The sequence below is a fragment of the Pleurodeles waltl genome, chromosome 7 (genome assembly GCF_031143425.1).
Source record: "Pleurodeles waltl isolate 20211129_DDA chromosome 7, aPleWal1.hap1.20221129, whole genome shotgun sequence".
NCBI lineage: Eukaryota > Metazoa > Chordata > Amphibia > Caudata > Salamandridae > Pleurodeles > Pleurodeles waltl.
Window position 1 is genome coordinate 959,501,683 of NC_090446.1, and position 288,358 is coordinate 959,790,040.

The window sequence follows — 288,358 nt, forward strand, 5'->3', positions numbered from 1 at the left end:
AACAACAAGCATTGGCAAAGCCAATAGTTCTCAGCAATACCCAAGCTATTGGCTTCGTCAATGTGAAGGTATTTTAGCCCTGTTGTCTAGTAGCACATTTGCTGTTCAGTGTGGCTAAAAGCGTATCCAATTTAGCAAACTGCTTGAGTTGCTGTTTGAAAATGTAACAACTACCGGCAGGTTCCCGTAATCCCTGTACACAGGGAAGGCTTCGCTGCAGCATCCTGGGACATGGAGTTCTGGTTTGTTTCTTTATCTCAACGTGCCCCTCGGAGTACACGCCTTCACGAGTGGAAACAGAAAGGAGACAACGTCGCTGTTCTTTGCACAACCCTCGAAGTACTCGGTATGCTGCAGGAGTTAAGAATCTGTCATTGTCCGTAGTGCAATAAACATTCTTTGCTTGCGCTTAAAAATGGTGAGAAAAAACGTGAGCCTAGAAGTAGGGTAGAGAGTAACCCACTTTTCTTTATGTCCTTACTGCACAGTGCATGAATGAAGAGACAGTTTTAACCGTTTTACATTTTTTAATGAAAGTAATAACACTGAAAATGAAAGCATTTTCATCACTGTGAGCCTTGCTTATTCAGTGATGTGCTGCTTACGTCACGTTGTTATTGGACGCCATATCTGGGGACGCAATACAGATGTTATCATTGCTGAGCTCAACGCAATGACTGACAAACTGGGTATCTGCTCTCTGTTGGACACTGCTTACAATTCAATTCAATTATTTTATTTATGATTTGGAACTCGACTGAGGTCCACATAAAAGAAGAAAGCAGAAAAATCACATTTACCATTTACATCTACTTGAGAACCACATAAAATTTACAATATTGGTGAGCAGAAGGTCGGATCTGCAATTTACACTTTACATCCAATTGAGTACCAAAAGGTGAGATAAATGAAAAATATAGTGAAATGTTGCATCAAAATCCTATGCCACCTGACATGCCTTACAACGAAAGTTTCTTAAAATAAGTTTCAAAAACAATTAAAAAAATGAAATATTTTAAAACAAAAACTTTCATTCGGAGGATCATACAGGGCTTGGAGAAACTCGGGCACTGACAATAGAGAAAACCGAAATGAGGCAAGAGAAGGGCAGACAAATAATAGATGGTGTAAATCTTGGGAATCCGCCAGACAGAAGTTACACTGTTTTGCAGTACCGTACCATTTTGCCAATAGTGTATTCAAAGGGAGCAATTCCTGTCGGAGCAACGTCCAAAAGCGCTTAACACTATGGGGGATGTTCCAAGTGAAGTACGGTTGTGTTTTTTTTATTACTAGAGTGTTAACTATATTCGCAGAAAAACTTCTTTTTTTACAGCACTCCAAGTCTTGGCGGAAGCTCAAGGCCCACGTTGCACTCTTCAAAGTCACCCTCAAGAGCAATGGGGAGAGTTCTAGAACTTGGCTGCGATCCAGCTCCAGCATCTCCAGGGCAGAAGAAAAATTCTTAGAAAAGGCAAATTTGGGCTTGCTATTATCTAAGAAAAGTTATTTCTTCAGAAATGACCATAAAGTGTTTTCCTCACTCTTTAAAATTGAGGTAGCCAATCGTATAACCCCAGCTAATCCTTGAGCATACACGCTTCGAAGCCCCATTTCCATCCTCAGAGCCGCCACTGAGGCTGCCGTATTAACAGCTAGTAATTTTCGGAGAATTTTACCTTCTGCCTGATTTAAGAACCCCCATTTGGAGGTATCAATGAGTTCCACCCCATATAGCAGGGATGCAGGAATTTTAACTCGATAAGCAGGGAGAAGGTAAGAGAAGTGCCTTCTCCACTGCTTACAAGATGAGCCACTGAAAACGCAGGCTGATTTCATAATACGAAGGTGCCTGGGAGAAAGTTTATTACTAGGTCTTGACAAATTGTAATGTGTTTAGGACCCTGCCTAAGAGTCTGTTAAGATATATTATTTTATAAAATTATTGTGATATTGTTATGCCTGTAAATGGACTGTTTATTATTATAAACTCCTATATTGCATGGTTTCACTATGGTAATCTGTCGTGTAACAAATGGAATGAAACTAGATGTTAAGGCAGAAACATGGTCTGCAGATGCAGAAATTAACAGCCATCTGCTTAGTGCCCCTTCCCCAGCTCAGCAGTGTTTGCCCACATCAACTCACAGGAGCAGCAGCATTTCTGACCAGACAAGAAGATCTGCAGCTTTTTAAGGAAACAGAGCAGCAGAGCTTGTAGCAAGTGAAGGAATGGGGCCTGGGGGAAAGAACACTGTGTAGTCACAAACTGAATGAGACAAACCTCTTCCAGTTTATCACATGCATTGGGGAACAGAAACCTTATTGCCACATTTTCCTAGGAGTCTGTAAAGATATTTAGTTTTTATAAAATTGCTTTGATATTATTAAGCCACTAAATGGATTGATAGTTATTTCAGACACCTATATTGCATGATTTTGCGATGGTAATACATTGTGTAAATAAAGGAAATTAAATTAGATGTTAAGGCAGAGAACAGCATTTGTGATGAGATGAACACAAAATTTCCAGCCCTGCTTACTGAAATGGAGCAGCAGAGCTCTGAGTGAGTGGGGTAAAAAAACAAGCTTGTGAAGCTGTAAGCAAATTACAGAGTGGAACAGAAACGGTATGAGGAGGAGAATAATAAAACTGATCTGTGAAGGAAAAGAAGCAACAGGGTTGGGGCGGGAGGGAGGGAGCTTGTAAAATCAGGATCGCTTGTGTTAAGTTCCCAAACACATGCAGCAAAGTAGCTCCTAAGATGGGAGGGGTGGAAGGACACAAGTACTTGTTGCAATCTGTGGGTGGGGGCGGTTTAACACAAGAAGAGGCATGACCATGCTTGCCATGGAGAAATGAGCACAAAGGATAAGAGAGCGACAATGGAGTGAGCAAATGATTAGTCTATGCGCGGGATGAAGCCCACAGATTGAAAACTACAAGTCTCTTTGAGACAGTGCATGTGCTGTCTAGGCGAGACCTAAACATGAAATGTAGCAGGAAAACTAAAACACAAAAAAGGGAGAGAATAAAAGCCAGATACTTTACTTCAGCACTCCCACCCTCAAGTCACTGAATTACAAAAAAAATAATCAGTCTAAAGAGGGGAAATTGAAGAAATAAAAATAAGTAAAAGTCAGCTGAGATTTTTACCAATGGCATAACATTTGCCCTGGGCTCCCAGCAAGAACAACTATGTTGCTCTGCCTTTGTCTGACATTTCCTAGTCTACCTTGGTCCCGGTGATTTCCTTCACCTGGTGGATCGAACAATCCAAGTACGTGTGTTGATGCTACTTTGCCTTAGAGCTGCAGGTTATGCTGACCTGGAAGTGCCCCCAGAGTGAACTTCTGCCTGTAGTTTAGGCTGGCAACTGCCTCTGGAATCTGGGAAGACTGGTTTGTAGCAGTTTTATCTATGTTCATGAACACAGGCCTTTCTGGTTAGGCCTTACTTTATGAGAGAGTGAGTGTCCTGTGTACTGCTTATGCATGTGTGATGTATTGCATGAAAAGGAGACCATGTGCAGTGTACATGTTATTGAGAATATTGTAACTATTGCAGAAATATCTTTTTTTTCATCAGGTTGTCCTTGTCCATTGGGTGGCATTGACAGCCTGCATGTCATTGAGCCTGGAGCCTTGGCTCAGAGACTCTGTAGTTTGGCAGGTGGCCTTTGTAATGGACATCAGGTAGCAAAAGAGAGAGAGATGTGGACTGGAGTGTTTGGGGACTCCCTCCTTGAAATTCAGAGGCCTGCTTGGTGGAGCCCATTGCGACAATCTTTTTTGTTGCCCCAAGTGACATCCACAGATTCCCTCACTACCATCCATCAACAGTGTCCTTCATCTCTCCATAGCCCCTTTCTCACAAGCATTTCATTTGCTTTATAGTGGTACTGCTACCAGTGTAGGGTGCCAGAGCACTTTACATTACACTTGCGCTTCATACAGAGACAATGAATCGTAGGTGTGTACATCAGTCTATAGGACATTTTACATAGGAGAATGAGGATTAAAAGATGCAGGAATCACATGCCATCCACACTAGTACTAGTAGGAAGCATATCTCAAGAGTGTTTGATCTGGAAAAGCATAAACTCAGGATTTAAAATGTACCACACTGGTTAGGGTTTGGTTTACTAATAGGAATGCAATTTTACCCAAACAAGCACTTTCTAGCAACATTAGGAGAATTAAATACTGGAGAAAAAACATAAAGTTCTAACCTATACCATGCAGTTTGCATGAACCTCTTTGATGACAGTTCATAGGTCACTGTGTTATAGTCAGATTGTAACTTATGAGCTGCAAGTAACAAAAAATATCTTTGTGACAAAAGCAGTAACCCGCTGAGATATTTACCTAAAAAGCAGTTCTGTGATCTGCAAGGTACACGTTCTTTACAGCAGGCATATTAGCTCTCGGCTACTTTATGAGGAGTCAAACTGCCACTTTAAAACACTCAGATCTAGTTCCAGCAGTAACATTAATCACAAGTGTTATCTTGACACCTCACACACTCCATAGGTCAGTGTCAGGTGTGGCTGCACCCGTTGCACCACCCTAAAGCCGGCCCTCTATAACATGATGCTTGGTAAAGTTATGTTTGCATTATTAAAACCCTTTATAAACTTGCATGGTTAGCTTTCCACATTTATCTTGTTGTATATTTTTTAGTTTTAAATAACTATAATTAACACACACACTTATATATATCTATGTATGTATATATAGCACAAAGAGATACAGGAAAACGAGAAGGAGGTCCAGAAAAAGTAAAGGACTACCCATTACGCAACAGAAAGAGACAATAACTAATAACATAGAACGTATAGAAGAAAATATGATTGTCAACTCATCAAATTATCAATTAACTAAAGAAGAACAGAGTGTATTACAGAAAGGCCTCAGTTTATGCCCTGAAAAACATTTTATGTACAAACTAGAATATATATGCAAACTAAACCTAGCCAAGTTTTTTTCAAAAGTGGGATTAAAAAGTCCAATAAGGGAGGATTCGAATTTAATAATTGAACAAAAATCTGATCTTAAGAATACATATGATTTGGTCCATGATTTAGGAGATGATGAATTGACAGAGACACACGTTTTATTTGAATTGGGGATCAATATAGAACAACATGAGTATACGAAATTCAAACGAAGATCAAAATTTTGTCCAAGTCTGACGCCAGGAAATAAGATACATTTGTTCCATGACTTGATTATAAATGATGTGGAAAAAGTGAAATGTGTAAATAATAAGACTGGAATAATACCTCGGTATTGGCAAACAGCATGCACATAAGAGATTGATGAATAACCAACTTATAGAAATTAAACCTGCTGATAAGGGTGGCGATATTGTCATCCTGGATAAGAAAGAAAATCTGGCGGAGGCTTCCAGACAACTGGGGGTAAAATCAAATTATTGTAAGTTGAATGAGAATTCTATGAATGATCTTGTACTGGATCTACAGAATTGATTGAGCAATTTGTATTCAAATGGTTTAATTAACATGGTTGAATTAAAATTTCTAATGAATGAGAGTCCAGTCATACCCACTCTATATTTTATACCAAAGATTCATAAAACTCTGAAGAAACCTCCAGGGAGACCAATCATTTCTAGTTGTGGGTCATTATATGAGAACATATCACAATATGTTGATTACTTTTTGGCACCTATGTTGAAAGATTTAAACTCATACATTAAAGACACTGGAGATTTTCAAAGACTGTTCGAAGATGTGGCATGGCATAATGACTATATATTAATAACTATAGATGTGATTTCCTTGTATACATCAATCTCACATGAAGTAGGAATAAAAGCAGTAAAATATTTTTTACAACGGAGAAGTATTCATCAGTTGAGACACTCTGAAATGCTACTAGAAATTATAGAGCTGTGCCTTAGGAAAATGTGTTTATATTTAATCATGAGATTTACACACAAGTTTGCGGAACTTCCATGGCAGTTTCCTTTTCTCCAAGCGACGCCAATCTTATGATGGGTTGGTGGGAAAAACATATAGCTTGGAGAGATGAAAATGAGAAGTACATGGAGAAAATAGTCATCAGGCGCCGCTATAAAGATGATCTATTTATAATTTGGAATGGCACGGAAGGACATTTCAAGGACTTTTTTTACAAAATTGAATACCAATGATGTGGGACTACAATTTACATACTAAATGAGTAGGACTTGCATTGAATTTTTGGATGTAATGGTCTACATAGAAAATGGGACACTACAAACGACATTGCACCAAAAACCTACGGCAACCAATAGTATACTACATGGGTCTCGTTTTCATCCAAGATCACTTATAAGAAGTATCCCATATGGTGAATTTATCAGAGTTAAAATAAACTGTTCTGATAGTAAGGACATGGATAATAAATTCAGAGATATAGAACAGAGGTTCTTGAAAAGAGGATACAAGGCTTGTGATGTGAAACAAGGAGAAAAGAGAGCTAGACTGATAACGCGAGCACAAACCCTTGTAAACAGAACTAGGGATATGGAGAAAGAAGGCGAAGAAACAATTAGGCTCATTTCAACATACAGTAAAGAGAATATTGAATATTTCGAATAAACATTAACATTTGATTTAGAAAGATTCTGACATTGGACCACGAGTCGGAATACGGCCAAATGTGACCTATAGAAAGGTACCATCTTTGAAAGATCAACTAGTGAAAAGCGATTTTGAACTGCCTCCAACATTCAACTGGCTAACAGATTATAACAAAGGTTTTACCTGTTGTAATAAATGTAAAGCATGTAGAAATGGATGTAATAAGTACAAAATTTGTGATTTTCAAGGAAGAGAAATCCTGATTTTGGACAGAATAGCATGTGATACAACATTTGTAGTGTATGTAATAGAGTGCCTCTGCGGACTTAAATACGTAAGGAGCACTATTTGTCAATTGAAGAAGTGGATATTAGAACATATTAGAGCAGTCCAGAATGGTAATTTAAGTTATGCCATGACGAAACATTTGAAAAGCCATGATGAAGCTGATTGGTTACACATGAGATATTTTGGCATAGCTACTATAAAAAAAACATGAGAGAGGGGGAGATAGGGTCCAACAATTGACACTATTAGAATCAAGATTTATTATTAGACTAAAAACCAAGACCCCACATGGAATCAACGGAGATGAAGATTTATATTGTCATCTATAGGAGTAGTACATGAGGAGAGTTAAAAGATACACTATGAATAACAAATTTCAAATACCCCCAAGTAAAACGCAGTTTCTACAGAGAGTATGTGGATTGAGAGTCTGCTTAAAAATAGTAGGTCGCAATTATTGAATATATATATATACTAATATTTAGGTAAGTATAACTGTATTTGGTTTTATTTGACAACATCGAAATTGTAGTTGTAATTGACAAATAGTCGCTGATTGATGTTTTTATGATTATTGGAATGAGTTTGAGTTACACTTTTGTATTTCATCAGGGTATTTGGTTCTGTTTTATTCACTTTCTGTTGGTACTACGTATCCCACAATGCCCTATAATGGCAGTGGGTGGGAATTTGTATAAAAGCAAAAGCAATGAGGTACTTGCTAACTGTGATCAAGACCTTGTTCGTCAAAACGCGTCAGGTGTCGGGTTTTTTGTTCGTACAACATTAAAGAAGAAGATTAATGATATCCTGGGAGTGCTGCATTTGACTTGGTTGTCAATTGTAAAAAAAATATATATATATATATATATATATATATATATATATATATATGTGTGTGTGTGTGTGTGTTTATATATATGTGTGTGTGTATATATATATATATACACACACACACAAACACACACACACACACATATATATATATATACACACACACTCACACACACACACATATATATATATATATATATATATATATATATATATATATAAACCCTATAATCCCCAAATGCCACCATAAGACTGCCGAACACCTTCAAACGGGTGCCTCCGTCATGATAGTGGCTTCATGTCATACATACATAATCAATGTCCCAACAGGAAACCGGAACACTCTGCGGATAACATAACATCCATTTTATTTGTAGAATAGCAACAGCAGACGCGTTTCGGCAGCAGTTTGCCTTTCTCAATGCTGGATTTGCATAAAGCATCACGTAATACATTTAAATACGTTTTATAGCACTTTCATTGGGTAATGAGTCGTAAATAACAAAGACAGACTGTTGTTTCCCCATATATTGGAACTTTGATTATGTATATATATATATATATATATATATATATATATATATATATATATATTATAGTTATTAGAAGGCATAATCCTCTATATATGCACTTATATGTAAATAGAAGCAGCAATTTCAACATGGTCCAATATACATATGTATATTATGGTGTAATATATAACTTTCCCCTTATATAAATTTATCTCCTTATTATCGCCTTATAACAGGAGTCATAGTTCAAAGTACAATGACTTGCATAGCAGTAGCTCTTTTCCACACTGTGAGAAATATAGTTTGTCAGGTCTGAGTATACTGTGGTATTTTCTTCAGTTGTTTTTATGAGAATTATCCAGGAACTACCTCAATGATAAAGTTCTAAAAATAGAATTCACCCAATTGAATTGTTCAGTGAAACACTCTACTGCGTGTAAAATAGAACACACATTACCAGTAATTAGATCTAGATGTTGGTTTCTGACCAAAGAGTGAAATCAGTTGAAGCAACTGCCAGGTGCAATTTACATTTTTTTACCTTCGTCCTTAAACAACATACACCTTAATGACATACCTGCCACCACCAGAAAACGTATGACCAGAGTTTGGCTCCTCCTTTACAGTTAGAAGTAAATTGTGCTCTAAAACAAACAAAAACCCTCTACTTTAAGCTCCTGTATTCACAATGTCTGGAACATCTCCAGTTTATGAACAAAATATAAGCATGCCCTGTTCTTGCACCACTATTTTCGAGTGTCCCATCAGTTCGTAATCAACTGCTAACAGGTAGGAAAGGTCTTATTCTGTAAGCCAATGAGAAAACAGATGGCAACAGTGATCACAGATGATCAGACAAACTTTCTCTTTTTTTTAAAACTTTCTTTATTGCATTTTTAATGTAACATAGAACATTATGCATATTAAAGAGACGTGTGCCTCACACATTTGTAATCAATTTCAACAGACAACATCAAACATATGGGGAGGAAAAAGACCCAGGCAAGACAGTTCCATATACCTACATTTCAGAATGCAATAAAAGTATTATACAACTCACAAGAGCATAGAATATTGTCCCTGTCCATCCATGTCAATTTGCTCTCATTCAGTATATTGTCCTTCAGCCTCCGGGAAGTGCCCATCTACTTTGGTTATAGCTTCAGGCAGGTATCATACTGAAATTGTATATATACTATCATCGACCACCATTACCTGCAACAAAGGAATCAAAACCCAACAGAATCAGGCACCACTGGGTTGGAGACATCCACTAACATGAGCTCCCATTGCGCCACAAGAGGATACTTGCGCAGTCCCAATGTATCTTTGTGCCTGAGAGCCCTCACCCAAACAGAGAAGGAATGCACCCATGCTTCATATGTCGGTGGCTCAGGAGAACGCCATTTGCGGGTTATAAGGCTTTTGGCCACCAAGAGCCCCAAATCCAAAAAAGGGGACGTGTCCCTTAGCTTCTTACCCCTAGGAAACAAGCCCAGGATGCACACCTCCTATGTCAGTGGTATGGGTGGTCTACGCAATGCATTAAGCGAGTAAGAATTGAGGACCAATACTCGCTCAAAGTGGGGCACGACCACAACATATGCAGAAAGTCTGCCCCTTGATCTTGACAGCGCGGCCAGGCGGCGCCCGTTCGGGCAAAATATCTGTTAACTTTGTCTGGTGTAAGATAGGCTCCTTGGGTAACGTAATATTGGATGAGTCGAAATCGCATATTGCTTGGGACATACGTGGGAGTTTCCAATACGGTTACCCATTCCTTATCCGTGAAAGGTTTCCCCCTGTCACCCTACCAGCGCACCTGGAGTGCCACAAGTGGTCCTGATGTGTGTAGCCGCAGAGAGTTCGCCAACCAGTGTACTATGTGTCTTCCCTCTCCAAAGACATGCATATATTGCAGTCTGTGGTGTATCTGGGGATCCACCGTGATGTCGCCCCATGCATTCTGCAAAGTCCACCCGAGGGAGCCATATAGAAGAAAAGTGCCTGGACCCAGTCGAACAGTCTCCCTCAGTGCATCATGTGTATGGAGGGTACCATCTGTGTAAAGATCTCCCAGACTGTATATTTCCGCTGCATGCCAGTCAGCTAGTTCCGCAGCCAATGTAGCACACGCACCACGAGGTGTCCCCAAGAGCGGTATGGCTGGTGCATAGGGAATAACATCCCTTGTGAGGTAGCAGCTTCTGCGGAAGCAACAATAGGCTAATTTCAGCAATAGGGGCGCCGGCGCCACAGACCTAGTACAGAGATGAAACAAATAAAGTAGTTTACATCGTGACCACGCTGAACGACCAGTGGCCTAGGTATCACTTTTCAAAAAACTACACTACCACTCAACACGCATGATTCAGATGCGCTATGCACTTACTTGCCTCATACGAATGATCAGAGCACACATATTTAATCACCAATATGAAATGAATGACATCAAGCTGAAGAGTGATGCTCTGCATGAGATGATACAGAGTCCACAAAGCACACACTTAAACTTTTTCTCTTCCCGGCTTACTTCTCCTCCCTCGCCCCCTGACCCCCAGGACTGTTCTCCTGAACACCAACACCACGTTATCCCTCACTTGGCACACCTACTCCTCAAAAGTCCATCACACTATGTGTGTGCAAATTTGTGTAATTACCGTTAGTATAATTTTGTGAAATTGCCAAATAAATTACATGAAATTGCAGATAATTATGAGAAATGCATCTCCCGGCCTTATGTGCAAAAAGAACAACAGAAGATGCATTTTGCGTTATAAAAAATAACACAAAATAGATTTACCCATGAGCAGGCCATTTTGAACAGAAAATGACAAAGTCTCTGGTTTGCTCCTTTATAGCAGTGTTCCTTAGCCCATCCAGCCTCATCCATCGTATTCCTGCCTATGTCATCCATTTTTCAACTTTGTTTCACTTTTTAATCTCTTTTTACACCTCTTTACTGTCATTTTAATGTTTGCTCATCTATTTACTTAATTTTTGTTATCTCCCCACAACTATGGCAAAGGCAGGTACACTCGATGAGCAGGTGCTTGTTTCTTCCTCACCCCCTACATTGGCACGTGGTGGCATCCAAGTGCTGTATTTTATCCAGAGAATAAGGTGGCTGCGTTGGTGTTTTATGCACAGCACCACTTCCCTCTCATGTTCGCACCAGATGGTAGGCTCAGCAAGCCTGGTGGAGCAGATCCTGCACCCGGGGAAAGCGCTTCCGAACTGTGGTCTTCGGCAGGCAGTGGCAGGGCATGCTTTGCTAGGCTGCTTTCAATTGGACTGGTAGCAGGACCTGCTCACTGTCGAGGTAGCAGAGACAGATGTTTTAATTTTATGTTTATTACTCTTCAGGAGGCATAATTTACATCACAAGCAGGTTGAAGTGATTTTATATATATATATATATATATATATATATATATATATATATATATATATATGTGTGTGTGTGTATATATTTATATATATATATGCGTATATATATATATAAACACACAGACATATATATATATGTATATGTGTGTATATATATATATATATATATATATATATATATATATATATATATATATATATATATTGAATTAAACATTAAATAAGGGTTACCATAGTAGGAAAAAACAAATTCAATGGTTAAATAATATTTATAAGCTAATGTGTTTTATGTGTACATAAATTAACATATACACAACAAGGCATATTATACACTACGTTTTCTTTCGACTTAGGAGCCAACTTAGATTTTGGAGGATGGAGTCAGTGTCACTCGGAATAGCAGAGAATTACTTGTGCCATCCTGCCGGTACTCAGTCTGCCAGCCCATCAGACATCTCTGTATACTGGAAGGAACCTTGGTCACGGTGGTTCCTCTCAATGTACTAAAAGTTTGGTATATGGCCAACATTGGTTTTGACAGCCCTAAACCAACTGTTTTTTGTTCTGCAAAAACCAACTCCCAAAGCAAGAGTTTGATTATGAAAAAACAAAAATGTATGACCCGCACACCCTGGGAGTTAAGGTCATTATGGCTTTTTCCTTTCCCTCACCATCCAGTTTTCCTGGTGGTGATAAACAAGAACAAAGATTGCAATGCAATATGTCTTGTGTATGCTCGAGTTAGAGCTATTAGCGTTGTAAGTTCCTATCTGCACTTTTCCTGCCACATAAAATGAAAATGAAAAGTAAAATAGTTGACATAAGCAAGCCGATTCAAAGCGCCACTGCCGCCATGAGCACGAAGGAGAGACACAAAAGGAAAAAGAAGTTCACTCAAGTCAAAAGTATCAGCAAAAGTGCAATTATCCATGTAACAGGGTCGGTGTCCAAAGCGATAATCAAAACCGCCCAAATGAGGAACAAGCGTAAAGCATTTACCAATGAGAACAAAGGATTTGTGAAAGGCAAGCCCATGAGCAAGTGGTAGTAATGGGCATGCGGTGGGCGTGGTTAAAAGCCCACAGATTGATTACAATAGGTCAAAGCGCTAAAATAAGGCATTACACCAACTACTCTTAATAGGACAGATGCTGTAATGCTCCTCTTCCAAAAGTCCCCAATTCTATGAGGCCATTTTAGGAAGTATTGCATCAATAGAGCTATTGACTAAACAGTTATGATCCGCCCATCTCTAAATGAGGGGGATGTACTGAAGGTTTTGCCAGAATGGTACTCCACTGTGTTTGTGATAAAGTACCCTGTCCGTCATACTGTAACTTAGCCACTTAGTTTGTAGGTGTGGACTAGGGTGTGTTCAGTCCAGACTTAAATTAGTGTGGAATGTCAAGGAGAATGTCAGGAAAGGAAGACTGGGAGTGAAGTGGATGTCAAGTTATAGCGCTGGGTACTGGGATTTAAAAAAAATCTGTTTTCCCAAATCCTCATTGAATGGCGGTCACCTTAGATATCAGCAGCAAACAACATGAGAGCCAGCTATGCTCAGGCAGATGGGCAGAAAGTGGGGAGGACAGAGGAAAAACTCTCGATGGTGGTCCCTCCATGACTCGTGTCACTACACAGTCTCCTTCTCTGTGAGGTGCAGCTCAACATTGTAGACTTGCAAATTACTTTAGGATGGCTGTAAAGGTAACTTGCGAAGGATGTGGAGGAGTAATATAATTCGTAGTTGTAACTAATTTGTATGACAGGAAAGTGTTTTTAGTGTGGATGTTGAAGAGTGGACATTGGGTTGGCTACTCAAGCAGTACATTTGTTTACTTTTAAATTCTTATTACATGTGCTTTAATGTTATTGTAGATAACACTACTGATAATCAGTGTCTTATTTTAACAAAGAAAAGGAGAGCCAAAACAGGGAAGTCAGCATCCTCTGCCACCCCGAAGCCAGAAAGAATTCCATGTGATTCAAGTAAGTCATGTCTAATTATTTAGATTTCAATTAACAACCTCACCTACAACAATGCAGGCTCGTCTTCTTTCAAACTGTATTTTTTTTAATGTTTTCCTAAATATCTGCTTTAGTGTCTGTATATCCCGCACACCTCCTGGTGTTTCATGTTTATATTCCCTTCTATTTTTGCAGCCTACTTCCTTTTCCTTTCTTTCCCCTTTTTAATTGCATCAACTTCTCCCCTTCCCCTTGCCTTTTTCCTCTCCATTAATTTCTCCTTACTTTACCCATTGTTTCCTGAACCTTTCCTCATTATGAAAACTCCTATAGCGTTATCTTTTTGAGTGTTTGGTTTTTAAAATACAGACAAATACCTTTTAAAGTGATTCTTTGGCTAGGAATACATTCAGGTTTGTCGAGTATTTTGGTTTTCTTGTTAAAATACTCCGAAGGGTAGTGACATTAATAAATAAGTGCCTTGTTTTATACAGCCTATAGAGGCGGATACTAAGGAGGAGGGCCAGAAGGAAGAATATTGTCAGGGACAGGAGGAGGAGCAAGCAGCTGTTGGGATGAGGAGTAAGTCAAATATCCACTTCCTTCTCATTAACAACTGCTGCTTTTTTGTGTTTTGTTAAAGTGTTCATTTCCTTCCTCGCTCATTCCTTAGCCTGATTCCCAATCCTTTTTAAGCTATCCACTTTCCTATGTTTCTATCTCTGCCCATCAGCCATTTAAATTAAGTGAAAACGTTTGTCCATGTTACCCTTGTCCAGTGCCCCCACCCGCCCATACCACACCTACCATGCCTAACCAATCCCATCCCATCCCATTCCCGACACGTCTCAAATTCTCCCTCAACTTTTTCCTACATTTCTTCTTCATATAATAGTATAGTCATCGTCCACAGAGAAACCATCCGGTGCACCACCACCGAACATAACACTACACCAATCATGGAGCACCTCAATTTCCAATTCAAAACTGACAGCGGAACAACCGTCAGAGGCACCCTCGCATACAGACCCTCTGGCCCACACCCCAGCTTCTGCAACGCCATTCCTGAATTCATCACCCCACTCGCCTATGACTCCAAACACTACGTCTAACCACAACTTTCACCTCGACAACCCCAAAGACACTAACACCACCAACCTCCTAGAAAGCATGAGCAATATTGGCCTCACCCAACTGGTCACGATCCCACACACAGCTCAGGACACATGTTTGACACAATCTTCACTGCCAGCAACACAGTCTAGTACAGCCATGTCACCGAACTCACTACACCATCGTCCACTTTACCACTGCAGGGGCACCTTACACCACTACCAAGACTCCAACTTCCTCCCATCGTAAATGGAACAAAGTGACAGAGATCCAAATGACAGACACCCTCAACACCACCCATTTCAACCCCACAACTAACCTCAGTCAGGCAATCAAGAACCTCTCCGCCTGTATAACTAAATGTGCTGATAGTCTCACCCCTATCAAGCCTTCCAAAACCAGTAGAACCACCAAACAAGCCAGCTGGTACACACCAGAACTTAGGACCTCGTAGCACAACTGCAAGCATCTACAGAGACAATGGCGCACCAGAAGAGATCCCACAGACCTAACCACCTTCAAAACAGCCCTCAACAAATACCATCAACTCCTAAAAAAACACAAAAAACTCACCCTGGCAGAATACATCAAAGCCAGATCCAACTACAGGACATTGTCAAAGAGTTCTCCTGCCCATCAGCCACTAACAACATGATCCCCTCTTCCCAGGAATTCTGCAACACCGTGGCGGACTCATTCCACAAGATATCCACCATCTACACTAACTTTGAACCCAGACCTCCACAGCTTCCTTACGCCAATTCGCGCCACCCACAACATTCTGCTCACTGCATGAGAACAGGTCACCACACAGAGCACCTCAGCCATCATGAACTTCATCCACTCTGGAGCACCAACTGACACCTGCCTCCACTGCTTCTTCAATCTTGGGAGCAAGGAAATCAGCAGCAAACTCACTTCCATTCTCAATGCATCCATCACCACGGCCACTTTTCCCATCAATGGAAACACGCAGAGATCAGAACTCTCCTCTAGAAACCCTCCGCCGACCCCCTGTGATCTGAAGAACTACTGCCCCATCTCTCAGCTCTCCTTCCCTGCTAAAGTCCTTGAGAAGGTCATCAACTGACAATTCACCGAACACCTGGAGAGCAACATCCTGTAGGACACCTCCCAGACTGGCTTCGAGGCCAACCACAGCACCAAGACCACCCTGGTCACTGCCACCGATGATATCAGAACCCTCCTTGACTGGGGAGACACGGAAGCCCTGATCTTCCTCAGCCTCTCAGAAGCATTCAACACCGTATCCCACCACACCCTCATCAAGGGAATCTGCCACATCAGGATCCAGGGAGACACCCTCAAATGGATTGCATCCTTCCTCACAGGATGAACAGAGAGAATCCGCCTGCCACCCTTCACATCATAACCTAACGGCATCAAGTGCTGCATCCCGTAAAGTTCACCCCCCAACCCCACCCTGTTCAACACCTACATCACACCCCTAGCCAACACAGTCGGAACCAATGGCCTAAAAATAATTTCCTGTGCAGATGGCAACAATCTCATCCTCCCGCTCTCAGAAGACCTCTCCACCACCAGAACCAACTTCCACAACTGCATGATGAGCGTTGACGAATGGATGAAGACCAACTGCCTGAAGCTCAACACAGACAAGACTGATGTGCTGATCTTTGAAAACAACATGTACCCGGTATCTGGTATCCTTCTGAACTTGTCTCCAAACCAACAGACCACGTGAGCAACCTTGACATCGTCCTGGACAGCAAGGGCCACCATAAAATAGCAGATCAACGCAGTCACCTCTGCTTGCTTCCACACCCTTTGCATGTTCTGACAAGGTTTTCCGATGGCTCCCCGTCAACACTAAGAAAACCGTCACCCAAGCCCTAGTCACCAGCTGACTCGGCAATGCGATCTATGCAGGAATCACCCCCAACTCCTGAAGAGACTTCGGATGGTAAAGAACTCAGCTGCCAGACTCACTCTCAACATCCCTAAACGGACCACATCACCCCCATCCCAGGAACCTCCACTGGCTCCCATTCAGAAAAGATGCCAATTCAAGTTGCTGACACCCGCCTTCAGGGCCTCCCACCCATGACCAAGGAGAAGCATGTACCAACCACTGTCTAAACTACCACAAACCCTCTAGACACCTGCGCTCTGCCTTCCTTGCCCTCGCTCACACTCCGTGCATCCGTCGAAACCACAGCAGATGTTCTTTCTCCTACCTCACTGCCACATCCTGGAATGACCATCCCCTCCACCTCCAAACAGCATCCTCTCTCACGGAATTCAGAAAGGGACTCAATATCTGGCTCGTTAACTGATCAAGCAAGATCCTAGTGCCAGGATATCCTAATGGGTAACAAGCTGTGCTCTACAAATTCTGACTGATTGATTGAGCCTCTATTCTACCTTCCATTTATTATCCAACTGTTCATAGCGCAACCTAAACCAAGCCCTAAACATCTATCTTACCCAACAATCACCTGCTCCCTAAACCCCCAAAAATATTTATTTTACTGATAATGAAGTAGGGGTGAGGGTGTGCATGTGGGCAGTGGGTCTCGGGCCGGGATTCAGGACTACAGAAAGAGGATGATCACTGGAATTTTTATGTGCCAATAGTCAAAACATTATGCTGCCTGCCAGGTTAGCTCCATTAATATTGCATCCCATAGTAAAACAAAGATTGCCTAATAAATGTAAAGCATCTACGTTTTAAACAGCAATTTATGTAATTATGCAGTCTAGTCATTTTTAAAAACGACACATTAAATTTTGGTGGAACACTGCATGAGTTCATTCATTTAAACGTTTCTATTTTTATTCCTATTGAACACACATTTTTTAACTATGTAGTCACGGTGGATTAATGAAAACTATTACAAATAGTAATTGGGTGAATAATGAGGCACTCACATGGACAGAGAATTACATACAAAATGGCAGTGGCTCCCGAGAACCCGGACAACATTGTGTCTGTCTATACGAAAGTGCTTAAAAAGGGTCCTACAATTCCTGTTCTTTTCATCTTTCCTCACAGCAAAATCCTGCTGTGCCCATTGGTGCCTCATCCATGAGCTCCACTGATAGCATCAAGGGAAACAGGTGTGGGCAGGAGATTGCCTCCCAGCTGCTCCTCTGTAGAATGACCAGGTTTTCCAATGAGGGTATCAACGGCTGCTGAAACAGAAGGAGGGGGAGGCAGGAGCAGCCCAAGCTTCACCTAATGCTAGTGCCTCGCTAAAGGAACCAAGGGCAAGACACCATTGCCCAGGCTGCTACAGGCAGACGAATATATCCTCATCCTATAAAGCAGCAACTAGTCCCTCCTCAATCTTGGAGGTCCTTCCTCAAAGCTGCCTCAAAGGCATCTGTGACTTAGGACAGAGCCATTGAGAAGTAAAACTAACCTGGTCCATTTGGAGGGGTGCCAGTAGGAAGCGGGTCAAGTGGATTGTTTTTTGTAACAAATAACACTTTATTTTTCGCATTTATGTTCTTTTTACATTTATTATGTGGTTAAATTCTTATGTAACATCAATAAACAACAACGCTCCACCTAGCTAACATTACAGTAGATGCTGAGCCCCGATTCTGGCTCATCACAAAGTAATTGCCACACTCATTGTCCTCTTTATTATACTCTCTACATGACTCAAGCATCATTACCACCAAGCTAACCCCAAAGCATCCTTACCACCAAGCTACCCTAGCACAGGCCTCCAGTCTACCCTCGTACAATCACTATTAGAAAACTGATGATGCATCAACTTTGCTTCTCTCCTTCAAGGCCTAATATCACCTGAGAGCACCCGCTGTCTCATCAGTCAGAAGTAGTAATATCTGTGTACTGCCCTACCCTCCGCAGTTAGCCAACTATTGCCACTCTGGAGGAATACTACTTATAGTAACCAATGGACTACACGAAGTGTGTTTATATTATGCATACTGAAAAGTCTTGTTCAACTCCCAACGTAACCAGTCCCTCCTTCCCCTTCTTTCTCAGAGCACAAATGTACTTTCTAGCACAGGCCCCAAGGCCCCTTCGGAAAAACCCATGCTGTTGATGCACAGGTTTTAATAAAGGAGCTATCTAATGGGGCAAGGACCACCTGCAGCACTCAGCTGATGCCCTGGAAGCCAATGCATCTTCTCCCTGGGCTATTGCAAATGGCTGAATCCTGTAAAAGTAAATTACATCTTGGGAAGTTTTTCCTTCTGCATTCTTCCTTATTCTTTTTATATTTGGTTCAGAAGTTCTAGAGAGAAAGGTTTTGGGTTATCATAAGAAATGTGTTTGCTTTTCCACCATTATTTTGCAATGTTATTTTCTTTTTTAAACAATACTCAACAGGCAAATAGTGTCAAAGTAAACAGCTTGGGTTAGTACTATAAAGGCACCACCTATTGGCTTTGCCAATACTTCCTTTCCCATGGAAGCGACAAACAAACTGTACAATTCAGTCCTTTGCATCCTTACGTGCAGTTAAGCAAGGGAACTAAGGGGTAGGCATAGGAAGGCAGGCATCTTGTTTTTTCCGAAAATAGTAACGGAGGCACCCATTGCTGACTTGCTATACAGCCTATGGTTCACTGGTTCACTCTAAGGTGGAATTATGTTTCTTTCTTTGACACCACTAACCTCCACTCAGTCACCAGACCAAATGGCTGTATACTCAGTGATTTTTTAAGCTGTGCAGCACACATGTTCATTTAAGTTTACTGACAGTAGTCACACACCAAATCTTAAAATAAAACATTTTAAGTTTTGAGTTCATCCACAATTCAGGACGTGCGTCTTCAAGATTATCACTTGTCACACTTGTGATGTCAGACACACTTTCCTCATCCATTACATACCTATTCATTTTAATCAACATCAGCCTCTCCATGTTTTGAAGAGAGGGACTGGTCCTTCTGATCATTATGATTGTCTCAGCTGCATTACACATGTGTTCCAAAGATACAATGGCTACAAGACATGCTAAATACTTTATTGCCAGCCTGTTGAGATCTGGCAACTGTTCCTTTTTCCCAGGCCAACTGGTTAATGGGTCTTGATCCAGGCAGACGTTTGTTGGGTCATCCAAATAGTCCTATACTACCTTGTCAATTGTCACTGTTGTTGACACTTGTTTCAGTGTTACCTGTGCACTTGGTTTAATTCCTGGTATAATAGATCCACCCATTGGAGATGTTGGAAGTGAGGCAGTTAGTGCTGTAGGCTTAGTAGCAGATGATGGTGTTACCACTAATGGTTGCTGATGATACAGCTGTGGCATGCTTCTAGATTCTATGCCAACACTGCACTATTTAGAGGTTGAAGGCAGCACTTCAGTTCCTCGAAGTTGCAATTCTTCATCTTCTAGATCATTTGCTTTTCTGATGATCAAGTTCTTCTAAACAGATACATCCACTGTTGAAAAAGAAATGGAAGTGGACAGACATATTTGTACTATGGATCCAGTATCGTGCCATATATGTAGTGTTCGGAGAACAGAATCTCTTTTTACAGCCTTTGATTTGTGTTCAGACAAGGGATTTAGCTGTTGACTAAAGCACCTTCAACTTCACTGACACAGGAAAAACACTGTTTCAATAAATGTTTGCAAATGTTTCAACAGCATGTGCAACAGAGGATTCTCTTGGCTCAAGGTAATGTCCTCTTTGCTGATTTCCCATGTCAAATCTCAAACTGCACTAGCATTTGTATCAGGCACCCCTCTAGCAACCCATGACCTGCTTTTGGTCGGGAGAAGCTCTCCCCACCACACAGCTCCACCATTGTGCCCGCGTCCCTCTCCCTCCCCTGGCAGCTGCTACTGCGAGTTCGAGGCCCTCCTCCACCCGCAGGCCGCACCTGCGCATCATCCCTGGTGGTCCAGTGGTGCTGTAAGTATCGTCTGTTTGTGTGCCTTGTGTCTTCAACTTTCTTTTTCTCCGTTTTTTGTATTTTCTCTGGTTTTTTTTCTATAATTTTGTGCCATTTTTCTGTGCCTTTCCTCTATTTTGCACCTTGTCCCTCTCCTAGGCTTCCCCCGGGGTTATACCCTGCTGCTGCGTCCCTCGTGGCCTGCCCCCCTTGATCACATGTTCACGCTTCCCTCCCACCTTCCCCTCTTAACGGCGGCTGCTGCGCGGTGAGGTGAGCAACCCCTGACCTGCTTTTGGTCAGGAGAAACTCCCCGCGCCGTACAGCTCCACCGTTGTACCAGCGTCCCTCTCCCCGCCCTTGCAGCTGCTTCTGCGAGTTCCAGGCCCTCCTCCACCTGCAGGCCCCATCTGCGCCTCATCCCTGGTGGTCCAGTGGTGCCGTAAGTATCGTGTGTCTGTGTGCCTTTTGTCTTTCACTTTTTTTCCCCGTTTTTTGTATTTTCTCTGTTTTTCTCTGTATTTTTGTGCCGTTTTTCTGTGCCTTTCCTCTATTTTGTGCCTTGTCCCTCTGCTAGGCTTCCCGCGTGGTTATTACCCTGCTGCTGCTGCGTCCCTTGTGGCCCGCACCCATTTGCGCATCCCTCCCGCTTCTGAGCTGCTCCTCCCTCCCACCGCCCCCTCTTAATGGCGCCCGCTGCGCGGTGAGGTGAGCAACCAATGACCTGCTTTTGGTATGGAGAAGCTCTCTGTGGTGCACAGCTCTACCACTGTGCCCGTGTCCCTCTCCCCGCCCTCGCAGCTGCTACTGTGAGTTCAAGGCCCACCCTCCTCCACCCGCAAGCCCCGCCTGCGCCTCACCCCTGGTGGTCCAGTGGTGCCGTAAGTATCGTCTGTCTGTGTGCCTTGTGTCTTTCACTTTCTTTTTCTCTGTTTTTTGTATTCTCTCTGTGTTTTTGAGCTGTTTTTCTGTGCCTTTCTTCTATTTTGCACCTTGTCCCTCTGCTAGGCTTCCCCAGTGGTTATTCCCCTGCCGCTGCGTCCCTTGTGGCTCGCCCCCCTCACGCGCCCATTCACGCTTCCCTTCCGCCTCCCAGCTGCTCCTAGCTCCCCCTCTTAATGGCGGCCGCTGCGCAGCTGGCACGCTAGAGGCAAGCCCGTCTGTGCCCATCCGAGCATGGACCGCACCCAGTGCTAGTCCCCCTGCCTGCCATGATCCCCCCGGCACCAGACACTGCTATGACGCCAACTCCCTCAACACCGGCTGCTCTACCTCCTGCTTCTAGGCCTCACCAAAGATCGCCCACGGACCCTTCTCCTGCCGGAGGTGCAACTTCTCCACCCTCCAGGCCACCACCTCACCTGCAAGAACCAGACGCAACCACCTCAGGTGCATACTTCTCAACACCCGCTCCGTCCACAAGCACGCCATCGAGCGCTGAGACCATCTTGTTTCCTCCTCCACAGACGTCGCATTCCTGACAGAGACCTGGCTGAACCCATCCTCAGCCCCCAACATCGCCATAGCCATCCCTGATGGCTACAAGATCACCCACAGAGACCGCACCAATAGACCGGAAGGAGGGACCACCATCGTCCACAGTAACACCATCAAAATCTCAACCAACACCGAAGACACCCTCAGCAGCGCCAAACACATGCACTTCCAAATCCACAATGACCTCAAGACCACCCTCAGGGGTACCCTCATCTACAGCCCCCCCGGTCCCTCAAGCTCTAGCTTCCACAGATGACATTCTCCTTGGGGACCTGAACTTCCACCTTGAAAACACCAATGACAGCAACTCGATCTCCCTGCTCGACAACCTCGGACTCAATCAACTCATCACATCTCCCACCCATTCTGCCTGACACACGCTCAACCCCATCTTCTCCGCCAGCAGACATATCACCTTCAGCCACACCACCGAACTCCACTGGACCGACCACTATTGCGTCCACTTCACCTTCAATAAACCCACCACCCACTACTTCCCACAACCGACCCCCTGCCGCAGCTGGAACAAGATCACCGACGACCAGCTGATCTCCACCCTCGCCCGAGCCCTACCAGCTGCCTCCACCGATGCTGGCTCAGCCGCCGCAACCTCAGGCAATGGATCGAAGACTGTGCCAACACTTTTGCCCCGTTCAAAAAACCCGCTCACAACCACAAATCAGTAAGGCCATCTGGTTCACCACCGACCTCCGTACCTCCAAACAGACCTGCCGAAAACTCGAGAGGAAGTGGCGCCAGGAAATGACTCCAGCCACCCACACAGCCCTCAAGAGTGCCATCCGCAAGCACCACCAGCTCATCCGAGCCACAAAGAGATCCTCCTTCAAGGAACTCATCGATAACAACGCACACAACAGCAACGAGCTCTTCAACATCGTAAAGGAACTCGCCAACCCCAGCTCCAGCACAAACGACATCCCGCCTTCGCAAGACCTCTGCGACTCCCTCGCCACCTTCTTTCACCGCAAGATCACTGACATCCACGACAGCTTCAACAACTGACCTCACCAGAAGCCACTAACACCTCTGACTCATCACCCCCTAACCACACCAACCTTCTGCTCTCCTGGACACACGTCAATGACGTCAACACCATCAATGTAATGAACACCATTCATTCTGGCTCTCCATCTGACCCCTGCCTGCACTATATCTACAACAGAGGAAGCTCCTTCATCGCCCCCCAACTCAGTTTTATCATCAATCGCTCCTTTGAGACCACCACCTTCCCGGAAAACTGGAAGCACACCGAGATCACCTTCCTCAAGAAACCCCAGGCCGACCCCAAGGACCTCAAAGCCTACCAGCCCATCTCCCTGCTCCCGTTCCCGGCAAAGGTACTCGAGAAGATCATCAACAGGCCACTGTCCCACTACCTGGAGGAAAACAACACTCTGGACCCGTCTCAATCCGGCTTTCGCAGCAATCACAGCACCAAGACTGCAACCGATGACATCTGGACCCTCCTGGACAAAGGTGAAACAGCAGCCTTCATCCTCCTGGACCTCTCGGGCGCCTTTGACACCATCTTCCACCATACCCTGCGCACACGCCTCCATGACGCAGGGATCCGCAACATGGCCCTGGACTGTATCACCTCCTTCCTCACCGACAGAACACAAAGAGTCCACCTCCCACCATATCTATATGAAGCCACCAAGATCATCTGCGGCATACCACATGGCTCCTCCCTCAGCCCAACACTTTTCAACCTCTACATGGCACCTCTCACCAAAATCATCCGATCCCACAAACTCAACATCATCTCTTACACCAACTACACCCAGCTGATCCTCTCCCTCACCAAGGACCCCGCCACGGTTAAAATCAATTTCCACGAGGGAATGAAGGCCGTAGCCAACTGGATGAAGAACAGTTGACTCAAACTTAACTCAGATAAGACGGAGTTCCTCATCTTCTGCCCCACCCCCTCCGCTTGGGACGCCTCCTGGTGGCCGCCCTCACTGGGAGCCGCATCAACGCCCACCAACCACGCCCGCAACCTGGGTTTCATCCTTGACCCATTACTCTCCATGACCCAGCATGTTAAGCAGTCTCGTCCTCCTGCCCTTCGCATGCTCCGCAAAATCTACAGGTGGATCCCCACTGAAACCAGAAGAACGGTTACCCAGGCCCAGCAGCAGACTGGACTACGGCAACGCCCTGAACGCAGGAACCACAACAGCTCTCCAGAAAAGACTGCAAAGGATACAGATCGCCTCTGCACGCCTCATCCTCAACATTCACCGCCACAGCCACTTCACAGCCCACCTGAGAAACTTACACTGGCTTCCCATTAACAAAAGGATCACATTCAAACTCCTAACCAACGCACACAAAGTACTCCACAACGCAGGACCAGCATACCTCAACAATCACCTCACCTTCTACACCCTGAACCGTCAGCTCCGCTCCGCTCCGCCGATCACACCCTCGCCACTGTCCCACATATCCACAGGACAACATCCGGCAGCAGATCCTTCTCCTACCTTGCAGCCAAGACCTGGAACACCCTCCCCATCCACCTACAGCAGACCAAGGACCTACTGACCTTCAAGAGACTCCTCAAGACCTGGCTGTTCGAGCAGTAGCAGCCCTCCCCCTCCCACTCCCCCAAAAGCACCTTGAGACCCTCACGGGTGAGTAGTGCACTCTACAAATACTATGATTGATTGATTGACTACTTGCCATTTATCAACCTCCATCATCCTGGCTACAGTAGTTGTATCCCTTTCTACCTTGTAGTAGGTTATCATTGGTCGACCTGTGTTGTGGAAATAGATGTTGCAGGATGCAGAAAGAAGAGTTTGACTGGGTTGACATCTCCTGTATGAAAGCTTTTACAGGAGCTCTTACCATGCTGAATGATTCGCAACTGATTCCAGGCTTTAAGAGAATGAATGAAATGAACGCAAATCCAGTGACAGATGACCTTATCTTCTTTTTTTTATGAAGTCCAGCACAATTAGGCTGATTCAATGTGCTAAACATAGCACTCTGAAGTATCCTTGGTCAGCCATGGCTTTGAGAATATTACAGCCATTGTATGTGGGAACAAATTCTGAGCAGAGTCCTCTGGGGTGAAGCCATTTGAAGACTCTGCTGTTCTTCCAATTTATTGCCAGTTGTAGCAGATTTCTCCATAGAGAACTTTGCAACTGTTGTGTGGCACTGAGTACCTCAAAAGGCATTTTCAATGGTGAGACCAGCAGCCTGCCTTTGTTTAACTTACTTGGAGACCCAGTGTGTCTATAGGCAAATGTAGCCTGTGGCTTGACCATTGGCCCAAACCTCTGTTGTTAGGTGGGTAGATGGAACAGCTCTTGTGTGTGCTGCTTTGCAAAACAATTCCAGCACATGATGGTAGAGCGTTAGCACAGCAATAGTGGAAAAATCGATCCACCTTGGAATCTTCTATTTTGGACAGAAGGCTTCAACAAATTCTAGAAAATCCTCTTCTTCCACCAAAGAAAAAGATAGCAGTTCAGTTGCTAACATTGTGGCCAGCTTCTAATTGTATAAACAACCTAGCAAATGGGTTCTGTAGAGTGTCAATTAATTGCTTAACATAGATTTGATAGTGGACTGTTGTGTTTTTTTGTGAGGATACTTCCACAAGTGAACTACAGGTAGCATCAGGCAAGCTGCGTGCAAGCTGTTGGGAGGGGGGGGGCTATATTACTCTTTTCAATTTGCCTTGCCAATGTTGGCGCAGGTGATGACTTGACACTATGAGCGACAGCCACAGGTCTGCTTCGCATTACTTCTTCCTAGCCACCACCTACTTCTATCATTTTAACTTCTCCTCTCTCACCAGCAGCTAGCTTTTTAGGTGCTCCTCCCAAAGGATTGTGTGTTTATTATTCAGATGAGCCCCTGGTACAGTAATGTCCACCTGGCTTACCATCGGACACTGGTTTCTGGCAAAGTGAGCATTCTGTGATGTGCTCCTCCTGCTGCTTAAGTGGAATTAAGCCCCAAAATGGGCAGAGGAGAGCTTTCTTATCAAGCCAATGACTGAGGAATTTGTTAAGGGGGAGCTAGGCAGCTGTCTTTTCATTTCTTTAGGGCAGGCAGCAGGGATGGTTGTGGTTGCTGCAGGTTTTTGGCTCCTTGAACAGATGAATGCAGGTGGTGTTGGTGGTAGCACCATATGACTCACAGCAGGTTGAATAGAGGTGACATGCACTCTCCACATAAACAATCAATGGTTTGTCATCTTCCTCACTGTCAAGGCTGTCAGAAATCTTCCTTTTCCCTTATGTGCTGTGGTGGGTCTCGGTCAGTGTCATTTCATGTCAAAGTCATCAGAAGTGGTCTTGGAGAAGAAAGGATAGTGCTCTTTCCTTTCTGGAAATCGTGAAGCTATAGTGTTTAATGGACGAGAATTCACAACAATATCTTGCTCAACAGCAAACTGAATGTCCTTCTCTGCTGCTACCTCCAGAATATCAAATTGCTGGTTGCTGTTAATTGTCCTATGAAGATTCCATTTGCTACCTGAATAATTCAACTTCTGATTCACTGTTCTCAGCTATGACTGCAGTCACTGCAGCACTGAGATACATCTGCTTTGAATTTGTGGTGGTGATGCAGGGGTGGACCTCCTCCTAGCTTTTACCTACCCAGTGGATGGTGCAGACGTTGTGACACATTGCCGGAAAAAGGATGAGGGCTTGATGCCAATGGTGGCACTGTCAACATACTTCTTCTCAATGGCCATCTTCTTATTGTATGGGTCAACAGCATGAGCAGATGCATAGAGGTTTCTCTGGACTCCAGTGTCAGCTATGTATTCTCTTGTGCACCAGCAGTAATAGAGGGGAGAGTGAGACTTGTCAGTTCTTGTCATAAATAATCACCAGCAACATCAAAACAATATTATTGAAAAAAAAATCAAAACAATTGATATAAAATACCTGATATCTCGCCAGGGAGGCAAGCAAAAATTAAATAAATTACAACTAATACCTGGTATCTTTCCAGGGCACATGGGTAGCAGGCAAAAATCAAATAATGAAATCAAAACCAACAAATGTGTATAGATTTCTAAAATCAGTTGTAAACACTAATACATATACCAGGAGTACTATATTTGGAAAAAAACAAAAAATGAAGAAAATGACACTGGCTTCTTCTAGCATCAATGCTCCTAGAAAAGGGAATAAAATGATCAATAATCAGAATCTCCCACTGGTTCAACAAAATGGTAGTCATTAACTGCATGACATGGGCCAGCAAGGAAGGAGGCATGGAGAAAGAAAACGTCCCTCCTAACTCTGTGTCTGTGTCTTTCTTTCTTTCTTTCTTTCTTTCTTTCTTTCTTTCTTTCTTTCTTTCTTTCTTTCTTTCTTTCATTCTTTCTCCCTCTCTCTCTCTCTCAGGGACATGCAGACAAAACAAATGCCATGAATATATGGCTATCAACAACCTCTTAGAGTAATAGTGATAAAAAATCTCTTGCACACAAGTAGTTTGAATGTGAAAAATATGTATTGAAAAATACACCCAAGGCCTAGAGAAGACTAGGCCTCAAAACGTAAAATGCACCACAGTATAAAGGCAAATCTGGAAAATAATTTACAAAAACACAAAGAAAACGAGGAAATGTGGGTAACTCCAGGCCTCCACCATCCAAATATGTCCATGCTATGGTATGGTAAATGTATTTATATATCGCTTACCAGCCCCCATGAGGCACTGAAGCACTCAACACTGCAAAGCTCCCACGGAACCTAAGTTTAGTGTTTTTTTCAATAATACTTGGGATTACTCTTGTGCTCTTAAGGAAACCATTCAGTACATTTATTCCAATTTCTATATGATAGGTATAATTAATAGGAGTTAGATGTGATGTTTAATCGGAGAGGTATGTGAGTTCATGCAAATGAAAGGAGATTTTAAAAGTTGAGCTACAGGAGATTTGGTATTGTTAGGTTGCAGGACTACAGCTTTTAGAGGACAGTGAGTGAGCTTTGAAATGAGATGTGGGCAATTTGCAGAAATTCCATGATAGGTAAAAATACAATGATAGGGCTTGGGGCAAAAATGCATGAAACGTATTATAAAAAGGCTGTGTTAAGAGAGGTTCATTTGAATGAAAAGGTGGCAATGACGAGAAGTTTCAGTCAAGATTTTCATGGAAATACAGAAGATACTTTTTTGAGGTTGCACGCAAATTGAGATTGCACACAATCTAAAGATACAATCCTATAGAAATAACAGAATTTATATGTGAGATAGTGCTGTATTAAGTCATTTTGTTACGCACCAAAATCAGGCGAACAGAATATCCCATGAAAGGCTACCGCTAGATGACCTCTTATTTTTTTTTTTAACACACATTTTTATTGGTTTTACACTTCAATGATCATACTGGTAGAACTTCAAATGTTTACACTCAGTATAAAGGACTCAATGTACGTATGTTCTTCAATCTGTTTCCATTTCGCTAAGTCCTTACGAGCTGGCTGCCGTCCCCCCATCCCACTTCCACCCCATCCTCCCTCCCCAATGAGTCATAGTTGGTGTTGCGCAATGTATACAGTGTGGTGGGGGCAATCGCATCTCGTTTGTCTGTGGGTGGAGTGAGTTCTGGTTTTTACTCTGAGATATCTCTGCCGTTAGGTGGGGGTAGCTGGGTCTTAACAGTGCCTTTCTCATTCAGGGTCCCGGGCATTCTCTCTCAAAGCTTCTACTATATCGTCCCATGCTCTTACTACCTCTAAGAGTCCCAGTCCCCTTTTAGCCTCCCTGAGTAGTGCATCTCCTTCACATCTGGCCCATTTGTCTAACTTCCCGTGCCAGGTGGTTATTCTCAGACCAATTGGGTTCTTCCAATTCATTCCAATCTCCCTCTTGGCTAATATATAAGCTAGGTCCTGAAATCTGATAGTGACCTTTGTTTTAGATGTATGTGGAAACCATCCCAGTAGGCAGTGTGTAGGAAATTACCATCTTGCCTGGCATGTTACCCCCATATTTCACTGTATATATGTTGTTTTAGTTGTATGTGTCACTGGGACCCTGCCAGCCAGGGCCCCAGTGCTCATAAGTGTGCCCTGTATGTGTTACCTGTGTTATGACTAACTGTCTCACTGAGGCTCTGCTAATCAGAACCTCAGTGGTTATGCTCTCTCATTTCTTTCCAAATTGTCACTAACAGACTAGTGACCAATTTCACCAATTTACATTGGCATACTGGAACACCCTTATAATTCCCTAGTATATGGTACTGAGGTACCCAGGGTATTGGGGTTCCAGGAGATCCCTATGGGCTGCAGCATTTCTTTTGCCACACACAGGGACCTCTGACAATTCTTACACAGGCCTGCCACTGCAGCCTGAGTGAAATAACGTCCACGTTATTTCACAGCCATTTTCCACTGCACTTAAGTAACTTATAAGTCACCTATATGTCTAACCTTTACCTGGTAAAGGTTGGGTGCTAAGTTACTTAGTGTGTGGGCACCCTGGCACTAGCCAAGGTGCTCCCACATTGTTCAGGGCAAATTCCCCGGACTTTGTGAGTGCGGGAACACCATTACACGCGTGCACTACACATAGGTCACTACCTATGTGTAGCTTCACAATGGTAACTCCGAATATGGCCATGTAACATGTCTAAGATCATGGAATTGCCCCACCAATGCCATCCTGGTATTGGGGGAACAATCCCATGATTCCCCGGGTCTCTAGCACAGACCCGGGTACTGCCAAACTGCCTTTCCCGGGGTTTCACTGCAGCTGCTGCCAACCCCTCAGACAGGTTTCTGCCCTCCTGGGGTCCAGCCAGGCTTGGCCCAGGAAGGCAGAACAAAGGACTTCCTCAGAGAGAGGGTGTTACACCCTCTCCCTTTGGAATAAGGTGTCAGGGCTGGGGAGGAGTAGCCTCCCCCAGCCTCTGGAAATGCTTTGATGGGCACAGATGGTGCCCATCTCTGCATAAGCCAGTTTACACCGGTTCAGGGATCCCCCAGCCCTGCTCTGGCGCGAAACTGGACAAAGGAAAGGGGAGTGACCACTCCCCTGACCTGCACCTCCCCTGGGAGGTTCCCAGAGCTCCTCCAGTGTGCTCCAGACCTCTGCCATCTTGGAAACAGAGGTGCTGCTGGCACACTGGACTGCTCTGAGTGGCCAGGGCCAGCAGGTGACGTCAGAGACTCCTTCTGATAGGCTCCTTCAGGTGTTGCTAGCCTATCCTCTCTCCTAGGTAGCCAAACCTCCTTTTCTGGCTATTTAGGGTCTCTGCTTTGGGGAATTCTTTAGATAACGAATGCAAGAGCTCATCAGAGTCCCTCTGCATCTCTCTCTTCACCTTCTGCCAAGGAATCGACTGCTGACCGCGCTGGAAGCCTGCAAAACTGCAACAAAGTAGCAAAGACGACTACTGCGACATTGTAACGCTGATCCTGCCGCCTTCTCGACTGTTTTCCTGGTGGTGCATGCTGTGGGGGTAGTCTGCCTCCTCTCTGCACTAGAAGCTCCGAAGAAATCTCCCGTGGGTCGACGGAATCTTCCCCCTGCAACCGCAGGCACCAAAGAACTGCATCACTGGCCCTCTGGGTCTCCTCTCAGCACGACGAGCGAGGTCCCTTGAACTCAGCAACTCTGTCCAAGTGACTCCCACAGTCCAGTGACTCTTCAGTCCAAGTTTGGTGGAGGTAAGTCCTTGCTTCCCCATGCTAGACTGCATTGCTGGGAACCGCGTGTTTTGCAGCTACTCCGGCTCCTGTGCACTCACCAAGGATTTCCTTCGTGCACAGCCAAGCCTGGGTCCCCGGCACTCTAACCTGCATTGCACGACCTCCTGAGTTGTCCTCCGGCGGCGTGGGACTCTCTTGTGCAACTTCGGGTGAGCACTGATTCACTCCACTTCGTAGGGCCTGTTCTGGCACTTCTGCGGGTGCTGCTTGCTTCTGAGAGGGCTCCTTGTCTTGCTGGGCGCCCCCTCTGTCCCCTCACGCAATTGGCGACATTCTGGTCCCTCCTGGGCCACAGCAGCATCCAAAAACCCTGACCGCGACCCTTGCAGTTAGCAAGGCTTGTTTGCGGTCTTTCTGCAGGAAAACACTTCTTCACGACTCTTCACGACGTGGGACATCCATCCTCCAAAGGGGAAGTTCCTAGCCCTTGTCGTTCTTGCAGAATCCTCAGCTTCTACCATCCGGTGGCAGCTTGGTTGCACCCACAGCTGGCATTTCCTGGGCATCTGCCCACTCCCGACTTGATCGTGACTTTTGGACTTGGTCCCCTTGTTCCACAGGTACTCTCGTCTGGAAATCCATCGTTGTTGCATTGCTGGTGTTGGTCTTTCCTGCAGAATTCCCCTATCACGACTTCTGTGCTCTTTGGGGAACTTAGGTGCACTTTGCACCCACTTTTCAGGGTCTTGGGGTGGGCTATTTTTCTAACCCTCACTGTTTTCTTACAGTCCCAGCGACCCTCTACAAGGTCACATAGGTTTGGGGTCCATTCGTGGTTCGCATTCCACTTCTAGAGTATATGGTTTGTGTTGCCCCTATCCCTATGTGCCCCCATTGCATTCTATTGTGACTATACATTGTTTGCACTGTTTTCTATTGCTATTACTGCATATTTTGGTATTGTGTACATATATCTTGTGTATATTTGCTATCCTCATACTGAGGGTACTCACTGAGATACTTTTGGCATATTGTCATAAAAATAAAGTACCTTTATTTTTAGTATATCTGTGTATTGTGTTTTCTTATGATATTGTGCATATGACACTAGTGTTACTGTAGGAGCTTCACTCGTCTCCTAGTTCAGCCTAAGCTGCCCTGCTAAGCTACCTTTTCTATCAGCCTAAGCTGCTAGACACCCCTCTACACTAATAAGGGATACCTGAGCCTGGTGCAAGGTGTAAGTACCCCTTGGTACTCACTACAAGCCAGTCCAGCCTCCTACATTGGTTGTGCAGCGGTGGGATAAGTACTTTGCAACTACTTACCACTTTTGTCATTGCACTTTTCATAAGAGAAAAATATACAAAACAAGTCCAGTGTATGTACACCTAACCAAAAAGTTTTGCTTTTCTTCTCTTACTTCTTTACTAAGTGCTGAAAAGTACATCTAAAACTTTCAAAAAGTTCTTAAAGAGTTTAAAAAGTTTTCCTGTCCTTAAAAAAGTTCAGAATTTTTTTTCTTTCTTTTTCTGTCCCTTAAACCTTTCTATTATGTCTGGTACAGGTCAAACTCTGGATCTGCCCAAGACTGCTTATGACCACCTTAGCTGGAAGGCAGCAAGGAGTCTCTGTGTAGAAAGAGGTTTAGGGGTAGGGAAGAATCCCTCTAGAGAACTATTAGTTAATATGCTAGTTGAACAAGATAAGACTTTTGTTGGCACTTCTGGTGAGAAATTAGCTGATGGTTCCCACTCTGATTCTGGGGCACCCCTAGCAAAAGATTTGGGAGGGAATCTTTCCAACCTGCCCCTTAGCAGGCCACCTAGCATAGCTGGTACTGATTTGAATTCACATCACAGTAATAGTGTTGTTTCTCATCACAGTAGAAGTGTAACTTCTGTAGGCCAGAATGTTAGAGTGCCATCTGTTAGGGAAGGGTCTCCCTCTGTTCATTCTCACCATTATTCTGTATCAAGACATGCCCAACCCACCCACCCTGATGACAGAGTGTTAGAAAGGGAGCGCAATAGATTGAGAGTGGAACAATCCAGGCTGAATCTCAAGAAGCAACAGCTGGATTTAGATAGGCAGTCCTTGGAGATAGAAAGAGAAAGACAGAAATTGGGTTTTGAAAACAATGGTGGCAGCAGCAGTATTCCAAATAGTCATCCTGCAAAAGAGCATGATTCTAGGAATCTGCACAAGATAGTTCCCCCTTACAAGGAGGGGGATGACATTAACAAGTGGTTTGCTGCACTTGAGAGGGCCTGTGTTGTACAGGAGGTCCCTCAAAGGCAGTGGGCTGCTATCCTATGGCTATCTTTCAGTGGAAAGGGTAGGGATAGGCTCCTTACTGTAAAGGAAAATGATGCCAATAATTTTACAGTTCTTAAGAATGCACTCCTAGATGGTTATGGCTTAACCACTGAACAGTACAGGATGAAGTTCAGAGAAACCAAAAAGGAGTCTTCACAAGACTGGGTAGACTTTGTTGACCATTCAGTGAAGGACTTGGAGGGGTGGTTACATGGCAGTAAAGTTTCTGACTATGAAAGCCTGTATAACTTAATCCTGAGAGAGCATATTCTTAATAACTGCGTGTCTGATTTGTTACACCAGTACCTGGTAGACTCTGATCTGACCTCTCCCCAAGAATTGGGAAAGAAGGCAGACAAATGGGTCAGAACAAGGGTGAACAGAAAAGTTCATACAGGGGGTGACAAAGATGGCAAGAAGAAGGATGGTAAGTCTTCTCACAAGGGTGGGGACAAATCTAAAAATGAGTCTTCATCAGGCCCACAAAAACACTCTGGGGGGGGGGGGCAAATCCTCTTCAAATCAAAACAAAGAAAATAAACCATGGTGCTATTTATGTAAAATAAAAGGCCATTGGACAACAGATCCCAGTTGTCCAAAGAAAAGCACCAAGCCTCCTACCACTACAACCCCTGCTGCTACACCTAGTGCCCCTAGTAATAGCAGTGGTGGTGGGAGCAAACCTACTAATAGCCAATCCAAGGGAGTAGCTGGGCTCACTTTTGGTAACTTAGTTGGGGTTGGTCTGATTAGGGAGATCACAGAGGCTGTGTTAGTCTCTGAGGGGGCTATTGATTTAGCCACCTTGGTTGCTTGTCCCCTTAACATGGACAAGTACAAGCAACTACCCCTAATAAATGGTGTTGAGGTTCAGGCCTACAGGGACACAGGTGCCAGTGTTACAATGGTAATAGAGAAACTGGTCCACCCTGAACAACACCTACTTGGTCACCAGTACCAAGTAACCGATGCTCATAACAACACTCTTAGCCACCCCATGGCTGTTGTGAATCTCAACTGGGGGGGGGGGGGGAGGGTTACTGGTCCAAAGAAAGTTGTGGTTGCCTCAGATTTACCTGTAGACTGTCTATTAGGGAATGATTTAGAGACATCAGCTTGGGCAGAAGTGGAGTTGGAGGCTCATGCAGCAATGCTGGGCATTCCAGGGCATATTTTTGCTTTGACAAGGGCTCAGGCCAAAAAGCAAAAAGGACAGGGTGACTTGGATCCTGGAAGAATGGACCAAGTGCTCCCTAAAGATAGGGTTAGTAAGGGTAAATCACTACCTACTATCCCTCCCTCTACAGTGGATTCAACTTCTGAGGAAGAAGAATTTCCACCCTGTGCAGAACCTACACCAGAGGAGCTGGAAGCAGACACTGCTGAGCTTTTGGGTGAAGGGGGGCCTGCCAGGGAGGAGCTGAGTGTGGCACAGCATACCTGTCCCACACTAGAGGGTCTAAGGCAGCAAGCTGTCAAACAAGCAAATGGGGATGTCAGTGACTCTCACAGAGTTTACTGGGAGGACAACCTCTTGTACACTGAAGCAAGGGATCCAAAACCTGGAGCTGCCAGGAGATTGGTGATTCCTCTGGAGTACAGAAAGTTCCTCCTAACTCTAGCCCACAACATTCCCTTAGCTGGACATTTGGGGCAAATGAAAACTTGGGACAGGCTTGTCCCCTTGTTTCATTGGCCTAGAATGTCAGAGAACACAAAGGAATTTTTCTAAGTCCTGTGAAACCTGTCAAGCCAGTGGCAAGACAGGTGGCACTCCAAAGGCACCCCTTATCTCACTGCCTGTGGTTCGGGTTCCCTTTGAAAGGGTAGGGGTTGACATAGTTGGCACCCTTGACCCCCCTACTGCTTCAGGCAATAGGTTTATCTTGGTGGTAGTGGACCATGCCACCAGATATCCTGAAGCAATTCCTCTAAGGACCACTACAGCTCCTGCAGTGGCAAAGGCCCTCCTGGGAATCTTTTCCAGGGTGGGCTTCCCAAAAGAGGTGGTATCAGACAGGGGAAGCAATTTCATGTCTGCTTACTTAAAGGCCATGTGGAAGGAATGTGGTGTGACATACAAGTTCACCACACCCTATCATCCACAAACAAATGGACTGGTGGAGAGATTTAACAAAACTCTCAAAGGCATGATTATGGGACTCCCTGAAAAACTCCGCAGGAGATGGGATATCCTGTTACCTTGCCTCCTTTTTGCTTACAGGGAGGTACCCCAAAAAGGAGTGGGCTTCAGCCCCTTTGAACTCCTATTTGGACACCCTGTGAGAGGTCCTCTAACACTTGTTAAGGAGGGCTGGGAACAACCTTTAAAAGCTCCAAAGAAAGACATAGTGGACTATGTACTTGGCCTCAGATCTAGAATGGCTGAGTACATGAAAAAGGCCAGTAAAAACCTTCAGGCCAGCCAAGAGCTCCAAAAGCAATGGCATGACCAGAAGGCTGTTTTGGTTCAGTACCAACCAGGGCAGAAAGTGTGGGTCTTGGAGCCTGTGGCACCAAAAGCACTCCAAGATAAATGGAGTGGACCCCACATAATTGTTGAAAAGAAGGAAGAAGTCACCTACTTAGTTGACTTAGGCACTGCCAGGAGTCTGGGACACCTGGTAGGTGGAGAACAGATTGCACCACTTCAGGGGAAAATCCAAACTATTATAGATTGGGTTCCCCCTACAACTCAGACTCAGGTGAGAGCCTTTTTAGGCCTCACTGGGTACTACAGGAGGTTCATAAAGAACTAAGGCTCCATTGCAGCCCCTCTTAATGACCTTACATCTAAGAAAATGCCTAAGAAGGTATTATGGACAGCAAACTGTCAGAAAGCTTTTGAGGAGCTGAAGCAGGCCATGTGCTCTGCACCTGTCCTGAAAAGCCCCTGTTACTCTAAAAAATTCATTGTCCAAACTGATGCATCTGAATTAGGGGTAGGGGAAGTCTTATCACAACTTAATTCTGAGGGCCAGGATCAACCTGTTGCTTTTATCAGCAGGAGGTTGACCCCTAGAGAAAAGCGTTGGTCTACCATAGAGAGGGAGGCCTTTGCTGTGGTCTGGGCACTGAAGAAGTTGAGGCCATACCTGTTTGGCACTCACTTCATTGTTCAGACAGACCACAAACCTCTACTTTGGCTAAAAACAAATGAAAGGTGAAAACCCTAAATTGTTGAGGTGGTCCATATCCCTACAGGGAATGGACTATACAGTGGAACATAGACCTGGGAGTACCCACTCCAATGCAGATGGACTCTCCAGATATTTCCACTTAGACAATGAAGACTCATCAGGGCATGGCTAGTCTTATTGTCCTTCGTTTGGGGGGGGGGGGTTGTGTAGGAAAGTACCATCTTGCCTGGCATGTTACCCCCATATTTCACTGTATATATGTTGTTTTAGTTGTATGTGTCACTGGGACCCTGCCAGCCAGGGCCCCAGTGCTCATAAGTGTGCCCTGTATGTGTTACATATAGCGACCCTTGACCCAAGGGTAGGTCGCTCCCCCTGCCGCTGCAGCTCCTCCAAGTTCCCGAGTTCCTGTGTTCCTGAGACCCACCTAACTGTAAGTACCCCCCTCCTCCCAGCCCCTTGCCCTGCCCCGCGCCACTCACCTTCTCTCCTGCTCCTGCTTCTTTTCCTCCTCTCTGTCTCTTCCTCCTCGCTCCCCCTCTGCAATCTTCTTCTGTGTTCTTCTGTTCTTCTCTTCTGTTCTTCTGTTCTTCCCTTCTGTTCTTCTGTGTTCTTCCGGTCTTCTGTGTTCTTCTTCTCTGTTCTTCTCGGTGCTTCTGTGTTCTTCTTCTCTGTTCTTCTCTGTTCTTCTCTGGTCTTCCGGTCTTCTGTTCTTCTGTCTTCTGTTCTTCTGTCTTCTGTCTTCGGCTCTTCTACCTCCTCCGTCTTCTTCCCCCGAGCCTGCCCTCCTGCTCCTTCCTCATCCCCCTCCCTCACTCGCCTCCCCCTCTCTCACCCCTAGCTAACCCGTTCGCTATCTACCTCCCTCACTCCTCCTATCTTCCTATCTCTCTAGCTCCCTATCTCACTATCTAACTCCCCCACTCTCCACCTCCTCCTACCTACCTATCTGTCTATCTATCTATTTCCCTATCTATCGACTTCTCTATCTATTTTCTCTATCTATTTCTCTATCTCTCCCCCCCTCCCGCCACCCCCTCTACTACCTATCTCCCTATCCTCTCACTCTACCTCTCTCCCTCACCCACCTCTACAACCCCCCCTCCCCTATCTTCACAACCCTACTCCTATCTCTCTCCCTAATCTCCAAACCTCCTAACACTCACCCTCCTCCACCCTAAACCCCCTCCCCCAGCTCCTCTCACTCTACCTGTCCCCCCCCCTCCCTCGCGCTTTCCCGCCGCGACCTCCTGCACGCCCCCGCCCCCCAGCTCCCATTCGCCCCCAGCTGACCCCTCCCCCCCCTCCTACCTCTTATGGCGGCCGCTGCGCGACCGCGCGCAGCGGGCACGCCGCTGGCGCGCCGGAGACGCGCCAGAGGCAAGCCCGTCTGCGCCCGTCCGCGCCTGGCCCGCGCCCAGCGCCACGACCCCTGGTCCCCAGCTCCCCCAAGCCCCGCTGATCCGCTACGACCCCACCACCCTCCACGCCCTCAACCCAGGGCGCTCCAAAACCTGCTTCCTAGCTCACCCCAAACGCACCCATGGACCCTTCGCCTGCAACTCCTGCAAACGCATCTTCCACCACGCAACTACCACGACCACAAGCCCACGCACCATCAACCACCTCAAGTGCATCCTGATCAACGCTCGTTCCGTCCACAAGCACGCCGTTGAACTTTGGGACCTCCTGGACTCCACAGCCCCGGACGTCGCCTTCATCACGGAGACATGGATGAACGCCTCCTCTGCTCCAGACATCGCTACCGCCATCCCCGAAGGCTACAAGATCTCCAGAAAAGACCGCACCAACCAAGTAGGAGGAGGTGTCGCCATCATCTTCAAAGACTCCATCAGCGTCACCACCTCCACCGAAGACCCCCCCCCTCGCCGCTGAACACCTGCATTTTCAGATTCGCACCGACCCAAGGACCACCCTCAGAGGATCCCTCGTCTACCGTCCTCCCGGACCTCGCGCCTCTTTCAGCGACGCCATCGCCGACTTCATCTCCCCGCACGCCCTCGCCTCTCCGGACTACATCCTCCTAGGCGACCTCAACTTCCATCTGGAACAAAACAACGACCCCAACACCACCACCCTGCTCGACAACCTCGCCAACCTCGGCCTCTAACAACTGGTGAACACCGCCACCCACATCGCCGGACACACGCTTGACCCTATCTTCTCCGCCAGCAAACACGTCTTCTTCAGCCACACCTCTGCCCTACACTGGACCGACCACAGCTGCGTCCACTTCACATTCCGACGCGAGACCTCCCACCTCCGCACTCAACCCACCCCTCGTCGACAGTGGAACAAGATCCCTGAAGAGCAACTCTTCTCCGCTCTCGCCGCCAACCAACCCACCCTCACCACCGACCCCAACGACGCAGCTCTCAACCTCACAAACTGGATCTCCAACTGCGCTGACAACCTTGCTCCCCTCAAAAACCAAAAAACCTCTCTGGTTCTCTGACACCCTCAAAGAATCAAAGAAAACTTGTCGTGCCCTTGAGAAGGCCTGGCGCAAGGACCACACCGCGGACAACATGACCGCCCTCAAGAACGCTACACGCGAACACCACCACCTGATCCGCACTGCCAAAAGGAACTTTTTCACCGACAGACTAGACAAAAACAGCCACAACAGCAGAGAACTCTTCAGCATCGTCAAAGAGTTCTCCAACCCCAGCGCCAGCGCCAACGCCGTCACGCCCTCACAGGATTTGTGCGAATCCCTCGCCACTTTCTTCCATCGCAAGATCAGCGACCTCCACGACAGCTTCGGACACCAGACCCAACCATACACCACTGAACCCGCTTCCCCGGACATCACCCTCAACAACTGGACCCACATCAACACGGAAGAAACCAAATCCATCATGAACTCTATCCACTCCGGCGCCCCTTCGGACCCCTGCCCGCACTTCATCTTTAACAAAGCCGACGACATCATCGCCCCGCACCTCCAGACCGTCATCAACTCTTCTTTTTCTTCTGCTACCTTCCCCGAATGCTGGAAGCACGCTGAAGTCAACGCCCTACTAAAGAAACCTACGGCTGACCCAAGCGACCTGAAAAACTTCCGCCCCATCTCTCTTCTACCTTTCCCAGCCAAGGTAATAGAAAAGACCGTCAACAAACAGCTGACCACCTTCCTGGAAGACAACAACCTGCTCGACCCTTCACAAACCGGATTCCGAACCAACCACAGCACGGAAACCGCCCTCATCTCAGTCACAGACGACATCAGAACCCTGATGGACAACGGTGAAACAGTCGCCCTCATTCTCCTCGACCTCTCGGCTGCCTTTGCCACCGTCTGTCACCGCACCCTAATCACCCGCCTACGCTCCACCGGGATCCAAGGCCAGGCCCTGGACTGGATCGCCTCCTTCCTCGCTAACCGCTCCCAAAGAGTTTACCTCCCTCCGTTTCGCTCAGAACCCACCAAGATCATCTGCGGCGTACCTCAAGGCTCATCGCTCAGCCCGACACTCTTCAATGTCTACATGAGCCCCCTCGCCGACATCGTACGCAAGCACGACATCATCATCACCTCCTACGCCGACGACACCCAACTTGTACTCTCCCTCACCAAGGACCCCGCCAGCGCCAAGACCAACCTACAAGAGGGTATGAAGGACGTCGCAGATTGGATGAGGCTCAGCCGCCTAAAGCTGAACTCTGAAAAAACGGAAGTCCTCATCCTCGGCAACACCCCCTCCGCCTGGGACGACTCCTGGTGGCCCACGGCCCTCGGCACCGCACCGACCCCCGCAGACCACGCCCGCAACCTCGGCTTCATCTTGGACCCTCTTCTCACCATGACCAAGCAAGTCAACGCCGTGTCCTCCGCCTGCTTCCTCACTCTCCGCATGCTCCGCAAGATCTTCCGCTGGATCCCCGCCGACACCAGAAAAACCGTGACCCACGCCCTTGTCACGAGTCGCCTGGACTACGGCAACACCCTCTACGCCGGGACCACCGCCAAACTCCAAAACCGCCTGCAACGCATCCAAAACGCCTCGGCCCGCCTCATCCTCGACGTACCCCGCAACAACCACATCTCCGCACACCTGAGACACCTGCATTGGCTCCCAGTCAGCAAAAGGATCACCTTCCGTCTTCTCACCCACGCACACAAAGCCCTCCACAACAAGGGACCGGAATACCTCAACAGACGCCTCAGCTTCTACGTCCCCACCCGCCCCCTCCGCTCCGCTGGCCTTGCACTTGCTGCCGTCCCTCGCACCCGCCGCTCCACGGCGGGTGGGAGATCTTTCTCCTTCCTGGCGGCCAAGACCTGGAACTCCCTCCCCACCAGCCTCAGGACCACCCAGGACCACTCCGCTTTCCGGAGACTCCTAAAGACTTGGCTGTTCGAGCAGCGATAACCCCCCCTTTTTTCCCCCCTAGCGCCTTGAGACCCGCACGGGTGAGTAGCGCGCTTTATAAATGTTAATGATTTGATTTACATGTGTGATGACTAACTGTCTCACTGAGGCTCTGCTAATCAGAACCTCAGTGGTTATGCTCTCTCATTTCTTTCCAAGTTGTCACTAACAGACTAGTGACCAATTTCACCAATTTACATTGGCATACTGGAACACCCTTATAATTCCCTAGTATATGGTACTGAGGTACCCAGGGTATTGGGGTTCCAGGAGATCCCTATGGGCTGCAGCATTTCTTTGGCCACCCATAGGGAGCTCTGATAATTCTTACACAGGCCTGCCACTGCAGCCTGAGTGGAATAACGTCCACGTTATTTCACAGCCATTTTCCACTGCACTTAAGTAACTTATAAGTCACCTATATGTCTAACCTTTACCTGGTAAAGGTTGGGTGCTAAGTTACTTAGTGTGTGGGCACCCTGGCACTAGCCAAGGTGCTCCCACATTGTTCAGGGCAAATTCCCCGGACTTTATGAGTGCGGGGACACCATTGCACGCGTGCACTACACATAGGTCACTGCCTATGTGTAGCTTCACAATGGTAACTCCGAATATGGCCATGTAACATGTCTAAGATTATGGAATTGCCCCACCAATGCCATCCTGGTATTGGGGGGACAATCCCATGATTCCCCGGGTCTCTAGCACAGACCTGGGTACTGCCAAACTGCCTTTCCCAGGGTTTCACTGCAGCTGCTGCTGCTGCCAACCCCTCAGACAGGTTTCTGCCCTCCTGGGTTCCAGCCAGGCTTGGCCCAGGAAGGCAGAACAAAGGACTTCCTCAGAGAGAGGGTGTTACACCCTCCCCCTTTGGAATAAGGTGTCAGGGCTGGGGAGGAGTAGCCTTCCCGAGCCTCTGGAAATGCTTTGATGGGCACAGATGGTGCCCATCTCTGCATAAGCCAGTCTACACCGGTTCAGGGATTCCCCCCAGCCCTGCTCTGGCACGAAACTGGACAAAGGAAAGGGGAGTGACCACTCCCCTGACCTGCACCTCCCCTGGGAGGTGCCCAGAGCTCCTCCAGTGTGCTCCAGACCTCTGCCATCTTGGAAACAGAGGTGCTGCTGGCACACTGGACTGCTCTGAGTGGCCAGGGCCAGCAGGTGACGTCAGAGACTCCTTCTGATAGGCTCCTTCAGGTGTTGCTAGCCTATCCTCTCTCCTAGGTAGCCAAACCTCCTTTTCTGGCTATTTAGGGTCTCTGCTTTGGGGAATTCTTTAGATAACGAATGCAAGAGCTCATCAGAGTCCCTCTGCATCTCTCTCTTCACCTTCTGCTAAGGAATCGACTGCTGACCGCGCTGGAAGCCTGCAAAACTGCAACAAAGTACCAAAGACGACTACTGCGACATTGCAACGCTGATCCTGCCGCCTTCTCGACTGTTTTCCGCCTTCTCAACTGTTTTCCTGGTGGTGCATGCTGTGGGGGTAGTCTGCCTCCTCTCTGCACTAGAAGCTCCGAAGAAATCTCCTGTGGGTCGACTGAATCTTCCCCCTGCAACCGCAGGCACCAAAGAACTGCATCACTGGCCCTCTGGGTCTCCTCTCAGCACGACGAGCGAGGTCCCTTGAACTCAGCAACTCTGTCCAAGTGACTCCCACAGTCCAGTGACTCTTCAGTCCAAGTTTGGTGGAGGTAAGTCCTTGCCTCCCCATGCTAGACTGCATTGCTGGGAACCGCGTGTTTTGCAGCTACTCCGGCTCCTGTGCACTCACCAAGGATTTCCTTCGTGCACAGCCAAGCCTGGGTCCCCGGCACTCTAACCTGCATTGCACGACCTCCTGAGTTGTCCTCCGGCGGCGTGGGACTCTCTTGTGCAACTTCGGGTGAGCACCGATTCACTCCACTTCGTAGTGCCTGTTCTGGCACTTCTGCGGGTGCTGCTTGCTTCTGAGAGGGCTCCTTGTCTTGCTGGGCGCCCCCTCTGTCCCCTCACGCAATTGGCGACATCCTGGTCCCTCCTGGGCCACAGCAGCATCCAAAAACCCTAACCGCGACCCTTGCAGTTAGCAAGGCTTGTTTGCGGTCTTTCTGCAGGAAAACACTTCTTCACGACGTGGGACATCCATCCTCCAAAGGGGAAGTTCCTAGCCCTTGTCGTTCTTGCAGAATCCTCAGCTTCTACCATCCGGTGGCAGCTTCTTTGCACCCACAGCTGGCATTTCCTGGGCATTTGCCCACTCCCGACTTGATCGTGACTTTTGGACTTGGTCCCCTTGTTCCACAGGTACTCTCGTCTGGAAATCCATTGTTGTTGCATTACTGGTGTTGGTCTTTCCTGCAGAATTCCCCTATCACGACTTCTGTGCTCTTTGGGGAACTTAGGTGCACTTTGCACCCACTTTTCAGGGTCTTGGGGTGGGCTATTTTTCTAACCCTCACTGTTTTCTTACAGTCCCAGCGACCCTCTACAAGGTCACATAGGTTTGGGGTCCATTCGTGGTTCGCATTCCACTTCTAGAGTATATGGTTTGTGTTGCCCCTATCCCTATGTGCCCCCATTGCATTCTATTGTGACTATACATTGTTTGCACTGTTTTCTATTGCTATTACTGCATATTTTGGTATTGTGTACATATATCTTGTGTATATTTGCTATCCTCATACTGAGGGTACTCACTGAGATACTTTTGGCATATTGTCATAAAAATAAAGTACCTTTATTTTTAGTATATCTGTGTATTGTGTTTTCTTATGATATTGTGCATATGACACTAGTGGTACTGTAGGAGCTTCACTCGTCTCCTAGTTCAGCCTAAGCTGCTCTGCTAAGCTACCTTTTCTATCAGCCTAAGCTGCTAGACACCCCTCTACACTAATAAGGGATACCTGGGCTTGGTGCAAGGTGTAAGTACCCCTTGGTACTCACTACAAGCCAGTCCAGCCTCCTACACAGTGACTCGTTGTACAAGGAACCGTCTTAACTATCACGCCTGCTACAGCCTGGGTCACCTCCCCCCAGAATCTCCCAACCTGCGGGCAGTCCCAGAACATGTTTGAATTCGGCGCAGAAAGTTCCACATCTTTGGCATGACACTTCTTCAGTGTTGAAGTGCCTATTAATCTGTCCGGGGGTTAAGTATGCCCGATGTAACACATAAAAGCTGATTAACTTAAACCTGGCATCCCCAGCCCTCTAGGGGTTCCCTCTAATATTTGCTCCCAGGCCTTGTCAGGGATATTGGGGTCCAAATCTCCTTCCCCTTTTGGCCTCAGTGAGATCAGCAGAAGAGTCTTATCTGTTCGTATTCAATTATGTAAATTCATGACAGCTTTTATCCTTCCTGCTCAGGTCGCCAGATAGGTACTGGCTGTTTGTGTTTGGGGTTCCCCAAGCCCGCCCGCCAATACTGTTGTATACCTGCAGAGACCGATCCATCTAGTAAGAAATGTCCTCTCGCAGGTCAAACTCTGTTCTAAGGTCCTCAAATGAGATCAGTATGCCTTCTTTAAACAGGGTCCCAACTGTCAGCACCCCTGCTGCATACCAAGTATGCAACCCCTCCCAATTGCCCCTGTGTGGTAGCACCATCAGGAAATCAGGGAAATGTCTGGGGAGTAGGGAGTCTTTGTCTTAATTTTGCGCAGGTAGCTGGCCCATTAGATGATTGTTTTCAGCTCAGGGGAGTCTTTCTCTCCTTTGCTACAACGGATTCCCAACTTTACCTCCCGTAGTCTCATCAGTGGAGGGGTGAATGGCCTTGCCAATGCCTCGGAGTCCTGTCTGCTCGTTATCCATTGTGCAAGTACCTAGAGCTGTGCTGCTAGGTAGTAAACCTTAAAATCAGAGACTGACAATCCTCCCTCCGAAGACGATCTCTGTAGTTTAGTCAGGGCTACTCGTCGTCGCCCACTACCCCAGAGGAATGATACTACTAGTGCATCCAATTCCTTGAAGGTTTCCCTGGAGATCCATACCGGCAAGACTGTGAAATAGTATAGTAGTCTGAGCAGGGATATCATTTTAAGAAGCACTACCCTACCTGCTACGGATAGCAGCAATGTCTGCCAAAAGGCCATGCAAATCTGAATAGATTGTAGGGCTTTCCTGACATTTCCCTCAAGGATGTCCTGTGGGTCGTGATATATTTTAACCCCCTGAATAGGAAAGACAGCGTTGTTCCCATACAACGGTATTCAGCTCCTAGGGGGGTGCCCCGGTTGGCCCCAGAGGGAACAATCGGGTCTTGTTCCAGTTGACTCCAAGTCCTGACATATCCCCAAACTTAGCCAGCATCGTTTGGGCCCTCTGCAGATCCCTCTGCATATTCTTCAAGAAGAATAGTAAATCATCCGCATGTACAGGGCAATATGATGACTCCCCCGCCAGCTCTTATCCCTTGACCTATCCCAATACCAGCCGCCGCTGGCAATGGTTCCATTGCTGTCGTGAACAGCAACTGCGACAGGGGGGCAGCCCTGCCTGGTACCCCACTCTACTGCATAGCTGTCTGATAATTTCTAGCCTGTACGGACTCTAGCTGTTGGTTCAGTGAACAGTAGCTTTACCCACGCGATGTAGTCGGTCCCCAATCCCATACTTGCCATCACCGCATACAAGAAAAATCACTCTAGGCTGTCAAAAGCCTTCTTAGTGTCCACTGCCAGTACACCTGTCATCATGGTGTCATAGGAGGAGTCTCTCATGACTGCCAGCAGTCACCGTATGTTACCTGCCGTATTCCTACCTGGAACAAAACCAGCCTGGTCTGGGTGTTTCAACTTGGACATGAGGGGGACCGCTAGATTACCTCTTTAGCAAGAACAGCTGATCAGCTCCAGTGCTGGAAGGATAAAGTGATGGCTGATTGCGCATTTAGGGAAATATTGAGAGGTTTGGGTTCCTCTCTAATTGAGCAGTAACCGCATGATCATAGCGCTGAGGAAGCACACAGCGTAAATAATGCTGACATAGAAAAGGGGATTCTGAAAATGCTGGAGCAGATCATGGTATTGACTGCAAAAGCAAAGTGGAATCCATTTTAGCTCCCTTGGTTGTAGAATGACACAAGACGAGGGTGTATATAGCTTCTCTAGAGAGTGGAAGTGCACTGCCTGCATCCCTGTGGCTAGATGGTAGAGACCAGTGCTTAATTTGTAGTAGAGTGAGTGCCAGTGCCCAAAGCTCTGCTTAGGAGCCCCCGGCTTGTACAATTAAATATTGGCTTGTGCCAAACTAGGGGTGTGAAGCCTTAATTCCATCTCATGCCTCTTAATCCACTATCGGCAAACCCTGCACCTTTATCTTACTCTTGAAGCTTTCTGCTTTGTGATGTTTATTCCATCTTTTCTTCCTCCAGCAGTTAGCTTTGCATGTTTTTCACTCTCTTACTCGTTAAGAGTCGTATGCAGAAAAAAGTGCCGGTCCCAAAAAATGACTGTCGGTGGCATCCACCGGCTCAAATTGAGGACTGGTACAGACCAAGAAATTGAAGCGAGGAAATTTTATGCATGGCATGGGACTGCTCATCTGCATATCAGGACCGTGTGAGGTCACTACAGTGCCCTATTCAAAATTATGTATTATAGTTACCGACAAGTATTCCATAAATTTATAAGTATTAACTGCAGACACAGATGTAAAGCAATATGTACCACTATATTCTCAGTGCTACTCCTCTGTGTCTAATTGAACCCAACTTTTTTATGTTCTCCCATACAGATGGGCTAAAAACACTACACAAAGAGACAGTGCCCAGGTTAGCAGTACATGGAACTCCCACAGATAGCTGTACACAGGATTCCCACTAGCTCTACTTGACACCCCTAGGACGCATGTGCAATGCAGGCAACTGTTGTATAGCTATTTTAGCCATATTTTAGACACGTTATTTTAGCAAACTAGGCCTGCTGTTGAGCGCTTTAGCTCAGTTACATTTTATTCAGCATTGCTTTATTTTTATTTTTTAGCATTAGCTACATTTGCGGTGTTGTTTTATTTTCCTCTATCTATTTGTTTCTTCGCCTAGGAAGGCATCACTTTCTTAGCATTTCACTTTGTGCCTGCAGTCAGATAGGGTTGCCGGCAAAAGTGGTACACTGTGTCTCCAACATTCACAGAAAAATACATATCCTACGTGGGGACCTTTTTTTTTTTTTTTTTTTTTAAGAATATCAACTGTTTTATTATAAAAATGCTCCTTTGTCCCAAACATGTTAGAGGGAGATTCCAGCCAGATGACCACAACTGCATGCTGATTGCTGAATGTCTTCGCTACAGCTGTTTGGTTAGACTGCCAAATCCCTGGCCTATATGGGGACGGTGTCTCTCTAGACTACAGGCTTCCTTGCTCAGGTATGAGGAATGATATCTTTCCAGCGGGGAACCTGAAGAGCGGATTAGGGCTTATCACGCTGTGCTCAAACATACCTTAGGTAGGAAAAATATATAGCACTCCTCATGACAGTACGGAGGGACTGTTTATCACACTTTTGATTTTAGTGTGTTTTATCATACTAGTTATTGCAATACATGGCCATATTATCTAAGATGCAGTTACTTCAATAAACCCTTATTGAACTATGTCCTGCCTCTGTTTGTCTTTGCCTGTGTGAGACTAATGTAAGTGAGAGAAAGGGATGAGATCGGATCGATCATGATTCCCCTGAGGAGTCTTTCTCGTCATGTGCCCGGTTGCCATAATCATCCCTGCCCTTGGGCAGAAATGAGGCACTGCTAGTTAGCCGGAAAACATGGATTAGGCCGACAGTCTCAGTCTCACTAAAGACACCTTGATACTATATACAGAGACGTCTGGGGTATTGAGGATTTTGCCCTCAGCTAAGTAGGTAGTACCTACCTAACACTGTAGGTTGTTCAAGCTTGAACCTTAAAAATATCAATCCCCACTTGGTGTCCTTATCTCTGAACAAACACCTTTACCAATAACATGGCGAACCCGCAACAGGTAGTAATTGCTGTAAATATGCCACCGCCCCTTACTGCACACTTATTGGCAAATGGCCTAATGGCCCAGAGGGGTTATGTCATATTTGTTATTGAGGCTCATCCAGCCTACAGAACAGAAACATTTTGTTCTTGGGTCACTTTTCCAGCAGTTGATGGGCACACAAACACATTTCATTACTATACACCTGCACAATACAGAGCTTATGCATATTTAGAAATACCTTTATCTTATCAAGACCATAATAATTGGCATGATGGTGCCCTACCACATACAGTATTACACATTAGGTTAGGTCCTCTGAACAATGATGGCCCAACCTGGCCTTTATTGGCCACATACACACAGCGCCCTTATGCAGCAACCTTACCAGTAGCTGAGGTTTGCTACTTACATACAGAGCTCTCTGAAATATACAGACTGGTAGTACAGTTTGTAATGCAAACATTAAATACTAAGCCAGCATGTGCTGCCCCCGTGCCACCACATGCAGTTACGCTTTGCACTAGCCATGCAACTGTGCATTCGATCATGGGTAAAGCACTCACCAAGCAGGAGGAAATTACATTTTGGTTAGCTCAAAAAATAAATGCACTGGAAGCAGTCTTTTCCCATATGAGTCCTCAGGACAAACATAGAATTCTCACTATGTGCTTGCCATTTGGGATGGTTTCCATCAGTAGATAACTGCAATATATGGGGCACGGTATTTGCCACGCTCTATACTACAGCACACGTACACCAACACTTGCCAACCTTCCGGAGGTGTTAAAACATGCCGAGGCTGGCGGAAAGGGGACTCGTAATCCCGAGGGCAGCGCTGCAAGTAGCTCTGCCCTGGCAGATTGAGCCCACCAGGCTGTCAGCAACCTGGTGGTCCGACCGTAGCGGCTCTGCCACGGTCATAATGTGAAGGCAAATGCAGTGAGAGAGGCGGGCGGTCAGAGCAGCGAACAGAGTACGTGAAACCGAAAAAAGGACTCACGGCACTCGTCCAAAGCTTCTGTTAAGAAAGAAGAGAAACTTCCCTAACAAAAACCCCAGTTCAAAAAAAAATAAGTGGCAGCAGTTGCAATATAACATGCCACCCAGGAAGAGGGTTTAATGAACAGAAAGTGGGCACTTGTACACATTGCAGCAGAGTTCACAATAGTTCGCCGGGATCTTCAGGAACATCTGGAGGTGAAAGCAACTAATGACTTAGTACAAGTTGAGACTGCGGACATGCATGCTCCACACCCGACAGGGAGTATAAAGTAACTATACAGTTGGAAGGAGACATTTAACGCACAATCAACGCTATCTTTTGGGACCGAGTTGTTACCATTTATGATATTTTACTGGCCGAAAAGGATTGGCCACCAGAATGTCTGTGCTCTCATATGGAGAAGAGATTATTAAACGATCTTTCTCACCCCTTGTTCCCAGAAAGCTTGTAGAAATTCACGCCATTGAATGGGCAGTGGCGCAGGCACCTGCGTTATACCGCAACCACGTGGGGTGGGGAAAGGATTGCCCCTGTCACGTAACACCAATTAAATCCCAACCTCAACCTCAACCCCAATATCCAATAAACCATGAAGCTAAAGCACCTGTGAGGGAAATCCCCAAACAATTAGAATACTAGGGTGTAATTGAACCCTGTGTTTCACCAATGAATAGTCCATTGTTCCCCAATGCTAAACCCGAACATTTATACAGAATAGTCTTAGACTACAGACGTTTAAATAGCCACACTCACACCTTTGCTATACAAAATGCACACAGCACTTAAGAACAATATAGTGCGTAAAAAATACAAAACAATCCTAGATATTTCCAACGGGTTCTTCTGCCAAAATTTAGTGCCTGAAAGTAGGGACTTAAGTTTCAGAGCTTTAGGCTCTCAGAAAAATTCTGTTGACTCCCACAGGCGTACAAGAACAGTCCAGGACTGCTTACAGCTCGTGTTACATCTATTTTACAGGACAGTGACCCTGAGGAGTTGTCATACGTGGATGATATCTACCTTACGGACGATGACCTCATGCAACATATAAGACGGGTAGCCCGCACTTTTGTAGGATTTGTCAAATTCAGCTACAAATTCAATTTTAAAAAAACAAAAATAGCCTTCCTTAGTTTCCCGTCCTTGGGATACGAATTGTCAGATGAAAGCAAGACCTTGCACCCCAATTTTTTGAAAAATGAGCACAACTACAACCGCCAAACTCAATAAAAAAAACTCCAGTCTTTATTGGGCTTTTAAAATTTTGGCAGAACTTATATTTCAGACTGTACACAATGCATTAAACCATTATATGACTTGATACATCCTGACTTTACATGCAAATACTGTACGGTCGAACACACAAGCATTCTCAGAGCATTACAAAAAGACATGCTTTAAGCAAAACACCTACATACAAGAGACAACAAAAAACACCTGGTCATCAGAGTAATTGCTGGTGCCATTGGTTTCACCCATGTAACATTCAATGAGGGTGAAACCATCCGATTGCATAAAAATGACACTTGTAGTCTACAGCAGAACAATGCTCTGCTCCCACTGAGAAAATTCTCACTGCTGATCAGATGGCTTTCATCAAAGAGAGACCTCTGGCCCAGGGGAAACATATCATTGTTGTATTCCCCATCCCAGCCCTTGAGGCTGTTACCAAAGCTAGCATTCCTAATGCTAAGCATTGCATACATGTTAGCTCCAATTGGCAACATATCTGACAGTCACTGATGTTGACTGTATTTTTGACTCAAAATTACAGACACAAGATTTTTGCAAAATGAACTTGAATACCTAGTTCCAGCAAACACATTGCCTATTGAATAATATCAAACAATTCCGTATACTGATGGTTCAGCTCAACCAGCAACAGGCACTAAACATCAATATTCCGCCCCATGTGCAGTTGTGAGTGGATGCATGAAAGATGAAAAGTTCTATCCACAAAATACCTACACGCTGACGCCGATTGTCTGTGATTTGTACTATTGTGTCCAGTCCTTCAATGAATATCTGTACTACTGGCGCCAGAATGGGTTCAAAAGGAAACACTATTAAACACCGACGTCTGTGGGGGGGGAAGTAGTGGATCTGAAGGAAATGCTACCCAATGTCCATGTTGTACATACACTAGGAAATCAATGTGTTGGAATACACATTGCAAGCAACACCTTGGCTGATGAAGCAGCCAAATCAGCAGTAGCTATGGCTTCTGTTGCTACAGTAACTCGTTCTAGAACGAATTGGATGTTGAAACATTGGCAGCTGTGAAAGCTTTGGCTGACGGCACGCCCTTACCAAAAGCATATCCGGCTAAACATTCCTATCGCATTTCATGCCTCAATACAGCCCTAGCAGTTATACCAGGGGTGGTTGTCAGAGGCTGGCCCTCCATGTAGTGTGCAAAACTAGGCACCCTTTGCAGGGGGTCCAGGCAACCACACGTTGAAAGAGGTAAAATTAGGCCACCTAAATGCTCCAATTTTTATGGTAGCTGGTCAAGCAGTTAGACTAATCCAAATGTGCTAAGTATTTGCTGTACTCACAAATCCAATCATCCACCACACACACACAATGAATAACTCGAATCCAGAATTTATAAAAATACTTCACACTTTTATATACATTTTAAGACCAAGATCTTTAAGATACGATAATTACTTTTTGAGATATGACTTTTTAAAGTTTTGATAAAGTTAGTCTTTCTGTGTGTAATTACACACTACTGGAATCAATAGGCAGTCACTTTTAAAAATGCATTAAAAATCGTACAGTTGAGTTACCAGTCTTTTCTTTTGCAGGATGGTCGCAGCAGTTGGTGGGCATCTTGTGCCAGCCAAAGAGCCTCGAGCTGCTCCCGGTTCCGGCGTGAGCAGCATTGGAAAGTCTCTTGGCACAGGCACAGGGCCACTTGGAAAAGGAGCTGGTTTGCAGATTTAAAGATGGTGCCTGGGGTCCCCCCTGGGCTGTTGAGGTCACAAGGGGTTGGGGACCCATGGAACACAGCTGGTCCCTCATTGCAGGGTGTCCGGAAGCAGGGCGAGTTGGAGATCCAGGTACTGTGCTGGAGGTGAGTCTCTTTTAGGGCTGCTTACAGGACAACAGGGGAACTCTGGTCAGAGGTCTGGGTGTTCCTGGTGTCCCTCGACTGGGGCTTCATCCTAATCCTTTTTCAGCTCTGTGGGAGCTGGTTTTCTGGTTGTCCGATGTTAGCTTACCATTACCCAGGGTATTGGTGTAGCTCAGCCACTGGGGGGTGCGGTGCCACCAAACTTGGCACACTTGTAGGTCACATCCGGGCAGTCGCCGGTGTGTCGGCAGGTCTGGCTGTGACTTCTGGTTGCGGGGATATCGGCCGATCGGTGAAGTGACCCTCACCAGTTTGTTCGTTCTTGCTTGGTTTTTGAGTGGTACCTCCACTCAGGAGGGAGATCTGGGGTGATTCTTGAAGCGTGGAGGTCCCCTAGGTTTCTTGGGGTCGGTCCTGTGTCCAGCTCCTCCACAGTGGTGATTGTCAGGTCCTGGGTGCAGCAGCCAGGGTTTGGAGCCTTTTCTTGTGCAGTGGTCCACAGTTCTCTTGCTTTGGATCTTCATTGGTGCTGGTCTTCTTTGCCTTTTCCAATCTAATTTCTTGGTCTAGGATGAGCCCACTAAATACTGAATTTAGTGGACGTGCTAGGGGTAACCTGCTAGTGTCCAATGGGACACTTACCCTTGGGGTGGCTACACCCACAACAGTGACCACTTCATATGGGAAGGGTCACTTCCCTAAACCTAATTGGCTATTTTTCTGGCATCCAACATTGAGTAAAATTAAATGAAGGGTCCACTTCGCCTGCAAGCCCATAGGGGTGGTGCATGCTCAATGAGGCCACTCCTCCTACCCCGTGTGTTGTTTCCCACCTTTGGTCCCTCCAAAAGTAGCAGCAGGCCCGGGGGTCGAGTTTCAAGGGCGGTAGCCCTTTGAAGCTCACTGCCAGGGAAGTGAGGGCGGGGGTGTTAGCTTCTCTACCCAGGACGGGCATTGTTTTACAAACCAGAGAGACAGGGTTCTCCCCCAGGTTTGTATATTGGCTGTCTGCTTGTGGCAGGCTTGCTGGAACCAGTCAGCACCCATGCCAGGATAGTTAGTTTTTGCAGGGGGCACCTCTAAGGTGACCCCTGCATACATTTTTATAATTAATCCAGTACTGGTACTAGTACTAGTTTGGACTTAGCAATCTGAGTTGTTTGATACCAAACAACCCAGGGTTCAGAGTAGCTATTACGTAGCTGGGAAACTCGTACTGACCAGTGTCCAGCACATTTATTAAAATGGCTGCTCTGTTCACTCACTTTGTCCGAGGTTTGGCAAGGACACAGTGGGGGCATATTGCTCATGCAATGATGCCCTCTCATATAGTGTGGTTTACCCTGTCTTAGGGCTGGAAGGCCTGCTAGAGGGATGACTTACCCATAACATATGCAGTGTAGGGTGGACAGGGCACACAGGGAGTGTGCCATGTCGAGTTTGTATTTTAGGTGTGCACCAGGACACTCCGCCTGCTATGACAGTGTTGCATAGGCTCTCATTATTCTAATGAGACTACTGGATTTCGAGTGGCAGAATCGCATGCGTGTGGGTGACTGAGTCTAACCCACTACAGGTGACACCTGTCGCTCCAATCCGGGTTTTGATCCGACTAATTAGCAGTGCTTCATCTCTACCCCAGGGCAGGGATGATTGGGCAGCCGAGCGCATGACATAACTGTTTTCTCAGGGAAGCCGTGGTCACTCAGGTCCCATCCGTTTCTCTCAGTTACATTAGTCTCACATACAAAATGACAAACAGCAGCAGTATTTATTTCAATAATGCTTTAATAAAGTGACTGCATTTTAGAGAGCAAAGCGTGGACTGCAATAACCAGGACGATACCGCATGACAGGATTACAATTGTGACAAGGAGAGTAAGACATAAAAATAATGCTACCATATTGTCAAGAGAGTCAACAGACTAATTCCTACCTAAGCTATGATAGATCACAGCGTGTTAAACTCTAATTCTGCCCTTCAGGTTCCCCTGGGAATACATCATCCCCCATACCCGAGCAAAGGCCTGAAGTCTGCGAAACAGCTGTAGCGAAGTATTCGGCAATCAGCGAACAGTCATGGTTCTCTGGCTGGAATCTCCCTCTAACGTGTAAGGGACAGGGAAGTGTTTTTATACTAAAACAGCTGATGTTCTGAGAAAATGTCCCTACGTAAGGATGTGTATTTTCTATGAATGTCAGACTAAGCTTATACCACGTTCACTGGCAACCTATCTTGCTGCAGCCTTGGAAGAAGCACAGAGTGAGCAAGAATGTCTTGTTTGAGAACAGAGTGCTGGCCTATACAAAAACAGTTGGATAGAGAGAAATAAAACAAGACCGTAAAAGTTGCTATTATAACAATAATAAAGCAAAGTTGAATAAAATATATCTACGTTAAAGTGCACAGCGCCAGGCCTAGTATATTAAAATAATGTGTATGAAGCTATAATTAAAATGGCTACACAATAGCAGTGCTGGGTGCAACTGGATGCATTACCCTAGAGGGTGGAACAATCAGTGCTGCTGCCCTCAGGGGCTTACCAATAGTAGCCCATGCCCTGGGTACCTACGTACCTTTTACTAGGGACTTATAATGGTAGCTAAAGGTGTAGCCAATCACTTTTACAATGTTTAAGGGAAAGAACAATAGCACTGGGAACCTGGTTAGCAAGATCTCAGTGCACGCCAGTCAAAGTTGCATTCAGAAACCAGGCATAAAGTGGGGGGGTAGTGCAACAAGGAGCCAGTCTCTCACAGTGGGAAATCATGTGATTCTCAATAAAGACTAAAGACCAGAATTGATCAAAGCAGCGCATGAGGGAGTTGCTTCTGCCCGTGCTGGTGAGGTAGCTACTATATCATTGTTATAAGCATGTTATTGGTGGCCAGGTCTCTACAAACAGACCAAGCAGTATGTCCTTGTTGACATCTGCCAGAAGAAAAAAAAAAAAAAGGATCCACCGACAAACGCCCATCGCAGACACCCCTCCTAATATTCAACAGACCATTACAATGTGTGTACTTGTACCACTGTGGTCCCGTGACACCTGCTCCAGATTTCCATAGGTTTGGTGACAACGCTCGAACGGTTATTAACGATTTGCAAGTCCATCGGCACATATGCTGTTGCAGCTTTCCATTCGGACCAGGGCCCTGCTTTTGCCTCAAGGGCTTTCAGGGATGCCATGGCTTTGTTAGGGGTCCAACTGCATTACTCGTCTCCATTTCATACCAAGGGAAATAGTGCTGTGGAGCGACGAAACCGAGATTTAATGCAATCCTTAACAACCAGAGTATTAGCCACAGGTCGTAGTTGGCTTACACACCTGTATAGAGTCCAGACAGCACTTAATCTTCCCAGAAGGTCCCTGAGGGGGGCGTACTTCATATGAATGCCTGTTCGGAACACAAATGTATGTTCCATACCTTGATGGTCCTGGCGTGGAGGCAGCTAATACACCCTTTGACATAAACGAACGTGTCAATGTCTTGCAGGACATACAACAGTTCTGTGATGACAATGCATCTGCCAGTGCTGCCTCCTTCGGAATAAAGGATGTACCAATAACATCTACCGTCTAGATCCTCAAAGTTGGGGATCTGGTACGAGAAAAGATTGCTGTGAAAAAGGAGTTCAGTCCTTCCTACCATGCACCGGCTCCAGCCCTGGGAATACACTGTACCAGAACTGTCATACTACCACCACTGCCCGGTTCCAAAGAAAATTGCTTTGTCTCCTTCGACAATGTCAAGCTACAACATATGGACGATCCTGCCCAGCAGACCTAGAGGACTCCTGGGTGGTACCCGAATCCCTCTCACTACAGACCAGGATGTTCCTCTACAGGTTTGAAGTAGCAATGCTGACACTTCTCAGAGCTTGGGGAGGGTGGAAATCTGCTTTTATTGGTTTCACTAACTTCTACCACTACAAATAACACCAATAATTTTGATTGATTCTATTTAACTGCTAGCATAGTCTACTACAAACACCAAGGGAGTATTTTGTAAGTTCTCCTCTTGCAAACACAGCTCCAGTTTTTGCACAAACTGCTTCTGGATATTTTTCCAACATCAATGACACTATCACGGACTCATCTGCCTCCACTACAACAGAACTGTCAGGAGCACATAAGCTGATAGTCTGAATCCAAATTAACTATTTCATTCCCACATGGAATTATCTATGGCTTTTATTAAGTGCACTCTCCTTTGTCCTTTGGATTGGGTTTGTCATCATTTTCTTCTTACTGATAAATGGGCATTACCTTTCTGAAAGCTCTACAGTTGAACTGGTGAATGAGGTTATAAAACCACATTTTTCTTCACACAAAGTCCACAGAAACCTGTCCCTAGTGAACATTTCTGCTATACCAATTCCTGATGGGATTGTTTGGGATAAAGTATTATTTGATATATATCGCCTGACGAGGTCATTCAAATTTCACATGTATTCAAACTTTCTGTGATTGATATCATTACACCCAGAGTCGTTTCTGATGGTTGGGATGTGAAAACAGTTGATTCTATGATGTCTGATTTGCAGTATTATACCGTATTTGGAAATGAGGATGTGTATCTATCCAAAGAAAATTGTGGATATATGCTTTATTATAATTATTATGGACATCATTTTATTCACAGAGCAAGTACCCCAAACACTATTTTTAATTATACACAGTGGGAACAATGTAAGACCACACCAGTGGGGAGTTCCAAAACGTATACTGAAATATAAGCATATTTCTCTGGGCACAATGTTAAAAATGCGGAGTCATACTATTTTAGGTTGCCAGTAGTGGAAAGTCAACATGTTTTATTGACAGATACAAAATGTATTTATTCTGATTCCTTTGTTTCCCAGTTAGCTATCGAAGGCTATGATTACTGGTTGAAGTCAATAGACTTGAAAGGCGTGTGGGGAACTAAAGATTGGCAAATAAGGGGAAAGGAAGCCTTATTTACAACATGCCCGTTACCTGTTAAAATAATATTTTAAATGAAACTGTATAACAAACCAGTTGTTTAGGCTTGGCTAAGATTAAGGAAATGAATGTGTACGTGAATGTATTCCTACCCATGCAAAACGTTTTAAATGGCAAAAGTATATCAATGCATCTGAAGATCAGCCCGATGGATGGGTCCAGAATGGAACATTTAACACATCAGTTTCACATCCTGGTGGGTGGTTATTGTGGCCAGTAAACACCAATGGCTGCCATGCACGTTTTGTAAACTCCACGGGGCTTTTAGAACAAATAGGCCGAACCCTTGCTATGTGTCATCGGAACACTCAGGTGTAGTGACAACATACAGCGTAGGGAAACTATGCCAACAATGGTTGAAAAGTTCCTCATTAGATTCTGTTAAATAACTCTTCAGTCTCCTGTCTAACAATACAGATTTGCAGGATTTCAAGTTGGGCCCCAGAAGACAACGCAGAAAGCGCTTCTTATACACAGTACATCATGAGATTTGGAAACTTTCTCAACAAGAAGTGGCTGGCCGGACCAGGCAAATTGATCAGGAAAATTTACAGAAAGCATTAGCCATTGTAGATAATGGTATTAACACAGTTTCCAACCGGATATACACTTTAAACAACATTGTATCCTCTGTAATAGACATAGTACAGAGTGACATGGCATCTTTACACTACGGCTAAGGTCCATTATGCAGTTAGGTTGGACACTACAAACACTGAAAGTGGGTCGCGTTCCCTGGCAACACGTTAGCGAAAGGGACATATTTTCAACATTTAATTTAATGCGAAACAACAAATATTGGCTAAGAAGGAAGTGACTTATGTCATGTTAAACACTGAGAAAGTAGAAAAGTTGCCCTTTAGTGTGGCTGAAATACCATCTGCTTAATGGCTAATACACGTGGATATAAATCTGCCTATTCAACACTTCCATTTACATCCTGCTTGAAACACATTCCTGTAGGCAGATATGAAAGGCTGGTAGTTACATACACGTGGTGTGGGTGCTTCTCTTTTTGTACAAATGTTTCAATGGCATGAAAGGGATCTTTCTTATCAGTAATGAATGCGAGACTTCTGGGAGCCATTCAATGGTTTGTAAACAGCTGTCCTTGCACGGGGCATGTAATGCCTCGACAGCTAACTTGGCTTGTTATCTGACGGAAGTTCCAGTCCCCTTGATTACAACCTGCGTTCCAGGTGCTCTCTAATGGTAGCTATGTGCTCCTTAAATGTGAGAGCTGCTGAGGAATGTGAGCCGGAACAGCTTGTTGTTTCTGTCTCCCAAATTGTCACATGTTACGGGAATGTCTTCTTTGCCCCTACACAACAACAGGAAGAAGAAGAGATTTGGCCCCATATTGGTACTGCAGATGTGAATATTGGTACACATTGAGCAGACTCAAGGCTGTATTGTTTCAAAAACATGTGGCACTTACATCTGTGTGCGAGACCTACGCACTTTAAGTTGCGAGGTCATCTGCAGAAATTCAGTCCCTTTTGAGCACAAACTTTCTAAGACACTTTGGTGAATTTGTGGGACGAATATTCAACGCATCCAGTACTGAATAGGAAAGACAGCGTTGTTCCCATACAACGGTATTCAGCTCCTAGGGGGGTGCCTCGGTTGGCCCCAGAGGGAACAATCGGGTCTTGTTCCAGTTGACTCCAAGTCCTGACATATCCCCAAACTTAGCCAGCATCGTTTGGGCCCTCTGCAGATCCCTCTGCATATTCTTCAAGAAGAATAGTAAATCATCCGCATGTACAGGGCAATATGATGACTCCCCCGCCAGCTCTTATCCCTTGACCTATCCCAATACCAGCCGCCGCTGGCAATGGTTCCATTGCTGTCGTGAACAGCAACTGCGACAGGGGGGGCAGCCCTGCCTGGTACCCCACTCTACTGCATAGCTGTCTGATAATTTCTAGCCTGTACGGACTCTAGCTGTTGGTTCAGTGAACAGTAGCTTTACCCACGCGATGTAGTCGGTCCCCAATCCCATACTTGCCATCACCGCATACAAGAAAAATCACTCTAGGCTGTCAAAAGCCTTCTTAGTGTCCACTGCCAGTACACCTGTCATCATGGTGTCATAGGAGGAGTCTCTCATGACTGCCAGCAGTCACCGTATGTTACCTGCCGTATTCCTACCTGGAACAAAACCAGCCTGGTCTGGGTGTTTCAACTTGGACATGAGGGGGACTGCTAGATTACCTCTTTAGCAAGAACAGCTGATCAGCTCCAGTGCTGGAAGGATAAAGTGATGGCTGATTGCGCATTTAGGGAAATATTGAGAGGTTTGGGTTCCTCTCTAATTGAGCAGTAACCGCATGATCATAGCGCTGAGGAAGCACACAGCATAAATAATGCTGACATAGAAAAGGGGATTCTGAAAATGCTGGAGCAGATCATGGTATTGACTGCAAAAGCAAAGTGGAATCCATTTTAGCTCCCTTGGTTGTAGAATGACACAAGACGAGGGTGTATATAGCTTCTCTAGAGAGTGGAAGTGCACTGCCTGCATCCCTGTGGCTAGATGGTAGAGACCAGTGCTTAATTTGTAGTAGAGTGAGTGCCAGTGCCCAAAGCTCTGCTTAGGAGCCCCCGGCTTGTACAATTAAATATTGGCTTGTGCCAAACTAGGGGTGTGAAGCCTTAATTCCATCTCATGCCTCTTAATCCACTATCGGCAAACCCTGCACCTTTATCTTACTCTTGAAGCTTTCTGCTTTGTGATGTTTATTCCATCTTTTCTTCCTCCAGCAGTTAGCTTTGCATGTTTTTCACTCTCTTACTCGTTAAGAGTCGTATGCAGAAAAAAGTGCCGGTCCCAAAAAATGACTGTCGGTGGCATCCACCGGCTCAAATTGAGGACTGGTACAGACTAAGAAATTGAAGCGAGGAAATTTTATGCATGGCATGGGACTGCTCATCTGCATATCAGGACCGTGTGAGGTCACTACAGTGCCCTATTCAAAATTATGTATTATAGTTACCGACAAGTATTCCATAAATTTATAAGTATTAATTGCAGACACAGATGTAAAGCAATATGTACCACTATATTCTCAGTGCTACTCCTCTGTGTCTAATTGAACCCAACTTTTCTATGTTCTCCCATACAGATGGGCTAAAAACACTACACAAAGAGACAGTGCCCAGGTTAGCAGTACATGGAACTCCCACAGATAGCTGTACACAGGATTCCCACTAGCTCTACTTGACACCCCTAGGACGCATGTGCAATGCAGGCAACTGTTGTATAGCTATTTTAGCCATATTTTAGACACGTTATTTTAGCAAACTAGGCCTGCTGTTGAGCGCTTTAGCTCAGTTACATTTTATTCAGCATTGCTTTATTTTTATTTTTTAGCATTAGCTACATTTGCGGTGTTGTTTTATTTTCCTCTATCTATTTGTTTCTTCGCCTAGGAAGGCATCACTTTCTTAGCATTTCACTTTGTGCCTGCAGTCAGATAGGGTTGCCGGCAAAAGTGGTACACTGTGTCTCCAACATTCACAGAAAAATACATATCCTACGTGGGGACCTTTTTTTTTTTTTTTTTTTTAAGAATATCAACTGTTTTATTATAAAAATGCTCCTTTGTCCCAAACATGTTAGAGGGAGATTCCAGCCAGATGACCACAACTGCATGCTGATTGCTGAATGTCTTCGCTACAGCCGTTTGGTTAGGCTGCCAAATCCCTGGCCTATATGGGGACGGTGTCTCTCTAGACTACAGGCTTCCTTGCTCAGGTATGAGGAATGATATCTTTCCAGCGGGGAACCTGAAGAGCGGATTAGGGCTTATCACGCTGTGCTCAAACATACCTTAGGTAGGAAAAATATATAGCACTCCTCATGACAGTACGGAGGGACTGTTTATCACACTTTTGATTTTAGTGTGTTTTATCATACTAGTTATTGCAATACATGGCCATATTATCTAAGATGCAGTTACTTCAATAAACCCTTATTGAACTATGTCCTGCCTCTGTTTGTCTTTGCCTGTGTGAGACTAATGTAAGTGAGAGAAAGGGATGAGATCGGATCGATCATGATTCCCCTGAGGAGTCTTTCTCGTCATGTGCCCGGTTGCCATAATCATCCCTGCCCTTGGGCAGAAATGAGGCACTGCTAGTTAGCCGGAAAACATGGATTAGGCCGACAGTCTCAGTCTCACTAAAGACACCTTGATACTATATACAGAGACGTCTGGGGTATTGAGGATTTTGCCCTCAGCTAAGTAGGTAGTACCTACCTAACACTGTAGGTTGTTCAAGCTTGAACCTAAAAAAAAAATCAATCCCCACTTGGTGTCCTTATCTCTGAACAAACACCTTTACCAATAACATGGCGAACCCGCAACAGGTAGTAATTGCTGTAAATATGCCACCGCCCCTTACTGCACACTTATTGGCAAATGGCCTAATGGCCCATAGGGGTTATGTCATATTTGTTATTGAGGCTCATCCAGCCTACAGAACAGAAACATTTTGTTCTTGGGTCACTTTTCCAGCAGTTGATGGGCACACAAACACATTTCATTACTATACACCTGCACAATACAGAGCTTATGCATATTTAGAAATACCTTTATCTTATCAAGACCATAATAATTGGCATGATGGTGCCCTACCACATACAGTATTACACATTAGGTTAGGTCCTCTGAACAATGATGGCCCAACCTGGCCTTTATTGGCCACATACACACAGCGCCCTTATGCAGCAACCTTACCAGTAGCTGAGGTTTGCTACTTACATACAGAGCTCTCTGAAATATACAGACTGGTAGTACAGTTTGTAATGCAAACATTAAATACTAAGCCAGCATGTGCTGCCCCCGTGCCACCACATGCAGTTACGCTTTGCACTAGCCATGCAACTGTGCATTCGATCATGGGTAAAGCACTCACCAAGCAGGAGGAAATTACATTTTGGTTAGCTCAAAAAATAAATGCACTGGAAGCAGTCTTTTCCCATATGAGTCCTCAGGACAAACATAGAATTCTCACTATGTGCTTGCCATTTGGGATGGTTTCCATCAGTAGATAACTGCAATATATGGGGCACGGTATTTGCCACGCTCTATACTACAGCACACGTACACCAACACTTGCCAACCTTCCGGAGGTGTTAAAACATGCCGAGGCTGGCGGAAAGGGGACTCGTAATCCCGAGGGCAGCGCTGCAAGTAGCTCTGCCCTGGCAGATTGAGCCCACCAGGCTGTCAGCAACCTGGTGGTCCGACCGTAGCGGCTCTGCCACGGTCATAATGTGAAGGCAAATGCAGTGAGAGAGGCGGGCGGTCAGAGCAGCGAACAGAGTACGTGAAACCGAAAAAAGGACTCACGGCACTCGTCCAAAGCTTCTGTTAAGAAAGAAGAGAAACTTCCCTAACAAAAACCCCAGTTCAAAAAAAAATAAGTGGCAGCAGTTGCAATATAACATGCCACCCAGGAAGAGGGTTTAATGAACAGAAAGTGGGCACTTGTACACATTGCAGCAGAGTTCACAATAGTTCGCCGGGATCTTCAGGAACATCTGGAGGTGAAAGCAACTAATGACTTAGTACAAGTTGAGACTGCGGACATGCATGCTCCACACCCGACAGGGAGTATAAAGTAACTATACAGTTGGAAGGAGACATTTAACGCACAATCAACGCTATCTTTTGGGACCGAGTTGTTACCATTTATGATATTTTACTGGCCGAAAAGGATTGGCCACCAGAATGTCTGTGCTCTCATATGGAGAAGAGATTATTAAACAATCTTTCTCACCCCTTGTTCCCAGAAAGCTTGTAGAAATTCACGCCATTGAATGGTGTTTCCCACCTTTGGTCCCTCCAAAAGTAGCAGCAGGCCCGGGGGTCGAGTTTCAAGGGCGGTAGCCCTTTGAAGCTCACTGCCAGGGAAGTGAGGGCGGGGGTGTTAGCTTCTCTACCCAGGACGGGCATTGTTTTACAAACCAGAGAGACAGGGTTCTCCCCCAGGTTTGTATATTGGCTGTCTGCTTGTGGCAGGCTTGCTGGAACCAGTCAGCACCCATGCCAGGATAGTTAGTTTTTGCAGGGGGCACCTCTAAGGTGACCCCTGCATACATTTTTATAATTAATCTAGTACTGGTACTAGTTTGGACTTAGCAATCTGAGTTGTTTGATACCAAACAACCCAGGGTTCAGAGTAGCTATTACGTAGCTGGGAAACTCGTACTGACCAGTGTCCAGCACATATATTAAAATGGCTGCTCTGTTCACTCACTTTGTCCGAGGTTTGGCAAGGACACAGTGGGGGCATATTGCTCATGCAATGATGCCCTCACATATAGTGTGGTTCACCCTGTCTTAGGGCTGGAAGGCCTGCTAGAGGGATGACTTACCCATAACATATGCAGTGTAGGGTGGACAGGGCACACAGGGAGTGTGCCATGTCGAGTTTGTATTTTAGGTGTGCACCAGGACACTCCGCCTGCTATGACAGTGTTGCATAGGCTCTCATTATTCTAATGAGACTACTGGATTTCGAGTGGCAGAATCGCATGCGTGTGGGTGACTGAGTCTAACCCACTACAGGTGACACCTGTCGCTCCAATCCGGGTTTTCCTCCGACTAATTAGCAGTGCTTCATCTCTACCCCAGGGCAGGGATGATTGGGCAGCCGAGCGCATGACATAACTGTTTTCTCAGGGAAGCCGTGGTCACTCAGGTCCCATCCGTTTCTCTCAGTTACATTAGTCTCACATACAAAATGACAAACAGCAGCAGTATTTATTTCAATAATGCTTTAATAAAGTGACTGCATTTTAGAGAGCAAAGCGTGGACTGCAATAACCAGGACGATACCGCATGACAGGATTACAATTGTGACAAGGAGAGTAAGACATAAAAATAATGCTACCATATTGTCAAGAGAGTCAACAGACTAATTCCTACCTAAGCTATGATAGATCACAGCGTGTTAAACTCTAATTCTGCCCTTCAGGTTCCCCTGGGAATACATCATCCACCATACCCGAGCAAAGGCCTGAAGTCTGCGAAACAGCTGTAGCGAAGTATTCGGCAATCAGCGAACAGTCATGGTTCTCTGGCTGGAATCTCCCTCTAACGTGTAAGGGACAGGGAAGTGTTTTTATACTAAAACAGCTGATGTTCTGAGAAAATGTCCCTACGTAAGGATGTGTATTTTCTATGAATGTCAGACTAAGCTTATACCACGTTCACTGGCAACCTATCTTGCTGCAGCCTTGGAAGAAGCACAGAGTGAGCAAGAATGTCTTGTTTGAGAACAGAGTGCTGGCCTATACAAAAACAGTTGGATAGAGAGAAATAAAACAAGACCGTAAAAGTTGCTATTATAACAATAATAAAGCAAAGTTGAATAAAATATATCTACGTTAAAGTGCACAGCGCCAGGCCTAGTATATTAAAATAATGTGTATGAAGCTATAACTAAAATGGCTACACAATAGCAGTGCTGGGTGCAACTGGATGCATTACCCTAGAGGGTGGAACAATCAGTGCTGCTGCCCTCAGGGGCTTACCAATAGTACCCCATGCCCTGGGTACCTAGGTACCTTTTACTAGGGACTTATAATGGTAGCTAAAGGTGTAGCCAATCACTTTTACAATGTTTAAGGGAAAGAACAATAGCACTGGGAACCTGGTTAGCAAGATCTCAGTGCACGCCAGTCAAAGTTGCATTCAGAAACCAGGCATAAAGTGGGGGGGTAGTGCAACAAGGAGCCAGTCTCTCACAGTGGGAAATCATGTGATTCTCAATAAAGACTAAAGACCAGAATTGATCAAAGCAGCGCATGAGGGAGTTGCTTCTGCCCGTGCTGGTGAGGTAGCTACTATATCATTGTTATAAGCATGTTATTGGTGGCCAGGTCTCTACAAACAGACCAAGCAGTATGTCCTTGTTGACATCTGCAAGAAGAAAAAAAAAAAAAGGATCCACCGTCAAACGCCCATCGCAGACACCCCTCCTAATATTCAACAGACCATTACAATGTGTGTACTTGTACCACTGTGGTCCCGTGACACCTGCTCCAGATTTCCATAGGTTTGGTGACAACGCTCGAACTGTTATTAACGATTTGCAAGTCCATCGGCACATATGCTGTTGCAGCTTTCCATTCGGACCAGGGCCCTGCTTTTGCCTCAAGGGCTTTCAGGGATGCCATGGCTTTGTTAGGGGTCCAACTGCATTACTCGTCTCCATTTCATCCCAAGGGAAATAGTGCTGTGGAGCGACGAAACCGAGATTTAAAGCAATCCTTAACAACCAGAGTATTAGCCACAGGTCGTAGTTGGCTTACACACCTGTATAGAGTCCAGACAGCACTTAATCTTCCCAGAAGGTCCCTGAGGGGGGCGTACTTCATATGAATGCCTGTTCGGAACACAAATGTATGTTCCATACCTTGATGGTCCTGGCGTGGAGGCAGCTAATACACCCTTTGACATAAACGAACGTGTCAATGTCTTGCAGGACATACAACAGTTCTGTGATGACAATGCATCTGCCAGTGCTGCCTCCTTCGGAATAAAGGATGTACCAATAACATCTACCGTCTAGATCCTCAAAGTTGGGGATCTGGTACGAGAAAAGATTGCTGTGAAAAAGGAGTTCAGTCCTTCCTACCATGCACCGGCTCCAGCCCTGGGAATACACTGTACCAGAACTGTCATACTACCACCACTGCCTGGTTCCAAAGAAAATTGCTTTGTCTCCTTCGACAATGTCAAGCTACAACATATGGACGATCCTGCCCAGCAGACCTAGAGGACTCCTGGGTGGTACCCGAATCCCTCTCACTACAGACCAGGATGTTCCTCTACAGGTTTGAAGTAGCAATGCTGACACTTCTCAGAGCTTGGGGAGGGTGGAAATCTGCTTTTATTGGTTTCACTAACTTCTACCACTACAAATAACACCAATAATTTTGATTGATTCTATTTAACTGCTAGCATAGTCTACTACAAACACCAAGGGAGTATTTTGTAAGTTCTCCTCTTGCAAACACAGCTCCAGTTTTTGCACAAACTGCTTCTGGATATTTTTCCAACATCAATGACACTATCACGGACTCATCTGCCTCCACTACAACAGAACTGTCAGGAGCACATAAGCTGATAGTCTGAATCCAAATTAACTATTTCATTCCCACATGGAATTATCTATGGCTTTTATTAAGTGCACTCTCCTTTGTCCTTTGGATTGGGTTTGTCATCATTTTCTTCTTACTGATAAATGGGCATTACCTTTCTGAAAGCTCTACAGTTGAACTGGTGAATGAGGTTATAAAACCACATTTTTCTTCACACAAAGTCCTCAGAAACCTGTCCCTAGTGAACATTTCTGCTATACCAATTCCTGATGGGATTGTTTGGGATAAAGTATTATTTGATATATATCGCCTGACGAGGTCATTCAAATTTCACATGTATTCAAACTTTCTGTGATTGATATCATTACACCCAGAGTCGTTTCTGATGGTTGGGATGTGAAAACAGTTGATTCTATGATGTCTGATTTGCAGTATTATACCGTATTTGGAAACGAGGATGTGTATCTATCCAAAGAAAATTGTGGATATATGCTTTATTATAATTATTATGGACATCATTTTATTCACAGAGCAAGTACCCCAAACACTATTTTTAATTATACACATTGGGAACAATGTAAGACCACACCAGTGGGGAGTTCCAAAACGTATACTGAAATATAAGCATATTTCTCTGGGCACAATGTTAAAAATGCGGAGTCATACTATTTTAGGTTGCCAGTAGTTGAAAGTCAACATGTTTTATTGACAGATAAAAAATGTATTTATTCTGATTCCTTTGTTTCCCAGTTAGCTATCGAAAGCTATGATTACTGGTTGAAGTCAATAGACTTGAAAGGCGTGTGGGGAACTAAAGATTGGCAAATAAGGGGAAAGGAAGCCTTATTTACAACATGCCCGTTACCTGTTAAAATAATATTTTAAATGAAACTGTATAACAAACCAGTTGTTTAGGCTTGGCTAAGATTAAGGAAATGAATGTGTATGTGAATGTATTCCTACCCATGCAAAACGTTTTAAATGGCAAAAGTATATCAATGCATCTGAAGATCAGCCCGATGGATGGGTCCAGAATGGAACATTTAACACATCAGTTTCACATCCTGGTGGGTGGTTATTGTGGCCAGTAAACACCAATGGCTGCCATGCACGTTTTGTAAACTCCACGGGGCTTTTAGAACAAATAGGCCGAACCCTTGCTATGTGTCATCGGAACACTCAGGTGTAGTGACAACATACAGCGTAGGGAAACTATGCCAACAATGGTTGAAAAGTTCCTCATTAGATGCTGTTAAATAACTCTTCAGTCTCCTGTCTAACAATACAGATTTGCAGGATTTCAAGTTGGGCCCCAGAAGACAACGCAGAAAGCGCTTCTTATACACAGTATATCATGAGATTTGGAAACTTTCTCAACAAGAAGTGGCTGGCCGGACCAGGCAAATTGATCAGGAAAATTTACAGAAAGCATTAGCCATTGTAGATAATGGTATTAACACAGTTTCCAACCGGATATACACTTTAAACAACATTGTATCCTCTGTAATAGACATAGTACAGAGTGACATGGCATCTTTACACTACGGCTAAGGTCCATTATGCAGTTAGGTTGGACACTACAAACACTGAAAGTGGGTCGCGTTCCCTGGCAACACGTTAGCGAAAGGGACATATTTTCAACATTTAATTTAATGCGAAACAACAAATATTGGCTAAGAAGGAAGTGACTTATGTCATGTTAAACACTGAGAAAGTAGAAAAGTTGCCCTTTAGTGTGGCTGAAATACCATCTGCTTAATGGCTAATACACGTGGATATAAATCTGCCTATTCAACACTTCCATTTACATCCTGCTTGAAACACATTCCTGTAGGCAGATATGAAAGGCTGGTAGTTACATACACGTGGTGTGGGTGCTTCTCTTTTTGTACAAATGTTTCAATGGCATGAAAGGGATCTTTCTTATCAGTAATGAATGCGAGACTTCTGGGAGCCATTCAATGGTTTGTAAACAGCTGTCCTTGCACGGGGCATGTAATGCCTCGACAGCTAACTTGGCTTGTTATCTGACGGAAGTTCCAGTCCCCTTGATTACAACCTGCGTTCCAGGTGCTCTCTAATGGTAGCTATGTGCTCCTTAAATGTGAGAGCTGCTGTGGAATGTGAGCCGGAACAGCTTGTTGTTTCTGTCTCCCAAATTGTCACATGTTACGGGAATGTCTTCTTTGCCCCTACACAACAACAGGAAGAAGAGATTTGGCCCCATATTGGTACTGCAGATGTGAATATTGGTACACATTGAGCAGACTCAAGGCTGTATTGTTTCAAAAACATGTGGCACTTACATCTGTGTGCGAGACCTACGCACTTTAAATTGCGAGGTCATCTGCAGAAATTCAGTCCCTTTTGAGCACAAACTTTCTAAGACACTTTGGTGAATTTGTGGGACGAATATTCAACGCATCCAGTACTACTGGAATTGCACATTTCTTTCAGGCTGTTGGTTTTGGTTTCGTTCACACCTTCCCCTCTATATTTGACTCAATGTTTTCAAGTGTTTTCAGGGAATTTCCTATTACTTTGGCTATAATAGGTGGCATCTTGCTGTTGCTACTTTTTCTGTGCAATAGTTGTCCCTCCACAACAAGGAGGACTGAAAGCGCTTCCACCAGCGCAACTGTGTTGTGAATGCATGATGCATTATTTTGTAGCACCACTCCTGGAACAGATGGAGTGGGACTGGTCTTTGTCATTCTGACTGATTTTGGATTGTGTGCAGCCAGGGTTTCAATGCCTTTGGTGCCTTTGTGAATGTGCAATGAAAGTTTGACTTTCTACGCAGCACTTACTTTCATTTGACGCTGTTCTGTTGATGTTCTCAATGAGGACTCATTACCAGACCTGGGCATTGAGGGTGTGCTTGCTATGGGAAGCTGTCTATGAGTTGCCTTTTGTGGATAATCCAAATCTTAACTCAACACAGAATGCTGCTGCTTCAGCTGTAGCTCAAGCTTTAGAACACAAGTGCTCCACTGTTTTTCTTGGTGACGATTTGGATATTTTACCACCTGCCAAAGTGGAACATTTCCTGGCATCAATTGTCCTGGACATATTTGGCGATTTTAATCATGACACTGACTTTTGAATTGTTCTTTTCCTCCATGCTCAAGTGTCTTTTAACTTGTCATTATTGACATTTATGTTTAAATGCATTTATAAATACATTTTATTAGGCTTTGAAACACCTTTGAACTGGCAAGGGGAGGGTGTTGTATAGCTATTTTAGCCGTATTTAAGACATGTTAATTTAGCACACTAGGCCTGCCGTTCTGCACTTTAGCCCAGTTACATTTTATTCAGCATTGCTTTTTTTTTTTTTTTTTAGCATTAGCTACATTTGTGGTGTTGTTTTATTTTCTCTATCTATTTGTTCCTTCGCCTAGGAAAGCATCACGTTCTTAGCATTCCACTTTGTGCTTTCTTCAAGGCTGCAGTCAGATAGGGTTGCCAGCAAAAGTGGTACGCTGTGTCTCCAACATTCACAGAAACATATATATTCTACGGGGATCTTTTCCTTAGAATATCAACTGTTTTATTATAAAAATGTTCCTTTGTCCCATACACGTTAGAGGGATAGCCCAGCCAGATGACCACAACTGCATGCAGATTTCCTTCGTTACAGCTGCTTGCTTAGACTGCTGAATCCCTGGCCTATATGGGGACGGTGTCTCTCTATACTACAGACTTCCTTGCTCAGGTATGAGGGATGATGTATTCCCAGGGGGGAAACCTGAAGGGCGGATTACTCAGGTATGAGGGATGATGTATTCCCAGGGGGGAAACCTGAAGGGCGGATTAGGGCTTATCACTCTGTGCTCCAACATGGCTTAGGTAGGAAAAATATATATCATGCCTCGTGACAGTATGGTGGGACTGTTTTTTCTGTTTCATACTCCTTGTCACACTTTTGCTTTTACTGTGTTTCAGCATATTAGTTATTGCAATACATGCCATATTATCTAAGATGCAGTTACTTCAATAAACCCTTATTGAACTACATCCTGCCTCTGTCTTTGCCTGTGTGAGACTAATGTAAGTGAGAGAAAGGGATGATAACTGTTCGACCACGATTCCCATGAGGAGTCTTTCTTGTCATGCGCCCGGTTGCCATAATAATCCCTGCTCTTGGGCAGAGATGATGAGTTGCTAGTTAGCCGGAAAACCCAGATTAGGCTGACAGGTGTCACATGGTGTGGAACTGTACTTAGTGCCCCACAATCTATGTGATTCTGCCGCCTGAATCCAGTATCCTCATTAGGATAATGAGAACCTACGCAACACAACATTATTTTGGATAAAGGACTAAAGACAAAATATTGCTCAGCAGCTACAGACGTTGGCCTACATGGTGGTGCCATGTCCAGGATAATCAAAAGCTCTGTTTAAGACTGTTCCCTGGCCTTTACTTCAGACTGTATGCCACCCTTCCCCATTGTGTGCCTTGGTAGTAACTGGCACCTTTAGCTCAGTCACTTATACAAGACAGAGCGCAGGGACCAATCTACTGCCAGGTCTCACACAACTATCCCCACCATCTTCACATCATCAGCAGAACACTCACCTTCCATTATCTCTTAATCTAATATTGACCTGCTTGCACCTTGCCTAACTTGCATGCCAGGTCATCTGTAACGACCAAAATAAAAAAAAAAAAAATTAACAAATATAGTGGTGCTTGCCAAGACAAACATTTTGCAAAGAACTGCATTGAACATAATTAATTTCCCCCAAAAAAGGACATATTTCAACTTCAAAGGGTGGTTCATGCAACAGAGTTTCCAGACAAAGCAAGAGTGGAGCTTTCCCTCCAAATTCCAAAACGACCAAGGGCTGGAAAAAAGCACAGGGAGTAATCTTCAGGACGGGAACGAGCGAGTTGATACTGTCTATACAGCAGGCTCACTCTATAGCATTTCCTCTGTGTGACCCAAAAAGTTAACACAAAATGATCAAGTTATTTTATTGCTGTCTGCGTTAAAGAAATGCTGCTCACATTTTTATTGCTACGTTGATTTTGCTGTCTCTGTGATCCCACAAAGGAATTTTTCCCTAAACAGACATCTACTTAATCCAAGGCAGAATACCGGTGCAATCTTAGGCATTAAATGTAATTTTTGCAATGTGAAGTCCTGAAACAATGCCAATTTACACTGGTGTAACAAAAATTACGCCTGGACATAAAAGTACACACACCAATCCTAATACTTGTATTTCTCATGCACATTAACTAACACACCTAAATAATTCATAATCACAGATCCCTCAGCGCATTACTGTGAAGTGATTATTACAGGATATCTGAAGTGCCACGCTCTTTGGGACGGAGTGTAGATGCTGACAAGCAAGAGGAGCACTCTTTCACCCTCTTTTGCCACCCCATAAACACAAAGTATCACATGACACCAGTTTACTGTCCCCAACAATTTATTATCAGAAAACCTGCCATGCACATATCAAAAATGGTAAAATAGTTTGAAAGGATGATGCACAATTAAACTACTGCCATGAAGAGCAAGTCAAGAAGAGATGAACCCAGAGTGGTAGTGTGGGGTTGACACGCATGGAAAAATAATTTTAAGTCCACTAAGGCAAATTAATATCAGAAGTAACTCATCACGAGTTAATCCCACTAGCGAGTGGCACGGCATGTGGACTCTTCCTAACTAAGTGTACAACCAGTGGCAACTCATTTCAAGACACCTACAAGAGCTGCGCCACCCGGCTCCATAAAAGTGACACTTGCCAGTGCACTGGGGATCTCCAGCAAGTGATGTTGGTACACAGTCTATACTACTGGGATGAAAAGTTCCAGCTGTCGCAAAATATATGTTACCATGCAAGCGACGTCTGCAGCCTCCTGCATTAGGGCCCTCTGTTAGTCACAGGAGCCCGTGTGCTTTATCCACCTGGTGAGTTACGCCTCCACATCATAATCTGCTGTGCCACTCCGTGTCCACATGCCCTTTCTGAAAAGGCTACATTTGTATAGCAGTAAAGGCCGGAAAAAGTAAATGCATGAAGTTGCTCATTGCTACAGCAACAGACACCCTCGGATCATTAAGTAAAATTAAAATTTAAAAAGGGACTATGCACAGCCGATCCTCTCTTTTTTTTCTCTTTTTATCTACAAAATCCCTTGTTCGTGTTGAAATGTTGTAGTTTCTCACCCATGTGACACAACAAGAGTGTCATCTCTAAGTTCTCCCCCAACAGAGCCTTAGGGTACTGCTAAATGTGGTTAGGCTACACCAACAGTGCCCCTAAGATACATCCGTGAGAGTAACCTGCATGGGTTGAATGTCTGAGCCGTCTATTGTGTGTTGGTGTCTATAGCATTTTTAGCACTTGGCTTCAGACAGACCAAACTGTCTGCAGCCGAGGGCTAATGCCATCCTTCAGCTGCACATGGCACCAACATATCAGGGATGGTTACGTATTAACCTACTGTGCCAGTAATTAACATTATGGCTTTCTCATGACAAAGTAGGGCCTACAATTTAATGCATGGTCTAATGGTGCCATCATGTGGCTGACTGTGTATTAAAGGCATATATTCAATAATACAGCAGATGCACTGCATTTGTTGATGCCTGTTTCGGTATGATGGGGCAGTGCCTAATTACCACCACTCATGTCGTCTACCACAACAATTATACGTCTGTATACCAGAGAGTATGGTACTGGGCTGTTATAGAGCGATGCTTATCTCTGCGCAAGGAACAGATACCGGCAAAATTGTAGTTCCTTTACTAGAGACAGAATTGAAACATGTTTCCTTCACATCTTACCCTCACACGTATTCCCTCCCTCACTGATTCTGCGGGAACTTATATGCCACTTAAAATGAGTCCGTTTTCGAGTGTGTACCCTGGAATATATCCACCTTGAAAGGCAATGGGAATGAGCCCACAAAACAGTGGTATTCACTGACTAGCAGGGCCTCCCCCTGCCGCCCGGACCGCGGTCAGGATCCTGTATTTGGACGAGGCCCGGCAGCATACGTCCACTCTCTCCACGCAGGGAAGGCGGGCTCCAATGCAGGAATACAGCCCTCCGGAACCTGGTTCCATCTTGAACTCGAGGCTTGCAGGTTTATCCAGCGAATTTCAGGATATATATGTATGGGCACCGGCGTCTTACGTTCCAGCGTTCGCCTTCCCTTCTACCTCATACTCATGAGCAGCTGTTGACCCACATTGCTTGCGGCCATGTACCCTTTCCTATCTACATGCGGAGTCTTTATTCATTGTAGAGGTGAAAAGGTCGGGATTTAGAACATGAATCTAGCTAGCCACTGCGGACCATTTCATGTGGACTCGTTCCCTCAACACCCCTAACTGCAAAATGCCTGTTCATAGGGGAAGCGCAAGTAAACTATGACACCTAGCGACCAAAGGGTCGCAGCTCCAGTATAACATACAAGCCATATTGTGTGTTCACTGCCCCCCAAGTTCTTCAGTGTGGAGGCAGATTCATCGGGCAACAGAACGATTCTGCAACTGAAGAAAGCTAGATACCGCCTTGAAGTACTGAATGTATTTGTTCACTGCGCCTTCAGAAAATCCCACCCCAATCCTTAAAAGGTGTGCACACCCTCCAAGAAACACTGGCCGTTAGAGGTAGGTTTCAAAAGGAATACAGGCGCATCAAGCGCAGATTTTTCAGTAGTTCTGTTCATATTGTGCGACATTTTAAGTAACCCTGTATCCATGCGTTGCAACACTGAAAATAAACCCGGCCCACCAACATCCACGAGGGCACTGAGCCAAGAGAGTCGTTGCCTCGAGACTCTAGAAGGCTTTGTAAAAGTGCACCACGGGATAACACAGTCCCATTTGTTAAGAAGTAACTGGTAGGCACTATATTTGTTTCGGTAAACTGGAGTTCTAATTTGTGAAAAAATATAGTCTACACAATTCTGATTTCACAGAGATCAGCATTTCAATTGATCTGTTAATCTAGGTAGGCAATACTAATGCATTCTCTGACTGGCCATGTACCTACACACTCAGTGGTACCTTTGTGCGATATGCTATGATATATATATATATATGTGTATATATATATATATGTGTATATATATATATATATGTGTATATATATATATATATATATATATATATATGTATATATATATATGTGTGTATATATATATATATATATATATATATATATATATATATATATATATATATATATATATATATATGGGACCCGTGCTCCCATGACTTTGCCTTTGACTAACGACAGTTATAACCTGGAAGTGATGGAAAGTATGCAGTCCTGTCTGACCACTGCAGACCTAATACTTAAAAAACAGGCCACCAAGAACATGTAGTCACATTTGAAATTGCTGGATGCTTCCTGCAACTAAGTTATTCTGATTGTGTAAAATTATGTGATTTTGTTTTGTGACATTTAATTAAAGTTCATGAAAACCTTGCAGTAATATGCTTGCAGAGCAAAATGTATGCCGTTATCTAACGTGACTTCATGTTCAGACGTAACTCACATAGAAAATGTTGCATAAGAATCCTGGAGGGGGTTGGTTGTAGCAGTAAAAACCTCTCTGGAAGGCTTACTCCACGAAGCCAAATCAGTGCAGGCATAATTATGCTAAAATTATGTAAAGTGAAGTTTAGAAAAATGTCACAAATTTGGTGTAACCCAAACGTTGTTTGTTCGTTAGTGGGATTAAATTTTTGCCCAGGCTTACGACCAACCCTACCTAGTAAAAAAATGTCTGCCAGGAACTGACCCACGGACCACACAGGTTTCACCTGTAACATGTGAAATGTTTATTTTATGATGTTCTAACCAGCCTTCAATACACACTGAGAGCTCCTTTTTCAGGAGTTTTCATACCAATATGCAGATACACATGGAGCTCCAAATTAAGGTCACCTATCACTTTGTATATGAGGCAACCAACGAGGACCAGGTGGGATCCAACAAGATGAAATTGTGTGTGAAAATAACTCCAACATTGTTTCTTATCACTTTCATTTTGAGAAAATACTTTATGGGGCTTGGAAAAGCAGTGAGTAGTATAGCGTTGCATTAAAGGACTTATACATGCAGTTTAGGTTCTTTAAAGGAAAGAATCTTCAGTTCGAAACAGAAAACACACAACTTGACTTGCCATTGTTTCCTGAAAGATTAAACAATGTAAAAGAAGCTAACATGCCTGAGCTTTTAAAAGCAGAGAGTGCTTATTTCCCCAGGCATAAAATGCTTTGTATTCACAACATACAATATTTGTGGGTAATTTCGTGGCATCTGCGTACACCCCAATGCCCCATCCTCGGTCATCTCGTCAACTTGCACTTCTAGAACATTTTTGCCCTTAAAGGAGCAGTGAGCACACTGAATAGCTTCGAGAATTTAAAGCAATGCCATGTAAGAATGTCTTTTTGGGGATATATTTCATTTCCAGCTCTGAACTCCTGACCAAAAAAAAAAAAAAAAAAAAGCTTGCTTTGCAAGATTACTCCTGCACAGCAGCAATGGATGATAAAAATGTGGCTGCGTGATGTACAACAAAAGTACATTAATACAATACCGGGGGGGAGGGGTGCTGGGTTGGATATGCAAGGAGATGAGAGCAGGTGCACGAGTCTTTTAAGTCATGACAGAAAGCAGAGATAGCTTCATTGCCATGACCACACCAAGGGTCTTCTTTCTGTAACTACACTGGTGCAATGGAGTGGTCAAGACAAGAGCACTGCTCAAAATAAGCAGATTGGAAGCAATGGACTACAAAATCATTTTGAATGGCAGGTTGAATAGAAGAAGACGTAGGCGACTGAGTGACACGTGGGATACGAAAGAGGTATTTGGTAGCACATGCACATCTGTAAACATAATATTGTCACTTCCTTCATCAGATAAAATCACACCTGCAGTTGATATGAGACATCACTTTCTCCACCCTTGCTACTCTAGTCCATCATTACCGAAAGGTGACTTAGAGCATTACATTCATTAGTGTCCATTTAAAACAAGAACCCAGATGCGACAACAGGCTCACAGAGCATTCATTTCATTAAAAAACAAAAAAACAAAAAAAGGTTGTTAAATAAATTCGATGCCTTCATATTTGACGTCACCGATCTTGGTCTCGGGGAGCAGGAAGCGCCCATCCAGAGTGAAGGCCATAATGTAGGTGGCCACTTTTCCAGCATCCTCCTCGGACTTAAGTGCCACAATTATCTGGTCATCTGTGTCGGGGATAAACTTAAAGGAGGAAAAGCCATGGCTGGGCACAACTTTACCGATATGGCTAACACTTATGTCCTTAAAGTCCTGGGTGGCACGCAGCATAATGTTGGTGCCACGGAGCTCATCTTCCTTCTCACTGTAACGTTCTTGGCTGGCACGTCGTGGCAGGAAAAACCAGCGCTGTAGGGTATCACTCCAGGCTGCAGATTCATGGATCAGATAACCTGCACAGGGAGATAAAAAAGGCAAGAGCCATGACTAGTTCCAGTTCTGATAAGGGGCTATTTACAGGAAAGTACCAAAATCACGAAGACAGCTTTGTCCAGCTACGTACATTAGAACTAACATTATACAAAAGAGTAGTAGAAGGATTCAAGAGTTAACATTCTGCTATGAGCAGAGGAAAGAATCGGTACTTATAATCTATGTTCAACCAGCTTTAGGGTAATGAAAAGGAGATTTGACTCCAACAAGGGGGAGTCAGGCTTGGGATATACTTGAGACAAGGAAAAGTAATTGCAACTTGGGTTGCACCTCGTGGCAGGGGAGTGTGACAGATCATGGGAACCTTTCTGGTGAGGGAAAGATTTCAGTAAAAGGAATCTAGCTTAAAGTAGGATTATAGTAGTACGGATAAGTGATGATCGAGCTTCGAGCCAGCTAGCAGAAGGACGTGGATTCATGTTAATAAGACAGGACAGGGAGAGAACCAGCTCTGGCAAGGGAGGTCTAAATACCCAACATGTGTCAAACAGAGGGATAAAGACATGGGAAACTGCACTGAGCAGGAGATGTCCAGCAGGAGGAGTCAGAACTGAGTAGCCAGATATGACCAAGGAGAGGAGCCACAGGAATCAATTTCTGACCAACGGTGTTAGGACTGGGGATCTAGTGGCAACGAAGGTAGGGGCATTAGGAGTGAGAATCCAGTCCTGACAAAACAGTTTCATAGTAGGAGGGAATAGGGTGGGGAATATGGCTTTCACCATAAGAATTAAGGCCTACCCCACAAAGCCAAATTACTGCAGACATAAATTATGCTAAAATTGTATAAAGTGAAAATTAGAAAAATGTCACAAATTTGGTGTAAACCAAAAGTTGGGAGCTCGTTAGCATAATTTAAATTTTGGCCAGGCTTACAACCAACCCTACCTAGTAAAAAACAGTCTGCCTTTTCGCTAGGCAGACAACTCTTCCCTACTGAGTATTGTCTCCTCTGTACCAGGACAAGCCTCCTGCATATCAGAATACACCTCAAATGTAGCAGAATGAGCCCCCTACCAATCAAGACAAGCCTCATACAAAACAAGTAATGCCCCCTCTGCACTAAAATAAGCCTTTTAGGCACTAAGCAGCAGTCCCTCCCCCCTTCTTGTTTGTCTCATTGATTCATGCCTTCGCCTCTTAATCTGTGGCTCATCTGTGGTACATCATGGCCACTTTAGAGTGCTTGCTGACTACGTGTTGCCTCTTATGAAGAATGTGTATTGTCCTCCACTCTAGGGCAATGCCTTCTTCTCACTTGGTCACCTTTTACTCCTACAAGGGTTTCTTCATTGCCAGGTATTACCTTCTCGGTCTTGTGCTTACATGGCCATTAGGTTGCACCACCTTCTCACTAGCCAACGCTATCTCCTAAATAGATGGCAACCAGACCCCCTACCTCTTTTTCTACACTGAGCATTACCTCCTCGCTAGAAAGTGAATACTAAATTGCTTGTTCATGCCTTCTTCTTGTCCTCATTAAACCACATCTAATTGCTGGTGCTTCAACTAGACAAGACAATACTGCCTCACTAAGCAGCAAACTGAGTTCCCATTCAAACTAAGGTAGGACTTTTCCTTTAGCAGGCTAACTACCTCTCCTTTACTGGCCTTGCCTCCAGACTAGTTTGTAACCCCTGCTCACTAGCCAGTGCTACTTCCACATAGAACAGCACAGAAACTTCACCTCTCTCAAGGCCGTTCTTGACCTGCAGCTGTGACTCCAATCGATGTTGAGCCCCGGAGGGAAGCTCTTTATTGTGTGGTGTCTGTGAAACCATTGGTGTGTTCTTCGATCTTGCTGCATGTTTTGTCATGGGCCCTGGAGATGAATTGTCTCCAAAGTCCGAGTGACAGGTGAACATATTCTGTACTCTGTTCCTTAGAGGGTCCCAGACTACTGGAGGTCCCAACAGAGGTGCGTGCTAAGAATTAAAGTGGTGGGATGCTTTTTTTGACCCACAGCTCTCCATCATGGTCGGTTTTAAACAGTATTTATAACAGACCAAGACTGAAGCTCTGGAGCTGAGGCTGAAGGCAGTGTGAGTTTCTCACAGTGCGTCAAAGTGATCTCCACTAACTCAGCAAAGTGTAAAAAAAAAATATCTACTTAGCCACTGCCTCTCCTTCTACTCTCGACAGTCTTTGGCTCCATCACAGGCTCCCAGAGCTTCAGTCAGCTCCCCCTACCAATCCAGATCTGCTGTCATGTTGCTGATCAAATTAAGCAGCATGAGAGAGGCACCAGGATTGGCTTTAGCAGGTTGGTTCGACAGTCCCTCTGGTACTGGGGGCCTGTGCCTGCTCTCCACCCAGCTAATGCAGCTCAGGGGAGAGAGGTTTAAACTGTGCATGTGATGCTGGCCATTGCAAGAAAGTAAGTCAAAGGGACATGCGCACCTTAAACTGAAGTGCCCCCGCTCCTGCCAGCTGCTGCCAATCCCCAGCAATGACTCACCTTTAGAGTCGACTCAGGTGCCAGCATGAAAAGTAAAATGGTAGTAAATTCATTTTATTACTAATTTATTTTTCATGTTTGTTGTGTTTGGATCTGGGGAGCAATGCTCCTCCGCCCTAATGGAGGAATCGACTCTGGGCCCCACCCTTTCACCATTGGAGTAAGTCCCTCCAATGCCCTGTCTGGAAAAGAGCCAGGGAGCATTTTGGCGCTGCATCTGTAATGGGCCCACCATCTATCCTTTTGGTGCTGAATGGTCTTTATGCACTGGAAGGCTTTATAAACAGGACAGGCAGACGCGCTGGGAGGCAGACATTACCGTTCTGATGCTGGACAACCATAGGAACTTACTATTACAGTACGGGCAAAAATAAATGGTGTGCTCTTCACTCTTCCCCATCCCTCAATGAGTCACTCTCATACGACCTGGCCCTAGATTCCTTGATTTAATTTATTTCTAGTGTTGTTGATGGTCACGTGAGGTTATCACTCTTTGAAAAGTCAGCATTCTGGTGTGCCCGTGTCAAAGTTTTTGGCTTCTGTAGCTCAATGACCTCAGAGCACTTGCAGATACATCAAGTCCCAATGGTGTTGAGAAAAAATAAAAAAAACGCATGCAACCTAAAGGTGGAGTTCACGTCCTGGTGTATGTAGATTTCTGGGGAGGTATCATGACTAACTTTGAAACTAAAAACAACTTGCAACGTCCGTGTACAACTCTAGAGTGTGCACACACCTGTCGGCATAACAGTTTTGGTATAGTTTATAAAATGTATATCCTTTGGTTTAGATTGTGCTTAAAGTTGGTCGATTATCCATGCATTGGAGCAAAGTTGAGCAAAGGAATTTGCATGGTTTTCAGAAGATTAAGCAAACTTCCCTAAGAAAAAAAAGATATAGGACTTTTTGAGTGATAGTCGAAGGGCTTTACCATTGGGCCAGAAGTGTCTCTTTAAAAAAAGAAATCCTAAACCTTACCCATATACTATCTCTAAAGCAGGTTTCTCCAACCAGTCACTGCAAGCTACCAGTAGCTCCCAATCCCCTTCACAGTAGCTCACAATCTGGAGTTCATTTTTAAATAAGCACAGGGTCACATTTTTACTTTTAAGGTTAATGGAAGACTGTTTATTTTACATTATTTTCATTAGACTGCAGATCGGAGGGCCTGATAAGGATCAGTGCTGGAGTCAGATTTATGACCCAGGGATGAAGAACTGAAGCAGTAAGGTATTTAACTTTTAAATAAAAGTCCTTGTCAACTCAATATTGGAGGTGAAAACAAAATTATGTCTCTCTATGCTTTTAAATGGTAGAAATGAAAATGAAAAGTTACCTTATAATTAAATTATCTATTCAATTTAATGTTCTCATTTATTTCAGTGTTGCATTTATAAATAGCAGGCCTCTTGCTCCCAGTGGCCAATAGAATACTGTGCCATATTTATAACTGAAAAATACAGTAATTTTTTAAGTGGGAGAAATTTTAAGTGCACAAAAATGTTTCACATTATGAACATGTTTGCACTTTAAATGTCTCCCATTTAAAAATGGTTGTATTTTTGTGTTATATATGTTACGGTCCCACATATGGTGAAAGGTATGTCCTGTGCCTCAAGTATATACTACACAAGCTCTCACTTACCCATACAAATATACTGAACTCCTATGCACACATGTTCATACATCCCCAAAGCCCACACTCTCACTGGCACACATGGCAGTCCTGCCATAGTGCCTCTAGTCAAAGTGTTTTGTTCAAACCATAGTATCTGGCTCTAGGGACATTAGGCTTAAAGTAAAAAAAAAAGCTGGGCTTGCGGTTGTCTGGTAATAATGAGCGAGTTGATTTGCCTTCGGTAGCTCACAATGATTTTCAATGATCAGAAGTAGCTCTCACTAAAGAAAAGATTGTAGACGCATGCGCTAAAGAGATCATAATGATTCTCTAGCCTTCCATGGAGCCTAAATACCTATATGGGGTACAGTGCACCATAAAAATACACATACTGTAGGACGGAGTATTTTGGTAATAGGCAGGGGCCTTTAGGACAAAGCATTAGGCCACAACTTCTTCAGGAGTGATCAAAGAAGGGTCTTTAATCTTGCAGTGGTTCCTCCTTCCTCACTAGGCTGCACTTTCTCCTCCTTACTAGGAATACACTGTAGAGGCAATGCAGGCATATTCTATTCTTCTTCACGATATACATACGCCTATCAAGCAAAAAGCTTATTCCTTTTTCGTTTTTCACATCATTTACATCCCTGTCCAGATCGATTGCACTGTTAATGTCTTTTCATCCTATTCTCACTCAGTCTTTGACTGTAATCATAACCTCTCTCAATTAACTTGTGCTTTGTTAGTTTCCTCTGCACTATATATGCGTTACTTGACCATAAATGGTGCTCATCCCTGCACAATCAGTGTTTATGTTTGTAATTCTGTGCATCCAGTCATTCAAATCAATATTTTTATTGCCATCAATGATAGTCTCCTCCCTCTTCACTCATCTCACTAATTTCCCATGAAATCTAAACAGCCAGTGGTCTTCTTAGCAGTCCATTTATTACTTTTATCACATTGCCTTTATCTTGTCTTTCACCACTGCTCCAAAAGCCCTCTTTAAAGTGTATGCATGCATATCTACCAACTCCTTCTTCAATACTGGTTAAGCTGCACTATCTTCCAGAGGCTTGCTTTCAAGAATCCCACTGTGAATGGGGAACCAATCCAACTCGATTACAACTCTTCCCCCTTTGAACTAACACCAAGTATTCGGTTTGCTTCTCCAGCTTCCAAAGCCTGCAGCCATCTAAAAAAATAGTTTAAATTGTTACATTCTGTGAATGAAATTCATCCACTCTTCTTTGTCCTATTGACTACACTTGATCATCCTCACTGACCACACCTTCTCCTCGCATGGTCTCTCCCACACAATTCTTGCGCACAAAACAATAGTCCTATGCCACCATCACTTTCAGAGGCACATTTTAGTGTGACACTAAGTTGGATGTCTTCATGTCCAGGCAGCATCCACCCCTTCTTGTAGAGAGCCTTAATGCGTGCATGGAGAGCTGCTGACTGTCAGGCGACTCACCAGAAAGCAGGTCACTGTTCGCAGTACGCAGCTGTAGGAGGCTTACCTGGCTTATAGTGGGTACCTTGTGGTACTTACACCTTGTGCCAGGTCCAGTTATCCCTTATTAGTAGATTAGAGGTGTACTAGCAGCTTAGGCTGATAGAGGTAGCTATAGCAGAGCATCTTAGGCTGAACTAGGAGACATGCAAAGCTCCTACTATACCACTTATATCATAGAGCACAATATCATAAGAAACACAATACTCAGAGTTACTAAAAATAAAGGTACTTTATTTTAGTGACAATATGCCAAAAGTATCTCAGAGGATATACTCCCTTAGGAGGTAAGTAAAATACACAAAATATACACACACAAACCAAAATCAGGTAAGTAACAGTTAGCAAAATAGTGCAAACACTGTAGAACACAATAGAACGCAATAGGGAAAAATAGGCCTGGGGGCAACACAAACCATATACTACAAAAGTGGAATGCGAACCACGAATGGACCCCGGGCCTAGTGTAGTGTGTAGAGGATCGCTGGGAGTGTAAGAAAACACTAAGGGTGTCCAAGATACCCCACCCCAAGACCCTGAAAAGTAGGAGTTAGGTTACCCTACTACCCCAGAAAGACAGTAAAGTCGAGATAGGAGATTCTGCAAGGCCAACAACTGACTGCAAAGCACTGAAGATGGATTCCTGGACCTGTAAAGGAAGGGGACCAAGTCCAAGAGTCACGCACGTGTCCGGGGGGGCAGGAGCCCACTATACCCCGGAAGAAGGTGCAAAAGGGCTGCCTCCGGGTGGAAGAAGCCGAAGATTCTGCAACGACGGAAGGTGCCAGGAACTTTTCCTTTGGTCAGAAGATGTCCCACGGCGTGCTGGCGGATGCAGAGTTGTTTCCACGCAGAAAGACCGCAAACAAGCCTTCCTAGCTGCAAGAGTTGCGGTTGAGGATTTTGGGTGCTGCCAGGGCCCAGGAAGGACCAAGAGGTCGCCCTTGGAGGAGGAGACCGAGGGGGCGCTCAGCAACACAGAGAGCCCATGCAGAAGCAGGCAGTACCCGCAGAAGCACCTGAACAGGCGCTCAGAAGATCTGAGGACAACGGTCGACTCAGCACAACAAAAGGGAGTCCCACGAAGTCGGAGTCCAACTCAGCGAGTTGGGCAATGCAGGACGGAGTGCTGGGGATCTGGGCTAGGCTGTGCACGAAGGATGTCTTGCAAGAGTGCACAGAAGCCCTAGAAGCTGCGGTTCACGCAGTACACAGGATTACTGTCTGGTGTGGGAAGGCAAGGACTTACCTCCACCAAATCTGGACAGAAGGGCCACTGGATTGTCGGGGACACTTGGACCCAGCTCCTGTGTTCCAGGGACTACCCTCTTCAGGATGAGAGGGGACCCAGAGGACCGGTGATGCAGAAGTTTGGTGCCTGCATTGGCAGGGGGAAGATTCCATCGACCCACGGGAGATTTCTTCTTGGCTTCCAGTGCAGGGCGAAGGCAGACAGCCCTCAGAGCATGCACCACCAGGAAACAGTCAAGAAAGCCGGCAGGATGAGGCGCTACAATGTTGCTGGTAGTCTTCTTGCTACTTTGTTGCGGTTATGCAGGCGTCCTGGAGCAGACAGCGGTCGTTCCTTGGCAGAAGTTGAAGAGGGAAGTGCAGAGGAACTCTGGTGAGCCCTTGCATTCGTTATCTGAAGAGAAACCCACAGGAGAGACCCTAAATAGCCCTCAGAGGAGGACTGGGTACAGAGAGAGGTAAGCACCTATCAGGAGGGGTCTCTGACGTCACCTGCTGGCACTGGCCACTCAGAGGCCTCCATTGTGCCCTCACACCTCTGCATCCAAGATGGCAGAGGTCTGGGACACACTGGAGGAGCTTTGGGCACCTCCCCTGGGGAGGTGCAGGTCAGGGGAGTAGTCACTCCCCTTTCCTTTGTCCAGTTTCGCACCAGAGCAGGGCTGGGGGGATCCCTGAACTGGTGTAGACTGGCTTATGCAAGGAGGGCACCATCTGTGCCCTTCAAAGCATTTCCAGAGGCTGGGGGAGGCTACTCCTCCCCAGCCCTTCACACCTATTTCCAAAGGGAGAGGGTGTAACACCCTCTCTCAGAGGAAATCCTTTGTCCTGCCTTCCTGGGACTGGGCTGCCCAGGCCCCAGGGGGGCAGAAACCTGTCTGAGGGTTGGCAACAGCTGCCCGGAAAACCCCAGAGAGCTAGTTTGGCAGTACCCGGGCTCTATGCTAGAGACCCGGGATGCATGGAATTCCATGATCCTAGACATGTTACATGGCCATGTTCGGAGTTACCATTGTGACGCTATACATAGTTATTGACCTATATGTAGTGCACGCGTGTAATGGTGTCCCCGCACTCACAAAGTTCGGGGAAATTGCACTGAACAATGTGGGGCACCTTGGCTACTGCCAGGGTGCCCTCACACGTAGTAACTTTGCACCTAACCTTCACTAGGCGAGGGTTAGACATATAGGTGACTTATAAGTTACTTGTGTGCAGTGAAAATGGCTGTGAAATAACGTGGACGTTATTTCACGCAGGCTGCAGTGGCAGGCCTGTGTAAGAATTGTCTGAGCTCCCTATGGGTGGCAAAAGAAATGCTGCAGCCCATAGGGATCTCCTGGAACCCCAATACCCCTAGTACCTAGGTACCATATACTAGGGAATTATAAGGGTGTTCCAGTGTGCCAATGAGAATTGGTAAAATTAGTCACTAGCCTGCAATGACAATTTTAAAAGCAGAGAGAGCATAAACACTGAAGTTCTGGTTAGCAGAGCCTCAGTTAAACAGTTAGGCACCACACAGGTAACATATACATGGCATACTTTATGACCACTGGGGTCCTGGCTAGCAGGATCACAGTGACACAGGCACAAAAAAAACATACACACAAGTAAAAATGGGGGTAACATGCCAGGCAAGATGGTACTTTCCTACAGCAGCTCACAGTGCTGAACACTCACCGGGAGGCTTGATCCCTGCAGCAGAGCACAATGCGTTGTAGTTAGACACCCAACTCTCGTGGTCCACGTCACCCTTGAAGCCAATGATCTTCACCCACTGAGGGTTTTGATTTAACACTTCCCCAGTAGTTGTTGTCCATTCCTTCCCCAAGCCCCCTGCGTAGAGATGCTCATCCTTCACAGCCAGCCACTCCGCTTTAAAACCTGTAGTGAGAAAGGCCACAGGTTAGATGACTTACGTGGGATGGTTGGTGGCTGAAGAGACTAAGGAAGGGCTATATAGAAGGCACCTTTACCTTCCCTACAAGTCAGTCTGTGTGTATAGGGCTCTGCTAATAAAATCAAAATAAATTTATTTCGAATATGCAATTCGCACACTTCAAAGCACAAATCCAATAAATTGTTACATATACAAGTTAAAACATGTTTTTCTAATACAAAGAACGAGGGGAAAGAGTTATATTTGATCCCGAGGGGACCGCAAACAAAAAGAAGCTCAACCTGTCCCGCTGTAGTTTACTTTAGAAGGACAGTTTGTTGAGGTCAAGAGGTTTCAATCAAAAATAATTACAATTTTTCTTCAAGTTTAAAAGTGGAGGCACTTTACTCAAAATTAAAAGCATGACTATCCAAAGCTTTTTGGCCAAAGCTTTGGATACCCATTCCTTTATTTCTGAATAAAGTGCATCCACTTTTAAATCTGAAAAAAATAAAAAATATTTTTTTTTTAAATTGAAACCTCTTCCGCTCAAACAATCTGTTCTTGTATGATCATTCTGATGTCCGATGTTTAAAAGGAGTGGAAAGCATATATATATATATATATATATATATATATATATATATATATATATATATATATATATATATATATATATATATATATCACATGCTTAACAACGTATTCTTTCTTTGTTAGAAAGTTTTCAAATTATAATCGCTTTAGCATGGCATCAATGCAATTAGAGCGTAGCAACACATTTTGTACTTACTGATTTCCATGCAACGGGTAAAAAAAAATATGAAAAACAGTAATTCTATCAGACTAGTCTTTGTAACAAAATGGCAGTCGGCAATTCCTTAAACTATAACTGAGTAAAAGAGGATATACATTTTTATCAGGAATATAAATATAATGTAATCAAGAAAAAAACATACTAGTTTTGTTTGTTATACCATTCACTAAAGAACGTAAGAAAGTACAGTTTAGTTATGCAAGAGTAGTGCCGGTGTGTTTTTAATCAGTTAGATACCTTTAAAACCATATTTATGAGAGATTCCACTGTACCAGAATCGCACACGTCTGAGGTGGAGGGAAACAGGGCAGAGTGCTTCGTCCTTTCACAACAAGCCGCAAAGCTGCTTTTTATTGAAAAGAATGAGCAATGCAAGGAGAACTAGAAAATAGCAGACACAGAGAAACTACCGAAAAAGGAAATATATATATAGAGAAGGCGCATGTGAAGAGCCGCCACCACAAAAACAAAATAAACCACTTCCCTACAGCATAGATGCAAGAAAACGAAAAACAAAACTCAGACACATCTGCTATGATGCGCACCAAGTGCCAGAAAAGGCCTTGTAAGGTGCAGTAATCGATAACTTTAACACATCACATTCTAGCAAACAATAGGATTATATCCCAGTATCATCTTTGCCACCACTATTCTAACAGTGAATCTCAATCATTAAGGACCCCTACTTACTTTTCGAAGATAGAGGCCAACAAACAGCTCTGCTAATGTAGGTCAGTAAAGATATAGGGCTATTTGCTTCTAGTACGACTTATAGCACCAAAGCATCTCATTCCTGGCCTGCATTGTATTCGCTGTTGTTACAGCACTGGGACCGACACAATGCTCCAACAATGGACCTCAATAATGACTGACATCTAGCTTCTCCTGTTAGTCTCTCCTGGGGCAAACATAGCACTGCTTATTCAGAAGGGCGACTATCTCTCATACATACAGCAGCGGACACAACAGTGAACGACATTTTTCAAACGCTCACAAATCGGGCAGAGCACATGCAAAGCTTGGCAGGATTTAGGGTTTATTTTTAGGTGTAGCGCAACGTTTGCTAATTCCTTGTCACTGTGGGGAACCCTCGGTGAGTTAAGGGTTTCTTAAATGGTTCTGTAAAGTATTCTGAGACGGACTGGTAGATGGGGACAGAGGTGGTTCAAAGAGGGAAGTGAAGAGGGGATGAAAATGAAATCTTAAGTCCTGCTGCCAAAGACGTGCGACACTAGAGCTTGTTGAGCAAAGCTAAATATTTTTTTGTCTTTGATATGCAGACTGTGGGTGTGATTTAAAAGGGACAGGAAAGCAACATCCACCAAATATTGTTTGTCTCTTCTGCTAACATTCAGAACGGTGGTGTTCCTGATGGAAAAGCCACCCGTGGCTCGGTCACGCGCGAGAACAATCACGTTGGCGTCATGCCACTGAAAAAGGTTTCTGACCAGTCACCAGTTTAGGCAACTCCACGAATGTGTTAGACTCCCAGGAAAATCTTGAAAATGTCCCTGAGATGCTAAGATAGAACCCCACCAGATTAATGGAATTTTTATTATGGGTACTGGGAATAAAACTAGATTTTGGGGATACATTTCAGTCAGTACCCACATTTGTGACAGCAATTTCACCATACTAATTGGTATGGTGAATCTGGCGAGGTGGCTTTGGCTATGCTGATGAGAGTTTCTATGGAGGAAAAGCGCCCACCGGCACACAACCCCTCTTTCTGTGAAGTTGGGCAGTGCCTTTTATCTGCCATGGTGGGTAATTCAAAATCGGACAAGCTGTCTTCTGGTGGTATCGCAAGGCCATTTAGTCTCATACAGGTTGCCTGCTGGACTGTGACCTCTCACTCTATTGTACTCTGGCACTTCTAGGGGACACCTCTTGTAGAAGGAATGATATGTGGTAGGGGATTAGTTAATGTTTTGTGACCTTCCATCAAACCCACGTGGGTGTATTCTAGTTCTCTTCAGGTTCATTTGGATGTCCAATATGTCACCCACAGGCCGTGGGTTTTCCAACCAACTGTAGTGGTCTGTGTATTGGTAGAAGGACGAGGTTGACAAAGGAATGAGGCCCAGTGACGTTCTTTCCAACCTATGAGGCGTTGGTCAATGATTCTAGTGTTTTAGTTGTGTGGGTCCTTGCTGTACAAACCTTATTTGCTAGTTATGGGTTTTCCCATTGCATAACTCTGTAAGACATCTGACCAGAAACTGTGTGAATGTGATCAGTTATTCTAGTATTTTGGTGGCTGTGTATTCAGATCCTCACTTGTGGAAACAGAACCAAGGTTCACCCTTCTTCCATACGGTCACAATAACTTGATCTCCCAATGCAGCGGACACAAATGAGGAACTTAATCACAATCATACACTTCAATGTCTGTCTTGTAGCAAAGTTAAATCAACTTACCAATAGATCAATGCACATCATATGATCAGTAAGCTACATCTGTCCTTGTCTGACTTTCCAAACAGATAGCACAGGCCAATGTGCCTTGGTTGTTTTACAATTGCAAAAAGAACAATTGATGGACGGAATGTAGACCAAATCAAACATTCACCCCCAGTCACAAATCTGGGCTTAATCCATCAATTGTTTTGCTCACCATGCCGTTCCAGTTTGGACCCAGCCATATGCAAATCAGTCTTGACCATGTTCCCCATGGGAACAGTCCAGCCCGAACTGCCAGGTCAGGTCCTCTGTGGACCAGAAACAAGCATCCTGGGACCGGTTTCGGGGTATCACCCCTCTTCAGCCAGGCTAGCTTGAATCTGGTGGCATAGTGAGCATGGGACCCACGTCTGGGCATACCCTTCCCACTTGGGGCGACAATTGCAAAAAGAACAATTGATGGACGGAATGTAGACCAAATCAAACATTCACCCCCAGTCACAGATCTGGGTTTAATCCATCAGTTTTTTTGCTCACCATGCCATTCCAGTTTGGACCCAGCCATATGCAAACCAGTCTTGACCCTGTTCTCCATTGGAACAGTCCAGCCCGAACTGCCAGATCTTCCCGAAGGGGGCAGCCTGATCGGGGGATCTATGCTCATTTTCAGAAGCTAAGCATACCAGACTCTCTGTGCCAGGTCCAGAGCTACCAGGATTACTTGGGCCCGGTCGTTCTTGATTTTTTTGAGAACTCTGGGCAGAAGTGGTATGGGCGGAAAGGCATACAGGAGGCCTGAACTCCACTTGCGAAGAAAAGCGTCACAGAGTGAGTGCTGCCTTGGAAACTCCAACACGCAGATCTAACCAAGGCTCGCCCCACTGCTGAAAGAGTCCTTGTGCCACCTCCCGGTGGATACATACTCGTGATCCGCTAGGCATCAACGCATGAGTTTGCCTGCGTTCAGAGAACCTGCCAGGTGTTGAACCACCAGGGTTATGCCCTGCTAGTCCAGCCATGTCCAGAGACGCAGGGCCTCTTGAAAAAGGGTCCAGGACCCCACACCGCCCTGCTTGTTGCAATCCCACATTGCGGTGGTGTTGTCCGTGAACATCTACATCATCTTCCCTTTTACAACAGGAAGAAATGCTTTCAATGCTAGTCGGATCGGCCAGAGCTTCAGTAAGTTGATATGGAGTCTGGGTTCCGCCTGAGACCAGAGGTCTCTGATCTCCATCTCTCCCAGATGGCTGCCCCATCCCAGAAGTGACACATCTGTCACTATTGTGAAATCTAGTTGGGTAAGGGAGAGGAGTCTGCCTCTGACCCAATCGCAGTTCACTAACCAACACTGCAGATCTTTTGCAGTTCCCTCCGAGATCTGAACTGTGTTGTTGAGATTCCCCTGATGCTGTGCCCATTGGAACTGCAGGTCCCACTGCAGAGTGCCCATATGCCATCTGGCATATTTAACTAACAGGATGCAGGAGGCCATGAGGCCCAACAGTCTCAGAGTCTGTCTCACCTAAATCCAAGACAGAGGTTGAAACAAACATCGGAATCATAACCTGAATATCCTGGACTCCCTGCTCGGGAGGATAAGCCCGAAACTGCACTGTGCCCAGAACAGGTCCGATGAAAGGGAACTTCTGAGAGGGAGACAGGTGTGACTTCGGCAGGTTTATAGTGAACCCAAGCGGATGCAGGAGGTTCGCCATATTCTGAAGGTGGGTGACAACAGCCTGGGGCGAAGGAGCCTTCAACAGCCAGACGTCGAGGTAGGGGAAGACTGAAACCCCTAACCTGCGCAGATGAGCTGCTACCACCGGCATCACTTTGGTGAACACCAGAGGGGCACTGGTAAGGCCTAAGGGGAGCACGGAAAAAACTGAAAGTGTGTGTGGCCCACCTTGAACCGCAACTAACACCTGTGGGCAGCCAGGATGGGGATGTGAAAATATGCATCCTGCTAGTCCAACACTACCATCCAGTCTCCTTGGTCTCGGGCAGACAAGACCTGAGCCAGAGTGAGCATTTTGAACTCCTCCTTTTTGAGGAAGAGATTGATGTCCCGGAAATCTAGAATAGGTCGAAGACCCTTGTTCTTTTTAGGTGTCAGAAAGTAGCAGGAATAACAACAACTGCCTACTTCTGACATCTGGACCCTTTCTATGGTTCCCTTGGCCAAGAGAGCCGTAACTTCCTTGCAGAGCAAGATTAAATGATCCTCCATCAGCCGTTCTTTTAATGGAGGCATAGAGGGAGGGAAAGCCTGGAAGGGGAGGGAATGGCCCTTCTGTATGATCTGCAAGACCATTTGTCTGATGTTATGGACTGCCAGTGAGGGAAATGAAATTGAATCCTCCCTCCAACTGGACGTGTATAGTCTTGAAGAATCACACTAGGAGGACTTGGGCGCTAAGGAAGAGGGGGGCTGGGTGATGGAAGACTTCTGGCCATACCCTTTTCGCCATACTCGTCCACGCACAGGTTTCTGACCTGACAGAGGACGGTGGTTGGTCTGTGGATGGTGTGGTCCCCCGCCTCCTTCTGAAGCATCGAAAGGGGCGAAAGACAGACTGTTGGCGAGGCGTCGCCGAGAGGCCCAAGGACTTGGGCTTTGCCAGGTAGTCCTTGAAGTGCACCAGCACCGAAACTTCTTTTTCACCAAATAGGCAGGAGCCATCGAAGGGCATGTCCATAAGGTTTGCCTGAACATCCCCCGAAAAGCCAGATGTACGAAGCCAGGCATGGCGACGAAGGGCCACAGTCAATGAAATCGCTCTACCCAGCAAGTCAGTTGTGTCCAAACCACACCGGATAGTAAACTTGACTGCATCTCTCCCATCTTTGACTGCTTGTGAGAGTGTCCCCCACGCCCTTTGGGACCTGTGGCAGCACTTGCGCTATCGTATCCCATAAAGTATGGGAAAAACGGCCCAATAGGCATGAGGTTTTTACTGACCTCAATGTCAGGCTGGAAAAAGAAAACATCTTCCCAAGTTGGTCTAGCCTCTTGGATTCCCTAGGAAGCTAGGATCACTTGGAGCTGTGCGATAGTGGCGGCCAATCGTCCTAATTAAATTTACCCCTGTGCTGGGTTTGGACCACGAACCCAGCAGGACATCCATGAGGGCTTCATTAAAGGGTAACATCGGTTTGGATGTGGAAACTCCCGGCTGAAGTACCTCTAGTTCTGACTGGCACCGTAGGCAGGTCTAGGTCCAGGACCTCAGCTGCCCTATGCACCACCATAGCATACAATGCTCCCTCCTCCTTAGCCACCGTAGGAGGTGAGAGCATGCCAGTATCTGGAGAGGTGTCCAGTCCACTGGCCACTCGTAGCTCCCCATACCAGTCCATTTGTCCCAACTGAGACTTCAGAGGGTGCTATTACACCTCCCATTCCTCACCAATGCCTGGCTGATCATAGAAAGGCTGAAGCAATGATCTGGAATCTGTTGGCACCGGAATCTGCATTGTGCGATGCCGTTCTGGATCATCGGGTATTAGAATGGGGCTCGCGATACCAGTGGGCGCCGGTGGCACGTCGATGTTGGAAGCAACACCAGAGGAGGCCGACTGTATGGACTTGGCATTGTTCCGGATCCAAGAGACCCCATCGGCGCTGAAGCCGCCAGCGTGGAACCTGATGGGGCCCTTGCTGACCCTGCGGGGCTCAAGGGCGTGCCGGTGGGCCAGCAGGCTCAAATACGAGACGCATGGCCTCCCAAAACTCTGAGTTGAGCGGGGTCGCCTTGGCTCCCGGGGAGGGGGGGAGGAGAGGCTCAAAGTCTGCCCTAGCAATGGCACTGAGAACCATGCCTGGAATGTCGACGTTCCCGACTTGCCTTGTTGGCCAATGAACGATATGAAGTCGAAGTCTGCTTGGACTTCTTGTACCTCTTCTCCCAGTGTCCAGAGGACCTTGAGTGGGACGAAGAGGACTTGGGGCTCACAGAGCAGTCCCACGACCACCTCCTCGACTGGGACTGTAACCTCCTCGAGTCACACCAGCCGACGTCGACTGCCTGGCTGCCATGAGATTCAGGGACCGCTCACTCAAATCTTTCGGAGCAACGGCCTGTCAGTTGGAACACAACTTAGAGTCTTGGTATTAGTCTAAACACCGGAGACATAGCTCATGGGGGTCCATCGCCAACATAGCACAGCGGCAGGAGCTGCATGGCTTGAACTGCGTCTTCCTAGATGTCATCCTTTGCATAAACAAAAAAAAACTTCGACAAAAAGCCGAAAAAAGGCCTGTCAAAAAAGACAGCCTAGCTCGATTTCGGATCTGCGATTTAACTGGCGCAGACGGTAAAGAACTGACATACACACGGATCGGAACAATGCCACCCGACGGCGCCCACAAGGGTATCGCTAAGCAAAACCTCTGAATTTCAAGCTCACGCCAGGAAATTCTAAGGTAAGGAATCTGCAGCTAGAAGTCTCTATCAGATATGAAAGTGTTGACATTAAACATCCTAATCTAAATCTGCCACACTAATTCCAAAAGAATACCACTTTCACCAGCTCACCATCAGAGTTGGCTAACTCAATTCCCAAAACAAGACAGTATAGCGTGATAAGGATGTTAAGTTGGCCTGAATCAGGTTCATAACTGCAATAAGGGGAGATTAATAAAATATATACAATTACCATATAAATCAAATAAAAACCTTTATTAGAAATTAACTTTGGCATTAGACTGTTATGCTCAGAACAGCCCGAGAAGATACCACAATGAAAATAGCATTTGTAAGAAACATGGTCAGGTTACCATGTAGTTAGCCCCTAGAGGACATAGGGCATTATACATTTTCAGGGCTATTAGGCCTACTGCAATGATATTCCAAACAAGGCTCTTGAAACACAAACTACTCCAAGCTGTAAAACAAAAGTTCCAGCGATAAGGGAGCTTAAAAAGGGACTGAATCATGGGAGGGGTTATTATTTTGGGGTCCCCACTAACCTAGTGGGGGGACCCATAGGTTACCTAAACAGAAAGAGTGTGTCATGCTGAACGTTTTGGTGGCTGTCCCATTGTTTTAGGACCACTACAGGCTGAGTTATGGGCAAAAATGTTTTTTTTAAAAGAATGCTTGCAAAGCATTATGGGACGACTTTTCCCGACTGCAGTAAATATTGTAGTATCAGCTCTCCTGCTGTGCCGGGAGAGCCGCACTGTGGATTTCTTTGTTTTTTACATAAAACATTTATCAACTATAATTGTTTTTAGGAAAGCTGTGGAGCGTGAAAGGGATAGCCAAAATAAATTAATCTGATTAGGTAACAGTGTGAACAATGTGACCAGCTCTCCATTACCGCCAATGGAGTTTGCGCTGTTGGCACTGTGAGGGCCATGGCTGCCATGGCGCATGAAGGGAAGAGACAAAAGAAAAATATAGTTCACTTACGGTAAAGAATATATAGGCAAACATGCAATTATGCATGTAACAGGGTCAGTCTGCAAGGTGTGTACAAAACCACCCCATGGCAGGACAAAAGTAAAGCAACTTCCAATGACATAAAGGGATTTTTGGAAGGCAAGCCCACGAACGAGTGGAAATGATGGGTGTGAGGTGGGCGTGGTTTAAAGCCCACAATACTTACAACAGGTCAAAGCGCTTGCGAGCTTGACCTAATGAAACCATTACTGGTCAGTAACAGAAGCATCTCCCTCCAAGTGTCTAAGCTCCTTCTTCGGTGTCTCAGACTCCCTTCCTCAGTATCCTAAACTACCATGACCCCTTGTTCTAATCTATGCTCTTTTATTTCAGTGTATGCCCTGACCCAGTTATCTTTTTATATTCAACTGTGTGTATTCCCTATCCTACTACAGTCTCCCTCAGTCTATGTGGCAAGAAAACTCACCCCTTCAGTGGCTTTAGTGGCAGTTGGCTTAAGAAGTGGTGCTTCATAACTGGTGGAGCAGTCCATCTACCACCTTTTCCCATCAGTCTCCAACAGGTTATCTATTCCATGCTTTAGTATGTAACTGCCAATTTAGGCATGCATCATACTGAAAAGCCTTGCAGCCATTATCAGATTCTTGTTGCCATGGTTTTGCCATGTTTATAACTGCTTTTCATTGGGGTGGTCTTTATTTCCTAGTAACTGCCATGCTTGTTTGATGCCTGCCATTGGTGGTCTTGTGTTTAGATACAGTGACCCAGTTCAGCCTTTCCATCTGTTGGTTGGTTACCACAAGTATGTCTATTATGGGTAAGATCCTATTACTGGAGCACAAAACCTCCTTATATGAAGGTGTGGACAGTCTTTTTTCTGTCACCAAACAAAGAGTCTCTTTTCTGTACACCTGCAGAGAGAAACATTCATTTCTCCCATATCTACATGTATGTTTTTAAATATACTTTACTGTATGTTGTTCCATTTTGAAGAAATTATAAAATGTTACTATAGTCAACCATTTAATGTAACTCCATGGTTGGAAGCTTTCGATTTTCCATCCAGAGTACCTCTTTTTGCATCCTTTATGTTTTTCTGTCCCAGGCACGGTGTAGTGTCAGTGTTTTGCAGCATGAATCCTTTCCTGGATTCACATCCTGTGCAGATTCTTTTTTCCACCGTTGGGTCTGGAAGCACAACAGATGAGCTCCAAAGAATAAACAAAAACAAAAAATTAAAAAGGAAAAGTTTTAAAAGTTTTTCTTCCACAAAGAACATCGAAGGAGACAACAAGAGAAGGGAGACCTCGCCGCTCCCCGCCAGGGAACCAAGCACATGCTGCCAGGGTACACAGCAAAGAAGCCATAAAACTACTATGATCAATCGAAGGAGGGCATCGGATTTATGGAGAATGAAGGAAGATCAGACAAGTAAGGGCAATGGAAAATATCCCTATTAAGTTTTGTCTAAAGTACCACCACAAGTTCGAGAATAAGGACCCTCATGAGGTCTGCAACCTCTGCCTACCGGAGGACCACAAAGACGAAGACTGCGAGGACAGCAGGGAATTCGTACAGAAGACTTTAAAGGCACGACGCAGGCAAGAAAAGTCTTCAAGTTGCAAAACTACTTCTACAGGTAAAAACCCATTTAGTTTTTCCAAGGTCCCTGGTTGCAGGACTCCCCGTCCAAGTACTTGTGTTACCAATGTCAGTTTCTTTGCCCCAATCTTGTGGCCTCCTTGTCTCATTCGCTATGTTAGTGTCTCCATGCTCCACTCGGTTTCTTCTGTTTCTTCTTATGCAAGTGCCAGCGTCTATCAGTCCAAGTGTCAGAATGCTCCCTTGAACAAGATCTCTCTACCTCGCCTCAGTTTTTGTTTCTTTCTGTGCTAAAGTGTCCAATGTTCCAGCCAACTTCCCTCCCCTATTTGTGTGCCCCTCTCTCCCAGTGTCTATGCTTTTCTGTCCCAGTGCTTTGTTTTCCTTGCCCAGAACAATGCAACTCCATGACACCTTTTCAGTCTCTCTGTTCAAGTTCCCATGTCTTCCTCCTTCAGTCTTCCCATTTTCATACTTAGGTGTTTTCCTAGCCCAAATGTTGGTGTGCTCCTTGAGGCAGTCTCTGGGACTCAGTGTTTCAGTATGTCTTTATGATCCAGTGTCAGTGTTACCTGTTCCAGTGTCAGGGTATTCCATATCAGAGTGTGGATGTCCCGCTTTCCCAAAGCATGTGGTTGCAGAGCACTTGCTGTGCACATATAAACAGTACAGAACTGGCAGAAACAGGTAAAACACAAACAAATAGCAGTGAAGGTATTCCGCAGAGAATGTGTCTAGAACAAGCAATGCTAGTTCAAGATTTTTTTTTTTTTTTTTACACAGAGCAGTGACCGGAACACCACCAGCAATGCAGGCTCCCTCCATGCACCAGGCAGAGCACAAGCAGAGTGCATTGTTCAATAAGCACAGGCAAAGGCAACAGATCTCGCCTATGCAAGCGCTAGTCGTTTTGCCAATGTAGGTGAACCATGCTTTACACGAGGCATGGCCGCTGTTCAGCAAGGCTAAAAGTTAGTGGGGTATATGGGAGTGGAGACGAATGTTGTAAAGTGGAGTAGAGTGGAGTGTTATAGACAGTGCTTTAAATGGGCTGGTACGGACTACGGTCACTTTTTATTTTTAGAGGGAGAGTACCAGCACTTCTCAGAAATAAGCAGGTACTGTGGTACAGAGTGCCTGCACTACTATTTTTCCATTTCAAGCACTGGTTATAGAGTGGAGTAGAGTGGCGTGGAGTGTCATTGAGCAGAGTGGTGTAAAGTGGTGAGCAGTGTCATGGAGGGAGTAGAGTGGAAGGGTGTACAGCTGAGTGGCATAGAGTAGAGTGCCAGAGTAAAGTGTCACAGAGTAGAGTGGAAGAGTGTCATGGACTGGTGTAGAGTGGAGTAGCGTAGAGGGTGTTGTGTGGAGTGGATTAAAGGGTTGTAGAGCAGAGTGATGCACAGTAGACTGTTATAGAGTGGAGGGGCATAGAGTGTCAGAGCAGAGTGGCGTGGAGTGGCAAAAAATGGAGCAGTGGAGTAGAGTGGACTAGTGCGTAGAATAGAGTGGAGTAAAGTGGCATGGATTGGGTAGGGGGATTGGCATACAGTGTAGTGTTGTGTCGTAAAGCGGAATACAGTGAAGGGACGTAAAGAACAGTGATGCAGAGCAGACCGGCATCAAGTGCATTGTTTTTTATTGAAGTAGTGTAGAATCCATTGGCAGAGTGCAGTGATGTACAGTAGCATGGTTCAGAGTAGACTACAGTGGCATAGACTGGAGTGGCTTAGAGCAGATTGTTACAGAGAAGAATGGTGGAGTGTAGAGTGCGGTGGCGCAGGGTAGCGTGCAGAGGTGCAGTGGCACGGAGTACAGTGGCGCAGAATAGATGAGTGGTGTAAAGTGGAGCAACGCAGAGTAGAGGGGCATAGAGTAGTGGAGTAGAGTGGTGTAGAGTTGCGTGGTGCAGAGTGTACTGGCATAGAGTGAAGTGGTGCAGAGTGGAGTTGAGTTCAGTGGTGGAAAGTGCGTTCTTGCACAGTAGTGTCATATAGTGTAGTGTTGTAGAGTGCAGTGGCGTGGTGCAGAGTGCAGTGGCATAGAGGGCAGTAGCACAGAGTAGAGAGATGCACAGTACAGTGATACAGTGACGACGAGTGAAGTGGTGCACAGTAGAGTGAGGTAGAATGCACTGGCAGAGCAGAGTGGTCCAGAGTAGAGTAGAGAGGCGTAGAGTGAAGTGGCATAAAGTGCAATGTCAGAGTGCTGTGGTGCACAGTAAATTACAGTGGCATAAAGTGGATTGGTGTAGAGTGCAGTGACGCAGAATATAGTGGCATAGAGTGAAGAAGAGTGGAATAGAACAGAGTGGTGCAGAGTAGAGTGCAGTGGTATACAGTTCAGTGCCACAGAGTAGAGTGGCAGAGAATGCAGTGTTGCAGAGTAGAGTGTCGTAGAGTGCAGTGGTGTGAAGTAGAATGCATTAGTGTAGAGGGCAGTAGTGTAGAGTGGTGGAGACTAAAATAACGTAGAGCGAAATGGTATAGAGTGGTGTGAAGTGTAGTGGCATTGACAATATTGTTGCCGACTAGACTACAGTGGAGTACAATGCAGTGGTGCAGAGTAGACCTTCGTAAAGTGCAGTGGCAAAGAGTCTATTTGGTTTTGAGTGTGGTGGCGTAGAGTGCAGTGGCGTAGAACAGAGTGGCATAGAGTGCAGTGGGTTGAGAGGAATGGCATAGGGTAGGCTACAGTTGCGTAGAGTGGCGTAAAGTGGAATAGTGCTGAGTGGAACAGAGTGCAGTGGTGTAGATGATAATTAGGAGGCATAGAATGCAGTGGGGCAGAGTAAATTAGAATGGCTTAGAGTGGATTGGTATAGAATGCAGTGGTACATAGTAGAGTAGTGTGGGTGTACAGCACAATACATTGGCATAGAGTAGAGTGGCGTAAAGTAGAGGTGTTGAGTGAAGTATCACAGAGTGGAGTGGCGAAGAGTAGAGCGCAGTTACGCAGTGTGGAGTGGAGCTGAGTGGTGTGGAGTGGGGTAATGTGGAGTATGCATGGTGTGGTAGTGCACTGCATTTACATACAACACATCGTCAAATGAAATGACTATTACATTTGCACAGACGTACAGTTTTAATGTTAATGCACAAACAATGATGTGGAAATGTAATCACCTAGTGTATTGATTTGTTTTGATCATAGTAAAATATTTGTTTCCACCACACTTCAGAATTACCAAAATGTGTTTCATTTGTGCTTTCAATATTTTGAAATATCTGCATTTACAGTCATTTAAATTTAGTTTTGTGCTAGAAAAAACTTAATATCCTAAAGCCCACCTCAAGTAGCCAGCATGACAGTCACATAAATCCTCTCACTTTGAAGTCAGAGTAAGAACATTAAACACCAAGCCCCTTGAAATCAGAGCCTGACATTTGACATCTGTCTTTGAATGCACAGCAAATGTGACAAGATAAGTACAAGATTTGAAAAGCCTGTTTACATAAAGGGGACACTTGGATGTATACTGTCAATAAGGTTAAGGCTACAGTAGGGACAAACTCAAGCTTGACAGTCTAAAATAAATAAAGCCAGCAAACAGAAAGCAAGCAAACGTGAGTTACAAACAACAAGCCAATGGTAAGCAAAGGGCAGAATGCATTTCGAGGGAAGCTTTCCGAATGTCAACAACATGTCGTCAGCAAACCAAAGAACTATGCAGTCTGGTAGGCTCTGACCTAAAAAGGTAGGCTGTGGCACAAGCAGTGCAAGGCTACCACAAATAAAGCAAGTCTCCAATGATTTATTTATTTAGTGAACATACACAATGGGGAATAAAGGTCTAAAAGTAATCACATGTAAAAATACAACTGCCTAAAGGTGGGGTGCATGGTTCCAAAAATAAGTAAAAAAGGACCCATCGAAAAAATAAAAGTAAAAAAAAAAGATAAAATGAAATGAAATAAAAGCAGAGATTGGCACATTAGCAGCAGTGCAAGCTTCCCCAATAATTGGTACACAAAAAAAATGAAATCAGTTCGAAATTCCATCTCCCTTGCGCACGCTCTCCTGCTTTCTCTCTCTTTCACACACACATACATACACAAGTACAAAACAAATTTCTTCAGCACATGCTTCTTTGCACACAAACACTTTAAATTAACTGCAAACACCCCCTCCCACCCACACACACACACCGAAGAGAAACAGTTTAAGCAGCATAACAAAGACCAGGACACACAACTACTTGGCTACATTACATTTAGCCTCGATGAGGGAGGAAGGTAAAGCTTGCAGCTGCACTTTGGGTATCTCTAAGGGAAAACATTGGACACTGAGAAGGTCTACATGTAGACAGCTCGAGCCATGTCCTCATGTCTAATTCAGATGGTGAATGAAAAGTCAATTTAGAAGAGTGTAAGACCCCATTTGGGGGCTACTGGGCCTCAATTGTGGTGGTTTACCACTCATGTGCCCGGGTCCCCCCCATCATGACTACGCAAACTGGACCAAGTACTTCCTTTCTGCACTTGACAATCAGGGAAGCAGGGGTAAGTAGTCAAAGATTTCTCAGAGATGTAGAGTGGGAGGAGGGGGGCAAGAGCTCAGAATGTAACCAAACAGACAGTAATGCACTGTCCAGCAATGTGCTTATTTTAGTTAATAAAAAAAAACTTTAATAAGAAAACAAAATGTAGTTCTACATAATTCAGTGGGCCCATCTACAATATAGGGTGCCCAAGTACAATCCCCAAGTAAGAGTTAACACCTTCTAAGGTACCCTCTTCCCCATTCTAAGAGTTTCCCTAATGACTATAAGATATTTACCCTACGCGAAGGAACAAGCACATATTAGACAAGTTTGAAGTTCACTAGGTCGCTATTCATGCGGACAATTTCTTAGGCAAGTTCAACATTTCAGTCCCAAAATAAGATTAAGTAACAGTCAATCTTCCCACTGCAGAACAAGGTCTGTGTGTCCAGCTCAGTCTTTTGCATGAGGCCTTGCCATATGCTCACCTTGCTAAAGCTAGGTAGCACTTGCAAGCATTTTCCTGGCCGGTGCTTTAAACAATAACTTCTGTCATGGGACAACAGCAGCAACTTGACTTGGGCCATGGTGGGTGAGCAGCACAGCAGTCTTGCTCAGCGGGCATCAGCCCTGGAAAAGGCGGCCTCAGACCGTGATCAGAGATGTGCTTGATATGGTCAGTTTCAGCCTTCAATCCTGCATCACATGGGGTATTTGTATGGATTTACCTGGAGTCAAGCAGCATCAGTAAGGGGGCTTCATAGGTTTGCAGAAGTGCCAGACAGCACGTGGTTACTTTTTGGTCTTGATTTCTGTATGCAATCCACTGCAGAGGCCGCAATGGGAGACATCATTACACAAGTCCACTTCACTCCCAAGGGCAGTCAGCAACATCTGGGTGTTCTGCATAACAGGAACACAAGTGGCCTTTACTCTTGAGCAGCCTCTCCTCCTGCAGGGGCAGTCATGCTACCCCTCTCAGGCAGCAGGCAGGCTTCAGAGTGCTAGGCAGACCTTCAGCCTCTGTATCAGGTTGCACAGAATGGTTGACATGTAGACACCAGCCAGGGCTACACAGCAGTACCGTGAGTGCTCTGCAGAGCATTCCCTTCCTTGGGCACGAAGAATTTGGAACCGGAATGAAGTTGGGTGGTTTGGATCCCACTTTATTAAACATTTTCCAGAAAGGACATGTGGATCCACTAGCCAATGTTTCCGAGCCGGTTTGAGACGGCTTGGTTTAAAATGTCTGCTCCTGAGACACAGTCTTTGCACAAGGTAGCACTGAATTTTGCTCCAAGCAGGAGTATCCAACACAAGAGCAAAATTACGTGGGAGATCTCTGTTTAGGAAAGTGCCCCTTTTGAAATGGTTATTACCCCCACCAACCACCTTTTGCCTGGTATTGATGCTAACTTGTCTGAGTGTGTGCTGGGATCCTGCTAGTCAGGCCCCAGCACCAGTGTTCCTTCCCTAAACTGTACCATTGTTTCCGTAATTGGCACAACCCTAGCACACACCTAAGTCCTTTGTAAAAGTTACCAATGGTACCAAGAGCTCTGTGACCAGGGAGGGTCCCTAAGGCCTGCAGCATGTATTGTGCCACCCTAAGGGACCCCTCACCAAACACATGCACACTGCCATTGCAGGTTGTGTGTGTTGGTGGGGAGAAAAAACGCAAAGTCGACATAGCACACCTTCCAGAGATCCATGCCCACAAACCACTGCCCGTGGCAGAGATAAGTCACCTCTCAAGCAGGCCTTAGAGCCCTAAGGTAGGGTGCACTCTACCACAGTTGAGGGCATAGCTGTATGAGCAATATGTCCCTACAGTGTCTAAGCTCATTCTTAAGACATTGTAAGTGCAGTGTGGCCATATTACGTACATGGCCTGGGAGTTTGTCATAATGACCCACAGCTCCATGATGGCTTCTTTGAAGACTGGGAAGTCTGGTATCAAACTTCTCAGCATAATAAACCCACACTGATGCCAGTGTTCCAGTTATTGCAAAATGCACTCAGAGAGCATCCTAGAGATACCATCTACATTTCACCCAACCCCTTAGTGTAAGACTGACCAGTCTGTGCCAGTCTGCCACTAACAGACAAGTTTCTGAGCCCATGGGGTGAGAGCCTTTGTGCTCTTTGGGGTAAGAAACAAAGCCTGCTCTGTGTCGAGTTGCTTCCCACCTCCCCCCGCAGGAACTGTAACACTTAGTGGTGAGCATCAAAGGCTTAGGCCTCCGGTTACAGCGCCCCAGGGCACTCCAGCAAGTGGAGACGGCTGCACAATGTCCCCCCTGGTTACTCCCACTCCCACCCCCAGACTAAGCCCACTTTTGGCAGCAGGAGAGGTGGGAAAATTAGGAAAAACAAGGAGTGACCACTTCAGCTGGGACCACCTTCAAGTTGTCCAGAGCTGAAGTGACCCCCCCTCCTTGCAGAACCCTCAATCTTGGTTTGGAGAAGAGGGACCAATAGGGATAGGAATGTACCCCCTCCCCAAAAGGAGTGGGCACAGAAAGGATATAGCCATCCTAAGGGACAGTATCCATTGGCTGCTGCACACTGAGCCCTGTAACACACCAAAATCTAGTATTTAGGGGCATCCTTGAATGCTATTCACCAGTTTACTGGTGACCTCAAGAAGAAGGACCGCCAAGCTGACCCCAGCAGTGAAGACCCCAGATGACAACTAACTTGGCCCCAGCCCTACTGGCTTGTCTGCTTTAAAAAACCCTGCTCCAAGAAGGTGATGCATCCTGCAGGACCAGCAACCTCAACAAACACCCAGAGGACTTTCCAGCAGAGGACCAAGAACCCCTGAGGACAGAGGCCCTGTCAAGAAAAAACACCCTCAAAAGGACTCCAGAACTGCCCGGCGTCCGCAAGCCCTCCCCACTCTGCACCCGATGCTCAGGAGTTCAGGTGGCCCACTGGTCCAGAAAAGATCCCAAGGTGATTCAGACCTTGAGTCCACCCTGGGTTGACCCCTTCTGGCCAACAAAACAACACCTCACCCTGAATCCAGAGGACCCCCCCTGACCGTGATCGGATCTGTCAAAGATAGCCGACGCATAAGGAGACCCCTGCAGCCGCACCCCCCTGGCCTTGGCAAATCTGACTGACAGTCCAGCAACGTCCAGCAGACGCCTCCCCTACTTTTCCAGCCTTTGATTTCCCGGAACCAACCTCCTGGACCCAGCCTGCCACATCTTTTGAGACCCCTAGGGTCCCCCTATTGAAAAGCATTGGGTGCCCAGCTCGGTGTTTGCACCCTGCAGCTCCTGAACCACTGAGGTGTGAACCTGTTGCACCCCCAGTGCTAATCTAAACCCCACACCAGGCCTGTGTCTGAGAACCGCAGGTGCTTACCTGCAATCTGCTTTCTACTGAGCACCTTCATTCCTCATAGGATTCCACTGTAAACGCAATGCCAAATTTGACCTCTGCACCTAGTGAGCCTGTGTTGCTGGTGGTGCACTTCTGGGTTCAGCCTAAACTTTGGCATGTGGACATCCTAACCCCCGAAGACTGGAATCCTAAGTCATGCACTTACCTGTTAACAGTGCTAACACTTTTTCCCCCTAGGACTCTGTTGACATCTATGAAAAACTGCACTGTCAACTTTTGAAATAGAAAAGTGTTACTTACTTGTAAACTGCTTTTTCTGCAAAAACCAAACAAAGTACATTTGATACATATGCGTGATACCCATTGACAACTGTACTCACCTGCAAAAAAGACTTTCTGGATCTAGAAATAAAGTAACAAAATATATTTTTGCTATACAAAAACAATTGGCCTGGAGTTAGTCATTGAGTGTGTGCCTCATTTCTTGACTGTGTGTGTACAACAAATGCTTTGCACGCCCCCCTGATAAGCCTAACTGCTCGACCACACTACCACAAAAGAGAGCATTAGTATTATCTACTTTAGCCACTGTCAAAACTCTGGGGAACCCCTGGACTCTTACACACTGTACTTCCTTTTGGTATAGTATATACAGAGCCACCTTCCTACATTGGTGGATCAGCAGTAGAGTCTACGACTTTGCATTTGCTGGACTACTCAGCCAATATCTGATCACACCACTAAGTTCCAAAATAGCCTTAGATTCAATTGTTTTTTGGCAATTTTTTCTACATTTTTAAAAAGCCCAGCTAAGGCCTTGATTAAATCTCCTTTAGCATTTCTTTTTTTAGATTTAAAAGTTACCATAGTTACCATAGTTAGGGGTAAGTAGCTATAAGTAGTTTTCAGTTCTTAAAAGTAATCCCCAACTTTTATAACACAATGAGCAGCTCAGAGGACATAGTAGCGGAATCTTAAGATGAAGGAGCTAATGTCCCTCTGTGGTTTAGGAAAAATTAGAACTGGTTCCAATCCTACCAAGATTCAGCTCCAGGAGCTCTTGGCAGAGTATCCAAAGGAACACCCTACCCAGGAAGAAGACCGCACCTCAGATTGGGAAGAAGTTAAGGATCAGGAGGATGAACTCCCACCTCCTAACCTAAGGAGGGAGGACAGGGTCCAACTCCCCCTGACTCCAAGGATAATCACACAGGGAACAATGAGGGCAGCCTCAATGAAGAGGACCTCTTTTTAGCAAGGATGGCCAAAAGATTAGCTTTGGAGAGACAGCTCCTGGGTATGGAAAGGGAGAGCTAAGAAATGGGATTAGCACCCATGAATGGTGGCAGCAACTTAGTAACTAGGGACAGAGAACACTCTGACACCCCTAAAATCACCAAAGGGATTGTCCCCCAACTATGAGGAAGGTGATGGCTTCAACAAGTGGTTCACAGCCTTTGAGAGGGCTTGTGAAACTAGAAGATTGAAAACGTCTCACTGGGGAGCTCTCCTTTGAGAACTGTTCACTGGTAAGTATAGGGATAGGCTAGTCACACTCACTGGTACAGATGCTGAATCCTATGACGACATAAATGTTACCCTGATTAAGGACTTTGGATTCACCACTGAGGTGTACAGAATTAGGTTCAGGGGACTCACAAAACCTCAAGCCAATCCTGGGATACTTTTGTAGACTACTCAGTAAAAACACTAAATGGTTGGATAACTGGAAGTGGAGGGCATGACTATGATGGGCTTTATAATTTGTTTGTGAAATAACATCTTTTAACTAACTGCTTCAATGACAAGTTGCATCAATATCTGGCAGACCCAGGTCCAATTTCTCCCAGAGATTTGGGAAAGACGGCAGGCCATTGGGTCAAGACTAGGGTGACGCAGACGTCAACTAGGGGTGACCAAAAGAAAGGGATTACAAAGCCTCCCCAGGGAAAGGGTGGTGAGATACAAAAGGATGAAAGGAAAGTCTCTTCTATCGGCCCTCTAGAAAAAACCTGAGCAGGAGGGTGGGCCAGAGCCTCTTCACAATCTTCACCTGGGTACAAGGGTAAAAACTTTGATCCCAAAAAGGCCACTTGTTTCAACTGCAGGCAGAACGGACCCCAAACTGGAGACTTGGCCTGTCCCAAAATGAATTCCCCTAGTATGGCACCAGCTAGCACTGGTATAGCCAGTCTACAGGTGGGATCAACAGTGTGTCCAGAGCAAATCAAGGTCCACACTGAAGCTATTTTAGTTTCTGAGGGTGGGGTGGATGTTGCCACTCTTGCTGTCTGGCCCCCTAATATGAACAAATACAGGCAGCATCCCTTGATTAATGGGACTAAGGTAGAAGCCCTGAGGGATACAGGACCCAGTGTCTCCATGGTGGCAGAAAAACTGGTTTCCCCAGGACAGTATCTGGCTGGACAAATGTATCCAGTCACCAATGCGGACAAGGTGACTAAGGTCCATCCTATGGCTATGGTGACCTTACAATGGGAAGGGGTTACTGGCCTGAAAGTGGTAGTGGTCTTCTGCAATCTCAGTTCAATGTCTGCTAGGGAATGGGCTGAGGTAGAACTCAAAAGCGATGCTGGGAATCCCTGAGATGGTGTGTGTGAAAACTAGAGCACAGAGCTGAGCACCAGGTGAACAAGAAGTGTTGGAGCCTGGAATAATAGCCCAACCTTCCAAAAGAAAAGCCAGGAAGACTAGGGGACCAGCTTCTGTATAGCAAAAAGTACAAGGTGGAAGGTTGAAAAGTAAGAGAGTTAAAAGTGAAAAATGGTTGGCAAGAAGTCAAAGGCGGTTTCCCAGATTCCAAATTAGATTCCAGGGTGGGAGAAAGAACCTTATAATGTTCTCACAAATGAATGGTCTTGTGGTGCTGGTGTATGCGAAAGCTGGGACGGATGTCTTAGCGATGCTGAGACAAAAATTTTTTACTCTGTTTACAGAAAATACCTCTGGAAAGGGGATGTTATTTATTTATTTTGGGCAGACGGGGCTGGATCCTGTTATCTGTTTATAGAAATATGCATTAAAAATGTAGGCAGCTGGAACAAGAAAACCAGTAGAGAGGCAGCTAGTTGAAGCTAAAAATAATGAAACCATGCTGTCTTGTCAGAATAAGTTATTACAAGATAAAGCAGATACTTATCAAGCTGTAACCAAGAAGGCAGTTGTCAGAGTTGCTCAATACAGGTATTGGAAACGGAGGGGTAAAATAAATCAAAAGAAAGTCCATTTACCTATTGCTAAAGCAGGGTTAAACTAGGATCCCGAGATCTGGGGCTCAAATATCTGGGAATCCACAGTTTTTTTCAAATTCTAGAGATGAAGAAGTTAGAAACGGTGGGGGCCAGCTTGAGCCAGACGAGACTAAATTAGTTCGCGCACAGCCAATATTTAGACAAAAGATACTGGACACTCCACAGAATCCTGCAGGAATTGAGATGCACTCCCTAGAAGACTACACCCAGCAAGAAGTTAATGATATTATAGACTGTTTCAAGGAGATATCTGGGGAGGCATTACTTAGATGGATGGTGTGATTATTTGACACAGGAGCCTCTGGAGGAACGTTAGATATGGGAGACGCCTCCTACATTTTGTACTCTTATCACTGACCCCCTAATATATAGAGGCAGTTCAGGAGTTATTAGGGTAACCAACAGATCACCCCACTGCAGCTAGCAGTCCTGGGGTGTAACCGTAGGTATCCTATAGAATCAGATTGGCCACAAAATGACAAGACTAGTACATCTTAAGAGATGCAATGCAGAGAATTAATTAGGAGGGAATGAAAACTGCTATTTTCCAGGGTGATGCTCACCATCTGTTAGACAGACCACACTTTGTGTAAGTGCCTTTGCTCCTCCAGCTCACAAGCAGGTAAATAAGGACTCTTAATTAACCAGACAGGGCAGGCAATGAAAGATGTATTGGAGGAAGTTTGCGAGTTGGGACAGCTTGCAGACTGGGCAAAACCTGAGAGAGCCTCAAGGTCTGAGGGTCGCACAGATAATAACAGAGTATCTAAGAGAGACATGTTTATGGCATTACTGACGGTCGGTGCCAACAAGGAGCAGACTGATGGGATAGATACCAAAAGCTTGTGGGAGATGTACTGTTAGGGAGGGCTGCACGGAAAGGAAGGCAGCAGGAAAGTTAACAAGCAAGATAATAAACTAGTGAATCAGGGCCAGCCACAGATGCAGGAGGACGGAAAAGATGGAGAAAAATATTTCTTCACGAGGGAAAGAGGACGACGATTTGGACAGCAAGTGGTTAACTGCTAAGAGCAGGAAGGGAAAGGAACCTGCTTGCAGATATGAAAACATATAGCCAGACCTGACTTGGGCAAAAGTTGACATGTTTAAGTCAGATTAGGAAACAGGCCAAGCTACCGGACATGGATGGGCTCATGAAGATAGCATACCCCATGCTGATTTAGAAATACATTGGAATCACAAAAATGTTCGAAGGGTCCGAGCATTAGTTGACACCAGACAGAGGCCTCTTTGATTTTTGGAAATCCAAAAAAGTTTACCGGTCAGCACTACACCATCATAGGGTTGGGTGGAAAACAAACCCCGCCATGCAGACTACTGTTCAAATGAAAATAGGGAGGACACCAAAAAGAAAATATACTGTTTTAATTGTACCCCTCCTAGAGTATATACTGGGAATTGACATTCTGAAGGGGATGACTTTATATTTGGATGATGGCTGTCATCAATTTGGATCAAAGAGATACATTTCAGTGGCAGCAATGAGGGTGGGTCATCTGAAGATACCCCCAGTGAAGGTGCCCCCAGCAACCAAGGTGGTTCATTTGAAACAATATTGTATTCCAGGAGGGCATGAGGAAATAAGTGAGACTATATAGGAGTTGATGGAGGCTGGTGTGTTAGCTCCAGTCACCACTGAATGGAATAATCCTCTGTGGCCTGTGCGCACCCCCTTTGACTACTGCGGTCCCAGACACCATCACTTTGATTGAAAGAATACAAAGACATAAAGGGACTTGGTATGCAACCATTGATCTTGCTAATGCTTTCTTTTCTATACCATTGGCCCCTAAGAGTCAAGAGCAATTAAGTTTTTTGCAGTGGCATATAATTTAACATCCTATCCTTGCCTACAGGGTATGTACATAGCCTACAACCAGTCACTGGCTGGTGGCAGAACACCTGTATGAAGTATCTGTCATTTCAGGGGTACAATTGATCCATTACATTGATGATGTGATGATTCAGGGACAGACACAAGAACAGGTGCAGACTCAGTTGGAGCGTGTTGTGGAACTCTCGCAGAGCAAAGGGTGGATGATTTATCCAGATAAGACACAAGGACCCTCTCAAAATGTGAAGTTTTTAGGAATTCATTGTAATCAGGGATATAGAGAGGTGTTGCGCTGGCAAAACAAAAGATGCTAGAACTTACCACTCCCCATACTAAACAGCATTCAGGGACAAAATGCAAATTGGAGCATGTGGCAAAAGCAGGGAAGAACAAGGGTGCCCCTGGGTTTCTGGACTTAAAAGTTACCTGATGCTGGATAGCGATATACTCCCTTTGAGAAACAGTTACTTGCTTGTTACTGGGCTCTAGTGGATACTGAGTAAATAACCCTAGGTCATAATGTGATTCTAAGACCTCGAGATTCCAATAATGCGGTGGGTGATGAGTTCACCTAAAACTCACCGCCTAGGACATGCGCAAGAAGCTAGTTATCATATGTTGGAAATGGTATATACAGGACAGTGCCCTAGTGGGACCAGCAGGGACAGCAGCTCTTCATGAACAGGTGTCACAAGCCCCTTTGCAGGATGATGAGAGGATGCAGGAGGTACCACAGATAAAAAGTCACCAGTGAGGTGGGGTGAGCCACTTGAATCCTTGTCCCCTGAGAATAGGAAGCATTTATAGTTTACTGATGGTTCAGCCAAGTATGTGGGGGCCAAAAGACATTGGAAGGCAGTGTCATATAACCCAGTTACCAAGACGTTGTTATCTACTGCAGGAGAAGGGAAGAGTACTTAATTTGCAGAATTGTACGCTGTGCATCAGGCACAGAAACAAAAAATGCCTGGGACTTGTCACGTTTATATCGATTCTTGGTCTACCACCAATGGGTTAGCCACCTGGCTTTGCACACTGCATGCACATAACTGGCAAATACATTTTAAGAAGTTGTGGGGCAAAGAGTTGTGGCAAGAAATTTGGGAAATGGTAGAGCAAAATACCATTACTGTGTGTCATGTAGATGCCCACTGATTCACTAGAACTATGGTTCAATTCCCTTGCAGACGACAAAACCAAAATCTCAGAGGCAGAAGTGATGACACAGGATTCTGACTTTGTGGGGATGGCTAAGTGGGCGCACCAAAAATGTGGACAACTGGGAGAGATGGCCACTTACAGATGGGCATTGATTAGAGGGATGCACATTACCTTAGACTTCATAAAACCTGTGATCATGTAGTGTCTTATTTGTCAACACACACAACAGAGATCTGTCCCGCAGTCAAAGGTCAGTTGGGGAGAGGGAAGTTGCTGGGGCAGATATGGCAAATTGATTACACTGGGCCACTACAGACTAGTTGCAGGTGTCAATACGCTTGCACAGTAGTGGACACTTATTTTGGTTACCTGATTGCCGTCCCTTGCAAACATGCCACCCAGTACAACACCATCAAGACTCTGGACTTGTTAATGTTATATTACTGAGTCCCACTCAAAGTCCAGAGTGACAACGGGTCACATTTCAAAGGAGAATTGGTAAAGATTATTGCTCACAACACAATGTTGAGTGGATTCCATACTAACCACAAGCTGCAGAACAGATTGAGAGAATTAATGGCTTGTTTAAAGCCCAATTACGAAAACTATCAGATGGAACTTTGAAAAAATAGAGAGAGCATTTAAATGAAGCCCTCCAAATTTTGATTAACAGACCATTGACATCCTGCAGAGTCTCCTTTAATGCGAATGCTAACCTCAGCATTACAGATACAACCCCATGTAGCAATTAACACCATCATGTACTGGCAAATAAAGCCAGGAGCCTTAGCTCCTTACCGAGCCATACCAGAATCCGCAGGTCTTCATCTACATGCCTTAAAAGCCTACATACTGAAACCAAGAGACATGGTACTCTTTGATACAGGTCATGGAATACAGATTCCCCCAGAGAATTTCGGATTGATTGCTCCCAGATCTGGGTTGGCACTCAAAGGTATTCAGGTGTTGGGCAGAGTGATCGATGCAGACTACCAGGAGAAATCACAACCATTCTCCTGAATAGAGGAGACACTGATTTGCTAATAAAGTCTGGAGACAGAATTGCGCAGATTGGAATTATCCCAATATATGGAGGAATAGTGAAAAAGGGGACTGCCTCATCCCTTCTTACAGTGTGTGGGCAGGGAGATTTTGGCCCAGCTGACAAACCCTGATGCTAAAGTGTGGGTAGAACCCTCACATCATCCTCCAGAACCAGCAGAATTCATAGCCAAGGGCAAGGACAATGTCCCGCTGATCATGATAACAGGTAGAGAACTATGGGAATATATACCAGTGGATAAATGTTATTTCTGAGAATGATCATACTTGTCTGTTTTACAGATCATACGAGGTGTATGTGTGCTAGCTGTGCTATGTGGTCTCCCTTTTGGCATGTGCATGTGGGGTCTGGAGGGACCGAAAGCCCTCAGCTCTGAAAAGATTCACCGACCACGCCGATCGACACCTTTACTGCACTTTACCGAAAACGTTTGGACTTATCTGGCACGAGTCGTACTCAACCGGTCAGACTTCTGCATGACTCAGATGCAAAGTACGGTGGATGTCATCATCTATTTGGTGGCTATGCCGACTCCTGCCAAGGTTTTACTGCAGATATTTAATGCCACCAACAAAGATGGAGCAGTTCAAGAAAGTGACGGGTTATCTCATTTTAATCCCTACGAATACTGTATGTTTTGCCACGAAGTAACGGATGAAAAATGGGATAATTTGACCCAGGTGGTTACTTACAATATTACCATTGGTGATGTTTATTATAACCTAACTTGTGACTCTCACAGAATGGGAAACTGTGCACAAGTGCGCCTAGCGGCAACAATGGGGTCTCCTTAAGAGATCCTGTGGGAACAACAAACATTGTGTCAGCATAGAAACTATAAACATTGTAAGAATATGGATAATAGCATGTTTTGTTTTCACATAGTGACTGCTACTAGTCACATCAAGCATGTCAAACCACCAGTGGGATGGTTGTTCTTTTGTGGAAATACCACTTTTACCTACATTCCTGCTAATATAACTGGTGGACCGTGTACCTTTACACGATTAACACTCATGATGTTTCCATTTCACGCTGTACATACTCGCTATCCAAAGGAAACAGTTCAACTACGCGAAGACTCTGAGTCTGAAATTCAATTATTACCTAAATCTGAATATATGAGTTAAAGCATTTCTATAGTAGGAGTTCCAGGATCAGCTGATTATAATACTAGAGTTATTAACAAGTTAGCATGTTTAATGGTTAAGAACATCAATCATACCTCCATCACTTTTGCTGAGTTATTGCTACATATAAATACTGTGCAAACTATATTTATATATATTTATTATATATGATGATGTTACAGTTAAGGCTTTCCTATATTTCAGAAAGATTATTGTAGTAACAGACTTATATAAGAACTTTGACCAGTAATCTAGATAGCATTTATCAGGATATTTTTCCTTATACTCACAAAAGAGGGACAGGGAGAAACAATGGTCCAGTGTACACTCTCCCTCAGAAACTCTATATTAAACAAAAGTACACTGTTCCAGTAAATAAAAAGGTAGAAAAAACATCACCAGGCACTTCTATGTATAGGAGCTGCAACCCTCACACATCATATCAGATGTCATGCTTCATCAGAGGGTCGCTCCTCATCAGAAAGGCGCTGCAATATCTGATGGGCCCCACTAGGGGGCTCTATCCCAGAGATCTTAACTGATGGTATGTGCCACAATGAAAGACATGTAGGAATTGATTCAAACCTACTGGCAAAGACCAAAACACATACAGGACAGAAAAAGCAGAAAAAGTTAAAATTGCCTCAGGAACCTCCAAACCCAAGTTTATTGAATGCAGCAGATTCTAATTGCAACTAAGAACGAACTTTGTATTTTATTTCCTTTCTAAAGGCAATAAATGTTAATCAGTATTTATATTTTGTATAATACCATTCCAAGATGGCGCCCACATTACTATTACATTGGTCCTTTTATTGTTTCTAGTGTGTTTAAATGTGTTTGGTAACTACACTCTTGTTACCCGTGGCAAAGGTCCTTTTGGACCGAAAGGCATCGGATCAGCTTGAAATAAATTAACTTTTGCACTCTCAGGAGATTTGAGAGGTCTTTCCTTTTGGAAGGTGTGTTTGGATTGTGAGGGCAGCCAGAGCCTTGCTCGAATCACCGTATCCACAGCCCCAGGGAATACCGGCTATTTTCAATGGATGGAAATATATATATAATTTTATTAGATATGTTGTTTTCTAGTTTTTCGGGAGCCACGATCGACCCCCAGGAAAACCACACATATATAAAAGTGATTGATTTTTATATATATATATATATATACACACACACATATATATATATACATACATACACACATATATATATATATATATATATACACACATACATATACATACACACACACACACATATATATATATATATAGAGAGAGAGAGAAAGAGAGAGAGAGAGAATCGAGAGAGAGGAATAGATCTGTCTTTTGTCTACTAGCAGTTTTGACGCCATAAAGTAGCGCAGATAGTTTATATGCCTGCTGCAAAGGATATACATGTATTTAGCTGAGTGGATTAGTAAAGCCAGGCGTTACCTGTGCTTTAAAACAAAAACAAAATATATGTGGAGGGGGGCTATGGAGATATGAGGGGCACTTTTGCTGGGTGGTACTGAGGGAATTAGAAGAGGAGGTCACAAGAGGCAGAGCACCAAAAATGACTGTCACACTGGGTGCCACCAGCGCTAAAGGCTGTGATGATGGGTATGTGGTAAGGTGAAGTAATAGTGTGTCTTGTTTGTTCTTTTCAGTGTCTTCAGAGAATCTGTTGAATCAGAGAAGAAGCAACGGTAAGGTGACATTTACTATTGGACACATCACACACACACACACACAATTTTGTGACTCTTTCTGCCTTCTACGTAGGCTAGTACTTTAGAGGGACAGTTTAGCCAGTAGCAGATATGGTGTCTTGTTGGATGATTGCTGCGCAAGCCCTAAGTCAGGTTATGGAGGATAGCTCTGAGGCAGGATCAGAGCCTGAGACTGCATCTGAGGGAGAGGACAATGGGGGAGAATCTGGGAGTGATTTTTCAGTTGGCAGAGTCCCATCCGACGACATCTCTTCCAGTGATTCTGAGGGAGACGATGACGACAGTCGTGCTGTCCCTTCGCAAGCACAGTCTGTGCAGGGGGACAACAGTGGGTTAGCCGAACCAAGAGAGCAGGTGCGTACAGCCACAAGCACAAAGACAGTGCTCTCTTGGCAGCCCCCGATTTAGTCCACCTTTTACTGGTGACACTGGATGCAAAGTCGATACGGCCAACTTTTTGCCAGTCGACTACATCCATCTATTTTTAGATGTTGATTTCCTTCAGGAAATTGTGCAGCAACCAAATTTGCATGCAGACCAATTTCTGAGGGAGCATGGAGGCACTCTAGGGCCCCGTTCTAGGGCACGCCAGTGGACTCCCACTTCACTGGCGGAGCTGATATTTTGTGGGCCTTATGCTCAAAATGGGGGTTAATGCAGAAACCCACCTTGCAGTCCTACTAGACGACTTGCACAGTTTGGGTAACTCCCCATCTTCGCACCATACATGAGCAGAGATCATTTTTTGCTAATGCAGCGCATGCTGCATTTCAATTACAATTCTGCTACATTGCCCCGGGACCATCCAGACCATAACAGGTTGTTCAAAATTTGGCCTGTCGTGGAACATTTGTTTGCCAAGTTTCGAGAAATCTATACTCCTGGTAAGAATATAGCAGTCATCTGAGTATTTGGTCCTGGGCTCGGCAGCCATATAGGGAAACCTACCAAACCCAGACGTTTCCGAGAAGTAGACACCTGGGGCAGTCCACGGAGGAGTGGCATGTTTGGATTTCACAAAGTTTTCTTACTAAGAGTGAAACGTTGATTAAAAACACATTTTTTCCTTGCTTTTTCATCACAGAAACTACAGGAATGTGCAGGGATCCACAAAATACCTACCACCCAGTGTTTCTCCACTTGTTCTAATAAAAACACAACCCCACTTGTGTGCCTGTGCCTAGTGCCAGCGTCAGGAATGGATCACTCCAGGGTTAACAGTAGCCCTCATGCAAGGACTACCATTGACCCTTCTGTGATCCATTTCTATCACGGGCACCAGCCTACCCACACAAGTGAGGTACCATTTTTATCAGGAGACCTGGGGGGGAATGCTGGGTGAAAGGAAGTCTGTGGCTCCCCTCAGATTCCAGAACTTCCCTTCACCGAAATGTGAGGAAAAAGTGTTTTTTTGCAAAAGGTTCTGGGTGCCAGAACCTGGTGAGAGCCCCACAAGTCACCGCATTCTGAATTACCCTAGGTGTCTAGTTTACAAAAAATGTAAGGGGTTGCTAGGCTTCCAGAGATACTGGCAGAGCTAGATGCCAAAATCCACAGCTAGTCACTTTGCAAAAAAAAAGGTCAGTTTTCTTTGGGAAAATGTGATGTGTCCAAATTGTGTTTTGGGGCAGTTCCTGTCGCAGTCACTAGGTCTACCCGCACAAGTGAGGTACTATTTTTTAACCGGGAGACATTGGAGAACACAGAATAGAAGAACAAATGCTACTACCCATTGTCTTTCTCTACATTTTCTCCTTTCAAATGTAATACGGTCTGTAATAAAGAAGTGTATTTGAGAAATGCCCTGTAATTCACATGCTAGTATGGTAACCCCCCAATTCAGAGATGTGCAAATAACCACTGCTTCTCAACAGCTTATCTTGTGCCCATTTTGGAAATTCAAAAGTTTCCTCATACCTATTTTTGACTCTCCAATTTTACCAAATAAATTGCTGTATACCCAGTAAACAATGAAAACCCATTGTAAGGTAAAGCTTAGTTATTGGCTCTGGGTACCTAGGGTTCTTGATGATCCTACTAGCTCTATATATCCCAGCAACCAAAAGAGTCCAGCAGACGCAACAGTATATTGCTTTCAAAAATCTGCCATAGCTGGAAAAAGTTACAGAAGAAAACATGGACAGAAATGCCTTTTTCACCTCAATTTCAATTTATTTTTTATTTTAGCTGTTACTTTCTGTAGGAAAACCGTGAAGGATTCACACAAATGACCCCTTACTGAATTCGGAATTTTGACTTCTTTTCAGAAATGTTTAGCTGTCTGGGATCCAGCATTGGCTTCACACCCAGTTTTGTCACTAACTGGAAGGAGGCTAAAAGCTCAAAGCTATAGTAAAAATAGGGTATGTCCCATTAAAATGCCAAAAGTGTGATGAAAAAAGTGGTTTTCCGACACAAGTCTGCCTGTTGCTGAAAGCTGAGAAGATGGTGATTTTAGCAATGCAAACCCTTTGTTGATGCCATTTTCAGGGCAAAAAACACATGCTTTCTTCAGCAGCCCTTTCCCCCCATTTTTCTGAAAAAAAGAAAAAAAAACATCTGAAATGTTCGCTGTGTTTTGGCTCATTTCTTGGTCTCCTCCAAGGGAACCCACAAAATCTGGGTACCTTTAGATTCCCTAGGATGTTGGAAAAAAGGATGCATATTTGGCATGGATAGCTTATGTGGACAAAAAGTTATGAAGGACTAAGCGCGAACTACCCCAAATAACCAAAAATTGGCTCAGCACAGGGGGAGCCTTATACCAGGTCCAGTTATCCCTTATTAGTGAAATGTAGCCAGGCTGTCTAGAGGTAGCTGTAGGCAGAGCAGCCAAGGCTGAACTAGGAGACATGCAAAGCTCTTGCAATACCACTTTAGTCACACAGTACTTACACACAAGAAAAAGACAATACTTAGTGTTTCCGAAAATAAAGGTACTTTATTTTAGTGACACAGGGACACAAATATCCTAGAGGCTATACAACAGTAAGTATTATACACAAAATATACACTAGGAACCAAAATCAGATAAGTAGACAGTCATAAAATAGTTCAAATAGTGAAAATCACCATAGGTTACAATGGGCCTAGGGGGAACACAAACAATATACTAAAATAGTGGAATGCGAATGTTGATTTCCTACCTAGGCAAGAGTAGTGTGTAGAGGGGCGCTGGGAGTGTAAGAAAACACCAAAGGTAAGTAACGTACCCCACCCCAGAGCCCAGGAAAGCAGGAGTAAAGTACAGCAAGTTTACCCAGAACACACTAGAAGTTGTGATAAAGGATAATGCAGAAACCAAGGAAAACTGCAAGCACGAACAATGGATTCCTGGACCTGAAGACCTGCGGCGAGAGGAGACCAAGTTCAAGAACAGCTGAAGAGCACAGGAGTAACAGGAGCCCCTGCTAGCCCGGATTAAGGTGCAAAAGTGGAACATCCGTTTGGAAGAAAAAGCCAGAGATGCACCAAAGAAGACAGCTGCGGGTTCCTGCTTGGTGCAAGAGATGTCCCACATCGAAGAGAAAAATGCAGGCTGGTTTTCATGGCTGGATTCCACCAACAAGCCTTGGCTCATGCAAAAGACGAGTTTGTCAGGAAAAGGCGCTACCCGGGACAGGGAAGTCTCAACTCGGACAGAGGAGACCGAGGGGGCTCTCAGAACTTCAGAGAGCCCTCAGAAGACCAGGCAGCACCCACGGGAGTCCCAAAACACAGGGACAAAGGAGTTGCAAATCGCAGTTGTCGCAGCACTGCCCAAAGGGATCCCATGATGCCGGAAAATAATTCGGGGAGCTGAGTGTCACAGGATAGAGTGCTGGGGACCCAGGCTACGCTGTGCACAAAGGATTCCTTGGAGAAGCGCACAGAAGCCCTAGGAGCTGCAAAACAAGTGTTGCACAGGGGTACTGTCTGGTTCTCTAAGGCAAGCTCTCACCTCCACCAAATTTGGAAAGTTGGACCTTTGGACAGTCAGGGTCACTTCGGTCCACCACCTGTGTTATAGGATCCATGCTCATCGTCAGGAGAGGGGACCCAGGGTACCGGTCATCACTGCAGAGAGGTACCTGCTGAAGCAGGGAAGTGACTGTCACTCCACAGGAGATTCCTTCGGTCCTTCCGGTGCAGGATGAAGAGAGGCAGTCCTTAGAGCGTGCACGACCTGGAAACTGTTGCAGTTGCTGGCAGGAGCTGAAGTTACAGAGTTGCAGTAACCTTCTTGGATACTTTGTTGCAAACTGGAGCATTCCTGGAGCAGTTCTTCAGTTGATCCGATGGTAGAAGGTGAAGCAGAGGCTGCAGAGGATTCCTGCTGGAGTCTTGCAATCCGAATCTGAGGAAACACCCAGAGGAGAGACCCTAAGTAGCCCTGAGAGGGGGATTGGTCACCTAACCAGGTAGGCTCCTAGCAGGAGGGGTCTCTGACATCACCTGCTGGCATTGGCCACTCAGATGCTCCCAGAGTTCCCTGACCATCCGGAAAACAAGATGGCAGAACCCAGGGACACTCTGGAGGAGCTCTGGGCACCACCCCTGGGGTGGTGATGAACAGGGGAGTGGTCACTCCCCTTTCCTTTGTCTTCCTTTGTCCAGTTTTGCGCCAGAGCAGAGACTGGGAGGTCCCTGAACTGGCGTAGACTGGATTATGCAAGGAGCGCACCATCTGTGCCCTTCAAAGCATTTCCAGAGGCTCTGGGAGGATGCCCCTCCCATGCCTGTAACACCTATTTCCAAAAGGCGAGGGTGTAACATCCTGTCCCAAAGGAAATGCTTTGTTCTGTCTTCCTGGGATTCGGCTGCCCAAGCCCCAGGAGGGCAGAAGCCTGTCTGTGAGGTGGCAGCAGCTGGGGCTGCTGTGGAAACCTGGGAGAGAGCTGGTTTGGCAGTACTGGGGGTCCATGGGGGAGCCCCCAGGGTGCACGGAATTGGCCCCCCAATACCAGAATCAGATTGGGGGTACAATTACCAGTTCCTAGACACCTCCCATGGCCATATTCTGAGGTACCACTGTGAAGCTACATGTATGTATTGACCTACATGTAGTGCATACTTATTATGGCGTTCCCGCATTCACAAAGTCCGGGAAAAAGGGTCTGGATGACGTGGGGGCACCTCTGCTAGTGCAGGAGTGCCCTCACACACAGTTACCATGCACCTAGCCTTCAGGGTCTGAAGGTTAGACATATCGGTGACTTGTAAGTGACTTGGTGCAGTGAAAATGGCTGTGAAATAGTGTGTGCACTATTTTACTCAGGCTGCAATACCAGTCCCGAAGAAATGTTTGTATGAGGTCCTTATTAGTGGCAAAAGAAACGCTGCAGCCCATAGAATCTCCTGGAACCCCAATGCCCTGGGTACCATATACTAGGGACTTATATGGGGGGACCAGTATGCCAATCTGGAGTGAAATATGTAGTCACTAGACTTGTGACAAACTTGGAAACAGAGAGAGCATAAGCACTGTAGTTTTCGTTAGTAGTACTCCAGTGACACAGTTAAGCATACTGACAAAAACAGTGAAACAGACTGACAAGTAGGCCACAACATATGAGCACTGGGGACCGGACTAGCAGGATCCCAGTGACACAGTAAAAACACACTGACAAACAGGCCAGAAATGGGGGCAACCATGCTAGAAAGAGGCTACTTTCTCACACTGCATTGTTGACAAAAAAACACATGCTAAGGACATCTGGTTGCATTTCAAGGATGTGTATGAAATTACTCCTGTGTATGCCCTTATATCAATAATGTGACAGATTATCCACGATACTACACCCTCACTGTAATGCTACATCATTAACATTTTGTTATGCTGTATTTGGTTTGTATGGTGACCTTTCAAAACCTCTAGCATTTTTAGGTCAAGCACACAAGCGCTTTCACCTGTTGTAAGTATTGTGGGCTTTTAACTACTCCTACCGCACGCATTGCTTTCACTCATTCGTGGACTTGCCTTTCAAAAATCCTTTGTTATCATTGGTAAATGCTTTACGTTTGACCCTCCTTGTGACTGTTTTGTTACCGCCTTGGACACCGACCCCGTTACATGGGTAATTGCACATTTGCAGATACGTTTGACTGCAAGCGAACTTCTTTTTCCTTTTGTCTGTCTCTCTCCTTCGCACTTATGCCCACGGTGGCTGTTATGCTTTGAATCGGCTTGTTTATATCAACGGTTTTACTTTTCATTTTCAATTTATGTGACAAGAAAAGTCCAGTTAGGAATTTACAACGCCAATAGCTCTAACTCGAGCAAACGCAAGACCCATTGCATTGCAAATGCCTGCTACAAACTTGTGTGAAAATGTTGCTGTGAAATGCCGTACTCGTATCATCTTTGTATCATATTATCTGGTCCTTGAAATCATCCCACTCATCTTTCTCGTCCACAATAACCATTTAGTGTATCTATGAAGCAAAACTGAAGAAGCATTTGCAATGCAACGGTCTCGCATTTCTCCGAGTTAGAGCTATTAGCAGTTGTAAACTCCCAACTCACCAGTTATTTAACATTTTTACATTACATGCATTCAAAACAGAAAAATGCCACAAATGGAGAAAAGAAAAACACAGCTTTAACAGTGAGCTGAAGGGGCCAGGAGTGACTCGACATGGAATAAATAGACCCAATATGGCTTTAAAATTACGCTGCCGCAGTTATTAATGTTTTAACATTTATATGCAGTAGCTGTGTTACAGCATAGTGCTTTAAAGCTATTTTCTGCTTTGAGGAGGTTTGCTTTTTTTGGCTTCCAGGAATAATGGGATATTTGTTTAAGGGCAATATTACAACTCTACTGAACTCCTTAGCAAATAACTTTGAAATTTCTGCACGTCGACTGATTCCAAACCCTGTGAAGGCAACCAACCTCAGTTCACGAGCTGTAGCTGCAGTCTGTGATGAAAACAGTCAGGTAAGGTGCTGAAATCCATGCTTTACCTGTTTTTACTGTAATACACTACTATTCAAGAGGACATTCCAACTGTAATATAAAGTTAAAAGCCAGCCCTTGAAGTAGTATTCATAAAGTTGTTCAGCTTCCTAGTTCAAAACATGATTCGCACATTTAGTTTGTGTCTGCTTTGCATTTTGGGACTTGTAGTTTTATTCTTATAATGTGACACAAGCTGGAAACCAGCTGTTGGAGTAGTATTCGTAGAGTTGTCCAACTCCCTAGTTCGATGCATGATTCGTTCATTTAGTTTATGTTTCTGCTTTTCATTTTAGGACTTGTAGTTTTAGTTATATAACGTGATACAAGCTGCAAATACAAAGCAGAAACCTGACTAGATGAACTACACACGTTTGATACTGTCGAACTTAAGCTGTGTGAGGTGTATTTATAAAACTAACCTTGAGGACATTTTACAGTTGATTATGCTGTACAATGGTCAATATTTTATAACTAATATTTCAGTTCAAGACTGACTGAGGATCATTAATATTATGTGAGAGGGCTCTCCTCAAGCGTGTGAAAAATCATGGGCATTATGTTCGACTCCCCAGACTGCAGTAAAGGGACAGTGATCCAGTAAGCACACGTTCTTGGTCTACAATTATTTATTAGTTGCCCCAGGGGCAAGGTCGTCTGTACCAACTGCCAAGTAAATATGTTTTGCATCCGGGAGTAGTTTGTGTGTTAAGGGCCTTGTTTTAAAACATATTCCAGTAGGCATACCTGCTCTGCTAGCCCATTAGTTATATGCAGGGCCATTCGAATTATGTGGCAGAAAGGACCAAAATATGTGGCAGGGTTGACCAATTAATGCGGCAAAAAAAGTCCAGCAATCCATTTACAATTCAAATAGCTCCAACTCAAGTAAATGTGAGACGTATCGCATTGCAAATGCTTGTTTAATCAACCCATTCCCCACTCCCATCCACCCACCCCCACCTAACTACCAAAACCAATAGCTCGCCCATAGACAAGACCGATTGGCTTTGCCAAAGCTTGTGTTTTTAAGCCAAAGGTTGTTAAATGAGCTGCAAAGAATAAAAGGTTGTTGAGCCGCCAGCAGGAATCAAACCTGGTTCTCCAATTTAGACAGGTCTGGCTGATAAATCTCAGCTCTTCGTCCCTGTCACTTAGAATGTAAGGTTGAAACAGTAACTCAGTGTCAAAATACACTGCTTACTGATCGTCGCAGCATCTCACAGACATGCTTTATCTCAAAGTCTTGTTTGAACCCGAGCCAGGTTGCCCAAGGAGAAATCCCAGTAATAAACAGGAGAAAACTGATAAGTGCCAGGCCCATTTAAAGCTCTGAAGGTTACCACATTTTGAAAGGACAAGAGTATCATAAAAGTTGAAGTAGGCCAATGGGTGATATTCAAGAGGGCTCTGAAAGTAGGAAAGGGATTGCAAGAGTTCTGCGAGGGTCCAAACTAGCGAACAAAGGAGGCACCCTGGCATTTCAGATTCCCCATAAGCGTGCTTGTTGAAATGAGGAGAAGTCAGGAAAGAGTTATGAGGCTGGAAAAACCCACGCTTTTTTGTGGGCTCTGCCACACCCCACATCACCCCCCCCCCCCCAATTCATCTGGGTATTTGTGAAAGGGAAGCAGCATGCACGAGCATGGTTAACTACTAAGTTCCCATTCACGGTGGGGTTTAGTTTCCCAAGTAAGAGCTGGCTATTAAGAAGATGAAAAGTGGATTTTTGGCAGCAGCCATCAGGCTTTGGCCAATTTTATAGGCTGTTTAGCGACGCCTTGAGCTTGTTTCACTGCCTTACGTTTACCTATAATATAAGTAGAAAAAAAAACTCGGTTGTGGGCCACACACTACTGAAGTAAGTAATACAGTACGCTAATACAATGTACCCCACCTCTCTGTCTGCTAACACCAAGCTAATAGGCATCTAAAGGGGAAATAGAAACAATAGACAACAACAACACACAGACAAGAGCACTTGATATTATATTAGCGCGATGACTGAGTCAGTAGTCTGAAGCTTGATAACAGTACCTTGTGTGTCCAAATAGCGAAGCCAAGAGGGTGGGCCCAGCTCAGCTTCCTTCGGGATTTGATGTGCGCGGACGGGACAGTCCTTGGCCTGGGCTTCACCCACGGATGCGGCCCACTTAGTAGCACCAGTCAGATGACTATCAGGTGCAGGTCCAGGACGGGGGGCTGGGGCTTGCAGTCCCCAGCAGCAATCAGCACCAGAAGCTCCCCTAGCAGCAATTATTCTGACACAAAGTGCGATGGTGAAAGCCCCGATAGAACAGGGCAGCAAGACTCCACAGGGATTTCCACAGCAACAGATGGCAGCAACACCCCAGTTAAGCGGGGCAGCAGCGCACTTAAGTAGCACCAGTAAGATGATGAAGAACAGGCGCAGGCCCAGCACGGGGTTCTGGGACTTGGAGTCCCCTGCAGGAGGGGTAATCAGCAGCGACGGCTCCCCTAGAAGCAGGTAGACTGACACAAAGTGCGATGGTGAAAGCCCCGATAGAGCAGAGCAGTAAGATTACACACTGATTTACTCAGCAACAGATGGCAGCATCGGCACAGCTAAGGCAACCACCCACAATGTAATCTGAGAACTAAGGAGTGGGTTTGGGACCCCATAACACTTCCGCACTGCAGCAGTGAGAGAGCTGCTGTATGGATCCGGCCTACACAAAGCTCCTAACAAGCTGCTGTAATCAGGCACAAGTCCTCGGAGGTGGCCTCAAGGCCTGCAACTGTGACGAGAAGCAGCCTGGGACTAGACCCTGAGACTTATTATAGGAAGCTGGCCTGGTGTGCGGTGGGTACCTATGGTACTTACACCTTATACCAGGTCCAGGTATCCCCTTTTAGTGAAGTGAAGGCAGTGTCTAGAAGCCAGGCTCTCTAGAGGTAACTGTGGATGAGAAGCCAAAGCTTATCTAGGAGACATGCAAAGCTCATGCAATATCGCTGTAGTCACACAGCACTTACACACATGAAAGAAAACACTCAGTTGTACAAAAATAAAGATGCTTTTTTTGGCGCAGATTACCACAAATCACTTAATAGGTGACCCACCCTTAGGAGGTAAGTAAAACACTAAATATATACACTAGCAATTAGAAATAGGCACAGAAAAGGATAGAAAACAGTGCAAACAGTAATAACCAATAGTATCCCTAGGGGGAGCACAAACCATGTACTAAAAAAATGGAATGCGAACCAGGTACCCCCCCACCTAGGTAAGTAAGGTGTGTAGAGGGTAGCTGGGGTATCAGAAAACCACAAAGGTAAGTAACACAGTACCCCACTCACCCCCCCAGCGACCAGGAATGTAGGAGTAATACCCAGGATTTTCCCCAAACCACCCAAAAAGAGGAAAAGAAGAAAAAGAAGACACCCAGAGACGACTGCAAGAAAACCAGCAGGGGATTCCTGAAGAAAGCTGACCTTTGGAGAGAGGGGACCAAGTCCAAGAGTCACAGTGGAGTCCAGGAGGAGCAGAAGGTACTACCCACCTAGCTGTGGATGCAGGAGTTGGTCGACGGTTCTGAAGAACAAGTCAGCACTGCAGCCCAGGAGCCGGAGAAGAGTTTCAGATGGACGCAGAAGGTGTCCCACGCCTGAAGGAACATTGTAGACGAGTGTCTGTGCAGGATTTCCACCAACAAGCCTTGGTAAAGCCAAACTTGCGGTTAATGGAAAAGAGGTGCTGCTGAAGACCAGCAAGGCCCAGGAGGACTCAACACAGGTGGGGAAATCATAGGGGAACCTCAACATCATAGAGAGTCCACAGGAGCAGAGGCAGCACCCACGGGAGTCCCACAGGACAGGGACACAGAAGTTGCCCACACAGCACTACAAAAGTGGATCCCACGCTGCAGGGGACCCACGCAGGAGGCTGGGATTTGCAGGAAGGAGTGCTGGGGACTGGAGCTGCATGTCGCCTGAAGATCCCTTGGAGGAGACGCAAACAAGTCTTGGCAGCTGGAAGGGGTGCACGGGGGTACTGTCCTGCATGGGAAGGGAAAGGCTTACCTCCACCAAAGTTGGAGAGCTGGCAGAGTGGACCGAGAGGACTAGTCCGGACCATCACCCGTGATGCAGGATCCACAAGCCTCAGCAGGAGAGGGGATTCACACAGCTGGTCGTTGCTTCTTGTAGGTGCCTGCAGTTGCAGGGAAGTGACTCCTTCACTTCAAGGGAGATTCCTTTTTCTTCTTGTGCAGGATGAAGAGTTGAAGTCTTCTGAGGATGCACAGTGAGGAAACTGTTGCAAAGCTGGCAGGAACTCTGGGTACAATGTTGCAGAAGAGTCTTCCTTGTTGTTCTGAGGCTTGTGGGTTCGTGGAGGGTCCAGTCACAGTTCTGGAGGCCAGAAGTCAAAGCAAAGGTTGCAAAGGAGTCCTGCTGGAATCTTGCAAGCCGAATCTGAAGACCCACCCAAGAGAGAGACCCTAAACAGCCCTGAAAGGGGGATTGGTCCCGGGGGTTCTGACGTCATCTGCCTGGCCAGGCCACTCAGATGTTCTGAGAGAGACAGCGAGAGTGACGGGGAGAGAGACGGAGAGAGAGACGGGGAGAGAGACGGAGAGAGAGAGAGACGGGGAGAGAGACGGAGAGAGAGACGGAGAGAGAGACGGAGAGAGAGACGGAGAGAGAGAGAGAGAGAGAGAGAGAGAGAGAGAAAATGAAAGAGATTTTACCTGTGCTTTGCTGTATCCAGGGGCTGTTTCCTGATTGTGTACACAAACTGAGCAGAAATTACCATCACTACACACAATGCGATGTCTAGTCTGCCCGTTTCCCGCCTCTTCCAAAGACTGGCAAGCTTAGTGTAATGTTACTTGCATGTTGACCACTGATGTCGTGTCACACTGCTTTGCACCTGGCTTAGCTGCCTATTGTCACTTTAGTGGTCACTGGTTATAGACTCCTTTTTGTATTCAGCCTAGATTCCATTTTGTGTTCAGCTTAGCTTCACCACCACGTTAAAGTATTTTTCTGTGCAAACATCTTATGCAATGTGTTTTTCTACTTCTGCGCGTTTTCCTTCTCACCAAAGAGCTAGGACTGGTACATGATATGTAGGAGGTAAGCAGTCAGTGCGATAAGACTGTAACAAGCTAGTGTTTATCATAGGCAAGAGAACGGTTTGACTTTGGGAGGCGTGCCTTGGGAAGGTGGCCAGCTCCCGATGCATTCCTTTCAAGGTTTACCTAAACTAGCCAGCATTTTTTAATATTTCCATCTGGGGGGGGGGGGTCTTCTAGAAGGCTCTTTCCATGGTTTAAACTATAAAAAGGTGGCCTTGCTCAGTAGCGATGGATTCCGAGACCTCAGTCAGGATTGGACGTCAAATGCCTGACATTTTTCCCATGAGGGTGAGGATCTCTTTCTCGCAGTTGAACGGGGTCATCTTCTTGCTGGCATGAGAGAGATGAAGCATCTGACAGGCCCTACGGTGATTAATTTTTATTAATTATTTGCTTTGCATTGCAAATGAATATATATATATATCTATATATCAATATAAGTGTTTGTATCCTTGCATGTATATATTTGCTGTTTATAGATCGAAGATTCTTTATACATGGTCCTACGTTGTTGCACATTTTAAAAGTACACTTTTTACTATTCAAACCTTCCTTCACGAACCTTGCAAAACGCTATAATAAATGTCTTCTTCAGATTAAGAAGTGCACTCCAGAGAATCTTTTTGACTCCTATTAGTGTGTATATCTTGGCTCAGTCACAAGTAAAGGAAAACACTGAGAAAAGGTGCCCACTCAGTATAACTGGTACTTAGATTGCAGCAGTGCGGAAATTCAATAAGCAAGAAGTTCCCTGACAGCCCCTGCTACATCTTCAAATTACACCTGCTATCAAGATAGCCAGAGAATTGAGTGCACTAATCGGTAGATCACGTAACAATTCATAACCCTTGTAACAGAGTTGCAGATTGCATGACAGTGGAATTCACCCCTTCCCCCAAATTATCCCTCCCCTGCCCCTGAACACAAATACTGACCCTGTGATAGACTGGACAAGATAGTGCTAGCTCTCCAAGACTCACTTAAAGTCAAATTGTATATGATGGCAAATGAGGTCAGCCTCCCAAGCTCAGATCATAGGCAGATGTTTAACAGTGACGGAAAAGCATTGGTAACAGACCTTGAAGGCACTGCCTTTAAGAAACTACTGGAAGATCTACTAGAGAGGACCTAGTACCTGGATTACCAAGATGGCAGATGAACAGAACAGGTTAAGAAGGAGCAACCTACGAATTACTGTATTATCAGAACAAACAGAGGTCCCGAACAAGGAAATGTTTCTAGAACAATGGCTCAGAGAGAGTTACACAACACAGCCTGTCTAGGTTCTGTGCAGTGGAGAGGGATTATAGGGCTCTGGTTCTTCCCTCGGTTCTAGGTACTCCCCCGAGGCCTATTATCGCCAAACTATGTAAGTACCACAATAGGGATACTACCCTACAACAAGCCAGACTTACTGGACCACTACTGTATGACTGATCAAGCCTGTCATTTTGCCCAGACTACACAGAGGCAGTGCAGCAACACAGAAGGAGGATATTCACAGAAGTAAAATTGCAAGCCACATTAAACACATGCTCTTGTTCTGTGGGAAGCTAAAGGTGCTGAAAGATTAAAAGACCAATTTCGTCTGAGACCCAGCATACCATAGGTATGGGAGTGGGTAGAAACCATGGTTCTTAAAGGATACGGCCCGAACAGCGCTGCCATACTTGCCAGAGACTTGGCCCTCATTCCTGAAGACTAGAGGTACCAGGAGACCCACCTGTCAAAAAAAACCTGCCAGACAGGGCGGCAGTGGCGGAAATGATAAAGGAAAATGGAAACTCATGGTGACTCAAGTGAGAAACAATCTACAGCAGGTGAAAACAAGGAACCCTCCCCCCCCCGCCCATACAGATGGACCCAGTGGCCACACCTGCGACTTCAGACATTGTACTCTAAGGGATCCCCACACAGTCCATACATAGAGGAGAGAGACATACTGTTACACTCTCGACAGACAGATGGCACTGAGCACCTGTAAGTGTGCCCAGGAGCTGCGCCATCTAATACCTACAGTTTGGGGTTAATGGGTAGGACACCAGAATGGCAAAAAGTTGCTCCCTCCTTTCATTAACATGCTGTTATTCAATATGACATGTTGAATTACACATTTTTTTCAATAAGGGTCCACTTTGCAATATCAGATTCGGGGTAAATGGGTGGAGTATGGTGATACTTAGCAGGACTTTCCTAGAGAAACATGTCAACAAGGCTTTTTGGCCATCTGGAAGATAAACTTCTACATACCTCGCAAATGGGATTAAGAGCGCAGCACAGAGTCAGCACTACTGGCAGTTACGGAAGAGCTTAAATGTATCCTAGATCAGGGAGGAGTCACCACAATTATTTTATTAGACCTACGTGCAGTGTTTGACACTGTGGATCATAAGATCTTAAAGACTCAAAGACTTAGGAGTCCAAGACAAGGCATTAAATTAGATGTGCTTATTTGTAGAAGATCAAACCTTTCAAGTGATGAAATAAAAGATGCTTTTCAGACACAAAGGTCTCCAAATGTGGGGTGCCGCAGGGTTCGACTCTCAGCCCGACCTTTTTCAACATTTATTTAAAACCTTTGGCAAATATCGTTTTGGAACATGGCCTATTCATTGTATTTTACGCAGATGACCCACAACTAGTAGAGTCACTAACGAAGTGACAGAATCTTGAACAAAAACAACCGGCCCCATGTTTAGATAAGATGGCTAAATGGATGGCCAACTGCTGTGTTAAATTAAACGGCAACAAAACAGAGGTTATGTTTCTGGGAAATTACTTAACAGCACCAACTGACTAGGCTGACCAAATTGCCTGGAGAATCCTCCCACACCTAAACCCCTTATAAAAAAATGTGGACTGTGAACAGACAAAGATCTTATCATGATTTCTCAGGCAACCAAAGTAGCTTCCATCTGCTTTGGGACACTGAGGACAATATGGAGAATCTTGGAGCTGATACCGGAATATTCTAGACGATCAGTGGTTCAAGCGTTGGTAATCCCTCGTCTAGATGACGGGAATTCTCTCTACCTAACCTCGCTAAAATATGTCACAAAAAAACTACAGCTAGTGCAGTATGGAGCAGCAAGAATGCTGCTGAAAGTCTCAAGATAAGAATCAGCAAAAGAAGCCATGAGAATTTTGCACTGGCTGCCCACTGAGGAGAGAATTAAGTTTAAAACACTAACCCTGGCAGTTCGACTTCTCAACTCAAAAGGCCCACATAAGCTGAGAGGCCTCTTATCACCATAGCCTCCCCCTTGACCAGTTAGGTCTTCTCAAAGTCATTTCCTGAAGAACCCAAGAATTTGAAGAAGTAGTTGGGGAGGTAGATAATTTGCATATCTTGCCCCCATATTATGGAATGCTATACCGTGGAATATAAGATGCTTGGAACATGGACTTAAATTCAGAAAGAAGCTTAAATAAAGCATGGCTCTTCCCTAATCCTGAGTAGATCATTACACAACTGGGTAGCTGGTATCATAGCATGGTGAAGCCAAGCTACCTTTTCACCTAGCGCTCGGAGGCCTTAGGGTAGCCATGTGCTTTATAAACATCCTAAACTAAAAATCCTAACATGAACTTTATTTGCAGGACTCCACCTGTAGCATAGGCCTATTGGCATTTAAGCAAGAATATGGGCACTTAATAGAAAGTTTAAGGTATTTACGATTACCGGGAACACAAGCTTAAGTACCACACAGAGGGTGATAAAACAGGTTGACTGCTAGCCCAAATAGCAAAATTTAATCTGATAAGACTCAACCCCCAACGGTCATCCACAAAACAGTGGAATCAGTCGAATACATTGAGAGGAGGTCAACAAGATGTTCCTTGGATAATATTCACTGCTGTACTCTGCCTCAGATGGCAGGGTTTTCCTCCCCATGACCAGGGAAGCCCTACTGGTGGAGCTCCCCAAACCAGACACAAAGTCAGACATTGCATATTACTGTCTACTTTAGTTGTTGAACACAAACTACAAGAAATTATGAAAGTACTGGCAACCAAGCTTTTAATGGTTTTCCCAGAGTTAGAGCATGAGGGTCAGCACAGTGGCCGTTTCGTAGTCTGAGTGATATGCCTGCTGGCATTCCATAGCATTTGGGGGCATCTATAAATACAGAAAAAACGCCTTTCATGATTAGCTGGGAATTCATTTAGAGGATGATGGAATAATACATGAAATTTGTGAAACACGTTTTATCATGGACAGAACAGCTATACACCCTCAGAGCAGCCAGGATGGGAACGGGGTGGGTGATCTTCCGCAACTGGCTGATTCAATTGGGCATAAGACAGGTCTGCCCTATGTTGCCCTCGATTTTGCTGTAGAATCGTTGTCTTGTGAGTGTAAGGATCACCAGTGCACAGAGGAATAACATTCTCCTATACGACTCATAGGATAACCCTCAATGCAGATGATGCATTGGTAGATATGTCTGATCAAGAACCGCAGCTCCAACCACTTATGCAGATATTAAACATACTTGGGTAGTTGGCGAGACTGAACATGAACATTGCTAACTCCTGTTTATTCAGGATGAGAACTGCCATAACACAAGTCCAGAAATACACACTTCCACAGTATGTAATGGGCCCCACACACTTTTAAGGCTATGGGTGTTTGCATCTGTAGAGAAGACACTGCAATGATTGACAGTTATTACAGAAGGGCGATATCTGTTCTCTACGGGCTGCAGCAATTAAAAAAAAATACTCCCAGTATCCATTACGGGGATAACTGTACTAAGCAAGATTGGCCTCCTACTCAGACTGCTTTATCATTCTGCGAACCTGCCACTGCAATGCCATCCAGGTTCTTTCAAGACACAGATACCGTATGATAAGACTTAGGGGGTCATTACAACATTGGCAGGAGGCGCTGAAACCGCCGTGCGGCCGCACTCCCGCGGTGCCCATTTGGACATCCCCGCTGGGCCGGCCGCGCCGGCCCAGCGGGGATGTGGGCCGCAACATGGGAGCCGGCGGTGTTGCGGCCGTGCGACGGGTGCAGTTGCACCCGTCGCGCTTTTCACTGTCTGCATAGCAGACAGTGAAAAACCGCATGGGGCCCTCTCAGGGGGCCCCTGCACTGCCCATGCCAGTGGCATGGGCAGTGCAGGGGTTCCCAGGGGCCCCACGACTCCCCGTACCGCCAGCCTTTTCCTGGCGGTTCAGACCGCCAGAAAAAGGCTGGCGGTCGGGGACTCGTAATCCACCTGGGTGGTGCTGCTAGCAGCGCTGCCCTGGCGGATTACAACCACCGGGGCCATTGTGGCGGAAAACCACCGGCCCGGCGGTGCGACCATGGCGCTACCGCCGCAGTCGTAATATGCCAGGAAACACCGCCAGCCTGTTGGCGGTGCTTCCGTCGAAACAGCCCTGGCGGTCTTGGACCGCCAGGGTTGTAATGACCCCCTTAATATGGTAAAGTGTGGCCGAGACCACACTGAAATCTCCCATAACAGATGGGAGTTAGGAATCTCTGATTAAGAGGGCTAGTACGTTGCGGCATAACTACAATGGGTGCCGAGGTGGCTGGCAGTATTTCCTACCCCAGTAACTAAATAACATGGCAAAGACCTTGGCACCAATATGTATTGCAACTGCAATATAAAGCAAAAGGCCTCACACAAAACCCCAGCTCTCCAAATTAGTTGCAGGAGTGAGGAAATGCTACACCTGAACTACTACTGTGGTAAATCGCTGGTAAGAGGCCGAGACAGTGATCATTAGGAAGAGGAGCAAAGGGAAAAAAAGAACGGAGTGGATAGGAAACATGATACTGGGATGCCCGTCTAGTACAACTGCTCTGAAGGAGTAACATGACTGCCCTGACAATACACACTCGAGCCCCTCAAGTAAACTTCTGGCGACTGGGCTGAAATGTCCCACAGTGCTATCACATGGGGATAACACGATCAGGAAGTAGAGCGAGAACATAGGCAGACATCAAAAGAATGCCGAGGCTCGTTTTTCATAGCTGTGGTTTAACAAAATTCTGAATGTTTCCCCAACTTCGAACTTACTTATGTTAAATACCTGGTAGACACATAACCGTGTATGTACTAAGCTACAAAAATACTTACCAATGCTATTTTAGCTATGATTGCTAACCTATAATTAATAAAACAGATTCTAGAAAGAAAAAAAAAAACAAGGACTGCAAAGAAAACATTCATGTTGGAGCGTGTGCAGTACACTGTGTCAGATAATTTATGAGTGGCTTTTACAAAGCAAAAATGTAATAAAGGTGCCAATATTTAGAGGTCTACAGCATAAGAGTTCCAAATCAGTGGTTTATAAAGTAGTGTTTCATTTTCCCAAAGAATCCGAATAGGTTTTGTTTAGAACAAAATTATATGAGAACAATATACTATGGAAACATTACAGAAGAGTGCCATCAACAAGCATCAGTCTCTCCACTGAGCACGCTCGATATATGGTCTGCTCCTGCCTTAAATCCTCAAGTGGTTACCCAGGTGTAGGAAAGTACCATCTTGCCTGGCATGTTACCCCCATATTTCACTGTGTATATGTTGTTTTAGTTGTATGTCACTGGGACCCTGCCAGCCAGGGCCCCAGTGCTCATAAGTGTGCCCTGTATGTGTTCCCTGTGTGATGACTAACTGTCTCACTGAGGCTCTGCTAACCAGAACCTCAGTGGTTATGCTCTCTCTTTGCTTTTCAAATTGTCACTAACTGGCTAGTGACCAATTTCACCAATTCACATTGGCATACTGGAACACCCTTATAATTCCCTAGTATATGGTACTGAGGTACCCAGGGTATTGGGGTTCCAGGAGATCCCTATGGGCTGCAGCATTTCTTTTGCCACCCATAGGGAGCTCTGACAATTCTTACACAGGCCTGCCACTGCAGCCTGAGTGAAATAACGTCCATGTTATTTCACAGCCATTTACCACTGCACTTAAGTAACTTATAAGTCACCTATATGTCTAACCTTTACCTGGTAAAGGTTGGGTGCTAAGTTACTTAGAGTGTGGGCACCCTGGCACTAGCCATTGTGCCCCCACATTGTTCAGGGCAAATTCCCCGGACTTTGTGAGTGCGGGGACACCATTACACGCGTGCACTGTACATAGGTCACTACCTATGTACAGCGTCACAATGGTAACTCCGAACATGGCCATGTAACATGTCTAAGATCATGGAATTGTCACCCCAATGCCATTTTGGCATTGGGGAGACAATTCCATGATCCCCCGAGTCTCTAGCACAGACCCGGGTACTGCCAAACTACCTTTCCCGGGGTTTCACTGCAGCTGCTGCTGCTGCCAACCACTCAGACAGGTTTCTGCCCTCCTGGGGTCCAGCCAGGCTTGGCCCAGGAAGGCAGAACAAAGGACTTCCTCAGAGAGAGGGTGTTACACCCTCTCCCTTTGGAAAAAGGTTTCAGGGCTGGGGAGGAGTAGCCTCCCCCAGCCTCTGGATTTATGGTCTGCTCCTGCCTTAAATCTTCAAGTGGTTACCCAGGTACTAGTTCCACTTTCTTCATTTGAAGGTTCACACCACTGGAAGGACCCCGGCTGTTTGCTGTGCATTGAAGTCTGTTCGTCAGAGTACTGTCAATGTGATGTCTTGCCACCAAATCACCGCCTCAGGATTACCTGCCATTTATCTCGGCTTTATTCAGCATAAGTATTTCCGTGCAAGAAAGTACCTACACCACTGACATTCCCTGGGATCTCCCAACTTTCTGGTCAGAATGTAGAGTGAAAAGGGTTCTAGGATAGCACATCAACAACGGAGGGGGCAAGGGAAGGGGTGAACCACACTAAGAAAGAAAACTATGAAAGGAGGAGATATAGAAGTACTACAAGAACTAATATAAGATCTTTTTTGCCCAGTCATTGAAGGACTGAGATTATTTAAAAGCAATCTGTAGGACCTGCCATGTATGTGGTACTACATGATCAAACTATGTCACTAGGCGATTTTTATATAAATGTCCAAGTATAGATTTAAACAGTGTTCTTTTAACGTTGGTATGGACTGGCCTGGTTTATGAATGTATAGCTTGTTAGTGGTCATTAAGAAACTCCATTCTTTTGTGAATCCCATGCCCTTCATATAAGTCCAAAAAACGATTTTAGGAAGGGTGACAGAAATCCTCCAGGGCACGAGCTAAGCTATGCCAGTAAACAAGGTCACGCGTCTTCTTTCTGAAAGGTGAAGGGAGGGTTCTGTGAAATATTATCTCACATGTCAGATTCTACAGCTGTGGAACAGCCATCTCACCCTGGTGGAGCAGACTGTACCCCTATGCTTTAGGAGTTATTAAAACCAATCCAACTTATTTTTACATAGACACTTCTGGGACCTCAGTGATGGGAAAATGTCAGCAGAAATTCTTTGTTTCGTAAAAAAATAGCAGAAAAAGCAAGAAAGCACAAAGAAAACAGTTACTCACCTTTTGCAACTGAGCCATCGCCATCTGTTAGGATAACCCACGGAACAGCTTTAGACCCGTCCAGCTGGTACACCACACCAGTGCGGTCATCCACAGAGTATAGCTTGCCGTTGAAGACCACTAGCTCAGAAAGTTCCATTCCACGGCCCTTCTCAGCTAAATGGGACTCCACAATGCTCGGCTCAGGATCCCAGTCCACAGTGACATGGTCGCCACTCTCAGAAAGTGTGAGATAGCCCTTCTTCAGGTAGCTGAACCAGGTGCTGCTGGCCTTCGTGTTTCGGGAATCAGTGTCCAGGTCAGCAATCAGCCCTATGCGGTAACTAACCCCATCGGGGGTCTTGCGCACAGGAGTGATGGGGTAGGTGTCATTGTACTGATCCCTCAAATGTCCACCCATCGCCCAGTTGTGGGCATTGAGGGCAGCTGGGCGGGCAGCGGTAGTTCGATCGTTGCACAAAAACAGTAGGCCAATGGCAAGGATTGTCAGGGAAAAAACAATGGCCTTCCATCGTGGACGGAAGCGAGGGTCTGCACCTTTGGTCATGGATGCCAACACAGGAAGACCACCCACGCTGATCCGAAGAGGGGTCATAGGTTCATCACATGTCGGTTTTCCATAGGAATTCATAGGGCATCAGCGAAACAGTCGGGAAAGACCTGCAAAGACACAAAATAGGCTATTGAATGAATAGCGACAGATATCAGCTAGTGAACATGGATAGAGACAGTCCTCAACCACCAAATATGAAGAGACAGCATACTGTCTAACATCATGTGCAAAGTAAAGCCAGCAACCATAGCAAGAGACAAAGATCATCCACTAAACATATAGAGATAAAAAGACAACACCAAACATACATAAATATAAATATGACAGAATATTTACACATAGACAAATAACCTATTCAAAATTGTGAAAGGAAGACAGATCAACCATGCAACACAGCAACAGACTTGCCACCAAACACACAAAGATATAGTTATGAGCCACCAAACATGCAGAGAGAACGATATCAGCAGTCAGATATCATGTGTAGGGACAAAAGACAGCCTTCAAACAGCACAACAAATAATTAGAGATTGTGTCTACCCGACTACATGATAATGAAAACCCTATTTGAGGTGCCGAGTGCGGAAGCATATAGGACACATTCTAAGTAATATGTCTCCCATATATTTCATGGTCATATATAGTAACAATTTAATCATGTAGATATTTATTTTTTTCACCAGATTTCAAAAGATCATAAGTGCCCCTTTAAGTGGCACACCTAAAGCAGTCTCTTTCTCAGGTCACCTTCTTTCTGCCCACCCATTAAACATACCAGAGGCATTTGCAATAACCCTCCAGCACACCCCTTCCCGAGCTACATAACATGTAAGATACGACCCAAACATGGAACCATGTAAGGCAGGTTTCTGGAAACGTGATCAGGTACAGCTACAATGACAGAAACAAGGGGTGTATGAAAGTTCTCAGTCTCTTGTGGGGTGGGAGGTTTATATGCTCCACGAGATGGGCTGTTCCCATTCTTGTGGTGTTGAAGCAGAGGACTAGAGAATTATATTTTTTCTCTAGAGCCGGGAATTAGGAGGATCGAACCAGTTTCTTTCTGACGAGTTGACTACTATGTGGCTACTTATACAGAGTAGTGTAGATCGCGAGGTGTGATCATCTCACCCGACCGCAAAATTGACCCAACAACTGTGCTAAATTCAGCCTCCTTCACAATAGCGATGGGTGGAGTTTGGTGGGCAGCAAGGTTCTGCCGTTTAGGCTGCAAGGAACTGGTATGTACCATGGACAAGGCAGCAGTTTTTTAAATAACTTGTTCAGAGTTGCAATTAAATGCCCGGAGTCTCGCAGTGCACGACAATAGTAAAACTGGTGGAGTTTTTGCTAGGGTGGCAGATGCAGTCAAGAGATCTGGTCTCCTTTGTTGAAGGATGCAGAGTTTGGTCTTTATTATTTTGTGGTAGGCAGTGACAAGTAAATTGTTATAAACCTCTAATGTGCAGAGCTAGGCACCGTCAATGTGTGAGTATACGTTATACTGAGTTTGAAGCTGAAGAAAATCAGTAACCAGTAGACAGTGCATTAGATGCACTGAAACGAGAGAGGAGGCAAAAGGGAGAAAAATACTGCTCCTATCCAGTGATGGGCGGAATGAGGGCGGGGGGCTTGGTGCTTTCTGGAAAAGGGTGTAGTGCTGTCAGGTGAAAGCATTCTCTAGCTGTTAAATGTTTTAACATTCTAAAGGAAGAATGAAGCATGTTAGCTGATTATTTCTGGAAAAAGTTTATGCTTATCTCTGAAGGAGTACTGTGACTTTGCCGATTTCCATTTCAGAAGTTTGGCTGCTCTGGAATACGTAATCAAGGTATGAGCAGTGTGATGGAGAAGTCATTTGCAAGTGATCATGGGTGACTACTTGGGTGGATTCTGAGCTCAAGTCGCTGAGTTTGGCTAAGAATGTTCGGAAAGTAATGTTGAATGTGATCACAGTCAAGCGAGATAAGCAAGATGGGTGACTGGAGGGCAGTGAGGTGGAGCTCAAGTGAGAGCTTGAGTATGGAGGATGTTTTTGTTCATAAGGAGCCCTTTACCAACAGAAGAGCAGCTAACACAATATGCTGATACTTCAAAGGCCTGTGTTGTCACTAGGTCTTCTGTACTGGTGTCTGCATCCTCTACAGAAGTAATATCCCCATGGTTACAAGATATTACCAAACCACAGACATAGATCCCTTCTCACCAGAAACAAAACTGCAAGGACTCTTCTTACGCCATGTGGCATTACAGTTAGAGCACCTGCCAAGGAAATATTATAAACATCTACTGCATTTAACAGCTACTCCAGCGTCTTCTAAGACACAACTTCACTAGTTACTCTCAGAAATTAGCTTAACAAAGATCGTGAACCTGCATTTAGCCATCTCAGTGTCACAAAATGACAACGGAGATCCCAAATTCACAATCTTTTTTGCACACCTACAACTAAAGGCCCACATCCACAAATTATTTTACACTTTTGGTGTCACTTAAGTATGCACACAGTTGTGACTGAGAATTCTAAATCCTGATTCAGACAATAAAAACGTTATAGATTTTTCTGACTGCAAATTGAAGATAAAACTGGGGAAACCTGCTAGTATGGCAGCTATTTGACAGTCAAACGTTTAAGGCTAAGGTTAGGAATATTAGTGTTACTAGTGCAGAGGCAACTGTTGGCCACTTGAAAGCTGGTGGATACCCACAAAGTTGTACACTTGAGGGTTTACTCCTAAAACAGACTGAAGCGTATATTAGGATAGGAATGCTCTCTAAGAATCCAACTTTTTCTTGGAGATTAAGTGTAAAGAATTTCTTCCTGAGAAGGCCCAACAGCCTTCACTTTAAAATGGTAACTCCTCAGAACCAGGACACTCACTGGCTGTCCGGCAACAGCAGTGAATAGGAAAAGTAAACAATTTGAAACAAAATCAAGTACTCAATACCCTAGTGTCTCCAACATCCCTGAAAAAGTATCCTTCTCATTCTAGTCAATGTGTTCTGCTGCTGGATGCATATGCTACAGTTCTTCAGGGGTTCCACATATAAAGACATGTGGCACATAAGACATGCTCCTAAGACTACAGGACCACCAACTGTCATGCAAACAGAATGGAGGAGATGTGCGGTAGGCTTCTGTGAAAGAAGAGGTGGCCCTTGTGCTTTAGAGGCACATGGTACTGTCTGCATTTACATTGGAGGATGAGGGGCATGCAAGTATTAGTGGCATAGGTCTGTTAGGAGATTGCATCCTAGCATATTTCTGCATTTCACCAGAAAAAATACAATAGATTGAAAAACAGCCTAGAACATCAATGAAACAAAACGGACTATCTTTCAGCCTTTACTTTACCAGTGCTTGTTTTGTCATGGTTTGCGTACACTTATTGTTGGAGAGCTGTCAGGCCCTCGCCAGCATAAATAAAATGTTGAAAAGCTAAAAAAATATGGTTGTTGTCTCAAAAAGCACACATTTCTATAGTAATCCCATACATTGAGGAGAACTATTTTGTGTGTGGGTGTGCTCCTTGCAAAAAACTTTATCTATATCATCTTCAGGCTTATCTGAAGGACTGATCATGGCATTCACTGCTTTCTTAAAGGTAGTCTTTGGTGCGCGAGCTGGCCAGCAGACCTTTGAGAAATCATTCATTTTGCCACAGGATGTGCACTTTTTGCCACTGGCTGGGCATTCTCCTGGGGAGTGGAATGAGCCTTCTCTATACCTAGAAGTAGACTGTGGCTGTTGACACTTTTCTCTCTTCGTCGTATGATGGAAGTTTGCAATTCTATTGACTGGCTCACTTTTGACGGGCTTTTGTATAGCTGCTTCTATATGCGACGCTCTTGAATGCTATTTTTTGCCAAAATTATATTTGCTTAAGCACATGAACATTTTAAATTCGAAACTGAGCTGCAATGTACAGAGCTATGTTTTCTTGCCATAGTACTAGACCTCAATTAGGCCTCAACTACATCATCTCATTTACAGTAGCCATCTTTTCATTTCCTATTGACACCGCATTCAGCAAAATGTGCACTAATGCTTTGTGATGACATGCTGTTCTCAAAGAATTCCAGAAGAAGCCTTTAGCTACATGCAAGGCTCTTCCGGTTCACCCTCTATAGGGCTATTCATTTACATGGCTGCTTTTGTTTATTTAACCGGATCTGTACTGTCCCATTAGGCCAGAGAGGAGTTCATTATTACTCATTTACACAGAGAGTGCAAAGATAGTGGCATTATATGACATTTTAATTTGGTATTCTGATTTGTCAGAATGTGATACATTTGCTCACCTTATGTCGACTGTGCAATTTCCATTATACACTTGTCTATAAAAATCCATAATATTAAGGCTCTGGTGCCTCTTTCTCTGAACCTTTAGGGATAGTGCCTGATTTCTTTTGAAGCTGTTGCATATTCTAGACTCAGACTAAGTTCCAGATTCTCCTCATGCTATATCTATTTTATTGAAGGCTAACAGCATTCTGGAAGTAGCATAACCAATTGATTTCTGAGTATTTTGCTAATTCCATATGACTGATTTATTATATTATATATTTTAGTAATATCTGTTTTTTTTGCTCTAAGTAACGCATTTTAATATTTTTAATAGACCTACATGGTTTCCAAATTACTGATTTTAAGCCCTGTGAGTCTCAAAATGTATTTGATTGCTTTGTGATGCAAGGGGCTATTCTTGAGGACAACATTTCCAGATCCGGAGTAGGTACTTATCATCAGGTCACCTAGGATAGTGCAGATTATTTTGATAGTTCTTTCAAATACCCCAGCATCAGTATATCTTGGAGAGACTTTCCGGGCTCCTGAAGTATTTGCGCTCTCAATTTTGCTGAGGCAAAGCCCTGCATGATCTGTGGTATGATCTCTTCTGTTTCATCTTAGATGGTGCATATGTTCAATAACTCTCTGAGATTGTTATAAAGTCTATCAACTCCTATATCCCAGCTTTGCCTGTCAAAGTGGAAATAATTATTGGAATATTTAAAGTCAGGGTTGGTCATAGGTTCAAAGTGGCCACTTAATGCTTCAACTATGGGGGCATACACGAAGGGATTGCCAGCTTCTGGAAGATTACTCAACAGTTTATAAATATCCTCTCCTGTCAGGTACAACAGCAAATGTTGCTTCTGATTGTCCTCTACCTTTGTGGTGACAAAGTACATCTCGAGCCTCTCCAACCAAATTTTTCACTTTGGTGCCTGCACTGATGGTGGTCCTGAAATGATGAAGAGCTTGATTACTGGAATGATGATCATCTCTGCTGTTTGCCCTGAGGTCTCGGAGGAGAGGAGGACTATAGAAGTGCACTAATGTGATTGAAAATTACAGGTCGAACTCAGAAGGTGAAACCTTTGACCAAGACGAACCTTGTTGGTGTATTCGACCCAGGCTCCATCGCGGCCTGCCTCAATTTGGGTTTAGGTTGTGGTAAAACGCAACCATTGACTATCAATGGCACTTTGTACCTCTTGGTGCTATTCCTACTTAAACCCTTAAAGATTCATAAATCTGGTTTCCCTTGTTGGATCTTGGTCATTTCATTTATTAAATTATACCCCATTTTTTCTAATTCAGTTGGGATTATTATTGTTTATCATTTTTGACTTTATTACAGCTTTTGTACTGCATAAATACTTTACATATTGCCCTAAATTAAAGCTATCTGCCACGCACCAAAGCTCACAAGGGATTCAGCTCATGTTAATTTAGTGACTTTGAGGGTCCACCCAGACAAGCGTTGTAATTATTCCTTGAGGTGGATGGTCACCTACTACAAATAATAATCCAATTTCTTGCAACTCTGTTCTTGTTTCATAAATGCAATGATGAATTGTGTAAGTACAAATTAATTCACAATGCTTAGATGCATTCAAAATATCAATTTAAACAAGGTAACATTTCAGTCCGCAAAAAAAAGATGTTTAAAAAAGACCAACTTGTTTTTGAGCATAGTATTTCCCTGCATATATAATTTTCAAACAACGGGATGCGCAAAGGAAAAAAATGTGTAAACCTGTGCAATTGTACAAAAATGGCAGCGTGCAAAATCACACCTTGGCGAAAGCACCTTTGTGCGTGTATGCTACTTAACGTTCAATGTGGCTCTATTTCTTAACATTTGTATTTTATTATTTACAGCAAGGAAACGTCCAAATAAGCTTATGACAGACTTGGGGGAGCGGGCAGTAGAGTTGGTGCTACCGGAAGTGTCACGGCAGCCCTTGAATGATCCTTGGGTGGCTTTGACAGTGGGAGGGGCTGCACTGCTGCAAAAGCTTTCATTCACTAAATGTATTTAGCACTCCCTCTGGAATCAGCAGGACTAGAAAGATGATGTGTTTGGTTCAAAGCAGTGAACGCGCTTTAATAACGTAGACACCAGTGGGTCGCTGCGTCTGTTGTTTTTAGTTTCAGGGTTACATTTAAGGGCGCATACTTAACATTTTGTTCTCCTGACGAAGATACAAAGGACATCACTAAGTTCGTATGATCAGTTGTCAGCACTTCATTACTTTGGCAAGCGGTACCATAAACAAACCGCTATTAAATGTGATATTAGGCCTGTCTGATGTTTCAACAGTGGGTAGGGGAGCTTTGTGCACTTTTAATACGAAGGTCGATCACAGGACGTTTGTGATCCTGTAAAGGCTCACCTGGCCATGGCCTTCTGCCTTGATCTTGCGAGAGGACCATCTTAGCTTAAAAGAGATGTGCCTTGAGGAGCGAGTACCTGAAATGCATCTTGGGGGCATCCAGGCGTCCCAACATACCTAACTTGGAACTAACGTCAAATCACACGCCCCACTCACACACAAACCTTGATACCCAAAAACACCCACCCCACGACCACCATCGAAACCAAACAGGGAGTCCGCCCTCCCAGCTGATCACAGCATCCGGTCACAGCCCTAACACAGACCATATGCACGCACAAACAGCACTCGGCTACCTTTGGGGTACACGGATATACCCGAACAAAACCTTGGATCTGGTTTCTGAGTCTAGATCAGTGATACCAACTTTATCCCGAAAAACCCAGGAGCACCCATAAAGCATACCAGGCCTCGGTAATCAGCTCAATATAGGTGCTCCTGCGACCGGTGTTCCACGTGGACTCTGCATCTTTGGGGGGAGGGAGGGGAGCAAAGGCTACAAAGAAAACATCCCTACGGAAAATGAAGGTCAACAAGTTAGGGTGCGCTCACAAAAAAAAAAAAAAAAACTTTCTAATTACGTTGCACTATATACAATTATTTCACCCAATCAAAATGTTTACTTATTCAGTCGTCCTCAGAAGAATGACCTGTTGAGTAGGCAGTGTTGGGATTCCACCCGGCAACCTACAAATCACACAGGTCTCAAAAGTGAGCGCTTCACCCGCTTGAACTCTCGCATCAGCACGAGCCACAGGCCCGGAAAAGGAAACAATGTTCTGCTTTAAAAAGTCTGCGGGAGACCTCAGGATGAGGAATGCCAGCATGCTACGAGATGATAGTATACGTATTTCTGTGCTACATGATTTATAAAAATCGTCACTGGGGTAAGGGTTGTTTTCAGTGCTTTGAATGGGCCGAAACTGTAAGGTACGTGTTGTAGAATTCTCGACAAGCATGCGCATGTCGAGTATTCTACATTCCAGGAGAGGACGGTTAGAGAGAATGGAGAAGACGGAGGTGGGCGAGGGATCGTTTCTGTGTTGCGGCTATGTTTAATTAATAAACATACTTTTATAAACTCCTGATCGGAGCAACTGGCTTCATTACATTATCCCATCCTCGTCGCCAATGTAATGAAGCCAGTTGCTCCGATCAGGAGTTTATAAAAGTATGTTTATTAATTAAACATAGCCGCAACACAGAAACGATCCCTCGCCCACCTACTAATGGTCCACCAATTCTTGGTTGGCATCACCGGTATGATTTACACATAAAATTGGATCCCAGGACAGACAATACGGTCATGTTGTTGCAAGATGATAACTTAGGTAATATATTGGAGGAATACAAAGAAGTTTTCACTGATAAGGTAGGAGAACTTAAAGGGAATACACACAAGATCATGCTAAGGAAAGATGCTGTTCCTGTGCAGCACAAATTGAGGAGGGTTCCTATTAAGGCAAGGGGTGAGGTAAAAAAGATGATTTGTGACATGGTACAAGAGGGTATTATAGAACGCATTGAAACGTCATGTTGGATCTCCCCAGTGGTCATCACAAGTAAGCCTGATGGGTCTTTGAGATTCTGTGTCGACCTCAGGACACTTAACCAGAATATTGTGGTAGATAATTATCCATTGCCCAATATTAATGAGTTGGTTTTACTCCTGAGATGGGGGAAATACTTTTCAAAGCTAGATCTTAGGAGTGCATATCACCAGGTCAAATTGCATGATGAATCCAAAGAGTTAACTGCATTTATTACTATGGAAGGGGTTTATCAGTTTAATAGGATGCCATTTGGGTTGGTTTCAGCGGCAGGTGTATTTCAGAGAATAATGAGTGATATATTTGAAGGGGTTGATAATGTGCTGTATTTTCAAGATGACATCCTAATTTTTGGGGAAACCTTGGAAAAACATAACCAAGTATTGAAGTGTGCATTAGAGAGAGTTATGAGTGCAGATCTAACCCTAAAAAGAGAAAAATGTAAATTCTTAGTTGAGGAAATTGAGTATTTGGGTTTTACCCTCTCTGAACAAGGAGTAAAACCAATGAGGAAACTTTTGGATGCAATTGAAAAGGTTCCACCCCCCCAGGATAAAGAACAGCTGAGGTCATTCATGGGACTCATTGAGTACTACTCCAAATTCATAAAGAATTTTGCTGACAAAACGGAGAGTATAAGAAAACTCTTACGCAAGGGGCAAAAGTTCCAATGGGAGGGTGATCAAGAGATGGCTTTTCAAAATATAAAGAAAGAAATGTGTGCAGCAAAAGTTTTGGTACCTTTCAACGTTGAAGCTAAAACTATCATAACTGTGGATGCGAGTGCAATTGGACTAGGAGCTGTACTTTCGCAGAACTCTGACAAAGGTGAAGAGACTGTAGCTTTTGCATCACGGTCATTGACCAAGTCGGAACGAAATTATTCAGTCATCGAAAAAGAGACATTGGTTGCATCGTGGGGCATTGAGTATTTCAGAACTTATGTTTGGGGACGTAAGATTACATTACGCACTGATCATAAACCATTGTTGAGAGTGCTGTTACCTGGGGGTGCCAACAAAGTGTCTCCACGCCTGGCCAGATTAGCTGCAAGGTTACAGGAGTATCAGTTTACTATAGAATATATTCCGGGATGGCGTAACGTTCAGGCAGATTGCCTATCTCGCTTGCCATTGAATTGGCAGGAGGTAGATGAACAATGTGTGCAGGATTATGAGAACGAAGGTGCTGTGGCAAGTGTTGAAGACGTGCTGGAATGCACTCAAGGTGTGGTATCGCGTGAGGAATGGTGTGAGGAAATGAGAAAAGATGAGGTGATAAAGGACGTAATGAATTTAATTGTTGGTGGAGAAAGGAGAGAGAGTACGTTGAACCCTCAAGTTCGACCCTATGCAAAAATTCTGGAGGAATTGTCTATAATTACTAGGAATATCGTTGTGAGGGGTGACAAGTTTGTTCCTCCGGTGGGCGTGAGGTATAAACTGTTTTGGTTGGCTCACGAAGGTCATTTAGGGCAGACTTTAACGAAGAAAAGACTAAAGGAACATTTTTGGTGGCCAGGGATTGATAACGATGTTAGTAATTGGGTCGAAAGGTGTGTTGATTGTGTGGAGAGTGAGAAGAGATTCAAAGTGGGAAACAAGGTTTATCGGGATCCATATCAGATCCTGGCATAATGTGGCATACAGTGTGTATGGATTTCATTGGACCTTTGAATGGTGTTCCATGGGATCTAAAGTATGCGTTAGTAATGATTGATGTACATTCAAAATGGTTGACAGTGAAATTTATGAAGGAGATCACTACCAGAGCAACTATTAACACAATGCAGGAGATTTTTCATGAAGAAGGTTATCCAACGAAACTCATTACAGATAATGGGACACAGTTAGTTTCCCATGAGATGGAGCAATTTCTTAAACATGCAGGGATACATCATTCACGTACTGCATTGTACAATCCTCAGGCTAATGGCATGGTAGAGAGGTGCAATCGGATGGTAAAAGGGGTTATCAACATGGCTATAAGGAATGGCAAAAATGTACGTACCATGGTTGATGATCTTGTGTGGGCGTATCGCACCACTGTGCACAGTGTTACGGGTAGAATTCCTTTTGAGGTGATGAGAGGCAGGAAAGCATGGACAAGAGTTTACCCATCATGGTTGGTGTCAGTGTTGGAGGAAGGAGATTCGATCCAAAAGAGTGCAGGGACATCACGATCAGTTTCAGAAAAGGATATTAATAAGGGAGATTTGGTGAAAATTAGAGTGGTGAATACTGGAAATAGTTTTATGAAATTTAGAGGGCCCTACTTAGTTAAAGATGTACGTGAATTTCATGTTGTTTTGGAAAATGGTGAACGGTGGAATAAGAGGAGGGTAGCCTTGTATTGCAGAGGTAATGGTAATGGAAAGAGGAAGGTATGCTTTCAGAGATGGGTTCCAGATGAGAATAGTGGTTATTTGTTTATGAGTGATGAAGATTTGTTGGATAAAGGAAGAGTGGATGTACAGGAGAGGGACAATGTGCATAATAGGAATCAACATGAAGCAGAGATGAAAACACTTATAGATATGAATAAAGGGAATGTTCAAACTAAAAGAATAGGGTCAAGACCTCGTAAACCTCCAGAATATTTACGAGATTACGTGGGTGAAGTTTATTCTGAATTATTCTACATATGTAGTGTATCTAGTAAAACTTTGTATATAGTTTTAAGATATATGGGGTTGTGCAATTCCAAGTTGTTTTAACCCCAATGAAAGTTATTGCCGATGGTTTTAATGTGCAATTTGTATTTGTATTTGTTTTTTTGTTTTGATGGTCTATTATTGGTTTCAATTCATTATTGTGTTATTCATTGTTTGTAAAGGGAGTGGATATGTTGTGTTGTAGAATTCGACAAGCACGCGCATGTCGAGAATTCTACATTCCAGGAGAGGACGGTTAGAGAGAATGGAGAAGACGGAGGTGGGCAAGGGATCGTTTCTGTGTTACGGCTATGTTTAATTAATAAACATACTTTTATAAACTCCTGATCGGAGCAACTGGCTTCATTACAGTACGGAGTACCGGCACTTTTTTATTTGGAGAGGGAGAGTACGCCCACTACTCAAGAATAACGTAATACTTTTAATTGGAGAGTACCGGCACTTCTCATAAACAAGCAGGTACTCTGTTATTTTTCCATTTCATGCATTGAAACTTGTTTTACAATGATTTATGGTCAACCAAACAAGTGCAACCGTGCCAGTTCCCTCCCCTGTGTCCAGTCGCCTTTAGAAAATGTGTGTGAGCTAGTGATCTCGGCCATGTAATCAAGAAAGCGGGCCTTGTCTCAAAACATCGCCTGAACAGGTCTACTCTACGCCAACAATAGTGGAAACCCAGCCCCGAGTACAATTATGAACCTACTCACTACTACCATGGTGATGGTGTCTAACCAGGTCCCCAAAGAAGTAATGGGCTCAGAAAGGTTTTAAAGTAACTACATGGCAGAAAAATTAGCGCGTTAGTATCCAGAAACAGTTTAGATTCCTATCACACCCTTGCTTAACCTATTAATCGAAGGACGTTCATTCTTTCCTCGGCAATGGCAAGAACACTCCGCTTTTATCCGGATTCCCCTCACCCCACGCTATCTGCTCCCGCGGAAGGGTTTGGTTAATACCGGAATCCTTTATCCTCAAACCAGTGAAGAGAATTGGAGAATTCAAGACTTCTTACGTTCAATAAGAGTCAGCGGCGAGCATCGGTCTTCCACAGGCGCTTCTAGGCTGGGCCGGTTCGGAGCCTTCCTGATACCATCGCACCTGGGACTTCGAGTGTTCCCGTGCGAGCAAAAGTACTCTCTCCAGAGCCCGCAGCTATCCAGCCCAACAGCACCTGGTCGGGGGAGACGCTTCACGTTACCAGGACCCACGCCGGATGTACGCTGGCAATTACAGGAACAGGATTGGCCTCCAGTCCTTGGCAGGTACACGTCGCTCAGGTGAGACTCACCTTTGGGCTGACCGCGCCTTCCTTACTGAAGCAACATGAACCGGCTGGGAGATCGCACGCAATGAGGCGTGTTCTAGGAGCGGGGCCGGCAGCTCACTCATTGTTACAGAGGTGTAGAGACAACGAGTAAGGGTCATTTACAACAACCCCCTCACTATCCAAGAAATAACCAGAAAATAGGGACTTAAACGCTGACAAGTCACTCGCCGTGAATGTCTCATTGACAGAGACCTCACGCACCGACATACCACACTGCTTGCTGGGAAATCCGCGAAAAAGGCTAGGATATATTTGGAATTGCGATGGCCTTGTCACTTCCTCTACACCACGGCGCTGAAGGCCCACTCGCACACTACAGGATGGAGGGCAGGTGTAGTTACAGGGACCGATTAGTGTCGATTCTCCTCTAGTCAGTATCCCAGTTAGCTGCGTCAAGCTCCTTTCGGTCAAGGCTGCTCCTCTCTTCCCTGGGCAGTCCAGCTCTTGGTTCGCAGGCATCCGCTTCAGTTCAGATATAGATTCGAGGGAAGCAACTACATCCCAATCCGTGGCACACAAACTGTTCTCTACTGATTATGTAGTGCTTATATTGGAAGCCCAAAATCAATACAAATCACTGACTACAGATGGACATTGCTTACCTGAAACAGTAAAATGGAAGGAACTCCCCATCAGGAGGTGTACGTCCTTTTACAACTGAACTGCTTAGCGGCCAACCAGAACAAGCATTTGCAATGTAATAGGTCTCGCATTGGCAAGAGTGCAAGCTATCGGTGTTGTAAATGACAAGGTCTTTTATTTATGTGTTTTGATTTGGAGTATAGGGGATGTATGCGGTGTGGAGTCGAAATTTGAGGCTTGTATTTGAATTGTTACTTGTGGAATTGTGCAGTGTGACAGTGTGTGGTACGGAGTGTATTTGTGTAGTGCAATTATGTGGCATGGTGAAAATATATGGGTGAGAGCTGCATAGAATACATAGAAAGATAGAGAGGGATAGGTAGTTTACATATTATCTGAGAATATACAATGCAAGCTTCCCTCACAGAATTTACCATGCAAGCTTCCCTCACACACAGCAGATATTGCACAAGCAGCAGTGTAAGCTTCCCTCACACAAAGCAGATACTGTACAGGCAGTATCAGTGCATGCTTCCTTCACACACAGCACAGGCAGCAGTGCATGCTCCCTCACAGAGAATGTACAATGCAAGCTTCCTTCATACACAGTGGATACAGCACAAGCAGCAGTGCAAGCTTCCACTTACACACAGAGCAGATACAGCACAGGCAGCATCAGTGCAAGCTTCCCTCACACACAGCAGATACAGCACAGCATCAGTGCAAGCTTCCTTCACATACACAGCAGATACAGCACAGCAGCAGTGCAAGCTTCCCTCACACACAGCAGATACAGCACAGCAGCAGTGCAAGTTTCCCTCACACACTGAGCAGATAGAACACAGCAGCAGTGCAAGCTTCCCTCACAAACAGCAGATACAGCACAGGCAGCAGTGCACACTTCACTCACACACAGCAAATACAGCACAGCAGCAGGGCAAGCTTTCCTCATACATAACAGCACAGGCAGCAGCAATGCAAGCTTCCCTCACACACAGCAGATACAGATCAGCCAACAGCAGCAGCGCTTCACTCACACACAGCGGATACAGCACAGCAGCAGTGCAAGCTTCCCTCACACATAAGAGCACAGGCAGCAGCAGTACAAGCTTCCCTCACACACAGCAGATACAGCACAGGCAACAGCAGCAGCGCTTCACTCACACACAGCAGATACAGCACAGCAGCAGTGCAAGCTTCCCTCACACATAAGAGCACAGGCAGCAGCAGTACAAGCTTCCCTCACATACAAGGCAGATACAGAACAGCATGGGCAGGAACAGTGCAAGCTTCCTCAGGCACAGCAGCAGTGCAAGCTTCCCTCACACACAGCAGATACAGCACAGGCAGCAGCAGTGCAAGCTTCCCTCACACATGGTAGATACAGCACAGCAGCAGTGCAAGCTTCCCTCACATAAAACAGCACAGGCAGCAGCAGTGCAAGCTTCCCTCAAATAAAGGGCTGATACAGCACAGTAGGAGTGCAAGCTTACCTCATACACAGCAGATACACACAGCAGCAGTGCAGGCTTCCCTCACACACAGCACAGGTAGAGCACAGCAGCAGTGCAAGCTTCCCTCACACATAGCAGCACAGGCAGCAGAAGTGCGACCTTCCCTCACACACAGCACAGATACAGCACAGCACCAGTGCAAGCTTCCTTCATACAGCGCAGGCAGCAGTGCAAGCTTCCCTCACACACAGCAGATACAGTACAGCAGCAGTGCACTATTCCCTCACACACAGCAGATATAGCACCGGGAGCAGCAGTGCAAGCATCCCTCACACAGTGCAGATACAGCACAGGTAGCAGTGCAAGCTTCCGTCACATACAATGCACATACAGTACAGGCAGCAGTGCAGGCTTCCTTCATACACAGCACAGGCAGCAGTGCAAGCTTTCCTCACACACAGTGCAGGTACAGTACAGTAGCAGTACAATATTCCCTCACACACTGCACAGATACAGCACAGCAGCAGTGCAAGCTTCCTTCATACACAGCACAGGCAGCAGTGCAAGCTTCCCTCACACACAGTGCAGGTACAGCACAACAGCAGTGTAAGATTCCCTTACACACAGCAGATACAGTACAGCAGCAGTGCAATATTCCCTCACACACAGCAGATACAGCACAGGCAGCAGCAGTGCAAGCATCCCTCACACACAGTACAGATACAGCACAGGTAGCAGTGTAAGCTTCCGTCACACACAGCACACATACAGTACAGGCAGCAGTGCAAGCTTCCCTCATATACCGTGTAGACACAGCACAGCAGCAGTGCAAGCTTTCTTCATACACAGCACAGGTGAAAACAGCAGCTCTGCTCGCCTAGATCTGGATGACCAACCTATCCCATCAAGGATCTCCGGACAGTCGGTTACCCCGGCACACTCTCACACCACCATAGAGCCTCCCCCCTCAGGAAACGCCACCACAGCACCCACCCAGCGGGCCCATACCTCTGTCCCCAGGACACGTCAATCAGCAGTGTGTCCACCACTACAGGGACCCCAGGCCACCCCACAAACACAGGATGATCAGGAACCTGAGGTCAGTGGCAGTGGGCACACAGTTCAGGGGACAGAGGCACAGGACAACAGGGAAGCTGGGAGGACTGCTGTGTGACAGGGGGAGGACAGGCCCAGGGAAAAGGCTCTCCTGGAGGCACGCACAGTGATCCTGGGAGCATACCAACATTCCCAGGATACGCTGGGCCAGAAACTGGACAAGTTGCAGGAGAACATGCGGCTGCAGGAGAGACAGTACCTGGGGATCAGGGAGGACTTGAAGGACATTAACACCACCCTGGTCTCCATTGCAGGGGTGCAGGCAGACATGGCCAACAATACGAGGGAGGAAGTGGCACCCCACCAGGCCCCTGCCACTAGCCAAACCGATGAACAGCCTTCCACCTCTGCTGCCGCTAGTGGACAGGAGGCCCCGCCACAGGACCAACAGGCCACCAGCACCCCTCCCCCTGCAGAAGGAGAACCACCCCGCAAACTTTCCCTGCGATCCAGGCAGAAGCCAGAGACTATTGCAAGACCCTGCCAGGAAATAAGACTCTCCTGATTGTCACCCTTGTGTCCCACTCTGTCACCCTGTCCACCTTGAACTGCCATTGCTCCCCTTCCTATGCCCCCCTGGACAATGCACCTGTGATACAAATGGACTGGACTCTAACCTGGACTTTCCTCCATCATCAACCCAGCCCACTGCAGTACCCCGTTGTAGGAAGTTGGCTCTGTATGTACTATTTCAAAGTAAGAAATAGCATGCACAGAGTCCAAGGGTTCCCCTTAGAGGTAAGATAGTGGCAAAAAGAGATACTTCTAATGATCTATTTTGTGGTAGTGTGGTCGAGCAGTAGGCTTATCAGAGGGTAGTGTTAAGCATTTGTTGTACACACACAGGCAATAAATGGGGAACACACACTCAAAGACAATTCCAGGCCAATAGGTTTTTATGTAGAAAAATATATTTATAGCAGTCCTTCATCTTATGTTGCAGGAATCTATCTTGCTAGGTTCTGGGAGCCCCTAAATACTCAATTTAGGGGTGTTTAGGTCTGGGGGGTTAGTAGCCATTGGCTACTAGCCCTGAGGGTGGCAACACCCTCTTTGTGCCTCCTCCCTGAGGGGAGGGGGGGCACATCCCTAATCCTATTGGGGGAATCCTCCATCTGCAAGATGAAGGATTTCTAAAAGTCAGAGTCAGCTCAGCTCAGGACACCTTAGGGGCTGTCCTGACTGGCCAGTGACTCCTCCTTGTTTTTCTCAGTATCTCCTCCGGCCTTGCCACAAAAAGTGGGGCTGTGGCCGGAGGGGGCAGGCAACTCCACTAGCTGGAGTGCCCTGGGGTGCTGTAACAAAGGGGGTGAGCCTTTGAGGCTCACCGCCAGGTGTTACAGTTCCTGCAGGGGGAGGTGAGAAGCACTCTCCCCATGTGGCCAGCAACATGTCTGGTGTGTGGCAGGCTGCTAAAACTAGTCAGCCCACACTGGAAGTCGGGTATGGTTTCAGGGGGCATCTCTAAGATGCCCTCTGGGGTGTATTTCACAATAAAATGTACACTGGCATCAGTGTGCATTTATTGTGCTGAGAAGTTTGATACCAAACTTCACAGTTTTCAGTGTAGCCATTATGGTGCTGTGGAGTTTGTGCATGACCGACTCCCAGACCATATACTCTTATGGCTACCCTGCACTTACAATGTCTAAGGTTTTGCTTAGACACTGTAGGGGCATAGTGCTCATGCACTTATGCCCTCACCTATGGTATAGTGCACCCTGCCTTAGGGCTGTAATGCCTGCTAAAGGGGTGACTTATCTATACCTATAGGCAGTGTGAGGTTGGCATGGCACCCTGAGGGGAGTGCCATGTCGACTTAGTCATTTTATCCCCACCAGCACACACAATCTGGCAAGCAGTGTGTCTGTGCTGAGTGAGGGGTCTCCAGGGTGGCATAAGACATGCTGCAGCCCTTAGAGACCTTCCCTGGCATCAGGGCCCTTGGTACCAGGGGTACCATTTGCTAGGGACTTACCTGGATGCCAGGGTGTGCCAATTGTGGAAACAAAAGTACAGGTTAGGGAAAGAACACTGGTGCTGGGGCCTGGTTAGCAGGCCTCAGCACACTTTCAAATCATAGCTTGGCATCAGCAAAGGCAAAAAGTCAGGGGGTAACCATGCCAAGGAGGCATTTCCTTACACCCGTCTACCTTTTAGCACTTAAATAAACACCCTTTGAAAAAAAGACAATATGGAGTATGTCAAATGATTTAAGTATGTATTCGTTTAACAAGGTTTAAACATTGAAAATCAACTGTACAGAAATGTATACATAGGAATGACCTGTAGTTGGCTGCAGTCAACACACCAGAAGCGATACTGGGGCACAAATATCAGCAAATAGAGATGGCAAAGGCTACAGTGAGTGGCCATAGAAGTGGGAAAATCAGCCTGCCAGTGACAATGTCAAACTGTCAATTAAATGTGAAGTTACACTGTCTTACCTGTGCGTCATTGGAAGTATTGACAAATTATTGCACTTCTGTTGTCCTCATCCTCATCCTCTGCCTCCTCATCTTCACTGTCCACAGGGTCCACTGCTGCCATACGGCCATCTCCAGCCTCATCCTCCTGCAGAAAAGGTACCTGGCGACGTAAGGCAAGGTTGTGCAACGATGATCTGGCAGACCTTCTTGTTGGAGCAGTACAGGGATCCACCTGTTAGATGGAGGAAACAAAACCTGGCCTTCAGGAGGCCAAAGGTCCTCTCTATAATTCTTCGTGTTCGCCCATGTGCCTCATTGCAACGTTCCTCTGCCCTTGTCCTGAGATTCCACACAGGGGTCAGTAGCCAGGAGAGGTTGGGGTAACCAGAGTTACCTGCAAATATCGAGGGACAACATTTAGCCACACACCAACCCTTAGGGCCCACACCTTACCCATCTACTGGGTGGGAATCAGGGCTCACCTATTAGCCACACCCTGTGCCTCTGGAGCTGAGCCATCACATATGGGATGCTGCTATTCCTCAGGATAAAGGCATCATGCACAGACCCAGGATATTTTGCATTGACACAGGAGGTGTACTGGTCCGCCAGGCACACCTTGTGCACATTCATTGAGTGAAAGCTCTTTCGATTTTTGAACACTTGTTCATTTCGCTGGAGGGGGAGGCAAATGCAAAATGTGTACCATCAATTACCTCAATATTGTTGGGGGGGGGGGGGGGATGTCCCATTGCACAGTAATCAGCATTCACTGAGGCCAAATTCTCTACCTGGGGAAAAACGGTGTAGCTGCGCATGTGTTTAATCAGGGAAGACAACACTCTGGTCAGCACTATTGAGAACATTGGCTGGGACATTCCTTCTGCCAGGCCCACTGTCACTTGGAAGGAGCCAGTTTGCCAGGAAATGGAGCACTGATAGCACTTGCACAAGAGGGGGATCCCGGTGGGGTGACGAATAGTAGAGATTAGGTCAGGCTCCAATTGGGCACACAACTCTGTGATTGTGTCCCTGTCCAGTCTATAGGTGAGGATAATGTGCCTGTCCTACATTGTTGCCAAGTCCACGAGGGATCTGTACATGGGGGTATGTCTCCATCTCCTATTCATCTGCAGCGGTTGCACTCTATGGGGCAAAATGGTGAGCAGATGGTCAGTATCTCTTATTTCCAACCACTACACTTCAATGCATGTTGTGATTGTAACAGTTTTTTGTTGGAGAGGTCCAAATGGTGCATATGTGTACTGTGACGCAGTTAGGAGCCATGGCCTGCCCCCCCCCTTGAAATGGCGTCCGCCTGTCCTATTTGGAGGGACAGTTGGAAATGAGGTAATTCCGCTGACGACGTGCGCCGTGGCAGGAGGCGGTCGAAAACCGCCGTGCAACTCCTCATTGGTTATTATTGGGCCCTATGGAGTAGGTACAGTGGCCAATGGTGATATACGCCAGCGGTGACAGTATGCACCGCCGTGGACTTCACCGCCATCTTCTATCTGTTCACTCACTTGCTACCTGAGCTTCAACAGGAGAGGACCTACACTGCAAGTGCTGCTATGACCTGTGTCTGGAACTGACCATGGCTTGTGTCACTGGGGAAAGGGCCCCTGCCTTCACCTCAGTGGAGTTGGAAAGACTGGTGGATGGGGTCCTACCCCAGTACCGAATGTTGTGTGGCCTCCAAACCAACAGGTGAGTACACTGTGAGTACGATGCATGGGGCGTGAATGCATGGAGTGCTGTGTGCGAAGGCCTCATGTAGGGGGTGTGTCGTGGATGGGCCCTGGGCAGCGTGCAGCATGTATGGTGGGCCATGACTGTGCTAATGGGAAGGGGCATGGTGGGCCATGTGTGTAACAGGCAGGACACTCAGACTAATATCTTTCCCTGTGTCCATTTCCCTGCAGGTCAGCGCCCATCAGAAAAAGGGTATATGGCGTGCAATCACCACCGACGTGCGGACCCTGGGGATCTATGGCAGGCGGAGCACCCATTGTCGCAAACAGTGGGAGGACCTGAGAAGCTGGGCACGGAAGATGGCGGAGGCCCAGCTGGGGATGGCCTACCAACGAGGAAGGGGTGCCCGTCGAACCCTGACCCCCCCCTGATGACCTGCATACTGGTGGTGGCCTATCCGGAGCTGGATGGGCGCTTGGGGGCATCACAGCAGCCACAAGGGGGTTAGTACAGTGCCCCAATATACAACTTGCGCCTGGTGGGGTGGTATCCGGATGCGGGATGTGGGCCTGTGCGTGCCCCTAGGCCAGGCCTGACATTGCCGAGTAGGTCCCATGTTGGGCAGGGTTCTGCTGTAAAATACCTCTAACCAAGCTAGAAGGCATCCACTACTGGGCAGGGGTCTGTGGATCTCAGGTATGCTGCAATTGGCGTTAGGTGTCCCTATCCATGGCCTGGTGACTAGCATTGTGACTGGTAGTGCATTGCCCAGTGTGTAGGGCTGTTCCCTGTGTATATGTGTATGTGTGTGTTGTGTACACCAACAGTCGTGTTGTTGCCGCCATTAACCAAGTGTACTTTGTCTCTCCCTCCCCCCACCCCTCCGTTTCTGTTTTGTCAACCTGTCCTTCTGTGCATTAGCATCATCTGGCGGAGGAGCAGAGGCACCGGCGATGGAGGGAGCTGCATCCCACAGGGCCCAGGAGGCAGAATCCACCAACGCTGGGGGCACCTGTGGGACGGAGGGCGAGGGGAGCACCACGGCAGAGACAGAGGGGACAGTTCTGACACAGATTTCTCCTCCGTTGGAACTCCCTGGTGGAGGCGGACATCTCTGTGCCCACCCCGCTACAGGTACAGCCGCCACCCCCGTACCAGCACCACCCTCCCAGCAGCTCCTCAGCGTGTTTCCCATGCCCGCTCACCCAGGAGGGTGGGTATCTCCATCGCCCCAGACACCCCAGGCCCTGCCCCAGTGAGCCCTGCTGCCCTGAGTGAGGAGGCTACTGACCTCCTGCGATCCATCTCTGTTGGGCAGTCAACCATTGTAAATGCCATCCAGGGGCTGCCAGCCCAAATGCAACAGAAAATGCATTCCTGGAGGGCATTCACACTGGCATGGCGGCCCAACAGATCAATCCAGGCTCTGGCCTCCTTTCTGATGGCAGCCATTGTCCCTGTTTTTAGCCTCCCCCATCCAACTTCCTTTACCCAATCCCATTCCCCTCAACCCCAACCTATCCCAAGCACACAGGCAGACAAGCATGCACCCAGGACAACACACAGGAGTGGACATGTCAAACACAAGCACCACACTTCATCCCACAGGCACTCACACAAACACCATTCAGATGCAGACATACCAACATCCACTGCCTCCACTGTGACCCCCTCCTCCTCGCCCTCCACCTCACACCCAGTTGCATCTCCACTTACACCTGCATGCACTACATCCTCATCCACTACCCCCATCACCAGCACACCTATCAGCACACGCCCCTCACTGGCAGTCACCACACCCACTTCCATGCACACGTCCCGTGTGTCCTCTCCCACTGTGTCTGTGCCCCCTCCTCCCAAAGTACACAAACGCAAGCACTCAGACACCAAACAGCCATCCACCTCACAACAGCATTCGGACCATGCACCTGCACCCAAACACAGCAGACTGACACCTCCTACAACCACTCCCTCTTCCTCCACTCCCAAACCATCTCCCTCTCCCCACCCCAATGTCCCCAAGAAGCCTATCCTCGCCAGCATTGACTGCTTCCCTAGCCCCCCCACCCCGTCCCTCACGTCAGGCCCGGGTGGTCAAAACCCAGCCAAGCACCTCAGCCACCCAGTCCAGGGGCACAGTAGTGTCCATAGCTACACCAGGTGGGAGAGCATACCGGGCATCAGGCAGCCACACTGAAAGGGTGCCTGCACCAAGTGCTGCAAGGAAGGGCAAAGAGGCACCCCCAGCTGGTAAAAGGAAGGGCAAGGAGCAGTCCTCAGCTGCTGCCAAAAGGAGCAAGGAGACATCCCCAACTGCTGACAGGAAGGGCAAGGGGCCTGCACCAGCAGGCAAAAAGGACAAGAGGCCTGGTGCTGGGACTCAGTTTGAGCTCCCACCACCAACCATGGTGGTTCAGCCATCCGAGGCTGCAGGGCATGGGCTGGAGCCTCCCCCCACCACTGGCATCCCCGTCACCAGCAGCAGCAGCCCAGTGGGCAGCCGTCCAAGGCTGCAGGGGAAGGGCTTGAGTCTACTGCCAGCACTGCCACCAGCACCACTGCCAAAGCAGCCCCAGTGGGCAGCCGTCCGAGGCTGCAGGGGAAGGGCTGGAGCCTCCCTCCACCACTGCCGGCACGCCACTGCCACCACTGAGCAGCCGTCACCACCGGCGGACAGTGTGCAGCCCTGCGTCCATGGGCTGTTGTGCAGCCTGGCAACAGCAAATCCTGTGGGCCTGACACCCAGGTGAGAGGCTGTGACTTCCCAAGATCTGCATCACAGGGCATGCTGCCCCCTCCAGAACCAGTGGAGAAGCCATTCACTCACCCCATCCTTCCCAGGATGAAGCTCACTGGGCACAATGCCCCCAACAGAACCAGTGGAGAAGTCATCCACTCACCCCATCCTTCCCAAGATGAAGATCACTGGGCACAATGCCCCTTCTAGAACCAGTTGGCAAATCACAGACTTGAGAGACTGTGGCCTTGCACTCCCCTGGACCAAGCAGTGGGCAAATCACCGACTTGAGAGACTGTGGCCTTCCACTCCCTAGGACCAAGCAGTGGGCAAATCACCCACTTGAGAGACTGTGGCCTTGCACTCCACAGGACCAAGCAGTGGGCATGTTGCCCCCTCCAGGACCAGTGGCGTTGTACCATATTCCGGCTGACGTGCCCCCCCATTCCCTATCCCCAAGGTGCTTGTCTATTTTCGACCTGATGCCCCTGCGGCGTTCTCTCCGTGTTATTGCAGGAGTGAGGTCGGGCCTTGGACTTTTGTGATGTGGCCCTGTGGTACACGGACATGGAGGAGTGGGCAGTGTCCCTTGCATTGTAAAAATATATATACTTTTTGTTTGGATGCACAAATTTTACCTATATTTATCTTATTACAGCCTTTTTACACTATAGTAGTTGTCCTTGCATTATTCCTGAGGGGTACGGGATAGATATGTTAGGTTACTGCATCTGCTTGTGTGTATGGTGTTGGGGGTGGGGGTGTTGCGTGTGTGTGTCACTCTCTTTCCCCCCTCCTCCCGTGTGCTAGGCAGCAGTACTCACCGTGGACATCTTCGCCAGCGTTGGTGTTCGTAATGGAGCAGAAGGTAGAAGAGCTTGGGATACACACGCAACTCGGGCTCCATGGCGGTGTGGTTCTTCCTTGAGTCTCCAGAGGTGAGTCGTTTCCCTTCTGTGCAGTGTTTCCGACAGGCTTTCGATGTTCGTGGTCCCGCCCCGTAAAAGGTGGTGGATAGGTGTGTCATATTACTGTGAGCGATACACTGTCTTCCGTCTGGCTGTTGGCGGTTACCGCTGTGGTGCCTGTTGGTTTCGCCCTGGCGGTTGGTGTGTTAAAGTGGCTGTCTCTCTGAGCGGTTTCCGCTATGGTCATAATTTAATATTTATTAACGCCGGCCGGCTGGCAGTATTACCGCCGCTTTATCACCAACTGCCAGGGTTGTAATGAGGGCCTTAGTTTGTTTCCTTCCTTTGTTTTATGATGCACCATACAAGTGAACAGGCAGCCAAATGACTGCACTTTCCCAAAGCGCTGAGAAGACAGATGTCAGTCCCACTGAGCACTAGTCTGTGCACAGGGGTTTGCCTCAGTCATCTGCATGTTTGATCAAGACTGGGGAACGGGATTCAAGTTTTGGCATGCTCTTCCTCCAATAACAAAAAAAACTACGAACACATACTCATGCCTTTGCTGGCGGCACTGCTTATGGGCGGGCTATTGGCTTTGGCAATCGGGTGGGGGTGGTGAACAGGAGGTCGGGTGGGGGCAATGAATGGGAGGGTGAGTGGGGGTGGTGTATGGGAGGGCGGGTTGGGTGGTTAATGGGATGGTGGGGGTGGTGAACAGGAGGGCAGATGGGGGTAGTGAATGTGGGTTCACGTTGTTGGTGAATGATGGGTAAAAGGACTTGCGAAAAAGTGTTCACCAAAAAAAAGGGCATTTACTTAAAAAAGAATCGATTCTGAGCAGATAGGTGGTGTACATCAAATCGGAGAAGGATAAAAAAATATGTAATGAATAGTCAGCCTGGGTTGCACAAAACGCAACTTGAATTGCCAGTTTTGAAATGGCGAAGAATAGTGACTGACCTTCCAGACTGGAACAAGTTTTCCAATGACGGGGAGGTACTTTTATCTACCTTATTATTATTTTTTAATGATTTGCTGATGGATTAATATAAGACAAACCAAGCAATGGAAATGCCAGGTACAAATAAACTTGTTAAATATAAGTCACATGGTTCAGAAGAGCATTAAAAGAACCACATTTGAAATACAATGGTAAGGTTTGCTTTCTTTACATGTAAAATTGTTTGTAGAGCTTCTTTGCCACTCTGAAACAGCTTGTTCTTCACAAGGAAGATCTGGTGTCCAGTGTGCATTAAAAAACACAACATGCATTGTGAATGGCTTCTTTGGAGTATTCAACCATACAATGTGGACTTCAATGTGCCCCATCAAGAAAAGGAAAGCTGAATGAAAAGTATACAGGTGCTTAGTGGAACATCCCAGAAACAATATATTTGCACTGCAGATATGAACCCAAGAGAGTGTGGCGTAATGGCCAGAGCTGCTGACTTTGGAGCTGAGGAAGCCAGTTCAATCTCAGCATCATCTCAATATCCTGTGATTCTGGGCCGAATCACTTCATCTCCCTGTAGCTGCCCATAAATTAATGGGTCCTTGTGTAAGGCAACTGATGTTCATGTGAATAGCTGCAGTACTTCAATTTTGCACGATAAGGGAGCTGGTAAACAAGAACTGCCAAGCTTGTTTTTGTAAGCAAACACTGACTGCACTTCCGAGGCCTGCTCTGCACTTCAGGCGTTCCTCTGGGAACTGCAAATAAACAAGCAATTCTACACAGAAACTGCAAAAAAGAAATATGTGAAATGTTTTATCTAAAGAAAGACCTTTAGAGTGCTCAGCTTGTAGTATTTTCCTCACTGTTAATAATTCTTTTTTCTCTCCCGGAGTGTGATTAAAAGTGTTCTTTACCGTTATAGTATGATATTGGAAACACAGGTACGGTTTGTCAAAGGATGCGTGTGCACATTTGAATTTTTAAGTGCATATAGTTGATGTGGTTTACATGAGCACCAGTGGCTTTATAGACAGACATTTGTTTTTAGTCATGGAGAAATTAAACAACTTGCCCAAAATCACAGGATGTTGAGACTTCCGCCAAGACTTTAACACTGTCTCCAGCCTCAAAGCTGAAGCAGCACATCCTCTTGCCTTTGCGTAAAACGTTTAAAATGTGACGGAGGCGTATTCCACCTTTAAATATATTTTTAAAACGAAAATCCAGTTATAAAGCCAGTGAGATGTACTTTGAAATGTACCTATGAGCAGCACTTTAAATGGGTCGGTGCTGTCCGGGAGTCCTGTCACTTTTTTTTACTTTGAGAGGGAGAGCACCGGTACTTCTCACGAAAAACTGAATACTTTTAATTGGAGAGTACCGGCATGTCCCAGAAACAAGCAGGTACTCTATTTTTCCATTTCAAGCACTGCCTATGAGTAGCTCTTATATAACAATGTAAACAAAATCCAATCAAGTAACCAGGAGCCTCGGTGTCTTTTTAGGGTCGAGCCTGCGTTGCATGCGCTCGCGCATGCGTATCGCAGTAAGACTCTTTAGTGTTTAGAAAAGGGATCGGAGCCCTATCAACATCACGTCAGTGTTTTTTATTGGTTCATGGACTTGCCTAATAAAATATGCTTGCTTTCATTAGTCGAAGGCACGCATACTGCATGCCTTTTCCGGTGGCAAGCCCTCCTCGAGCGCAGCGACCAAGTACAGAAAACATGCGAGGCTCGCTGTTTTCCATCGGGCTCCTGGACTTCTTTTTCTCTAATTTACTAGCGTGATCTCGCTTGGCAGAAGTCGAGCGCTTTACATAGTTAATTGCACTTTTTCGGTTCCGTATATAAATGCACTTTTGCCCGATAGGTGAAAAGTCGGGTTAGGAGTTTCAAAGCTATCAGCTCTAAAATGAGCAAATGCAAGACCCGTTGCATTGCAAATGCTTGTTTTTTTTTAATCTCTCTCTCTCCCTCCCTCTCCCGACCAGGTGCCTATTCAATAGTGCTGTTTATAGGTTAAAACAGAGCTATTAGTTTTACTGTACAGCCTTTTAATAATGCTTTATTTTAGCAGCTCACATGATTTATGTCACAAATGTTGTGTCTGTTTTTAGCACTATTTAATGAGTAGATGGTTCACTAAAAATAAGCATAGTAAACCGGTTGGTTTATTTTACAGTAATATAATCATTGAAGTGAAATATGGAAAATGTCACTTACCCAGTGTACATCTGTTCGTGGCATTAGTCGCTGCAGATTCACATGCTGTGCACATCCCGCCATCTGGTGTTGGGCTCGGAGTGTTACAAGTTGTTTTTCTTCGAAGAAGTCTTTTCGAGTCACGAGACCGAGGGACTCCTCCCATTTCGACTCCATTGCGCATGGGCGTCGACTCCATCTTAGATTGTTTTGCCCGCAGAGGGTGAGGTAGGAGTTGTGTATACTAGTAATAGTGCCCATGCAATGGAGTGAATGCGTATGTACATAATAAAGTTTTAAGTAATATATTTACAAATGTACAAATGTTTAAGATCTACTTCTAAACGGCTACAGGCTCGCGGGGAGGCGGGTGTGCGCATGTGAATCTGCAGCGACTTATGCCACGAACAGATGTACACTGGGTAAGTGACATTTTCCGTTCGATGGCATGTGTAGCTGCAGATACACATGCTGTGCATAGACTCGTAAGCAGTTATCTCCCCAAAACCGGTGGTTCAGCCTGTAGGAGTTGAAGTAGTTTGAAATAATGTTCTTAATACAGCTTGACCTACTGTTGCTTGTTGTGCAGTTAGCACATCTACACAGTAGTGCTTGGTAAATGTATGAGGCGTAGACCATGTTGCTGCCTTACATATTTCGTTCATTGGAATATTTCCTAGAAAGGCCATGGTAGCACCTTTCTTTCTGGTTGAGTGTGCCTTTGGTGTTATAGGCAGTTCTCTTTTAGCTTTAAGATAGCAGGTTTGAATGCACTTAACTATCCATCTAGCAATGCCTTGTTTTGAAATTGGATTTCCTGTATGAGGTTTTTGAAAGGCGATAAATAGTTGTTTTGTCTTTCGAATTAGTTTTGTTCTGTCGATGTAGTACATTAGTGCTCTTTTGATGTCTAATGTATGTAGTGCTCTTTCGGCTAAAGAATCTGGCTGTGGGAAGAACACTGGTAATTCTACCGTTTGATTTAAGTGGAACGGTGAGATTACTTTTGGTAAAAATTTAGGATTGGTCCGTAGAACAACTTTATTTTTGTGTATTTGAATAAATGGTTCTTGAATGGTAAATGCTTGAATTTCACTCACTCTTCTTAGAGATGTGATGGCAATTAAAAATGCAACTTTCCACGTTAAGTATTGCATTTCACAAGAGTGCATGGGCTCAAAAGGTGGGCCCATGAGTCGTGTTAGGACAATGTTGAGGTTCCATGAAGGAACTGGTGGTGTTCTTGGTGGTATAATTCTCTTTAGGCCTTCCATAAACGCCTTTATGACTGGTATCCTAAACAATTAAATTGAGTGCGTAATTTGTAGGTAAGCAGAAATTGCCGTAAGATGTATTTTAATGGAAGAGAAAGCTAGGTTAGATTTTTGCAAATGTAGTAAGTATCCTACTATTTCTTTTGCAGATGCGTGTAAAGGTTGAATTTGATTATTATGGCAGTAATAAACAAATCTTTTCCACTTATTTGCATAACAGTGTCTAGTGGTAGGTTTTCTAGCCTGTTTTATGACCTCCATACATTCCTGTGTGAGGTCTAAGTGCCCGAATTCTAGGATTTCAGGAGCCAAATTGCTAGATTCAGGGATGCTGGATTTGGATGTCTGATCTGTTGTTTGTGTTGTGTTAACAGATCTGGTCTGTTTGGCAGTTTGATATGAGGTACTACTGAAAGGTCTAGTAGTGTTGTGTACCAAGGTTGCCTTGCCCATGTTGGTGCTATTAGTATGAGTTTGAGTTTGTTTTGACTCAACTTGTTTACTAGATATGGAAGAAGTGGGAGAGGGGGAAAAGCGTACGCAAATATCCCTGACCAGTTCATCCATACTGCATTGCCCTGAGATTGATGTTGTGGGTACCTGGATGCGAAGTTTTGGCATTTTGAGTTTTCTTTTGTTGCAAATAGATCTATTTGTGGCGTTCCCCACATTCTGAAGTAAGTGTTCAGTATTTGGGGGTGAATTTCCCATTCGTGGATCTGTTGGTGATCCCGAGAGAGATTGTCTGCTAACTGATTCTGAATCCCTGGAATAAATTGTGCTATTAGGCGAATGTGGTTGTGAATCGCCCAATGCCATATTTTTTGTGTTAGGAGACACAACTGTGTCGAGTGTGTTCCTCCCTGTTTGTTTAGGTAATACATTGTTGTCATGTTGTCTGTTTTGACAAGAGTGTATTTGTGGGTTATTATGGGTTGAAATGCTTTCAGAGCTAGAAATACCGCTAACAGTTCTAAGTGGTTTATATGAAACTGTTTTTGGTGAATGTCCCATTGTCCTTGTATGCTGTGCTGATTGAGGTGTGCTCCCCACCCTGTCATGGATGCATCTGTCGTTATTACGCATTGTGGCACTGGGTCTTGAAAAGGCCACCCTTGGTTTAAATTTATACTGTTCCACCATTGAAGCGAGATGTATGTTTGGCGGTCTATCAACACCAGATCTAGAAGTTGACCCTGTGCCTGTGACCACTGTGATGCTAGGCACTGTTGTAAGGGCCACATGTGCAACCTTGCGTTTGGGACAATGGCTATGTATGAGGACATCATGCCTAGGAGTCTCATTACTAATTTGACCTGTATCTTTTGTTTTGGATACATGGCTTGTATGACATTTTGGAATGTTTGGACTCTTTGTGGACTTGGAGTGGCAATTCCTTTTACTGTGTTGATTGTTGCTCCTAGGTATTGCTGTGTTTGACACGGCAGAAGGTGTGACTTTGAGTAATTGATTGAGAAACCTAGTTTGTGTAGGGTTTGTATGACGTAATTTGTGTTTTGTGAACACTGTTTTTGCGTGTTGGTTTTGATTAACCAATCGTCTAGGTACGGGAACACATGTATTTGCTGCCTTCTGATATGTGCAGCTACTACTGCTAGACATTTTGTAAAAACTCTTGGCGCAGTTGTTATTCCGAATGGCAACACTTTGAATTGGTAATGTATCCCTTGGAATACAAACCTTAGGTACTTCTTGTGTGAAGGATGTATTGGTATATGGAAATATGCATCCTTTAGATCCAGTGTTGTCATGTAGTCTTGTTGTTTGAGCAGTGGGATTACTTCTTGTAATGTAACCATGTGAAAATGGTCTGATTTGATGTATGTATTTACTATTCTGAGATCTAGTATGGGTCTTAGAGTTTTGTCTTTTTTGGGTATCAGAAAGTACAGTGACTAAACTCCTGTGTTTAGTTCTTGTTTTGGTAGTAACTCTATTGCTTCTTTTTGGAGCAATGCTTGAACTTCTAGTCCTAGAAGATTTATATGTTGTTTTGACATATTGTGTGTTTTCGGTGGAATGTTTGGAGGGAATTTGATAAATTCTATGCAATAACCATGCTGGATAATTGCTAAGACCCAAGTGTCTGTTGTTATTTCCTCCCAATGTTTGTAAAACTTGGTTAGTCTCCCCCCCCACAGGTGTTATGTGTTGGGGATTTGTGACCTTGAAGTCACTTTTTGTTTGGAGGAGTTTTGGGACTTTGGAACTTTCCTCTGTTCCTTTGAAATTGTCCCCCTCTATATTGTCCCTGAAAACCTCCCCGCTGATACTGGCTCTGGTAAGTGGGCTTTGTTTGTGAGGCTGTGGCTTCTGTGGTTTGCCCTCGAAACCCCCCTCGAAATTGTGTTTTTCGAAATGTGCCTCTGCTCTGTGGGGAGTAGAGCGCGCCCATGGCTTTGGCCGTGTCAGTGTCTTTTTTAAGTTTTTCGATCGCAGTGTCCACCTCCGGCCCAAACAACTGCTGTCCGTTGAATGGCATATTCAGCACAGCTTGCTGCATCTCTGGTTTAAATCCTGATGTACGCAGCCATGCATGTCTCCTTATTGTTACAGCTGTGTTGACAGTTCTAGCAGCTGTGTCTGCAGCATCCATTGCTGACCGTATCTGATTATTTGAGATACCCTGTCCTTCTTCTACTACTTGCTGCGCTCTCTTTTGGAACTCCTTGGGTAAATGTTCAATAAGGTGTTGCATCTCATCCCAATGGGCCCTAACATATCAGGCTAGCAAAGCTTGCGAATTTGCAATACGCCACTGGTTTGCTGCCTGTGCCGCCACCCTTTTGCCTGCAGAATCGAATTTTCGACTTTCTTTATCTGGAGGTGGTGCATCTCCTGAAGTATTAGAGTTGGCTTTTTTGCGCGCTGCTCCCACTACAACAGAGTCTGGTGTTAGCTGTTGTGTAATGTACACTGGGGCTGTTGGTGGCGGTTTATATTTTTTATCTACTCTTGGAGTAATGGCTCTCCCTTTAACAGGCTCCTCAAACACTTGTTTGGAGTGTTTTAGCATTCCGGGTAGCATAGGAAGACTCTGATATTGGCTGTGTGTGGACGACAGTGTATTAAAAAGAAAGTCGTCTTCAATGGGCTCTGAATGAAGGCTGACATTATGAAATGCAGCTGCTCTTGACACCACTTGTGCGTAGCCTGTACTATCCTCTGGTGGCGATGGTTTAGCTGGATAGCATTCTGGACTATTGTCTGACACTGGTGTGTCATAAAGGTCCCATGCGTCAGGGTCATCTTGACTCATTCCTGTATGAGTTGGGGATTGCATCATTGGTGGAGTGGCTACCGGTGATGGTTGCGGAGAGTGATGTGGGGATGGTGGTGGTGTTACTTGTTTAGCCACCTTTGCGTGTGGCTGTTTGTCTTTGTCTTGGAAGGCAAGCTTGCGTTTCATTTTGACTGGAGGAAGAGTGCTGATCTTCCCTGTATCTTTTTGAATAAAGAGCCGTCTTTGTGTGTGATCTGGCTCTATTGCCTGTAATTCCTGTCCAAATCTATGTGTCTTCATTTGTGTGGACAGTCCTTGTTCCTCAGTGTAGGAACTAGTTTTCGGTTCCGAGGCCGGATATTTCGGTACCGAAACCTTTTCGGCTGCTTTTTTCGGCTCCGATGAAACCTTTTTTACTTTCGGCGTTGTGCTCTCTCGGTGCCGACCCGTTTCGTTGCCGGTGTCTCGGTGCCGAATCTTCTCTGAGCCACTATCTTGGGCCCGAGATTGCTGTGTGCCGGTATCTCGACCGGAGTCGGATGACTTCGACACCAGCTCGCCCTTTTTCGGTGCCGATGAACGGTCACCTACTTTTCGGGTTAAGCCATGGCCTGTTGGCAGTGGCGTCCCCTGGGCTTTAGTGCTTTTCTCGTGAGTTTTTGTTTTCGACGTCTTACTCACGGTTTTCGGCGTTTCCTCGGGATCGATCTCCTCAGAGTCCGACTCCTGGGTGGAGAATGTTTCTTCCTCCTCCTCGAAACGCTCGTACTGTCGGCGCCGACGCCATTTGCAGTTTTCTTGCTCTTCGGTCCCTGAGTGTCTTCCTGGACCGAAACGCTTGACAGGCCTCACAAGTATCCTCCTTGTGTTCTGGTGACAAACACAAGTTACAGACCAGATATTGATCTGTATATGGATACTTGTTATGGCATTTTGGACAGAAGCGGAATGGGGTCCGTTCCATCAGCCTTGAAGAGACACGTGGCCAGGCCGACCAGGCCCCCGACGGGAATGGAAGAAAACCCCGAAAGGCCACCAGAGCTCTTCTTAATTCGGTGTCGATCTGTTGTAACTAACCCGATACCGAACGCAAACAATACCGACGATTTTTCTGAGATTCTAACTAACTTTCCGAACCGAAACACGGAGCGAAAAGGAACACGTCCGAACCCGATGGCGGAAAAAAAACAATCTAAGATGGAGTCGACGCCCATGCGCAATGGAGTCGAAATGGGAGGAGTCCCTCGGTCTTGTGACTCGAAAAGACTTCTTCGAAGAAAAACAACTTGTAACACTCCACGCCCAACACCAGATGGCGGGATGTGCACAGCATGTGTATCTGCAGCTACACATGCCATCGAACATATATATATAAAAGATCATATTTTACTAATTGTATTACAGACGGATGCATTATTTGTTTGCTGCTCCCACTGAGGCTTGAACATGTTTCCCCATCTTCAAAGGAAGGCGCTGTGACTGTTATGCCACACCCTCTCTCTGTTGCTTAAAAGTCATAAAATGTGAAGGATGTATAGTCCATATGTAAATAATTAAAGTTACAGTCCCAGGGTCCAGTGATGACAATGTTAAAGGAATTAAAAGCAATACACACCGCCTAGCAGATAGGAAAGAAATTGGACACATGCTGCCTCTATAAACACAAAAACGAAACGTAAGTCAATCTAAATGCATGTTGTTATAAAGCTTTAGAAAAGGCAACACATGGGGACAAAACACAATAAAAATGCTGCTTCGCATTACACTTGTGAAACAGTCCATTTGAAGTTGGAAGGAGTGAAAGGGAGGAAGGGGAGGAGGTTGTGGAAGAGCTCCAGGGTGCGGCTTCAAGCATTTAGGGTACCTTTGCACCTTGTCAGACTTTAAAGCGCTCACACCTCTTTGTTGAAGGGTCTGGGCGCTACAGGAGGGAGTCAGGCCTGCTGGGAGGGGGATGAATACAGAGATTGCTTCCCTGTATAAAAGAGTAAATTAGCTTAGCAGCTGTAAGGACAGGGATCGCTGTTGTTGCCAATTGCATGTTTTGTTTATCCGCCTGTTTTAGTTGCTGCATTTGTTGCCGTTACCCCTTACCTTTTCGCTTAATATTTTTATAGTCTGAGGGTGATGATGTTTGCAGCCTTGCAGACAGAATGACATGAGCAACATTTGCATTTTTTGTCACAGTGAAATGTAGTGATTTGCTCTAAATCACAGGATGTTGAGCCTTCTACCGAGATTTAACCACTGTCCCACCTTCAAAGTCGGCCTCTGTAGCTGTTATGGCACATCCTTTTTATTTTGCATAAAATGTGTAAAACGTGAAGGAGGTGAAGTTCACATGTAATTCTATTTAGAGAAGGAAGCTCCAGTGATGACAGAGTGAAATGCACGTAGGTGAAGCACATCTATAATACTGTAAACAAAATCCGATCAACCCGGAGTCACTAAGATATGTTCTGTGTTAGTAAATCCTATCACTTGGGGACACCAGGTGCTTTAATGACCAGCGCTGCTGACCTCCTAGCTGGGGAATCAGGTTCCAGTCTCTGCATAGGCTCAAGATCCTGAGACCCTGGGCAAACCACTTAATCTCCCTGTGTCAACAAAAATAAGAATGCGTTTTTGTGTAATGTAACCTGCGCTCCTAAAATATGCTGTAGCTTCCTGTTGTGGTACTTTGAACACTGATATGCTAAAAGAAAGAGGTAAAAAAAAAATCCTGGCGCTTCAGACTCAGGGAGGGGGGGAGGGGGGCACAAAGGGTGGTGGGAAAATGCAGTAAAGAGCGAGGTGGGAATTGCAAGGGAAAGGGCAACAGTGGACTCCGCTATATCAAATATTAATTGTTTTAAAAGTTTACATCGGGTGAGCGCTGCCTGACAGAAATGAAAAATTAGATGCAGCACGCTTCGGAGCTATTAGCAAGGAGTGACCTGTACATAATTTTACAATTTATACCTTGAAACCGTGTTTGTGATAGAAGTTCATCCAAACACAAATGGGACATTTAATTAATAAAAGCAAAAGCTTCACTTAAAGATTGATAGCAGTTGGGCCACTAAAAAGATGTGTGGTTCTTGTAGTTCATTTACCTGTATTTCTATGTGTTTTGTTTAAGTGATGCATGAATCCAAATTTTTAGAACACAAAGGCTGCAGTTCACAGGGAATGAGTGTCACGTTGTAACAATGAGTATTTGTTTGCTAGGGGGAAAGACCCGTAATAGCTTTTAGTATTTTCCTCAATGTTAATAAATCCCTTTCTGTCTCGGAGTTTGATTAAAGGTGGTGTTCCTGCGCATTTGAATTTCTAACTGCATATAGTTGATGAGCTTTTAAAATAAGCAACTAGGCACAACAAAAGAATCCTGTTTACAGAAGACGGAGAGAGTGAGCTGGCCCTAGTAAAGCCCCCCACTGCTGTTGATTTAAGTTTGCAGAGGGAGCTGGTGGGGAGGAAGGGGTGATTATACACCCACAGTGTAAGACAAACAGGCCAATTCTGAAAGAAAAAGTCGCCTTCAAAAGAGATAAACAGGACATAGCGTAATTATACAGTAGTTTGTACTGCTCCTAAAGAGAAAAAGGCAGGACAAAGAGGCAGAACTGACCACTAGCAAGCAAGGATTTTTAAAGGACACTGGAACCAACAAATGAAATCGCTCGAACCCACAGTATAAGTACAGTATAAGTATACAACACGTCGAACGCTAAGCTCGACCTAAAAAAAAAAAAAAAGACACCATGTGCACAGAACGTGGACTAGATACCACATTTAACAAAAATGCACAGCAAACATTCTGGGGAAAGTGAGGTGCACCATTACGGGGAACCACGTGGATCTGACATGGAAGGCCAGAAGGCTGCCTTGGTAACCACCAATCGATATTCTCCCATTATCATGCAAAATGGGGGTTTATTGTTCAACCGGGGTTGCAGCTAACTTTGGGTGTTCTTCCAGGTCAGGAGTCGATTACCTTGCAGAAAAGCACAAAGAAATGAAGCTAGCCTCAGCGCTTTCCTTCTTGTCGATGTTGGAGAACAGTCAGGAGAACAATTTAGTAGAATAGCCCACTCACTTAGGTAGAAAGGAGCTTAATATTAAAAAAGAAAAACATAATTTTAGAAAAAAAAAACATGTCTTCCCCTAAACAACTAAGGACACAATGATAAATTGTATTTGTATATCGCTTACTACCCCTGACGAGGCATCGAAGCGCTGTGCGGCCAGCAGCACGCTACTCGGGAGCCAAATTAATGGTCAGTCACCTGGTTATTTGGGTTAGTTTTGCATGCGTACTCTATGCCTTCATGACAGTTTCTTTGTGGTAATTGTCAACACAGATGTGATATTTAGAGGGGGGGCTAGGTGAGACACAATTCTAGCTGGAATTAATAGATATTGTTTTGGTTTCCAAAGAGCATTAAGGCAGTTAGGCATCAGATTTTTAAAGTAACTTGTATACAGAAGAGGTAGACAGAAGGAAGAAAGAAGTAGAAGGCGATTTTAAAAAACATAAGTGATGGAAGGCCACTTTTTCATGTAGGATTTTAAGGGTTATAACAGGTTGAGAATTTTTTCAAGCAAATTGTGGATGTAAACCTGTTTAAAAAACAAACAGTTTCAAAGATACTTCTCACAGTAAAAAAGGAAACAGGGTGACAAATAAGAGCCTCTTTTAAACCCACTACACCATATTTACTACTATAAAGTAAAGATGAGTTTATGCAAATTATATGCATCATAAATAATATATGATAAAAAAATTATGTAAACACCCACCAACTTAAAAATATAACAAGACAATTAATATAGACACATTGCAGTAACCATTAGTATATTCAGTGCCATGTTTGTTACCTATTCAATATCTAGTTTGGAAGGTGCTGTCCCCATCATCTGACCCAAGGCACCCCCACAGAACAGACACCGCACCATGTCCAGCATGATGTATGTGTCTGGGGTCACCTTCTCCTTCCAGCATCCACCTTGCCTCGTATATGGCATGCAGGTGCTTTGGACACAAAACTTTCTGCCTGATGGTTGTGTAGGCGAGGGTATGCACGGCCTCAAAAAATGGGGGCATGTAAAGGGCCTCTTGAATTATGCGATTCTGCAGCCTCTGTGTTTTGCTGTAATGGCAACCCCTCCATCTTCTGCATAATTTTCAGAAAGCAGGTAAATACTGCCTTTAGTTCTAACGGCAAATCGATTAAAACTCAATAGAAGTCACTTTGTAAAAGTTCACCTTTCAGCTGTTGATTGCTTTTTTCGGATGTTAGATAGGTACTAAATATGTGGACATTTCCAGGTGGCAGCCTTTGTGCATTTGGACAGGAGACTCCTACATATACTGTGCATCTGTCACGATTTGATAGTTTTGAGGAAGCTATTTTTAAAACCTGTATTTTTTTTATATCTGAAAATAGGGAGATGCAGGGAAGAGGTAGTAGCTTGTTTGAGTGGTACTAATCCCCAAATTGTCACTTTGTTTTTCATTTATGGGCATAATTCTTGGTGAAATTACGTAACAGGCTTAACTTTTAATCGATTATGAGTTTTAGTATAATAAACTAGTTATACATTTTGTGGGTGTTCCAGCAACCCTCTTATTCCTCTCAAAACCACGTGCAGTAGCCCAAACCTCTAAACCTTACCTCCACTTTCACATACGCTAAAGCAAACACCCCTCAATTAAGTTAAGCCATCCAGAAAATGTTGCTTCGTTAGTTTCTGTTACTAATACGCTTTCTTCTCTCCAATTTTGTTAGTAGCGCTATTTTAAAATGGCGCACCTTTCGCAGGGCGGTCTGATTTACTGAATTCCTAATGTCTTTTTACATATGCGCTGTTAGAATGTGATATAGAATAAATTCTATCAGGCATTAATCACCAGTTCTATTTAGATGGTGAAAATTCTAAGTTATAAACTACTGCTCAACCTGTAGTAGCTGTGCTTCCTATGGGCAACACCGTGATTATGAACGTATGAATGTTTTTATATGAATCCAGAGAAAAAGCCAATAAAATATAATTTTAAAAAGTGTTACACATTTTACATTATTTAAGATCCAATGTTTATTTAATTGCAATAATTGAACTAATTGAATAATTCTCCATTATTATTGTCCAGATCAGGCTTCTCCAATGAGTAGCTTCTGAGCTACTGGTAGCTCTCCATCTACCTTCTAGTAGCTCTCCTGTGTGTAGCACAGCCTACTAAACTAGAAACTTTTGCTTTGCTGAATTAATTTATGAAGACCAACATTGAAAAGTATGCATTCAAGACAAAAACGTGTGTACTTTCAGAATCGATAAACTGATGTGTGGAGACAAATTGCTGAATTTCTACAAAAAATGTAAAGCTGATATTTGAGTGATATATTATGCAACATTGGAGAGACTTATTATTAATTATTATTATTATTATTATTTTGGTGCTGTGGCATTGCAGCTATTTGGGTAATGTATTACCCATATGTAAGCTTTATACATTGACAAACCATTTTTTTTCATTACTTCTGGCAACCATGTCTGATGAACAGAAGTGATCACCACTCGTATCTTGCATAAGCTTGCCACTAATGTAATCTTGTCGGCATTCCAACAGGACATCATCTGCAGAATATCATGGGTCCAGAATATTACAGCAAACCTATCAAGAATGAAAATATTGTGAAGGTAAATTCATATGGGTAAGCATAAGTTTTCTCTCCCTAATTCTACATGTGCGTACCTTGTTGATGCGTAAATTATCAAGGTACACAGATGTGGAGTTAATAATAGTAAATCTATTTATCTGTATGTACCTACCTACTCGATATTTTGATTCTAAATATTTTTGCCCCAATATTTTGAACCCACAATAGTTTTGTGCTTGATATTCTGACATTCAACCAATCTTGTTAATAATATTAGTAGCTCAAGATGATATTCATTGACCATAAGTAGCTCTTGTTACAGTAAATGTAGGAGACCCGTGGTCCAGACAGTATTAGTGTCCTTAAGTGATCAGCTGGAGAACGGTTTTCATCTGCAGTACGTGATTTAAACATGGTGGAAATAAGTACTACTCAATTGAAAATATGTTGTTCATTATTCTTGCCAACTCATGCAGAAAACCTGTCCCACAGCAACAGTTATGTCAACGGGAACACAGCGAGTGGAAAAATCAAACATTTGTATTCTCTTCTGTAAGTTCTATCTTGAATCTTCACCTCCTAGTACTGTACAATACTTATTTGTTTTGGATTGCTGTTTATTCATATAAAGACGGGCTTTCAAATGGCCATCGTAAGGACAGAGCATACCCGAAAACTGAGGGAGGACAGGCTTTTAAATGTATGTGCAAAATCCAAGAGGGCTTATTTTTTTACTAGAAGTATAACCAGGTAGGTTCTTATTTCTGGATATAAGGTGTTTTACACACTTTATTATTATACTTAATATGTAGGCGGACGTTATAAATCAAAGTTTTTTCTGTGCCTACATAAAAGACAAAAATATTCACTGAACAGCATTTGAATGGGATATGCTGAGTGTGTATAGTTGTCTTTCTTAATAAACGTGTGCATTTTCTGTAGGGTGTGGATCTGTTTCGTGTCGAGGTCTTTTAAAAAGGCACAAACAGCGAGATATTGACAAAGAAGGTGCCGTACAATTTGTCTTCCCTCACTGCACAATTTTGTCATCTTTGTCACTTAATTTCAGGGGCTCTGGTTATGGGAAGATTGGCCAGACATCTCACTAAAGTACACCTTTCATAAAAGATGGCGCACGTTATTGTCAGGAGACGCTGTCAGCAGAAAATGCTTACGACAAAGACTGCAAAGCATGCACGGAAAGGGTTGCTTTTACCACGCACGTTGTTCTTTACTAGGCCGCAGGAAACCACACACAGGACCCGGGCACACCGAGCATGGCCAAAACAACCTCGTGCGTGTAAGTAGGGTGTATACAGCCAAGAGCTGACGAAAATCTAACTGAACGTGGACGATGCGTAGGACAGAGGCAAGAGGCGTCCACATTCTTTGTAGCTCACAGCTACACGTCTGCTGGATAAAGCCAATTCAGCTTTTTGTGCTTCGCAGTCCAGGGCAATAACATGTACCCCTTTTAACTTACAAACATTGATAATGTTATACAAACGCCAAGAGAGTAGAATATGAGTGGTGGCGTCACGTATGTTGTCAATGCAGAGTGAAGACGTCCAACCCTCACCACTTTGAACAAACCCCATGGTGAAACAATACTATGTTCCTTCTGTCCTTTCCCTCATTCCATTTCTCTCCTTGAATCTCTCTCTCCCCGTCACTTACATTCCATCAGCCCTCACTAATCTTCAGAACATAACATGCTTTACACAAACATGACCTAGGAACACTCCCTCACCAAAGGGGTCAACATTAGAAAAAAAAAAAAAAAACTATGGAGCAGATAACATGCCATCAAACAAAGTGAAACAAGTAACAAGGCACGAGTCCGGAGCTCTACTGATGGCCAATTGAATTCCTGATTTCTGTCTGCTTAGTTGTATATGTTTCTGATCTCCCTGTCCCCTTTATTGGCAGGGTTCTTTATAACAAAATGTCCTCCTAGCTTGATGGCAAGAGTGCGAGTAAGCGACTGTACTGGACAGGAGCCCGGGCAGGCCGGTGGCGAAATGGCTTACAGGGAAACCGTAACAACTGGTGAAAAAAGTGTCAGTGTGTTAGCACAAAGTCACACTTCTTTGTAAACCACCTCTGCCTGTGGTCTGACTATGGCTAGGGGACTAACTCCCACACTTTTCTCACTACAGAGCTGGCATTATGGAAACACATATCATGCAATGTGGCATACTGACATACATGCATGAAACCAGACTTTGACACGTTTTATATAGTGGATAACATTTGGCTGCTTTATTAATGTGGACAAGCGTGCAACTGCCTAATGCTAACATATAGTGAGCATGAGGCCCCATCACTGACAATAAAACTTCTTATGATAATAACAATTTCAGATTGTTCATTTAATACATTTAAGTTCTAACTTTTCACAAATTGCAGTGACTGACTGGTGGGCCTTCAAGTCCTGGCCTCCATCTGTCATGCCTCCTTTTGCCCTTTGATTTTTTAGGCAGTCCCACCTTTCATTTTTGGAGGGGCTCACTCCAATAGAGTTTGTTTTACCATGTTGTTTCAGGGGGTAGCTTCCAGTTCTTTGAATTAGGCCCAACTCGCTACCTGGCGTATCCTATGCCCTGCCATCCGAATTGGCGGGTCTGGGCTGCGAGTGGCGTGTTCCGCTTACACCCCTTACTTGGCCACCTTACACCCTGCCGTAAGGCATCCCCCGGTGTGTGGTTTTTGTTCGCACACCCCCTTACTAGATGCGTCTTCCAATCAATTATTTGATAAAACCTTGTTTATCTTCCACCACGCTGCCAGTGAGCCTCACGTCTCCTGGTAGTTCCCCCCGTTGCAGAACCCATTTTTTATTTTTTTAAATTTTTTTATTTAGCCCTTTGCTGCTGCCAAGTTGGACCATAAAATGCCCATCCCTTCTGCTGACAAATGTACGCCGTCTGGCGCATAGAGCTCAGGTCGCCTGGGGTGGATGAACCCATGGCGGATGCTTTCCCAACCGTTGAATTTACAGTATTTGGCGACCGCGATGTTCAGCTTCCTCTTGGAGTTATCTATCGCTTTTTCTGATATTGCCCCACGCCATGTGATTCTGGGGATTATTTCTGACCAGATGATAGCGGTTTTTCCAAAAAGCCTAGTAAAGCTCCATAGCGCCTCCCTGATGCCGTTCAGGAGTACCTTTCTTCCCAAAGTGGTCAAATCGTTCCCCCCCAGGTGCATGATTATTGTATCTGGGTGTCTTTGCGTGTTCTCCAATATTTTTTGTACAGTCGGTTGAAGCTGTGACCATTTCATGCCCGGGAAACCCCACCACCTGATCGAAACTGCTGGTCTTTCACTTGTGCTGAACTTCTTGTTTTGCTTCCACCATGTTTGTAGCCTGGATATGAATGAGTGTCCTATAATCCATATGAGCTTGGGAGGTGCACCTGCCACTGCAATGATAAGATACGGTCATAAAAGGTGTGGGCGAATGTACCCTTTGTAAGCTTTGGACCGCCATCTGCCAACCGATTTGACTGTGTTTGCATCTAACCCTAAACTGGCGGCTGTGGTGGCTGCCCCGATGCAAAAGGAATGAGAACTAAACTCAGATGGAAGCAGACCTCCATTCCCTATTGTTTTCCGCATGACAGCAGTGAATTGGAATCTGCTCAGATAATCCCCATTGGCATGTCTGAACAGAGGGCCTGGTCCCACGGGGCGTACCTCTAAATAATCTCTTATGCTGCACACCGGACAATACTTTGCCGGATCTATGCATTTTAGCACGTTTTTCTTTCCGCAGCAGTGCAGCGAGCGCGTTGTCCCGATCACGATTTAGGGTGCACACTGGACACGCGCTTTTAAACCCATTCCTTCGTCCCCTGTTATCAAATACTTCGATTCTTTTGGGGGGTTTGAAGAACAGCAACGCCCCTGTTGGTCATCCCAATCTTGACCTTCCCTACCTGTTGGCCTCAACAGGGGTGGGGGTGCGTCGCCACCTACTTGGTGTGCTTCCTCCCCAAAACCAGTTTAAGGCGCCGGCCCTCTATGCCCCCTATGGGGGCGGCCTATGCACAAAGGAAAGACGAGATTAGAGAGAATGGGGCTTACCCAGACAAGCCGTCTGCAGAATAAGTTCCCTTTCGCCAGTGTTCTTGCATCTCAAGCTTCTAACAGCTTCTGCATTTGCCTCTAGCATACACGGTCTTTCCAAGCAAGTGTTCAGCCTCGTAGAAGTCTACCAACATTTTCTCATGTTCCTCATGGTCACCATATACTGTGAGTTCATTCACAAAAGTGGCTTTATATTGGGCGCCGACTTTTTGAGAACCGGCCTATGTATTATTAGGTCGAATCACAAAATTACTTTTCGGGGAGGGGGAGGGAGGCACAAAACGGTCTGTCCAATGATGCTAATTAGACTGGTGAAAATCTGCGACCTCCTGTAATTTGCTACAAAAACAGAGACGGTGTCCTGCAAGGAACAGCAGGCCACTCACTATCCCTGTGTTAGCACTCCTAAACGTGATTTTTTTTCTTCTTTTTTTACTAATCAGCTCGAGTTCCCTAATGGAACGTGTGCTACTTTAAATAAAAATAGCTTCCCAGTTTGGAAAAAAACATCAGGGACAGCAAGTAGAGGTTCCCTGGACCACTACCTACTCCCCTTGTGGTTACAGAAGGGGACCCATTCCCTCTACAAATCACGAATAAGTAGTTGCAGTGACATATCATTGACAAATACCACACTGAAAAGCAATTCGGAAGGGAACCTCCCTTTTATGTCCCTCTTGAATTGTGATTTGATCGAATCAAACACTTATGTTACAAGTGGAAACAATTTTACTACTGTTTGTAAAATGGATTTTGTACATTGTTAATAGCCATTTTGGCAGTCGCAAACCGTGTTATTTTGGTAATCGCAGGTTTGCAATCGCAAAATTGCTTAGCACATCAGGCCCAATGTATCCTTGTGCCCCAAGCTCTTCATATAGTCTGTTTTTGTCCCCATGCTCTTCTGCCCTGGTGTCCGGCACTTCTCACACTCTGTTACTCGGTGTTTGTCCATCTGTTCCCTTACAGTCTGTTCAAATCATCACACTGTCCTATTCACATGCCCCCCCCAATTCACTAAACTGTCAATAAATGCACGCTCCATGTGCTGTCAGTCCACGTGCCCAAAGCTCCTCATGCTGTAGATCGACCTTGCACATTACAAGCTGTCTACAGTAGGAAAGTACCATCTTGCCTGGCATGTTACCCCCATATTTCACTGTATGTATGTTGTTTTAGTCCATGTGTCACTGGGACCCTGCCAGGCAGGGCCCCAGTGCTCATAGTATGTGCCTGTATGTGTTCCCTGTGTGATGCCTAACTGTCTCACTGAGGCTCTGCTAACCAGAACCTCAGTGGTTATGCTCTCTCTGCTTTCTAAATTTGTCACTAACAGGCTAGTGACTAAATTTACAAATTCACATTGGCATACTGGTACACCCATATAATTCCCTTGTATATGGTACTGAGGTACCCGGGGTATTGGGGTTCTAGGAGATCCCTATGGGCTACAGCATTTCTTTTGCCACCCATATGGAGCTCTGACAATTCTTACACAGGCCTGCTACTGCAGCCTGCGTGAAATAACGTCCACGTTATTTCACAGCCATTTACCACTGCACATAAGTAACTTATAAGTCACCTATATGTCTAACCTTCACCTGGTGAAGGTTGGGTGCAAAGTTACTTACTGTGTAGGCACCCTGGCACTAGCCAAGGTGGACCCACATCGTTCAGGGCAAATTCCCCGGACTTTGTGAGTGCGGGGACACCATTACATGCGTGCACTATACATAGGTAACTACCTATGTATAGCGTCACAATGGAAACTCCAAACATGGCAATGTAACATGTCTAAGATCATGGAATTGTCACCTCAATACCATTCTGTTATTGGGGGGACAATTCCATGATCCCCCGGGTCTCTAGCACCGAACCAGGGTAGTGCCAAACTGCCTTTCCGGGGTCTCCACTGCAGCTAGTGGCCCAGTAAGGCAGAACAAAGGATTTCCTCTGAGAGAGGGTGTTACACCCTCTCCCTTTGGAAATAGGTGAAAAGGGCTGGGGAGGAGTAGTCTCCCCCAGCCTCTGGAAATGCTCTGATGGGCACAGATGGTGCCCATCTCTGCATAAGCCAGTCTACACCAGTTCAGGGATCCCCCAGCCCTGCTATGACGCGAAACTGGAAAAAGGAAAGGGGAGTGACCACTCCCTAGACCAGTACCTCCCAGGGGAGGTGCCCAGAGCTCCTCCAGTGTGTCCCAGACCTCTGCCATCTTGGAAACAGGTGTTGGGGGCACACTGGACTGCTCTGAGTGGCCAGTGCCAGCAGGTGACGTCAGAGGCTCCTTCTGATAGGCTCTTACCTCTCTTGGTAGCCAATCCTCCTTTTCTGGCTATTTAGGGTCTCTGCTTTGGGGAATTCTTCAGATAACAAATGCAAGAGCTCACCAGAGTTCCTCTGCATCTCCCTCTTCACCTTCTACCAAAGGATCGACCGCTGACTGCTCCAGGACGCCTGCAGAACTGCAACAAAGTAGCAAGACGACTACCAGCAACATTGTAGCCTAATCCGGTCGGCTTTCTCGACTGTTTCCAGGTGGTGCATGCTCTGGGGGTAGCCTGCCTTCACCCTGCACCAGAAGCTCCGTAGAAATCTCCAGTGGGTCGACGGAATCTTCCCCCTGCTAACGCAGGCACCAAAAGACTGCATCACTGGTCCTCTGGGTCCCCTCTCATCCGGACGGGCCTGGTCCCTGGAACACAGCAACTCTGTCCAAGTGACTCCCACAGTCCAGTGACTCTTCAGTCCAAGTTTGGTGGAGGTAAGTCCTTGCCTCCCCACGCTAGACTGCAAAGCTCTGTTCCGCGTGATTTTCAGCTGCTCCGGCTCCTGTGCACTATTCCAGGATTTCCTTCGTGCACAGCCTAGCCTGGGTCCCCATCACTCAGTCCTGCAGTGCACAACCTTCTGAGTTGTCCTCTGATGTCGTGGGACCCCCCTTTTGCGACTTCGCGTGGACTCCGGTTCACTCTTCTTCTAAGTGCCTGCTGGGGTACTTCTGCGGGTGATGCCTGCTTCTGTGAGGGCTCTCTGAGTTGCTGAGCGCCCCCTCTGTCTCCTCCTCCAAAAGGCGACATCCTGGTCCTTCCTGGTCCTCAGCAGCACCCAAAAACCTCTACTGCGACCTTTGCAGCTAGCAAGGCTTGTTTGCGGTCTTTCTACGTGGGAACACCTCTGCAAGCTTCATCGCAACGTGGGACATCGGTCTTCCAAAGGAGAAGTTCCTAGTACTCTTCTTTCTTGCAGAACTCCAAGCTTCTTCCAACCGGAGGCAGCTTCCTTGCACCTTCATCCGGGGTTTCCTGGGCTCCTGCCCCCCCCGGACACTGTTGCGACTATTGGACTTGGTCCCCTTGTCTTACAGGTACTCAGGTCCGGAAATCCGTTGTCAGTGCACTGCTGGTGTTTGTTCTTCCTGCAGAATCCCCCTATCACGACTTCTGTGCTCTGTGGGGGTAGTAGGTGCACTTTACTCCTACTTTTGAGGGTCTTGGGGTGGGGTATTTTTCTAACCCTCACTGTTTTCTTACAGTCCCAGCGATCCTCTACAAGCTCACATAGGTTTGGGGTCCATTCGTGGTTTGCATTCCACTTTTGGAGTATATGGTTTGTGTTGCCCCTATACCTATGCTTGCCTATTGCAACTTATTGTAATTCTACACTGTTTGCATTACTTTTCTTGCTCTTACTTACCTAATTTTGGTTTGTGCACATATAACTTGTGTATATTACTTACCTTCTTACTGAGGGTACTCATGAGATACTTTTGGCATATTGTCATAAAAATAAAGTACCTTTATTTTTAGTAACTCTGTGTATTGGGTTTTCTTATGATATTGTGCATATGATATAAGTGGTATAGTAGGAGCTTTACATGTCTCCTAAGCCTAAGCTGCTAGAAACACCTATTGTACACTAATAAGGGATAACTGGACCTGGCAGAAGGTGTAAGTACCTCTGGTACCCACTACAAGCCAGGCAAGCCTATGTGCACTACACTTACTCTGTCCACCTGCGCCACGGGTTCCTTGTAGTGCCTGTAAGTTTGTTCCAAGCTCCCTACACTGTTAGTCCCTGTGCCACAAGCTTTAAACGCAGTGAAGCCTAAGTTCCTCAAACGGCTTGCCCATGTGCTCCAATCACCTTTAGCTGACCATTTACTAACCCCTGTATTCATAGTTTGTCCATGTGCTTCACACTCCGAAGGGCCTTAAGATCCAAACAGCGTTTGTGCATGAACCCATGCAGTTTACACATTGAGCGTGTACTGCACGAACATCACACACTGCCCACGTGCACCAGCTTCTTCCCAGTGTTCGCCAATGTGCCCAATGCTTGTAGAGGCAAGTTAAAGGGCGCTGTTAGGACAGCCTTGATCAACTTTGCCAAGATTAACACATTGTAATTCAACATGGGTACACAAGGGTCAAATTCATGATAGATTTTTAGGATAACCACAGACTGTGAAAAATAATTAATTTAGAAAGATTGTATATGAATTCATCTTACACAGGTCTCCTGAAATTAAGGCGTGGCACATTTAACAGCACTGCTGGATTAAGCTTTTGATCGATACAACCAGCAAGCACTATCACAAGCAATCCGCCAGCTGTTGAGAGTTACAAAGAACTGGGGCTAGATTATGTAACAAGCATCAAACAGAGCTGATTTTAACAATCAATCAAGCGAAGCACAGGGACAATCAATAGAAGCGCAGTAACACCCAGAAAACTGCCACAAGATGCCCAGCCAACATGCAGGCTAGGTGGCCCTGGGCCTATTGTAAGCAATCAGGTGTCCAGAGACTGACAGAAGGAGATGAAAGGGTTAACAGACTGTCTCACACAAAATCCAGCAGGATCAAATGCTTTCAAAAGTAGCCAATCATTACCTCTTTCTACCACAAGCAGCCAGACAAAGCCTAGGTACTGTCATAATTATATCAGCTGGGCTTAGATGTTGCCACAAAGAAATGGAGGTTACAAGGAAATTGGTCTAGAAAATGTTAAAAGTAGCAAGGATTGACCAAATGCCTGTCACTTGCTGCCCAGCCGAGTATCAAACTGTCACGAGCAGCTGGGTATTGAGACGGTCATAAGCAAGGCCAAGATAATGTCACAGGCACCCAAAATGGATATAAATAAATAGTTATGACGAAGCGCATGTAGACACTATAGTGTGGTAAACTAGAAGTTCTATGATAAACAGTGATATAATGTCATATAGTCAAGCGTTAGTAGAATTTGCAAAAGGTGACAGTTGCAGAAGACATGGGAAAAGTTAAGACTATCACGGGGTTGCGGAATAACGGGGATTTGTTACCTACTGAGAGTTGGCATCGTCTTCAAGTGGACATCACAGACACTGTCACAAATAGTCTAGTCTGACCACAGGACAAGCACTAGCATGGCACCCTTCTCTGTCCATTTGACCACAAATTCTCCAAGCTCCCCTGTCCCCAACTCCTAGTGCCCCAGGCATCCAACATACTGTCCATGCACACTCGTTAAGCTGCCTGTCCAAACGGAAAGAACCAAGCCTGCACAGGTGAATGCAGCCTAATCAGGTGTTGCCAAGTTCAAAACAATACAAACATAACACATCGAACAAATCTCTCACGAAACAGAGGCTAAGTAGTCTCACAAACAACTGAGCAACTTAACGAAAATGCCCATGGCCGACAAGATGGACTTTCACAATCAGCTAAGCAAGACACAGAAACTGGCAGAAGCAGTCAGCGTAAATACTGTCAAACGCAGCACAGACAATTTTGGAGAACACCACAAGCAGCCCAGTGAGACTGGCCAATGAATTTAGGCCACAACACGAGACAGCCAAAAGCAACCCAGATAGACCTAGATGTAGCCACGAGAAGCACAGTAAGAAACATACGTTTTAAAGTGATGGATCTATAACATGTCACAATCGACTAACAGTACGCCATGTCACAAAGATTTTTATAAACAGCGTAACATACCAAAGAGATTTTAATACGCAGTGTAGCCAGACCTTGCAAACGATCACAAAGGTGCCAAAGGCACTGCCATAAAGAGAACCACAGGAACTAGGCACTGTGATTGTCCATGTCTCAGCCTGTGTCTGGGTTCATCCGGTTTGCAGAGATACTTAGCTCATGGCACAAACATCGCAGAAGGCTACCCACACTGTATGCTGCACACAGCAAGGCCTTCACGCTGTCACAAGCAGCCGAGAAAGGGACAAGAACCTGTCACAAGCGGCAAGCATGTGGTAAGCATCCCAGCCACCTCAGAATCCTGTCATTAGCAGTCCAGCTGAGTCTACAGGCAGTCACAAATACACCAGCTGACCTCGGGGACTGATACAAGCAGCTCCGACAGACCTCAGCAGCTGTGACCGAGGCTACAGACATGTGCACCCTCGAAAGGGTGGAAGTATTTAAATAAATGTAATAAAAAAAATAAAAAAAACCTTGACTACCCAGAAAAACACTTTAGGCCACGCAAGAAGCATGGAAAGCGCTATATTAATGACTGTCAAATACAATACAAGCAGCCCCACAAAGTCTAGAGATTGTCACAAGTAGCTTCATTAGGCTTACAATCACATTCATCCCACGTCTTTCACAAGGAGCTCATCAGAAAGAGGACACTGTTACAAACAGCCCAGTGAAGGCAACATAGCTATAACAAGACAGTTACAATCAGTTATAGAGTTGTTGCCAGTATTGGTTGTATGATTCCATGCACCCTGGGGGGTTCCTTAGAGGACCCCCAGCATTGCTCCTACCAGCTTTCTGGGGTTTTCCGGGCAGCCCACGCTGCTGCCACCCCTCAGATGGGTTTCTGCCCTCCTGCTGCTTGATAACCCCTCTCCCAAAGGAAATTCTCGGTTCTGCCTTCCTGTGCTTGAGGTTAACACCCTCTTTCTTTGGAAATAGAGGTTACATGGCTTGGGATGGGTAGCTTCCTCAAGCCACTGGTATGCTTTGAAGGGCACATTTGGTGCCCTCCTTGCATAAACCAGTCTGCACCGGTTCACGGAGGTCAGTCCCTGCTCTGGCGTGAAACTGGACAATGGAAAGGGGAGTGACCACTCCCCTGTCCATCACCACCACAGGGGTGGTGCCCAGAGCTCCTCCAGGGGGTCCCTTGATTCTGCCAACTTGAATCAAAGGTGGGTAGAAACCTCTGGGGCATCTGAGTGGCCAGGTCAGGCAGGTGATGTCAGAGCCTGCTCCTGATAGATGGCCACCTGGCTAGGTGACCGATTCCCCCTTCCAGGGCTATTTAGGGCCTCTCTCTTGGGTGGGTCCTCAGATTCGACAGGCAAGCCTCCAGCAGGACTCCTCTGCACTGTTTACTTTGACTTCTGGCCACTGGAACCGCAACTGGACTCCACAGGAACCTACAATCTGCAGCTACAGCGACGACTCTGCTCTGCAAAATTGTTTCTCCAGCTCCTTCCAGCAAATGCAACATTTCCCTGGCTGTGCATCCTCCGAGGGAGGCAAGATTTAAATGTGCACAAGAAGCAAGAAGGAATCTCCGTTGGAGTCAGTTCCCTGCATCCACAGGCACCAACTGCAATGACCGGCTGCATGGATCCCCTCTCATCCTGAACTGCGTGGATCCTGCATCACAGGTGGTGGTCTGGAGTGGTCCCCTTGGTCCTCTCTGACAGCTGTCCAACTTTGGTGAAGGTAAGCCCTTGCCTTCCGACACAGGACAGTACCACTGTGCACTGCGTCTCTTGCAGCTACCAGGGCTTGTTGGAATCTCCTCCAAGGGATCTTTAGGCCGTGTAGCCCCAGCCCCCAGCACTCTTCCCTGCGACGCACAGCCCTGTGCGTGCTTCTCCTGTGACATGGGACCTCGCCTCGGGTGTGCTGCGTGGGCCTCTCTGCAACTCCTGGGCTCCTTGCCTGTGGGTCTTCTGTAGGGGCTGCCTCTTCTTCTTTGGACTCTCTGCACTACTGAGCGTCACCTGGTACCCCCCACGTCAGATGAGTCCCCTTGGACCTTGCTGGTCCCCTGCAGTTCCACTTTTCCACCAACTGTGATACTTTCCTTTGCCAAGGGTTGATAGTGGTTTTTCCCAGACTGACTGCAATACTCCATCCGACGTGGGACGTCGACTGCATCAACCAGGAGCTCTTTATCTGCTCCAGTGCTGCATTGCTGACTGTCTTCGTCTCACCGTCAACCAACTCCTGCATCCACAGATGGGTGGGTAGTGGCTCCCGCCACCAACTGACACTCCAACTGGAACTGGACTTGGTCCCCTTCTTTTACAGGTCTTCCTCTTCCAAGATCCACCTTTGGTTTCTTGCAGTCTTGTCTGGGTCCTGCAATATCCTTCTCTGAAGTCCTTTGGGTTGGTTTGGTAGAACAATAACTTACCTCTTTTCTCCTGGTCACTGGGGGGCCCTCTAATAATAACCTTTGGGGTTCCCTAGTACCTCCAGCTTCCCTCTACCGATACAACGTCCTTGGGTGGAGCAGCGACCTTCGCATTCCATTTTTGTTAGTACATGGTCTGGTCTCCACCCAGGCCTTCTGTACTGCCTATTGTTTTTCACTGTTTTCTATTGCTTTTATGCCTATTTCTGATTGCTACTGTACATAAAAAGTGTGTTTACTTACCTTCTATTGGAGAGTTGCCTATAAGTAATTTATTATTTGTGTCACTAAAATAAAGTACTTTTATTTTTGTAACACTGCATGGTTCTTTCATGTGTGTAAGTGCTGTGACACGCCTGTGGTATTGTATGAGCTTTGCAGGTCTCCTAGATAAGCCTTGGATGCTCATTCATGGCTACTTCTAGAGAGCCTGGCTTCAAACACCTCCTACATTTCACTAATAAGGGGATACCTGGACCTGGTGCAAGAGGATAATACCATAGGTACTAACCACACACCAGGCCAGCTTCCTACATCTATGGTCAAAAGACAGTTTCCTTTTACCTTGCTCAGGGAGTCTGGGTGGAGAGGTGCTTTGGCTGTCCTTGGTGATGATGGAATCTGTGGCATCTGTCAAAGTTGCAGGACTTGGCAAATGGGTACTTGGGGGTGGAATCACGCTCTACCCTTTGAATGTAGAGGTCCTTAGTGGGCCAGGACCAGCGATCAACAGTTGGAACCTCACCACCACGTCTAGTGGCTCCAGGTGCAGAGGTGGCTTCTAACTGTCAATGCAGTGCTGTTGAGCCAAAGATGCGTTGCTGCTCCTATCAGGGTCACTTTCTTTAGGATGCAGGATCTCGGGAGCGGGGTTGCTACTGACATCAGTCTCTGTGCTGGGATCTGCCCTGTAGTCAGTGATGTCAGAGCGGCTGTCATATTCCAGGCTGGCGACAGACATGCCTTGGTAGCGGCAAAGGTGGTCAACTGGTACTTCGACGGTTGGAGGTCGTGCGGTAGGGGGTAGAGGCTTGAAACTTGGGAAGAGCCTCACTACCTCTTCCAGGGTGTAGGATTCAGAGTCTCTTTGGGCTCACTCTCGGGGGCCCGTTGGGTTGCACTTCTTCGTGCACAGAACAGCGTTACTTCTGCAGGTTGCAGGTGACTAGTACCCCCAGTCAGGGGAGTATTTCTTGGCTTATTGGTGTCCACTGGGGTCCCTCTTGCTGGGGCCAACAAGTTTCCACCATAGGCACACACGGGTCACACTGTTCCAGTAGTAGTCTCCTTAGGGCACTTAAGTATCTTTTCTTTGCGCAGCAGCATGGTCCAAGGTCATATTGTCGGTGACTAGATCTACTTTGGGCCTCTTCATCTTTGCAAGTTAAAACTGAGGGTCTGGTGTCAAAGTAGCCACTTAAATCCTAGTTTAGGGGGCTTTAAGGATGTGAGGGACAGTGGCCAATCGGCTACTGGTCCCTGCGGCTAGTCTGCCACTGTAGTGACAACTTCCTGTGGCAGTGTGTCACTTTCTACCAGAACCCACTACTCCTAAGGGTTGCCAAGATGGCAGGCCCCTTCCTTGGCTGTACAGACTTCCTAGCCCACCCTAAAAGTGAGTCTAGCTTTTAGGGGTGTACGTTTCCTGTATAGCAAATTTTTCCACCTGTCAGCCTGGAAAGGGTGGGAAGAGCTTTGTCCTCAAGTGGGTGTGATGCTATTAATTGTGTTTGACCAATGACTTTGTGTTTCACCACTGTGCATATTAGTTGCTCAATGTTCACCAGTAGCACATTATGGGCCTGATTCTAACTTTGGAGGACGGTGTTAAACCGTCCCAAAAGTGGCGGATATACCACCTACCGTATTACGAGTTCCATAGGATATAATGGACTCGTAATACGGTAGGTGGTATATCCGCCACTTTTGGGACGGTTTAACACCGTCCTCCAAAGTTAGAATCAGGCCCTATATGTTTTGTTCAGTTTAGCTGCTTATTGGCTTTAACATGGAGTTAGCCATTACATTCTGTATTCAGTTTAGCTGCATATTTGCTTTGACATGGCATTAGCCATTACATTCTGTATTCAGTTTAGCTGCCTATTGGCTTTGACATGACATTAGACATTTCATTTGATATTTAGGTTAGCTGCCTATTGGCTTTAACGTGGGGTTAGACAGTGCAGTTGAGACATTGCAGATGAGCTGTTTATCCAAGCTTTGTTTTTCCACAAGGTAGACCAAGCAGTGTTGTTCACACCAGACCTTAGATGATAAGAGCACGTAGATTTTGTGATTACCTCGCAATCCAGTCTGAGAACGAGGAGCTCAGGTGAATTGACCCCTCTCCAAGGTTCTTCGGCTCTCACACTGAGTTTGCTTTTAAGGATGACTCTGGGCTACAGTGACTTAGATTTGAATCTGCTTGACTTCAGACTGGAACTAGACGTCAGTTGCCCGTCTCCCGTTTGGGTAGAGAATCTCTTTCTCGCAGTTGAGCAGAGTCATCAACTTGCAGACCCAACAAAGATGAAGCTGAGTATAGGCCCTACCGCCTTGCCCATACGGTGATGAATTTTGACTTTTATGCTTTGCTTTGAAGTTATGCTATAAATGTCTTCACATCTATTTGCTGTGTACATTGCAACTGAGAAGTACTTTGATATATTTTGCTTTCATTGCTGCGACTACTTTTGAACGTGTGCTTCCAATCTACTAATTTCGTCTCTCAGGAACTTGTGGGTGGGGGAATTAACAACAATAAATGTCTTCTTTAAACTCAGAAGTGCATTCCTGAGAGGTTCTGTAAGCTCGGATATGAGATAAGAGGGAAAGCAGAACAGTGGGGGACAGGTAAATAAATATAAAGAGTAGGGAAGGCTTTAAGGCTCACTGCCTTGATTATGATCACACTAGCCATCCTGGGAAGGAGGAGGTGTGACCTCCTGCCTGCCCAGGCCCTTTGTCTCCATCCTGGGGAAGTGCTAGCACAACCAGCCGGAGGGCAAACTCATGTCTGTGTTGTGATCAGATGGCTTGGGAGAGCCCGCCAAGACAAGAGAGAGCTGTTAACTTGGTGGGCACCATCCAAAGATGCCACCAGGCTACATGCTAGTTAATCCTGTGCACAGGCATAGTGCTCTGAGTTAAAAAGCAAACACGGGGAGTGTGTGTGTGGGGGGTGGGGGAGAGGGGGAAGAGAGAGAGAGAATCGGTCTGGCCATCATGGAGCTGGACATCTAGGAACTGCCCAGGGGTGCCAGAAAACGCCATCTTATGGATCGCCTGTTACTCATGATAGTATTACATTTTAAATGGCAGCACTGGGTCATATAGGCTACTTCATATATGTCCTCATTCACAGTACAGAGCACCCTGACTCCTGGGCTATGGGAGGCCAGCCTTAGACAAGACTGACCCGACTATGGGTAGAAAGGAACTCTGGCTGCACTTGGTGTGAGCAGAGTCTAACTCGAGCAGACAGGTTGTTTGTGCAGGCTGACATGACAGCTCTGCAGGGTCACTTTTACTTGGGTTACACAGGGTGGCACAATCAGTGATGCAGCCCTGGTGACCCCTTTACCAGGACTTGAAAAATCCACTCGACCACTCGCACTGGCAAGTCTTATTTGATCAGGTTAAGCTTTTTTTAATACTTGATAGTCCATTATGGCCAACTGACACTGAACAGGTGTTCTGTTCAGCTGAAAAGTAGAGGGACAATAAAAGATGCCTTTAAATCTTGTTATTATGTCACATTTGCTCTGTGTTGGCAGATAGAGGTCAAAAGTCAGTTTTTCTTACAATTAATTTTCCTTCTGACTGCAGAGTTCCAGGACTTTGCAAGGTGAACTGTGTGACCTGCTGCTTAGAATATAAAATAAAAGGACATAGGGTGTCAGGCTTTTCCTAACACACAACATTTAAATGACTAAGTCAACTGTGCAAACATTTCAAAATCTATTTCAGTAGTTGTGAAACCCCTTTTTTATATTTGTGCGATGAAAAAATATTTTAATAGGACGAAAACAAATCACAATACTTTACATGTTGAAGTGCAAAGGATTTGTTTTCTGAAACCCAATTATCACAGATTGTTAATACACTAGGGCCTTCATTACAACCCTGGAGGTTGGTGTTAAAGTGGCTGCAATACCACCAACAGGCCGGCAGTAATTACCGCCAAATTATGACCATGGCAGAACTATCTCCAATATACAGCCAATGTACCACACCGACCACCAGGGCGGAAGCAACAGCCACCACGGCCGTAGCCTCCTACAGCCAGGCAGAAGTCAATGTACCGCCCACCATATTATGACCCTGCAAACTGCCACCTTTTCCGAGGCGGTACCGCCGACATCAAAAGCCTGGCAGAAACAGACCTCAGAAGGGAAAGGACTCACCATTGGAGACACAGGGAACAACCACGCCGCCATGGAGCCCGAGCTGCATGTCTTCCCCATGATTTTCTACGTGCTGCTCCACCACGAACACCAACACCAGCGAAGACGACGGTGAGTACAGCCGCCCAGCACACAAGGGAGGGAGGATAACAACAGTGATACCCCCCACCTCCAAACACCATACACACAATCAGCTGCATTACTAAAACATTTTTACCCCGTACCTCGGATGAATAATGCAAGGACAAAACGATTTAAAAAAAGTGAATGTAATGAGAGCAACACATCAAGATAAATAAGTGAGGCAAGATAATAGATATATAAATATGTACACAAAAAGGGAGACAGCCCAGTCCACAATGTACGTAGTCCACATGGCCACAAGCCAAAGTCCAAGGCCACACATGGTACCTGCCTCAACATGGAGAGAACACTGCAGGGGCATCATTTGGAAAATAGGCAGGCATCTCAGGGGGATTGGGGAGTGCGGTACCTCATCTGGCAGATGTAACAAGACCACTGGTTCTGGAGGGGGGAACATGCCTTGGCTTGGTCCTGGGGAGTGCAAGGCCACAGTCTCTCAAGTGGGTGACCTGCCCACTTTCTCTGGAGGAAGCAACATGCCCTTTGCTTGGTCCTGGGGAGTGCAAGGCCACAGTCTTGCGAGTGGGTGAATACCCCACTGGTTCTGGAGGGGGCATCATGCCCTGTGCTTTTGATCCTGGGTAGTCTGGGCTAGGTGGGTGTCTTACCCACTGGTTCTGGAGGGGGCATTGTGCCCTGTGCTCTTGATCCTGGGGAGTCTGGGTTAGGTGGGTGTCTTACCCACTGGTTCTGGAGGGGGCATTGTGCCCTGTGCTCTTGTTCCTGGAGAGTCTGGGTTAGGTATGTGTCTTACCCACTGGTTCTGGAGGGGGCATTGTGCCCAGTGCTCTTGATCCTGGGGAGTGCAAGGTCACAGTCTCTCAGGTGGGTTTCATACCCACGGGCTTGGCAGGGGCAAGGCCGCACAGCAGCCCATGGAGGCAGGATTACATACTGTCCACCAGCGGTGACGGCTGCTCAGTGGTGGTGGTGCTGCTGCTGGTGGTGGTGGTGGGGGGAGGGTCCTGCACATCCCCTGCAACCTCGGACGGCTGCTCACTGGAGGTGGTGGTGCTGCTGCTGGTGGGGTAGGCTTCTGCACATCCCCTGCAACCTCAGACGGCTGCTCACTGGAGGTGGTGGTGCTGCTGCTGGTGGGGGGAGGCTCCAGCACATCCCCTGCAACCTCAGACAGCTGCACAACCATGGTTGGTGGTGGGGGCCCCGTCACAGTTTCTGCCCCAGGCCCCTTGCTCTTCCTGCCTGCTGGCTCCATGCTCTTCCGGGCAGCAGCTGGGGCAGGCTCCCTTCCCTTCTTAGCAGCAGCTGGGGCAGGCTCCTTGGTCTTCCTGGCAGCAGCTTGGGCAGGCTCCTTCGTCTTCCTGGCAGCAGCTTGGGCAGGCTCCTTGGTCTTCCTGGCAGCAGCTTGAGCAGGCTCCTTGGTCTTCCTGGCAGCAGCTTGGGCAGGCTCCTTGGTCTTCCTGGCAGCAGCTTGGGCAGGCTCCTTGGTCTTCCTGGCAGCAGCTTGGGCAGGCTCCCTGGTCTTCCTGGCAGCAGCTGGGGCAGGCTCCCTGGTCCTTCCAGCAGCTGGGGCAGGCTCCTTTCCCTTTAGGCTGCCTGCTGCAGGCTCCTTCACCCTCAGGACATGTGCCCTGGATCCTTTTCCACCACGAGTGGGTGTGGTGAAGACTGGGCCCGTGGACTGGGTGGCTGAGGTGCTTGGCTGGGTTCTTCCCACCCTGGCCAGACATGCAGGACGGGAGGGGTGTTGCTCAGGGTGGGGTGGTTGCTGGTGGGGTAGGGAAGAGGTCAATGGTGGATAGGAATAGTTTTTTTTAGGGACAGGGGTCAGGAAGAGGGAGAAGGAATGGGAGCGGAGGAAGAGGGAGTGGTTGTTGGAGGTGTCTGGCAGCTGATTTTGGGAGCAGGTGCATGGGCTTGATGCTGTTGTGAGGTGGATGGCTGTTGGGTGTCTGAGTGCTTGCGTTTGTGTACCTTAGGAGGGGGGGCAGACACAGTGGGAGAGGACACAGGGGACGTGTGCATGGCTGTTGTGGAGGTGTCTGCCAGTGAGGTGTGTTCTGCGTGGTGTGGTCGTGATGCTGGTAGTGGATGTAGTGCATGCAGGTGTGATTGTAGATGGAACTGGGAGGGAGATGGAGGAGGGGGGGGGGAAAGACAGTGGAAATAGAGGATGTTGGTATGTCTGCATCTGGATGGTGTTTATGTGAGTGGCTGTGGGATGAAGTGTGGTGCTTGTGTATGCCTGAACCACTCTTGTGTGTTGTCTTGTGTGCATGCTCGTCTGCCTGTGTGGTTGGGATAAGTTGGGGTTGAGGAGAATGGGATTGGGAAGAGAAAGTTGGAGGGTGGAAACAGGGACAATGGCTGCCATCAGAGAGGAGGCCAGAGCCTGGATCGATTTCTGTTGGGCCGCCAAGCCAGTGTGAATGCCCTCCAGGAATGCATTAGTATATTGCATCTGGGCTGCTAGCCCCTGGATGGCATTCACAATGGTTGACTGCCGTACAGAGAAGGATCTTAGGAGGTCAATAGCCTCCTCACTCAGGGTAGCAGGGCTCACTGGCGGAGGGTCTGAGGTGCATGCGGCAAAGGAGATGCCCACCCTCCTGGGTTAGCGGGCACAGGCAACTCGATGTGGGGCTGCTGGTATGGGGGGTGGCAGCTGTACCTGTAGCTGGGGTGGTCACAGAGGTGTCGGCCACCACCAGGGATCTTCCATCACAGGAGGTATCTGTGTCTGAACGGTCCCTTCCTGCCTCCGCCGTGGTGTTCCTCTCGCCCACGGTCCCACTTGTGCCCTCAGCGCCGGTGGACTCTGCCTCCTGGGTCCTGTGGGATGCAGCTTCCTCCATCGCCGGTGCCACTGCTCCTCCGCCAGATTATGCTAATGCACATAGGGACAGGGTGACAAAACAATAAGGGAGGGGAGAGACAAAGGATACACTTGGTCAATGGCTGCACCAACACAACTGTTGGCGTACACAGCACCCTCACACACAGGGAACAGGCCTACGCACTATGCATTGCACTACCAGTGATATTGCTAGCCACCAAGGCATAGGGAGGGGCACACAACTGCAAATGCAGCACACCTGGGACCCACGCAGCCCCGATCAGTAGTGGATACCTAAGAGCTAGGTAGCAGGGTTATCCCTTCAAAACCCTAGCCACCAGGGGACCTATGCTACAATGCCAGGCCTGGCCTAGGGGCACCCACTGACACATCCCCCACCCGGATACCACCCTACCATGCGTAAGTTGTAATGATGGGTACTGTACTCATCCCCTTGTGGCTGCTGTGTTGCCCTCAAGTGGCCATCCAGCTCAGGATAGGCCACCACCAGTATACAGGCCATCAAGGGGGTCAGGGTTCGACGGGCACCCCTTCCTTGTTGGAAGGCCATCCCCAGCTGGGCCTCTGCCGTCTTCCGTGCCCAGCGTCTCAGGTCCTCCCACAGTTTGCGACAGTGGGTGCTCCGCCTGCCATAGACCCCCAGGGTCCGCACGTCCTTGGCGATGGCACGCCATATACCCTTCTTTTGATGAACGCGGACCTGCAGAGGAAATACATACAGGAAAATAGTATTAGTCAAACAGTCCTGCCTGTTACACTTATGGCCCACCATACCCCTTCACATCACCATTCACACACACATGGCCCAGCACACAACCAATACGCCGCCCAGAGGACATCCACCCACCCCCTTGCACGAGGCCTTCACACACAACTCCATGCATTCATGCCACATGAATCGGGCCCACAGTGTACTCACCTGTTGGTCTGGAGGCCCATACAGCAGTCCGTACTGGGGTAGGACCCCATCCACCAGTCTCTCCAACTCCTCTGAAGTGAAGGCTGGGGCCCTTTCCCCCGTCACAAAGGCCATGGTAGGTTTCAGACACAGGTCACAGCAGCACATGCAGTGTAGGTCCTCTCCTGTTGAAGATCAGGTAGCAAGTGAGGGATGAGATAGAAAATGGCGGTCACGTTCGCGGCGCTGCATACCGTCACCGCCGGCGTAGATCACCATTGGCCACTGTAAGCCATAGGGCCCAATGTTATCCAATGAGGAGTTGCACGGCGGTGTCCGACCTCCTCCAGCAACGGCGCACAATGTCATCGGAATTACCTCACTTCAACCTGTCCCTCCATACAGGACAGGCGGACACCATTTCGGGGGGCGGGGGGCATGCCCTGGACATTTGCTGCGTCACTGGTGAAATTTCAACATAGTGGACAATTCACACTTACCCATTACAAATTTACAGCATGCAAAGTTCTGTTGTAGCCCCATTGTTCAGTTTGGGACCAGCTCCTCACTCTTTTGTCCCGTAGATTGCTACAGCAGCGGATGAATAGGAGATGGAGACATACCCCAGTGTACAGACCCCTGGCCGACTTGGCAACAATGGAGGACAGGCACATCATCCTCACCTATAGACTTGACAGGGCCACAATCACAGAGCTGTGTGCACAATTGGAGCCTGACCTGATACCTGCAATTCGTCACCCCACAGGAATCCCCCCTCTTGTGCAAGTTCTATCAGTGCTCCATTTCCTGGCAACTGGTTCTTTCCAAGTGACAGTGGGCTTGGCAGCAGGAATGTCACAGCCAATGTTCTCAATAGTGCTGACCAGAGTGTTGTCTGCTCTGATTAAACACATACGCAGCTACACTGTATTTCCCCAGGTTGAAGATTTGGCCACAGTGAAGGCCGAGTTCCTTGCAATGGGACATATCCCCAACATAATTGGGGTGACTGATGGAACACATATTGCATTTGTCACCCCCGTCAAAATGAGCAGGTGTTCAGAAATCAAAAAAGTTTCCACTCTATGAATGTACAGATGGTGTGCTTTGCAGACCAGTACATCTCCCACGTCAATGCTGAGTATCCAAGGTCGGTGCAGGATGCCTTTGTCCTGAGGAATAGCAGCATCCCAAATGTGATGGCCCAACTACAGAGGCACAGGGTGTGGCTAATAGGTGAGCCCTGGTTCCCACCGACTATATATTGGTGTATGGGTATGGTGTGGGTCATATGGGATAGTTTGTGGCTTGATGTTGTCCCTCAATATTGCAGGTGACTCTGGTTACCGCAACCTATCATGGCTGCTGACCCCTGTGAGGAATGCCAAGACAAGGGCAGAAGAACATTATAATGAGGCCCATGGGCAAACCAGAATAATAATAGAAAGGACCTTTGGCCCCCTGAAGGCCAGGTTCAGGTGCCGCCATCTAACAGGTGGATCCCTGTGCTACTCACCCAAGAAGGTCTGCCAGATAACATGGCATGCTGCATGTTGCACAACCTTGCCCTAAGACGCCATGTGCCTTTTCTGCAGGAGGAGGAGGCTGGAGATGCCCATGTGGCAGCAGTGGACCCTGTGGACAGTGAGGGTGAGGATGAGGAGGCAGAGGATGAGGATGAGGACAACAGTACATCAGCCATCAGACAATACTTCCAATGACACACAGGTAAGACAGTGTTACTTCACATTTCAATGAAATTTTTTGGAATTTCTGTGGCACTGGCATTCTGTTATTTCCCACTTCTATGTCCACTTACTGTACCCTTTGGCAATTCATGTTACAGATGTTGGTGACCTCACATTTGCTACTGGTGGGATCACTGCAACCAGCTACAGATCATTAATCTATGCTAATTTTCAGTACAGTTGAATTGCGATGTTTGTACCTGTTTCAATAAATACAAAATATAGAGGGGCAAGAGCAATGGGATGGGGTGATGATGAAGGAATGTCCATGGTATTGTTCCAGTCTGTTTGTAGCACAGGTGCATTGTCAATGGCAGTTCAAGATGGACAGGGTGACTGTGTTGGACACAAGCGTGACAATCAGGAGAGTCTAATTTCCTGGCGGGATCTTGGCAAGTGTCTCTGGCTTCTGTCTGGATCGCAGGGAACATTTGTGGGGTGGCTCACCTTCTGCAGGGGGAGGGTTGCTGGTGGCCTGTTGGTCCTGTGGAGGGGCCTCCTGGCCAATAGCGGCAACGGAGGTGAAAGGCTGTTCAGATATCTGTCTAGTGGCAGGGGCCCGCTGTTGTGCGACTGTCTCCCTCATAATATTGGCTATGTCTGCCTGCAGCCCTGCTATGGAGTCCAGGGTGTTAATGGCCTGCAAGTCTTCCCTGATCCCCTGGTACTGTCCCTCCTGCAGCCGCCTGTTCTCCTGCACATTGTCCAGGATCTTGCCCATCATGCCCTAGGAATGTTGATATACTCTCAGGATCTATGCAAGTGCCTACTGGAGACTCGGTTCCCTGAGCCTGTCCTCCCCCTGGCGCACAGCAGTCCTCCCAGTTTCCCTGTTGTCCTGTACCTCTGTCCCCGGAACGTGAGCCCACTGCCACTGATCCCAGGTCCCTGATCCTCTTGGGGGCGAGTGTGTACCCTGGGGTCCCTGTAAAGCTGGACATACTGCTGATTGACGTGCCCTGGAGACAAATATATGGGTACGCTGAGTGGGTGCTGTGGTGTTGTTTCCTGAGGGGGGAGGCTCTGTGGTGGTGTGTGACTGGGCCTGGGTAACCGACTGTCCAGAGGTCCCTGATGGGCCAGGTTGGTCATCCTGATCCTGAAGACCAGAGTTGCTGTCATCACTGTGGGCCTCTTCTGTTGGGGGACTGGATATTGCTGGCACCTCCTCTCCGCTGACATTGGCTGGGGTACCTGTGGGGATGTAAATGCTGTGTTATTGTTTCTCTGTCTGACATATTGTGCATCCATGGCTTGCCCTCTTTGGTTGTATTTGCCCTGGCAGCTTTCACTTGTGTAAGTTGGTATATTGTGGGATAGCTGATTCTCTCTAGTGTGCATGCTTTAGTGATAAGTGTCCATGCAGGGCTGTGAGTGGAGTCCATGCATTGGTATGGCATGCAGGGCTTGGCATTAGGATGAGTGAGATGTGATGGCGGGGTATGTGGGAAGTGGTCGAGTGATGGGAGTGAGGGTATGTGATGGCATGCAGGTAGGGGGTAGTAGTAGTAGAGAGCTGACTTACCAGAGTCCAGTCCTCTTCCTACTCCGGCCAGGCCCTCAGGATGCACGATTACCAAGACTTGCTCCTCCCATGCTGTTAGTTGTGTGGGAGCAGGTGGGGGTCCACCGCCAGTCCTCTGTACAGCGAGATGCTGTCTTGCTGCAATGGAACGTACCTTCCCAGGTAGGTCGTTCCACCTCTTCCTGATGTCATCCCTAGTTCTTGGGTGCTGTCCCACGGTGTTGACCCTGTCCACGATTCTCCGCCATAGCTCCATCTTCCTAGCTATCGATATCTGCTGCACCTTGGCTCAAAATAGCTGTGGCTCAACCCTTTTGAGTTCCCCCACCATGACCCTTAGCTCCTCCTCTGTGAATCGGGGGTGTCTTTGTGGTGCCATCGGTGTTGTGCGAGGTGTGTAGGTGAGGGTGAATAGTGACGGATTGGTGTATGTGTATCATTATATGGTGAACGGATATCCGCCGCGGTAAGTTGGCAGCAGTCAGCGTAGCGGTAAGTGGGATTTACCGTCAATGTCATAATGAGGGCCTATGTATTTTTATCAGTGAAGCTGCAAGTTATTGGCAAGGTTTTTGGACATTTCTTGGAAAGTTACTGTGTGTAGATGACAATATCTTACCACATCATTGTTTAGTAATATATTTATTAAAATTGAGTGTTTAAACAAACTGAGAAACACTCCTGCCCTGGTGGCAATGTTGTTAGTAAACTAAAAGAAATCCTAGGTTATGTGGGCTAGACCTCATGGTTATGTTGGCTAGATTCCTGTGATGCATGCAGCAAACTTTAGTCTACTTAATAAAAGAGTTTTTTTTCGTACTGCAGAAAATCTGAGCTCACATATTTGAAGGTGCAATCATACGTGAGAGTTAGGAAAAAGTTGGCTCGGTAGACTATTTGCCTAGGATCACACAATTTAAGACCCATTTACGGGGTCAAGTACATTACAGTTAGGTCAAGTAATTTATGAGTTACTCAACCTGCAGGGCTGGTAACATTTTTATGATTTTTTGAGCCCTGCTTTACCATCCTTGTCCTAGGTACCACTTTTACCATTTACTAGCGACTTACATGGGTGGTAAAGTCCTTGTTAATTACATTTGTAATTCGAGGTACACTTTAAAAGAAAGAGCATTAGTACTGAGGTCTGATTAGTAGACACTAAATGGTCAAAAGCAACAGCATCAAGTAGCAAACAGTGGGGGTGACCATCCAAAAAGGGCACTTTACAACAACACCACTTGGGGCTTCCCCACTGGAGTTATTACGCCTTGTGGTCTAACTTCAGCGGCTGCAATATTCCAGTGCATAATGCAACATACCTGTGATGGTGTATCCCAAGGGTCTCCAACAGGTAGCTTGGGAGCTACTGGTAGCTCACCAGTACCCTGGGAGTAGCTCCTTAAATTGCAGCCCAGCAGAGTACTTAATTCAGAGGGTCTATTCTAGACAATATTAAGAAGGTGCCTATGTAAGAAAAAGACAAGAATTCCTTTGAGAGGGGTAACCCAAAATGCAAGCTACCAATTTGATAGAAAGCTATGTACTCTGAGTAACTGATATGCTGATGTTTGTAAACAAAAAGGTTGAAAATCCAAAGCAATACTTAAACTGCTACTTGAATGATAGTTGATACCAAGTTGTGTAGAAGTATAGCTTTTAGTATTTCCTTTACGCCAGTGTGCACTTACTTCTGTGATTGTTATGTTATTAGTCACTTAGAATCATTTTATTATGATAAAGCGTTTCCTGACATTGCTGCTAGCAACCCCATCACATGCGTCGGGTGCAAGGTGCTTGCGTACACTACTGAATTCTAAATATTGTCCTGCCAAAATATTGCATGCTGTATGTAGGCCTTCACAATACAAAGTATATGAAGGTTAATACAGTTATTTATATTTTTACATTCTTTACTTCACATCTATTTTTCTTGAAGAGGTACATCTTTGAGGCAAGAGTTTAGAATTGTAAATCCTTACTTACCTTTATATGTACATTCTTGATATTGTTATTAGTCAATATTCTGGATATGTTGCTATCTCTCAATATTGTGACATACATCTGGGTGGCCACTTGCAATTCTGCATAGAGTGGGCACTTTTGTGATAGTCTCTGATGTGGTCATTGCTGTAACAAGTGTCCAAGTCATTAGTAGCTTGTGACTATTTTCATCGATCAGAAGTAGCTCTCTCAAAAGAAAGGATTGGAGACCCTGCCTGTACCCAATGTCCTCTACTTCCAACACAACATATTAGTATTTGGCGCAACTGAAAAGTAACACGATGTCACACTGTGGGAGGTGCTGGGTAAAATTAATCAGACAGGACTCGCAATAAAAAGAAAAAAGGTGCGCTGGCATAGGCTCAGTTGAGTACCTTGGCAATACTATCTCCTCTGTTGAGTTAAGGGCCAAAGTAGACCTTGTATAAATTATAAAAAAACATAAAGAAAAGGCGCCTGCCCCATCTGATAAAGAGAAACCAAAGCTCTTCTTGAGACCTGCCAAATTGTATTAAAGCTTTGTTAAAAAGTTTGGTAGCCAAGTGGAATCAATGTGTTCCTTCTTAAAGAAAAAGTAGCAGTTTTCTTGGACTTGAGATTATCCAAATGTATCTGAACTACAGAAATTAGCTATTGTGAAAGCACTAACAGACTGACAATACTGATCATGAACGCGAGAAACAAAGGGTTGGACACTACTTTCATGCAACTAGTAGATTAGCAAACAGCAAATTATAGCTTTTCCTTTGCGTATATTGGATGGACCAGAAAAACAATACTCACTGGCAGAAGTGGGCCCCTGTGGTGCTACAGGATATTCAGGCATTTCATGTTTTTCCTTTGGGGAATGCCAATTTTGATTGGAACTGACTACAAGCCCTGGGGTTTTGCCTTCACTACTGTTATGGAATGGACGACGCCAAGATCTCACTTTGGGGGCTGGGCCTGGAGGGGTATAACTTTAGGATGCAGTATTTACAAAGTACAAAAATGTCTTGGGATATTGCCTGTCTGATATACCAATGGAAAATAGTATGATTTCAGAGGAGGAAGCAGTTCATGAAATGGTCCAAGCAGTCAAAACTCAGATGTGGAAAAAAATGAATGGGTGGAGTACATGAAAGAATAGTCTGCCAACCAGTGTAGAAGATGATTGTCCCAAAACAAGCCAGGATCTCTAGTTTGTTTGTCTAAACCTTGGGAAGTTAGATATGAGCTGTGTGCGATGTTGACGTGTGTATGGGTGGTAAAATTGTCCCTCCGTATGGACTGAGAGAAAGCACTGTGGAATAGGCATGCGAGGGTCATCTAAACTGAAACTTGAATAAAAGTAAGGTGCAATCAAAATGTTGGTGGCCTGGCATAAACACGCTAATTGAGGGCCAGGTAAAATGTCGTCATGGTTGCGCAGAGAAAAGAACCCTGTTTACCCACTACATTTTCATGGGTCAAGCTAGCACTTAATATAACTGGAACAATCCACTGGAAAATAGTACCTCGAAGTTACATCTTTGTAACTGTGGACTAACACATCAGCTGGATAGTAACAAAATGCTTATGCAAAGCCACTACAGAACTGCTAATTTACTTCTCGCAGGATGTTTTCGCCGATGAAGAGATCCTGGAAGTACCCATAACACACAATGGCATGCACTTCACCTCAGATCTCGTGAAAAGAGGTTGTTAGTAAGATGTCCATCTGCCATCTTAAAACAAGGTGTTGCCCCCGTGCTAATGGGTTAATGGAGAAAAATAATTGAATAGTGAAAGAGTGTTCGGAAAGGGCTGAGGGTGCGAGTGTGCCAGTAGGTGATGCACTGGAGTAAACTGTCTGGGTGTAACACACAAGCCCCAATAACATTATGTGAGTGTCTTCCTGTCCCAGAGCTAAAATTACACCTTTTGTGGTTGAAGAGCGGGCTGGTTTCTGTTGATGTGGAGACCAAAGATGTTATGGAGAAAACTGATTAGTCAAAATACAAAGAAAGATATGATCCCATGATTAACGCAAAAAAGTATACGTTTTGTGTGAAATTAACTACTTTACTTTTGTACTTTACTTTAGCAAAGTACAACATTAATGACCCCAGGCAAATTAGTTGCGTGGGTCATAATGTTGTCATCCTTGAAAATGGACAAACCTGGAATGTGTCAAACGCAACCAAGCAAGCTGCTCCCATCAGAGATTTTCCTATCATGTTTCTATCTTCTCAACAGGAGGGAAGAGAACACCACTTCGAGACATACATACTGCTCCTAAGTGGCATTATGATTATGTCCTGCACTGAATCTCTCCATTTCATCAATGATGTTACACTTCTGCACTGCATTTAACCTATCTTCTTTTTTGCAGTTCTTCCTTTTTTGCCGATTAACACAGGTCGCCTACCTTGTTTTTCCCTCAGGGGAGGAGGTGTGTTGTATTCCCCTTATGTGTCCCTCTCTAATGGTTTCTTGCCTCTCTCTCTCTCTCTTTCCCGCCTCCATTTCCTGTTACCATAGCATGTTCCACGCGCCAGCTATAAACTGTCATTATTGATTGCCTCCGACAAGCCAGTTCATGGCGAGAATAAACCTTCTTGAGATTATCCTCTGGTAGTAGGCACTGTTAGAAAGCAAATATTAATAAAAATGCTTAACAAAAACATAACGTGTACTAAAATGCCTGAATAGAGAAACATGTGTTAGAAAATTAAAACATGTATGTTTAAATGGGGTCGACATGGTGTCAACCACTCCAAGTTCAATGTGAAATAGTAAATGACTGTGAAAATGTATGTTGATGAATTATAACCACATGTACTGCAAAAGTAATGATTTGAAATTATTATTAATTAAGGATATTGTACTAAACATGGTTTGAATTATTCTTTATGTATTTAGCATTAGCGAAAAGGCCTACATTCTAGTACTCTTCCAGAAGCACAGTGTTAAAATGTTATGCTGACTTTACTGAAATGCTTTTGCAAACATTGTTTATACACAGTGCAAAGCTCCTGCTTTCTCTGCCCTGCTCATTCTGTACTTCCTTGTGATAAATATTGCAACTTTTAACAAGGAGTCTTAGTATTTGAAAGGAATCAACGTTCGCTAAATGTCGTGTTCTGTACTGCTGTTTTTACAAAGTTATATTTTTGAGGAAACTGCCGTACGGAGAGGAGTGTGAATGCAACCCCATCTTGGAGAAAGAACGAAGGAAGATACAACTGAAGCCCATATGAAATTTAATTGGCTGCCCACAAACACAGCTCATACTCTTGTCCAATAGAAGCCTAATTAGTAACTTTGGGGATTCTAAGCCAGTTTCTGTTTAGCTTTCTGTGCAGTCCGATTCTGTTCAGTTTCTTTCCAGTCCAGTTTTGCTCAGTTCTTTGCAGCCTTTATGTTTAGCTACTTGTGATTTTAACAGTCCAGTTACATTAGACCCAACATTACTGAACTGTTGCCTTTTTCATGTTTCTGATGCTGACCGCGGAAGACCTGCTGTTCCTGTGCTCTACTGATGAAGAATCTGCTGTCTGCTGTCTCATTTAGGAGAGGTATAACCAATGTGCATTTGTTTTCCTTTGCAAGTTTTTCCCTTAGAAAATCCAACCACATCTTTTGTTAGCACTATAGTTAGATGTTTTTCCAAATTAATTTGTCTTATTTTTAATTTTGCATGTGCAAAGCCCAGCTCCACACATGCTTTTCAAATTATATTGGTGGCTAGAATGTATGACCCAATATTTGATTAAATGTCTATTAACTGATTGTGAATAATTCAACTGCACAACTAATGAATTCTGTTTCTATTTTCCACATAATTCTGTTGTTATTTTGAATTATTCTTTTGGAGCGTTTAATGGTAATTGCTTTTATAAGATTGAGATTTTTCACGTGCTTTAGACAGCCTGTGTTGTTTCTGTATTGCTATCAATTGGTTTTGTGTATCATTATTGTGACCTTAGCATTGTTAATATAAGGGCAAAAAATGGTTAAACTTTAGTAAATGTGTGTGGTGATTCATAACCACATAGGTCATGGTGTGTATAAATTATGGACTTTTCATTGCATATTTTGATTGTTTATGGCTATGAATTCTCATTGTTTGAGTTGACGATCTCATTACTCCGATCGGGGTCAAAAGATTTGAGTCGACCTCCGAGGATAGTAGATGTCACTGCCCTATTAAGTGTCATCTTAGCCTAATATTAGGGGGTCACACGCCAACAGACTTTGGTAGTAGAGGATGGTTTAGTCTCAAAAGGAGATGATCATCCTGGTTTTGAGAGATTTGGTTTTGCCAATACATGGTTAACATTCTGATTTTTGGAGATTTGGTTTTGCCAATGCTTGTTTAGATGCCATTTGGTACGTTCCCAGTGTTTCCATTGATTGTTTGAGTTCTGAAGACGGTTTGTGCTTGCAATGCTTTGGCAAATCGCAGGTGAATTGTGATGCATGAGAGAAGTAGGGAGTTTGCGTACTCCAGCGTAGTTGAGTTGGGAGTTTGCGTACTCCAATGGGTGAGAGTAGGGTAGTCATCGAACTTAAAGGGAATGTGGTGCTTTGTGCTCAAAAATTGCCCACATGGTTGTGGTTGCTGTAACGGACACTGCGAGGTCTATGACTCCAGAGTACTGTACAAGTGTATGAGACATTTTGTTGTTGTTTACTTGTCTGCATTTGGTGTAGTTGTATTCTTAGTGTGTGTGTTAAGGGAGTGCTAGTTTGACAGATACTATGCGATTACTGAGTGCACAAGGAGGATCTTGTATTAGTCAAGGGTAAAATATGCAGGTTGAATTTTACTTGTGCATGAGAGAAAGCCAGAGCCGGAAGAGTAGCTGTTTGAGTACAAGGCCACAGTCGAAATTTCCGTACAGCTTCTGAAGTGACTGAGCCCTACTTGTAGTAAGCAGACAAGTTAGTTTTTGTTAATTTTCTTTAGTGCTCACAATATTTTGCAGTTAGTTTTTGTATGAATTTAGTTTGAAGGACAAGCCGCGAGGCTTTGTCAGCTGCGGTGTGAGCGAGTGTGACATCACTGGGTCCTTGCTGGGATTGGCCGGTTGGTGAAAGGAGCCGTGCAAGGATTGCTAAACAAGCGTGAACAGCTACTGGTTGAGAGTAGCAAGCAAAAAGGATTTGGGGATTTAAATACTTCCTGTTTTTAATTTAATTTGTAGTTTTAAGACCTATGAAAGGTTAAAAAATTGAATTTTTCAAAGCATTAATAAGTGCGATAAGAGGAAATGCTTTAATTCCGGTTAGAATAGGAGAAATTGCCCCGCCAGACGGTACACCTGCATACATAGTAATTGAACAGAAAGGTCCATCTGCATGTATTTGGTTAAAACAGTGGTGCAAAATAACAGAGAAGGAAGGGAGCTTAGCTTTTCCTATGCATGAAAGTTTTAATAGGAGAATTTTAGAAAATCTGAGAAGAGTACTTTAAGAATTAAAACCCCCTTTGAGACCAGCACACTTCGAAGCCTTTGCTATTTGGGAGTTAGTAGCCAGACAACAAGAGAAATTTAAATTAGAGAGACGGATGAGAAAAGTTGAGAAAACATTGCTAGAAGCCAAATGGGATAATGAGCAGACATTATGGAGAACAGAAACCTTACAATGTATTGTAATGTTTCCTGCAATCTCACAAGAAAAGGGGGACAGTGTCAGACCAAAGACAGAGAAAAAGAATCCTGGAGTAACTGAGTCCACGTCAGATGAAGCTAGAAGACCACGGACTTATGATAGTGATCCAGATGATGATGAATTTATAACACAATTATTGAGAAATCGTTGTCCTCCATATGCAGCAGAGGAGGCAAATCAAGGTGCTAGTGCTAGTTCAAATGCACCTTCAGTTGCAGTAAAACAGAGTCATGTAGCGGTTGCAATGAATGTTCCTGCTATTATAGTAACTCGGACCCCTGTGATTCAAACTGTAGCTCAGTCTGTGACATATTCTACAGTTCCTGTTAGTTCTGCACCAAATATTACAGTTTCAGCGGCACCATTGATTATTCAGAAACCAATGACGGTCCCGGTGGAGTCCACACCTAATTCAGTAACTCCTGTGCAAGTTGTTAGTCAAGCTCAAACAATGCCAAGGTATAACCCAGTGACATATTGACAATACTGCAATCGAGGTCCTCGGTATTTACAGGTCAGAGTTCTGAAATAATTTACTTGAGAAATCAGAATATGTCATCATGTCCAGAAGCATTAACAGCTCCTGTCACAATTGATCCAGTTGTTCCATGGTATGCTCTGGGAAATAATGAGACCAATATGCAGAATCCTAACTTAGTTAATGCTCCAACGTATTCACCTTTTAATTAAAATGCAGAAATGAAGACACTCAATGCTTCTGCAGAAGTTATGTCTCCCATAAATCAGACTTTTGACAAAACAGGTCAGTTTATAGACTTAACTTATTCTAGGACTTCACAAAATTTGGATACACCAAATCTGGTTCTAGTGTCACCTGAAAGAATGATGGGTTTGCCATGTAATACTCCACAATGTGTGCCTAATGTGAATAATAATGTTTCTTTACAAAGCTTGACAACTCAGCAATTAACAGAGTGGTTGGAGAAAGTAAGCGAAGCATCAGCAATGAAAGAAGTTGCTGTACGGGGAAAGAACACTGAATCTAGCAAGAGTAAAATTAGAATTAAATTAAATGAATGAGGGAACACTTGAATTAGATAGAATTGACTCATATGATGAGAATGAGTTACATGTCATGTGTAAAGAGGTCACAAACAGAACAGGATTAGCACGTCAGAAATTATCAGAGTTTGTAGAAAAATATGAAGTGGATATTGAGAAATCTAAACCATTAAAGAGGAGTTACAAATTATAATTTGCTTCAAAAGACATTACAAACATGAGATCACCTGGAATGAAAATGTATTTAAGAGAGTTAATCCAAAGTATTCAAACATGGGGAACATTAGAGAAATGGGAAGGCAGATGGGTAAAGAAAAGAGAGCAGAAGAAAAGAGTCTGCGCCTACGAACTCTACTGATACTCAGCAGACTAACAGTCTGGTAAAAATATTACCAATCAGAGAAAGTCCTGGAGGGAATTATGTTTATGTCACTTCGAGAAGGAGTGATATTTTGTCATTCACAAATAATTACCAGAGATTGAGAGAGAAGCCCCTGGAATGGTATCAGCAGACAAACAGGTTTGTGAAACTTGCAAAATGTTTGTGGAGGAATTTAAATACTCTTTTAGAAATAGTGGTCCCAGCTGATTTATGGATTGAATGCAAAAGGAGTGTTGACTGACCAACAAGAGAGCCTTCATGAGATCCAGTTACAGGCGCGCTGTCTGCTGAAGTAATGAAAAGCTATTACAAAGTGACTGAATTTAAAAAAATAAAATTTCTCCTAAAGATATTGATTGCCAGAGAATTGATAGGACAGCGCAGAACGCAATGGAGTCAATACATGCATATTATTAAAGGTTGTTGCAGGCATTCAAGCATTACAATGGTACAGAGACAATTGAGCCCTAAGGCATGATTCATTGTGTGTTCAGGTTTGTACAGGGGTTGACACCAGAAATTAGTAATATGCTTAAGAGTCATTTGATTTGCTGGCAAGCAAAACCAGTTGATAAAATATTGCAGTTTGCTAAATATTACATAGACAAAATTGACATGAAGTAGAAAAGATTGAAAGAAAAAGCAATGGTGATGCAGATTAGAGCAGCACAATCAGGGATGCAGGGAATTCCACAACAACAGGGAAACACGAACATGGTTCAGAGTTAGGGACAGGCGAGAGGAAGAGGACGTGGTGTTGGTGAAAATGGAAATCGGGTTGATCTGAATACTAATGTTAATCCAGTTGATATGCAGACAATGAAGAAAATGTGTCTTGGACACTGGAAGCAGCAATGTTATTTGATGGTGCAAAAAGGTGTTGTGCAGATGAACTAACAATCTTTTACCAAATTTGAGAAAACCCAAAAATCGGAATCCTAATGTAAATGTTCAGAATATGAATAATCAGTGAAGATCCCACAAATGCAAATCCCTGAACAGCAGGTGCCACGTTTTCACATACGACAAAGAGCAAATGCAACAGCAGATGCAAATGATGCCACAGGAGCAGCAAATGCAAATACCTCAAGCTCCAATGGCACAGCAGCAACTAGTAGTTCCTCAGCAGTACATGGGTCAAAGATTAAATGAAAACAGTCAACCACAGATTACACAGTACCCCTTCCATAGTGAGAATGAACTGAGTGATGAAACTGAGAGAGCTCAGATGAAGAAGAATGTGTGCTAGCAGCATCATTAGAGGCGGATCAGAGTGGTCCCTATGTAAATGGAACAGTTATGGGTCATGAAGTTTCATTCTTGGTTGACACAGGAGCTACACGCTCTACTGTCAGAACTGCAAAAGTTCCAATGTGCCATTTTCTGGGAGAACAGTACAGGTTGTAGGAGTAGTGACGCATCTGATTACTGTGCTGATTCCCGTTAAAACTGGTACTCTTGAAGGCATGTACAAATGCATAGTCTGTGACTCAAGTCTAGTATGTCTTCTGTGAAGAGATATGTTGTGCAAAATAAAATGTTCGATACTTGCACAAATGATGGAATTGTCAGTCAAACAAATAGTAATGATGAGGAATCATGCATACCAGTTGGCTGTAATCTGATTAATGAAGAATTCCCATTGATTACATTTTTTCCTGCATTTACAGTACACGGCCTGCCAAATGACCTACAAGATACAGTTATCCTAAAAGTGTGGGATCTTTCTTCTAAAAGATATCAGTCTAATTAAAGGAGTGGGACCAGTCAAAGTTACAGTTAAACCTAATGCAGTCTGCCCGAAAACTCTCCAATATCACAAGGCATCAGATGTAATTAAGGGAGTGTAGGAATCTGGCTCTGTATATACTATATCAAAATGAGATGTAGTGTGCACAGAGCCCAGGGGTACCCCAAGAGGCTTGACAGAGGCAATAATAAATAATACTAATGCTCTATTTGTGGTAGTGTGGTTGAGCAGTTAGGCTTACAGATGGTAGTGTTAAGCATTTGTTGTACACACACAAGCAATAAGTGAAATCACACACTCAATGACTTAACTCTAGGCCAATAGGTTTTTATATAGAAAAATATTCTTTTGTTAATTTATTTTTAGAACCACAAGATTCATTTAGCATGTAAGTACATTAAATGAAAGGTACTTTGCATAGTAATAGTTGAGACTTTGAATAGATTCAATATTGTACACAATTTTCATTAAAATGGCAAAAAAGCTATTTTAAAAGTAGACACTGCAGTTTTCAACAGTTCTTGGGGGAGGTAAGTACAGTAGAGTTTCAGAAGTAAGTACCACACTTACGGGTTGAATCTCCGGGTATAGGTAGTCCACCGTTGGAGATAGGGGTACTCCGGTTCCAGTCTGCCGACAGGTAAGTACTCGCATTGTCGGAGGGCAGACCGGGGGGGGGTTTGGAGGAGTACTGGAGGGGCCCCAAGTAGGCACACAAACTACACCCTAAGCGGCACAGGGGCAGCCGGGTGCAGTGTGTAACAAACAGGGCGTTGGGTTCTCAATAGAATTCTATGGAGGGACCCAGGGGTCACTTAGGTGCACCAGGCAGGGCACAGGGGGCCTCTCGGGCAAGCCACCGACTGGGCAAGGGTGAAGGCCACCTACTGGTTGTTGATGCACCAGTGGTCTGTTTCTCACAGGCCTGGGGGCTGCGGGTGCAGTGCTTCTTCCAGGCGTCAGATAGCTTTGTCCCGGGCAGTCGCGGTCAGGGGTGTCCTCAGGATTCCCTCTACAGACATCGTTGTGGGGGTGCAGGGAGGTCAGCCCAGGGTGGGCATGTTGTCGGAGTCGCCTGGGGGTCCTCTCTGGATAGTTGGTTTCTCTGGACACAGGCCAGGGGTGTCAGGTGCAGAGTGTTGGGGACTCGCGCTTCTGGAATGAGGTGGGAGTCCCTTTAAAGATGGATGTCTTTTCTTCTTGTTGGGCAGAGCCGCTGCCCACGGGAGTTCTTGGTCCTCGGTGATGCAGGCAGTCCCCTGGAGGCTTTTCAGGGGTCGCTGGCCCTGCAGAACGCATTGCTTCTCGGTTGCAGGGTCTTTGAAGCAGGAGACAGGCCAGTAGGGCTGGGGCCATGTCAGCTGTCATCTCCTTTTCTTCTTTGCAGGGTTTTCAGCTGAGTAGTTCTTCTTCTTGCAAGGTCGTCAGTAATCTGAAGAGCTGGGTTTGGGGTCGCCCCTAAATACTAAATTTAGCGGTGTGTTAGGGTTAGGGGACAGTAGCCAATGGCTACTGTCCCGGAGGGTGACTACACCCTCTTTGTGCCCACTCTCTCTGAGGAGGGGAGCACATCCCTATTGGTCCTAATCCTCCAAAGCAAGATGGAGGATCTCAAGGAGGGGGTCACTTCAGCTCTGGTCACTTTAGGTTTGGACCTGGCTGAGGGGGGGTGACTCCTTGTTTTTCTCATTATCCCTCTGACTTGCCGCCAAAAAGTGGGGGCTCGTCCTGGGGGCAGGTACCTCCACTAGCTGTAGTGCCCTGGGGCATTGTATCACCAGGCTTGAGCCTTTGAGGCTCACCGCCAGTTGTTACAGTTCCTGCAGGGGGAGGTGTGAAGCACCTCCACCCAGGACAAGCTTTGTTTCTGACCACAGAGTGCACAAAGGCATTCACCTCATGTGGTCAGAAACTCGTCTGGAAGTGGGAGGCTGGCAGAGACCGGTCAGCCTTGCACTAGCAGTTGGGCTAACATACAGGGGGCATCTCTAAGATGCCCTCTGTGTGTATTTCTCAATAAATCCCACACTAGCATCAGTATGGGTTTATTGTGCTGAGAAGTTTAATACTAAACTTCCCAGTATTCAGTGTAGCCATTATGGTGCTGTGGAGTTCGTAATGACAAACTCCCAGACCGTATACTCAGTATGGATACCCTGCACTTACAATGTCTAAGAATGGACTTAGACACTGTAGGGGCATAGTGCTCATGCAGCTATGCCCTCATCTGTGGTATAGTGCACCCTGGGCTATAAGGCCTGCTAGATGGGTGACTTACCTGTGCCACAGCCAATTGTTTGGAGGCATGGCACTTTGAGGGGGAGTGCCATGTCGACTTTGTCTTTTCTCCCCACCAGCACACACAGGCTGCAAAGCTGTGTGCATGCACTGAGTGAGGGGTCCCTGGGGGTTGCATAATACATGCTGCAGCCCTTAGCGACCTTCCCTGGTCACAGGGCCCTTGGTACCAGGGGTAACCTTTACAAGGGATTTAACTGTGTGCCAGGGCTGTGCCAATTGTGGAAACAAAGGTACAGTTTTAGGGAACGAACACGGGTGCTGGGGACTGGTTAGCAGGGTCCCAACACACTTCCAATCAAAGCTGGCATCAACACTAGGCAGAAAATGGGGGGTGACCATGCCAACAGTGGTATTTTCCTACAGGGAGTTACTCATGTAATTGCAGATTTTGTTGAACAATTGGTTTTCAGAGTAGTGCTGAGCAGCCCATGTAAATCACCTATTATGGGTTTGCGAAAAACCTAGTGGGAAATTTCACATAGTTCAGGATTTGAGAAAAATTTATGACATAGTGGTCAAATGTTGTCCAGTGGTACCTAATCCAGCAGTGATTTTGTTACAAATTCCATGGGATGCAGAATGGTTCACAGTAGAGGACTTAACACAAGCATTTTTTTCAGTTCCTCTACATGAGGAAAGCCAGTTTCTCTTTTGTTTTCAATTCTACAATTGTGTGTATTCCTGGTGTAGAATTCCTCACCTCAAGGCTTTTCAGAATCCCCATCAATATTTAATTAAGTGTTGAAAAAGAACTAAAGAATCAATGGAAAAACCTTTCCAATCTACATTGGTTCAGTATATTAATGACTTAATGGTTGTTTCTAAGACACGAGAAGCATGCAGGCAAGACACTATTTCTGTATTAAATCATCTAGGTGAAAATGGACAAAGTGTCTCCAGCTAAATTACAGTATTGTCAAAAAGAAGAGACATACTTGGGACATCAGATAGAGAAAGGTGCGAGGAAAGTGTCCAGAGAAAGAGTTACAGCTATATTGCAGATGAACCCTCCTGTTACTTAAAGAGATGTCAGAATGTTTTTGGGAATGGTGAGTTACTGACCACAATGGATTCCCAATCTTTCTGTTATTTCCAAGCCTTTGCAGAGTTTGACCCAAAAGACATCACTGATCCTGTGCCTTTAGATGAAGCTTGTATGAAGGCTTTTACTGAGCTGAGAGAGTGTCGGTGCTGAGCTCTGGGAGTGCCTGACTATACAAAACCATTTTCACTGTTTTGCCATGAATGTGATTGTTGTGCTCTTTCTGTCCTAACACAGGTACATGGCGGCGTAAATCATCCTGTAGCATATTTTTTAGCTACACTGGATCTGTTTGCTGCCACTTTACCAGACTGCCTAAAACAGGTAGCAGTAGTTGGTGTGAGCTTTGCCCAAAGTAAGAGTATTGTGATGGGACATCCTTTAACTGTTCTGGTCCCTCACTTAGTTGAGGTCTTGCTTGACAGGACCAAAACTCAATATTTGACAAATGATGAAAAAATAAACTGGATAAAACTGGGATGTAATCAAAGAGAAAAATTAATGGAATCTGGGTTTCGAATGAAGGGCAGGTAGTCTTGTAAAACTGTCTACTGACATAAATGGTTAGATACCATCATGGTCAAACTCACATCGGCAGAGATGCAATGATTCGAACATTTAAGCAATTCTGGTTCACTCCAAAGTTTAGACAGGTTGCAGAAGCAATTTGTTACAGATGCATTATATGCCAGCAAATGAATGTGGGGAAAGAGAACTATTGTCAATTTGAGTCATATTGAAAGATCAGGTGGTTCATTTAATAGAATGCAGATGGATTTCATTTAAATGTCTGTTTGTGGTGATTGTCTGTATATTTAGTGTTCGGATTGAAGCCTACCCTACATGTAGAAATGAAAGCCTCACAGCAGCAAAACTTACTTAGAGAGTTGATCCCAAGTTTTGGTTTTCTTGCCCCTTTAGAATCAGATAGAGGAAGTCACTTCAACAACAATGTGATTAAAATGCTATGTTCAGCCTTAAACATTGAGCAGAAGCCGCACTGTAATTGCTGTTCTGAAGCTTCTGGATTAGTGGAGCAAATGAATGGCACTTTGAAAGCTCGACTGGCAAAAACGTGTGCTTCTACTTCTGTGAAATGGCCCAATGCTTTACCTCTAGTTCTGATGAGCATGCAGAGTACAGCTGGCAGAAAGGCTGTTCTCTCACCACATGAAACACTGATGGGCACAGCCATGAGATTGCCAGCTGTTCCTGCAAATGTGCTTGTAAGCATAACAGATGTCTTTGTGCTGGATTACTGCAAGGATCTAGCTGATGTGGTTCGCTCTTTGTCTCACCAGGTGGAAGCTACAGCCGTGTCACTATGCCTAGACCAGTCTCACAGTCTTCAGGTGGTGATCAAGAAGCATGTGCGAAAGACTTGCTTGGAGCCTAGATAAAAAGGACCTTTCCAGGTTATCTTAATAACCATGACTGCTGTGAAGTGCAGGCCTCAAAAAATCGTGAAAATGTTACTAGACCTGCAGGTCGAGTAGCTTCAATAATCTACTCGACCTAACTGTAATGTACTTGACCCGGAAACGGGTTCAAATTGTGTGATCCTCAGCAAATATTGTCCTTTACAGTCACCTTTTTATTCATTCTCACATATGAGTGCACCTTCAAATAAAAAAAATCCTCTTTTGTTTGATTAAATACACTAAACGTTTGCTCCATGTATAATAAATCTAGCCCACATATAGGGGAACACATGATACATGCATGACTTCCCTCTTAGTTTACTAATAGCTTTGCCATCAGGGCAGGAGTGCTTCTCACTTTATGTTTAAACACTCCCTTTTAATAAATATATTACTAAAGCATGATGTGATAGCGCACTGTCATTTACAGAAAGTACATTTCCAAGAAATGTCCAAAAACCTTCCCACTAACTTGCAGCTTTACTGATAAAACTATGTAATGCATTAAAAATAATCTGTGAAATTTGGGTTTCAGAAAACATGTATCATTTGCACATCACCAAGTAAAGTGTTCTGACTTTTTTCATACGATTAAAATATTTTTTTCATCACACACAAATACAAAAAATTGTCTTTCACAGCTACTGAAATATATTTTGAAATGTTTGTATAGTTAACCAACTTATATATAAATGTTGTGTGTTAGGAAAAACCTGGTACCAACAGCCTTTCATTTCACATAGGTCAGACAGTTCACTTTAAAAAATCCTAGAACTCTGCAGTCACTAGGAAAAGTATTTGCATTGCAAGAAGACAAACTGACTTTTGACTTGTCTCTGAACATTGAGCAAATGTGACAAGAATAAGATTTAAAGGCATCTTAAATGCTAATTTATTTTCTGACTGAACAGAACACCTGTTCTTTGTCCACTCGCCAGAAGGGGAGAGTAGGATCTAAAAATAGCTCAACCTCATAAAATAGAACTCGCCATAGAGAGTGGTCGAGTAGATTTTTTCTAGCCCTGAAGTGTGCTGGAACTCCAAACTGGATCCATGCCAGCCACACTTGTAAAGTGCAATATCCTTTGAATGATAAAGATCCAGTGTTCCTGAGAGGACCAGCAGAAACTGTACAGTCTCAAGAAGAGCAAGTGACAAAGACAGAGCAAGAGACTGCATAAGTAAAGACAGTGCAAACTGGTGCAGATCCAGGTAATCGTCTGAAAGCTAAAATTGAGGACAATCCTGATACTCTTATCAGTGGAAGATGATGTGGCAGGAGAATTGAGTCTGAGCCAGAGGACTCTCCCAGAAGCAGACGATTGTGAAAAAAGAGATAAAAGCAGATATCTTTTCCTGAAATAGCTGAAAGTGGAGTTGAGTTGAATCAAAGTCATGCATATTTGACTCCTCCTGAAGTGGCAGATGGTGCATTTGAAGCAAGTCAAAGTCAAAGAAGAGCTTGTCAGACTCCAGCTAAATCAAGAAGATGTGTAAGTCCAGTTGTGCCTTCACATTCTAGAAAAACTGTGGAAGGTGGCCTTTCCTTGCATTAAACTGAAAAAAAGTCTGAAGTGTTGTCAAGCAGAAATGAGAATGCAGAAACAACAGAAGGAACAGATCGGAGTGAAGAAGAAATAAGTACAAGTTGAAAATCAAAAACAGAGTTACAAGTAGAAGATACTCAGGTTCTGAATGGGCGTACCTTGCAGCTGATGAGCAGGAACACAAGTTTATGTCCTTTTGTTTTGATCATGAGAATCCAGTACAGCATTTTGGAACTTGAAATCATAATTGAGCTAAGTTTTGAAATTACATTGTTAAATAACCGAGAAAGACATTATCCACTAGAAGTAATAGGTAGTGACCAGCAGATTGTGATCTGCTAAAACATTTTAAACTGATTTTTGACACGTTCTGGAGAGCCTGAAAGCTGCTGTAAATAATCGCAAAGAAGACTGAAGATTATTTTTGATTCTTTTGATTGTAGTTGCATAGTTAAGCTGATATTTTTTTTCTTCAACTTTTTGATTCTTTACAGGCAATGAATACCAATTGCAATAGAAACAATGGGTGCAAGTGTGTGTTGGATTGACAGTTGTATGTATGGTAAGTTTGTTATTGATCATAAGCTTGAGTATTTCTGATAAAGCTGAAACTACTTACACTCCTTCTCCAATAAAAGAGACTAATACACTTTCTGAGTTAGACAAGTTTTATAAAGGTGAGAGTTACTTACACTTAGACAGCTCACAAGTAGATCTTTTCTCTAATGTTTTCTATAATTTGCTCTATGAATATGTTGAGACTATGGATGTGAGAGGATGTTACGTATGTACACAAATTCCTTCCTCAGTGCAAGAAGGGATTACGTATCATATTTTACCACTAATTTATGGAATTAGTTCTAGTCTTTTATTAACAAGGCTTTATAATTAGGAATACATACAGTATTTTTATTCAAATTTTGACCTAGTCTTTTCTTTTGATCCAGTTAGCCAACACTTGAGTAGTATTGCTAAAGCTAAAAACACAGACATTGTGAGAGGTTTCCGTGAAATTACACTGACATTTGGAACAGCCTATGCTCATAGTAACAATCTGACATGTATACTTTAACCAACTGAGAAACGTTTCCTGAGTCAGGCTGATGATAGAAGAAAGGCAATAAAGGAGAAAATAGAGAAGGGTTTAGTGAAACGCAATTATAAGAATGATCATGCATATAGTGTAACTAACATTCAAGGGCAGCTTGCTTTAGATTACCAACATGTAGGAAAGCTTTGTATATACAGCCCTCAATCCAGAACTGATACTAAGTTTGTGGGAACAAGTGAATGCAGACATGTATTTCTATTTAGCAATATATGGGAGTTTATGCTAAATGGACAAGCTCCTGAGATTCCAGGTGTATGCTGCATCTGTGGAAGAAATGCCTATTATAGTCTTCGTAGAGGATGGTATGGGACTTGTTACCTGGGAATGGTTTTCCCTAAAATGTACCCGATTGACAACATAAATAATACTCATGAGAATTTAAGACCAAGATCAAAAAGAGCAATCTGTTCAGAAATAATTGGGGATATATTTGGAGCAATTAAGGCTTCTGTAGGAGTTGTTCTGAATGACATGAAAATAAGAAAACTTCAACCATTGTGGACAAAATGTTAACAGATTTTTCTGGGGCCATACTTCTCATCGACACAGAAATGGTTGTGGTACGTTCAATGGTTTTTCAGAACCGTCTTCCGTTAGACATCCTTTTAGCAAAAGAGGGCGGAGTCTGTCGGATGCTTAAGGCGCAGTATTGTTGTACTTTTATCACAGACAACAGTAAAGAAAGTAAAAGGTATATTAAAAATGTGACAAATTTGAATTCTGACTTGATAGACCTGAAACAACCAAGTGTATGGGAAACTATAGGCAAAGATTTCACTAAAATGGGAAATTGGTTGGGAAATCTTGGTCGGGTGCTGTGGGAATGATACTAAAATCATTATTAATAGTGGTTGTGTGTCTCATTTGCATAATCAGATTTTACAAACTATACAGATTCATACAATTACAAAGGATGAAAAATAAACAAAGGAGGGAAGAAATAGAAATCGAAAAGATAAGAAGTAGATACTTTCGTGATTTGATCAATTTCAAAGAATGACGAAAGCCTAACTGTAGATATACTAAACAAACTAAGTTTTGAATTGTCTCATTTATAAAATGTTCTTTTGTGACGTCAAATACTGCCGTCAGATGAGGGATTGTTAGACAGCAAACATTATTAACAAAAATGAGTAACCAAAACATAAAACATAACGGTTACTAAAAGGCCTAAATAGAGAAATGTGTGTTAGAAAATTAAAACGTATACTTTTAAATGTGGTCGATATGGTGTAAGCCACTTCGAGTTCAATGTGAAATAGTAAATGACTGTGAAAATATATTTTGATGAATTATAACCACATGTACTTCAAAGTAATGATTTAAAATTATTACTAAGAAATAATGTACTAAACATGGTTTGAATTATTCTTTATGTATTTAGCATTAGTGAAAAGGGCTATGTTTTAGTATTTTTCCAGAAACACAGTGTTAAAATGTTATGCTGACTTTATTGAAATGCTTTTGCAAACATTGTTTATACACAGTGGAAAGCTACTGCTTTCTCTCTGTTGCTCATTTAGTACTTCCATGTGATAAATATTGCAAGTTTTAACAATGAGCCTTAGTTTTTTAAAGGAAACAACATTAGCTAAATGTGTTTTGTACTGCTGTATTTACAAAGTTATATTTTTGAGGAAACTGCTCGCCGGAGAGAAGCGTGAATGTGACCTTATCTTGGAGAAAGAATGAAGAAAGATACAACTGAAGCCCAGATGAAATTTTATTGGCTGCGCACAAACACATCTCATAGTCTTGTCCAATAGAAGCTTAGCTAATAGCTTAGGGGACTTTAGTTTGGCAAAGCTTTAAGTGATGTAATTCAGTTTCTGTTTAGCTTTCTGTGCAGTCAGATTCTGTTCTGTTTCTTTCCAGTCCAGTTTTGCTCCGTTCTTTGCAGCTCTTATGTTTAGCTACTTATGATTTTAACAGTTCAGTTACATTAGGCCCAACATTACTGAACTGTTGCCCTTTTCATGTTTCTGATGCCGACCGCGTTAAGACATCCTGTTCCTGTGCTCTACTGTTGAAGAATCTGCTGGCCGCTGTCTCATTTAGGAAAGGTATAACCAATGTGCATTTGTTTTCCTTTGCAGGTCTTTCCCTTAGAAATTCCAACAACATGTTTTTGTTAGTGTCATGGATGTTTTTCCAAATTAACCTGTGTCTTATTTTCAATTTTTGCATGTGCAAAGCCCAGTCCCACACATGCTTTTCAAATTGGAATTTAGTAGTTAGAATGTCTGATATAATATTTGATTAAATGTTTATTAATTGATTGTGATTGATTCAACCGCACAACTAATGAATTGTCCAAATAATTCTGTTATTTTGTATTTTTTGGAGTGTTTAATGCTAATTACTTTTATAAGACTGAGATTCTTCAGACGCTTTAGACAGCCTGTGTTGTTTCTGTATTGGTATTATTTAGTTTTGCGCATCATTTACGTGACCTATACATTGTTAATATAAGGGCAATAAATGTTTAAACTTTACTAAATTGGTGTGGTGATTCACGGTGTATACATTATTGACTTCCCACTGCATATTTTGATTGCTTATGGCTATGAATTGTCATTGTTTGACTTGATTATCTCATTACTCCTGTCTGAGTCAAAAGATTTGCGTCGACCTCTGAGGGTAGTAGATGTTACTGCCCTGTTACTTGTCATCTTAGCCTATTATTAGGAGATCATACACCCACAGCACCATTCTTTACAATGGTTGCTTGCATATGGGGCTCACCTTTTATTATCATGTCAGTGTAGGTTTAACACAGAAATTAGGTTACATTTTATTTTACTATATGTTAAGTGGACTGTTTTACAAATGTTTTGCATAATCTTTTTGATGTTGGCTGCACAAGGTTGCGGAATTATTCCTCAAATATTATTTTCTTCATCGAGGATAGTTTTCTACAATGTAGGTGTAACCTAAATAGCAATAATAAAACCTGAACTTGGTTTAACGTGGAACATATGTAGCTGTATTAACAACGGTGATGGTAGTACACGGATTTAACTAGGGTGACCACCCGTCCGTAAATTTCACGGACTGTCCGTAATTTCGCCCTGCCGTCCGTTGTCCGTGATGAAAGGCTTAACGGACAGCATTTGTCCGTAATTTTAGCCTTTCACCAAATGGACAAGGGAAGGTAGTGCGTTTCCCCAGCAGCTTTCAAAGGCAGGGAGTCTCGTGTGCTCTGAGGGAGGGAGGGGCAGACAGATAAGAAAAGGCCTTCTTGCCAGGGGGTCTCCTTACCTAAAGACATGCAAATGTGGGCAACTGGTAAATCTGCAAATGCAAAGGGGCTTGAAAACCTGCATTGACTTTGCTAAAAGGAGTCACTTGAAGTTTTCTGGTGGCAAAGATATTTCTTTTAGAGAGGTATTGTAATGGTGTTCCAAGGTGAGCTGTGGAGTGTGTGGTTTTAATGAAGTGTTATAACATTTTTTAGTACTAGGTATAAACTGTATATTATTCAAATCTGTATTTGAGAAGCGCTTTTTTTTATTTAACCGAAATGTATTTGCGCATTTTGTAGCACCTTTTATTATGATGTAATTGTATTTTTCACAGTTCTTTCAGCGACCTCTGTACCTCATAGTACTAACAAAAATTGGCAAAGCCAACAGGTCTCACCTACGAAAGAGTTATTGTCTTTGCTAATGTGTTTTAGCCATTAGCCATGTTATACACCAGAGTACCTGCTGTTCAGCATGGTTTAAAGTTAGTGGCATAGTGGTGTGGAGTGGAGTAGAGTAGCATAGGAGCAGTGGCGTAGAGCCCAGTGGTGCAAAGTACAGTGCAGTGGGGTACAGTGCAGTTGTTTAGAGTGCGTTAGCGTAGAGTGCAGTGGTTTAGAGTGCAGTGGCATGGAGTGGCGTGGGACAGAGTAGAGTGGCATAGAGTGCAGTGGAGTAGAGTGACAAACAATAGAGTGGCAGAGAGAGCAGTAGTGTAGAGTGGTACAGTGGCATAGATTGCAGAGTAGACTTGCGTTGCCGGGAGTGCAGTGGCGTAGTGTAGAGTGATGCAGAGTAGAGTATAGTGCTGTAGAGTGGAGTGATGCAGAGTAGAGTGGCATAGAATGCAGTGGCATAGAATGCAGTAGTACATAGCAGATTGGTGTATAGTACAGTGGTGGATAGTGCAACGCTGTGGAGTAGAGTGTCAGTGCAGTGATGTAGAGTGGCACAGAGAGCAGTGGCGTAGAGTACAGTGGTACAGCGTAGAGGGCAGTGGAGTACAGTGCAGTTGTTTAGAGTGCATTGGCGCAGAGTGCAGTGGCATAGAGTGGCATGGGGTAGAGTTACATAGAGTGCAGTGGAGTAGCAGAGACTGCAGCAATGCAGAGTGGTGCAGTGTCAGAGTGCAGAGTAGACTCATGTGGCATAGAGTGCAGTGGTGTAGAGTGGTGCACAGAGGAGTATTGTAGAGTGGTGCAGAGTAGAGTATAGTGCCTAGAGTTCAGTGGCATAGAGTAGAGTGGTGTAGAGTGCAGAGCTGCAGAGTAGAGTGTCAGTGCAGTGGTGTAGAGTGGTACAGAGAACAGTGGCATAGAGTACAGTGGTTCAGAGTAAAGGGCAGTGGCACACAGTGCAGTTGTTTAGAGTGCACTGGTGTAGAGTGCAGTTGCATAGAGTGGCATTGGGCAGGGTAGAGTGGCATAGAGTGCAGTAGAATAGAGTGTATTGGTGCAGAATGCACTAGTACAGAGCAGAGTGGTGTAGAGTATAGTGGCGACCAGTGCAGTGTGCGGGGGGGAAGGCTTAGCAAAGGTAGTGCAGGAGCATGGGGTTTCTTTGTGTCAGTGAGTTTACAGGTTCTGGCAGGGCAAGAGAAAGCTGTGCATGATAACCCCAGATGGTGATCCATGGAATGGTCAGTAGGAAACAATGAGCAGTGTATTAAGCCTTCCTTAAAAGTATTTACTGGTAAACCCCATCTAATGCAGGGAGGTGGGCAGCGATCCACCCATTGGACCTGTGCAGCTGAATAATAGCATTCTAAGCCCAGAAGACCTAATCCACCCGCAGTAACAGGTAACTTTAGAGTGGAAAGAGCTACCCGATGGCACTGCAACAACCAAATCAGATGTGTGGCCTGTCTGAAGAAAGAATGAAGGACGAGCAGGGGAAGGATTGCAAAATAATACTATCATTGGGGTAGCACACTGTGAGAAGGTAGCCTCTTTCTAGCCTTGTTACCCCCACTTTTGGCCTGTTTGTGAGTGTATGTCAGGGTGTTTGTCACTGTTTTCACTGTCTCACTGGGATCCTGATAGCCAGGCCTCAGTGCTCATAGTGAAAACACTGTTTTCAGTATGTTTGTTATGTGTCACTGGGATCCTGCTAGTCAGGACCCCAGTGCTCATAAGGTTGTGGCCTATATGTATGTGTCACTGGGACCCTGTCACACAGGACCCCAGTGCTCATAGGTGTGCATGTATGTGTTCCCTGTGTGGTGCCTAACTGTCTCACTGAGGCTCTGCTAACCAGAACCTCAGTGGTTATGCTCTCTCATTACTTTTAAATTGTCACTAACAGGCTAGTGACCATTTTTACCAATTTACATTGGCTTACTGGAACACCCTTATAATTCCCTAGTATATGGTACTGAGGTACCCAGGGTATTGGGGTTCCAGGAGATCCCTATGGGCTGCAGCATTTCTTTTGCCACCCATAGGGAGCTCTGACAATTCTTACACAGGCCTGCCACTGCAGCCCGAGTGAAATAACGTCCACGTTATTTCACAGCCATTTTACACTGCACTTAAGTAACTTATAAGTCACCTATATGTCTAACCTTTACCTGGTAAAGGTTAGGTGCAAAGTTACTTAGTGTGAGGGCACCCTGGCACTAGCCAAGGTGCCCCCACATTGTTCAGAGCCAATTCACTGAACTTTGTGAGTGCGGGGACACCATTACACGCGTGCACTACATATAGGTCACTACCTATATGTAGCTTCACCATGGTAACTCCGAATATGGCCATGTAACATGTCTATGATCATGGAATTGCCCCCTCTATGCCATCCTGGCATTGTTGGTACAATTCCATGATCCCAGTGGTCTGTAGCACAGACCCTGGTACTGCCAGACTGCCCTTCCTGGGGTTTCACTGCAGCTGCTGCTGCTGCCAACCCCTCAGACAGGCAGCTGCCCTCCTGGGGTCCAGCCAGGCCTGGCCCAGGATGGCAGAACAAAGAACTTCCTCTGAGAGAGGGTGTGACACCCTCTCCCTTTGGAAAATGGTGTGAAGGCAGGGGAGGAGTAGCCTCCCCCAGCCTCTGGAAATGCTTTGTTGGGCACAGATGTGCCCAATTCTGCATAAGCCAGTCTACACCGGTTCAGGGACCCCTTAGCCCCTGCTCTGGCGCGAAACTGGACAAAGGAAAGGGGAGTGACAACTCCCCTGACCTGCACCTCCCCTGGGAGGTGTCCAGAGCTCCTCCAGTGTGCTCCAGACCTCTGCCATCTTGGAAACAGAGGTGCTGCTGGCACACTGGACTGCTCTGAGTGGCCAGTGCCACCAGGTGACGTCAGAGACTCCTTGTGATAGGCTCCTTCAGGTGTTAGTAGCCTTTCCTCTCTCCTAGGTAGCCAAACCCTCTTTTCTGGCTATTTAGGGTCTCTGTCTCTGGGGAAACTTTAGATAACGAATGCATGAGCTCAGCCGAGTTCCTCTGCATCTCCCTCTTCACCTTCTGATAAGGAATCGACCGTTGACCGCGCTGGAAGCCTGCAAACCTGCAACATAGTAGCAAAGACGACTACTGCAACTCTGTAACGCTGATCCTGCCGCCTTCTCGACTGTTTTCCTGCTTGTGCATGCTGTGGGGGTAGTCTGCCTCCTCTCTGCACCAGAAGCTCCGAAGAAATCTCCCGTGGGTCGACGGAATCTTCCCCCTGCAACCGCAGGCACCAAAAAGCTGCATTACCGGTCCCTTGGGTCTCCTCTCAGCACGACGAGCGAGGTCCCTCGAATCCAGCGACACTGTCCAAGTGACCCCCACAGTCCAGTGACTCTTCAGCCCAAGTTTGGTGGAGGTAAGTCCTTGCCTCACCTCGCTGGGCTGCATTGCTGGGAACCGCGACTTTGCAAGCTACTCCGGCCCCTGTGCACTTCCGGCGGAAATCCTTCGTGCACAGCCAAGCCTGGGTCCACGGCACTCTAACCTGCATTGCACGACTTTCTAAGTTGGTCTCCGGCGACGTGGGACTCCTTTGTGCAACTTCGGCGAGCACCGTTTCACGCATCCTCGTAGTGCCTGTTTCTGGCACTTCTCCGGGTGCTACCTGCTTCAGTGAGGGCTCCTTGTCTTGCTCGACGTCTCCTCTCTCGGCAGGTCCAATTTGCGACCTCCTGGTCCCTCCTGGGCCCCAGCAGCGTCCAAAAACGCCAAACGCACGATTTGCGTGTAGCAAGGCTTGTTGGCGTCCATCCGGCGGGAAAACACTTCTGCACGACTCTCCAAGGCGTGGCGGATCTATCCTCCAAAGGGGAAGTCTCTAGCCCTTGTCGTTCCTGCAGTATTCACAGTTCTTCAGCCTAGTAAGAGCTTCTTTGCACCAACCGCTGGCATTTCTTGGGCATCTGCCCATCTCCGAGCTGCTTGTGACTTTTGGACTTGGTCCCCTTGTTCCACAGGTACCCTCAGTCAGGAATCCATCGTTGTTGCATTGCTGATTTGTGTTTTCCTTGCATTTTCCCTCTAACACGACTATTTTGTCCTTAGGGGAACTTTAGTGCACTTTGCACTCACTTTTCAGGGTCTTGGGGAGGGTTATTTTTCTAACTCTCACTATTTTCTAATAGTCCCAGCGACCCTCTACAAGGTCACATAGGTTTGGGGTCCATTCGTGGTTCGCATTCCACTTCTGGAGTATATGGTTTGTGTTGCCCCTATCCCTATGTTTCCCCATTGCATCCTATTGTAACTATACATTGTTTGCACTGTTTTCTAAGACTATACTGCATATTTTTGCTATTGTGTATATATATCTTGTGTATATTTCCTATCCTCTCACTGAGGGTACACTCTAAGATACTTTGGCATATTGTCATAAAAATAAAGTACCTTTATTTTTAGTATAACTGTGTATTGTGTTTTCTTATGATATTGTGCATATGACACTAAGTGGTACTGTAGTAGCTTCACACGTCTCCTAGTTCAGCCTGAGCTGCTTTGCTAAGCTACCATTATCTATCAGCCTAAGCTGCTAGACACCCTATACACTAATAAGGGATAACTGGGCCTGGTGCAAGGTGCAAGTACCCCTTGGTACTCACTACAAGCCAGTCCAGCCTCCTACACACACCATCTTCGCTAGTGCCACACGGCCCACTAAAGAAAGCAGAAGAGAAGACCAAAAAGCAAACTAGGCTTGAAGGGACCATTCGCTCTGCCGAGATTTTCATCCTGGAAATTAGTGTAAGAATGGTAGATCTTAATCACTAGATATCAAAAGGTAACTGGTTCCTAGTTCAATCTGAGATTGAATTGTATATAAAGGGGAAAACAGTGCCATATGTTTAAGAAACACTAATTACATTTTAAAATTTGTACATTGTGTTTGTAAAATTTACATCCCAAATATTTAGAAGATTCTATATGTACTTGACACTTAAGGATAACCCAGATCTCTAGTTTGGCTTTTGCTCAATTTCAAAACCATTTAAAGACATGGACAAAGCAGGCAATTGCCTTGCACAACCTTGCAAGGGGTCTGCCCCCTGCTCACCCTTCACAAGCACTAACAGCGAACCATTGCACCAGAAGAGTTTGCCAAGGTGGATGGGTGTTGCTTGTTCGACCACTTGACAGTGCCTCTTCTGTTTCGCTCCTGTGTGCAGAGACAACTCCCCAGGTACCCAATACCTTAGAATAGTCTTGGTGGACCCACCTTGTCTGATTTTAGGAATTGTCCCACCTTGTTCTTCTCTTCTTTATTTATCCAGTTTTTATCAACAACGCTTTGAATTACTTGCTGAGGATCTCCCATTTGATCTCAATTTCATCCTCCTCTTTTATTATCTTTGATTGGTAGTCCAGGCTCCCATTTCTGAGATAAATGTAGAGTCCCAGACATACACTCTAGTGCAGTGAGACTACAGACAAATTATGGGTACATCACATCCTGTCATTAGGTGTGAGACTGTCGTCCACACCATCTGCCCAGCCTCTTTAAAAAAAATGTAGGTTTAAAGTCCATGGGCGGTTGGGGTAAGCCAGATGTTTTTGTTTAATTTGTTTAAATTAGCATAAGGTTATTTACCTTAATGTTTCCCATACTGTTTGCAAGGGGTTTTAAAATGTTCAGAAACATAATCAAAATGTTGCTGTTACTTTCTCTTCAAGAAAGATCGGGTAGATTTGGGTAGGGGCGGATGGGCTTTCCACAGTACTGAAGGGCATTAATTTACTACTGAACAAGGACATAATGTGACACCTGAATGTAGCATACCAGGAGGCAATCACAAAAAGACCACAGTGAATAAAAAGTGCTATGTTAAAAAAGAGTAAATAAATGCACTGACAAAATAGTGAGGCATGGCCTCTCTTGCGTGTGTCTGTAAAAGTGACGTTAGTTCTTGAATTTTTGCCCTGAATTTTGACCCTTTGTCCTGAATTTTTTACAGTCCTGTCCAGAATTTGCCTCAATCCCAGGTGGTCACCCTAGATTTAACAGTTTGACGTGAAACGTGCGGAGGTTGTTTGTCATCATTCAGGTTAGCCCTGTTTTTATTTCCACTACAAAAAAACAAGGCTACAGTACCATATAGCTCGATTTATACACGAATCTGCCAACCAGGATGCGATGTTCTACCCTAGGCGTATTTTGTTATAATCCTTATGGCGTTCGTTGCTGGGAAAAATTGACTAATCCGTTAAAATGCACGATTAGATAGAGGAAGAGCGAAAAAAGCATTTCTACTACAAAAGAAAACACAGAAACAATTGTAACTAGGTGTCAACTTCTTCCATAATTTACACATATCGTAAATGAGGTTAAACATAATGGTAACGGTATTGACTGCAAACGCCAAAATAATACGTTGAATAGTCTGTGACCTCTCAAAGAAACCACATTACCCCGACAAACAATTTGACTAAGAGTACTGGACCTTACCTCCCGTCCTCCAACAGAACTCAAACATCCGATTTCGTCTACTTATTCTCCGACTCTAACCAACCAACTTTAACACGCGATGGGATCATCATAGCGCTGGTTGTAAACGGACAGATTAAGGGAGCTTTACGAAAGACTTTTGAATTGCACTCCTGTCAACCCTACGAAAGGCTATTACAAAATAACCCACCCCCAAAGAGAAGTCCCACCCATCCTCCTAGAAGCCGCTACCGCAGCGGCACCGGAAGAAACAATGCACCGGAAGAGACCCAGCTGCTGTCCCGGAAAACATATGGCCCAGCCGTCTGAGAGCCGGTTCTAAAGGTTAAGTGCTCCGAGTATTTTCATGTCTTGCCTGTTGAGTAATGGGAACTGTGATTCTGCATGCAATGGGGCCGGGGTCAATGAGTGTGGGGGCGAGGTCAAATGTGTGGCTATAACAAAAACAAAATAGCCTCCTTAAGGTAGCTACATCAATAACAACTCACGGATTAGAAAAAAAATAAAAAAGCTAAGGAAATCAGTGGTAAATACACTATTGTTTATTATGAAACCTCTATTAGTTAATGCACAGAGAGGTCTGTATGTAACTAGAAAGCCACAGAACAAAATCTTGGTTGGTGGAATGGAGAATTGTGGCTTGTGTGTTGTTAGTGCTACCAGAACCCAGCTTGTGACAGGAAGCACTGAGAAAATGTAAGTCATCATTATATTAAATTTGCAAGACACGAAGTATAAAACAGACTGCTACTAAGGGCCAGATGTATCAAAGGGTTTTACCCATTCTGTGTCTATGGGAAAATGCGTTGGTACATGGCCTTAAATGTGCAAAAAAGGTTTCAGATAAAACAGTGCTTCCAATACACAGGTTTTTAGTAATACCCAGACTGCAGGTACTGATTTAATTTTATTCAACTGCCCAGAAAAGCACATACTACACAGCTGGTATCACTCTTGCACTACCAGACGAAAAGAATAAATCTTTGTCATCACAAAGCTTCATGTGATACAGTCAATTAATCCAGTACCTGCTCCCAAGCCACCTTTACACTTGCAGATTAACCAGTTGTGCAAATTTACATTTCTTTAGGCGAGGAGGCACCCTGGCAAGAAGTCCTGTTTATTGAAAAGCTGCCTGCCCCTCCCTCAGTCTCACAGCACAGGAGACTCCCTGAATGAAACTTAAGCTGGAGCATCTGCACGATCAGAGTTTACCATCCCGGAATGGTTGTCTTTTAATAAGAAGTAGAGGAACGTTTTTTCATAAATTAAAAAAGTAGGGGCACATCATGCCCCTCCGATCCCGCCCACTTCGACCACTGGTTGGGACAGACCGACTCTGGACTCTAGCGAGACAGAGAGAGCTCTGTTTGTTGGCGCTTGACCAGTCTTGTGAGTGTTCTTTGAAGCTGGTGATGGTGTCTCCACTGTAGCCTGGATGAGAGAATATCAGGTCAGCAATAATCAATAAAATCCTACAAGGCATCAGTAGATGAGGCATACATGCCAACACGATTTTAAAACTGGGAGATTTTGAACAAAATCAATGGAAAAGTATTTTGATATTGACTTATATTAAAGCATTGGCAATTATTCTCTTATATTAAAGCACTGACAATTTTGCGTGGCAGACAACTAAAATCATAATTTGACAATTTTGCATGGCAGACAACTAAAATCCTTTTTTGGCTTCACAAATCGGGGGTCTCCCGCCTAAGGTCTGTTGGCTTGTATGGTAGAGGTGAGTAAGGCAATGAAATGTTTTTAGTTATACATTTTTATTAGCCTTCGACTTTACCCAAGTGAGCCAGAGTGCGTTACACTAAGAAAGGTTTCTTTACAAGAGAACACCAGTTGCTAGTTGCGATCATTACAAAAGGCACACAGTGGGGTAGATACATACTGACAGTTGCTTGCTTCATTCATTACAAAGGAAGAAACTTACAAGGAGCCTGCTCATGTGGGGTCCTCTTGGATCCTCAATCTCAAATTGAGCTGAGCTTTCATGTGCTTCTGTCTGCCATCCACACTCTCACCCCATGCACGAAGAATTAAAGACATAGCAGTGACCTTTGATGTGAAAAAGGCGAGAGAAAGATATATCTATCTGTGGCTAAATTGTACAACAGGAAAGCAGAAAATCTGGGCTTGATTCTGGCTTCTCTGCTTGACCAACTTTTGTGATCCTAGGCAAATGTTTTGTTTCACTGAGCCTCCTTTCCCTAAATTAACACATAAGAGCACAAACAAATACATGAGTTCAGAATGTGTAGTGCAAGAAAACCTCTCATGTTTGATGTTGCTGCATGTATAATAAGAATGTAAGCCTATGGAACACATGGCTAACAACGTGCATCTTGGTTCACTAGTGGCATTGTCTTCATGTCAAGAATCATGAATGTTTTTAGGTTTATGTTTAAAAAATATAATTTTTGATTAATCTGATGTAATGAGGTATATCGCTTTCACATGTTAAAGAAACACACCTTTTTGAATTTGGACCGACTATCTGTTATATTGGTATTGTTATTTATGCTATTTACAGTTGTATTCTGCAGTTGTCATCGCACAAAACACAGAGGGCCTCATTATGACCCTGGCGGTACAGAACCGGCAGGGTCAACGGGGGCGGGAGCACCGCCAACAGGCCGGCGGTGCTCCCTTGGGCATTCCGACCGCGGCGGTAACGCCGCGGTCGGACCGGGACAACTGGCGGTCTCCCGCCAGTTTCCCGCTGCCCAAATGAATCCTCCAAGGCGGCGCAGCATGCTGCGCCGCCTTGGGGATTCTGACACCCCCTACCGCCATCCTGTTCCTGGCGGTTCGCCCGCCAGGAACAGGATGGCGGTAGGGGGTGTCGCGGGGCCCCTGGGGGCCCCTGCAGTGCCCATGCCAATGGCATGGGCACTGCAGGGGCCCCCGTAAGAGGGGCCCGCTAGTATTTCACTGTCTGCATAGCAGACAGTGAAATACGCGACGGGTGCAGTAGCACCCGTCGCACCTTCCCACTCCGCCGGCTCGATTACGAGCCGGCTTCATCGTGGGAAGGTTGTTTTCCCCTGGGCTGGCGGGCGGCCTTTTGGCGACCGCCCGCCAGCCCAGGGGAAAACTTGGAATACCCTCCGCGGTCTCTGGACCGCGGAGCGGTATTTTGGAGGGGGGAAGTCTGGCGGGCGGCCTCCGCCGCCCGCCAGACTTAGAATGAGGGCCAGAATGTATTCTTTCAATGCGTGCATTGTGTTCTTTGCTTGCATCGTTAGTGTTCTGGGAGTGGCTTCAGTTGGGAGAATATTGGTGATGCGAGCAGCCCAATCGTGGGGTTGTCGCTCTTATCTTGAGACAATAAAGTCTTGACAACGCATTAGTGCATCTGAGTGACTTATCCTAATATATCATCTTGGTAAAGAAGGAGAACACTGTACAAGCTCCCTGACTCACTGAGAGAGAGGAGTATTGTAATGGGAAAATATAAGGAGAATGCAGCTAGATTTGATACGCAAGTACGCTGTAGTATGAGGCTGGTACAAGCATTGAAAATTGGATTTTACATGGAAATGTTGAGAAGAAGACCCGGTTCACATGAATTTTAATACTTGTAAACGTTGGGAGGTCTTAAAAAATTCCATCGCGTACACTGCTCTCCCCCTCACGCGTTAGGACTTCTTGTCTCTGTGACATCTCAGCATTCTTTTAATGAAGAAGGGAGGGGCTGGATGGCTCCTTATGTTGCATCATTATGTTTCTGACACCCTGGTGTGACTAAAGGTGCAACCACTTTGGATTGCAACGCTGGGCCACACAACAAGCATTACCTCCTGTCCCTCCCTCGCCTTCCTTCCTTCCTAACCAATGAGGCTCCCTTGCCTCCAATAGATCCCTCCTTCCTCTTAATAAAAACACTCGCCCCCTTCTCATTCTGTTTTTTTTGTCTCCCGATTGACTTACCTCTCTCTCCCTTCACGGCGTGGTGTGGGGGCTTCGTTGTTGAGATCCCCGCCGAGAGCATAGCTTTGGGTGGCAGTTTCCCAGCTTGGCTGCTGTTCCTGTTCTTCTGCGTGGCTGCGGATGGAGCAGGGCCTGCAGATGTCATAACGGAGTCCGGCGGTCCTGCTGTGGCTGGGGCTGCACTTCCGGGGTGGCGTCTTTGTGATGCTCCTCGCGGTTTGGAGGTGTTTTGGATGGTAGGAACCGGTTTGGCCCTTTTTTCTTTTTCTGCGGTGGGCTCCTGTGTTTGGCCCTTCTTCTTGCTCGGCCTGGGTCTCCTTTAGTTCCCGCGGGGGTTGTCATGGAGTCACCTGTGGCCCAATGGTCATTGTCACATGCTCTCATGCTCAGAATTCAGGGTTCTACTCCAGGTGGGTCTGTAGACCATTCTCACCTTTAGCAATATTTTTAGCTCACCACGTCCGACGAGCGGCACCTATGCCACTGACTTCTTGGCCTGGCTGGTGGTAATTAGCAGTTTCATTCCTTTCCAATGCCTGGTCAGTTTTTTGGCATTCGGATGGGGCCAAGCGGAGGGGAGAGGTGGGGGCAATGGGAGGAATCACCTGTGTCCTCGTGTTTGAGGTCTCGTCCCTTCTGCTGCTGTTTGGGGGGTTCCTGTATCCGTGTGTCTGGGTTCAGTTCCCTGCTTTTCGGTGGCTCGTCGGGTCGCCCGCTTAAGTTCGGACGGTGTTCCACTTCGCCTCTGCATGGCTCGTGTCCCTCTGTGTGTTGGAGGCATGCACCCCTTATGTCGGGGTTGTTGTGGCAGGTCATGGACTGTTGCTTCGGACCTACTGGGGGTTGTATGTGTTTCTTCGGCCTAGGTTTTGGTCGGACCCTTGTTTTCTTTTTTCCCCCATGTGTTCCTCCCTCTGGGGTTTCTACCCTCCTTCCGGTTCCGATGGGGTTCTGGTTCTGAGGGTTTGGCTGGCTGTTATTCTGTTTTGTGTACCTCTCTTTTTTTTTTTACCTGCCTGATTTGGCGGCCTTTGTTCTAGAGGGCAGTGCTTTTTTTACTCCTTGCTGCCATGGTTGTGGATTATTGGTGGGACGTTTTCATGCTTTCCTTGTGATTGTGTGTCACCTTTCCACATCTATGGTTGGCTCTCTCATACACGCCTGTTCAATCTGTGTTCACGAGGGAGCCATGTGGATATCGTAACATTTTGGGTATCCTTTCTCTTCCTTTTAGCCTTTGCTGCACATTGCTCGGGCCTACCTAGCATGTTGTGTCACTGGTTCTATTTGGTTTTTCTCTGTTTCAGGTCTCAGTTCTTTTGCATGCCCCTCTCCGGAGAGGTGTTTTGGGTGGTTGACCGAACATGCATCGTTCTACCAAGGAGTGCATACACTTGACGGGGCTGTCTGCTGCTGTGGTTTTCTAGTGGCTTCTGGTTTTCTGGTATGTCCTGCTGAGTCACTGGCTTTGTCACCTGGTCGCTTCATTTCAGCTTTGCCTCGTTCCTTTCTACAGGTCTTCGATGTGCAGTCTGTGCCTGTTCAGGTCAGTGCGGAGTGTTCTGAATTTTTCGCTGCTCTGCTATGGCAGGCAGGGTTGATAGCCGCCATTCCGTTAGATTTTATGCGTTCTTCCCAGGGGCCCTGACTAATGCAGGGAATGCACCGGTCTGGATGGTTGGCAGGCCCTGGGGTGCAGCTGCCTTGCAGCCTGTTCCATTGAGGGTCGGGTGCTGTTTTGCGGTTGGTTCCCTGCCCTGTTTTCGGGGCTTTTCTGGAAGGGCTGCATCCATGCCCCTCCTCTGCGTTTGTCGGTTGAATGGATCCTGGTTGTTGTGGTCCTTGGTTTCGTTTTGGACTTTGAAAGTTTTCCCTTCTGCTGGTTTCCTTTGGCCGCAGGTACCAGCGGCTGTGGGAGACTGGTTGGTCCTTTGAATTGCCTTCAGGGTCTTTTTGTCCCTCTGCGACCTGCCTGTTGTCTCTTGGGGTCGGGGCCTCTTCCGTTGTGTTTCTGCTTCAGTACTTGTCTGGGGCGTTTTGTCCTGTGGTTGTTGATTTTGGTCTGTTCCTGGATGTGGTCTGTTCATTTTCTTTAGCTGCGCCCAGGTTCTCCTTTGCATCCATGAGTCTTGGTGTGCCTCTCTGCCCCTTCAAGGCTCTTCCCCTCTGCAGGTTCTCTAGTTTGCACCAAGAGATGGAGGCGATCATTCCTAGTTTTGGTCCCTTTGGTCTTGTGTCTTCGCCCTGGATCTTCTGGGGGTCTGTGGGTGCACTCCCCTACAGAGTTCCTGTTGGGGCTTCCTGTGGTGTTGATGTGGTGGGTCCGGCTATGGCCCGGTATTTTCGCTGCCCTATGGCGTTGTTGTCTTTTACTCCTGTCCCTGGACTTGGTGTTCTTCGGGTCACGTGGTCGGCCTCACTGGAGTGGTTGTTAGTGCGGGGTTTTTAGCGTCAACTGTGTTTCTGGTGCCTTGGGCAGGGTTTTTCACAGGCATATTTTGGTTTTGGGATTCTCTCCCTGTGGTGGCCAGGGGCTCTTGCTCTTCTGGTTCTTTCCGGATGTTTGCACTGGTTCCTGGGGTTCAGTTGGAAGGGCTGGTGGCATCATGTTTAGTATCCTGAATTTCTCTTTCTCCTCTAGGTTCGGTATTGGTATCGTCAGACGCCATTTTCTCCGGATGGGAGCTGGCTCGTATCCGAGCTGGTCCTGGTGTTCTGGACTCTTCTTGCCTCTCAGAGGTCTTCGCCCTGGTGGGGTTTCTGACTGTTCTGCTGGCCCTAGGCTGTCTGGCCTGCCAGGTTCAGTGGTGCTGGTTCGATTGGTCTGTCGGGTGCTGGACTCTTTTGTCCTCTGGCTTGGGGGTCCCTGGTCTTAGTCCAAGGACGTGTTTGCTTGGGGCTTTTTCATCTGAGTTCTAGACTCAGTTTTGTCTCCAGTTTTCGGTGAGTGGTGGCTGTCTGTGCTTTTCCTCCCTCTGGGTTTTCTTCCTGCACCCCGGCTTGTTCCGTGTGTTTTTCTGAGGTGGGGTGTTCTGGTATTTGTCCTGTTTGCTTTTCCTTGGAGTGCTGCTTTACCTCTCTTTTATTCCCGTGGACGTTTTCCTCAGACTTGGACTCTGGGCAGGTTGCCTTGTCGTTGGCCTCTGAGTCTATTGCACAGTTTTCCCCCTTTCCGGTTGTTCGTGCCTTTCTGGTGTGGGGCAGACATGTCTGGGTTCGGTGTTTTTCTGTTTTTTGCAGTTCTTGCAGGTTGTGTCTTCCGTGTGTCCATTAGTCTTTAATTGGCGGGTTTCCTGGATGGTGTTTCCGGCGTTTCATGGCTCTTGGTGCATGCTGTGTGCTGTGGTTGGGCTGCTGCCTGGGTTTTTCCGATGGTTGTTGCTTTTGCTTCCTGGGGGGGTGCGTTCTTTTCCTGGTTGGCATTTGTAGTTGGTGGCCTTGCCTAGTATTCCATTTGGGCCCCTTGTTCAGATTGTTTGGATGCTTGTGGCTTTTGCCTCCTTGTTTTCTTGTTGCTGCTACAGTGGCTACCTTGAAGGGGTTCTCAGTGTTGGGGCTTTGTTGGGCTGCGATTTGGGCTACCCCTTCTTATTTTATTTGTTCCTTTTCAGTTTTCTTTGTGGGACTGTTGTGTAGCCATGTTAGCTATAGTTCCATGCATGTTTTTTAACACACTAGACTAGGCTGCTGTGCACTCTAACTTAGATATATTTTAATCAGCTTATTTTATTATTGTTACAATAGCCACTTTTACAGTTTTGTTTTATTTTTGGTTTATCTAACTGTTTTCGCCTAGGCCAGCACTCTGTTCTCAAACAAGACATTCTTGCTCACTCTGGTCTTCTTCCAAGGCTACAGCACGGTACATTGCTGGTGAACGTGGTATAAGTTTAGTCTCCAACATTTGTAGAAAACACACATCCTTACGTAGGGACATTTTCTCAGAACATCAGCTGTTTTATTATAAAATACTTCCCTGTCCCTTACACGTTAGAGGGAGATTCCAGCCAGAGAGCCACGACTGTATGCTGATTGCCGAATGCTTCACTACAGATGCTAACGCAGACCACAGGCCTTTGCTCAGGTATGGGGGACGATGTCTTCCCAGAGGAACCTGAAGGGCACGCTGTGCTCTATCATAGCCTAGGTAGGAGTTAGTCTACTGACCGTAGTGACAATATGATAGCGTTATTTTTATGCTTCACTCCCTTCGTCACAATATTAATACTGTCATGCTGTGTCGTTCTCGTAATTGCAGCTCATGCTTTGCTATCTAAGATGCAGTTGTTTTATTAAAATCACTATTGAAACATATACTGCCTCTGTTCGTCATTTTATATATGAGACTAAGGTAACCGAGAAAAACGGATGAGACCTGAGTGACCACAGCTTCCCTGAGAAACCAATTATGTCATGTGCTCGGCTGCCCAGTCATCCCTGCCCTTGGGTAAGGATGAGGCACTGCTAGTTGGCCGGAGCAAAACCCGGATTTGAGTGACAGGTGTCACCTGCAGTGGATCTGACTTAGTCTCCCCACACCGCGGGCGATCTTGCAGCTCAAAATCCCGTAGTCTCATTAGAATAATGAGAGTCTACGTGACAGGACCACCTGGTTTTGGTTTTGGGGCACAGATTTTGTCCTCTATAGGGTCTAGGGGTACTTCTGTTTGTGTTTTTGGACGCTTTGTTTTTGGGTTGGGTGTTGCCAACTCAGTTGTCCGTTTCTGTTTTGCTTGCTATGTCTCCTTGGTTAGGAAGGAAGGTGAGGGAGGGATGGGAGGTAATGCGTCCAATAATTTCCGATAATGGCATTACTCCTAGTCAAACTCCCTTGCCTTCCTTCCTGTTTCCTCCCTGTAGGAGGCTGTCCCTCTATGTGGTGTGCAAAGCTAGGCACCCTGTGCAGGGGGTCCAGGCAACCACACATTTGTTTACGGAGGTAAAAACTAGATCACCTAATGCCCTAATTTTTAAGGTAGCTTGGTCGAGCAGTTAGGCCAATCTTGGAGAAGTGCAAAACATTTGTTGTACTCACAGCATGAATCTTGCAACTCACACATTCAAAGGAATAACTCGAGACCAATTTATAAAAATACTGCAGATTTGTATGTAATTTTTAAGACCAAGATCATCAAGTTTGGTTAAGTACTTTTTGAGATATGATTTTTTGTAGTTTGATAAAAAATAGTCTTTTTGTGCGTAATTACGCACCATAGGAATCAATAGAGGATAACATTTAAAACTACATATAAAATAACACAGTGAGTTTACCAAGTTCTTCTTTTGCAGGTTGGTCGAGGTTGTTGGTGGGCTCGCTGTGCCCGCTTGATAAGTCCGGGAGGCTCCCAATTCCAGCAGGAGCAGTGGGAGAAGGTCTCTGGAGCTAGTGCAGGGCCACTGCGAGGGACCACTTGGGAAAGCACTGCACAGGTAAGTTTAAAGGTGAATCCTGGGGGTCCCCTTGGAGTATTGAGGTTGCAAGGTGTTGGGAACCGTAGGGTACAGCTGGTTCTTCAGTGCAGGGTACAGGGCCGCTGGGTGCAGAGCGAATCAGTGAGCCACGAGCTGTGCACAAGATGCCTTTAGAAGCAGGAGGTAGGTTGGTTCAAGGGTTGTTTATAGGACAACGGGGGCACTATGACAGGAGGTCTGTGTTGTTTCTGAAGTCCCTCGACAGGGTCTTCCTCCTGATCGTTTTTCAGTCCCAGGTGGATTGTTCTTCTTGATGCTGAAAGGTAGGTGACCAATACCCAGGGTATTGGTACAGTTCAGCTGCTAGAGGGCACAGTGCCACCAAACTTGGCACACTTGCAGGATTTATCCTCGCGGTCCTTGGTGTGAAGTTTCGTCTGGCTGTGGTGCCCAGTTCCAGAGTTAGCTTCCGGTCAGTGAAGTGGATCTCACTGGCTTTTTGGTTCCTTGTGGATGTAGAGTGGTACCTCCACTCTGGAGGGAGTTCTCTGGTGATTTGTGAAGCCTGAAGGTCCTCTTGACCAGGAGCTCCTCAGCGGCGATTGTTGAATCCTGGGTGTAGCAGGCAGGTTTTGGCACCTTTTCTTTGTTGCAGCAGGTCCACAGTTCTCGTGCCTTGGCTCTTCTTGGTGCTGGTCTTCTTCTGCCTGTTGAATCTGGTTTCTTGATCTAGGGAAACCCTCCAAATACTGTAATTAGTGGTCTTTTTAGGGGGAACCTGGTAATGGCAAATGGGTTGTCTACCTTGGGTAGCTACACTCTAAGTGACCACTTCCTGTGGGCAGGGGTCACTTCCCTACACCTGATTGGCTATTTTCCTTCCATCCAAGATGGAGGAAAATGAAATGGAGGGTCAACCTTGCAGGCAATACCTTGAGGGTGGTGCATGCCAGGTGGGGCCACTTCTCCTATCCTTTGTTTGAATTTCCCGCTATTGCTCCTGCCAAAAGTGGGGGTTTGCAACGGGGCGGCCATCTGCTGCTAGCAGCAGGCCTGGGGATCGAGTTTCAAAGCGGTAGTCCTTTGAAGCTCGCCGCCAGGACAGGGCACATTCCTGAGGGAGGGGGTGTTAGCACCTCCACCCAGCAAGGGCTTTGTTCTGCAACCCAGAGAGAAGGATCTCTCACCTCAAGGTTGTAGATTTGTTATCTGGCAGTAGCAGGCTGGAAAGAACCAGTCAGCAACCATGCCAGGGTAGTTAGCTTTTGCACAGGGCACCTCTAAGGTGACCTCTGGGTACATTTAGTAATAAATCCAATACTGGTACCAGTTTTGATTTATTATTCTGAGTTGTTTGATACCAAACAACCCAGGGTTCAGAGTGGCCATCATGTAGCTGTGAAAGTCGTATTGGCCAGTGTCCAGCACATGTATTAAAATGGCTGCTCTGTTCACTCACTATGTCCCAGGCTTGGCAAGGACACAGTGGGGGCATATTGCTCATGCAGCTATGCCCTCACATACAGTATAGTGCACCCTGCCTTAGGGCTGAAAGTCCTGCCAAAGGTGTGTCTTACCCATAGTGTATGTAGTTTATGGTGGACAGGGCACATAGACAGTGTGCCATGTTGAGTTTATGTTTTAGGTTTGCCCCAGAGTATTTAGCCTACAGTGGTAGGACTGCGTGGATCTAGATGCATGGCCCTAGAGGGGTGGCAAAACCAGTGCTGCTGCCCTCAGGGGCCTGTCCTTAGTGCCCCATGCCTAGGGTACCTAAATACATTTTACTAGGTGCTTACAGTGGCAACTAAAGGTGTCTCCAACTGTACCAAAGCATCACAACGGTTCACTGAAAGAGCGCTGACCCAGGGAACCTGGTGTGTAGGCACCCTGGGTACTAACAATTTCTAGGCTACCTCATACACTAGGCAAAACGTGGGGGCTACCTAAGTCAAGAAGAGACCTTTTCTCACACTCCCTCCGCCCCGGTACTATAGAACTGAGTGTCTGGGTTGGCTTGGTTATGTACAGGACGAGAATGGGGCCGGGGAGTGTTTTTATGTAGAGGAGGGGAGGGTCTATTGGAGGCAAGGGAGCCTCATTGGTTAGGGAGGAAGGAAGGTGAGGGAGTAGGACTAGGAGTAATGCCATTATCAGTAAGTAATGGACCTAATACACTTATTAAGTCAAGTTGCTCACACAATCGATGATGGGCACACAGCATAAGAATGGTGATTAGCATACCAGTGGGAAATGTTCTGTTTTTAAAGAAAAAAAAGAAGAAGAGTCAGGTTGCTCCAAAATATTGGTGATGAGCACACCTTGAAGGGATTTGGATTGTCTGCACTAACTGTGACAGGCACGCCATTAAGTAGACATTCTATATAAAGGAGAACAAGGTACTGTCTCTACTTAAAGCACAAGTATTTGCTCTGTGGCATGTTGCGGCAGTGTCATTTTGTTTGCATAATCACAAGTGTTAACACTGGTCTGGGTCCATTCCTATGTATTGCAAATACACTATGTAATGACAGGAATAATGGTACATTAATTTGTTTTAGCTAAACACAGATTTTATACTTGTGCTGAGTTCCTACTCAGTTATTACCTTTAAAAAATAAATAGCACTCAATTGATGCAAATCTCACACTTTTTGCAAAACCCTGGAAAGTCCCTATGCCATAAAAACAGTGGTTTCACACTTTTGAGAACTACAGGATTGTGATTGACACCACTCAGTTTGATTTGAAAAGGAAAATGACACTTCTTTTTGGTCATTTAGGACAGGAAGGCCAACACATTTTTGATAATCTTATGGAGACTGCTGCACCTTGAGAACGTTTTGGCACATGGGAAAAATATAAAGAAGCTGTTTCAAGACTTACAAACCAGTTTTCAGAACAACTCAATGTCTTATTAGAACACTAATTGTTTTGATGCTTGAATGCATTTTATTCACATGCTCAGCTTTTGTAGTTCTTAATTTTGTTGCTTTTTACTTATATGCTTGCAGTTGTAACTTTACATAATTGTACTTTTAAGTTATTTGTTTTAACTTAAAAGTAAATTGTTTTCAGATAAATCTGAGTGAATTATCCTAAAATAACACTATCATATTTTTACATAATATCTGTTACTTGATTTACATGCCAAATACTTTAAAGGTTTGACTTGTGCACAGATACTTTGCTTGACTTTGGCTCAGCTCTCCCTGTTACTTTGTTGGCTCACCCACCTTGCGGTGTCAGTGATGATATACGGGCAGAGGTACAACATGGACACCCTGCCATAACCGGTGGGCTTCCATTACTCTGCACAAAACCGACATCTGACACAGTTCTTTGCCACATACACACCTTCTAATGCTTTCCTTCCTTTACAGTGAATATCTGCTGCAAAATAACCTGCCAAGATTATACTGTCACCTTCAAATACTAAAGGATTAACATTGGAGCTGATCGAGTCCACCCTTGATCCATGAAAATGTCCTCCTACAGTCTGTTTTATAATCATATAAAATGATGGAGATTCTACCATGAACTCTACTGGTTTCCCACCTTTGCCCTTCCTTGTCAAACAAGTGCTGAAACCCCTTTTCCCTGACCATAGGAATCTTATTAATTTTCTCACAGTTCCCTCTCCTCCACGACCACCCCTTCTATGTCTCAGACTTAATATCTCTATCTGCGTATCTACACATTTTCTTTCCCTAGTCTTGGGACAGTGACCCCTCAGATCACATCTACTGCAGTGTCTTCCAGTAACCGGACATCACGTGAAATCTTCAAAATGCATGTGGGTGCCACACTTGTAACATCCAGCAGTTTTTTTCTGTTTTTTTTTAATTTCTTAAATAGTAGTTCACCCACTATTAACATTAAACGCTTCTACTTAACCCCTTCAATTTTTTTTTTCACTATGCACTGCTATGACCCACTTGGGCTGACTGTTTAGCGGCTTTTGTGTAATCCAGGGATATTTTGGGTTCCTGGTTCAAATTTCAGTGGCCTGTCCTTCCACGAATCACATTCCAGAGCCTTAAGAATGTTTCCTCATCAGTGTTCAGTATGAGTTTCAAGGGGTTCTAATAAGCTGGGGAGGTTGTTGTTGGGCGGGCTTGCATGCTCCACAACTCTGTGATGAACTCAATAAATTCAAGGCTTTGAAGACTTTCTGATTGGGAATTCCTTACTTCATTTTGGTGACGACTAATAGGCCTGTCTACATCGGAGGCTACCAACACCACTGTAAAGATGAACTCATTAGCAGTTATTTGATACGATCTCAGTAATTATGTTATACCTTAGGTGCTTCAGAGGAAATATAACCTTCAAATACTTTGTTACTCTTACTAAACAGTATCATTATAACATAAGAAAAACAATAACTCAAAAGTTGATTTCAAGTTGCGCACTGAGCCACTCTCCAGGCTCCTGTGCGAACCTCCTTTCTTTGGAACATGCCTCTTGGCTTGCCATGCTACATTTTCTTAGTTTGACACAGGCCCAAGACATACATTGGATGCTGCATGACAAATCCAAACAATGTAATATGACACAGATGAAATCTCCGCCCACGTTACCATCTCTAGCTCGGCATCGGCGTACCACCAAACTCATGTGCATCCCAAATCAAAATCTCTCTTTTTATCAGCCTGGAAGGAACATACCTAAAGTGCAAGACTTCCATTTGGGATTGCCTCAGTTGCAAGAGAGTCCTCCATGATGATAAATCTCCTCGGGTACACTAATAACATCTGTTTCTTCTAGGACAATATTTTAACCTATGGACTGTCAGAGATGGGGCATAATCATGCATTGGAAGAAGTCTTTCAAACTTTAAAAGGCCAGTCTTACTCTCCGAAAAAAAAAATGACAGTTTTTGTTACTAGAGATTGAGTACTTGGGTACACCATATCAGGAAGTGGGGTGAGGCAAACAGACGTTTGTGTAAAATCTAGTATGTTAGCGCCGTCACCTCAAAGGAAAGATCACTTTCCCTCTTTTTTGGGCTAATATAATTTGATTTAAAGTCTGTGGAGATTTGTGCAACAAAAGTGGAACCTATGAGAGTATTGTTAAGGCGAGGGAAAGGAATTAAAAATGCCAGGAAGACAGAATACAGGAGATTCGAAGGATTACAACAAATATTAGGAGCACAACTTTTACAAATGCTAACTCCTTTTGATGTCAAAGCTGCTAGTGTCTTGACTGTGGACAACAACGCTCATGGGCTGGAAGCAGTACTGCCATGGGCACGAGGTGGTATGGAGAAGCCTGTGGCGTTTGCGTTTGCCCCGAGGTTCCTCAACACAGTTGAGCGTAATTTTGTTGAAATCGAACCACTGGCTGCGGGCTGGGGTGCAGATACTTCAGTATTTACCTGTGGGACAAACATTTCAAACCGAAGACAGATCACAAGCCATTGCTAAAAAAATTGGGGCTGGGAGGGGCAAGTAAGGCCTCAGCCCAACTAGTTTTGCCTAAAGACTGCAAGAGTTTTAGTATGACTTGAAGTTTATTGAGGGTGGGGGACATTGATTTTAAAATGTTGATTAGTGATCTCTTGTAATGTGTAATTGCAAGCATGCGGATGCAGTAGATAATGACAGTGGACCATTTTCATGTGATGAGTGGGAGAAAGCCTCACAGACGTTATGTTGTTTTGCTGGAGGTGGTGAAATGTATAATAATGGGAAGGAAAGAAGGACTTAATCCCTGAATTATGGTGACATGGCAAAAGATGAATTGTTTTTGAGGGTGATAAGTGGTGTAAAAGGGGAGAGGTGTATTCTGCTCCAGGGGTGGAGAAATGATTAGTAGAGTTAGCCTGTACGAGGCTGGCCCTCTATGTAGTGTGCATAGCTAGGCCCACCGTGCAGTTGGGTCAGGAAATCACACGTTGGTTTACAGGAGTAAAAACAAGATCACCTAATGCTCTAATTCTTAAGTTAGTTTGGTCGCGTAGTTAGACCAATCTTGGAGAGGTGCAAAGCATTTGTTGTACTCACATTATTAATCTTGCAACTCACACACTCAAAAGAATAACTCGAGACAAATTAAAAAAAAATACTTCAGATTTCTATGTAATTTTTAAAACCAAGACTATCACAATTGGGGATGTACTTCTTGAGATATGAATTTTTGAAGTTTAATAAAAATAGACTTATTGTGTGTAATTACACACCATAGGAATCAATGGAAGGTCACCTTTAAAAATAGATATAAAATCATACAGTTGGTTTACCAAGTTGTTCTTTTGCAGGTTGGTCGAGGTCCTCGAATTGCACACCGTGCCAGCTGGAGAAGTTCAGGCGGCTCCCAGTCCCAGAAAAAGCAGCAGGAAAAGGTCTCTGGAGCTGGTGCTGGTGCAGGGCCACTGCAGAGGACCACTTGGAAAAGCACTCCACAGGTAAGTTTAAAGATGGTTCTTTGGGGTTCCCTTGGAGTGTCAAGGTCGCAAGGGGTGGGTGACCCTTAGGACAAGGCAGGTTATTCGGTGAAGGGCACAGGGCGGCTGGGTGCAGAGCGAATCGGTGAGCCAGAAGCTGTGCACAAGGAATTCCTCGGAAGCAGGAGGTAAGCTGGTTAAAGGGTTGTTTGCAGGACTGCGGGGGAACTCTGGCAGGAGGTCCAGGTATACCTGAAGTCTCTTGACTGCAGCCTCCTCCTGGCTATTTTTCAGCCCCGGGCGGGCTGTTTTCTCAGTGTCAGGTGCTAGCTGACTAATCCCAAGGGTATTGGTACAGTTTGACCACTGGAGGGCACAGTGCCACCAAACTTGGGACACTGGCAGGGTTTGTCCTCGCTGTCGTTGGTTTGTCGATTGGTCCAGCTGCGGTCTCCAGTTTGGGAGTTAGCGGCTGGTCAGTGAAGTGACCCTCACTTGCTTCAAAGTAGCTGTGAAACTCGTATTGGCCAGTATCCAGTACAATTATTAAAATGGCTGCTCTGTTCACTCACTATGTCCCAGGCTTGACAAGGACACAGTGGGGACATATTGCTCATGCAGCTATGCCCTCATATATATTATGGGGCACCAGTCCTTTGGGCTGAAAGGCCTGCCAGAGGGGTGTCTTATCCATAGTGTATGCAGTGTTTGGTTGACAGGGCACACAGGTAGTGTGCCATGTCGAGTTTGTGTTTTAGGCTTGGGAGGCGCGGGAGCAGTGGGAGAAGGTCTTTGGAGCTGGTGCAGGGCCACTGGTCGAAGTCACAAGGGGTGGGGTTTCCTTATGGTACAGCAGGTTCTTCGGTGCAGGGCGCAGGGCAGCCAGTTGCAGAGTGAATCAGTGAGTCAGGAGCTGTTCGCAAAGATGCCCTCGGAAGCAGGAGGTAAGTTGGTTGAGGGTCATTTGCAGGGCAGCAGGGGCACTCTGGCAGGCGGTCCGGGGTGTTCCTGAAGTCCCTCCATTGCGGCTTCCTCCTGGTCCTTTTTCAGCCCCAGGCGGGCTGGTTTTCTTGGTGTCTGAGGCTAGCTAACCAATATCCAGTGTATTGGTATGGTTTGACCATTGGAGAGCGCAGTGCCACCAAACTTGGCACACTAGCAGGGTTTGTCCTCATGGTGGTCAGTTTGTCGTTTGGTCCATCTATGGCATCCGGTTCAGGAGTTAGCCTCTGGTCAGTGAAGTGATCCTCACTGGCTTGCTGGTTTCTTGCTGTTGTAGAGTGGTACCTCCACTCTGGAGGGAGTTCTATGGTGATTTTTGAAACCTGGAGGTCCTCTGGGGTTCTTTAGAGTTTTGCCAGTTGTCGAGCAGCGATTGACGTGTCCTGGGTGCAGCAGGCAGGATTTAGCTCCTTTTCTTTGTTTCAGCAGGTCCACAGTTCTTGTGCCTTGGATCTTCTTAGTGCTGGTCTTCTAATGTCCGTCGAATCTGATTTCCTGGTCTAGGGATGCCCACTAAATACTGTAGTTAGTGGGCGTTTTAGGGGGAGCCTGGTAGTGACCAATGGGTCACCTACCTTTGGTGGGCTACATCTACTAAAGTGGGAAGGTTCACTTCCCTATCCCTGATTGGCTGTTTTCCTTCCATCCAAGATGGAGGAAAATGAAATGAAGTGCCCACCACGCAGGAAGCACCTTCGGGGTGGTGCGTGGCAGGTGTGGCCACTCCTTTCACCCTTTGTTTGAGTTTACTGCTGTTGCTTCCATCAAAAGTGGGGGTTTAACTAGAAACAGGCCCATGGGTCGAGTTTCAAAGGTGGTTAGCCCCTTGAAGCTAGCTGCCAGGGCAGTGCACATTCCTGGGGGGGTGAGGCAAGGTGTTGGCACCTACACCCAGGAAGGGCTCTGCTCTACAAACCAGAAAGACAGATCTCTCCCACAAGGTGTGTAGATTGGAAGTCTGGAGATGGCAAGCTGGATAGAACCAGTCAACAACCATGCCAGGGTAGTTAGCTTTTGCAGTGGGTACCTCTAAGGTGACCCCTGGGTACATTTAGGGATAAATCCAATACTGGTACCAGTTTGGATTTATCATTCTGAGTTGTTTGATACAAAACTTCCAAGGGCTCGGAGTGGCCATCATGTAGCTGGGAAACTCGTACTGACCAGTGTCCAGCACATGTATTAAAATGGCTGATCCGTTCACTCACTGTGTCCCAGGTATGGCACGGTCACAGTGGGGGCATATTGCTCATGCAGCTATGCACTGACATATTTTATGGTGCACCCTACCTTAGGACTGGAAGGTCTGCCAGAGGGGTGTCTTATCCATAGTGTGCAGTGTATGGTTGACAGGGCACATAGGCAGTGTGCCATGTCGAGTTTGTGTTTTAGTCTTGCACCAGGACACTCAGCCTGCAATGGCAGTGCTTGGGTGCATCTGGATGCATGGCCCTATAGGGTGGCACAACCAAGCTGCTGCCCTCAGGGGACTAGCCTGAGTACCCCATGCCCTGGGTACCTAAGAACGTTTTACTAGGGACTTAGAGTGGTAGCTAAAAGGTGAATCCAATTGTGCCAATGCATCACAACAGTTTTAGGGAAAGAGCTCTGGTCCAGGGAGCCTGGTTAGCAGTGGCCCTGGACACTACAATTTCTAGGCCACATCATACATCAGGCAAAAATTGGGGGCTAAGAATGTCAATGAGACATTGCCCGGAGAGGTCGGACTGAACGTTTTTGGTGGCCAAATTTAGATAATGAAATCAGGAACAGGTTGAGAGTTGGAATTTGTTTACTTTCTGTGTGGTGAAGGTGCAGGCAGGCCATTACGATTCAGCAGAAGTATCCTGGTAGGAGGTTTGTGTAGATTTTATAGGACAAATAGACTACCAAAATGAATATGAGATGTATGTAATAGTTCATGTGGATGAATCTTCAAGATGAATGGAAGTGGAATTTGTAAGTGAAATCACAAATGAGTCAGCCATATCAGTTTTTTGTAAAGTTTTTAAAAGGGAAAGTTGTCTGGCATTTCTGGTCACAGGCAATGGCACACAGCTCACATTACACACCATGCAAGCATTTTTGAGGGCACAAAGATTGACCCCTCTCTGTAATCCACAAGGGAATGGGATAGCAGAGCATGTAAATAGAGTGGTGAAGAGAACAATTTAGATGGAACTTAATGAAAGAAAAATTGTTAGGGAAGCTGTAAGTGAAATGGACAGAGTGGTACAATAGGCATGGCACCTTTTCAGGTGATGAAAGTGAGACAAGCAAGGACAAGTTAGTTCTCTGTTGTTAGGAAGCAAGAGAAAGAGACAATTGCAATTGAGCCAGAGGTAGCAGTCAGACTGCAGAAAAAGTGCCGCCTGAAGATTAAGTCAAAGTTAAGTTAGGAAGAAGAGGAGAAGAGAGTGGCCCAACAGATTTTCAGAACGTTAGAGGTAGAAAGCTTGCACTAGTGGCACATTGTTTTGAAGAACGGACAGAAGTGGAACAAAAGGAGGGTGGTTTTGTCTAGTAAGAAAGGAAAGGAAATGGGGAAGAGTTTTCACAACAAAGTTAGAAAGCGGTTTGTGGAGCAGTACAGTGTTTTCATGTTAATGAAAAATGAAGACTTTGTGAGAGGAGTGCAAGGTGTGAGTGCTTGCAACATGATAAGTGGAACGCGGTAAGGAGATGGTGGATGTTGTGAACATGGCAAAGGGGCTGGACAGTGTAATGTCGCTGGCCAGCGATGTAACTGGCCAGCCGATGAGTGGTGTGGTGAAGGCGTGTTGTATGTTATACAGCATCCCGGGTGAAATCCCCGGATGTTTCAGAGGGATTTCACCTCAATATTGTTGTTTGTTGGTTTGCTCCGTGGCCTCCGGCCCGGGGCTATAAAATAAAGAAGGGCGTGGCTGGAGTCAGGGAGATCCGCGTTGCAAAACTGAGACCCGCGCGGACGGGCTTATCTTGAACAAAGGCCGAACTCCGCCACGCCGTCTGAAACGAAAATACACAGAGTCGCGTGTATTATTGCAGCGGCGGCGCGCGTCCCTCACCACGTGTCTAAGCCCTTTTCAGGGCTTATACACAACAAATTGGCGACGAGGAGAGGCGAATCCACGCCTCGAGGCTTGAGCCCTGCTGCGGCCGCGTGACTGCCGCGGTGCTCGTGCAGCGGGGCGGGCAGCCTATATAAAAAAAATAATAAAAAAATATAGAGAAGAAAGCATTTACAACGGAAAAAGGAATGAATGCTCCCCTACTGGAATTATCTCGCACGTGTCTTTTGAAGAGGAAAATCCACATCAAAACTGGAAAATGGAAGGAGATATCAGGACACAGTGAGTACAAGTGTCCCTCCCCAGAGATGGTAATCAGGCACAAAATAGAAAAGGTACTTTCATCACAAGCGTAGTAGCAATAAACCTGTCTAACATCACCCCAGCCACAATGTCAGCAATACCACCAGTAGAACCCTTTGTGGTAGAAGGGGCTCCCTCTACACAAGCGCCCAAATGGAGAGAATGGGTGGAAAGAGTGTTGCTGTTCTTTGAGGCCACGAAGGTAGCAAATGACCAGAAACATGCCATGCTCATACACATAGGAGGCAAGGACATATATAAGATATCAAAAAACCTTGTGGAAGATGCGCCCAAAACACACAAGACACTCATAGCTGCCCTCAACCGCCATTTTGAGCCAATGGTCAATACTGATTATGAGAAGTTTATATTTAGACAAGCGAGACAACAGATGGACGAATCGCTAGATGCGTTTCACCTAAGACTAAGAGAGCTGGCGGGAACGTGTAGATTTAATGACGAGACTGAAGAAGTCAGAGGACAATTAATACAAGGGTGTGCCTCCCTCCCCCTTAGGGAGCGCATCCTAGAGGAATCCGGGAAATCCTTACCGGACATTCTACAGCTGGGCCGAACAAAGGAGCTCTCAAAAGCCAGGGCTTCCCACATGGAGGCGGCATTACAACGTCCCATAAAAGAAGAGGTCACCAATGCAGTCATGACACCCCAGAAGAAAACCCCACAAAAAGTGAGTAGTCCACGCCCCAGCCAATGTGGGTATTGTGGGGGGGGGGTGCCACACCGAGCCTCCGAGTGTCCGGATAGGGGAAAAATATGCTTGAGCTGCGGAAAGATGAATCATTTCGCAAAGGTCTGCAGGTCCAAAGACACCCGAGGGGCAGCTGTCAATATCGCACTCGAAGAGGCCCCTCCTGAAAAATCAGAGCGAGGGAGGGACATGGATGATGATGAAACTGTTATTCATGTTGTCCACTCCTTATTCGCGGCCACACCTACCAGCCATCGCCAAGCGCAACTTCCAAAGTGCCAGATACTGATGGGTCATCATGAGGTGGTGGCTGTAGTAGACACGGGAGCATCCATAAACCTACTGGCAGCAGAAGAACATCGACAAATGTCCCCGACTCCAGCATTGACCAAGACAAATGTCAAGGTATATGCATATGGACAGAGCACTCCCCTCTCCCTGAGGGGTATGTTCCACACCACTATCACCCATGGACAACATTTGATATCGGCGAAGGTCTACGTGACCGAGGGAGGAACTGGCATGCTGTTAGGCTGTCAGGCGGCGGGGGAGTTACAAATAGTGATGTTTACGCTCAGCATCCAGCAAGAATCGGTGACGGAGTTGGTAGCCAGGTACGATGGAATCTTTAATGGCATTAGGTGTCTCCGAGGCCGGGAGATCAAGCTTCACATTGATCACACCGTTCAACCGATAGCTCTCCGCCATCGGCGAGTAGCGTTCCATCTCAGACCCCAGGTGGAGAAAGAGTTAGACAATCTGGAGAAAGCTGGGATCTTTGAAAAGGTTTCTGGGCCCACCCCCTGGGTATCTCCCATTGTGGTACCTCGGAAGCCCAAACAACCAGGTGAGGTGAGAATCTGTGTGGACATGCATCTCCCGAATGCGGCCATCAAAAGAGAAAGACACCTGACCCCTACGATTGATGACATTTTGGGAGAGCTCAGTGATTCTAGATGTTCTCGAAGCTTGATCTCCGGTCTGGGTAACACCGGTTGGTGTTGGCCCCGGAATCCCGCTACATAACGACTTTCTTTACTCACGTGGGGCTCCGGAGGTACAAGCGTCTGAGTTTTGGGGTATCCAGTGCGGCGGAAGTATTCCAAAATGTTATCCAGGAGCTGTTGGTGGGTTTGCCGGGGACAAAAAATTTCAGTGACGACATCCTTGTCCATGCCCCCACCATTGCCGAACACAACGTCCGACTACAAAAGGTCCTACAACGCATTCAGGACTCAGGACTCATGTTGCATCGGCAAAAGTGTGAATTTCTAAAAGACAGAATACAATTCTTTGGTTAAACGTTCTCGGAGAATGGGGTTGCCCGAGATCCCGCGAAGGTAAACGACATCAAGGAGGCGCCACCTCCCACCACTGTCACGGAGGTCAGAAGTTTTTTAGGGATGGTAAATTACTGTGGTCGATTTATAAAAGATTTATCCAATCTGACCCAGCCTCTGAGGAATCTCCTTAAAGCGTCTGAGTCGTGGCAATGGGGGTCTACTGAACAAACAGCGTTTGACAAAATCAAAGAAGCTTTGTCCAGCGACACTGTGCTGAAATACTTTGATCTGAGAAGAAATATCAAGGTTGCTGTTAATGCGGGACCCAAGGGTTTAGGTGCTGTATTGTTGCAGGAACAGGGAGAAGGAATGTGGGCTCCTGTTGCCTATGCCAGCAGTTCACTCACTGACACTGAACAGCGTTATTCGCAAATTGAAAAGGAAGCTTTTTGGGGTTGCAAGCATTTCCATATTTACGTGTATGGCCGCCCGTTTGTCGTTACCACTGACGATAAGCCACTGCTTCCGCTGTTCTAAGGAACCGCTTCCAAGCCTCCGCCAAGAATTGAGAAATGGATGCTACAATTGCAAGATTATCGGTGTCAATTAGAATATCGCCCGGGATCCGAAAAAACGGCTGACTATCTCTCGAGTCATCCCAGAAGTGCCTCAGAGGTGGAGGTTGAAGAGGCCAAAGAAACTGAAGAATATGTTAGATATGTAACTGATCGATCCCGGCCTTTGCCAATGACTATGGGGGAGATTATACAAGCAACTAAGTTGGATGAGTGCCTGCAGAAAGTCATGGCAGCTGTCCAGAATGGTCAGTGGCACCGTATCAAAGGTCAGTTGCCTTTGTTAAACACTGAATCTCAACGTATCATTGGAAGCCTCTATGGCGTGAAGGGTGAGCTCACCATTGACTCTCAAGGGTGTCTGTTAAGGGGAAGTCGTCTGGTTATCCCTTCATCTCTCACTACCAAGGCCGTTGAGTTGGCACACAATGGCCACCAAGGGATGGTCAAGACAAAGAGCCGACTCCGATCCAAAGTATGGTTTCCCCTCATGGACGAAAAGGTTGAGCTATGGTTAGGTCGTGCCGTTGGTGTCAGGCTACCGGTGAATCGACTAGGCCTGTTCCTATTGAAACTGAGCCGACCCCAACAGGTCCATGGGTTTCCGCGAGTCTTGATTTTGGTAGTTTACCTGATGGCTGCCACACCATGGTCATCATTGATGATTTCTCGAAGTATCCTGAGGTTGAAATCATTCCTGCCCTCACAGCAGATGTGGTGATAGCTGGATTAGAAAAAACAATGGCCACTCATGGTCTAATTGCCGAGATTAACACCGACAATGGGCCGCCTTTTCAGAGCAAGGAACTGGCTGAGTATCTGAAGATTACTGGTACCCATCCTCGCCGGATCACCCCTCGTTGGCCTCAAGCCAATGGGGAGGTGGAGCGGTTCATGCAGACTTTGAATAAGGTAATTAGAATTGCGGTGGCCGGTGGCCAGTCTGTTGAGTACGCCATTTTCTCGTTTCTACGGAACTATCGACAAACGCCTCATTCCACCACCAGCCTAGCTCCGAGTCATGTCGTGTTTGGGAGGGCGTCCGTTGTTGCGATTCCTCATCATTCTTCTTGGTTTCCTCCTGAGATGGCCAGGGACTTGGTCCAAGAGAAGCGGCGGATGTCGAATCTACGGGTCAGCCGTGCTCGGAGAGCCACTGAGTCTGACCTGAGGGTTGGTGATCAGGTATTGCTCAAGCAGACTCTGCCTGGTAGTAAATTTCGTATGCCGTTTTCTACGGTCCCGTGGAGAATTGTTCAACGATATGGATCTGCTGTGGTTGCCCAGCGTGGCAATGATACCGTGACCCGCAATGTGTCGCTGTTTAAGAGATTTCATGATTCAAATGACCTTCAGGAAGGAAGCGTTGAAGAGGCCGAGGAGAGTGGTCCAGTGTGTGTAGGGCCTGAGGATGGTGTTTCACTGAGCGGGTCGATGAGTCGCACTGTGGGTGATCCTGTGTCTGTCCCGATTGGACCAGAGACTGGTGGTCCCGCCACTGAGGTGGCGTCTCAGCGATCCGGATCTGCCAGATATGGTTTGCGGGGCAATCCCTGTCCTTCCACCCGTCTACGGGATCATTTGTGTGATTATTGACTAATGTTTGAGGGTGGTGTTTCTTTTGTGTTTTTGCATTTTGTGGAGGAATGTAATGTCGCTGGCCAGTGATGTAACTGGCCAGCCGATGAGCGGTGTGGTGAAGGGGTGTTATATGTTATACAGCACCCCGGGTGAAATCCCTGGTTGTTTCCGAGGGATTTCACCTCAATATTGTTGTTTGTTGGTTTGCTCCGTGGCCTCTGGCCCGGGGCTATAAAATAAAGAAGGGTGTGGCTGGAGTCAGGGAGATCCGCGTTGCAAGACTGAGACCCGTGCGGACGGGCTCATCTTGAACAAAGGCCGAACTCCGCCACGCCGTCTGAAACGAAAATACACGGAGTCGCGTGTATTATTGCAGCAGCGGCGCGCGTCCCTCACCACGTGTCTAAGCCCTTTTCAGGGCTTATACACAACAGACAGATGGGGAGCGCTCCAGAGTACACAGCGAGCACACAGGGCACAGCCTCTCCTGGTCTAGGTGCAAGTCAGTATATAATCTGCAAGGGAATTCCCTAAACATAATAACGGAAGCTGCTGAGGTCCAAACTTCAAACCGCATCAAACTGTAACAGCAACGGTCTCCTGCGCGTCACTGGTGTGAAAATAAATGGGGGACTTTGCCCCCTCTTGCAGCCTTGAGGAGGTTGCCTGGCAACACATTGCGAGGCACGGCGTTGGGAGGCCACCACCCCTTTCAGAAGGGGAGAAATTAAAGCAAATTTCTTTAAGAGGAGAGATGGAGGGCATGACGGCGCAAAAGCTACCACACCGTGTCTCAAGGACTCACTGCTAGGGTGGCCACGGCATTAAAAGGGGCATGATTTTAAGAACGCACATAAGCTCTAACAGAGCAAAATACAGTCGCAAAGGGCCGGGAAAGATGAAAAAAAGCAGACGAGGCTTCATTAGCTGGAAAACAGCAGTCACAAACAATTAGCTAAGGAAAGAAATCATTATTTAAATAATAACAATGAAAGCAAAAGAAAAACACAAAGGATGGTATAACCTAAAATCCTATCCTCACCTAGCCCAACCATAAATTGGAGGGCACTATAGAAACACATACACCCAAGCATAAAACTATAAGAAAGATCAATAAAGCAAGCACAAAGTCGTAAGAAGGTACTTATCTTGTCAAGGAGCAGCGAATAAAAGAGGAGGATGTCTACGTGAACTGGATATTTATTTGTCTTGAGCATTTTAATTGCTTTGTGATGTGTTACTATTCTTTAAAGGGTTGCATGTTGGGGCAGCAATAAACAGTTATTGCATAATGTTAGCCTTCATTATCTTTAAGGAAATCAAGATCCTCTATGCATGTTAATTTAAGGATCGCCATTTACACGCATAAAACCATGGAAATTCAGCAGTCATAGTTATAGTTATCTCAAGTAATTATAACTCGTGCACTGAGGTAACTATAACTCACGTCCCTACCATGCACAGTTTCAATCATGCTACAGAAGATACAGTTATTGATGTAATAGGTGGGGTAATTAGAAGTGCATGGCAGGGGTACGAGTTATATATGACTTAGGGTTTCTTAAGATAACTATAACTGCTGCATGTCTATGGTTTTGTGTGTGTAAATTCTGATCCTTACTATAATGTGCCTATAACCTTTCCTTTTTTCGAGTGAATTTCTAAAGTGTTCTAAATGCAAATTCCTAACTATAACATCCATGTACCTTTGTTTTTTCATTGTTTTTTTTTTTTTTTAACACAGCATGGGGGGGGGGGCAATTGGCAGCCAGTCTTTGTGGCCAACCCCCCTTGTGCATCTAGCCCCACGCCACAAAGGAAAAGCAATGAGAAGGCACTCAAACAACAGGGGAAAAAGCGAGGTGAAAGCAGTGAAAACTAGGGAAAAGAAAGGAGAAGGCACACAAAAAATGGGGGAAAAGCAAAGTGAAAGCAGTGAGAACTGCAGAAAAGCAGGGAGAAGGCACACAAAATACAGAGGGAAAAGCAGGAGAAACCAGTGGAAAGGAGGGGAAAAGCAAGGAGAAGGCACACAAAACAGGTTAAAAAGCAAGGAGAAAGCAGTGAAAATGAGGAAAAATCAAGGAGCGGACACACAAAAAAAACAAGGGGAAAAGCAAAGACAAAGCTGTAAAAATGAGGAAAGAGCAAGAAGAGGGCACACACAAAAAAGAGGAAGAAGCAAGGATAAAGCAGTGAGAATGATCGCAAAGCAAGGAGCAGGCACAGAAAATTTTAAGGCAAAAGCAGTGAAAACGAGGGAAAAGCAAGGAGAAGGAACTCAAAAAACGGGAAAAGCAAGGAGAAAGCAGTGAAAACTAGGGAAAAGCAACGAGAAGGCACTAAAAAATGAGGGAAAACCAAGGAGAACGCAGTGAAAATGAGGGCGAACCAAGGAGAAGGCACACAAAAAACAGGGAAAAAAACAAGGAGAAAGCAGTGAAAACTAGGGAAATGCACAGAGAAGGCAGACAAAAGGAGGGACAAAAGCAAGGAGAAACCACTGAAAACAAGGGAAAAACAAGCAAAAGGCATACTCAAATGGGAGAAAAGCAAGGAGAAAGCAGTGTAAACGAGGGAAAAGCAAGGAGAGGGCACCAAAAAAGGGGAAAAGCGTGGACAAAGCAGCAAAAACAAGGGAAAAACAAGGAGAGGATACACATAAAAAAGGGGAAAAGGCAAGGACAAAGCATTGAAAATGAGGGAAAAGCAAGGAAAAGGCACACAAAACGGGGAAAAAGAAAGGAAAAAGCACTGAAAACTAGGGAAAAGCAAGAAGACACTAAAAAAATTGGGGAGCAGCAAGGAGAAAGCAGTGAAAACGAGGAGAAAGCAAGGAGAAGGCACTCAGACAATGGGGAGAAAAGCAAGGAAAGGCAGTGAAAGTGAGGAAAAAACAAGGAGAAGGCACAAAAGAAGGGGAAAATGCAAGGAGAAAGCAGTGAAAATGAGGGAACAGCAAGGAGCGGGCACAAAAAACAGGGGAAAAGGCAAGGAGAAAGCAGTGACAACGAGGGAAAAGCAAGGTGAGGGCACACAAAAAACTGGGAAAAGCAAGGTGGAAGCATTGAGAACGAGGGAAAAGCAAGAACAAAGCACTCAAAAAAACAGTGAAAAAGCACGGAGAAGACAGTAGCAATAGCGATGCAGCGGCATGAGGAGAGCTGGGCCTTTTTAAAATATTTTTGCGGCTGACTTGCATTAAAAATGTTTAACAAAAATGTTTTTTGTCTCCTGATGGGGTCCCTCTAGGGCACCACCACCATGCCTAGGGGGCCAGGGTATCCCTACCCTGCTCCCTTGTATTTTTTTAACTGTTTTTTCCGGGAGTCTGAGTCTCAAGATGGTGGGAAGCATTTCCTGGTTGAAGTGCTGGCAGCTAAGCAGATCTCACCTTGTCACCTTGATATATATATATATATTTTACCTAGTGGTAGTCGCACTGGGTAGTTATAGTTAGGATGTAGTTTCTATAGAAAAAGCTGTTTTTTGCTTGCCTAAATCTTTGTCTCCGCTTGACGAATCTTCACATTTTCCCAAAAAATTTGACAGTCACGTGAGCTGCTGTCTGGAAAGTTTCAGATGATCTGACAATCTGGGGCGAGATAAAAGGGGGGTGAAATTTAGAGCATTTCTGATGTCAATTCCCATAGGACACATTGAACAGAGATAGTGCAAAAACCACTGGACGGAATTAAACCAAATGTGGCAGAAAGTTAGCTCTAGGTGCTAAAGAGCCCTTTTTACAGGCGAGCGCAAATTGCTCAGTTCTGTGTTGTTATCTCTCTTTGGGCTTCAAACCACGCCCAGGTCGCGTCAGTGTCTTTCATTGGTTTGTGGGCTTGCCTTTTAAAATCTGCTTGCTTTCATTAGTGGAAGGCATGCATACCTCATGCCTTTTCCGGTGGTTAGCCCTTCTCGAGTGCAACGACCAAGTCATGAAAACATGCGAGGCTCGCTGTTTTCCGTCCGGATTGTGGACTCCTTTTTCTCTTTTTTCACAGGGCGATCTCGCTTGGCAGAAGTTGAGTGCTTTGCATGACATCGACCCTGTTACATAGTTAATTGCACTTTTGCCGGTTACGTAGATAATTGCACTTTTGCCGATAGGTTTTACTACGAGTGAACTGTTATTTCCGTTTGTGTGTCTGCTATGCACTGATGGCGGCCGTCAGCTCGCTTATGTGAAACTTTTACTTTTCTGTTTATATGTCAAGAAAAGTCCAGTTAGTTATGTGAAACTGTTTTATTTTCATTTTCAATTTATGTGGCAAGAAAAGTCTGGTTAGAAGTTTACAATGCTAATTGCTGGAGCTCAAGCAAACGCAAGACTGTTTGCATTGCAAATGCTTGTTGTTATTTGGTGTAAATCCATTCAGTAGTTTGTGAGAAAATTAAGGAACTACAGATTTGTATATCTAGGGATGCACAGGATTCGCAACCCTCCCTAATCTCGTGCTGAGATCTGAATGGCTGCCAACACCTCAAGCCAAGAAGTGTTGGCAGCCATCTTGGAACTCGGCTTGAGCTGAGTACCAGAAAAAATAATAAAAAATACAAAAGGGGCCTGGGTATGATCACCCTGACCCTTTAGCTCTAGCTCTGGTGTTGGGGGACCCAAAGGGACCCCCCTCCCAGGCTAAAAAGCACTTTTTCAAAAGAATTAACTGTGGAATTGCAACAAGGTCGCAAATCAGCTGTAAAAAATTATTTTTAAAAAACAAGCGCATGGTTCTGCCCTTGTTTTTGAAAAAACCCCGGGTGGACCAGGTTCCAGGGCCACTCTTTCCTTTTTAATAAGGGGTCCTCCTCGCCCCCCACATCCCCGGGGACCACCACCTCCCCAGGGGCGAATAATAAAATATGAGCGGGTGGGCCACGTGACCCCTCCGCCCCAGGGACCACCACCTACCTTGGCTATAATGAATTATGAGTGGGGATTGTGCGGCTATCAACAGCCCCGGGGACCACCACCTCCCCAGGGCATTTGTCATTTTTGGTGCGGGGGTCACGCGCCCCCCCCCCAGCCCTGGAAATCACCACTTACCCATGGTTAAATAAACAAAAGGGGGTCCGTTTCAGACACCCTCTAGGCCCGGGCGGGGATCACCACCTCCCCGGGGCAATGCCTACATCGAGGAGTCACTGATGGCTCTGAGGACCGCTATCCCTCAGGGCCGGCTCCTGCTATGTCATAGGGTGCTTGGCTGTAGCTTTGAAGCTGCAGCCAAGTCACAGCAAACAAAGCCCAGTTTTTGACAGTGGGAACTGTCAAACAGGTCCTACTATCAAAAAGCAGACTTCACATCTCTGTTGCCTGCACGCAGGTATGCGTGCAGCGAACAGAAATGAAGCTTTGCTCCAGCAACCAGGCAGCTGCTGTTAAAAGCAGCTTCCTGCTTGCTGTGCAATAGGACCGCGGGGGAGGCCTTGAGGCCCCCTCCTGCAGTGGGAGATAGCCCGTAAGGGCATATTACAAACATTTTAAAATTGGTGAGGGACTGCTGGGGAGGGCTTGAGTCTTCCCCCTCGGTCCCCGATAGCCCAGAGGACATATTACAAAATTAGTGAGGGACAGCAGGGGAGGCCTTGAGGCTTTCCCCGCTGTCCCAGACAGCCCATAAGGGCATATTATAAATTACATTAAAAAAGATTGAGGGACCCTGGGGGAGGCCTTGAGGCTTCCCGCACACTCTCTGATAGCCCATAATTATTTTGTTTTTTAATTATATAGCTCAAGTGTGAAAGTCGCAGATCTTCACACTGAGTCTTCAGTGTTCGAACCCAGTTTCCCTAGTTTTTTTCTATTCAAATGTTTAAGGCTCTTACTGAAAGATGATCTTACTCTTCTTAATTGACAAACAAAATTGTTTTTCTATTTGTGCAGAAATATCTCATTCTAAGTATATCATCCATCAAAGTCTAAAAAACTCTCTAGCTCTCTCCCTCTCGCTCTCTTTCTCTCTCTCTTTCAATCTCTTTCTCCCACTCACACACCCACCCACAGACCCACTCAGGCACTTACACTCACATTCACAGACCCCCTAAGGCTCTTGTGCACCCACTCACAGCCCCAGTCCGACTCTTAGGCACCCACTCTCAGACCCACTCAGATAGTTACGCACCCACTCCCTGACTCACTGAGACTGTCACACACCTCCTCACAGACACACTGACACCCTCATGTACTCACTCCCGGACCCGTTCACACACTAACGTACCCACTAAAACACTGATGTACGCACTCTCACACCCGGGCAGACACTCTCACAGCCACTCTCACCCCCAGATACACCCTTTTAACCTATTCTCACACCCAGAGAGGCCACGGCAAACTCCTGTGGTGCATGGCTAAAGGGCCATGCACAGCGTGGGGTTGGGTTGTTAGGGGGGTTGGCTGCAGGCCAGGTCTTGCAGGCAACCTCCACTGCACATGGGTGAAGGCTGTGCACGGTGTATGATTGGGTGCTTTCATGGGGTTTTCCTGCAGCCAGCCCTGTGGCCAGCCGCCGCCACACACGGCTGTTAGCCGTGCGTGGCGGTGGTTGGGTTAATGTATAGTAATGAAAATTACTCTATGTTAAAAAAACAGAAATTCACAGAAAAAACAAGGTTACAGGGACATTATAGTTAGGCTCACATTTCCAACGTACAAAACCGTAGAAATTCACCACTTATAGTTACCTCAAGTAACTATAACTTGTGCCCTAAGGTAACTATAACTCGCGCCCTCGCCATGCACTGCTAATGACCCCGCAACACAGGGTCGGTTAGGTGCAGAGGTCAAACAGGAGCCAAAATAATGTGGGCCCCTATGGAGACAGGGAGTACTCCGGTTCCGGTCTGCTTGCAGGTAAGTACCCGCGTCGTCGGGGGGGAAGACCAGGGGAATTTGAAGGAGTACTGGAGGGGCACCAACTAGGCACAAAAACCACACCCTCAATGGCACAGGGCCGGCTGGGTGCAGTGTGCAAACAGGGCATCGGGTCTCAATAGAACTCTATGGAGGGTCCTGGGGGTCACTTAGCCGCTGCAGGCAGGGCACAGGGGGTCTTCTCATGCAAGCCATCGACTGGGAAAGGGTGAGGGCCGCCTGCTGGTCATTGCTGCACCACTGGTCAGTTTCTCTCAAGCCTGGGGGCTGCCGGTGTAGTGCTTCTACAGACGACGGATATCCCCGCCCCGGGCAGTCGCGGTCAGGGAGTTCCTCGGGATTCCCTCTGCAGGCGTCACTGTGGAGGTTTGGAGAGGTCATCCTAGGGTGGATACGTAGTCAGAATCGCCTGGGGATTCTCTCTGGCTAGTTGTTTTCTCTGGACATGGACCAGGGGCGTCGGGGCAGAGTAGTTTGGACTCACGCTTCTGGAATGAGGTGGGAGTCCCTTTAAAGCTGGTTTCTTTTTGTTGGACAGGTACGCTGTCCAGGGGAGTTTCTTGGTCCTCGGTGATGCAGGCAGTCCCCTGGAGGCTTTTCAGGGGTCGCTGGTCCTGCAGAACACGTTGCTTCTTCTTTTGCAGCTTTTTGAAGCAGGAGACAGGCTGGTAGGGCTGGGGCTGAGTCAGTTGTTGTCTCCTTCTCTTCTCTGAGGGGTTTTCAGTTCAGCAGTTCTTTTTCTTTCCTGAGGTCGTCAGGAAATCTGAAGAGCTGGGTTCAGGGTCGCCTCTGAATACTAAATTTAGGGGTGTGTTAGGGCCAGGGGACAGTATCCAATGGCTACTGTCCCTGAGAGTGGCTTCGCCCTCCTTGTGCCCACTCCCTCTGGGGAGGGGGCACATCCCTATCCCTATTGGTCCTAATCCTCCAAAACAAGATGGAGAATTTCTCAAGGAGGGGGTCACTTCAGCTCTGGACACCTTAGGGGTGGTCCTGGCTGAGGGGGTGACTCCTCCTTGTTTTTATCATTATCCCTCTGGACTTGCAGCCAAAAGAGTGAGCTTGTCCGGGGGCAAGCATCTCCACTGGCTTGAGGTGTTACAGTTCCTGCAGGGGGAGGTGTGAAGTACCTCCACCCAGGACAGACTTTGTTTCTGACCACAGAGTGCACAAAGGCTCTCACTCCATGTGGTCAGAAACCCGTCTGGAAGTGGCAGACTGGCATAGACCGGTCAGCCTTACAGTAGCAGTAGGGTTAACATACAGGGGGCATCTCTAAGATGCCCTCTGGATGCATTTTTAAATAAATACCACACTGGCATCAGTGTGGGTTTATTGTGCTGAGAAGTTTGATACCAAACTTCCCAGTATTCAGTGTAGCCATTATGGTGCTGTGGAGTTTGTAATGACAAAGTCCCAGACCATATACTCAGTATGGTTACCCTGCACTTACAATGTCTAAGAATTGACTTAGACACTGTAGGGGAATAGTGCTCATGTAGCTTTGCCCTTACCTGTGGTATAGTGCACCCAGCCTTAGGGCTGCAAGGCCTGCTAGAGGGGTGACTTACCTATGCACAGGCAGTGGTTGGTGAGCATGGCACTCTGAGGGGAGTGCCATATCGACTTTGTCTTTTCTCCCAACTATCACACACAAGCTGCAAGGCAGGGTGCATGTAATGCGTGTGGGGTCCCTGAGGGTGGCATAATACATGTTGCAGCCCTTAGGGACCTTCCCTGGCCACACGGCCCTTGGTACCAGCTGTACCTTTTAGAAGGGACTTAACTGTGTGCCAGAGCTGTGCCAATTGTGGGAACAAAGGTACAGTTTTAGGGAAAGAACTCTGGTGCTGGGGCCTGGTTAGCAGGGTCCCAGCACACTTTCAATCAAAGCTGGCATCAACACTAGGCAAAAAGTGGGGGGTGACCATGCCAACAGTGGCATTTTCCTACAGCAGGGAACTGAAAATTAGATTATTGAGTTTGTCAAGTGTATTTATGTGAATACATTAAATTTAAAATTTACAGTAATTATTAGTGTTTCCTTGATGTTAGCGTGAGAGTGGAAGCCTGGAGGATTAATAGAAATGTATCCTGTAAACCCACCTTGGTAAACAGTATACTACATGCCTCCAGGTTTTGTCCCATATCTCTGAAGGGAAGTATCACATATGGGGAACGTGTACGAGGCAAAAGGAACTGAATAACAGAACGGTTATGTGAGTGAATCTGTGAATCTTACTGAGGTCAGTAAAAGCATGGTGAACAGATTTAAAGTGAGAGGATACAGGACGATTATGATTAACAGGGTAGCACACAGAGTTGACAACAGAAGGAGGAAAGATATTCTGTTTGGAAGGAAAAGGGTGAGGAGAAGTAAGAAGGGTGGGATTTCCAGGCTAATACCAACATATAATCATGAACATTTATGGGTTTGTATCATAATGAGAAGATACTGGTATCTCATTAAGAATGACTCAGTAATAGGACCGGATGTACCTAAGAACCCTCTGAACACTTTCTACATAGCTAAGACAGTATGAGACTCTCTGGTAAAGAGTGAAATACCTAAGTAAAAACTCAAGTGGATGCCATTCAAGCTGTTATTTTACATGCGCAGGGCCTGCAAGGCATGTGAAAATAGGGAGAAGATCCAGACACTGACAAAGGCTTTTTCTGGAAGAAGCAGAGCCCTGAAGGAGATTTACAATTGTAGACCAGAGTTCTCAGTCTATATGTTAACATGTTTCTGTACTAAGAGGTACATAGGAAGTATTAGTTACCAACATATCTAATAGAATACTTCAGCAGTTACCCAGTAGCTTGACATTTTTTGGAACACCATGATGGAGATGTGAGGGGATTGAAGTATAGTGTAATAGATACAATAAAAACCGAGCACTAGAGGAGGAGACAGGCAAGGAGCCTTTAGGAGGTTAGGATCATATTATATAATAGCATTGAAAACCAAGTAACCCATGGGTCTCAATACGGATGAGGAGCAGCTTATTCACCTAGGAGATGTATTCAGAATTAAATTGATGTTTTTAGACAATTTGGGTATCATTATGTGTTTTTCCTTTTTTAAATGGTGGTTATTTTTTTGGATGGATTTCTGCTTGATTTATGAAATGTTTGATATCGGCCATCGAATGTGGATTTATGATAAGATGATGAACTGGGAACTTGGTGTTGCAATTACTATTGTGGAGTGGAGGTAGCCAACTTTGGCATACGTGATTTGCATAATTAATTAAATAATGGTTTTCCCATATTCATATTCTGACATTTTCCAATAATATGGTGTATAGTTGGTTCACTTTTATGATGATATTATGATTTGAGAGAATAAGATGTGCAATAAGAAATCTAATGACTTATGTAGCAATGGGAATGTAGCGTACTCAGGCGATGATTATACATGACTATATTTTATTTATTATTATTTGAATTTAAATTTGTATACATATGTGGATTTGTTTTCATGTTGAGAGATTTATTAAGATCAGTAAATACGATTGACATAATTATTTGGAATATACACACTGGAGTTCCCTGAAAAATACAAAGGCTACAGGGATGTTATTATTAGGTTCACGTTTTACTCACACAAAACCATAGAAATCCAGCAATTATAGTAATACTTATAGAATTAGGGCCTTGCTTTTAGTCTGGATCCGCGAATCCCTCCACCCACCCCTCAGGGGGGAAGCATCCCTAGATATCTATATTGTTTTCTTTAATAACTCCAAAACTGCTGAAGAGATTTGCACCAAATAACGAAAAGAGATCTTTCTGGACCAAGATCTAGCTTTCTGCCAAATTTGGTGTCAATCCGTTCAGCGATTCAGGCTGTAGTTGTGTTCACAAAATGCAAACTCCCCATAGACATTGCATGGGGAAAAAGTGTTTTGCCCCCACCCCACTTTTTCCCAGCCCCCGCTTGACGAAACACCCTGAAACTTTTCAGACACCAGCTGGCGTACAAGTTTTGAAAATTTCATCAAGATTCGTAAAACTGTGCCAAACTTATTAGCAAAACAAAAAAACAAAATACACTTCGTATATGGGAAAAGTTGGTCCTAACTATAACTACCTACTGGCTATCGATATATATATATATATATAGATATATATATAGATATATAGATATATATATATATGCAATATTTTGTGGGAGAAGACTTGAACATGCATTGCTATGTAACACAAAGTTCTACTTAGATTTCACAAGAATATTATGAAATTGGTATATTGAACATTGGTGGCCATTGTCTGTTTTCTACCTTGACAGGGGTTTGCACAAAGTATTTTTTCAATGTCAGCTATCACAGTGATGTCTGGGAAAGGTGTATTTTTGTTTGACAAAATGGGGCCTGTGTATTTGTGAAAAATGGTACGGGGTTAGCCAAAACGCATCAAGTCCCAGGAGGGGAATAAAGAGTACTAAATCTTTCCGTGGTGTGCCGGAGCCATTTGTTGAGCGCTTGAAGGCTAGAGTGGATTAATGAAAATCTAGGGCAGCAGGCCTCAAAGAGCATCCAAGCACCACTTTCACATGGGACGCAGGGCAACAAGCTGCTATGTTTATTTGTTTGGTATTTGAATTTAGAACATGAAGATATTTTACAGTGTTAACATGTCCTTTGAGTGATTAGCAACCAAAAGCTATTTTCACTGAAGGAAGGCTGGCTGTCCTATAGAAGAAACACTGGGAAGCAATATTAAATGCTAATACTGTATCTCAAGATAAAACCCAGATGGAAAAATACTTAAACAAATATTTTTAATAGTTATAATAAATAAATTTGATGATGAGGTCAGATTTTTTATAAATAATAAGAATAATAAGAATTTTGAAAATTACATTTTCCTTTTCTGCAATTCCTGAAGGCTAAATTACATTGCCTCTCCAGCTTCTCCTATTAAATGATATAGGTGAGAAAAATGTGTGTAGCTCTTATCAGGAGGCTGTTCTGAATTGGTGGAAATGACTCCTCAGACCTCCACAGGGTGGGGACTGTGGACAGCATTTGTGACACTGCTATTTCAAGTCCTGCTTGATTGTTGAATCCTGCTTGACAGTTCTGCTGGGTTCACAAATAAACCTTGGGGAACACTTAAAAGAGAGAGAACAGGAAGCCAAGACAAATCTTGTGTGTCCCCTGTGTGGTTGTTTTTCTCTTACCAGACGTCTGTCTCTACGTTTGTTGTGGGTACTGTACCTGTTCCTAACTGGATTAGTGTTAATGGTGGGAAGACACTAGAATTACTTGTGAGAAAGTAGCCTCTTTCTAGCCTTGTTACCCCCACTTTTGGCCTGTTTGTGAGTGTATGTCAGGGTGTTTTCACTGTCTCACTGGGATCCTGCTAGCCAGGGCCCAGTGCTCATAGTGAAGACCCTATGTTTTCAGTATGTTTGTTATGTGTCACTGGGACCCTGCTAGTCAGGACCCCAGTGCTCATAAGTTTGTGACCTATATGTATGTGTTCCCTGTGTGATGACTAACTGTCTCACTGAGGCTCTGCTAACCAGAACCTCAGTGGTTATGCTCTCTCATTACTTTCCAAATTGTCACTAACAGGCTAGTGACCAATTTCACCAATTCACATTGGCATACTGGAACACCCTTATAATTCCCTAGTATATGGTACTGAGGTATCCAGGGTATTGGGGTTCCAGGAGATCCCTATGGGCTGCAGCATTTCTTTTGCCACCCATAGGGAGCTCTGACAGTTCTTACACAGGCCTGCCACTGCAGCCTGAGTGAAATAACGTCCATGTTATTTCACAGCCATTTACCACTGCACTTAAGTTACTTATAAGTCACCTATATGTCTAACCTTTACCTGGTAAAGGTTGGGTGCTAAGTTACTTAGTGTGTGGGCACCCTGGCACTAGCCAAGGTGCCCCCACATTGTTCAGGGCAAATTCCCTGGACTTTGTGAGTGCGGGGACACCATTACACGCGTGCACTGTACATAGGTCACTACCTATGTACAGCGTCACAATGGTAACTCCGAACATGGCCATGTAACATGTCTAAGATCATGGAATTGTCACCCCAATGCCATTCTGGCATTGGGGAGACAATTCCATGATCCCCTGAGTCTCTAGCACAGACCTGGGTACTGCCAAACTACCTTTCCCGAGGTTTCACTGCAGCTGCTGCTGCTGCCAACCCCTCAGACAGGTTTCTGCCCTCCTGGGGTCCAGCCAGGCTTGGCCCAGGAAGGCAGAACAAAGGACTTCCTCAGAGAGAGGGTTTTACACCCTCTCCCTTTGGAAAAAGGTGTCAGGGCTGGGGAGGAGTAGCCTCCCCCAGCCTCTGGAAATGCTTTGATGGGCACATATGGTGCCCATCTCTGCATAAGCCAGTCTACCGGTTCAGGGATCCCCCAGCCCTGCTCTGGCACGAAACTGGACAAAGGAAAGGGGAGTGACCACTCCCCTGACCTGCACCTCCCCTCGGAGGTGCCCAGAGCTCCTCCAGTGTGCTCCAGACCTCTGCCATCTTGGAAACAGAGGTGCTGCTGGCACACTGGACTGCTCTGAGTGGCCAGGGCCAGCAGGTGACGTCAGAGACTCCTTCTGATAAGCTCTTACCGGTGTTGCTAGCCTATCCTCCTTCCTAAGTAGCCAAACCTCCTTTTCTGGCTATTTAGGGTCTCTGCTTTGGGGAATTCTTTAGATAACGAATACAAGAGCTCATCCGAGTTCCTCTGCATCTCTCTCTTCGCCTTCTGCCAAGGAATCGACAGCTGACTGCTCTGGATGCCTGCAAAACCGCAACAAAGTAGCAAAGACGACTACTGCAACCTAGTATCGCTGATCCAGCCGCCTTCTAGACTGCTTTCCTGGTGGTGCATGCTGTGGGGGTAGTCTGCCTCCTCTCTGCACTAGAAGCTCCGAAGAAATCTCCTGTGGGTCGACGGAATCTTCCCCCTGCAAACGCAGGCACCAAAAGACTGCATCACCGGTCCTCGGGGTCCCCTCTCAGCACAACGAGCATGGTCCCTGGAACTCAGCAACTCTGTTCAAGTGACTCCCACAGTCCAGTGACTCTTCAGTCCAAGTTTGGTGGAGGTAAGTCCTTGCCTCACCACGCTAGACTGCATTGCTGGGTACCGCGTGATTTGCAGCTGCTCCGGCTCCTGTGCACTCTTCCAGGATTTCCTTTGTGCACAGCCAAGCCTGGGTCCCCGACACTCTAACCTGCAGTGCACGACCTCCTGAGCTGTCCTCCAGTGTCGTGGGACCTTCTTTTGTGACTTCGGGTGAGCTCCGGTTCACTCTTCTTCGTAGGGCCTGTTCCGGTACTTCTGCGGGTGCTGCCTGCTTGTGAGGGCTCCTTATCTTGCTGGGCGCCCCCTCTGTCTCCTCACGCAATTGGCGACATCCTGGTCCCTCCTGGGCCACAGCAGCATCCAAAAACCCTAACCGCGACCCTTGCAGCTAGCAAGGCTTGTTTGCGGTCTTTCTGCATGGAAACACCTCTGCAAGCTTCTTCACGACGTGGGACATCCATCCTCCAAAGGCAAAGTTCCTAGTCCTCTTCGTTCTTGCAGAATCCACAGCTTCTACCATCCGGTGGCAGCTTCTTTGCACCCTCAGCTGGCATTTCCTGGGCATCTGCCCACTCACGACTTGAGTGTGACTCTTGGACTTGGTCCCCTTGTTCCACAGGTACTCTCGTCTGGAAATCCATTGTTGTTGCATTGCTGGTGTTGGTCTTCCTTGCAGAATTCCCCTATCACGACTTCTGTGCTCTCTGGGGAACTTAGGTGCACTTTACACCTACTTTTCAGGGTCTTGGGATGGGCTATTTTTCTAACCCTCACTGTTTTCTTACAGTCCCAGCGACCCTCTACAATCTCACATAGGTTTGGGGTCCATTCGTGGTTCGCATTCCACTTTTGGAGTATATGGTTTGTGTTGCCCCTATACCTATGTGCTCTCATTGCAATCTATTGTGACTATACATTGCTTGCACTGCTTACTATTGCTATTACTACATATTTTTGGTATTGTGTACATATATCTTGTGTATATTTGCTATCCTCATACTGAGGGTACTCACTGAGATACTTTTGGCATATTGTCATAAAAATAAAGTACCTTTATTTTTAGTATATCTGTGTATTGTGTTTTCTTATTATAGTGTGCATATGACACCAGTGGTATAGTGGGAGCTTTGCATGTCTCCTAGTTCAGCCTAAGCTGCTCTGCTAAGCTACCTTTTCTATCAGCCTAAGCTGCTAGACACCTCTTCTACACTAATAAGGGATACCTGGACCTGGTGCAGAGTGTAAGTACCCCTTGGTACTCACTACAAACCAGGCCAGCCTCCTACATTACTACACTAGACTCCCCACATACACCCACCCCTCAGTTTCCAGGTTTGGTGTCGTTGAAGACTTTCGCCATCTTGAAAATTCTCTGAAACATGGCATAATGGGTCTGTCTGCAGTAAGGCAAACAGGAACAGCTATAAAAGTGGGTTGGTCAGGGCCTGGAAGCCATTACCCCATTGGGTAGGGAGGGGCAGGAGCCAATCCCTCTCACTAACTCATGGCTGGCATAAGTGTGGTACCTGCAGGCACCCACTTCAGAATGCTTTATGGACCTGCAGAAGATAAGAACCTGATTTCTGTGACCGAAAGGAGTCTTAAAGACTGGATATGCTCCCTCTTGTACCCGGGAACAAGAAGTGGACACCAAAGGACAGTTGGCTGACCTCCTGCTTGTCTACAGGGAAACAACCAGCTACAAGAGGCCTTTTCCTGGAAGCACCATGCTAACCAATGGCAACTGAACCTTGACTGGACCTTGCTGTTGGCCTGTGCCTGACACCTTGTGAGTCTCTAAATGCCTCCCCTGAGGTCCTTCAGGGGCTCTAGAAGTGTACTCCTGTGTTGGATTGGGACATAAAAGACTAAATCAGAAGGTACAATTTTGATCAGGACAAACAGTTTTGGTGTATTTGACACGTGCCCCATCATGGTTAGTTTCAAATTGTGCCTAGGTCTAGGTCTACCACAACCATTGACTAAGATCGGCGCTTTGTGCTTTTTGGTGCTGTTCTCCCTTGAAGTTTTGCCATTTTGGTGTACGTTTTCTTATTAAACTTTACTCTATTTTGCTAATTCAGATAGTAATTTTTATTGTTTTGCAATTAGACTTTATTACTGTTTTGGTACTGCGTGACAAATTTACATTTGCCCTAAGTTAAGCCAGTCTGTGCTGTATCATAGTAATCAGGAAGGTGAGATCAGGGTATTTTAGTACTTTGAGGGTTCACCCTGACAAGAGTTGTGATTATTTCTTGAGGTGGGTAGTCACCTACCCCAAATAATAATCCATTTTCCTACAATATCCTTGTAGAAGAGTGGATAACACACAAAGTTCTTTTTGATCCAGGAAAGCCCGAGAACATCAGTCTTGTATTAGCTGCCATAAATGCATAAGCTTCTCCACAATCCGTCTTATCGACACAGTGTGACTTTAGTGGGTTTCATACTACAACCATTTGAAGAATATATGGGCTTCAAACATTCAATACAAATACCATTCAAACTTCGTGAGCAAACTGGAATGAATATACCTTGAAACCTAATTCTTTTCACATTGGAGTTGGCTCCCTTTACACTTCAATCCTTCTTAATGAGGGTTTAGATACAGCTGAGGGACATCTGCTGCAATATGATGCGTATAATTCCAATTATGTAATTTCAGATATGGGGGTTTCCCAGCTTTGTATACATCCAGCATATGAATACAATTGCACAACACGACTTCTCTTTTTATGCACTAAATACAAATGTTTCAAGTCTTATTCTTGAAAACAATAATTGACTCCAGTGATTTTTCCTCACATTTCCACTCCCTTAGCTCCTTCCGTTTGGGAAGACACATTGGTTATCCCAAGAGGAAGTCAGCGTTAGTGTGTTCATTTCCTTTTCTATACTTGACACAAACTGATATGTTATGTTTTTAGTGGAAAGGACCGACATAGCACTCTGGAATTGTTCCTCTTTATTTAAACTCATACAGGTAAGTGGGCCATGAGTTGCATAAAAGTCAAGCCTGCTAAATAATATTGGAATTTTCCTATAGCCCATTTGCTAGCCAGACACTCCGTTTCCATCTGGGGATATTTTGTTCCTATTGGAACAATGTTCGGTTAATAAAGACACAATTTTTAGGGTCGAGCCTGCGTTACATCAGCTCGCGCATGCGTTTCGCAGCAAGACTCTTTTGTATTTAGAAAAGGGCTCGGAGCCCTGTCAACTTCAAGTCAGTGTTTTTTATTGGTTGGTGGGCTTCCCTAATAAAATCTGCTTGCTTTCATTAGTCGAAGGCACACATATGTCATGCCTTTTCCGGTGGCTAGCCCTCCTCGAGCGCAGCGACCAAGTACAGAAAACATGCGAGGCGCGCTGTTTTCCATCGGGCTCGTGGACTTTTTTTTCTCTAATTTAGTAGCCCGATCTCGCTCGGCAGAAGTCGAGCGCTTTACATACTGGATTTCACTTTTTCGGGTTATGTACATAAATGCACTTTTACTCGATAGGTGAAAAGTCAGGTTAGGAGTTTACAACGCGATCAGCTCTAACATGAGCAAACGCGAGACCCGATGCATTGTAAATGCTTGTTTCCTCTTGCTGTTCATTTAAATGAGATAGAACTGCCCAATACTTATATCAGACACCTCTATTTGTAATTTAAAGGTTTTAGTAAAATCTTGAAACCGCAGAATAGGTTTGAGGATATGATAGTTTTTAACCAGTTAAATGCTTGGATGGCTACAGTTCAGGGGTTTGGTAATCCCTATTATATGTAGGTTGTAAAATACATACGCTAATGAGGAGAGAGAAATGAGAGTAGTCAGGGATACATTTCCTGCAATAACCTAAAAGCCTCAAAAAGTCTCTAATAGCCCATTTATTTTGCAGAAAGGACATAGAAGTTATTGCGTTTATTTTCTAATATTGGGGTTGAATGAGGCCATTACCCAAGTCGTATCCCAAGTATTTACTCTATCCTGAGCGAGCTGTGCTTTTTTGGATTTATGTGGAGTCCTGCGAGGTGAAACGCAGTTAGCAAAGCAGTTGAATGTGTTAGGTGTTCCGGCCATGTTTTGTTGAATACTTTAATATTATCTAGATATCTGAAGGCATATGCTCGGTGTGGTTCTAGTATTTTTATCATGAGGTGTTGTAATGTGGCGAGACCTACATGTAAACCCATGGGATTTCGGGAGAAGAAAAGTCAATTTGTTCTTTATCTTCAGGCCTAGGAGGGATTTACCAATACCCTTTACTTATATGGTTTGTTGTTATCTATTTGGATTCTCCCAGCCAATCTATTAATTCATCAGCTCAGGGTAGTGGATAACTATTGAATTTGGAGAGTTTGTTTACAGCCCAGAAATCAGGGCAGAACCTTATAAAACCATCGGCTATAGTGACTATTAGCAAAGGGGAATACCCAGGACCGCCAACCGTGGGGTAGGGGGGAGGTGGTGATGGGGCAGGTGGTGGCCTCCTAAATTATTAGCCCCAAGTTTATCAATATTTTGTTTCTTTGCAAATTACTTCAGTGTGAGTATCTGACCTGTTTCTTTTTCTGCCGCAGGCCCCTCTTTGAAGCTGGTGGTATGTTTGCAGGGCGAGGGTCATCGGTCGGTCAGGACCCACGTGGGGAGTAGGGGCGGCACCACACCCAGGCCCTCTTTCCTGCTGGTGTGGGAAACAAGAGTGAGAGCGGCAATGTAAGGTGAAGGTGGGGGAGCTGGGTGGTGTGATGTTTGCAGGGTTAGGGTCATCGCTCAGTCAGGACCGAGGTGTGGAGTCGGAGAGGCACCACGCCCAGGCCCTTTTTCCTGCTGGTGTAGGAAACAAGAGTGAAAGATGCAATGTAAGATGAAGGTGGAAGTCAATACATTGTTCCACTCTGATCACAGGAATGTCATCACACACCAGGGCCACTGCTGCCTGTCAACCACATAAATCTGCACCAGTAAATGGGCAACCACCAAGCAGAGGCTGTGGCTTCTGTGCTTGGTATGATTCTTGTGCATCTAGTGCACCTTAGGTAGTTTGAGCACTGCAGGTGAGTTTGGCTACCGCAGATCCTTAGCAGCTGAAGTTTCTAGGTTTTGGGGCATTTCTATTTCTGCTCTATGATTTTGACTGATGCTTGAATGCCTAAAGCATGACACTTTCAGTTGCACCTGTTACAAACTGAAAAGTGTTCCACGTAGAGAACTTCATTCTAGTTATAATTTTAATTCGGGGGACATATCGTTGTGTGTCTCTGTGTGCACTGACAATGTCAAAACTATCAGAATGCATTCCAAACATAATGAAATGATCTGCTTACTTGAAATGAGACAACAAGGCATTCGAGTTAGTATTTCCGCAATTGTCCTTTGCTGTTGGATGTCATTTTCTTCTAACACACCACAAAATATAAATACCAATAAATAAACTACTAACATTTCAAAGTAAATAAGCAGTTAGGAAAGCACAAGTGAAGCACGTTGTTTCCAGTTCTGAAGTGTGAAGGAAATAGACATTTCAAAATGATCAAAACATAACACGACACTCCACTTGGTGATGCGCACATGACAAATATTCACTGAAACCCAATTTCCACACATTATCATTTGTGTGCTGTATACTTTTATCAGGAAAATTGCATGTCTGTGCAAATTTAGTTTTAATTTAGGTGAAAGGTGTGCTGTTGTATGCGTATGTGCTTTTAACATGTTTGTGACAGTGTGCTCCTAAATTCGGCACCAGCTACACACAACATTTTTACCACTATCCTGCTGAATAGACGTGGCTCATTTGGGACATGTGTTTGTTGTGTGATGCTTGGATTTGTCTGAAATCATGTTACTCCAGTGATGTAACCTTGAGCTCTAGTCTGAAAATTGTTCCAGCACATGTATTTTACAGGGCTATGTAACATGCAACACAAATGTCTGCAATTGGCACGTAATATAGAAGTTATTTTTAAATTACAGAGATTTTTTAAAGCGTAAATAAGGTTCATGGGGTTGTAGGAAAGTGTGGTAATTAATAAGAAGAATATAACCAGCTAATGTTTTGCTTAGTTGTTATATGCACAAAGTGCTTAAATATATCTTTTTTGTAATAATCACAAAGCCCTGCTTCAAAGCTGTATTTTAATATTCCAGTTTTCATCAACTTTATAAGCTAAACGTATTTGAAAATATAAAATTTCCCACTTTTTCCACTTCCCCACCATAAGTTCCTTGAAGGAGAACTATAACCCTTTAAAAAGTCTCTTTAAGATGGGCACCATTATATTTGACTTGGCTGGGGCGCATCCATGCGTTGAAAATGACAGTGTTGCGGCGATTTTTGCACTTCTTTCAGGGTCTACCTGTCCTGATGGAAAAAGGTTTTTTTCTACCTTTACGATCCCTCCTAATTAGATTTATTTGGCAGGCAGGTAGGGTTCAGCTCCCATATTGAGTGCTCCGATGCCTTGATCGGATGGGCTGCTGACTCTCCCCGACTTTCAATTGTATTAACAAGCGGCACAATTGTGGGTGATCATGGAGTGGTCCCATAAAGCTTCGGACAAACATTGGCTCCGCATGGACCGTGCGGCAACGGGCCACTCCATTTGGGACCTGCTATGGAAGCCAAAACCTGATAGACCTGGTAAGGTTTACTTAAGCACCCCCACAAACACAACCCTGGACATATGGGACAGTATAAATAAGACAGGGGCCTGGTCCCACTTTCCGCCACAATTCACACTTTTTCATTTTAACCTGGCCTTTCCGCCAGCGGTCCTACAGGGGCCCTTTGAGAGAGGGAAGGCAGGGGCTGTTTAGTGATATCTGACCTCTTTCATGGACCCAACATACTCACTTTTGAGAATTGTCAGAGGGAGTTGGACCTGCCGCCATCGGAAAGGTACCATTATACACAACTACAACACTGGGTCCTTTGTGAAAACCCACATGAGCTCCCGGGGAGCGATCTCCTCCTTGTATATACTTCTCATCGACACAATTTGCCGTACCCCTCGTTGACACATTGATTTTTGGTCTTGCCAGTTGTGCATACAGATCTCAGATGAACAGTGGGCTCAGTTATGGCAGGCTATCCCACAATATAATCATTTCATGTGATTAAGGAAAGCACATTATAAAACCTTATACGATTGGTACCTCTATCCCACAAAACTTAAAAAGATTCCCCAATACCACGAATCTCTGTTGGAGGGGCTGCGGATTAGTGGGTGGTTTTAAACATATTTGATGGGACTACCCAGTGATCAGGCCATACTAGTCCGAGGTCTTACCCCAAATAAAGGTTATGCTGGTATATCCAGTACAGGCCTCACTCAGCTTTGCTCTTCTGGGGCTCGGAGACACTTCCCTCAAATACCAAACCTCAAGTGATCAAGCAATTATGTGGCTCTGTTTTGGGACAGCCAAAATGGTGTTGGCGGTGGCGTGGAAGAGACCGGAGGATCCTACAATTGCCCAATGGCAGGTGCAACTTTGGCGGGCCTTACCCATGGAACATCTTGAAGACATTTTCCATGACAAATTCACAAATTTTGAATACCAAGGAGGACCATTAGTGTCCGTTCTCTCCAGGGGCCTTCCCCTGATGGCTTGCACTATTTGGACCTGAGCACTCCACCTTTTCCAGATATGATCTGTCTACGCCTATGGGGGGGTTGATAATACTGGTACATGGAGACTGGAGCCTAATTAGACTTTCTACTAAGTGCTGTGTGATAGATATTAATTGTTACCACTCATGGTTTCTGTTGTTTTTGGGTTCTGACTAGGTGTTCGGTTTGCAACTTATTGTACAGGTGACACGTATGTTGTGAAACAAGCAAATAACAAGTGTTCTATTTGAAACTGTACACCTTATTGGCATAATTATATAAGGTTGATGTCATTATGGAAGGAATGTGTTACGTGCATGTGTTTCACTGTGTAATACAATAAAGAATGTTTGACTAAAACGTCTCTTTTAATACTGTCCGCTTTTCACCAGTTTTACAGGATTGATGTTCTTTCAAATATACAATTGGTCACTAATTTACCAAAGGTCACTTGTTAGAGAAAAACCCTGAAGCATTTTCAATCCATTCTACTTGTAATCAATGTTTTGGATTCTCCTGGTTTTAAAATGCACCATTTGCCACGTGTTGAGGGGTAAAATTCCATGTAAAGGTTTTCAGATTATCCCATAATGAGAGCGACAACCTATATCAGTGGCAGACTTTTCGAATCCCAGTGGAACTAGAGGTGTGCAAACTCATGTTATTTCCTTCCGTGTAGTTACACCAAATTATGACAAAATTACACGCAATTACACAAAATGCAAATCTGTAATTTTGCTCTTTATTTTAGCATGAAATGTGTCCTTGTGTCAAATTTTGACACAAGGATACATTTAAACAGCACTGCAAACAACAGGCGCTTGTGTTCTGTTTTTCAAGCTTAATTTACCAGGAACTGCACTATTCACAGTAAATTCTTACTGAATATTGCACCTTCCACATTAATTCTTACCACAAATGGTGCTTAATCACATGAAGTGGCGTAATTTATGATGGCATAATTTAAATTTCGGCCAGGCTTATGTGGAACCAGATTTTCTGGATAAAGACCCTCCTCCTGCTTTATTGTGGCATGCTTCTTCATAGGTAACTCTACTCCGTCCTGGAAAGATAATACTGCCAGGATGGACTCAATATCCTCATTTAGAGAATTCGTAATAAAGTAATAGTGGAAAAAAGAGGGATCCAGAGCTATAAAATTGCTTCAGGGTCAACCCAATTATATTTCCTTTATTAGTGTGGGTACATCAGGTGAAACAAAAAGAAAATAAGTGGAATGCATAATGAGAACTATGACTCAAACGTCCTCACTGCTTTTACGATTCAGCCTGTAGTACTGCCCAAAGGGGTCAGAGGCCTTCATCAGGGCTAAGGTAGATCCCTACTTAGCTGTTACATGTATTCATACACACAGGGCCTGATAGGGAGCACTTTTTTAAAACTTACCTCAGTTGATCGTAAGACTGCAAAGGATGCAACTTAAGGAGGTATATAAATATAGTGAAATTAAAACCTATAAACTATACATACACCACATGCATGCACAAAAATACGATGACTGTGTGTGGTGTTTTCAAAGAGATAAAACATGCAAACACTGCAGATCAACCCAGTACACATGGAGAAAGGTGAATACATTCACTCTTTGTCATACAACTTACCTGAACAAAGAAATATCACGTCATCATGGCCTTAACTGGAGAGGAACCCTCTGTAGTCAAATTATTGTATGGCTAAAAATGTTGTTAGTCTATTGTCAATAATCTTCAGGCTTTTCTGAGTGTGAATATGATGCCAGTAATCCTTCTAGTCATGGTTACTACCATATACTTAGCTTCATCCATAGTCTATGGTAATTAGGTAATGTTCATTATTCATAAACACAGTCAGAATAGTATTAATTGCAAACAGCAAGGTTCTTTATTAATTGAGCCATTTACGTAGCCTGTAGAAAGCCATACAGCACCCTTTAGTATGTGGTGTGGAACTCTTCTTAATTGCAGTCACAGTAACCAGGAAGCTGCAGAATTCATGACACACACTCATCCAAAATTCAGACCACTTCATCAAGAGGCTATGCTCATCTTTTTGTGCCTAATAATTGTCAGCCGTCTGCCATAATGGTGCGTGATAGTCAAACGGACTGAGCATTTTATATGGTTGGTATACTGGAGTCTCCAGTGAGTTGCACTGTTGTGCATCACATGCCAAATATTGGCATGCAGCCTTGAAGTCTTTGCAGTGTAACTGGCGCAGTGGAATTAGGAAAAAGTAGCTCCTAAAGTTGACATGTATCCAATTCCTCACCGGCAGTGTCAATGGACTGAGGTTCAACGCAAAAATTATGTATTGTGAGACCAATGGGCAAGACAAGAAGTCTTGGCTACCGGTCTCTCAATGCATATTTTTTTGTATCCATTCTGTCAGTCTGTCTTTCCATGATGGGATAAGGTTACCTATGATGACGCATGCCACAGTAAAGTGGCTGAAGTGTGTTTATCTAGAAATATCTGGTTCCAATCGGACTCCATGTGTCTGTCGTTGATACTGGCTGTTAGACTCATTGTGAGATATTACATTGATAGGGAAGTCATTCAACACTTACATGTTGGTGTAACTCACATAATTTTCTGTACTGTAATTATGCAAATTTAGAGTTACATTACGCAACATTACCTGGAATTATGCGAGTAGTGTAACCCTGCATTTAGGTCTATTTCCATAGTGCAAAATGAATCCTTACATCCAAATTGGACCAGAGGATGCATTTTGTCTAAAGAAAATGCAGCTAAATGCAACAGAACATGAATAGCAGCAGCTACTCACACTCTATTGCTGTACTTTTCACTCTAAATACCATGAACAGGAGAAGCATGGTTATGTAATTTTGTGTCAAGAATAACACTGGATTGCAGACATTTCTCTGGTTATTCCAGTGCAATTAAAATTTTGCCCAGGCCTAGCAGTAATTTCTTCTTTTCCTCACACTCTCCTTTGGTTGTATCAAGATTTTTACATTCACACTAATATTCTCAACAATTCTTTTCTATTCGATTTGCAACATGATTTAAAACATTGTCACACACTTTCCCCAGTATTCCTCAGGGAAGCATAATATCATTCACTAATTGTAAGGTCGTACAACCCTCTAATTTTCTCACTTGCAGTCTGAATCTACCGTTCTTATTGTCATCACTGGGGAAACTATTTTACCACTTTTCCTGATTTGGTGTGTTTTCCCCGGTAGATGGGATAAGGTTTTTGGAAAGATTTTTCGCTTACTCTATAATTCCTCATTTTGTGAATCAGTCAACTGCTCTACAAGTGGAACAGGAGATCCAAAGTCTTGATTCTGGTTTACAGGAGTAGCAACTTGTACTTCTTGAGGTAGAGGTCCATGCTATTTCTGTTTTATATTGTTGTTAGACCTTCTTGAGCCCACTTTGGTTCTCCATTTTACTTATACATTTAACACATTATAGACTGACATTGGTTTGTAGCAGTGTTATTTTACATGTTTATGCTTGCACAAAATTGTTCTGAGAATGCACTGTACACGCTGCTTGTTTTCAGTAAGCCTTTTTTCGCCATGTAATCTAACTCTGTTCAAGCTATGAATATAGGTGGTGATTATGAACATGGAGGTAAACACCGCACCGCCAGCAGTAGGTTTAACTACGGACCGCCAAATAATGAAGCCCATGAGAAACAAGTAGCAGTCCATCCACACACCGCCATTTTTGTAGTCCCGACGACGATGGAGGAGACCGCCCTCAGGCCGGCGGAAAGGCCCTAGCCCCCCACCAAATAATGAACCACCACACCACCATCAGTTGCGAGGCGGGAACCACCTCCAGGCAAAGCATGACGGAAACAAACAATATAAAAGGAAACACTCACCGGAGGTACACAGAACACGCCAACGGAGACATGGAGTGAGAGTTGGAAATAATGCCAGTGCTTCCCCTTGCCATATTCCTCCAGGACTGTGACCGACGATGAAGACGACGACGGTAAGTATCTCAGCCTAGTAAACATGGGAAGAAAGGGCACAGTTACACATCCACCCACCCCACCCTGCAACGCACTCCCAACCCCTCCCACCATCCCAAGCCATACATACCATAACAAAATGTACTTACCAGAAACAAGCCAACAAATACCTGCACAAATGTACACACCTATGCACACCACACTCCCACAGTAAAATGCTGAACAACGTCACTATATTGTGCCAACAGCACTGCTGGGCACTTAAAATGTATTAGTATTATCAAAAGTAATGTCCAAATAAGGCCATTGGCCAGTCCATCGTAAAGTCACTGAAGGGCAAATATAGCCTAAACGTGACTCCCACGTGTGCAAAGGGAACTCCACTGGAAAGGGGCATCAATGGGGCAGCCAGGCACCTCAGGGAACAGGGCAGGGGGTGGCTGGGGTGGGTACTTAGGTCTGGAAGGGGGGGCCTTGGGCTTAGGTTTGGGAGGTGGAGGGAGTTGGGCTTGCCCTTGGAAGGAGGTGGAGTGGGCCTGGACCGGGGGTGGCAGAGAGACTTGGGGCAACACAGGGCTTCTTCCTCTCTGGGGAAGGAGCATGGGAATGGGAAGGGTGGACTTAGATGAGGAAGGAGTGGACTGGACAAGGACATGGGAACGTTTAAGGACAAGACTGGGTGGGCCGGTGTGTTCAAACAGGTCAACAGGGGATAGGAAAAGCTTCTTATGTGCAGTTGGAGGGGATTTTGAGGCAGGTCTGGGAGTGGAGGTTGAGGGAGTGCTCGTACCAGGTGTAGGTATTCCAGAGGTGGATGCAGGTGCCTGTATAGTATGCTTATGTGTGGTGGATGTGTGTGTTGTGGATGTGTGCAAATGTTTGAGTGTTTTGGGAGGAGAAGAGGTGGACACAGTGGGAGAAGACAGGCTGCCAGTGTAGATAGATGTTGTCTGGGTATCTGCAGGTCTGGTGAGTGTGCTGCAAGTGTCTGTAAATGTAGTTGTGGTGAGTGCAGGTGTGATGTCTGGGGTCCATGTCTGGATGTCAGATGTTGTGGTAACTGCATGAATGGGGGCAGCAGCAGTGACTGAGGGTGCAGTGCGTGTGGGTGTGTATGGTGAGGTGACAGTGTGGCAGGGGAGGTTGACACACTGGGGGAGATGGATGTTGTTGTGTGTGCTTTGGTATATTGGGTGTGTGCCTGCCTGTGGTGGGAAGTGTGGTGCTTGTGTTTGTGTGCTTCTTGTGTGTTGATCTGTGTGCATGGCTGTCTGTATGTGTGCTTGGGATGGGTGAAGGGAGTGGGGTGCTGGAAGGGGCAGAGGTGGTGGGAGGGGGGACGGAAAAACCAGGGACACTTGCTGCCTTCAAAGAGGAGGCCAGAGCCTGGAAAGATCTCTGTTGGCCAGACATAGCATTGTGAATGCCTTCCAGGTATGCATTGCATTGCTGCATCTGGGATGCTAGCCCCTGGATGGCATTCACAATGGTTGTCTGCCCTACAGAGATGGTTTTCAGGAGGTCAATAGCCTCCTCCATGAGGGCAGCAGGGCTGACTGGGTTAAGGCATGAGGTGCCTGGGGCGAAGGAGACACGCACCATCCTGGGTGAGCGGGCACGGGCAACTCAGTGGGGAGCAACTGGGAGGGCGTTGATGGTATGGGGGGTGGTGGAAGATGACAAAGAATGAGTGGGGCCAGTAGGGTCCGCCACCACCTGGGAGCTGCCATCGGAGGAGGTATCAGAGTCACTACCTCCAGTGGTAGTTGCCTCCCCCGTGATACTCCCCTCACCCTCCATCCCACTGGTCCCCTTGGCGTTGGTTGACTCTGCCTCCTTGGAACCGTGGGCTGCTGCATCCCCACTCGCCGGTGCCTCAGCACCCTCGCCAGATGATGTTAATGTATACAGGGACACATGAGCAGAGGGGTGGGGAAACAAAACAAGAAAGAAGTATGTAAAATCCTGAAAATATGTACATTTTGGGTCACAGACACTCCCACCCAGGTCAGGCACGAACCCTCAGCAGACACAACATACGTTATGAATGTGCCCCTGACTAGTAGGCATGACCCCATAATACACCACATAACCCTCATGAAACACAACTCTGATACACTGTGTGAAGTACACCCATGAGAGACAATGCCAAGCCAATGCACTTACAAGTCCATAAGGCCACAATTAATACCAGATGACAAAAAGGGGACCCCTCATATGTCTACAGACCCTGCCAAAATTAGCTATGACACTATCCCAAGGACGTAGAGGGGGCAGGACTGCAGGGACACACCTGTCTAAGTGCCTGGCACTACAATGCATGCATCCCACAGCACCAAACTTCACCCATCAAAGTGGTATCACAACAGTGTTGGTACCCATCCCCTTGTGGCTGCTGTGCTGCCTTCAAGTGCCCATCCAACTCCGGATAGGCCGCCGCCAGAATGCGGGCCATTAGGGGGTCAGGGTTTGACGGGCACACCTTCCTCGTTGGGAGGCATTCCCCAGCTGGGCCTCACCGTCTTCCTGGTCCAGCGCCTCAGGTCCTCCCACCGCTTCCTGCAGTGGGTGCTCCGCCGGTTGTAGACCCCCAGGGTCCACACTTCCTTGGCGATGGCTTGCCACAGGCATTTCTTTTGATGGGCGCTGACCTGCATGGGACACACAGAGCAAAGAAACAGACGTCAGTGTGGGTGCCCAGTACACAAATGCCATGCACTTTCATATTGAACGGCCCATGTTGACATGCATATGAACAAATTACAGGCAGAAAGAGCCAGATAACCTATGGCTGGGGAGTCACACATCGTACACACATGCATACAGGCATCCGCCACAATCATACACATCTAAGGATGACAGATGGCAACTCACCTGCTCCTCTGGTCGCCCATACAACTTCGCATACAGGGGTAGGACCCTGTTCACCAACTTTTCCAGCTCCTCTGCGGTAAAGGCCGGGCCCGTTCCCCTGTGACACACACCATCTCAGGGACCAGAGTCACACACAGTGGAGTACTACCCTTCATGTGATGCAGAAGTCAAGTGTCTGACAAAATGGCGGTAGATACCGCGGCGGTGTGCACGTCACCGCCGGCCGCGATCCTTATTGGCCCAGGTTCCCCATTGACAACCATGTAATCCAATGATCAGGTGCACGGCGGTGAACTGCGCCTCCCGCCATGATGACTAACGGCAGCAGAATGAAGTCACTTCCACACTACCATACCTGGATGGCAGGAGGCTGCCATTTTGCTTTCACCACGTCTCAATAGCCTTGCCGGGGGCCTCATCCATGGGCCCGATTCTCTCTCCCATTCGTCGATTACTGACATGATTCCTTGATCCACACATGTAGTCACGGTTGGAAGTGTGTATACAATGTGATGCCATTATGACAGAGAAACCTCAGCACACATTAGCCTGACGGTGTACCTCATTCTTTCAGTTTATGTGCGTTACCTATGTGATGCATTTTGAAAAGTACACTGACATCATGTGATGCAAGTGTATGTTGACACTCAAAATGTGTCCTTTCCTCCCATGGGTACAGACCCATGTGGCGAGGGAAGGCCCCATCTGTTTACAGACCCCTGGTAGATCTGGCCACTATGGAGGAACGTCACATCATTATCACCTACCAACTCAATAGAGCTATAATCCATGACCTCTGTGCATTAATGGATCCTGTTCCAAAGCTGAACAATCGGAATCAGCATGTCATCCCTACAACTGTGCAAGTGCTATCTGTGCTCCATTTTATGGCCACGGGCTCATTTCAGGTGACGGTGGGCATGGCTGCAGGGGTCTCACAGCCAATGTTCAGCCAGATCCTGTCCAATTTCCTGGATGCATTTGTTCAACACTTGCAAACTTATGTCCAGTTTCCCCAAAGGGCCGAACTCGCCTCCATCAAATCTGGATTCTATGCCTTTGCTAATATCCCCCATGTGATAGGTGCCATTGATGGAACCCACATAGCTCTCATACCCCCAAGAGTGAATGAACAGGTCTATAGGAATCGTAAGAACTATCACTCCATGAATTTACAATTGGTGTGTACTGCTGATCAGTACGTCTCACATGTTAATGCCATGTTCCCAGGATCAGTCCATGATTCATTTTTCCTGAGAAACAGCAGTGTGCCACACATGATGGGACAACTACAGAGGGACAAAGCTTGGCTCATAGGTGAGTGTGTATGACACTGGATCAGTTACATAGCTGACAGCCAGGCTGTATGCAAGTAAAAACAGTTTGTTCAAGTCCTCTTTCGCTCACTTTTGCGGGTAATTCTGGCTACCCCAACTTGCAATGGCTCCTGACACCTGTGAGGAATCCCAGGACAGATGCAGATAGGAATTATAATGAGGCCCATGGTCGTACTAGGAGGGTGATAGAGCACACTATAGGACTCCTGAAGGCAAGATTTCATTGCCTCCATCTCTCTGGGGGAATCATTGTGCTATGTCCCTGACAAGGTGTGTAAGATAGTGGTGGCCTGCTGCATGCTGCACAACATGGCTCTGAGGAAAGCTATCCCCTTCTGGAAAAGGAGGGTGCTGTCCAACCAGTCCTGATGAGATGAGAGTGATGATGAGGAAGAAGAGGGGGAAGATCTCAACTGCAGGACCCAGCTAATCTGGCTGTACTTCCAGTGACTCTAAGGTACAGTTCAATGATGCTGATGTCTTCACTGCATAGTTACAATTTGACTCATGTAATAAGTACTGTGGTGTCTTTTGTCAGTGACAATGCTAAATCATGACCGAAGTGGCACATGCCAGGGAATGCAATTTTAGGTACAGTGTGACATAGTTCAGACACTACAGTGTGTTGGATGCCCTCCTGCAATAAAAGTGTTATTATGATAGTAACTTGCTAATGCATTCACATTCACAATTGATCTCTCAATTTGATGAAGGACATATAATTTGAGTGCATAGGTGTATTTATTCAATCAATATATACATAATTATTGGGACAGTGAAAAGGAGTGGGCACATGGTGAAAAACATACTCAGGGGGTCATTCTGACCTCGGCGGTAAAAGGCCCTTACCGCCGGTCAGAAGTCCACCATTCTACCGCCGCGGCCGCGGTAAACCGCCACGGTCATTCTGACCCACAACGGCGAAACCGCCAAAATCCCGACATCCAAGGAAGGCCGCCTCATCAGCGGGCCGCGGAAAACTGGAGATGACCAAACCTCCACCGTCACGCCAACACAAACACGCCCATGCCATTCTGACCCACGAATCCACGCAGCGGTCTTACAACCGCGGTATTCCATTGGAGGTACACACCGGCGCGCTCAAAATACACACACAGCTCCAAAACACAGCCACATTGGACAATTTGAAATACACACACCTGATACACATACAAACAACACTCCCACACATCCAACCAACTATAAAACACACACCCACATCACCCACAAACCCCTACGACCACAAATCAGAGACGAAGGAGAGAGAGACACATCACAGAATAGAGAGCTACATCACACAGAGGCACACTACACCATCACACACACAACATAGAAGCACAAAGCACCACACACCAACACACTCTTCACCATATACACCACCCCACACCTCATCCACACCACCCCATGGCACCCCAAAGGCACCCACGCTTTTCGGACCAAGAACTCCGGGTCATGGTGGAGGAGATCATAAGAGTCGAACCCCAGCTCTTCGGCTCACAGGTGCAGCACACCACTATAGCCAGGAAGGCAGAGCTATGGCAGCGGATCGTGGACAGGGTAAACGCGGTGGGACAGCATCCCAGAAATCGAGAGGACATCCGCAAACGTTGGAACGACTTACGGGGAAAGGTGCGCTCAATGGTCTCGCGACACAACATCGCAGTGCAGAAGACTGGCGGGGGACCCCCACCCACACCACCCGAATTCACAGCATGGGAGCAAGAGGTACTAAACATCCTGCATCCTGATGGCCTCGCTGGAGTACACGGAGGAATGGACTCTGGTAAGTACAATCTCAACTACTTCACCCCCCCCCCCAGCATGCCAACCCCCACCACCACCCTCACCCCCAACCCCCCATCACACATCCTCCCTGAGAATGTCTCCCCAGCACAACCCACCCAACACCAACCCCTGCATGCCACCACAAACTATGGACACCCATCACCTAAGCATGACCACTGCACATACCCCCCCCCAAACACCCCCACAACACCTCCCCCAAGGGAATGACAGCACTGGGGGACAAGGGCACCCATAAATCGCACACAATAGCACACACAGAAACAATAACCATACTCTCTTACCCCATGCAGGACCCGAACGCCAACACACCGGCCAGGAGGGTCCAGAAATGTCCATCCCCCCCCCGGAAGAGGCACCCAGTGATGACAGCAGCTCTGTCGACCTGGAACCTGACGACCAGCCCGGACCATCGGGGACCTCTGGACAGTCGGTTCCCCACACACAGGCCACAGCAGACCCAACCCCCTCTGGGAACAACAGCACAGCTCCCACCCAGCGGGCCCATGGCTCTGTCTCTAGGACAGGTCAATCAGCGGTGTGTCTGCCACTACAGGGCCCCCAGGCTAACCCACCACCCCAACAACAACAGGGACCTGGGGGCAGTGGTAGTGGGCACACCGTCCAGGGGACAGAGTCCGGGGGAAACAGGGCAACTCGGAGGGCTGCTGTGCAACACGGGGGGAGGAGAGGCCCAGGGAACCGACTCTCCAAGAGGCCCTCACCACCATCATGGCAGCCTACCACCGCTCACAAGAGACGATGGCGACGGTACTGGCCAGGTTCCAGGAGATCCAGGCACAGCAGGAGGAACGCTACATGGGGTTCAACAATCATCTCACCAACATCTCTACCGCCATGGGGAGCATAGTCCAGGCCCTCCACCGGATAGAAGACACGTTGCGGGACCATGTGGCACCACACAGGGCCCCTGTCACTAGCCCGGACCAGGAACAGCCTGCCACCTCCGCCGGCGCTAGTGGACAGGAGGCCCCACCACAACGACAGGCCACCAGAACCCCACCTCCTGCTGAAGAACAACCACCCCGCAAGAGGAACCTGAGATCCAAAAAAAAGACAGAGTAGGATGTCAAGACCCCCGCCAGCATGAGATACCCCCTGAAGTCATCCCACTGTCCCACATTGCCACCCTGTCCAACCTTGAACTGCCCCTGCTCCATCCTTCCACAGGCATATGGACAATGCACCTGTGAGACTGAGAACTGGACTCTGCCATGGACATTACTCCACCCCCACCCATCACCGTGTGAATATCATGTACCATCATCTAGCACCAAAAATAAGTCACGCAATGCACTGAAATCATGCTGGAGTCAGGCTGTATTATTTACAAATGTAAAACACATTACCGATCAATTATGTTCTGTAAACTTTGTGCTGAACACATACCGAGATCAATAAGCATTAGTCCATGGGCTAACCAAGCAGAAGTCACGCAGTGGGTCATACAGCACTGAAAAGGGAAGGGAGAATCAAACATCAGTTCCAAATAACTGGGGGGTCATAGACAAAGTTGAGAAGCACGAGGCATTCAGGAAAATTAAAATGGCGTGTGTGATTCTTACCTGTGTGCTACTGAAAATACTGTTGGATAACTCTGTCCCTGTTGTCTGGGTCGTCCTCTGAGTCTTCCTCCTCTTCACTCTCCACAGGCTCTACAGCTGCTTCAACACCACCATCTGGACCATCCTCCTGCAGGAAAGGCACCTGACGTCGCAATGCCAGATTGTGAAGCATACAGCAGGCCACGATGATCTGGCACACCTTCTTTGGTGAGTACATCAGGGATCCCCCTGTCATATGCAGACACCTAAACCTGGCCTTCAGAACCCCAAAGGTCCTTTCTATGATCCTCCTAGTTCGCCCATGGGCCTCATTGTACCGTTCCTCAGCCCTGGTCCGGGGATTCCTCACTGGGGTCAATAGCCAAGGCAGGTTGGGGTAACCAGAGTCACCTATTAGCCACACACGTTGTCTCTGTAGCTGTTCCATCACATAAGGGATGCTGCTATTACGCATCACATACGCGTCATGCACTGAACCAGGGAACATTGCATTCACATGGGAGATGTACTGGTCAGCCAAACAGACCACCTTGACGTTCATAGAATGGTAACTCTTCCTGTTTCTGTACACCTGCTCATCGTCTTTTGGGGGGACTAAGGCTACATGGGTCCCATCAATGGCACCAATTATGTTGGGAATATGTCCAAGGGCATAAAAATCACCCTTCACAGTGGGCAAATCAACCTCCTCTGGGAATATAATGTAACTCCGCATGTGTTTCGTCAGGGCAGACAACACTCTAGACAAAACCTTAGAAAACATTGGCTGAGACATTCCAGATGACATGGCCACTGTTGTCTGGAATGAGCCACTTGCAAGAAAATGGAGGACTGACAGCACCTGCACCAGAGGGGGAATTCCTGTGGGTTGGCGGATGGGGGACATCAGGGCTGGCTCCAGCTGGGCACACAGTTCATGGATAGTGGCACGGTCAAGTCGGTATCGTAGAATGATGTGGCGTTCTTCCATTGTCGACAGGTCCACCAGCGGTCGGTACACGCGAGGATTCATCCTTCTCCTCGCAAATCCCAGCGGACGGTGCCTAGGAAGGACAACATGGAGCACAGAGTCAGGATAATCACTGGTACGTTCACCACTGCTTGCATGGCACACGGTTATCTAGGTATTGAAAGGCATGTATGTGTGGCAATGCCAGGCCTAGGCCTGTGTGTCGCAGTAGAGATTATGCCATGTGGGCCCTTGAAATGGCGGCTGCCTGACCTGTGAAGTGGGACAATGGGATGTGAGGTCACTGCGCTGGCGGAGCACACCGTGGCGGTAGGCGGTCGAAGACCGCTATATGGAGCCGCATTGGATAACATTGAAGCCTATGGGTTTCAGGAGCCAATGACGATGTGCGCCGGCGGTCGCGGTACGCACCGCCGCGGGCGTGACCGCCATTTTCTATCTGCTGAATCACTCGAGACCTGATCATCCACAGGAGAGGACCTATACTGCAAATGCTGCTGTGAACTCGGTCTGGAAGTGACAATGGCTACTGCGACTGGGGAAAGGGCCCCTGCCTTCACGTCTGAAGAGTTGGAGAAGCTCGTGGATGGGGTCCTCCCCCAGTATGCGTTACTCTACGGTCCTCCAGACCAACAGGTGAGTACACCGGGTGCACATGGAATGGGCGATGCCTGTGTGGAGTGGGGTGGATGTAAGTTGGTGGGGTGGGGGGCGAATGAGGAGTGCAACGCACGACAGATGAGAGCATGTGCTATATTGCAAGGTTGGGGAGGGGGGGCCAATCACATCTAACATGCAGTAAGTTGATGAATGTTTCCTTCCCACCCTGTACATGTCACATAGGTCAGCGCCCATCAGAAAGTCGGGATTTGGCGTGCCATCGCCAAGGAAGTCCGGGCCCTGGGGGTCCACGTCAGACGGGGCACCCACTGCCGCAAGAGGTGGGAGGACATCCGCCGCGGAACCAGGAAGACCGCCGAGTCACTGCTGGGGATGGCCTCCCAACCTAGGAGGGGTGCCAGTCGTACCCTGACCCCCCTGATGTCCCGGATCCTGGCGGTGGCCTACCCTGATTTGGATGGGTGCTTGAGAGCATCACAGCAGACACAAGGGGGTGAGTATCAGCACATTCAGCTATCTTTACACGCAGTGGAGGCGTCTGGGTGGGGGAGGAGGGTTGGGGGTGACATTAGGCCAGGGCGCTTTCTGTAGTGTAGTCCTCTGCCTTAGGCATGGCCCTGTGCTCCCAGCCCCCACCTCCGTAGGGTGACAAGTCCAGCTATTGATGGTCCAGCCTCACACATGTGCGCGTTTGTCGTCTCCTGACCTGTTGTCCGAGTCAGAAGTACTGAGTAGTGTGCCCCGAATGCGCGGCTTAGTGCATGCGGCTCCTGTGTCTGTCCTCTCCGCCAACGGTGTTGACATTGCATGCACTCAACCAGGTCTTCTCTTTCTCCCACCACCCTTCTTCTTCATCTTCTTGTGCATGTGTGCATTAGCATCATCAGGCGGAGGAGATTTGGCATCGGAGCACGAGGGAGCTGCAAGCCACAAGGCCCCGGTGGGCACAGGAACAGACACCGAGGGCCCAAGTGAGCCGGAGGGCGAGGGGAGCACCACGACGGGGACCGCTGGTGAGAGCAGCGACAGCGACACGTCCTCGGATGGGAGCTCCCTAGCGGTGGCGGCAACATCCGGGCCCCCCGCCTCTACAGGTACAGCCGCCACCCAGCGCACCAGCCCCGCCCTCCCAGCAGCCCCTCAGCCTACGCTCTGTGCCCGCTTACCCAGGAAGGCGGGCGTCTCCTTCGCCCCAGGCACCTCAGCCCCTGCCCCTGTTACCCCTGCTGCCCTCAGTGAGGAGGTCATTGATCTCCTCAGGACACTCATTGTTGGGCAGACTACCCTTTTGAATGCCATCCAGGGGGTAGAAAGGGAGGTGCATCGGAGCAATGCCTACCTGGAGGGCATTCATTCGGGTCAGGCTGCCCATCAACGATCGTTCAATGCTCTGGCCTCAGCACTGACGGCAGCCATTGTCCCTGTTTCCAGCCTCCCTCTTCTGACTGCCTCCACCCTGTCTCTGTCTCCTGTTCCTCAGCCTATCCCATCCACACCATCTGACCAGCCTGCACACACCTCAACACCCAAGGGCAGCTCATCCAGACACAAGCACCACAGATCCCACAAACACTCACCCAAGCAACACACAGATGCAGACATCACAACAGTCACTACCACCCCTGTGTCCCCCTCCTCCTCGTCTCCCTCCTCCCTCCCTGTGACGTCTCCACTCACACCTGCATGCACACCAACATCAGCCAGTGCTTCCATCACCACCACACCCTCCTGTACAGTCCGCACGCGTGCAGTCACCACCCCCACTGCCATTTACACGTCCCCTGTGTCCTCTCCCACTGTGTCTGTCACCACCCCTTCCAAGACACACAAACGCAGGCAGACACCCACCCAACAGACATCCACCTCACAACAGCCTACAGCACCTGCACCTTCACCCAATGACAGCACACCTGACTCTCCTACAACCACATCCTCTTCCTCCACTTCCATCTCCACTTCTCCTACCTTTTACCTTGGCCCTAAAAAAGTTTTCCTGGCTAATCTTGACCTCTTCTCCTCCGATGACCTACCCCCTCCATCTGCAAAGAGTCCCAAGAGCACCACAGCCACCACCAGCCCAACTTCGGGTGTCACTGTTGTGCATGGGTTCTGGAGTCCACCCTTTGCCAGCAGTGACACCTCCATCAGCAGCAAGGACACATCCAGCCCCCCCCCCGGCAAGAGGACCAGGAAACACAAGGGCCGCCGTGCAAAGACTGACACGGCTGCCCCCAAGGAGTAGAGTTCGCCCACTCCACCAGCCACAACGTCTAGGGGAGGCAAGGGCCCGAGAGCCCCATCTAAGGAGCGTAAGGGCAGCAGGGCGGAGACGTCAGCCAGCAGGAGCGCGGAGCAGGTGGGCCCCACATGCCACATCCCAGCTGTAAAGGAGGACACCAAAGGGCCCAGGACTCCGTCACCGAAGGGCCCAGGAACATCACGCCCGGAGGGCGTCAGAGCACGGAGTCCAGGCCAGGTCTGGCTCCCTTGAACCTACTGGATGTGCACCGCTGAACAGGGCCCGCCGTGCAGAAGAGCACCGCTGAACAGGGCCCGCCGTGCAGAAGAGCACCGCTGAACAGGGCCCGTCCTGCAGAAGAGCACCGCTGAACAGGGCCCGCCGTGAAGATAGGCACCGCTGAACAGGGCCCGCCGTGCAGAAGAGCACCGCTGAACAGGGCCCGCCGTGCAGAAGAGCACCGCTCCGCTGGGCCCTTCCTGTCAAGCACCGCTCCGCTGGGCCCCGCCGTCTCAAGCACCGCTCCGCTGGGCCCTTCCTGTCAAGCACCGCTCCGCTGGGCCCCTTCATCTCAAGCACCGCTCCGCTGGGCCCTTCCTGTCAAGCACCACTCCGCTGGGCCCCGCCGTCTCAAGCACCGCTCCGCTGGGCCCCTTCATCTCAAGCACCGCTCCGCTGGGCCCTTCCTGTCAAGCACCGCTCCGCTGGGCCCCTTCATCTCAAGCACCGCTCCGCTGGGCCCTTCCTGTCAAGCACCGCTCCGCTGGGCCCCGCCGTCTCAAGCACCGCTCCGCTGGGCCCTTCCTGTCAAGCACCGCTCCGCTGGGCCCCGCCGTCTCAAGCACCGCTCCGCTGGGCCCCGCCGTCTCAAGCACCGCTCCGCTGGGCCCTTCCTGTCAAGCACCGCTCCGCTGGGCCCCGCCATCTCAAGCACCGCTCCGCTGGGTCCTTCCTGTCAAGCACCGCTCCGCTGGGCCCCGCCGTCTCAAGCACCGCTCCGCTGGGCCCTTCCTGTCAAGCACCGCTCCGCTGGGCCCCGCCGTCTCAAGCACCGCTCCGCTGGGCCCTTCCTGTCAAGCACCGCTCCGCTGGGCCCCGCCGTCTCAAGCACCGCTCCGCTGGGCCCCGCCGTCTCAAGCACCGCTCCGCTGGGCCCTTCCTGTCAAGCACCGCTCCGCTGGGCCCCGCCGTCTCAAGCACCGCTCCGCTGGGCCCCGCCGTCTCAAGCACCACTCCGCTGGGCCCTTCCTGTCAAGCACCGCTCCGCTGGGGCCCGCCGTCTCAAGCACCGCTCCGCTGGGCCCCGCCGTCTCAAGCACTGCTCCGCTGGGCCCCTTCATCTCAAGCACTGTTTATGGTTCACTGTGCCCACCATGCCTCCTCCTTGACCAGTGGATACTGTTATCCACTTGAGAGACTGTGGCTTTGCACTCCCCAGGATGGCACAGTGGGCAACCCACCCACTTGGGAGACTTGAGAGACTGTGGCTTTGCACTCCCCAGGATGGTACAGTGGGCAACCCACCCACTGTAGAGACTTGAGAGACTGTGGCTTTGCACTCCCCAGGATGGTACAGTGGGCAACCCACCCACTGTAGAGACTTGAGAGACTGTGGCTTTGCACTCCCCAGGATGGCAGAGTGGGCAACCCACCCACTGTAGAGACTTGAGACACTGTGGCTTTGCACTCCCCAGGATGGCACAGTGGGCATGGTGGCCCCTTCGTGGATCTTGCGTCGTGGACTCATGTGGCTGTGGTGTCCCCCCCCTTCCCTTCCCCCTGAGGTGCCTGTAGTATTTTCATCAGATGCCCCTGCAGTGTTCTCTCCAAAGGACTCAGGTCTCCTGTGTGGGCTTTGCCCTTGTGTCGCTACACTGTAACCCACGGACTGTTCCATTTGACTTTGATGTAGCGGACTAATTGCCTCGGTTCTCCATGGCAGTGTGTATAGTATTATTTTGTTATGGATATTTTGCATAGTTGCCGATACATATCAGAGTCTATTTTTTTATATAAAATTTTGGTTCACAATTTAATTATGTCTTTGCATTTTTCAGGGGGGTTTGGGTGGTGTCACTGTGCATTGTTGCTCTGCATTGGTGTGTACATAGTTTGGGGGGGTGGGGGTCGCATATGTGTGTGCCCGTAACCTTTCCTCCTCCCCCCTCCCGTGTGTCGTAGGTGCAGTACTCACCGTTGTCGTCTGCGCCGGAGTTTGTACTCGTGGTAGATGAACAGGTAGACGAGTGCAGGTAGGATGTTTAATTCGGGTTCCATGCTGTCCTCCGTACTCGTGGAGTGTGTTTTGGTGAGCGTTTTCCCGTCCGTAGTCTGTTTCCGCCGTGTTTTTATCGGCGGGGCTCCCGCCCCGGAAAAGGTGGCGGATTGGTGAGTTGTAATACTGTGGGCGGTACATTGTCTGCCGCCTGCCTGTTGGCGGTGACCGCCGCGCTGTTTGTCTGTACCGCGGTGGCGGTCGGAGTGTTAATGTGGCGGGCTGTGTTGGCGGTTGCCGCCAGGGTCAGAATTCCATTTTTTGGACCGCCGGCCTGTTGGCGGGTTGGCCGCCGCTTTATCACCGACCGCCAGGGTTAGAATCACCCCCCCAGGTACATATGCTCAGCTGTTGGTTGCACTGGGGTATAGTCCATGTGGCCACTGGAAGATGGTGTGATAGCAGTGGTATGTCAACAAGGTAGCTCAGTGGCACACAAGGGAGACAGTTGAGGGCAGAGTCACTTCCTGGCGCTGGGCTTGGTCTTGGCTGGTGTTTCAGTGGGATATCTGGGTCTGAGGGCACGTTTGCGAAGGTGCAGCAGGGCTGCAAGGGGAGGGGTGCTGATGTCCTGTGAGTCCTATGGCAGTGCCACCAGTCCAGTGGATGCTGCAGAGTAGATGGCAGGGTAGTGTCCCGGCTAGTGGTAGGGGCTTGCAGGTTGGTGGAGGACTGGCTGTGGTACTGGTGCTGCAGCACCCCTGCAATGGAGGCCATGGGGCAATTGAGCTGTTTCCATTGCTCCATGACCTCCTGGTGGTGTGCTATCTGCAG

The 288,358-nt window shown here is 45.8% G+C and overlaps 1 protein-coding gene across 4 annotated transcripts; it reads right to left on the reverse strand.

The window, feature by feature from the left end:
- Positions 1–71,159: 71,159 nt before the first annotated feature.
- On the reverse strand, positions 71,160–224,362 carry CANT1 (calcium activated nucleotidase 1). Of its 4 annotated transcripts, XM_069199682.1 has the most exons (5): positions 224,128–224,347; positions 197,092–197,236; positions 133,718–134,377; positions 84,768–84,971; positions 71,160–76,198 (listed from the first exon to the last, which is right to left on the reverse strand). In XM_069199682.1, exons 3-5 carry the CDS (start codon positions 134,346–134,348, stop codon positions 75,828–75,830), a joined length of 1,206 nt encoding a protein of 401 aa, XP_069055783.1. In that variant the 5' UTR covers positions 134,349–134,377; positions 197,092–197,236; positions 224,128–224,347; the 3' UTR covers positions 71,160–75,827. The 4 variants fall into 4 exon arrangements, with proteins under 4 accessions (XP_069055783.1, XP_069055781.1, XP_069055782.1 ...); XM_069199680.1 differs by lacking the exon at positions 197,092–197,236 and having other exon boundaries at positions 224,128–224,362; XM_069199681.1 differs by lacking the exons at positions 197,092–197,236; positions 224,128–224,347 and adding an exon at positions 146,194–146,383.
- Between the last annotated feature and the right edge of the window lie 63,996 nt (positions 224,363–288,358).

Bases quoted from the DNA above. Each gene is read 5' to 3' on its own strand.
- CANT1 (XM_069199680.1), bottom strand. From the start codon at position 134,348: ATGAATTCCTATGGAAAACCGACATGTGATGAACCTATGACCCCTCTT. The intron at 84,972-133,717 runs GTGAGTAACTGT...TTCTCACTACAG, and splicing joins CGATGGCTCAGTTGCAAAAG to GTTTTAAAGCGGAGTGGCTG. The intron at 76,199-84,767 runs GTGAGTGTTCAG...CTCCCTGTGCAG, and splicing joins TGCAGGGATCAAGCCTCCCG to GTTATCTGATCCATGAATCT.